Genomic DNA, 284,826 nt, shown 5'->3' with positions numbered 1-284,826 from the left:
CCCCCACTTCGGACTAAGGTACGTAAATTCAGCTACGTTAATAACGTAGCTGAATTCGAAGTACCTTAGTCCGAACTTACCGCGGGTCCAGACGCGGCAGGAAGGCTCCCCCGTCAATGCCGCGTACTCCTCTCGGCGAGCTGGAGTACCGGCGTCGACGGCGAGCACTTCCGGGATCGATCTGGGATTGATTTATCGCGTCTTAACCAGACGTGATAAATCGATCCCAGAACATCGATTGCCTGCCGCCGGACCCTCCGGTAAGTGAAGACGTACCTAAGTTTCAGTAAGGGGAGAACAGCCCCCTTACAAACAGACACAGAGCCCCTGGTCAGGGTGGGGGAAGGAGCCTTGCCAGGAGGCAGAGGTGGGTGGAGGAGCCAAGGCCCCCCAGGTGAACACTCTGGCTGCTGAGGAGCGAGAGCCCCCAGAGCTGGTGGAAGGATAACAGGAGAGGGGGAGCCATGGCCGATGCTGAGGCCATGGCAGTAGTAACAGCTGCTGCAGAAGAAGTCTTTTGGGCAGGTCTTAGACTTTTTCTTCCCCCGGCCCTTTCTGCCGACCACAGGGGCTCCGTCGGTGGTGTCAGGAGGTTTGGCAACAAGGTCCCGCTGCCACTGCCCCGGAGGGGACACTGATGGTATTGGCAGTGCTGTTGGTGGTGGTTGCCATTGGGATGGATGGGGGCGAGAATAGAGGCTGGGCAACAATGGTGGCCAGAATCCTCCTCCTTCAGTTCCCTCATAAGCAAAGCTGCTGCAGCCGAAGTCTTGTGTGTGGCCAAGTCAGGGGTCCACCATTGAGGGTAGAGGATGAGAAGAGTCACTGGACAGGTGGGGGGATAGAAATAAGAAAGGGAAGGGTTGGGGCAGGGAAAAATAGAAGTTAATCCCATCTCCCCACTAAGCTATGTGTGGGGGAGGAGAGTGCAAACCATAGCATGAGGGGAGTAATAAAATTAGGGAAGGATGCGGGGCACCAGCTCCTCCAGCTGCACTGGATGAGGGTCAGCAGTAGGTGTGAGGTGGTGCAGTAAGCAGGGGGTAAAAGAAAACGGTGAGATGGGAAAGCACAGGTATATGCCACATGTGGGGCACGGAAAAACTGCAAGGTGGCCCTGGGCAGTGTGGGGAACAGTGAAGTGAGGAGGACTGAGTGGGGCAGGAGAGGCAAGCAAACAAACAACAAGGGGTTTGATGGGTATAAGGGAGGCAGGTAACAAACACAAAGAGGGGAGGGGGCTGGGCAGGTTACAAACAGTGAAAGGGGCCTGGGCAGGACGGGTAGGACAGGCAGCAAGTAGCAAAGCATGGGACTGAGCAGGACAAGTAGCAAAGGGAACAAGCCACAAGGGGATGGGGCGACTAGTGGGAAGGCAGTGGTGGTGGCCCACTGCAAACTGAGGGGAGCAGATAAGGAAAGTCCAAGGGGGTGGGGGAACATGTGCTCTCACATGTGCTTGCAATTAGAGTCTCTGCTGCTGCTGCACTCCAAGGGTGGCTGGGTGGAGGCAAGCAAGTAGAGGCAGTCTACAGGTGGTCTTCACTGTTGGTAAGGGAGTGGATGGACCATGGAGGAGGGCTCCAGCCTCTACCTCCAGCAGCAATGGTAAGCCCCATCCATGGATAGGAAGAGAAAGGAGGGTCTTTTGACTTAGGCAGTTGAATGCTGCCTTGGAGAAAAATTCTATCGTTGCCTCTACTGCAGAGCATGCAATAAAAATCATTTAAACCAAACTCCTCACAGATGGTCAGTGTGTGTTTTTCATTTTCTGGGCACCTAACCCTGGGGTTTGATTTACAGAATTGCTGAGCTCTCATACGTGCAATTGAAGTCAAGGGGAGCTGGGATTTGCACATCTGAAGTGCTATAAAATGTTAAGTACTCTGAAAAATGAGGCCCTCCGCTGCTCAAATTGGGCACCCAAAACTGTTAGACAATTTTGGCTTTAATCTCTGTGACTCAGTTCCCTATGTTTAAGATGGGGATCATAACCCTACCTCCCCTCCCAGGGGTGTTGTGAAAATAATTTCATTAATGAATTCATTAAAGAATTATGGTACCAAAATGAGAGCACCATAGAATAGCCCATCAGGAAATTATTAATTCAATGTCCAGAGAAGGTTGGAGAATCTGCATTTAAACATAAAAACAGAAGTTCTTTTCTTAAAATAACTGCACAGGAGTGAAGAACAGCTGAATGTTTCCTCATTCTTTGCTGCAGTCCTCAAGCTCTCCATTGATCGAAAGCCAGGAAGGTGCTTTGAAAGGCACCAGCAATGCTAGACTTCCTGTAGCACTCAAAACTGATGCTGCACACTGTAATATTCTTTCAATGTAAATGTTGCCTATTTTTTTGAAAGAGAAGAAGCCAGGGTTGTTCAAAGCTGGGTAAAATGCTAAGGGTGAAATTTGGCCCTATTGAAGTCAAGTACCATTTACTGCAATAGTCAGGAATTCACCCCCAGAGCTCTAGAATTTCACCTTCTTGTCTCTTTAAATTGAGCCAAGGTCAGTACAGCTTTGGTCAGCAGGAAGTGCTTTGCTCTGGTGTTGGGGCTTTCTGTAATACTTCCATAGGGAACTGTTTCTTTGAGTTTGCAGATATTGTAACCCTTTTAGACAAACATTCTTTGTTATAAAGTTTAAATATGAATTACAGATGTGATAGTCACAGATTGTGACTGGGAAACTGAATATTTGTTGGTCTCATCAGAAAATTGCAGCACATGGGGAAACATTCTGACTTAGCTTAGTACCCAGAATGATTTTTGCTACTGTTATGTAAAGAATGGTATTTTGTTTAGCAGGGAAGTTGGGTAGCAGTGTAGAACTAAATATTAAGAAAGTGCATTGTGATCTTTGATAACAGTTATAGTCAGTGCAGCTGGCATAAATGTAATTCTAGGTAACGCTGAAGACACGTTCTTTGTGAAATATTTTTTACCTTTGTCATTTTGCCTTGTGATAATCATTTAATTTACAGTTGTAAATATGTGTCTTAATGTACAAAGAAGGGGTTTGCTGTGGGAGTTCCTATAACACTATATTGTCTATTGAGTTGCAGATGTACTGTACTAATAAAATACACCTGATTAGACAACACCTTGATGTGTGAGGGTAACGTCCCTTGCCATAATGCCAAACTGCTAAGAAGATTCCAATTAGCCCAAAATTTGGTAAGTAAATTTGATTTGAAGAAATGAGAACAGTGATAATAGTGCTTCTGTAGTAGCCAGAGCCATTCCTAAAAGCGTGCAAACTATGCAATAGTTCATGGTGCCTCCTTGCTCATGTTATCACCTCAGCAACTGAAGGTTGAGAATGAGTCTCCTAGTGAAGGGAACTCCATTCCCTGATTCTCAAATTTCCCCACAAATTTCAGTGCTGACATATAACAACTTTCACCAGAGGACTTCAAAAAGCTGTGCAACCACTAACTAATGGGGTAGGTAGGAGATTCTGTCTGTCTAAGCAATTGTACCTCATTCATCCCCAGAGCCTAGCACTTTACCAGCTAGGCAGAAGTGCATCTTTCTCTGGGGTGGAAAACAGCAGCTGTTTACCAGAGCATAGCAACACTAAACAACAGTTTAGAACAGGATGCAGAGGAATCCTGTATCCAACTGAAATTGCAGGAGGCAGAATGTCATTTCTCAAGTTTTACATAAAAACACTGTTAACAAACCTACTTTTACAAAAACTACCTTGGGATCCTTGATGACAGCAAGCAGTCAGGTCCTCTGTTTTACATCCCATCCCTATAAAAGCACAATGCCCCTTAATATCTGACTGGTGCATTAGTTCCATAACAACGTGTAGAGAAGAATGCTACTTACTAAATTATCATCACTACTTCTGGTGGCACGGAAGACTTGTCAGGACAAGGTGGTATGGCTGTAGGCATGCTAGCAACTTTACCACTGCAGTGGGTCTTGAAGTATGGAATAGTTTTCACAAACAGACAGCATATATAACCAGCACAGTGCAGGCTCTCAGCAACCAAGCTTGGTGGTAAACTTTGAGGCAGCTCCACTGACACCTATGCAACTGACAGTGAGGTGAGGTCTGTCAAGAAGCCCCATATCATGTTAGGAATAGAACTTATTCTGACATCCTGGAACATAGCATTTGGTTTTGTGCTTGGATAAAGGAAAATGTTATGCAATAGGATTTGGTAAACACTCAGCTCACTCAGAATTTGAGGGAGAGGCTCCTGTTTACTCTTTTTTTTTTTTAATGGGTGGGAGTACCCAAGATGTATAAAAAAGAATGGTCCTGGGCCAGAATACTTTGTGCTGAAAGGAAAATACTCTGAAATAAAGGAACTTTGGGAGACAGAATTTCTCATGCTACTTTTAGTATGCACTCCTTTGTCTCAGTAGCTGTAAGAAACATCTTACTTGCCTATTTTGAGAGCTTCAGTGGGACTTAAATAGTGCATAGGTACTGCACAGGAACTTTTACTCAAAAGTGATGTCAGTGGGACTATCACTGGGTGAGCAAAGACAGCCAGGTTTGGTCCATTTCCGGGATTGTAAAATGAATATATTTTGCACCAAGAAGATATGACAGATGCAGTTTAAGAATACCTGAAGGATTTGTGCATTGTTTCCATATGGTAGGGAGATAAAGGGTCATTCTAGAACTATGTTGTGCTTTTGTCTTTTCTGAGAAAATAGCAAAAATATTTATAAGTCAAAATAACCAGTTCTATAGTGTACAATGTTGAAGAACTGTAAATGTGTTTTCCTTATTTCCCTAGAGCTTCTTTCCATTTTACATTTTTAAAGGAATATGTATTTGTTACAATTCATGCATTTTGGGAAAACTGTATATATAAACATCTATGGGCTAGCATGGTTGTTAATAATATAAAAATATTATTAATAATAAGTCTGTGACCATCATTTTTCTACTATTAAAAACAAAAAGCGCTGCTTACAGATACAGAGCTATTCACCTTTAGGTTCCAATCAAAAATTGTATATATTCTGCCAACTATAAATAAAGGTCTCTCCTATTTTAGGAAAATTAGCACGTAATCTTAGTATCAGAGGGGTAGCCATGTTAGTCTGGATCTGTAAAAAGCAACAGAGAGTCCTGTGGCACCTTTAAGACTAACAGATGTATTGGAGCATAAACTTTCGTGGGTGAATGCCCACTTCGTCGGATGCATGTAATGGAAATTTCCAGGGGCAGGTATAAATATGCAGGCAAGAATCAGTCTGGAGATAATGAGGTTAGTTCAATCAGGGAGGGTGAGGTCCTCTGCTAGCAGTTGAAGTGTGAACACCAAGGGAGGAGAAACCGCTTCTGTAGTTGGCTAGCCATTCACAGTCTTTGTTTAATCCTGATCTGATGGTGTCAAATTTGCAGATGAACTGAAACTCAGCAGTTTCTCTTTGGAGTCTGGTCCTGAAGTTTTTTTTACTGTAAGATGGCTACCTTTACATCTGTTATTGTGTGGCCAGGGAGGTTGAAGTGTTCTCCTACAGGTTTCTGTATAGTGCCATTCCTGATATCTGACTTGTGTCCATTTATCCTTTTACATAGTGACTGTTCAGTTTGGCCAATGTACATAGCAGAGGGGCATTGCTGGCACATGATGGCATACATAACATTGGTGGATGTGCAGGTGAATGAACCGGTGATGTTGTCGCTGATCTGGTTAGGTCCTGTGATGGTGGTGTTGGTGTAGATATGTGGGCAGAGTTGGCATCGAGGTTTGTTGCATGGATTGGTTCCTGAGTTAGAGTTGTTATGGTGCTGTGTGTGGTTGCTGGTGAGAATATGCTTAAGGTTGGCAGGTTGTCTGTGGGCGAGGACTGGCCTGCCTCCCAAGGTCTGTGAAAGAGAGGGATCATTGTCCAGGATGGGTTGTAGATCACTGATGATGCGTTGGAGAGGTTTAAGCTGAGGACTGTAGGTGATGGCTAGTGGAGTTCTGTTGGTTTCTTTCTTGGGTTTGTCTTGTAGCAGGAGGCTTCTGGGTATACGTCTGGCTCTGTTGATTTGTTTCCTTATTTCCTTGTGCGGATATCGTTTTGAGAATGCTTGGTGAAGATCTTGTAGGTGTTGGTCTCTGTCTGAGGGGTTGGAGCAGATGCGGTTGTACCTCAGTGCTTGGCTGTAGACGATGGATTGTGTGGTGTGTCCGGGGTGGAAGCTGGAGGCATGAAGGTAGGCATAGTGGTCGGTGGATTTTCGGTATAGGGTGGTGTTAACGTTGCCATCACTTATTTGTACTGTGGTGTCTAGGAAGTGGACCTCCCATGTAGATTGGTCCAGGCTGAGGTTGATGGTGGGGTGGAAGCTGTTGAAATTGTAGTGGAATCCTTCCAGAGTCTCCTTCCCATGGGTCCAGATGATGAAGATGTCATCAATGTAGCGTAGGTAGAGGAGGGGCGTGAGTGGACGAGAGCTAAGGAAGCGTTGTTCCAGGTCAGCCATAAAAATGTTGGCATATTGTGGGGCCATGTGGGTGCCACTGGTCTGGAGGTATATATTGTCACTAAATTTGAAATAGTTGTGCGTGAGGATAAAGTCACAGAGCTCAGCAACAAGTTGTGCTGTGTCATCATCAGGGATACTGTTCCTGACAGCTTGTATTCCATCTGTGTGTGGGATGTTTGTGTAGAGAGCTCCACATCCATGGTGGCTAGGATGGTGTTTTCTGGGAGATCACCAATGCATTGTAGTTTTCCTCAGGAAATCAGTGGTGTCACGGAGATAGCTGGGAGTGCTGGTGGCATAGGGTCTACATATCCAGATAGTCCTTCAGTGAGAGTGCCAATTCCAGAGATGATGGGGCATCCAGGATTTCCAGGTTTGTGGATCTTGGGTAGTAGATAGAATAACCCCAGTCAGGGCTCCAAGAGTATGTTGATTTGTTCCTGTGTTAGTGTAGGGAGTGTCCTGAGTAGATGGTGCAGTTTCTTAGGCCTGGTCCCCACTAAGTCCCTACTTCGGACTAAGGTACGCAAATTCAGCTACGTTAATAACGTAGCTGAATTCGAAGTACCTTAGTCCGAACTTACCGCGGTCCAGACGCGGCAGGAAGGCTCCCCCGTCGATGCCGCGTACTCCTCTCGGCAAGCTGGAGTACCGGCGTCGACGGCGAGCACTTCCGGGATCGATCCGGGATCGATTTATCGCGTCTTAACCAGACGCGATAAATCGATCCCAGAACATCGATTGCGTGCCACCGGACCCTCCGGTAAGTGAAGACAAGGCCTCAGTATATTCCTCAGTGGGATCTGAGGAAAGTGGCCTGTAGAATTTGATATTGGAGAGTTGTCTGGCAGCCAGACCTGTTCATGATGTAATCATAGAATCTCAGGGTTGGAACCCCCTGCTCAAAGCAGGACCAATACCCAGACAGATTTTAGCCCCAAATCCCCTCTCAAGGATTGAACTCACAACCCTGGGGTCTAATAGGCCAATGCTTAAACCACTGAGCTATCCCTCCCTGAGCAAACATGTATCCACAGATATAATAGTGAATACATGTTTGCTTTAAGCCTCTTTTGTAGTATTAGAACCAATAAATGAACTATATTTTATTTTAAATAATGTATCAGCTAAGTCTGAACTATTTATTGAGTGGCAAATCATGGGTTTTGTATTGTTTCAGAATTTGCTTCTAAGACATGGAATCTTCTTTTCTCATAATCTAATTATATTAGATTATAGGAGCCTTTAACCAAGAATTAATATTCTCTAAAGAGGCTAAAATTAAAACCATAGAAGATTTTTGTATAGGAGATAGAGGAAACAGTGAGGGAAGGATCATTGGCAATTTTGCATAATGAAAGATTATAAGGATTGTTTGCTTTGGTGTAAAATTAATATGTTTCTTTTGGTGTAAATGCGATGAACCTGAGTGAAGGTTAAGAGAACCGGGAGATTGTGTGTTTCAAGCCAGTGTATTGGTGGAGAATGCTATCATGGTCATCTAGTAAGTACAGTTTTAGTATGAGCAGAAAAATAGAAAATTCTGAAATTTATTCATGTTGCTTTGTTTGATAGTAGTGTTGTCTGCAGATTTTAGGACATTTGTTTGATTAAATAAATATCATCTCTAAGTCCTTTTGTTTTCAGTTTAAACAGATTTTTACCAAAAAATTCCTGGGTTTTACAAAAAGTATTATTAATTTTGTCCCCTGATTTTTCACCCTACTTTTGTATCATAAAATAAGTATTTTTTAATATTTGAATTAGGAAAATACAATATATTGCATCAGATATATGTATTACAATAATACATTAGTCTGTGTGTATGTGCAAAGCAGCCTGTTGAAGTAAGGCTATGTATTTATTAGTCTAGAAGATACACACAATAAACAAACAGAGATGCATGCAAGCTCTAAAGTGCATGTGCATCTGAATGTATTGATGAATCTCACTCCCACCACATACACATTTCAAGCTATTAGCAGATTTGACACACTAAAATGGGAAGAAAATGAAAATCTGAATCAGAATACATTTCATAACACAAGGAAGTATTTGAAAGGTTTAAAAAAACAAAAACAGGAGAAAAGAATTAAGTTGAGTGTATGCGCTGCAAATGGTGTGGCCCAATTATTAAATGTAAATATTTATAGGCTAATAGTTCTAAGTCTGCTACAGTAAACTGTTTATTCAAGTGAAAAGTTTTATTTGGGGATTAGAGATCTATTGTTTTCTTAAACTCAGAGGTGACATTATGTTTTGAGTTCTGTTTTAGTTCTGCAGCAAACCACATTGATGAATGGCATTCAAAGCATTAATCTACTGAATACTTTCCACTGTCTTTCCGTCCACAAACATAAACCCCGATATTTACCCAGAAAAATTATTAATAGATTTTTGCACTGATTTTCCCCAGTTTCTGTTCTTGTGGTAACAAACACTGATAAATTCCTGGGAAAAATTAAATAAAATAAAAACAGAAAATAAAGGGCCGTAATCATATTTCATTTAGATAACTTCCTACAAAAGGATTCAGGCAATACAATGGACAGGAGCGGAAAAATATTATTAAATCTAGCCAATACATTCATTTTATTGTCACAATCTATGGGAAAAATCCATCTATCCAGAGCTTCTTTAATATTTTGCAACGGAGGGACTTGTTTCAACTGGTAGAGATTTGATCTGTATTTGGATGTCCAGGTAGTTGAAAAAATGACTAGCCCAATGAAAGAGAAGAATCTGCTAAAGCGTTTAACAGATTGAGATTCTGTTATGTGTACTCTTATAGCCATTTTTTAAAAACAGAAATCCGGAGGTCCTGGAAAGTCATGGAACTGTGACCTCTGTGACAGACTTGCAGCCATAGGGATAAGGAACCAGTTGGTTGGGGGTGGGTGGGAACACTGATATAAGAGTGAGCTGGAGTGAAGTGTGGAGACTGGGACTGGCTGGACAAAGAGTCTGGGACATGGAGATGGAGAGAGTGAGATTGACTGAGGAGCCCAAGATTCAGACTACTAATGAAAGCCTGTGGGAGGGAGTGGGAGCAGAGAGACACATCAGATGAGGAACTAAGAGGGGGGATTGGGAAATACTGGGCATAGAGACTGGGGGAAAGGAGTTGGGGGGCCAAACAGACTGGGACTGAGATGAGATGCCTCTGAGGAGTTGAGGCTGGGACTGGGTAGGCAAGGAGAATGGGACTGAGGCAAGGAGTCAGGGATAGGAAGAGATGGGACTGGAACAGGGACAGGTTGAAGGGATTAAGCTTGCGGGGAGGGGGCAGGGAGGGAAGACAGGCAGAAAAGTCTGTGCATATTGGTGCATACTCCTATCTGGAGCTGGGAATAGAACCCAAGATTTCTGAGTCTCACCATTCCCCTGCTCTCAGCAAATAGCTGTGAAACACTCGCAAACTGTGTATCTCATCCCACTTAAGTGTCGATCTACACAGAGAATGACAAGCTACTATGGCTAGCAGTTATTCTGTAGCTCAAGTGTCAGAAGTCTGTTCTGTAGCTTTAATGGCTCCAAACCTGCTGGTGAACCATGTGGGTGTCAACATCATGCCAAATGAGGAATTTCTGTTTGTTTGTGTAATTGTCTTGGTGCTTAAAAAAGCAAACAAAACACTACATGAAAAGAACATTATTGAGATGGCAAAATCAAGCATGCAAAATTTAGAAATTGCCAGAGTTAAGGTTGCCTAAATTAAGATTGCAGGAAGAGAAAGGACAGTCTCCTGGGCAGGGCCGGCTCCAGGGTTTTGGCGGCCCCAAGCAGCCAAAACAAAACAAACAAACAAACAAAAGCTGCGATCGTGATCTGCGGCGGCAATTCAGCGGGAGGTCCTTCGCTCCCAGGCGGAGTGAGGGACCGTCCGCCGAATTGCCGCCGAATATCTGGACATGCCGCCCCTCTCCGGAGCGGCCGCCCCAAGCACCTGCTTGAGAAGCTGGTGCCTGGAGCCGGCCCTGCTCCTGGGTAAGGCAGTTGAATGCTGCCCTGTAGAATTGGATTCTATCCCTGCTTCTACCAGAGTTCCTGTGTGATGCTGGGCAAGTCACTCGTCACAGGTGGTCACTAACTATTTCTCATCTTCTGGGTGCCGAACCTGAGACCCTTGGGTCTGATTTGTAGAAGTGTTGAGCACACATCACTGCGGCTGAAGTCAAGGGGAGCTCTGCTTTGAAAATATAAAGTGCCATACATGCTAAGTATTCTGAAAAATCAGATCCTAGGGGCATGGCCACACTGCCCCACAGTTTGGATTAGGGCAGGGGTCTCAAAGATGCAGCTTGCGGGCCGCATGCGGCCTGCCATAGCTCCCCTCACTCCCTCCTCCTGCCCCCTGAGCGCACGGTGTTCCCACTCCTCCGCCTATCTCCCAGTACTTCCCGCCACCAAACAGCTGTTTGGCAGCGCTTAGAACTTTCCAGGAGGGAGGGAGGAGGAGCGGGAACGCAGCGCACTCAGAGGAGGAGATGGAGAAGAGGTGGGGCTGGGGCGGGGATTTTGGAAAGGGGTTAGTATAGGGGCAGGGAGGGGGCAGAGTTGGGGAGGGGACTTTGGGGAAGGGGTTGGAATGGGGGCGGGGAAGGGGTGGGAAGAGGTGGAGTGAGGCCTCATGGAAGGGGTGGAGTGGGGGGGGCGCTTTTGTATCTTTGTATTAAAAGGTCTCAGTGATGTGGCCCTTGGGCCAATGTACTAGTCCTCATGTGGCCCTCGTGGTGATTTGAGTTTGAGATCCCTGGACTAGGGCATTGTTGACACTGCAGGCTCAAACTTAAAGGTTCCGGTTTTGCACTAACGTAGTCCTCTTCACAGCATCCACACAGGGGAGTTACAGTGCAGCACTTTAGTATGCGCTGCTATTCATACCTCCTTAGTCTGAGCTGCAGGGCAGTGTAGACAGGTCCTGTGTGTCTCAACTAGCAGCAGCTAGGAGATAAGTGGTCAATTCTTTATGGCTTTTATTAAACATAGACTTTTCAGGACAATTTCATAAAAATACTAAGGGTTTATTGGACAGCTGACACCCCATTATCTTCCTTATGGAGTCTGTAACAGCTTTCAAAAATGTCTTAATTTTTGGGCACGTCAACCATAAATATGGAGAAATCCTCTCATTTAATTATACTCTCTACAACATTTGCCATCCCTATATCATAAGTATTTATTTAATATTCAGGGGAGTTGGGAACCATTGAGTGATAAAAGAAAAATGTTAAAATGCTTTCTTTACTGAGGTATTTGGACCATTGCTCCATATGTTATCCCATTCCTCAGTTTTTGGTGTCTATGCCTATGTCAACTTTCCATCCTTTCATGAACATCATTATTTTATCTAATAACAGAGATTTTTGTATTAAATGGAAAGTGAGCCTTTGTGTTTCATTGGTGTAGTGAGTTATTTTTTAAGGTGTCAGTTTTCTACTTGCGTTTGCCTTTTTGTGAGGGTGGACTGAAAAATGTCTCAGTTGTAGATATTAAAATACAGTACTGGAATTTTGGTGTCTTTTGCAAATTGTTATATTGCATCAAGTGATTGAAGTGTCCAAATGTATTGTCTCTAAACAGTTGGCCAAATTTTGATATATCTATATATTTCCAAAAGTCAGAACTTTCTAGGCTTTTTTTATTGGGGTTAAAGTCTATATTATTTCCTTAGGAATTAGAGGTGATGAGTTTCGGCTTAGTTTTCTACATAAACTATCCCAAGTTTCTATTGTTACTTTCATAGAAGGGTGGTTATATATTGATTTTTGGCCTATAGGATTTCTTTAGCCAGGGGATCATGTGGTGTTTGATTACACCACAATGAGCTTGTTCTGTCTCTTCCCAGTGCTTATTAGGGTTGGTGTTATCTACTACATTAGGTTTCTGATCAGACTAGCTTGATAATAGTGATTAATGTTTGGTAAAGCTAATACTCCCTTTTGCCCTGGCATTTGTAAAATAGATTGCTTAATCCTGGGCTTATTTCCCCAAAAGGAATTTGTTTATCATGGATTGCCATTGATCTAAGAGACTTCCTGGGACTAACACTGGGAGGGTTTGGAACAAGAAGTTATTGAGGGCACATCTTCACTACCCGCCAGATTGGCGGGTAGCAATTGATCTATTGGGGATCGACTTATCGCGTCTAGTGAAGACGCGATAAAATCAATCCCTGATCACTCTGCCGTCGACTCCGGAAATCCACCGCGCCAAGAGGCGGCAGCGGAGTCGACGGCGGCGCGGCAGCGGTCGACTTGCCGCCGTCCTCACAGCCAGATAAGTCGATCTAAAATACGCAACTTCAGCTACACTATTCACGTAGCTGAAGTTGCGTATGTTAGGTCGACTCCCCGCTGTAGTGTAGACCTAGCCTCAGATTAGATATTTATTTTAACTGCTGCAGTTTTGCCTAACCATGACATTTCATATTTTGACCAATTTTCCAGATTAGTTTTGATTTTTCATAATCAAAGGCATATAATTAATATGATAGAAGTCTTGCCATCTTTTAGAAATGTGTATTTGCTGGTATTTTACTGAAGTAGTTACACATTTATATTTGTATTTAACTTTTATATCTTTCTGTATAGGTTTATATCAAACCTACATCCAGAAGTTCTGACTTGTCATAGTTTATTTTAAATCCTGACTCAGACAAATTGTAAGATTTACTCTTGCAGTTCTAGTAGCATTTGAACCAGATTCATAAGAAATGCCATGATAACATCTGAATATAAGGGTCATTTGTGTTTCCTGTTTCCCATTTATATTAGGATAAACTCTGATCAATTGGGCAAATGACTCCATTACCTCAGGGAAGAAAAGAGGTGATAATGGGCATCCTTGACATGTGCATGTGAAAAGGAGGAATTTTTCTAATAGATATCCATTTACTCTTATAGTAGCATATGGGTTGGAATATAAGATGGGAATCCAATTTTGAAATTTAGGGCCTAAATCAAATGTATATAGAGTATCTTTTAAGAAGTGCCAGTTTACTCTGTCAAAAGCTTTTTCTGCATCTAGTGATTAAAATAGATGGAATTCATTGGTAGAGTCTGTACAGATGATCAGATCTAAAATTCTGTGAACATTATCAGCTAGTTACCTGTTTAATACAAATCCAGTCTGGTCCCTGTTAATATATCTAGGTGGTAATTTTTCCAGACTGTTTGCTAGGTTTGAAACATAATTTTTTTTTTTGCATCTTGATTTAATAAGGCCTGATACACAACAGGATGAGTCCTTACCAGGTTTTGGGACAACTACAATTTGTGTTTCTTGCCAAGTATCTGGGATCTATTATGTTCCTGTATTTAAATAACACCCTTGCAGAGTGCTTCAGAGTAGTTAATAAATAAAGTGGCCACTCTGTTTTTCATTCTTTTATTACTTTCCTTCCTCTTCCTCAGATTCGTCTTTTTGAGATTCATAAAGAGATGCCCATCTCCTTATGAATCTTTTTCTTGACTTTACTGTTCCAGGTTTTTGGTGATCACTTTCTTCTAGGTTTGACTGATTTCCAATCTTTATTTTGGCTTGCTAGTTCAATGCCTGTATCCTCACAGGAGTGTGAACTGCCTTCTATTAGGGTTAATATTTCAAGGGACCTAATCCCGTCTCTTTTATATCTTATGTTTGTTATTTGTGGGTGAAGAGCAGCTGAAAAGGGAAAGCCATCTCTGTCTTAGGTGAGCTTCAGCTTACAATTTTTTTTTTAAATAAAGAATGATAGTACTTTATTTCCCTAGCATCACTACTGATAAGCTCTCTGGCTCTTCTTAAAGTTTGCTCTTTTTGCACAAAATAGTAAAGTCACAAAATTATGCCTCGGTCTATTGGGATTTAAGGGTTGGGGGACATACAGGATTCTGAGCTCTATCTGTCTTGATCTCTGTCTTCTCTTGGGTCTAAGACAGTACTTAGAGCCTGCTTTAGAAATTACACTAGATACCCTTTCTGTACTCCTTTCAGGGAGACCCCTAATCCTTAGATTATTTCTCCACTCACAGTTCTCCATGTCTTCCACCTTCTCTGCTTGGTTGGTCTCTTTCTTTTGTAGGATTTGAATTCTGTTCTGCAAGTGAGCCTTGGTCACCACTCTCTTCCCACAGGCCTGTTTCCACTCCCCATTTCACTGCGATCAGCCTTGATTACATCCACTTTGGTATCTATGGAGGATTTTAAGGATCCAAACTCAGAAATGAGCTCACCAAAACCTTCTTTAGTGACAGGGATTCCTCTCTCCTGCTCCCTTCCTCCTTTGTGGGATATGGGCCTGGGCCTGGGCCCAGCAATCACTATCTTTGATTTCTCCAGCTCAGCTTGCTCTGCAGTCTTGCTGCCTTGTGAGTTCCTTTTCTGGAAATAATTCTTCATAGTGATCTCTTCATATGCAACACCAACCTAAAAATTAGGGCATGTCTTCACTGGCAACGTTAAAGCGTTGCCATGGCAGTGCTTTAACGTGGCTTGTGTGGTCGCAGCATAGCGCTGGGAGAGAGCCATCTCCATGAGGGACATAGCTACCAGTGCTGGGAGCGCGACTCCTAGTGCTGGTGTGCTGTCTACACTGGCCTTTTGCAGCACTCACAGGGGTGTTTTTTCACCCCCCCGAGCGAGAAGGTTGTAGCGCTGTAACGTGGCAGTGTAGACAATCCCTTAGGTGTTTTTGTGGGAGTCGGAGGGAGCTGGGGTGCAGTGATGTCCATGGGTTTGGTTGTGCCAGCTTCAACACAGAGCTAAAAGCTCAAGCAGCTGTTCAGCGCTGTGATGTGAGTACCCACAGCGCTTCTTTTCAAATGCTCTGCGTTCTGTAAGTATGCAATTTAATCCTTACTGACTGAAAATAGGGTTGAAGTTGGGAAGATTTTAGTAAAAAGAAATCTGAACAGAGCAGCAATCTCTTGGAAACGAGGTGTTACTGAATGGAGAAAAAAAGAAACAGTTCTGACTGAGGTAGACTTTTGCCAGAGGGGACACTTCTGCGCTGTGTGCTGCCTGCCACCGAGAGAGAGAGAGGGAGGGATTTCCTAGAAGGCCCCATCTCCTGTCTGCTCTACCAGGTATCTCTGAAAATAAACCCCAATAAAGTACTATACCGATTTTATCTAACAGCAACCTAGGTTTCTTATGCACCAACATATTTTACAAATGCAGTTGGATAATGGCACAATGTTTAAAAGGAGAGACATGCTGGAAAACTATTGAGAGGAAATGACAAGTGGAAAAGAATCTGGAGACTTGAGTCTGGACTAGAGCTGTTTGTTGATTGACTTGGGACTCCTGTTTCTTTGTAGTCAGAGCCAGACTGAGTCCTTTTGGCTGGGTCTCCCAAGAATTTTGCCCAACATGTCTGACTCCTGTCCACCATGAGCCTGGAAAGTATGCACGGGGGGGGGGGGGGGGGGCGGGGCGCTAGCATCAGGATTTCTGGGGAGGCTGAGCAAGACTATTCTTTCACAGCCCCTCTCCATCCCCAAACATAACTGACTATTATACACAAACTAAGAGCAAGTGCAGCCTTTACAGCCTCATCAACCTCCTGTTAATGCTGGGGGCTGGGAATAGTTACTTTGGCAAAAGACAATTATCCAAATAAGCTCTGAGCTGGAGGGCCCCATCTGCTGAAGGGTTTTACGTTTTGGTCACTACTATGGGTTCAGTTTATGTTGGTACCAGTCATTTGTTAATTTCTATCTATGTCTAGGTGAGGGTGACTGTAAAACAAGCCCTGTTCATTCATGATGGGGAAATGAATATTTTGTTCTATACAAGTGAATTTGTGATTTAACCAAATGGTTTCACTGAAACCATCTTCAGTAGATTTTGTACCTAGTCTAGTCATTGTACTTAGATCAAACCTATTACTGGGGTATCTGAACACCTCTATAACTCTATAGATTCAATCACTGCACTTTGTCAACTCCTCCCTCCACGTTGTGAAAGCTGAGAGTCCAGGATGTGGTTTGGTATTTATTTGTGCTGAAAATGATGTGTGTTGCCATCTCTTACATTTTATTCTGAGTCTCATATTTGTTGGGATTTTTCCCCCTTAAAGCCCTGGCTCCTGCAGTTCCGTGATTCTGCAAGAATCTGTTCTCACTTCTTTTTTTCTAGTCATCCTGGTTCGGGTCAAAAGCCTGAACTCTAAAGGCTCAAAACTAACTTGAAAACAGAAGGCAAACTTTAAAGAAATCCCTAAAATTTATTATTTGGAGAAAGAAAAACCTCATGATTTTAAAGCTAATCTCTGGATTTCTTTTTTTTTTTTTTTTATTTTGGAGGGTCCTGTCTCATGAATGCCTGGAGCTGGCAAAATTGAATTAATAAGCTACCTTTGGCTGCCAGTATGTAGTATGCAGCTTTTACTCCTGAGGGCATTCTGCGCCAAAACATTAAAAATTCTGCACCAAACAATTAAAAATTCTGCACATTTTGTCAAATAAATGTGGAGGCTCCAGCATGGCATTGGGGAGCACAGGCCACTGGGCTGCACAGAGGTGAGAGATCACTGTGCAGCTCCCCCCAGGACACAGACTCAGCAGTGAGGCTGCACCGAACCCTGACAAAGCACAAGGACATGGCCTGCCCCAGAAACACCCCAGGGTGCTGGCAGGGCCGGCTTTAGGCCGACTCATCTGATTCGGCTGAATCGGGCCCCGCCGGCTCACTTCACCCTCCTCCCCTTCCCTAAATGCTCCACCCCCCTGCTCCTCCCCCTCTCCTGCTTCCTGCGAATCAGAGGTTCACTCCGGGCCAGACCCAAGCCCCGCGACCTCGGCCGGAGCGCGGCCCGATTCCTGGCGGTGGGGCTTGCTGCAAGCCCCGCCCCCAGGAATCAGGCCCCTCTCTTGCTAAAGCCGGCCCTGGGTGCTGGCCCTCCATGCCAGGTACACCAGATGTGGCCAGACAGGCTCAGAAAGGCAGGATCCAAGTGTGGAGGGGCTTAGTGTGGGGGGATCCGGGTGTGGGTTGAGAGGGTTCTGTGGGGGGCAATCTGGCTGTGGATGGCTCCGTAGGGGATCCAGCTGTGGGGGAATCTGGATGCACAGGGACTTGTTGGGGGTGGTTCTGGGTACAACGGTAATTGGATTCTGCAGGGGGTCCAGGTGAAGGTGGTTAGGGCTCAGAGGGGGAGCTGGGTGTATGGGGATAGAGCTCAGCAGGAGGTTCTGGATGTGAGGGACTCAGTGGGAGGTCCAGATGCCGGAGGAGTGGGGCTCAGTGGGGTGGGGATGCAGGTGCAGATGGCTGGAGTGGGGATCTGGGTGTCGGTGGCTCATCAGGGTGGTCCAGGTGCAGGGGGAGTGGGGCTAATGGGGGGGGGTGTTCTGAGTGAGGGGGGGTGAAGCTCAGCAGGAGGGTCTGGGTATTAAGGGTCTGGACGCACGTGGGTTGGGTGGATGGGGAAGCAGCTCCCTGTACAGGGATCCCTTTCCCTGCAGCTGAGGAGCAATGGGTGCAGGAAGCGGGGGCAGGGGGAAGAGTTTGCAGAGCGTCCTGCAGCTGGGGAAAAATCTGGGGGTGGGTCTGACCCACCCCAGATGCCGTGCAGGGAAAGAGGAAGTCCCATTCTCCCCTGCCCAGCCAGGACTAGCAGCTGAGCCTGCTGCAGTGTAGGAACCACCAGCCGGGTCTTCCTCAGTCCCACCCCCACCCCACAGTGATTTACCTCTCTGTCAGCTTCCCAGGGCACCCGAAACATACTGGGGGGAGGGTCGCATAACCGCTTCCCTTTGCTTCCCTGTTGGAAAGTCATTTTTCTGTGGGGAAGCAAAGAAATCTGCAGGGGACATAAATTCTGTACATGCACAGTGGCGCAGAATTCCCCCAGGCGTAGAATCCCATAACATTACATTAACACAGATAGGTAACAGTATTAGTTTCCCTCCTTTGTTTATGTTTCAGCGCTGTATATTTTAGGCTGGGTAAATCCGGTTAAAAAGGCAACTTAAAAAAAAAAAGACTATACATATCATTAATATCAGTTCTTTCTTTTCTTTGGTGTTTGACATGAATGCTGTGAGAAAATGAATTAGGGGTAATTTGATAGGAAGGTGAACAGATTCTTTCTAAGGCTTTGTTTAACATTTTTACTAAAAGGGCTAACACTCTAGTTTGTTTAACTCTTAAAGAGACAGAAGTTCCTGTCTGCATGGTGGTTTACTATGAAGCTTTACATTCAAACTGTTCTGCCACAGGGTTTAAGTGGCCAGTATAAACTTGCAAATACAATATTCAAAATGCAGATTGGATGCTCTTACACAAATTTATGCCAACAAAAGTCATTTGAGGTTTTTGATGTGGCAGTCAGGGGGGAGAGAGGTATTAAAATGTATAGAACACTTTTGAATAAGTCATAAGAAAGATCTCATTGTTCACAGAATATAACTTCCATGAGGCAATGAAGGGAAGAGAAATCACACTTTGGCATTTACAGTAACAAACCTGCCCCGACTGACAGCCATGTTTTTAAGCAGTGACATGAACTATAGATTCAGAACTATTCAGTTAGATAAAGGCCATTCTAAAGCATTGCACATTTGGGCTGTGAGGATGCTTTTGTTTAGCACATGTCTGTTTTCCGGACAAAGAACTCTTAAGCGATAAATGCAAATGTGTCCTTTTTCTTCATTACAGAAAGTGACCTTTATCAAAAGATAGGAAGAGAGATGCATCCCTTTCACTGATGTCATTTATTACACTAATTATTACCTATTTAGGTTCTATATTAAAACCAGAGAAACAACACACATTACTCAGATGTGCCATCCAGCAGCTGCACCCTTATCATACATACTCTCCAAAGGATGGCATTGTTGCCTAGGGGATAGAGTCCTGGATTGGAACTCGGGACACCTAGGTTCTGTTCTTGGCTCCACCACAGACCTCTTGTCTGACCTTGGGCACATCACCAAACTACATCATACTGTTAGTTGATAGAGGTCAACGTATGTTAGTGTGCAGCAAGCTCATACACTGTAGATTCACATTTTAGCTTACCATGCATTAACCTGCTGGTGGACAAGCTTGAAAATGTCATTATTCCCATTTTATAGATGGGAAAACTGAGGCACAGAAGTGCAGTGACTTGCCCATGATCAGACAGGAGATCTTGTGGCAGAGCAAAGAATAGAACCCAAGTCTCTTGATTCCCAGTCCCCTTCAGTTTGGACAAAACAATAACTACGTCTGTCCTGAGGTGCAATCTAAATTAGTAAAATTAATGAGGCCCTTTAATGCTGGAATGACAGACTTGAGAAAAGCTGGGCTGCTATGAAGCTTCCTTTAGATAATGTTGGTGTATCAGAAAACTGCAAGTGCCTGTGCTGGTAACAAATAACTGAAGTTTTAGACAATGATCTCTCCTTAGTAGAGAGATGATCTGGGCTCTCTTGAAATTCACAAGTTTGCCATAGACCTCAGTCTAAGGATACGGAAATTAGATCAACAGTAACTAGAGAGGTACAAATTACGCACTAACAAGTATGTACTGTGTCACTAGCAAAACAAACAGATGAATGTGCATATGTTTTATAGTGAGCTCCAGCGTTAAGAATTAAAAATGATGCAATGGCTTCTGACAGGGAAAAGAAGCAAACTTATGGAAGACATCTTCCAGATATTTTAAATCCTATATAATTTGTGCTGAATCATGTAGCAGTAAAATTATATTTCTATAAGGCAGGTTTGACTTTTCTAAGAACAGATCAAGATAGTTTTAAGAAGTGCTTCATGGCTAGTATTACAATAGTGATGTTTCTTACCTATGCTACAGCTGTATATGGTTTGTGGCTTCTAATATTTCCAAAATAATGCTCTCTGTAGGCATAAAAAAGAATCTTTCTCTTCATAAAATCAAATGACACCATTGCCAATTCTATGGAAATTGTAATGTTTGCTTTCTAACCCAAATTCAGAGGACTTTAAAGACAATAGAAGGGTCAGTGGTGCTTTTGTTTCCCAAAATACGTATTTCATAACGTGAAAATACTTTCATGTTACTGATAGGGAAGTGATAATCTGGAACCCTGAATAAGTTGTAACCTATAGGAGATCACATGTAAAAAATATCCTGATGAGGTAATGTCTGTCTTGTACACATTGCATTAACCTCGCTCAAGCACAAGAATACCATTAATTTGATTTATTAAAATAAAAGGTGTGAAATTAAGATGTTATATTTGATTAAAAAGGTGAAACATCTCTTACAGGTGGCTGAGCACATAAGAAAATGGCTGCGTCCCAGGAGTGAGTTGGAGTTATGGTGCACGTATGAGGGGATCAGGGGAAAGGGGCATCTTACCTCTGTCAGATATTTCTTCACAAATGAATACTGGGTTAGACTGAAATACTTGGTTTAATGAAGAGCTGAATAAATGCAACGGAGGCTTACAGGGAAAACAAATAATAAGGAGTAAAGCTGGAATTCTTTGTATCATCAGAACCCCAGGTTTAATGTGTGTTCTTTGCGTTACAGATCTAATCCAAAAGCAATTTGATTTCAATGGGTTTTGGATCAGGTCCTGTATTCTTAGCTTGTTAATTTATTAAATTTAATAGCAGAAGTTCTGAGGAAAAATCTGAAACCGCATTGGAAATCCTGAAGATATTCTTTCAACCCAAATTAAAAAAAAAAAAAAAAAGTTTAATTTTTCGTAAAGAGCAATATGGTGCTGTCTCCCTCTGCTGGGGACAGAACTTAGAACACAACTGAAGTTTTAAAAGTAATTGTGATCTACTTCAGTGTGTGGCAGGATGGATAAAAATCCTTTTAAATTAAATATCTGGTCTATTCTATTTTAAATTTATTTTTAAAATTTAATTATGAATGGTTTTCTTTTAAAATGTGTATACTATTAAATTTGAATTTATGACAACCTCTAAGACCTACACTTACTGAAATTATTTAGATATGTTGAATCAATGAGCCCTTTTCATAAATTTAAATGAGCTAAAGTTACTTTTATATACAAGGTCAAGCTTTATAAGTTGGGGTCAATACTTCATTGAGTATATCATTTTTAATGAATACTGAAACTTTATAATATAAGGAATACAGGTATTTACATTTTTCCAAATGTCAGTGCTTTTCAGTCTCTCTGTAAAGACAAGCTTTTGCTTTAATTACTTTTGGTTCAATGTAGCAGAAATACTTTTAGTTTCACTTTTGCAGTCTATTTATCAGTCATTAGCATTCTTCCGAGTGTAACTTCTAATGTAGATTTCAACCACTGGGAAGTGGAAAGAAAAATCTGGTAGTTTTATTTTATTTTTTAAAATACTGGTTGTGTGTGTATATAATGCATCTGGAAACAAATCCCAAGTAACAAGTCAATTATTATAAAAAAAATTGTTCATTTTCTAACAATGGAAAAATGTAGAAATTACATTTAGTCAAGATACTTATGTTAAGCTATAAAAATGCTTAAATAAATGTGTATAGTTAGTGCATCCTCATTATTAGAAAAATAAAAGTACCACGTTTAGTGTAAAGGCTCTATTTAGTTGTAAATAATAAAATCACTATGTTGTAAAAGTAATGCTAGCCAATGAGAATGAGTCTTTCTTTGGGAAAATAACTAAAGTACAAACAGAAAACATGATTCAAATTGGTGACTTTAAATCAAGATTTCCTGCTTGCTGACTTAAATCATGATTAAAATCAAAGTGATTTTAAATCAATCCAGCCTCTGCATGATGTTTGTAGCAATATAACAAAGACGATATTGCCAGTCTGTTTAATTCCTATCTCACTTTTAAAAGGAGTGGAGTCCCCTTGACCATTCCTGCTCCAGGAACAGCTGTGAGGCAGCTGCAATTAGACATTTCAGTTCAGATGCAGAATGTTACAGAGGGAGTCACTATGTTTTCACACGCTCTGGGAGACTTCAGATTTTGTTTTACGTTGTCTTTCCTTACTATGAAAGAGAAGTCATCTAGACTTTGGGTATAGGAAAACATAACCTTCTAGTACCACACTAATAAGAGATTATGAGATCAAGAAAAATTATTTTTAATTTTTTTAAAATATGGCTGTACTTTGCCACCCTTGCTTGGTGTTTAATCTTCATTTCCACATGGCCAGCTCCAATTTCTTGACAGCTCTGCCAAACAGCAAAATGCTCACCCCAGTGTGGTACCAGTTGGCTGGAAGAGCACACCAGGGTTCTGGTTAATCTCTGGTGTGAGCACAGCAGAGTTATGATTTTTAGCAGACACACCCAAAATATCCATTTACAAGACATCTTGAAGAGGCTGGCAGAGATGGGCATCCACTTGGTGCAGGGCAGGGAGCACATCAAGCACCTGAGGACCTTCTACCACAAAACTAAGGAAAGCAACAGCAGGACCAGAAATGCCTCCTCTACCTGTCCCTTCTTTGAGAGTTCAATCGGTGGTTGGCACCTCCTTGAGAACAGAGGCCACCATTCTCTGACATATCCCTGATGGTCTCATGTTCAGACTGAAGGAAGGAGGGATGGGGATAGCACCAGACGAGACTGTGGTGCCGCAGGGGGTGGAGTCTCAGGACCAGACCAGATAAGCGTTTGATACTGTACCCCATGAGGAATTATTGGTTAAACTGAAAAACATGGGGATCGATATGAAAATCCAGAGGTGGATAGGAAATTGGTTAATGGGGAGAATGCAGCGGGTCGTATTAAAGGGTGAACTGTCAGGTTGGAGGGAGGTTACTAGTGGAGTGCCTCAAGGTTCGGTTTTGGGACCCATTTTATTTAATCTATTTATAACTGACCTCGGAACCGATTGCAGGAGTGGGCTGATAAAGTTTGCGGATGATACGAAGGTGGGAGGCGTTGTAAATTCGGAGGAGGATAGGGATATCCTGCAGGGAGACTTGAACGAGCTTGTGAATTGGAGTATCAGGAATAGGATGAAATTTAATAGTAAAAAGTGTAAGGTGATGCATTTGGGGATAACTAATAAAAATTTTAGTTACAAGATGGGGACGCATTGGTTAGAAGTAACGGAAGAGGAGAAGGACCTAGGGGTCCTAGTAGACCGCAGGATGACTATGAGTCGACAATGCGACGTGGCGGTGAAAAAAGCCAATGCTGTCTTGGGATGCATTAGGCGAGGTATATCTAGTAGGGATAAGGAGGTCCTGCTTCCGTTGTACAAGGCGCTGGTGAGACCTCATTTGGAGTACTGTGTGCAGTTCTGGTCTCCCATGTTTAAAAAAGATGAACTCAAACTGGAACGGGTGCAGAGAAGGGCCACTAGGATGATCAGAGGAATGGAAAACCTGTCGTATGAAAAGAGACTAGAGGAGCTTGGGTTGTTTAGTCTGACAAAGCGAAGGCTGAGGGGGGATATGATTGCTATCTTTAAATATATTAGAGGGATTAATACGAGGGAGGGAGAAGAATTATTCCAGCTTAGTACTAATGTGGATACGAGAACGAATGGATATAAACTGGCCGTGGGGAGGTTCAGGCTTGAAATTAGACGAAGGTTTCTGACCGTCAGAGGGGTGAAATATTGGAACGGCCTTCCGAGGGAAACGGTGGGGGCGACGGACCTGTCTGGTTTTAAGATTAAGTTAGATAAATTTATGGAGGGAATGGTTTAATGGTAAAACATAGTAGTCAAGGAAAACCAAGAAATGGTAGGTAAATTGTATAATGGCTGACAGGGGTCAGGCTGGAGACTCTTGCCTATATGCTCGGGGTCTTACTGATCGCCATATTTGGGGTCGGGAAGGAATTTTCCTCCAGGGCAGATTGGCTGAGCCTCTGGAGGTTTTTCGCCTTCCTCCGCAGCATAGGGCAGGGATCTCTAGCAGGAGGGTTTCTGCCGATTGAAGTCACCTAAAACAGGATTGGGGACTTCAACAGCAGAGTCCAGGGAAGGGGTAGGGACGGTTTTATGGCCTGCAGCATGCAGGGGGTCAGACCAGATGATCATAATGGTCCCTTCTGACCTTAAAGTCTATGAGTCTATAAGCTAGTAGGCATCCCAGGTGAATTTTCTGAGGACCTAGGGAATAGCCTAGAGAGAGAGAGCTGTACAAAGCCAGGATCTCATCCACAGTAAGTGCCACCCACTATCTTTATTATAATTTCACCCACCGTAATATCTTAAGAGGGACGTATTTCCAAGTTATAACCAATAATAATATTGTTATGGAAGATATTCCAAGCAAAGGGATGGGCTCAGCTTTGGTGGAGGATGGAAGCCATGAAGCTTCCCTGTTCCCCTTTTCTTCTCCTCCCCCTGATCACATGATCCAAGATAGATTCCAAGAGGGCAGAGGAGGGGGAATTTAAATATTCACTTAGTGATTTTAGCTAGTTTTCAAATAGTTTTTAAAAATTATTAAAAGGTTGCATGCAGGTTTAGCAAGCATGAATGAGTATCTTTGCAAATTCTGCTGATTTGTAACCTGGTCACACTAATGTAATGATATAGATTAATACCTTGCCTAGCTCTAAAGTATTGCCCCAGAGAGCACGGATTATTAATCCCAGTGACTGTATTAAGTGGCAGAGTCCCTTTTTGGACCTCAGTGCATGGCCTTCTGGTTCTATTTACAGTAATATGACAACACACTGTCTGAGCAGGGAGGAAAGAGGGGTGGCAAATCAATACTGCTGTTAGCAAGGCTCTGCATCCTGTTAATGTTTGCCTAAATGTTCTCCCACTCCTGGCAGTGATCTTGAGCTCTTCCCGTGGAAGAGAAACTCAGGATAGTCTGCAAGAGCCCGAAGTAGGGCAAACTTCCATTGGCTGCCTCAGTAGCTGCTTACCAGCCCTCTCCATTCCTAATAGGCTGTTCAGTCACCAGGCGACGAAAAATCTCCTTTGCTCAGATAGATGGGACTCCATCAGTAACTTGAAAAATCTGATTTCTCCTCCAGTCTGTTCACATCTCTTCACATCTTCCCAAGTGTCACCAGCCTGAAATAATGTTGAAACAGACTGGTAACAGAACCCTAATTTGCTTGCCCTTTCCTTGGGACCACAATGTTTTGTTTTGTTTTGTTTTTTTAACAATTCAGTATATCTGAAATTTGTATCATGGTTTCTCCTTGGAGAAGGTGCTTCTGAATAGGGCAGTGTAGAAAGAGTGAATAAAGGCATGTCAGATTGCTAGGTTTCAAACTGCAGCTTTGGCTTGATGCAGAAAAGAAAGTAAAATGGGGGGATTCCTCCCCACCGCCCCATTCCCCAGGCTTCATAGCCCAAGTTCAGGCCTGAATGTTGACACATCTGTTGTTAGCACCACAGCGTGGATCCAGACTGTAAGAGTTGTTGCCGGGGGTTTTGAAACACAGCGAAGGCAGATCCTTTGAGGCTATAGAAGAGTAGACTATGGGCCTCAGTTCCTTCTTACCACCCATGGCCTGAGCTGGCTCTCCCCAGGCAGTTTATCTCAGGGTTGTTTTTTTTGTTTTGTTTGTACTTCACAGGGAGTCTAGCTTCTGCCTATTTTTTCAATAGTTAGCAGTTAGCACCCCGTAGTTAGGCCTTCTTTTGTTTTATTTTTTCTAGTCCAGTTGTGTTTTGTGGTTGGTTTTTGGTGCTAGCCTCTGGCGTTCTGCATGACTCCCTGGGCATTAAGAACTGCCTGTTGCATGGGGTCTCTAACCGAAGAAGTGACCCCCCCCACATGCTGCTTGTTGTGTCTCATTTTCTGCAGGGAAGCAAAGAAATCTGCGAGGGGCATAAATTCTGCGCATGTGCAGTGGCATAGAATTCCTCCAGTAATAACAGGCGAGTGGTGGACAATGAACTAGTGAATACAGAGGACAGCTGGAGAATGTGGTGTGTGGATCAACCTGAACTAAAGGATTTCTTGATTACTTTGGAGGGTAGCAACTTCTAAGACACCAAGTTGGTGAGTGACCAAGCTGGAAGACAGGAGTATCTGTCAATGGACTCTACCAAATTGGGATAAATCTTATGCTGGGTGGAGACATTATACTATCAAGCAAAGTCCAAATCCATAAAATTACCTGAGGCACCAAAGTCCTCCAGCGCTTCTAGATTAACCTCCAACATTGTGGGGTGCTGCAGCTGGAGCAGGAGTTGGAGGTGTGTTGAGTGCTGAATAGCCACTCCCAAAGTACAGGTGGAGCAAGTGGGGGAATGCTGACCCAGCCCAGGTCACCCTGTTGGGGATAAGAACTTGGTGTTTTCCATCAGGGATGGAGAGTGGGGTTTGCAGGGGAGCTTGATGAAAAGTGCCCACCTCCCTGCAGTGTAAGCATAGACCTGATGCACAGTGCTGTTTTTTTCTCTGTGTTGGAGAGGTGGGGCTGGACTTGGTCAAGCTGCATGGGATTGGGCTGTGAGGAAGGCACGGAAGTTTGGTGGGCCAGCGTCAAGAAGGATGGGCTGGGTTAGAAAGCTGACCTCTTTTTCTAGCAGCATACCATTATGTGGTTGTAAATCTTAATGCACAGTTCAGTTAGAGTGTCCAGACCAGTCCAAGGCACCATCTGTACCCGCTCACCTTTGCTTTCAGCACCTAGGCCAAGCCAAAAGTGATAGTGCTGCATAGCCTCATTCTATTCAGCATCTGCTACCAGGTGTCAAAACTGGCAGCATAATTAGCAAATGGTCAGCACCACGGCTGCAACGCCTGGAGTGCAGCCTCTACTGTACAGACACAACTCGGGTCACTGAAAATCACCATCCTGGGTTGAACAACATTCTCAAACTGACTGAAAAGAAGGCAGATCTCTGAGTGGAAAGGCCCAGGCCTCCCTGGTGAGCAGTCTGACGATAAATCCCCCTTGGGACATGTCAGTGGGGAATGACTGCAGACACAACAGAAATAGGAGCCGACACTGATTAGGAAACCCAGGGAACTTGTCTCTTCTGCCGTAGGTTTTTGGGCTACTCAGACTTTCACAGATCGGGGTGTGGGCAGTCGGACCTAATGGTCAGAGCAGTGGTGAAGGTCAGAGCTGGAGTCAAGAGCCAAGAGTCAGCGAGCAGGGCTGGAGCAGAGCAGGAACAAGATTGGTAACAAGGCAGGCACAGGCATGTTAGCAACTGTGCACCTAAGTGTTGAGCAGCCACTGGCCTAGTGCTTCTGCAGGGCTTAAGCTAATTCTAGTGATGCCTTTCTGCCAGTGGAGAGGTTCAATTGATCAGGGTGTTGAGCTGCTGGGCAGCTAGCTGGTCCCAGATTCAGCGGAGGCATTGATTCCTGAGAAGGACATTTTTGTGTACCCATGAAACTGTCCTGCAGTGACTCAAGAATGTGAGTACCAACCTCAGAGCAGACTGTTAAGAACCAGGGCACAACCCCAAATTGGCTATGAATTTTATACTTAGATTTCACAAATCAATTATCAAATGTAAACGCCTCAGGCACTATAACAGCCTAAATATGAAGATACAGACAGTTCCCTTGGGTACCCTAATATATCTTATCACTGAGGCAAGCCTACCTTTGTGAAAGATGGTTCCCTCTGCCACCAATTGCAGTAATATTCATCTTACTTCCACATCCCAAAGGACCAGTCACTTCCCCCAGGTCAGCTGCACCTTAAATCTCACACTAAAGGCTACACTATTTACAATCTTAAGTTACCTTTTGAAATTTAAGATTGTAATAGAAGCTTCTATAATAAGCAAGATCCCTTGCAAACTCAGGCTAAGCAGCTGGGGATCCCTTGCTTATGCCTAGACACTTGCCCCCAGAGTCTAAGCAGCAATGAGATACAGTTTCTCCTGGTAAGGGGTTTTTATTTCCTTCCTCCTTCTGCTTTGAACTGCAAACTCAGCTGATGAGAGGAGTTCACTTGCAAGACTCATCTTCAATGGAGGTGGAGGGAGAGTAAACAACACAGTCTTTTGTCCTCCTTAATGGTCCACTCTAATCCATCTGGTGTCAAGGGGCCTTTCTTATCGGTCAGTACATAACATCTTCCGTTGAAGACTAGCATCTCATACTAGTTAGTGTCACTCTCTTGTTTGGTGATTTACACTGTTTGAAAGGCATACAATGCAAATTCTGAAATATTACCTTACAATATGGGATACAGATGTTATCATAGAACTATAGCGTTAGAGCGGAATGCAAGAGTCATCTAGTCTAACTCCCATACATGTGGGAGATTATAAGTGAGATTAATGCATGCATCACAAACATTCAATAAAGTCTAAACTAGGGCTGTCGCGCGATTAAAAAAAATAATTGCACAATTAATTGCACTGTTAAACAATAATAGAATACCATTTTATTTAAATATTTTTGGATGTTTTCTATATTTTCAAATATATTTATTTCAATTACAACACAATAAAAGTGTACAGTGCTCACTTTATTTTTTGATTACAAATGTTTGCACTGTAAAAAACAAAAGAAATAGTATTTTTCAATTAAACTAATACAAATACTGTAGTGCAATCTCTTTATCATGAAACTTGAACTTACAAATATAGAATTATGTATAAAAAACTGCATTCAAAAATGAAACAATGTAAAATTTTAGAGTCTGCAAGTCCGCTCAGTCCTACTTCTTGTTCAGCCAATCGCTCAGACAAACAAGTTTGTTTACATTTGCAGGAGATAATGCTGCCCTCTTCTTGTTTACGATGTCACCTGAAAGCAATAACAGGCATTCTCATGGCACTGTTGTAGCCGGCGTTGCAAGATATTTAGTGCCAGATACGCTAAAGATTCATATGTCCCTTCATGCTTCAACCATCATTCTAGAGGATGTGCTTCCATGCTGATGACGGGTTCTGCTTTATAACAATCCAAAGCAGTGCGGACAGACGTATGTTCATTCTGTAGTTTACGCATCGGAGTGTTGCTCTTTTAAGATTCCTGAAACCTCCACTCCTCGTCCCTCTAAGAATTTTGGAAGGCACTTCAGATTCTTAAACCTTGGGTCAACTGCTGTAGCTATCTTTAGAAATCTCACATTGGTACCTTCTTTGTGTTTTGTCAAATCTGCAGTTAAAGTGTTCTTAAAATGAACATATGCTGGATCATCATCTAAGACTACTATAACATGAAATATATGGCAGAATGCGGGTAAAACAGAGCAGGGAACATACAGTTCTCCCCCAAGGAGTTCAGTCACAAGTTCGATTAACACATTATTTTTTTAACAAGCGTCATCAGCATGGAAGCATATCCTCTGCAGTGGTGGCCAAAGCATGAAGGGGCATATGAATATTTAGCAGATCTGGAATGTAAATATCTTCCAATGCCAGCTACAAAAGTGCCATTCAAATGCCTGTTCTCACTTTCTGGTGACATTGTAAATAAGAAGGCAACATTATCTCCTGTGAATGTAAGTAACCTTGTTTGTCTTACCGATTGGCTGAACAAGAAGTAGGACTGAGTGAACTTGTAGGCTTTGAAGTTTTACATTTTATTTTTGAATGCAGTTATGTAACAAAAAAAAATCTACATTTGTAAGTTGTACTTTCATGACAAAGATCGCATTATGGTACTTGTATGAGATGAACTGAAAAATACTATTTCTTTTGGTTATCATTTTTACAGTGCAAATAATGTATTCTGTGTTGCAATTGAAATCAAAGTGTACAATATATTTGAAAATGTAGAAAAACATCCAAAATATTTAATAAATTTCAATTGGTATTCTATTGTTTAACAGAGTGATTAAAATGGCGATTAATCACGATTAATTTTTTGTAGTTAATTGCGTGAGTTAACTGCGATTAATTGACAACCCTAGTCTAAACACATTCTTATAATTCTAATACCTGTGTTACAATACTAACACAGAGATGAGCCAGACTGATTTCAGCCATGTATTTGTCAATATTCAGTTGAGGATGAGGACCTTGACATGACCTAGCATCTGGTCTGCCAGCATCATGGTACCTACTACACCTTAAATCCTTGATTCTTTCTTGGAGTTCCCTGAGAATCTGTTTAGCTGTGATCTTGGCTAGTTGTCCTCCCATTCAAGGAAGTCATTTTTCCCCCAACCTAGTGGTGGTTAGATTTTTTTTTTAAAAGGCATTATTCACCTTCTTCTTTCTGTAAAAGACATGGTTCTTCTTTGGAACATTAATATGGCATTAGAGGGTCCTCCATCTGAGCCTTTGGAAACCTGTTATTTGCCTCACCTATTTCAAAAGACAGCCTCTCTCATCTCCATTTCACCAGCCGGAAAAGTAGTTATACTTCAGGCTCTGATAGTGGGACTGCCATATACCCAATTTTTCAAAGATTAAAACAGCCTTCAGACCACATCCTAAGTTTTAAACTGAAGTGGTTTCAGCATTTCATCCAAACCAGACTATATACTTATCTGTTTATTTCCCCAAAGCTGCACTCAAGTAGAGATAAAGAGCAGCTTCATACTTTAGGTGTAAGGTAGCACTGGCCTTCTATCTAGACAAGAGTAAGTCCTTTAGGTTATCTCCTTGGCTCTTTGTCTCTCATGCTGACAGAATGAAAGGTCATGCAGATTCATCACAAATTCCAGATGGATTATTTCCTGCATCACAATAGTGTACAGGGTAGCGAACCCCCCTCCTCCACAGAGATTGTTCAACAAGGGCTCAACCACATTGGTAGGGTTTTTGAGAGATGTTTCCATTTTGGCCGTTAGTAGGGCTGCCACCTGGTCCTCCATACATACCTTCACTCACCATTAGGCCATCACGACTGCTTCAAGATGTGATGCAAACTTTGGGAAAGCAATCCAGCAGTCTCCATTTAAATAGACTCTGACTCCCACCTCCTAATGATACTACTTGTATGTTCCACTCAAGTGACTCACATGTGAACCACTCTAAGAAAAAACAGTTACTTATCTGGTTTCACATGTGTATTCCCTGACCCAAGAGTCTTGAGTCACATTTCTGGTGTGAGAGGCGGTTAGCGCAGCGCTGCCGTTATATAGCCTCTGGAGCGTCCCTGAGGAGGCACAAGCCGCATGCCCCAGCCTGATGGATGCTGCTACAGAAAGCTCTCTGATGTGCTGGGTGCACACACATCTGAGTAGAATACATGTGTGAGCCACATCTCAAAGATCAACAGTTATAATACAGGTAAATAACCATTTTTCTCCAATACACAGCAAACCAATTACTAGAGCAGCTCCAGTTGGCAAGGCACTAATAACCCTGGGATACACCCCGAGAAGTCCTAGAGCTGGGCACGTGCAACTGTAGAGCCAGTGTGGTTATGAATACATGGGGCACGTGTGGCATGGATTCTTGGAGGCGGGTTTGGCTAATACACGTGAGTCAGGACACTGATACACACTGCAGTATAGACAGACCCTAGGGATATGAGGCAACCTGACCAGTGCTCCCCAGTATCACGCATCAGAAACATCTCTCATTCTGTAACTTTTGTGACACTGATTCTCCCACTCTCTCCTTTTTCTTTGTCATCCCCTTCTGTGTCTGGTCCAAAGTAGATTGTAAATTTCTGGTTTCAGGGATCTGTCCTCTTTCTGGTGTATAAAAGCACCATGCACACCTATGGCTCATATAAATAGTGACACATTAATAACCACACTTAGCCATCTTTTTAATTTTGCTTCCAAATTCACGTGAACAGAACGAAACAACCAACTTTGGCAAGACAAAGCTCATGACTTTAAGACCAGTCATGAGTTTTGAGGAGAAGAGGGGGTTTTCCTCGCTTTCTCTTGATGTATTTGAACTGCAAAGTTTGTCACTGCTGCAAAAATGGCAGTTAATCAACACTTTCTTCCTCTCTCCAGCCCAGCAGATTTACCTTTTGATGATACAATCAACAACTGTCATCTTTTCCTTTTGTCTTCTCTGTACTCTCCCCTCCCACTTAATTAATTTACATGCTGCAACTTTGGGGGTTAAAATGTTTAACTCTTACAAACTGAAAATAAAGATAAATTGGATCAAAGGTGGTTCTTGCACGTCTGTTGAAAAATATTCCAGTGACACTGCACTAATCCACAGTGGATCAGAACCATGGATTTGACTCAGCAAAGCAGTTAGGCACATGCTGAAGTCCACCTCTGTTCAGCACACTATCTGAACATGTGCTTAAACATGTAAATAATGAAGAGGACAGGTCACTGATTCAGAGCAATCTGGATCACTCAGTAAACTGGGTGCAAGCAAACAATCTGTGTTTAATATGGCTAAATGTATACATCAAGAAACAGAATGTAGGCCATACTTACAGGTTGGGAAATAATGACTCTGAAAAAGATTTGGGGGCCGTAGTGGATAGTCAGCTGAACATGAGCTCCTAGTGTGGTGCTGTGGCCAAAAGAGCTATTGTGATCCTGGGATGCATAAACAGGGAATCTCAAGTAAAAATAGGTTTTACCTCTGTTTTTTAACCTCTGAATTAATTGGCACTGGTGCGACTGCTGCTGGAATCCTGCATCCAGTTCCGGTGCCCATAAGTCAAGGAAGATGTTGATAAATTGGAGAGGGGTCAGAGAAGAGCCACAAGAATGATTCAAGGATTAGAAAACATGCCTTATAGCGATAGACTCAAGGAGCTCAGTCTATTTAGCTTAACAAAGAGCTGGTTAAGGGATGACTTGATTACAGTCTATAAATATCTACCTGGGGAACAAATATTTAATAACAGATTTGTCAATCTAGCAGAGAAAGGTATAACACGATATGGTGGCTGGAAGTTGAAGCCAGACAAATTCAGACCGGAAATAAGATGTAAATTGTTAACAGTGAGGGGAATTAACCATTGCAACATTTACCAAGGGTTGTGGTAGATTCTTCAGCACTGAAACTTTTAAAATCAAGACTGGATGTTTTTCGAAAAGCTCTGCTCTAGGAATTATTTTGGAGGAAGTTCTATGGCCTGTGTTGTACAGGAGGTCAGACTAAATGATAACAATGGTCCCTTCTGGCCTTCAAATCTATGAATCTACAAGTGCTTTGCTGAACTGGAGCCTGTGGGAGTAATTCACTGACAGATAGTGAATGTAATTGGATGAGATATGTATAAAAGTGACAGTTTCTGCAATAGTGGAAATTACTGTATAGTTATGGTCAATTTCCAATCGAACCTCCACCTTTTTGTGTTTCCCAGTTGCTCAGCATTTTCTTCAAATAAACGTCTCTTGGGCTGAAATTTTCCATGCTTACCCTCTGTGAATAGTCATTAGAAAGTTAAGTAAACTTAGCTCTGTCTTTGCTGATGTATGCAAGCATTAAATAACTATACTTTCCCTATTTGTTCTGATTCAAATGTTGTGCTTACCTAATTCAGAATTACTGGAGCTTGTTTTTCCCTTGCCTCACTGAGGAATTAAAATCAATCCAAGCTGAAGAACATTGTTTCAGTATGTTTAGGCCAGCATATTCATGTGTATGTATTAATAAGTTTCTGTTTAAAAACAACGTCTTCCTGGAGTTTAGAAGGGGGGCTGGGCACAGACAGCTTATGACTGTGCTCCTGCCCTCTCCCCTGCTAGATTAGAAAGCTACCTCGCTGCATGGAGCAGAGAAGACACGTGCACTGGGAGGGCTAGTCCAGATTATATGGGATTATAGTTAAGGCTGAGAGTTTGTCATGGAAGTCACAGATTCTGTGACTTCTGTAGCGACTAGTGCGGCTGGCTCCAGGGCTGCCTGAGCAGCTCTGGCAGCCCCTGGGCAAGTTGCACTGGCCACTGCTGGGGCAATCTTGGGCCACCGCCCCCCAGCCCAGCAGCAGCAGGAGGAGTTTGGATGGGGGGCTCAGGGCTGGGGTGCGGGCTCTGGGCAGTGGTTACCTTGGGGTGGGGCTCCCTGGAAGTGGCAACATGTCCCTCCCTCAGCTCCGTAGTTCCTGGCCAATAGGAGCTGCAGAGCTGGCAGCACACAGAGCTAGGAGCTTAAGGAGGGACATGTCGCTGCTTCAGAGAAGCCGGGTAGGGAGCCTGCCAGCCCCGGCAACCTCCCTCCCCCCAGCACCAGCGGGGGTCCCAGGCCACCCCTCCAGCGCACTCATGGTGCCCCCTATGCTGCTGCCCCCTAGCACCTGCGGCACTCCCCCACCCCCACAGGCTGTCCCCCCGAGTGCAGCCTCCCGACAAGCACCCACAGCTCTCCCAACATTTAGTCAGGGGTATATAGTACAAGTCATGGACAGGTCATGGGCTGTGAACTTTTGTTTACTGCCTATGACCTGTTATAGCCACTAGGAATGCAGTCTTTTGACGCAGACAAGGAAAAGAAGATGCCAAAAGCTCAAACGGAGGCCCCATCAGATCTGCTAAGACCGTATTGAGGTCCCACAAAGGAACTGGTTCTCTTGCTGGAAGGTGGAAGTGGATTCCCTTCAAGAACCTTGCTACCATGGCACTCGAAAATGCCAACATCTCCCGGATGGGTGGATGAAATGCTGAAATGAACTGAGTGCAAGACCTGAAGACTGAAGATGCAATAAGTACCCCAAGATGTCCTGAATCTCAATCAATGTTGGTTGAAGCCTGCAAGCTGATGACCACACCGAAAAATGTTTCTATTTGGCCAAATAGGCCAACCTGGTGGAGGGTTTCCTACTATTAAGTCAAACCTCTCAGTCTCTGAGCATTGTTCCTCCTCCTCATTTAATCATGCCACACATTGAGGTGTAAAGAGCTGAGTGCGGGATGTAAGATCTGACTGTGATACTGGGCTGGGATGGGATGAAGAGGAAGAGATATGGGAGGCCGAATTCATAATGCCAAAAGATTGGAGAACCATCAAGGTCTTGGCTATCCTGGAGCAATGAGGATGACCTTGGCATGGCCCAAGTTGAGTTTGAAGATTACTTGTGGGATGACTGGAATTGAAGGGAAAGCATTCAGAAGTGTTGATTCCCAACCTAAGTGAAAGATGTTGGTCAGGGACCCTGGACTGAGATGCCTGAGAGAGCAAAACAGATGGTATTTCTTGTAGCAAACAGATTGTAGGGATGTCCCACATTGCAAAGATGGACTGTGGGACCCTGGGCTTCAGAGACCAGTTGTGACTTAGAGAAATTCCTGCAGAGGTGATCCATAAATTGATTCTGGGCCGCAGGTAAGTGATTGGCCACCAGAATAATGTTCTTTCTGATGCAAAACTGCCAAAGCTTGATTACTTCCTGACAGAGCACTCTTGAGTGTGCTCCTCTTTGTCTGTTCACAGTTTATAAGAATGTGAACTCCTGATGCGATCTTGAAAGGCATGACATGCATTAGAAATGGACTGAAGCTCCGGAATGTCGATATGAAATATAGATTCCTGTTCTGACCATCGACCCTGAACTCTCAGCAACCCCATATGTGCTCCCCAGCCTCTCAAGGAGGCTGGCGACAACAGTCCTGGTCAGTGGGGGCTGAGCGAAGGGAAGGCTCTGGCATACATTGCCCTTAACTGTCACCACCGTAAGGAGTCCAGGATCAATGGAGGGAGCCAAACCAATCTGTCCAAGGGGTGAGGGGTTGGATCATAAACTATACTCCTCCACATATGGAGGACAAAAGATGCAACTGGCATATTAGAGCACCTGTGTGCATGTAGCCAGGTGACCCAACAGCCTTAGGGATACTCAAGCTGTAGATGAAGGCTAAGAGTGCAGCTCCAGGCACTGAAGACAAATTGCCTGAAAACAGTCTGTTGGCAGAAGCGCTCTCGAACGTATAGTATCTATCATGGCCCCAATGAACTCGATTCTTTGAGTGGGGACAAACAGTGACTTGTCTCTGAGAATGAGAGCTAGGTGATCAAGTAAGCATAATGTGAAGTGTATGTGAGAGAGAACTTCTTTCCTAGATTTGCCCCTCAGTAACCAATTGTCCAGGTATGGGAAGATATGAATTCCTCTCTTCCTGAGGTATACTGTCACTACACCCATACATTTGGTAAAACTAAGGGAGAAGAGGACACGCCAAAGGGGAGTATGGGATCCAGTAGTGCATTGTTAATAGGGAGGACTACCCAGTGCATATGGCTGGTGAATATTCTGAAGTGTGTGAGGATTCTCCAGCAGGAACTCTGCCTGGATGCCCAAGGACACATCTATGTACTGTGAACGGTCCTGGTAGGCCTTGAAGTCCTCAGGCACCGAAGGGGAAGAGGAGCCTGGTACCTTTTGAAATGTTGGACAGGACAACGATGTGGTCAATTGCACTACTGATGGGTCATGCCCCATAACTGTCGGACCTGGACAGGACAACTCCAGAGGTCCTGAAAAGGGAAGCTCAACTGATGCTTGAGCTTACACTGGTCAATAACCACAGCCACCGATGTGCTCTGGTGATCTTGCTCTGGAACAGGATGAGGAGTGCAACCCCCAAGACCAAGGAGGATCCCCCTGATTTCAGGAAGCCACTGGGGATACGGGTAGGGCATTAGTGGCAGTAGGCCTCTGACTACACAGAGAGTGATGTCGTCAGTACCAATGCTACTCCAAGAACGGTCCTCAGCGCTGATTGGGTGATGGAGAATGGGAATAGGACCCCGACCTGGATCCTGAGGAGCCCTACATTGCTAGGGACAGTGGGTGGAGTTAGCCCCAATGGCACAAGCAGTCAGTCTGACTCATCCGCTACACAGAAGGGAAAAGGCAATGGTACAGACTATGGAATTAGCACAGCCAGCGCTGAATACATCACAGTTGCATCTGGTGCTGAGAGCAGTGCTGGTACAGAGGTCAGCAGCTGTGCTGATGCGCCTGACGGTGCCTGCTTGGAAGGTGAGATACACTGCCAAGACGTCGGTGCTGAGGAGTGCACCAGTGCTGAGCAGGTCCTCAAGGCCAGGCCCGGCAGTGGCCTCAGTGCTGCAGTCTATGGCAGGGGAAGACAAGGCTGCGCTGCCGACGGACCCTGAGGTTCCATGACACATCCAGACAGTGCCAATGAGGTTGTGGATGCCGTAACCCCGGCAAAATCCTAGCCGAATGGGTAGTCTGGAACTGATAGGCAGAGAAGAGCTGCTGCCTGGTATGCTACCAGCATGGAGACAGTCAGTTCTGGGATTGATGTTGTTGGCACTGAACTCAGACACCCCAGGGCCAGAATTGGAGTCAATAGTATGGGCTCCCACATGTCTCAGTGCAGTACTGTGCAGCAGGTTGAAGGACCTGCTCCTTACCGTGTGCAGACAGTACCACCACGCTAGTTCATATTCTTCATAGAGTCTCTATGAGCCCTGTGTGACGTTGTGCAGTCTATATGGTTTTATAAAAACATAAGTGAATATAATGCAACTGGAATATGCTTCATGCAAAAGGTCTCTTGTCAGGTATCATTACAAAGCTTATAATCTACTGAATGTGATCATCCTATTTGTATAAATGTACCACTCTTGTATCTGAAACTAGAAATATGAAATATAACTCTGAGGGCCTATTGTAATTATGCAAAGTGTGGGCCATTAATGGTGGTTTGGAATATTGATGACTCCCATTAACCAGGACCATTGTCTGCAGATGGCTGTGTTTACCTGTGAGTCTTCCTGTATATGTGTGTGCTGGCAAGTGGGTAATGAAGTCTTGCAGTGACATGTCACCCGAACTAAAATCCATCTTTCACCTGGTGCTTTTCCAGTGAGGTGTGGTGGAAACCCAGAGGGACAAAGGGTTCCCGCCTTATGCAAAAGATATATAAAGGGGTAGAAGAGAACAGAGGGGGAGCCATCATGAAGAATCCCCAAGCTATCACCTGAGCTGGAACAAGAACTGTACCAGGGGAAAGAATTGTGCCCAGGCCTGGAAGGTGTCCAGACTGAGAAAAAACTTACTGAAGGATCTCTGAGGGTGAAATTATCTGTATTCAGTTTGGTTAGACATAGATTTGCGCATTTTATTTTGTTTGGTGACTTTCTTAGTTCTGTCTGTTACTACTTGGAACCACTTAAATCCTACTTTCTGTATTTAACAAAATCACTTTTTTCCTTATTAATTAACTCAGAGTATGTATCAATACCTGGGGGAGCAAACAACTGTGCATCTCTCTCTATCAGTATTATAGAGAGCAAACAATTTATGAGTTTACCCTGTATAAGCTTTATACAGGGTAAAACGAATTTATTTGGGTTTAGACCCCATTGGGAGTTGGGCATCTGAGTGCTAAAGACAAGCACACTTCTGTGAGCTGTTTTCAGGTAAACCTGCAGCTTTGGGGCAAGTAATTCAGACCCTGGGTCTGTGTTGGAGCAGACAGGAGTGTCTGGCTCAGCAAAACAGGGTGCTGGAGTCCTGAGCTGGCAGGAATAGAAGTAGTCTTGGTACATTAGGTGGCAGTTCCCAAGGGGGTTTCTGTGATCCAACCCGTCACACCCTGGCGTGGTCCCCATGGGTCTTATGAGACCTTCTGTTAGCACACTCAAGGAGGGTAAATGGCTTCCCCATCTTCTGGGGAAAACACCATCCCTGGAACACAGGGAAGCGTTACTCACGAAGACAGAACGTGACCACTGATCCAATGTGGGCCTTGGGGCCAAAACACGGCTCATAGGCCAGGTTGGAGCTGCTTCAGGCAAAGTTCTCTAGTCACCTGTGTCTTTAGTGAACCATTTACAAATCGAACACTGCTCCTTGGTGTGACCTTCACCCAAACATAGCAAGCATCTAGTGTGGGGATTACTGATGGGAATTGTCTCCCCCACCTCCCTGATGGACAGTGATTGAACCCTGGTGAGGGCATCTAATTATACTAACACTGAGTAGGGTACTAACTAGCTCTACAACTAGGTAACTATACACCAAGAAAACTCGCTCAAGGTAGGTCTACACTGCAATTAGACACCTGTGGCTGGTCCGTGCCAGCTGACTCCAATTCGCGGGGCTCAGGCCTAAGGGGTTGTTTAACTCCATTGTAGACGTTCAGGCTTGGGTTGGAGCCCGGGTTCTGGGACCCCAAGGGCCAGAGTCAGCTGGCATGGGCTAGCCATGCGTTTTTAATTGTAGTGTAGACATACCCTCAGTAATTGACTATACAGAGCTCTAACTCCAGCCCCGGGCAGTGAGAAGGAACTGAGGGAGGGGCTGTGGCCGCAAGCCATGAGCACCACCTCTCCCTCCCCCCTCCATAGGTACTGCTGGGCAAAATTCGCTCTTTCCAGTGTGCTAGGCATGCAGACACTTAAGGGGAATACATGGTCACATCTACCTGAAGAAGCAGCTAGGCTCCTCCAAGTGCATTGTATATTTTTCACATCCTTTCTCCCCTCACAGCTCCATTTAAAAAAAAAAATCTTACCTTTCCCCCTTTTCTTTTGTAAACAGTTTCTTATAAGCATAATGCCAAACCCAGTAGGCTCAGCTTGAATCAGACTTTCAAGCCGATGGTATTTGGGTGGATTCTCTTTAAGCATCTCTGTGGCCCTCTTCGCTAGCTCCGTTTGCCAGAAGCAGAGAATGGGCAACAGGAGGTGGATCACTTGATGACTACCTGTTCTGTTCATTCCCTCTGAAGCACCTGGCATTGGCCACTGTCGGAGGACAAGATACTGGGGCTAAACCTTTGGTGTGACTCAGTATGGTCATTCGTATGTTCTTACTGTGCTGAATGTCTACACCATTAGGCAAACTAGGAAGGGGATGGTAGATTGCTTAGTGCACCTCATTTCTGTGTTACTCTTCATCACTGTGGGAGGATTTGTATAGAGAAAGCAGCTGTGTAACTCTTCCCTTAGTGCTGGATTTGTTTTGGAGGGTTTTCTTTAGGGATGTTATCAGCCCCCTTGTGTGTATACATTAGGATAATCTTTAATTAAACCATCATATAGTATATGAGAGAGATGACTGCATAACAGATGACTAACATCTCAGTATAATAATGCAAAGTAGAACGTATAACAGTATATCTTTTAAAAAGGCAAGTTACTATGGCCTTGATGCAGCAAGTTACTTAACCAACAGCCTAATATTAGGTGTCAACCTTGACAACTGAAATTAATGGGGATTAAACTGTAAGCTCTCCAGGGCAAGGATCATCTTTGTGCTCTGTATTTGTACAGTTCAAGCACCATAGGGCCCTGATTTATGATTGGGCCCCCTAGATGATACTGCAATACTGCCATTACTGTGCTTAAAATTAAGTACATGCCTAAGTGCTTTGCTGAATCCAGGTTCTATCAATTATATATATTACACATGGTGAATATGCAGAATTTTGCAGAAATTAACAGTGTGCGTGCAGAATTTCCTCTCCACCCCACTGCAGAAATGGGCTGCAGTGCTGCTAGCTGCCACTAGGGGCTGCTGGACCCAGCAGAGCCTGATTCGCACATAGAAGACACTGCCAGGGGGAGGGAGCTAGAGGGTTCCTGGCAGCTGCAGTTCTCAGCGTGCTCTCAGGGAAGGAGAGGGCAGCCTGTAGGAAACTCTGCAAGCCTGGGACTGAGCATCAGGCTGTTTCTCCCTCTGGATCTCTGGGGGTGTTGAGCTGAGGGGGCCCCAGCTGGGGCCCCGTGGTGGAAGGAGTGCAGGTATCTGGGCTAGGGGCCCCCCGTGGCGCTGTGTGTGTGTGTGTGTGTGTGTGTGTGCGTGCACGCGCCCCACCTGGCTGGGCTCTGGGGGAGGAAGCGGGCAGAGAAACAGGAACTGGGCTGTCATAGGGGTTTCTTTAACTCTCTACCCCCGGGGGAATTTGGGTCTGTATTGTTACAGACATACTCGCTGACAGGTATTTTGAAATAAAATTACCAAAATAATTGAAACTAGCGTGATTATGGCGTGTTATTTTGACAATTAAATTTGCAGAATTTTAAAAATTTTTTATATGGAGATATACCTATCTCATAGAACTGGAAGGGACCTTGAAAGGTCATCGAGTCCAGTCCCCTGCCTTCACTAGCAGGACCAATTTTTTGCCCCAGATCCCTAAGTGGCCCCCTCAAGGATTGAACTCACAACCCTGGGTTTAGCAGGCCAATGCGCAAACCACCGAGCTATCCCTCCCCCACAAAATATTGTGCACAGAATTTTAAATTTTTTTGGTGCAGAATTCCCTCAGGAATAATATGGGAGGGAGACTTGTGTGTCATTGGGAATCCTTGCCCCGAAAGGTGCATGTGGGAGAAGGGACTCAGGTTCCCAATGAGTTTGTCAGAGCTTTGGAAGATAAAAGAGTCTTCCTTTCACAAGGATCAAAAAAGTGACCCTTCTCCACTCAGCTGGAGGAATGTTAAAATGTGCAATATCATCTATCCTTTTGTCTCTACAACCTGCAGCTGGCCATTGGATGCAATTTGCCGGGCCTCTCTTTGCAGCACATCCACTTTGGGCACCTATATTACACAGACAGGACAGAAGAGAGGACTGTAGTCAGTGAGTAGCTGGGCAGTTGCATGATTAACAAAGACCCAGGGCTGGATCAAGCCAGCGTCAGTCTGAGCGGATCGGCAGAAAACAAAAAATGGAAGATGCTGAGAGTTTCATCACTTTCCTAAGCTTGGGAGAAAATGATGGCACTTACCTGGGAGGGATAGCTCAGTGGTTTGAGCACTGGCCTGCTAGACCCAAGGTTGTGAGTTCAATCCTTGAGGGGGCCATTTAGGGAACTGGGGTAAAAATCTGTCTGGGGATTGGTCCTGCTTTGAGCAGGGGGTTGAACTAGATGACCTCCTGAGGTCCCTTCCAACCCTGAGATTCAATGATTTTATGATAAGAGTTCCACAAAGTCAATTAATTCCTAAAGGCGTAATAAAAAACAAATAAAATGAGCCAATGCAAGCCATTTGACTAGCAGGATGGAAAGAAATCCAGGGTATTTTATCCATTCATAGCAGGTTAGGAGACAATAAACCCGGAGTGTGGACAAATAAGTCAGTCTTCAAAATGTAATGAACAAAACTGTGTTATAGACACCAGCTAAATCCATGCCAAAAATCACTGAAAAGCATTTCTGATACAGTGACTGCTTACCAGAAAATTAATTCATACCAGATTAGTGGTTCTACAATGAAAAAACGGAAGTCACAAACTGGAAATGTAATTCAAAATGTTAGAGGTTATATCATTTACTTTAGGAAAGGAGAAAACTGACGAGTCAGAAACAGCACTCGTAAAAATCTTTTTTTTTTTTTTTTAAATGATTGTAGCATGCTTGGAAATGCAACTACAGTTAAGCAGGAATTAGCACTCCTATTTTAAAGTCACATTCTGCTCATCTATTCATTTTGCACTTGTTTAAAATCTCTTAAATAATTTCTCAGTCAAATTCATTTACTAATTAAATGTTGGTAAATCCATGTAAAAATGTGCTAGAGAGACAAGAAACGCTTTTAATAGATTCAGATGCCTTTTCATCTGTGCTTTCAGAAAAGCAAAGGTTACTTAGCTGTAACCAGAGTTCTTTGAGACACTGCAATTCTATATGGATCAACCATTTTGATGTCAAATCATATGTTTGGAAATGAACACTTGGTTTGCACAAAAGCAAATGTTTACGCTGCTCAGTACATACAGTAAGATCAATTACTGGCAGTTTTCACAGTCCTTTTCTCCATTCATCAGGAAAAAAAATGTAAACCCTACCATAGGAGGTAAAAAGACAACTCCTCCCACTGGAGTCAGCAACTCCCTTTCTCCCCCCCCTCAAACTTAAGTAAACTTCAGAAGAAGCCAGAATAAAGGAGGGAAAGAATAGATAAGGGAAGAATGTGAAGTACCATTACCAGAAAGTAACTGTTCCTTTTGGTACAGGCACCTGCCCACTCATCTTATGTTTGGAAAAGAGGTAAATGCTAGAGCTGAGCTGAATTTCAGATAATAAACTTGGATTAAGTTTGGCACTATTGGTTTCTAATAACCTCTTGTGACTTGGAAAACATATTTCTGTTCCTTTGGCTGTAGAACTTGCATTAATGTGGCAAATACAAACAAATTTTGGATATAATCAACATCCACACAGGTTCAGACCAGCAAATGAAAGTCAAAACAAAAAATGTAATTGAAGTTGTATAGAAATGACTTTCTGCCCCTCCCCAGTGGATACAGTACCATGTGGGCATGTACTGATGATCCATGCCTTCTTCAGATACTAGAAGAAGTGAGCAGCAGCTGCCAGCCAGGGGTCTAGATTGTGGAGCCCGCCATACACATAAGGGTTAGTCACCCTCAGACTGTGGGGATCTGTTAGAGAGGGTGGGGTCAAGGACTGGTCCGTGAGTGAGACTAGTGGGGTGCACTTTGTTCAGAATTTGTGGCAGCAGCCTAGAAGTCCTTGGGAGGGGGGGACTGCAGAAAGGAGGTTCCACCAGAGAGACTGCAGTGTGGTCATTAAAATACTAAATGCGGACTGGCGTCCTAGGGGCCTGCTGGAGTAACTGGACTCTGGATTGAACCCTCTATTCTATAGACAACCCTTCTAGGGACCTATAAAGGACTTGAATGCAGGATACTTCTTGGAAAGACCAGCTGGATGAAGTCCAGAAGCTCTGGAGAAAGAGTGAAAAGCACCACTTAGAAGTAATGGAAAAGGCCCTGAATGTTCAGTATTTAATTGAAAAGTCTGCTGAAGTAACCTCATTGAGGCAAGGACTGTTTCTTTCTGTGTAGCTGGACAGCCAGTACCTTCATCACTATAGACACTAGTCCACTTTCTAAAACTAGCACACAATTTGGCCCAACTGGCACCCTGCTCAAGAGATGGGTGTTAAAATACAGGTTAGAATTGAGGCACAATCTCAGAGCTGACTGGGGACACTTGCACACCACCTTCCCATACTAGTCGGACTCTAGCCTGTGCTGCACTTCCTTGAGCACCAAATTCACATTAAAAACCAAACACTCGTAGGAGTGACTATGTCAAGGGCATATGCAGAGGTGCTAGTGGGGACCCAGCAGGGCCTGTGATGACTGGACAGTACATTAAGAGGCTCACTGGATCACTAGGGAGCTGCTCCTCTCCTCTCTCTCTCCTCCTCCTGCTTTTAAGATTATGACTTTGTTACAAGAGTTGTCCCCATGAAGAAAATGAACAAGTTCTATCATGTACATTCTTCAGGTAAAAGGCTCATTATATTGTTATAGTTCCATGATAAATAAGGAAATTAAAACAGAAAATAAAATTAAAACAACATTAAGACTCCCAATCAAAATGGAAGAAAGAACAGTGTGAATTAGACTTGGGCTCTGGCATTATCACTCCAAGAGTATCGTTAAAGAAACACAGCATAGGCAACATCATGTGCGGAAAGCTTTGCCAATCAAAACACTGATGCCAGAACACAAAGGGTTTTTTTGTCTACAAACTCCAGAATTATTCTAACCTGCTTCTGAGTACTTTTTAATAACTGATTTGGTTGGGGGTGTTATATTATTTATGTCCACCCCCTCTTTCAATAAGCCACCATGGAGGAAGTTTCAATTTTGTACTAAACCTTAATGTTACTCCATAGAATTGCTACTAACAAATCTTCATATTTGCTCTCAGAGCACAGGTTGAGTTACCTCAGAAATTACATTCAAGTACAAAGATAAAGGCAAAAACCTTCAAGCCAGTTAGAGAAAATATGGAAAAAAGAGGCTGTAAGTCAAAGAAAAATTTGAAACTGAAGATTTTTCATTAGAGATACATATTTGAATTATACGTTTGCTTTAGTATGCACAATTCAATCTACAAGTGATCAAAAGTGCGGTCGAAACAGAGGGACAAAGGATTTACCTAGTGAGTCATCAAAGTGCTTTATTTTATAAAGCCCTGCTCATGTCTGGAGTGTAGACTTAGTTCTAGGAGATACAATGTGAATCTTCCTTACCCTGTCCAAATAAACAGTTTATCAGAAATAACGAGTGACAAAGACTGTTATAGACAAAAAGAATGCTTTGAGGTAAGCTTCTAAAAAGCATACACTAATTAGCAACAATTAAGATTTACTCAGATCACATATGTGTACCTTGTTTTTACTTCAGGGCCTCTCTGCAGTCTCATAACTTTAAGAGCCACAGTATACTTCCGAAAATGGAACATTCATGAGATGCCACAGTTAACTGGGGTCATGAAGAGGGGACAAAAAAAATCAAGCCACACTATCAATGTATTTAAATACATACAATACAGAAGTGCACACATACATTACAGTGCTGTTAACATCCCTAAGTTAAGGGTAACAAAACCATGTTAAAAAAAAAATCAGTACACAGCAATAGGGACGGTATTGCCTTTGGCTGCTGACGATTCAGTTCTGCTTTTTTAATAGGTTTCTCTGAAGTAAACACTACATACATTATGCACAGTTGCAGTCTTAACAGCACTGACATTAAGTTACTGGAGAAGGCATCCTGGCACTCCTGGGTTGTTAAGTTATAAGTTATGGTGGGAGTTTGTTTTCTAAATTGCCTATAAAAACAACTGTTTCAATGAAGAGCTTTAAAGGCACAGCTTTAGCACAGTGTATAAGTAGATAAACTTTAAGCATGTCTAATTTTGTGTCTCACTTTTTAAGCTTGGAACCTTTCAGAAAAAAATACAGGAAAGAAAGTAAATACAGTATCATTGGTTTAAAATTTTTAACAGGTTAAACATGATCAGCACAGTTTTAGGCAATGTTTTATACAACCAAATTTGGGAAATACTAAAACCAGTCATTTAAGATGATAAAGAACACCTGACAAAAACCCCTCAAAAACAACCTCTCAGTTTATTGTAAAAGAGACTATCGTGGAGGTGAATGAGACATTACTTTAGTACACTACTGCAAGTTACACCTTGAGAGATGACAAAGATTACTTCATCTGTACTGCAAAATAACTTTACATGTAAACTTCAAAATCACATACTGTACACAAACACTGAAATTCAAAAGTATCCCTGTTTTCCTAATAATGTAAACAGTAAAATTCAGGATTGATTTTTAAAGGGATAATTTATAATAAAATACCACTGTTTAAACAGTACAATATAAGCATTTAAAATTCGGATTCTCATTAGATTACAGGAGAATGGAGATTTCTATAACTTTGCTCACCTTCCTGTGCTAGAAGATGTAGCTACTATTGCCCAAAACTATGCACTTCTTCAAATAAGCTTTTTTTCCCCCTTGTAGCATTATTAGCTCATATATTGCAAGAATATAACTGTATAACAATGAAAAAAACTTCAGGTAATAAAAGTGAAATAAGCAGGTTTTTCCCCTGACATAAATTCGCGATAGCAAAAACATATATGCAGCATGAATATGGCATTAGCTCTTCGTAAAACAAGAGACATTAGCTCTTGGACTCTTGGGAGTCTGGTCTTCCTGATGCAATGTGCTAATGAGGAAAAAAAAAAAAAAAAAAAAAAAGCAACGGCGCTAACAGAAAAGCTTCCAGCGCCAAGGGTTTAATGTTGCTGCTATTTTTAAGGAGTGCCAGCGTGCAGGGTATAAGTGTAACATTCGCAGTAAAGGTTTTATTATTATTATTATTATCATCATTATTATCATCATTATCATGAATACTGTCTTGCATCCTTTCACTCAAAAAATAAACTGATCCACAGTTTACAATTTGATACCAATATTGTAGATTTAACATGCATTTACTCCTCTCCCACCCTCACACCTCTGCTCATTCATTCCATTTCAGCTAGTAGCATCTGAGTGTTGCCATTGCAATGCACTCTGAGTAAAGCTGATCTTTTCAATTAATTAATTAATTTATATATATATTTTTTGCACACACAAAAAAGTCAGAAATAGCTAGAACTATGCTGGGAATATCAGGCAGCTGTTAAAGCGAGTATTCCACCCCAAATTAGTCATCTTTACCAGCAGATGTAAACAAGGGGGTTGGCTTTCTGCAAGATGAGCACTTCTCTGAGTTCCTTTCTTTTCCCTACACTTGTAGCCACCGATGCTGTCCCCAGGTCTGGTGTTTGTCCTATGTAACATGATAGGTTACGTCAAGATATTGGCGATAAAGTCCAAGAAGCGCTTTGAATACTGTTCAGGGTTAACGGTTGAAATCTCTGCACCTGCCTATAACAGGGGAGAAGTAAAAAGGTGAGGAAAAGCAGTTTTAATTGAATATTTTTGTATGGAAACAATTACTTAAAACTCCCTTGCAATTTTCAGTCCCCGGGCCCGAACCTGCAAACAGGATAGCAAAGGTAATTACTCCCATGCAGAATCCCATGGAACTCCAAGTGGTTTTGCACTGGAGTAACTGTACTCACTGCCATAACTGCAGGAGCAGTCCCCTCCTTTTAAAAGTGTAACGTTCTCTCTACCCTAACTAACCCTCTGAAACCTTTAAGCTCCCTTGTAATTTCTAGCATTTAATTACCATGATACAGACAGAATCATCAGGTTTTCTTTGAACAGGTATCTTCAGATGGAAGATAACTCCAGAATAGGACTGACATCTAGTAATCACTGTTTGTTAATATATGGCAATCTGATAGGCTACTTTATCTTGAAAAGACAAATCAGACTATTTTTGGATTGGTTGATAACAATAACTTGTAATTTTGCACTTCCATATAAGCTTAAATTCTGACTAAATTTAAGTCAATGGCAAAACTCCCACTGATTTCAATGGGACCAGGATTTCACAGTAGTTTTCATCTCAGGTTTTCAAAGCCCTTGACATATATGGAGAAAAAACTTGAGGCAGTGAATGGAGAGAGTCCCATTGACTTCAATAAAAGTTGGATCAGCACTTGAGCAGTAAAATTGAATACACATTAAATGCTGTGCAATGAAGAAGGTAAAAAACCCTTCAAATAGAGAAAAATGCATTTCCTAATCTTTCAGTTATTGTAATCCTAGGCATTGCTTACAACAATAGTAGATAAAATATTTCAGAGAGAAGTGAGTGGGTTTTTAAAAAGATGATTCAATTTAAACTTTGTTAGTAATCATCAGCTGATGATTGTACAAGGGCTGCCTCCACTTTCAGCTGTCTTTATAGTGTATGACAGAAATGATCTTTACAAATTCATTACTGGGATTTATTGCTGAGAATTCTAAAACAACTGATACTATCAAGAACGATGTTCTCCAGTTTTTTTTTTTTTTTTTTTTAAACAAAAAGGATAGCTAAGGGCCCGATACTGCAAATACTTACTGTATGTGTGCATTTTTACTTACAAGAGCAGTCTCACTGAGTAGTCAATGTGACTGCTCAACTGAATAAAGTTACTCATGTTTACAGGATCAAGCCCTAAAATGGTGGCCCACAATGACAGAATCATAGAGATGTAGGGCTGGAAGGAGCCTTGGGAAGTCATCAAGTCCAGCTCCCTGCTCTGTTGCAGGACCAAGTAAACAAAGACCATCCTTCACAGGTGTTTGTTCAACCTGTTTTTAAAAACTTCCAGTGGTGGGGATTCCACAACCTCCCTTGAAAGCTTATTCCAGAGCTTAACTACCTTTATGGTCAAATAGTGATAGTCATATTGCCTTATCTGTATTTACAACACCACATATCCTTCAGACAAGGGATTTTAAGGTAGTAAAGCAATACATTTGACTTTTTATGCTCCCCCTCCCCTCCCAAATTGTAGTTTACTAAAAGCCTTACAAAGTAAACCATATTATACATTTTGGAGTAAACTCTCAGCAGATTGGGTCAACAAATGCACAACCTAGTCATTATGTTCTTTATCATGCAATCTAATCCATAAGTGACTTCTGTGGGGCTGCATATGAGCACAAGGGTCTGCCATACAGATCTGTTTGAAGGATCAAGGCCTAAATGAAGACTTGCGCACACAGAGTTCTCTTTATATTTAACCATTTTTAAAAAGAAATGAATGACTTCTAGGTAAAAACCACTGCTCAAATCAACAATATTAAAGGGTTAGGCTATCTTTTGGCAAAGCTGTGCTTTGCGCTATGGAGCATTTGCAATAGTAAGAGGCTATTCAGCTCCTGAGATTTGCTCTTTAACTTGGTAACAAAGTTTAATGTGTTGGCTATTTGGAAAAATAATTCAGTACACTATAAATTATGTATTTATCTGCACCTGGCATAGTATTTTTAAGATTCTTTCCTAATACAATCACAGGGTGAAAAAGAGTTTTCACTTTGTAGGACTTTGAGAGGACACTCTAGCCTACAACCAAAGCCACTGTGATAAATACTTGCCACATTCTGCAACGGATATATTCAGGTGTTTATTGCTATAAACCCAATTTAAAAAAGTCTCAATATCTAGAAATGATATAATGATGCAGCAGCTATTGTAGTGTTCACCAATAATGAACACTGCTTGTGAGGGTGGGAAGGCATTTTCACTCTTAATATTTAACTTGTAACAATCACTTTCTAGTTTTGTATCACAATTATTTAAATATTTAATTAACAAAATTAAAAAGAAAACTTGACTTATTTTGCATCCTTCCATAAATTCCCAAAACTATGCTACAGCAGGGCATTAAATAGCAAATATTCAGAAGCAGCAATGGAATTAGAGAAAACAAACAGATACTTACACCATGTTTAACAGTTTTTGCAGCATGGGCAGCTTTCTTTTTTGCATCATAATGAGTAAGAATGTCAATAATGGCCATAAAGTATACCTCCTTCCTAGGTGCATCTGCAGAATGACAAACGTATTGCAGTCAGAATGTCTTTACAAGTGTTTTAATCAAGATTCCTTCTTTTGACATGTGACTAAAATGAAGTCAATCTTCAGGAAAGGGAGAGTTTAGGCTCAGGCCCTTTTGTTTTGTTTTTTAAATAGTTTAGCTGCATTCATACATATGAAAAAAAAGATAATGCAAAGTGCAACATTAGAAGACATAAGCCAATATTCCTCGTTAAAACCAACACGCATTTTCATTTCATCCACAATTATTTCTGGGATATAAATATAGAAAAATGGCCAAATACATACAGTATATATTTTGTAGACAGTGCTTGTGTTTCAACAATTAAGATCACATTTCATTTATGAATGGTAGAAAAATGGATTTACCAATATGTTTACAAGGCAGGGCCTTGATAGAAAGCAGATACTTTGTCTGCCTTGAACAATCCATGGTAACTTTAAATAGAAAGCATTCCTGCTCAGTGGTATGGACTACCTTAAAGCTCACTTGCTTTTTATGCAAAACAGTCTTCCATATGACATTTTCTTATTAGTACTACAAAACTGGGCTCAAAGTCTACAAATATTTTTAGAAGTAAAGTCTTTGACATATAGGTCAAAGCAGTGATTTGCTTTTTTCTGAACCACTGCTAACAGTATTGGCTTATCTACCACCGTAAAAAACAGTTATGTACAGTAAATAGATTTCCACCCCACAAAGGAGCTTTTCTCCTGGATTCTAAGAATCCCTGTATCTCCACACAGGATGCAGCACTGTAAACAGCTGAGCAAGTACATTAGCTGCTTGGGCTGTACGTAAACTGTTTTACTGTGTTTCCAGACATTACAATAGCCAAGAAATAAATTATATTAAGTATCAAACCCACAATATAGATGCCTTCAACTTTCTGTTGCACCAAAAATGAACTAATTTCCTTTTCTACAGAATGGATTATATTGTGCAATATAATTTTGCCTTTATGTGGTTATAAAGGCTTTGAGTTTTTGATTCAAGAATAAAAACATCTCATACATACAAATATTCAATACTGCTTACTTTCATGGCATTTTATTCCATAAACATCAATGGCTGGATCAAATTCCCCTGGAGCCAAAGGCTGTGAGCTGTTCAGTGTATTTCCTGGACTGTCTGGAGGCGTTCCAATAGGGTGGGTCCCATCACTTTCCCCTTCATCTTCTCCATCATTTTCTTCACACTCTACCTCTTCCTGTTCAGCTCTCTCAACATCATGAATTCCAAGCAGCAAGCTGTAGTCCATGAGTTTTAACTGAGCAAGGAACTAGAAGGTGATAATAAGCAATGTCAATATCACAGTGAAGTCTTAGATCTGACTGTGAACATAGGAAAGTATGTAAAAATGAAGGTCTACAAAGAAGAGCAAATATCTCTAAGAGAGGGTGGCTGGGATGGGGGCTAAGACTGGATTTAAAATAAGGGATATCTTCAGGATTGTTATGCCAAGTACAGAGGGGACAACCTGAAGTGTGGAAAGAGGCAGTGGGAGTAGACAAAAATGTCCATTTTAAATCAGGATGGATAAAAATCAGTGATTTAAAAAAAATTGGATTTTTTTGATAAAATGCTTTTTGAGGAAAAAACTTATCTAAAGATAGTTTTAATTAAGAAACATTATAGCTCAAAGATATCTCATCATGGAATAGGGATTAAAAATTCTAATTCTATAGTATGTAACAATATATGCATGTAACATTTAAGGAAAGATTTGTAAAGGAGTTCCATTAGTTCATGGATTAGGGACCCAATCTTATAAGGTTCCAGAGACTTCTGTATAGATTTTTTAGGTTAATCTTTCTATCTACCCAATGGGACTCAGTGCTCAGTCTAGAAAACACCACCAAAGATGCTCAGTTTTGCAGTTCCCAAACTGTGGACGTCTCCCCAGAGGTAACATGCTTGTTAACAGCAAAAATGTTTTCAAATAAATAAATAATATATAGAGGTGAGAAATAGCAGACCTCAATTCTATTGTCCCTCCGCAAATGTGTGTACACAGAGTCAATCCCTTACCTCTCTCTAAATGTGCAAAGTGTCAAAAAGTTCAATGAATAGAAGATTGTTGGGGGTGGAATAGATCTGGACAAAGAGAAGAAGTCTGGAGATAAATGTGAGAAGCGAGGGACATATGCTTGTTTTGTTAAAATATTATATGTTTGATGTTGAAGAAAAATATCCAGAATACTTAATGTTGTTGTTTTAGTTAAATAAAATAATTTAAATGTCTGTCTGGTGATGTTCTCCTCCTAATACAGCATGGCAAGAAAATCCTCCAAATATTAATGATTAGCCTGTTGAATTGGAGATAGTTCATCTCCCAGTGACTTCATAAATATCTGCTTCAATTACCTTTGGTAAATGAAATAATCAAACAATCATTCATTTTCTGATATAGCTGTAAAGCTAATCTGAAAAGTTTTCAAAATAAATCACTTAAAAATGTACCTTCTAAAAATGAAACCTACATCTATATCTGAGTTGTGAAGAATGTGTGTTAACATTATAACAATCAACAAGAATGCACTTTTATGTAGAAATCCATGATTAAATCGAGTCTTCCTGACTAGTGATTTAAATGATTTAACTCATGAGTTAAATCAATTTGATTTAAATCAAATCCACCCTGTTTTAAATGTATTTTATTATTTTGCTATCTGAAACTCACTATTACACTTTATAACATCATTAGCACTGGGGGCTCAAGGGAGGTCAGGGACCCAGATGCTATAAATCAACACTAAGATGCACAAGCAGAGTTGTGCTGGGCAGCTTGCACAATGCCTGTATCATGCTTTTCTGTAGTCACTCTCATAAGCACCCACAATTCACATACATAGCCAAATATACAAATGAGGGTTAGATTTATCTTCATCCCACTGGAGCTACAATCTTTTACAAATATTTTAGATAACATTTGAGGCAAAATGTGTGTATTTATCTGGATGAAGAGGCTACTAATGTGATACTGTAATTAGTAAACATGAATGCAACAGCCCAAAGGTCAAGCATAGCCTGCTGTATCACCCTGTTCTAGTAATAAAGTCTTCAGGAAAAGGAACATCTTTTCCCTCTTGTGAATGATCAGTCTCACTGTTAGCCAGTCATTTGTCTCTGCTGTCCAGAATTCCACATAACACCATGTTATCAGCTGTACTTTTGTTTCATAAGATAGTTCATCATTAAGGCCTGACCACAACATTCCTTTCCCTTTGGACTGCAGGCTCAATTCAAGAATCACACAGAGAGAAATGTGTTAAATGCTGTGCCCACTGAAAGTGGGCAATACAGCTTTTGGACCTACAGTTTGCTAAGTTCTACATAACATAGGACTAGAACCAGGTCACATTCTCTTCATGAACACTGACCTGAGTGGCTCACAATCTAAATGAAACATTAGCATACTAGTTTTTGTATTTTTCAGTAGAGATAGAGGAGGAGAGACATATGTCACATGGAACAGGAAGTCAACAGTGGAAGGCAAGGTGGAAAAAAATGGGCTTGAGGAAAGAGTTGAAGGAGAACGAAGACACCTGCCATACAGGAAGATATGAGGGTATCTCGGTAGAGGCAGACCCACCTTACTCCAGCTCCCTCTCAACTGCCTGCAGCTTGTGACGGTGCATCACAGCATCTGTTAGCTGAGCCATGCAACTTGCTACACCTCACTTTCTTGTACCCTTTTTCTTTTAGTTCTTTCTTAGTTATTTTTTCTTTTATTCGCACGAGTTCATGCTTTGAGCAAGTTTTCTGCCCTCTTTCCTTGTCTGCCCATTTTGGACTCCTGTTTTTTTTTTTTTTTTTTCCCCTAGGCCACATTCCTGGCCTCAAGTGCAGGTTATGCCCTATATCCGGGGCTTCAATCCTTGCCAGACCTGCCACAGGTCTTTTCCCCTCAGCCACAGACATTCAAGCTGCGTCTGCGGTTTGGGAGAAAGCCATATTCCCTTTAAATGTAAAATCTGTTTAGGATTTAAAAACAGATCTGAAAAATTGAGGGAGGACAGACTTGAACTCCTACTCATGGAGCACTCTCTGAGCTCCACGGGGTCCAAGTCTCTTCCCGGTACATCGGTTCCACCGACCACCTCGGCTTCTGCAATGAGCAAAGATCCTGGAGGCTCAGGGATACTCCCCAGACCTTCCAAGAAGAAAATACCTTATTCTCCGAAACAAGAAAAGGGGAAAGACACCTCCATGATCTGGGTCTCAGGAGACCATGTCCCAATATGGAACTGAGGCTCCCATCCCTCTGGTACCACGAACACAGTACCCGACTAAGACGACCTCATCACGTACCAAGAAGCTATCCAGCATGGCACTGACATCGACACCTGACTTAGTGCCTCCAAAAGCCAGAACCCAAGGCAAAGTCCTTATTGGTACCAACTTCCATAGCCAGAAGCAAAAAACATACTGTACCTATTTAGGTGCAGTCTCCGGGACCGCCTAATATTTTACTACATCCAGGCACCTATCTCATGAGAACCTCCAAATCCTCAAAGAGCCCAAATCACCATTATGAAGAGGTAATGAGAGGTACTCCCTACCGATACTGACCCAACCTCATGAAACTTACTTATCCTCCATCCATTTCTTCAACTGTGATTCACCCTTCAGTACCGACACAGTCCCCCTGCAGACTTTTTGAGGGATCCAAGAGATACTTCCAGCTGTTACAGTAACGACTTTCTCCAGCATGGCTTCACCAGCCTCCCTTTCTAACCTCAGTACCACTCAACTGTAGGTCTCTTCCCAGGGCTAGATACTGACCTAACCACCAATATATACTCACTTCTGCCCCAACGGTATAGGGGATGACACCTCATCTGATTCAGAAGGGTCTTTACTTGGTTCCTCCACCTTCCAACCTCCCTCCTTAGAAATTCACACTGAAGAAGGAGCTTGTAGCAGGAAGTATGCCCTGATACCAATGGCAAGGACAATGTTGCACCATTCCCTTATGCTCTGCCACAATGGGCTTGCTGCAATGGTGTTCAACCAGTGGTCCCTATGTCTAAAGGGTCCACAAAAGACTGTCATTACCATAAAACAGTGGTTTTCAATCTGTGGTCCGCGGACCCCTGGAGGTCCGCAGACTATGTGTGAGATTCCAAAGGAGTTTGCACCTCCATTTGAAATTTTTTAGGGGTCCGCAAATCAAAAAAAAGTTCAAAACCACAGGCTTTACTAGAATTGCTTTCTACAGGGAGCCATCCCAAAAGAGGTCATTCACGTCAGGAACATCAACCGACACCTATAGATCTTGCCCCATGGATACATCCTCCAGAGCAGGAACTAGTGGAAGAGGAAAAAACTCCACCTTCTCACAAATCCTCCTCATCAATAGACAAGGCTGTCATCCCTCCCCTGCCATTCTATCCCAATTACTTCCAGGCTTTTCAAGAACTCATAAGAAAGGGTAACAGACACCTTACAAGTCCATTAGAGGAGATTCAGGGAACACAAAACACCTTGTTGAATGTCCTTCATTTACTTCCTCAGGGCAAGACTGCCTTGTCCATCAATGATTCTTTGCTTACGCCAACACACACAATGTGGCAGACTCCAGCCACTGTCCCACATATATGTAAACGAGTCAACAAAAAGAATTACTCCCCCCACCTCCAGAGGATCAGTATTTCTTTTCTTCCACTCTACTCCCAACTCTCTGATAGTGGAGGCTGTTATGAACAGAACAGGTAACATCAGTCCCATTCAACACTATCTGATAAGGAGCTAAAACAGTTGGACCTTCAGGGCTGTAAAATCATCTCTCCCATTTCCTGCCTTCCTGGGAGCTCACCACCTCAGACAGATGGATCCTAGAAGTAATTTCCACTGGCTATTCCATCCAGTTCAGCTCCTTACCATCTACCAGCATCCTTTCCTGCCCCTCTTCAGGGACCCCTCTCATGAGAAGAAATGACAAGATTTGTCAAGATCCTGGTTGTGAGGAGAGAAGGAAAAGGAGGAATCAAAGATAATACCGTGATTGCATGCTCGAGTGACAGGGAGGAGCATAAAGTTGTCAATGCTGATGAAGAAAGGGAGCAGGAGGAAGGATTAGGGGGAAGTTTAAGGAAGTGAGAGAACACCCATGAGGTGATGATAGCAACAGGAAGAGATGTGAGCCGGGAGAGAGGGGGAGAAGTAAGGGATGGAGAGGTAGATCTGAGTGTTAGCACAGAGGTGATGAGATTCCACAGGTGTGGATGAGGTCAGTTGCAGGAAGAGGGGACCAAGGACAACTCTTTGAGAAACCCCAACAGAGAAAGAGGATTGAGCTATTGATGGTCAGGCTGAAAGAGCAACTAGGAAGGAAACAGTAGGAAAGGACAGTTTGTAATGGACACTCTCAGAGGGTCTCAATAAGAAGTGTAAAAAGGCAGCAGAGATTGAAGAAACTCAGCATGGAGAAGAGATCCTCACACTTGTAAGGGAAGAAGAGTTCCTTAGTGTCTTTTGTGGGGACAGTTTCAGTAGAGTGAGAAGCCAGATAGGCGGGAATTTAATAGGGAGCTGGAGTAGAGGACGTCAGTACAGTGGGAACAGACAGCTAGCTCAAGGAGTTTGGAACTTAAGGGGAGGTGGGAGATAAACCCATAGTTACAGAGAAGTGGGGTCAGTACTCACTGAGAAAGGGGGAAAGCTAAACTGTACAGACTGAAGACTGTTATACTTTGTGTATTTAACTGTAAATACTGTGGAATAAAATTTTATTATATGTTATTCATTTGTTTAAAATACATTCTCAAACTTGGGAGTTTATGCATTGGGTAGAAACTGCACTCACTTTTTTGAGCAGTTAAGCAGAACTGCCTATCTAAATGAGAAAAGGATAACTGATAAAAGAAAATAAGGTTAAATTTTGTCCTCCCATTATTGGGATCAGATGTCAAGTCACTTCACCACAGTTGTCGGCATACAAATTTAATGATCCTTCTGTATGGATTTCAAAACTGTGTAAACACTATAAAAGTCACTCAGAATATGACTAAGACTGACCTTCTAAAGTCTGCCATCATATTTAAAATATAGTAAACGAAAGCTATGTAGCAGACCACACTCGATCCATATTTTGGAGATAAAACAGCTACTGTATTCATTGCATTTCTTTACATCTTGTGTGCGGCCTATTTACTGTAAAAAATTTAGTCAGCAAAAATGTTACATACTTAAAGAAAGGCTCAAGAATTTAAGTCTAAAATTTGACCTATCCTAAAGATGCTCAAAATTGGAGGACAAATACTTTGGATTAATATATTTTATATACACCTGTGAATATATGAATGTGTATGAATTATATCAAAATCTATCACCCCATTGATGAGAAATTAACCTCCAGACCATTCTGTAAATGTTACACACACAATATTCTGTGCTGCTTTGCAACAGCTTTTAACTGCTAAACACACATCCCAGAGCTATGCTAATATCAGACTATTATGTCAATGTTCAAAAAAATTTCAATATAAAAAGCGAAGGCCCTGTAAGCCTGAGTTATCAGTTCTATTCTAAAGATGGGGAAATACCTCTTAACTTTATTTACTGAATAGATCGCTATGATAAAATTATTTTACTCTGAGAGCCAAATCAGCATTTTAAGAATTAGTATTAAAAATAGCACAAACCAATATTTTTGTATTGAATGTTGACTATGTGTTCAATATAGCAGAAGCATACAGTATTAGAATAACGAGAAGAAGTGTACACAAACACCTAAGGCACTCATACTACTGTAATTAGGATGGTATAAAACTAGACGACTGACAGGTAAATTGAATAGCAGATGGAATAAGCACAGGAATGGGCGTTGGGAGACCTGCGTTCTCTGCTGCTGATTCAGTGTATGGCCTTGGGAAAGCCACAACTTCTCTGTGCCTCAAGTTTCCCCATCTGTAAAATATAACTAACAATACTTAGCTCATTCCATGTGGTATTATGCCTGTAATGCATTTTAAATCCAAGCACGTCATCAGGACATGGACAATGTATGACAACCATCTATGGTAGAAGGGATCTTTATTAAGTGATCACTCCTGAAATCGAAGATTGTGTTTCATTTAAAGTTTAATTGTCTGTGCGGACAAGTTTATTTTTACCCAATACATTTATGAACTACAAAAGTTTTTTGCACAGCTGTACATGACTTGTTGCACAGTGTGGTATAATTATATAAAAATCAAGCAGATTACATTCTTACCTCCACATCCTTTTTGAGCTTTTCAAGGAACACCTTTTTGTTGTTTTCATCAATATAAATCTTTTGGCCATCGTTAATAAAATCATTGTCTTTGAATGTTGGCAGCTCTTTGGCCTAAAACAAATGCAAAACCCAAAACCAATTAATAGGAACTAGAACACAAATATGAGTACATTGAAATTGCTTCTTCAATCTGGATCCATAGAAAAAGGTTATGCTCAGGTCACAGCAGGACTGAATATACACCGCACCCCAAATACAAGATGTCACTAATGACCAAAAGAGGGCACTAGTGAGCTATGACAATTGAAAGCACTAACACATCAAATGAAGATAGGTAAAGCTTCATTCAGTGTAATCAAATACACCTGCATCATATTCACTTGTTCACAAATTTAACAGAATTTTAATTTGCTTTCACAGTTCACCAAAGTTGTAAAAATGTCTGCTAATTACAGAACTCACTCAGTAAATTTAACTATGAAGGAACTATTATTATCCATCCAGTGGAACAGCTTCAATGGGAGAGGGACCCTCACATCAGAATTCCCATACCTAAGTGGTTAGAGCACTCTCCTGAGAGATTTGGGAGACCCTTGTTCAAAACCTCTCTCCCCCTTCAGGCAAGTGTCCCACATCCCAGGTGAGTGCACTAACAACTAGTCTAAATATCAGAAGGTGGGAAGTAGCAACAGCAGCACCACCTCCTTCTCTGGTCACATTTTGAATGGGACCCAATCTAGCAGGTACCCCCTGAGCGTGCCTAGTTGATTGGGCACCGTGGGCACTTTTCTGCTTATTTTTCTCCAGTTTGTGGTCTGCCCTGGTGCTTAGGCAGGAGGTAGCTGTTTGGACAGTAGAGTGAGGCAGCAATGCGCATGCCCAGAGGCAGAAGCTTAGACACCAAGAAAACTTTTACTGAGAAAATTTAGGCACTGAGTGACTTTAGGCATCTATAGGGTTAGGCGTCAGCCTATCATGAGTTTTGTGGATTGCACTGGTGCCTAAAACAATGACTTAGGCACCTAAGTCTGGGGTTTAGGTTCCTAAGCACCCTTGTGGATCGGAGGCTTTGTGACTAACTTCAATAGAGCCAAGATTTCACCCCCAGTCTGCAAGTCTTTCTACTGAGAGTAAATAAGGGGGGGGGGGGAACACCCCCCAATACCTAAAAAGCAAATAGAACTCCCCCCCATAGTTAACAACGGCCTACGGGAATGTTTCCTGTAGCTTCAAGAAAAACATGCCAACACATTGCTTATAAACCTTATTGAATACAGTACTTTCCAATGTACCACTTTATTTTGTTCTTCATAAATCCAAGGAGGAAAAAGTGGCCTAGAGGTTCTTTTCCTCTATTTCCCCCTCCCACCGATACACAAAAAGCAAAGGATTCAAAAAGTGACACTATCATAGCAGACAGGCCCCAAAATTTAACTCTCACAAATATTTTTATATCTCCCTCTATTATTGAAAAACTCTTGCCTCCAAACAAAAGAGGTGATGGGATGCTTTAATTCCACAATAGCAACAAACTCCTTTCCTTGGGTTTGTTCTTGTGAATTGTGTGTTATTCACCCTGGTGTGAATAACATAGCTGCCCTTGTTCAGAAAATGACTCCCCCTCTCTGCATACCAAGAGAATATTAAAAAAACAAACAAATAAAAAAAAACCCCTGAAGAGTTTTAAATAGAGATAGGCCCAAAGTGAACCCTTAGATCCCAACAACCGTGAACTTTGGGAAAGTTGAACTTGGCAGGTTTTGGATACATTACTTTCTACCTTGTTAAAATGTCCTATAACTTTGTTCTTAGAGTCCCTCCCATTTTGTTAAAAAAAAAAAAAAAAAAAAAAAAAAAGACATTTGAGAAGGAATTATAGGTTCCCATCCATCCATGCCAGATTTCAGAGAAGAAAAATTCAGTCTGAAGCACTCTGGTGTTTAACCCAAAGGCGTTAGGGTAGTATCTGGAAGGTTTCTTAGAAGCAAATAGTGGGTTGCTGTTTACTATAATGTGACAGAATACATCAATTATCTCCCTGGCCAGCTTGGATAAGTAGTTTGGGATGGAAAAGAAGAGGAAAAAGCAGATAAAATATTCAGGACTAGCAGCTGTAAAGCTTATTGCTCTCCATCTAGGAAATGATTACATAACTATGTAGGCTGACTTGGCAGATGAGGATGGAGGGACGCTGCCAAAGCCAGAAGGATCCAGTGAGTGGGATGTTTAAGACTGGAGGAAGGAGACTGATATGGAATTAGATGAAAACTTGAGACAACGCAATGAAAAAATAAAAGCAACCAAACTCCCTTTCCTTCCAGCATAGAAGTCACTATAATCCTGATTTTAGAATATTGTTGTATTTAAAAAGGCATAGCTAATTTAGAACGACACTTTTAACAAACAGGGACTATTAATACATTAAACAAATGATAGGGAAGCAGAGGAAGGATGGTCTTACGGTTAAGACACCAAGCTCAGTTCTGTGCTGCGCCACAGACTTCCTGAATGACACTGGGGGAGGCAGTTAGGCCTTGTCTTGATGGGTTAAAAAGGGCGTGTCTTTCACTCCAGTTAGCTTACCATGACAGACAAGCCCTCATAATGCTTATTAAAATACAGGCTAAAACATTTGAAGGCATATTAGCGATCCATGTAGTAGCCTAGGAATCCCTCCCCCTACTACAACACTGACAATCCAATCATGTTTAAAGACATATTGGCTAACACAAATGAAAAACATACCCTTTTAGCCTTCAGTACAAGGCCTTAGGGGGAGATTTTCAAAGGCACATCGGGAGTTGGACTCTTCCCTGTACTGAGACTTTCAGTGGGAGTTGGGTGTCTAACTTCCCTTTGTGCCTTCGAACGTCTCTTCTTAACCATTCTGTGCCTCAGTTCCCATCTTTAAACCTGGGATGATAACACTTCCCTACCTTAAAGGGTTGCTGTGAAAATCATTAATGCTTGTGAAGCACCGAGATGCTATGGTGATGAAAGCCATATAAATATCTAAATTCATAGATTGAACACTAAGTAACACTATAAATGAGGTATTTAAAAAATAAACAAAAAAAAAACAAAAAACCCCAAGCCCTAACAATGGCTTGGAAGAGGAATAGCTGAGCACAATTTATAGACATTTAAAATAAACCTGGAACAAACATATTGCATGCCAGTTGTCACACTGACCATGTATGCTGTTTCTCTTGCCTGCACACTTCATTTCCTGTTCTTGGTATTTTTAAACCATAAGCTTTTTTAGTGGGGCCATGTCTTCCTATATGTTTGTACAGAACTTGGCAAGATGGGGTACTGTTGTAATACAAAATTAGTATTAACAACCATTACCCACCATCAACAAAGTTACTGAATTAATGTCCGTGAAAGTGATGGGCATTAGAGATTTAGGAACTTAAACAAAACAGATTAATTACTGGAATGGGGTTTTAACAGTTATTTAAAAACCTATACTGTATTAAGAGATAGGCAAAGATTTGGGGATATGTATGTTCTACCAATGCACAAGGGCAATTGAAGTGGGTACCATTTAGACATGGGAAAATGCACCTCCTTTCATGTGAGCATTTAAAACTCTATTCACGTGAAAAATTGCAGAGACTTTGCTTTAGTGAAATAATTGACAATTTTTGATGAAGTCTCAAATATTTCCAGTGAAGAAAAATCCTTGGTAGAGAAAGAATCACTGATACTGTAATTCACTGTAATGAACATTTACTATAATTAAAGAACTAAATATTTGAAAAGCTGCACAGGAGACGAACACGTAACTACTCCTACTTAATTAATAATGGATTTTCACTCTGAGTCTTTGCTCTCATTTTAATCCTCTGTTTAAGAATGCAAGAAGAGCATAGTGGATTTTACAAATAAAAGTATGTGTTTCTAAAAGGCACATACTCATCCTTTCCACAATTCAAGCTGAATTTCTTAAGCCTTCATTTGATTTTCAGCAGAAACCTAAGGTTTTATTATGAGTGGGTCATTGTGGCACAGAGGTTCTCAGTGCAAAGGATAAAACACTAAAAAGCTTTTCCTGGCTAATCTTCACCTTTTCAGGTATATTAATTAAGTAGGTACATTGTTTAGAAATTAGGGCTACCAAATGATTTAAAAACATTAATCGCAATTAATCACGAGATTAAAAAAAGGTCATGATTAATCGCAGTTTTAATCACACTGCAAAACAATAATAGAATACCATTTATTTAAATATTTTGGATGTTTTCTACATTATTATATATTTTGATTTCAATTACAACAGAGTACAAAATGTACAGTGCTCACTTTATATTATTTTTTTATTACAAATATTTGCACCATAAAAAAGATAAACAAAAGAAATAGTATTTTTCAATTCACCTCATTCAAGTATTGTAGTGCAAGCCTTTTATCCTGAAAGTGCAACTTACAAATGTAGATTTTTTTTCATAACTACACTTAAACAATAAAACACTGTAAAACTTTAGAGCCTACAGGTCCACCCAGTCCTACTTCTTGTTCAGCCAATTGCTAAGTGTGACGAAGTGGGGGATTTTCTTGTTTTCGGTGGGGTTTCAATGGTTTGCATGTGGAGGGGGTGGGACTCAGTTTCCCTGGGTATTACTGGTTTAATGAGGTGAGAGGAGAGGGAATTTGTTTTGCAGAGGACTGGAGAGAGGACTTGGGGACCCAGCCGATTGCCGGGAGGATGGATACCCCAGCGATCAGTGACCTGGCAACCCGGAGGCCTAAGGAGACACAGCCGGTTCTGGCCAGTGGGCGGACAATGGGCTGCAGAGTGAGGACCCAGTGACCTAACCAGCCGGTTCCAGCCAGAGGACAGAAGCGAGGAGAGGCGGCTCCGGTTTATGACCCTGTTTACCTGGAGAGAAGACAATGGACAGAGGTGGGGCCTGGGGCCGGTGATCTCAGATGCCCAGCTGGGAAGCAGGAGGGCTCTGGGCTGGAGAGGGGGAGCAGGCGGAGCCCACCTGGATGCAGAGAGACCTAGATGTACTGCGCTGAGGGAGGCCAGGCCTGAGGCCCAGAGAGTTTCCTGTGCTGTGTTCAACTTTCAATAAATCCTCCTGTTTTATGCTGGCCGAGAGTCACTCCGGTCTAGAGAACAGGGTTGCATCAACCCCTTTGGGGGTGGAGGCCCTGGGGGTCCAGAGCAAGTGGACTCCCTGCGGGGGGCCACAGCAGAGACAGATGTTCTAAGGCTCAGAGAGGTGCGGCTCCAGGAGGTGGAGGGGCCTGACCCCGAGAGAGAGTGGACCCCCGAAAAGGGCTGTCGCACTGAAAGGGGGACCCCTCACGGACCGCACGCAGCCAAGAGTGGGCATGATCTGTGAGTCCGTGACACTAAGACACAAGTTTGTTTACATTTATGGGAGATAATGCTGCCCACTTCTTATTTATGTCACTTGAAAGTAAGAACAGGCATTTGCATGGCACTGTTATAGCCGATGTTTCAAGGTATTTACATGCCAGATATGCTAAGAACATAACATAAGAACGGCCATACTGGGTCAGAGCAAAGGTCCATCCAACCCACTATCCTGTCTACTGACAGTGGCCAATGCCAAGTGCCCCAGATGGAGTGAACCTAACAGGTAATGATCAAGTGACCTCTCTCCTGCCATCGATCTCCACCCTCTGACAAACAGAGACTAGGGACACCATTCTTTACCCATCCTGGCTAACAGCCATTAATGGACTTACTTTCCATTAATTTATCTAGTTCTCTTTTAAACCTTGTTATAGTCCTAGCCTTCACAACCTCCTCAAGCAAGGAGCTCCACAGGTTGACTGTGCACTCCGTGAAGAAGAACTTCCTTTTATTTGTTTTAAACCTGCTGCCCATTAATTTCATTTGGTGGCCCCTAGTTCTTATATTATGGGAACAAGTAAATAACTTTTCCTTATTCAAACATTAGTATGCCCCTTCATTGTTTGACTACCATTCCAGAGAACGTTTCTATGCTGATAACGAACCAAAGCAGTGAGGTCTGACATTTTCATCATCTGAGTCAGATGCCACGGACAGAAGGTTTTTCTTCTTTTTGGTGGTTCGTGTTCTGTAATTTCAGAATCGTAGTGTTGCTCTTTTAAGACTTCTGGCAGAATGTTCCACACGTCGTCCCTCTCAGATTCTGGAAGGCACTTAGAGTCTTAAACCTATTAAACCTAGAGGTGTCGTGTGTTGTAGCTATTTTTAGAAATCTCATATTGGTACCTTCTTTGCATTTTGTCAAATCTGCAGTGAAAGTGTTCTTAAATTGAACACCATGTGCTGGGTCATCATCCGAGACTACTATAACATGAAATATATGGCAGAAGGTGGATAAAACCATGGAGCAGGAGACATACAATTCTCCCCCAAGGAGTTCAGTCACAAATTTAATTAACATACACTATTATTTTACCCCAGCATTCAGTCACCCTGTGCCAATCACTCTTTCATTATTTATCCACAGCTTCAACAGGAGAGACTGAGTAAGTCCCACATCAGAACTTTCCATAGCTCAGTGCTTAGAGCATTCGCCTGAGAGGTGTGGTAGACCCCTATTCATACCCCCCCTCCCCAGGTATCCCATATTCCAGGTGAGCACTCTAACAAGTGAGATAAATGTTATAAGATAGCTGCTGTTGCCATTGCCACTGCCACCACCTCACCTCCTCAAGCGGACACATTCTGAATGGGATCCAATCCGGCAGGTGGTCTCTAGACACACCCACCAGTTCAGGCCCTGCACATGAGATAGGCATTTGTCTGCCTACATTCTCTCAGTTTGCGAATCGCCCTCAGACTTAGGCAGGAGATAGATGTCTGCACGCTTAGAGTGAGGCAGCACAACTGAGGTGCTGAGGGAACTTTTACTCCAAGAACATAGGCACCGAATGAGCTTAGGCACTTACAGAGTTCAGCAGGAATTGTATGGATCACAGGGGAGCCTAAACTCAGGATTTAGGCGCCTAAGTACCTTTGTGATTTGGGGCCACAATGCCTAATCTATAGTGTGACATTCTGAAAAATTAAAATGCATGGACAACATGTGAAATGTTAATTTATTCTGGTTTTATATTAAACATAATTAATGTTCCTGGTTCACTTCTCACTGAAAGCTCATTAAATTTGCTGAAAGTACAGAACAAAATGTAAAAAGTGGATTCTGGCCACTAACAAAACTTACCCAGATCTTTAATAAAAATCATTGTGTACTAAGTAATAAAACAACTGTACAATTATTAAAATAATGACAGGTTAATTCAATGTCACTTGTACTTTTTATGTAACATAAGTCATCTGATTTTATAATACACTTTCACAGTATCAGTTTTAAAATACATTAGGACCTTTTATAATATCCAGGTCAAGCTCAAGAGAAATGACTTAGCTGACCACATAATGTATCAGATTCCTATTAAGTATGAAACTAGCAAATATGCAGGAAGTTTAATCTATAGTACTTAAGATAATAGGTTTTAATTAAAAACTATTAATTCAGATATTAGAGGTTTTATATACCAAGACGCAAACATATTTAGGTCTTAGAGGGCTTGATCCTGCCAAGTGATGTACATCCACAATTCCAATCAAAGGAACCAGGAACTGCAGGTGCTCTGTACTTTGCAGGATAGGGCCAAAGTGCATTTCTACTGGGAAGCGTGATTATTTAAAAATGGAATTGTGGAAACAGAGCTAAGCCGAATTTTTCATTCTCTTGCATCACCACCAATGAGAGCTCTGTAGGCCAAAACTGGCCTCGAATTGCCACCCCATTTTCTTCAAATTATGGGCTCAGTGGCACAAGTCTAACATTGAAATATAGTAAGCAATTCTGCTTGTGATGAACACAAGGGAAAAGAATCCAATTCACACTCTTTTTAGTTGTGTCAACTGTAATGCTAACAGGTGGAAAAAGTACTAAAAATCTAAATTTTGTCATTAAAGTTAAAGTTGAGACTCTAAATACACAAAGGAGAAGATCTACCCAATAAGAAGGTGCCATTTTACATAATCACTTCTCAGACATGAGCAATTAAAAAAAATTAAAAGGTCAATCACTTATGTGTATAATTTTGTCCTAATAACTGCAGTATTTTTCGTATGCACATGAAACAGAATTAGATAGTCAATGTTAGAACCTGGATAACTAGTGAGTCATTTTTATTGCAATTCCTGTTTAATTTCCTAAAAAGTACATTTTCTGAGTTTAAAAAAAAAATCTGTATACTTAAGGATATAAACAATGACTTGTGCCTCTTACCAACCCCAATGATTGAGATTTAATTGTTTCTATATAGCCTTTTTGCATTTAATCAGAGAAAAATATTGCAACATTTCCATGGTATTTTCTGAATGAACAAGAGTTTGTACCTAGGTGCAACAGGCCAAAATGTACCCTCTTTATTGCTGTTAAGTGCGCTGTCTGACAATTAGTGGTTGCCTTCCACTCCAGGCTGGATTTCAATATGCTGTATGCATATAGGGCCTCATGCTGCCCACACTTAGGCATGTGAGTAATTTTACTGACTTCATGGACTATTCAAATGAGTAAAGTTACTCACATGTCTAAAAGTTTGCAGGATTGGGCCCATAGTTCGTCAACCGGTTTGGTTTCCAAGCTATTATAAAAATGCCTGTTATCAGAAGGTAGGCTCCATGCACCAGCTTAATTTGCACATAAATTTTCTTGTTCTATAAATTAATTATAAATGTTAAATAACTTCAGCCTTTTTGTTACTTTCAGCTGCTTTTCTACATTGTGTTCACAGGACAGAAGATTGTATCCTGAAAAAGAAATGCTGAGTATTAATTACAGACGCTCCCCGGGTTGTGCAAACCCGACTTACGGAAATCCGGATTTATGGAAAACGTTCTGTAAGCGCTTTTTCCCCCCGTAATTGTCAGAGATACGTTCCTGACTTACGCAAAACTTGACTTACACAAGGCGTTCCAGAACGGAATGCTTGCGTAACTCGGGGAGCTTCTGTAAATATATTTTGAATAGTTTGGAGTATCTTGGATGGGTTCTGCAGCTGGACAGGAAGGTCTGCACCAAACAATTATTATAGAGGAAAGGGGAATCATTTGGGCATTTATCTGGGGGTTTCGCAGGCTATTGGTGGTTTCCACCAGCTGTGAACATGGAAGGCTGATTTTAAGATCTTGCTGTGTGAATTGCTCTAAGGGGAGGGGTTTAGCAGCTGGGACCGGGGATTTGTAATAGGAAGTTGCAGGCGGGTTAGGAAGTTGGGAGGCAGCGATGGGCACTGCACAGATGAGTGCACTCCTTTTCAATACTCAGTGACGTAAATTCAGGATGAGTTCCAATGGTTAACATTATTTTGCTGGAAGTTGAACGTGCAGGACTGAACACAGAAGTGCCCCTGTTTTATCAATTTTTAACTGAGCTGGACACCTGGAATAAATTAAAACCCACACTTGAATCCTTCTAATTTAACTTGAGAATTATTTCTTCATTTGAGTAACTATTAATTGAAAAGCAACCATGTCATAAGAAATTTCAAAATACAGTTTACCACAAACATACACTATATCAATTATAACTGTGTGACGCATCAAAGAAATATTTTAGGGAGAGGAGGAAAAGACTATAAGCACCAATTTTAATGGAAAGTGACTGCATGGGTGGAAGAGAAAACTTACCTTACAGTAACGGGAAGTTCTTCAATATGTGTAGTCCCTATCTATATTCCACTGTGCATATGCATGTGCTCCATGCACCCAGAGTTGAAGAATTCTCACAAGCAGCGTCTGTTGGTCCTCTCATGTGCCCTTGCCCTCCTTGCGTTTCTGACTGAGGGCATAAAGGTTGGAGAGGACCAAAACCTCTCCAGTTCCTTCTCTACCACAAATCCAGTAAAGCAGAGGGGAAAGAGGGCAGGTAGTGGAATACAGCTAGGGACTGTACGTCCCAAAGAACCTCCAGTTACTACAAGGTAAGTAACTTTCTCTTCTTCCAGTGCTGATCCGTGTGTGTATTCCAATATAGGTGACTGACAAGCAGTACTCAAGAAGGAGGAGGGTGCAGGGATGCTCACAGCAGAGCCATCTGGAGGACCACTGTCCCAAAGAATGTGTCAGCAAAGGAGTTCTGCACCTGAGCACACTGTCTCCTGAACATGTGGATGGAACTCCACATAGCTGCTCTGCACATGTCAAGTACAGGCACTTTCTGAAGTGATGCCATTGAAGTTGCTTGTGCTCTTGTATACTCCTGGGGGAATTCTGCGTGACTTCACACCCACAGAACCCTCTTCCCCCGCAGAATTCCTGTGCTTCCCTGCTGAAAACGGCAGGGAAGTAAAGGGAAGCCGAGTGTGGGGGGATGAGAGGGGCGACAATGGGTGCAGTTTTCGGGGGGGACTGCCTCCTCCAAACAGAGGCAAGGCATGGGGGGCACACGGGGTTACATGCGACTACCCCCCCTTCATATCTGCAAGCGCAGAGCTGCCCAGCAGAAGGCGGCTACCTCTTAGCTCTGCTGACTATGCAGCTGAATGCCGCCTCCTAGGTTCTAGTACCAGTTGTGCTCCCCTTCTGTGTGCTGTGAGCCTTCCTGTTTTCTGTGCAATAGGGGGTAGAATAGGGCAGAGAGAGAGGGGAATGTGGGGAGGGAGATGGAGAAAGAAAAAGGGATAGGGGAATTGTGGGGGGAAGCGGAAGCCCGGCATACGGTGTCTCCTCAGCAGCAGCTGGGGTTCCCCCGTTAAGCAGGCCCATTAAACCCTCATTCTGACAAGCCCTACCCCCCCACACCTGGACCTCTCTGATGAGCCCCACACACTCAAACCCCTACTCCACTGATTCCCAACCAGCTGCACGTGGACCCCCACTGCATCAAGCCCCATTCCTCCAATACCCCAATCCCCCACTAAGTCCCCTCCCACCTCGAGCCCCAACCATCTTCACCCGGATCCCCTGCAGAGTCCCATTGCCCTTGCACCCAGAACCCCCCCAACGAGCCCCTGGGCAGTCAGATTTCCCACTGAGCTATCCACACCCAGCTTGCCCCACACAGAAACCTTTCAGCCCACACCTGGATCCCCCCACACTAAGCCCCTCCACACTTGGATCCTGCTGGACTGAGCCTGCACACCCACACCTGATGCACTTGGTGCAGAGGGGCAGGGCTCCAGGGTGTTTCTGGTGCAGGCCTGGCCCTTGCACTGTGTCAGGGTCAGATGCAGACTCATGGCCGAGTCCCTGTACCTGGAGAGGTTGGGGCTTCAGGGTGATCTCCCACCTCAATGCAGCCAATGGCCTGCACTGCCCACAGTCATGCTGGAGCCACATTTATTTATTGACAAATAAAATTTGCAGAATTTTAAAATATTGTATGCATAATTTTTATTTTTTTTGGCACAAAATTCTCTCAGGAGTATCTTGTAGAATAAGCCCTTACCCCATAAAGGAAAGAAAGATGTGACAACTGGCAAGAGAGAAGGATACAGCCTGAGCTTCATTTAGAGATAACCTGGGAGGATATAGTTTGATCTCGGACTCATTCTGCTATACTGAGAAACAGTCTATGTGATTTTCTGACTGGTATTGTCCTTTGCAGTTAGAAGGCAAGAGCACTTTGTATGTCTGGGGAATTAAGTCTCAGTTTCAGAAAAACACAGGTAAGTGGACTAATTGGTTTATGGGAAATTCTGAAATTACCTTGGGGGTGAATTTTGAATGTAGTCATGAAGAGACTGTCCTTATGGAATACAGTGTATGGCAGATCCTTCATTAGTGCTCTCAACTGACCTACCCTGCTGGCTGAGGTGATGGCCACAAGGAATTCAACTTTCATCAACAGATGAGACAGGGTGCAGCTAGTGGTCTGAAGGAACACTTAGTGAGTGCTGAAAGTACAAGGTTCAAGTCCAGCGAGGAGTAGGCTTCCTTCTTGGTGGGAAGGTTCTGATTAGGCCCTTCAAGAATCTGTTAGTCAATGGGCGAGTGAAAATTTAATAACCATCTGATGATGGATGGTACAGACTGATTGCTGCCAGGTGGACTCGTATAAAACTAAGGGAGTAACTTTGAGAGAAAGACAACAGTCCAAAATAGGAGGAATATCTGCTGACGCAGGAGATGTGCGTTTTTGCTGTACCCAAATGGAAAAACGTTTCCACTTGGCTGAATAGCATTTCCTAGTAGACTCTTTTAAAAATGCTTTGTATATCCTCAGAGCAGGAACCTTCTAGGGTTGATGTCCATCCAAAAACCAAGTCAGAAGTGTTTTGGGGCAGGGAGGCTCGATCCTGCTCTTCTCCTGGGTCAAGATAATTGGGAAAGGACTGGGTGCTGATTGGGGGACAAGATGACATTTGCGAACCAAAATTGTCAGGGCCTATTGGGGGCGATGAGGATGACTCGTGCCTTGTCATGACAACTTTTCCATAAGACCAGAGGTGGCAGCAGTAAGGGAGGAAAGGCATCGTTCAGACAGTCTGACCAGGGGAGGAGGAGAGCATTATCTTGATGTCCTAGAGCTTCTCTTGAACAGTATATGTTACACATTTCTTGTTCTTTTGGGAGGTGAACAGATCTCAGTTGGGGGTCCCACATTGAGTGAAGATGCTATTCACTACTGAATTGTGCAACTCCCATTTGTGATCGATGGTGAAATGCCTGCTAAGGGTGTCTGCCAACACATTCTGAATTCCTGGAAAGTAAGCTGCTGACAAGGTGATTAGATTCCTAATATACCAATTCCTCAGGGTGACTGCTTCTACACACAGAGGGATGGATCTCACCCCTCCTTGTTTGTTGATGTAAAAGAGAGTTTTCATATAGTCTGACATTACAGGTCATGGGGGAATCAGATAAATTGCAGAAAGGCATTGTGAGTTTCTCAGCGTGCCCAAAGTTCCAGAACACAGATGTGCATCCTGACCTCTTGGGGTGTCCAAGTACGCTGTGCTGTATGACTGTCAATGTGGGCTCCCCAGCCTAAAAGGTAGGCATCTGTAATTATCATCTTGTCCAGTGATGGACATAGGAAGGGAATGCCCACACATACCTGATGAGGATCCTTCCACCATATTAAAGATGATGTTACTCAAGAAGGAACTGTCCTTATGGTATTCATGCTTTTTTTGGTTGGTCAGTACGCTGTTTAGAGCCATGCCTGAAGGTAACAAAGGTGGCGTCTGGTGAAAGGGTAATGTAAGTGCATGAAGCCATGTGCCCCAGGAAGGAAAGACAAGTTCTGATTGGAGCTTGAGGGTTGTGCATAACTTGGTCTATCAGGTCATTTTTTGTTGTGACTGAAACCCCCATATTCACCACTGTCATAATTATGATATGTTTTGTGCAAAGCATGACTTGTGAGGTATCATTTTAAAAGTCTTGATCTGTTGAACATTAATATCCTGTTGGATTGTATAATTATACGATGAAATTATGAAGCATTGCTGTATGTGTTACTGAAATATGTTGTGAGGTTGAGGACGCCCACAGTCAACCTTTCAGTTGCAACAAAGGACCAGCCAGACATGTGCTGATGGCCCATTAAAGGGAATGCACTCTCCCAACAGCCATCCCAGAGACCTCAGAGAGAGCACATATGCAATGGAAACTGCTTTATCAATGGAGACTACCTGATCCCCACATCACATCAAAGATCTTTCCAGCAAGCTGGAAGACAATATAAAAGAGGGGAAATGACATTACTTGGCCTCTCTTCCCCCTCCCCAACTTAATATTTGGAAGAACATCTGGAGGACAAAGACTCTGAATTGGGGAAGGGTAGGGCCAGCCTATGTATTGAAGAACTGTAACCTGCTTGTACCATCTGTCAGGGTGAGACATTGTTTGATTCAATTCTTACTTAGACGACAAGTTTAGGATTTAGAATGCATGTTTACTTTTCATTTTTTTAAGTAACTATCTCTGACATTTATGCTTACCACTTATAATCACTTAAAATCTATCTTTGTGTAGCTGATAAATATGTTTTATATTTTACCTAAAACAGTGTGTTTTGGTTGAAGTGCTTAGGAAATCTCAGATCAGTTTACATAGGTTAGTGTGTGTCCACTCCACACTCGGGGAGTGGCAACCAACTTAATAAACTTGCACTGCCCAAGGGAGCCTTGAATAGTGTAGGACGGTACAGTCCTGGGGTGCAAGACTGGGGAGCTAGAGGGAATTGGCTGGCGCTTCTCTATTGTTGGTTCATAAGAGGCTGGGAGGTCATTCATGTCACTCAGTTGGGTGTGTCCCTGCCTGTGGATGTCGCTATAAGTGAAGTACCTGCCAGAGGTTTGTAGCTTGACATCAGCATCAGTATGATAGGCAACCTAGGTTGGTCGGTTTTGGAGGGCTCAGGGTCCCATTGTTCAGGTTGCACCCCGGGAACCCCATCACACTGTGTAGCACTTTAGTTTTGGAAACAGAGTGCTAAATGACCCCTGAAGTATATGTGGTGATTGGATAGAGGTGGCACCATCAATGGTTTGCACGTATCAAACTCCTATTCAAAATATCTTTTGGCCAGGGGTTGGGCTTGAGATGATGCTGCAGACATGTGAGGTGGAGAGAAATGATGCTTCTATACACATTGTCTCTTACGAGGAAGGTTGTAAGATTGTTGGTGATAAAACTGTTGAGTTGCCAGTCTAGGTTTGTAAGGCTACCTGTGATATTTCCTCTTTGGGACAGGTGTACATATTCCCAGTGAGAGGAAGATGGTCCTGGAGTCCTTGAAAGTACCTAAGGACTCATCTGTCTTCTCACTGAAAAGGTGGGTTTCACTGAAGGGCAAGTCCTCCTATTTTAGACCTCTGTGGGAAATCCCATGTAGCCATGACTCAAGGTGCATCACAATGGCCATTGCCGCTGTCTTAGATGATGTATCTGGTGCATCAATCGCTGATTGAAGTAGTTCTGGGCACCAGCTTGTCCTCTTGAATAAGAGCTTGGAAGTTAGCTATGCTGCTGTGGTATCTTTTCTACGAAGTCTGTGAATTTGAAATAGTTTAGATAGTTGTACTTAGCCAACAGCACTTGATAATTCACTATACAAAACTGAAGGCAAGTAGATGTGCAGACCTTTCTTCCTAACAAGTCTAAACATTTAGCTTCCTCGTCAGAAGTAGTGGATTTAGGAGACTGTTGTCTAGATCTCTCCATGACAGCCAGGATGACCAGAGTTCAGCACAGGGTGGGTAAAGTGAAATTCCATTCCCTTGGCTGAAATGTAGTAGCATTTATCTGCCCTCTTGGGGGCAGGTGCACATGTGGCTGGTGTATGCCAGCCCACTCTAGCAGATTCTAGACTAACTTCATTAACTGAAAGTGCTATTTGACTGGACCCAGTGGATTGCAGGAATGAGGGTCCTGGATCTCCTCTAGGGAAATCTGGAGTTCCTCTGGCACCCTGAGCAATACATCTTGAAATTGTTTATGGTTGTCAGGGTGACTGGGTCATCAGGAGATTAAGACAATCTTGTCGGTAACTGGCGAAACCAGTTTGCAGTCCTCCTCCTCCTTGAGGTCAGGAGAAAACTCTGACCGCTCTCTCAGAGGGAAATGGTGGAGTGACTCCCTGGCAAAATGCATGGGCTCTGTATATCTGGCATAGGGATACCACGTTCCCCAGTATGGTCAGTGAGCAGGGTCAGAAGTGGGCTGTGGAGGTCCGCAAAACATGCTGTACCACTGGTCCCGAGATAAATACTGAGGTGGAGGTTGGTACCAAGAGGCTCTGGATCTCCTGTGTGGACTAACATTTCTTGGAGGAGGAGATCGTGGTGGTTTGGATTCTCATAAGAAAGAGAAAAAAGGGTCCGAATCCAATGGTGGTATGATGGTTCTGATGGAGGAAAGGTACAGTGGTAGATGTAAGAGGGGCCAGGCTTCTGTCACAGGTAACATCCTGTGGGGAGGCAAAATCTCTGTAGTGAGAGAAAGTCCTGATGATTGGGGAAACTGAGGCTCAGGAAGAGGCAGGACGTCTTCCGGTGTAGCATATGTATCTGAACTCCCGTTCATGCTGAAGGAACTGGAGGAGAGATGATGTGTGGCTGGTGCATGAGACAATGACAGTACCACCAGTGGTTGAAATTCTGATTGTGCTAAAACTGACAGATTCCCAACTTTTTGATTTGGACAGTACCAGTGGAACTGGCAGATAGAGCCCTGGTTTTATAGGCTTAAGAGTCATGACCCTGGGACTTAGTATATCCTAAATCCTATGGGTTGAATGAGCGGATTTTCTTAATTAAGGCAGAGCTGTATAAGTCATCTTCAAAGCAGACTTAAAGGGAGACCTGCTTTTATGCTTGTGCAAGTGTTCTCTGCCTTCCCAACGAGACCCTGATGAGGGGGTCTGTGGGTCTGGACTCCCTTACACCAGAGTCGAACTTTATGGTGGAAGGTGCATGCTGTATCACTTCAGGCTGATGTAGTGCGGGAGGTCCCTGGGCGAGACTATGACTTCATGGCCTTCTCCATGAAGTGCTTTCTAAGCCACAGTTCCTGCACCTCATTGATTTGGGTAAGGAAAGAGTGGCAGATATTACACCTAGCTGTGACATGTACCTCCCACAAATAGTACAAGCAGTGCTGATAGGTGTCATTGACTGAGAAGGAATGGGGGCAGGACACACAATTTTTGAAACCTGGAGTTCTGGGCATAGTCCAGTACCCATAACAGGGTATGTGGGGGGATAAGGGGTGGGGGAATTCCCCAGGGCAGGGAATATAGCTAGACAAACTCTGCTAAAAAGAGAAGTTACTCCCCCTGTGCAGTAAGTGAGGTTCTCTGAGATGGAGGGGAGGTTGTTTGGGCCTTTGATCAAACCCTCAAAATTGTTGTTTGCGGAGGGTTGTTGGGACACAGACAACTGAAGTGGAGGTGGTTGATGCCTTGGAGATCTCTACCTCTGCCATTATGTATCATAATGCCTCAGTTGTTGTGTGTAGGGGGAAGATATTGTGCACTGGGAAGAATAGTATCTATCCTGTTCTTTTTTCATTGCAAGTGTATATATACCCAAAGTATGAAAGGTTGCCCAAGAATCTTTCCAGGTGTGGAGGGTCTCATCCATCTTTGGGGTGAACAGCTTTTGGCCATCAAAGGGGAGGTCCTCCCCTGTAGATTGCCCCTCCCTGGGGAAGCCAGAGAGGGGGAACTAGGACGCTCAGCGCATGACTAGAACAGTGGCGGTGGAGCAAGCTGCCATGTCTGCTACTCTAAGGATGCCTGTAAGGCTGTTAGGGTGAGATGATGACCCTCAGATATGATGGTTTTGCATTGTTCCCTTTTGTCTTCTGGGACCTAATCAATAAAGTCAATGAATTTAGAATAATCTGAGTGGTCATATTTAGCCATCAACGCAGCGTAATTGGAAATCCAGAATTGCAGAGTTGCTGATGAGTAGGCCTTGTGGTCAAAAAGATCTAGTCACTTCCATTCTTTGTCATGTGGCGTGGATCTGAAAGGATGTTGTTTACTATGCTGATTGACTGCATCAACAACTAGAAAGTTTGTTGCTGGGTGAGAAAATAAAAAGTCCATCCCCTTCGAGGGGATGCAGTATTTTTTATCCACTTTTACAGGTGGGCAGCATAGTTGCTGGGGTCTGCCGTACGTCTGACTGGTTCCATCAGCACGTCATTTATAGGAAGTGCTATTTTTGAAGCAGATGAGGTGTGTAGAATATCTAGTAGTTTATGTTGTGAATCTGGGATACCTTCTAGAGGGATCTCTAGAGAATATGATTCCCTTGAACAGCTCCTGGAAGTGTTTGAAATCATCATCAGCTCTGGGCAGTGGAGGCATTATGTTCTCGTCCGGGGAGGAAGAGGAAATGTTGGCTGGGGGCATCGTCTCCTGTTCCAAGGCTTCCTTGTTTTCCTCAGGGAGTTCTGATGGTGCCGCTACTGAGCATGGTGGGGGAGACCTGATCCTCTCCCTGTAGGAATTAAAGGGCCGAAGGTATTGTCCCCTGTATGCTGCCCAGGGGGTCCCAGTAGGGCCACGGCGTGGGAAAGGGCATAAGTGGTGGTAGACAAGGGTGAACATACCAGGAATGGGTGTCCATCCTGTGTAAAGATTTAGTCTGCACAGTGGAGCCTAATGTGTAGTAGTTTGAATGGGAAACTAGAATGGGAATGGCAAACTCCTCATTAGAAAATGGAGGAGCCAGTGGTGAAGTGGGTTGGCATGGTACCATGTGCACTGGAGAGACATCAGTGCCGAATAGTGGAGATTGCAGTGTCGAAGAGACAAGTAGATCCTTACATTGTAAGAAATGGTGTGGTGCTGCTGGTTTCAGCACTGAAGTGGTTGGTGCAATGACACTGCTGCAGGTGTGGGTGTTGGTGCTGACCTCTGAGCGCTTTGTGCTACTGAAATAGATGGTGGCGCCATTGGCTGTGGGAAGTGTCTTGGTGCTGCATCTGGCTCCATTGGTGCCATAGTGGAGGAGGAGGTTATTTGTTTGCCTCTTCACTCTGAGTCTGACTGCTTGAGGTCAGTGGTTGTCATGGACCAGAGGATCCCAGTACCTCGTATGTACTCAGTCGCAGTGTGGTTGGTACCAAGGGTAGGGAATGACCTGAAGACTATTACTTTTTTGTTGGGTCTTTCAAGGGAGAAATTGATTCCTTGGAGCCTTTTTGGAGGAATGAGCATTCTTGTGTGGAAAAGATCATTCGTCTGGAGATCTTTGTCCAGAGGGGGTCTGCTGATCAGGATCAGATGCCAGGTGCAGAGACTTTTCCATGAGAATAGGTTTGAGACACTAGTCTCTGCCCTTTCTAGCTCAAGCCTTTAGGTTGCTGTAGTGAGAGCACTTCTGAGGTATGTGTGTCTCACCTAAGCAGCAGACACACTGAGCGTGTCAGTCCAACATCAGCATCACCTCCCAGCAGGAATGGCAACACTGGAAGCCCGGTGAAGCAGGCATACTGGAACTATGGCGGTTCAGCCGTATGGATGAATGGTAACTATCCTAACAGGCAAAAACAGAGGTATGAAAATAATTTTTTTCTAACAGAAAATAACTGGGGAAAGAAAGGGTAAGTAACCGTAACTAATCTACTAAAACTATTCTAAGAAGCTATTCTAAGCACTTCGAAACCGTTTTTGCACTGCTTGGAGCTCTGTCTCAGGCCAAGGACAGTTGAAAAGGAATCGAGAGGGGTCAGGTCACATGTGCTAGACAGGCGCTGACAACAGCGCGAGACAGAGATAGTGCAGGCACGACCCAGACGAGCACTGCTGCTGAAACTCTCCGATCGAAGGTGCAGGGGCACATTCACCTGAAGTGGAGCACCTACAAAGACGCTCCTCAAAGAAGAACTATTAACTATGAAGAACTATATACAAAATTCATTAATGGCAATCTTTGAAATATTTCAGATTCAAGGAAATCAAAGGAGAGCTACAGACACTGGAGGTTCCGATCCAAGCTATGCAGCAATAAAAAGTAACTGGAAAGTTGGTGGGTTTCCTCCGCCATTTATGCCCTCGGTTGGAAACAGAAGGAGGGCAAGGACATATGCACGGACCAATGGACACTTCTTGCAAGAATGCTCTGACTATGTGCATGGAGAACATACATAACCCACAGTGGAATACAGATAAGGACTGGCACTCAAAGAATACCTGTTTCATTCCATTTTATATTAAATTTAAATTTTAAATCAATATGGACTTCAGTAATTTTACATCCCTGGGGAAAAAACAACATCAAATTGCTGGATAGGGACAATTTTTTCCTGAAAAAATGCTGCTAAAATTAATGGGAAAGATTCTTCCTCCACAGCCTGGCCCCTGGAAGCAGCTGTGGCAGCGTAAAAGGACTAGAAAATCCCTGGATCTGGTCGGGGAGAATTCCCCTGGCACAAACACTGCAAAGCAGGCTCTCACAGATGGGGCCAATGGTGGGAAAGATGGGGCTCCAAGACATAGTACTACCAAGTTTTTGGGCAGCATTTCCAGCCATATGCAGTTTACTTTGGATTACCATAATGTAGGCAAGCCCCAAGGGCTGCCTAAATTATGCTGGGGGCTACACTGGTCACCAGAAGATCCCAGAATAAGGCCACAAAAGGCATCCTAAAGTCACTTTAGTTCTGTCTTCCCCTGATCGCGCCTTCTGTGCTGTGACTCTTAGAGGTCCAGTACAAAATTACACCCTATATTAGAAAAAAAATGCTATATTCTAATTTGTGCTTTGAGTTGCAACAGTAACAAGAACTAAGGCTGTGGTCCTGTAAAGACTTATGCACTTGTTTAACTTTGCTGTGATTAGTCCCACTGAAGTTTCACAATGCATAAAGTCAAGTAGGTCCACAAGTCTTAGCTGGATCAGGCTTTAAGATTATTAATTTTTAATTCAAATAACGAGTCATTAGAACATTTTACAGGTATTAGATTTAGTAAATCATATACTACATTCTAATTACTTTAGAATTTCTGAAGCTATGAGTAACCATTTAATTACCTTGAATTTTCATCTTCACAACATTCTGGAGTTTTAAAAATAAGCACTACCTCTTCTGTTGTATGAAAATGAAGGCATAGTTTTGGAGATTCTGCATATCCAGACTTGCTTCAAATCTTTGCTCTATATATTCTCCTTTTACTATTTTTTATTTTTTTAAACAAATGACTGAATTCCAGTGGCATGGGTATGTAATTGTCATAATAGCAATTTCTAGTTTTTCTTTTCCTTTTGTAAATTTTATAAAAAAGATATAATTCAAATTTTTTTTAGTCATTTTTTTACTTAAGAAAATAAACTCTTGATATTGAACTTGATTTTTCTTGCTATTTTGTGCACAGGTACACACACACACACACACACACAAAATGAGTGCTGGGCTCCCAGCATAAGGCTTTTAAAAAAACCTGTCTAAGCAAAAAACTTTTTAAATAATTTGCTTTGTAAAGAAATTTTACAGGGTAGTGTAATCTAGTTTTTGGAGTAGGGGAATGGGAGGCTGGACTCATTTCTAATTGTAACTTTGCCACTGCTTTACTGTGACACCCTGGGCAAATTACAACCTCACCATGCCTCAATTTGGTATCCATCTATAAAATGAGTCTAAGACATACTTCAGGTATGTTGAGAGGCTTAATTAATGTCTGTAAAGCACTGAAATCCTCAGATGAAATAAGTAATATTATGGAATTATAAAGATTTTGAATTGAAATAATGAAAAAAGTAGGTCAAATTTTGGAACTTGATGAAGTCCCCTTAACTATTCATCTACTGACTGCAAAAGACAAAAATATCCTTTAATTGAAGAGTCGGAATAAGACTCTGCTGCTAAGCTATTGTGCTAAAAAGATCTGATATTACAGTCCCTCCTATCTCATTTGTAACTGTGGCCTCAGGAACCAGATAAAAGTAGTCATTAATTATAATATGTTGTAATTTAAAGGGTCCAAAAGAAATGCTGGAAAGCAGGCATGGAAGATATTTCTAGATGTAATAACTTACCATATATACTCGTTCATAAGCCGAATATCAAAGAGCGGGGGTTGGCTTATTAACGGGTCTACACCAAAATTTTATGATTTTAAACTCTATGGAATCATTGAATTGAATATCTAATACATTGTCGCTTTGTTTATCTGGAGCGTCTGCAGGCCTGGAGCCCCTCAGAACGGCGAACCGCAGCCACAGGAAGCTGAGGGGCTCCATGCCTGCAGACGCTCCAAGTAAACAAAACGTCCCTGATGGGCCGGGAGCCAAAGTTTTCCAACCCCTAAAATATAGGGTCGGCTTATGAAAGGATCATACAGTTTTTGCTATTTTTACCTATCCATTTTGGGGGGTTGGCTTATAAACAAACGGGCTAATGAATGAGTATATACGGGTAACTGTAATACCTAGACATTAATTCTCATGTAACCCTCAAATTGTAATAGGTAAAGTGTCCAACCTCAGAATTGCTTGTGCATGGGTGCCACGTACAATTCCCAAGAATCACCAAATCTTTTTTGTACTGAATTAGAACTGCCAATAGTAATAATAGCTGAGAAACATCTACAACTGCCAACAGCAACTTCCCCCCCCCCCCCAAAACCAGCATCAATGGAAAAGTTCTTAGGTTAAAGCAAACCCATAGTCATTTTAATTAGTACATTTATGCTTTCATGATCTAGTTACTGTTTTATGAGTAATAGTATATATCAGTTCAAGCAGTGATATGGTGATTTTAGAAGATTAAGCATAAAAATGCATATTAACGTCTAGTTCTAATATTGTTTGAAGGTTGTCTAGCAAGAATGGAACATAGGATGTTTAAATAATCACTGCAACCTCCTTAGGAAAAAGGACACAGTCCAGTTATGTTTTCTTTTTCTTCTCCAAATTCCCTGCTGAGCAGCTCACTTGCTGGCAGTGCGCTCAGACTGTCAGAAGTAAGAAGTACTACACTCAGCTATAATTACTAATTTAATGTCATACTGGAAGTGCAGCACAGCTGTGAAAGAGAGAGACCACCAGGGAGTTCCACATTATCCCTGTCTCACTTAGAGAGGGCAAAACTGTTCGAGGCATGAATAGGAAATGCCCTCTATTAAAAGAAAGAAAGAATTAAGGAATAAAAAAAGTAAGCAGCAGCTGTCAGAATCTGACAATTGTTGAAATGTACTGTTCTTTTAAAATTCAAGACATCTGTAAATGTATGTTATACCTGTTGCCATGAAAGTGATGGTGTTATTGTTAAAATATTTCTCCTAATATAAATCACAAAAATTGTGTGTCAAGGTGAAATCTAAGGGATATGATTGGATCACAAAATATTTAAAATAACAACATTAACACATCAGGAGATTAAACAGGTGTGACAAGTCAAATGAAAGAAAAATTGAGAATGGTGCAGAAAGCAATAAAGTTGTCAATAATTAGTCATTCCAGTTGGTCCCTCTTCCAGAAAAAAATAATTTTTGACTCATGAGGACTATTTTACAGTAGAAAATCAGAGACAGAGATTGAATATGCTTTTCTTACTGATTTATTACTTTCCTGGTGCATTAAAATTCTTGGCATAACAGATTACCTCTTACTTACAGGTATTGTAATTGCTGAAGAAAGATGTACAGAAAAAGATATTGAGCATCACCACCATTTTGGTCAACATTTTTGAGCTAGAGTGTCTAAAATTTTGACTCCCTATTAAGCACCTAGCTCTCCTGATTTTCAGAAGTGCTGAACACACCCGGTTCTGAATGATGTTGACCTAGAGTTCCTATTGAAATTGCACAAAATTATTTCAATGGGAGCTGTTAGTGCTCAGCAACTCTCAAACTCAGGCTCCTCATTTGAGTGCTTCAATGTGAATTTAGGAGCCTATCTTTAAAAATCATTTGAAAATTTTGGCTTAGGTGACTTCCTAAAGGTCACATAATAAATCTGTAGCAAGACCTGACTTCTTAGCCCTAAGTCTTCACCACAAAAGACTCTTCCCTCTCTCTAATACTTCCTTGTTGCTCAGATACAATATCTATGGATGGATTAAGAATACATTATTAATTGTGAGTCTTTCATTCTGAATGTAATTTCAGGGCTTTACTACTGCAGAAGGTGATTTTAATTAGCATCAGGATAAAACTTGGCAAATAAGTTACCACACCAGATAAGGTGTGAGATGCTTTTATTTTTTGGTTGAATCAGTTAAGCAATTTCTTTAAAGATACTTAACAGGAGAGGGAGACATTTTGGTGATGTCAGAGGCTTCCACAAGAACTAACTAAAAATGGCTCACTTTTCTTTTTAAACTATAATTTTTCAGACACTTCTACATGTTTCAAGAGTAGTTTGAGACTACTCCTACCGAAGATGCAACCTTTGAAAATGTGGATGTAAATTTAGTTTTTAAAAGGGGTCATTTTTAGTTAGCTCTCTTAAAGAAGCATCTGACATCACCAAACATTTGTTTCCTTCCCCGCTCAGCATCATTAGAAAATTTTTTCTAACATACCTTCTATTTTGTGGCAAAACAGAAAATAAGTAATGTTGTGCAATGTTTACATTTTTCACTCAAAGTAATACAGCCGTCATGAACTCATGCCAATATAATCTTTATACTACACCCAGGCTTTGACCCTGCAATAGGATCCACATAGGTCAACCTCACAATCCTTCTGGATTCCATACACACCTGGGGTTCACCCACATATAATCCAGATTCTACTACTCTACTTAAAGATAGAAAACAAATATTTTGTGTAAAACACATTCAGAGATTTAAAAGATTGCACTTTAAATAGTAACCTTTACATATGAATAAAATTACTTTGGGTTAAAACACTGCAGGACATTAATGCATGAAGCAGAAGATACTGTATCTAGATACCACAGTGATTTGGATCCTGTAAAACTCTATGGTAAAGATCGATAGAAGATTGCAGTATACTCTCCTGGCCCTTTTAAATTGACACAGCTCAGGCAGACTCCAGTGTTCATAGAAAAAAGAGTAACGTAAAACAAAATAAAAATGAAATTTTTCCATTGATCAGAACCGTTTGCAAAACAAACTTTTTTTTAAATGGATCCAAGAAATGCTGTTCTTTCTCCGAAGCTTAGATACTGCCTGAGCCCTGTCAATTATTTTTTAAAATCTACACAGAGTGCTAACCTGTCATTTTATCGGTGCATCACATTGCCTTTGAGGGTATCGTAGCTGCAGAATATTTGATCTCAGGCCCTGATGCTGCAGGATCTCTCTGCTCACAACACCCACTGAATTGGCTGCAACACTAGGCCTGCTTTGATCTAAAATCGACAAATCAGATTCCTTTTTCAAAAAATACAATTTCAGCCATTTAAATGTTAAACTGTAGGTTTTTTGGCAGCATTTTTATTTGTATTTTTCAGGTTACCATTAAAGAAGGAAAAACTATTAGAAATTAACGATGAAATCCTGGTGTTACTGAAATCAATGAGAGTTTTATGACAGACTTCCGAGGGGCCAGGATTACACCCTATGTTAAAATAAGGATTATTGGCGGGATTTTTGAAATTGCTCAGCAATGGTCTAATTCTACTTCCATTAATATCAATTACCATTGACTTCAGTGGGAGCAAAGTTAGGTCAATACTTAGTGTTTCTGAGAGTCCTAACAGATACTAACTGTATTTGTACCAACAGGATATGTTCCCCCATGTGATGTATACCAATATTCTACAGACTTTCTACAACACGAGGACACTCAAAGTTAGACTCCATTGAAATCTGAATATCCTTGATATTGTCAGATTTTATATTATTTTAACATACTGGGATGTTGTGGTTGTTTGCATTTATATTAAATTATCACAGTGCTGATAGCAGATGTCTTCACTGTGCATTAGCTGCCATTCCAAAACAGTGGAGGGTTAAATCACTAAGGTTTGAAAACACGAGTGGTTATGCTATAAAAATAAAAATAGACCAGAAAAATAAAGACAGTTCAAACTGTGGTCTTGAGGGATCTCCTGCAGAAGGGAGATAAATGCAGATATTGGCTGTCATGATGATTCCAATTCACATTTGGGAGCGGCTAGATGGATGATGCTGAAAGAAAATGCATGAGGATCTGAATTGTCCAGTCATTTCCTCTTGGAAGGGAGAGAAAAATAATACTTAGCAGAGAGTTTCTCATGGGTCTAAAACAAAAGCCTTTATTTGAGTCACAACGTGCTGTTAGTAGCTTTCACCGCTACAGCAGTTGATCACGTCTGTATCCAACTCATCAGTGCCGTCAGTGTGATTTACACAGGAGGGCTCCAAAGCCCAGAGAGGACACCGTAACTAATGCTCCATTTAAACAAAATACCAAAGTGGGTCCTGGGACAAAGCAAAACAGGGTCTTTGACCCCACGCTGCTATGTGATCCCACACAGTGATATAATTCAGGAATTCCTTACAACTGGGAGAAGGGGAAGTTCAGAGCTTACATATGAAAACAAGAAAATAAGCAGACTGCAGTCTTAATCTTTTCCAGTATTTTGAAATTCAAATAGCTAGGAATCAATTTACTAGGTCATATATAATATATAGTGGAATATTCAGTTTCCTGTATATACCTGCAACAATTGCTCCTATATCTATTATTCAATCAGGGCATTTGATTACAGATGTGAAACCATTAATAAAATGTGGATCAAAATTTTGTTTTGTAATTAAAAAAAAGATTTAAGAATTAAGTTTATTTTAAAACCAAGAAGACTGAAGTGCCCAAAAGAATTGAGAAGACATTGACAGAGAGAGAGACTACAGAGTGGAGATCTTACTTTTAGAGAAACATTTTCAGTAGCTGATTCCTAACTTGTACCCACAAAAAAGGAGTGGGAACCTGTCCTGTGGGTAACAGCCATAACTGCATATGCAAACAAGTCTGTCACAGGATTGCAGCTATCCAGCTTCCACACACACATACAGGCTTTACTTGTAATGCCGAGGTGCCCACATTTCAAAATTTGTCTCAATGTTACACTCACACTAGAAAGGATGTCATTTCTATCAAATAAAATGGATTATCCATAAGGCTACAGCATGAAAAGTGGCAAGAAAAAAAGAGGGAAGGAAGCAAGAGAAAACTTTCTGATACCACAGTCACAACAATAAGCTTTTCACATGGTAGGAACAGGAGGAGCTGGGAAGAGGAGTGGAAAAAGGGAGGATAGGTGGAGAAGAGGTGGATTAGTTCACTTACCTCTGATGTCACAATCTCACTACAGAACAGTAGATGAAGCAGAGTTGAGAAAAGAGGAGGAAAGAGCAGTAGAACAACAGAAGGTGAAAGAAAGGTTAGGTGCACAAGAGCACCAATCATACTCGTCCTAAAACGGGTTAGCAGCTAAGTAACTGGACAAGAAATGCAAATTCACCATACCTTTTCTTTGTCACTGGCTTCTCTAGCCACAGTAGAGCCCTGAAACAGAAAGACTGGATCTAAAAATGTGCACGTAACAGGAAATAAATTTAAAACTTTTAAGATAATGGACCAGAACTGGGCACAGAATGGGTTGGCAAAACTATGTCCTGAACTTGAGGACTGTTAGGCAGAGATGTGGTAAAGTGGCTATTTTGCCACACACAGCTCAGGTAGTTTGGCCTGCTGCAATACTCTGAAGAGGATAGAGGATGACACACATGAAGGGGAGGAAGTATGTTTAAATCACTGAGCGTTCTACAGCCACTCTCTTCTTCCTGTTGTGTTTTCTCTCCTCAGATCTCATCCTACTGCATCTTAGTAAGACAACATCTGGGAGGCTCATTTTCTTTGATAGATTTCTAAGTTTTGTATGCCTATATTGCTGTGTCGTTATGGGATGGAGAATACATGATAATAATGATACTATTTTATTTTAACACACTTCGCTAAGACATGCAGGATGCTTTACAAAATAAATTACTGTGTAGTATTTAAAATATTAGAAAGTACAAACAAAAGCAATGAAAGCACCCTACAGCAGTACTATGAAATATAAAATTAGAGGGGCTCTAAAGCTAAAAAGAAAAGCAAAAGAATATAGGATCAGCAGTGGTTTTATCAAGACTTTACCAGTGGGATTTAACTATGTTTGATTAAAGGGTTTTGAATGCCGTTTTAAAATTGTCTTTGCTTAAACTAGTGAGCAAACATGCTTGTGCATTCTGAATAAGCAGCAAGTGACAAAAAAGGGATGTTCCCTGGATTGTGAGCTCCTTGGATCAAGGATTGTCCTTCTGAATGTACCCCCCCACACAGTAGGCAATGCGGGAAAAAAATAATGATAAGGATAACAATAAATAATTAATGTGTTTCTACAGCATGCAGACAACAGCCCCACAAGATCTATAAAGCATTCACTGGCTATATTTTTGTTGCATTGTGGATGCAGTGTGGAGAAATGCTGAAAAGGAGGACACTATCTCTAGTGATCCTAAAAATTCATAGCCTTACATTTCTCTACACACATTTTAAATCCAAATACTTCAATGTTTTATCTGGAGAGATATCTGGGGAGCTGGATGCGTAAAACAGATGTATGGACAGTGGCCTTTAGCTATATTATATGGCAACTCAGCAGGGATTTCATTACACAACATCATAAGTTGCCAAAATAGTGAAAAAAGGCCCTTTGAATTAGTTAGTTACACATATTTTATTGTGTGTTCTGTGTCATATCACTCCCATCCATTTTCAGGGGCTACCTGTCAGAAAGAAAGGTCAGTTAAGAACCAAACAAATAAAAAATGAAAATTTGTAAAAGCTAAAGTTAGAGGGACACTTGAAATCAAACTCACTGCAACAGTATCAATTAAATGTAGTTTTAGGTACTGCCCTTGCCTCTTAATCTTGACAATTTTTGTGATTTTACAATCACACTTTCTTACTTATAAAAAAATATTTGTCTTTTCCCTCTTGCTGTGCAAAAGGCATTCACAAACAACTGGGGACACTGACTATATACAGAATGTGGTCAAATGCATGAAGTAATCAAACTGAAAAATTTTTTACACCAAATGTTTGGGGTCAGTTTTCAAAAGCACTCAGTGTTGGCCTAACTGCTCCAACAGATGTTAATGGGAGTTTTACCACTAATTTCAACAGGAACAGAGTTAGGCCAATGCTGAGTACTTTTGAAAATCCCACCCCTTGTCTCTAAGCTCTTTTAGCTATAGTAATCTTAGATGTTCCTTGTAACCCAAGGCAGAAAAACAGAAGTGTAAATTCTAAACTGGTGTGTCTTGAAAACTTTCAGCTACTACAGTGAACTCTGCTCCCATAGACTTTGCAAGCACTGTAATATTAAACAAAGTTAGAAAACAATGATTATTTTCTCTCTACTACTACTATGTCCAATGTCATTATAAATCTGTCTGGTGAAAGTTCATCCTGATGAATAAACCTAACCTCTGAAACAAGAATTTTTCCATCACCACCAAGGTACTTTTGGCCTCTCCTCCTTCAGCTGGACAAATTTATAGAAATGCGAAATGTGACTGAATTTTTCTTTGGATTTCTTTTTGTTATGTGTTTGTATATTGAATTTGTATAAAACTAGGGTGTCCACATGCTACTGCAATACAAATAAACGACACATTTATACAACAGGAGGAGGTTCCTATCGGAGCACTCTAGGTAACACTACAAACACTTAAAAATGCAATAAATCAAAGAAGAAACACCAGTCCCATAATACGTATACATAATATTAAATAACCAAGCAGCACACAAACAAGCCAAAGTCCCCATTTTTGGCACAAAACTGATTATGGCACATGTTGACTGCATGTCAACCCTAACCCTTACCCATAACTGAGAGCGTTTTGTCTAAAATTAGACAAACTTGGTGAGTCATGAGAGAGGGAGGCATTCCAACTACTGGTTTGACAAGGAAGGTGATAGTTACAGATGAGCAAACCAGCTCAAATAAAATGAGTAATGGCCTCTAACTTGAAATGCCTCTGTAGTTCCAAGTTTTAACCAAGACAAGAATATAAAATTAGGTGAGCATTTCCTTTAGTATTTCAAACATGGTCAAGTCAAGAAGTATTGGAAATCTTATAATAAAATCTATTTTGAACTGATCAAAGATCATTGGTTAAGCATCTGGACTTTTGGATGCTTATCTAAATTGAACCCTCCTCTAAATCTTTTATAAATTATTCATCTCTAATTCCACCAATAGATTACTGACTCATTCTTTAAAATATCTTTGGAGGGCTCCCAATACGTGTGTGCTTTTGGTTAAGTACAAACTCCCGTATCTTGGCTGATCAAGATATGGCATGTGTCAGTTGATTAACTTAAGATGGGCTAAAGGGCAGCATGAATGTGCATCTCCATTTGAGAGAGAGAGCGCATCCATAGCACAATTAAGAAGTATTCCCATTCTCCCCCTTGTAATCTCTTCTCATGTTTTACTCTCTCCCACAGAGGCCATAATGCTAGACACTGATGAGCCAGTTCTTGAACAACAGTTAGTCAGTTCTGAGAAATCAAGCTTGGACGAAACATCCAAGTGACATCTTTTCTAGGTAGCTATTTGTCTGCAATAGGAGGGGGTGTAAGGGACGATGCATTATGCAGTATGACACTTCTCTCAGTAATATACAGAACTAAGTAACAATCTTTGAATAAGCTTGCAGACATACTTATGTAGTCAAATGTGTTGAAAAAATAGTTACCCACCTTTTATATCTGCTGTTCTTCGAGATGTGTTGTTCATGTCCATTCCATTCTAGGTGTATGCGCACTCACGGGTGCGGTCGTTGGAGATTTTTGCCTTAGCAGCATCTGTAGGGTCAGCTATGGTGCCCCCTTGAGTGCTGTGCCCATGGGTTGGTATTTCAGGAATTGCTGGCCCTATACCCTCTCGGTTCCTTCCTGGCCTCCTTCTTCGGTACCGGCGACAAGGAATGGCACAGAATGGAACTTGGTGCCGGGCATGCACTTTGCTCCGATGCCGAAGTGCTCAGCAAATCATGCCGAGATGGCTCAGAGGCCAGGTGGAGGGCAGACTCCATCAGGAGGGCCCTAAGTCGAATGCGGGGCCAAAAGCTTTTGCAGATATGGCCCTTGTCTTTTACGTGTGCTCCCCCAAGCACTTGAGACAGCTGCCATAGGGGTCACTAATAGGGATTGGCCTGTTACAGTCTCTGCAGGGCTTGAACCCCAGAGACTGGGGCATACCCTGCCAGGGGCAAAGTCCCTGCTGGGACTCTAATTACTAACAACTAAACACCGAACAGGTACTTAACACTAACTATTGAAGAATCAACTACATACAAGGCCTTAAGGCACAAAGTCCAAAGGAGGAAAAAAACGCTGGCCCTTGCTAAGCAAGGACAGGCGCGCAGACTAACCACCACGGGCGATAAGAAGGAACTGAGAGGGCACAGGGCTGGCGGCGCCTGATATATCAGTGCGTGAGCGTGGTACTCAAGGGGGTGCCACAGCTGGCCCTATGGATTCCACCACGACAAAAATATCCGACGATTGCACACATGGGCGCGTGCACACCTAGAATGGAATCGACATAAGCAAGCACTCAAAAGAAGAATGACATTTACTATAAATAATATTTAGAAATATAAGGCGAGACTTTGGGAAGGAAATTTAAAACAAATCTCTTATGAAAAGAGATTGAAAAATACATTTGGGCAATTCATTTTAAGTATTATATATTAAATATTGGCTGAATTAGCAATAGTAGCCAAACATTTTAGAGAACAGGTGAAACATATCTGGTAGAGGTACCAGGCACCAAAAGTTTCTACCTTAATTTATTTTAAATATCAAAAGAACTATTACTGTGAAAACTATACAAGTGATAGATATTTCTATTTGAAAAATGTTTAAGTGGTGTTAGTAAATTACATCTCTTAAAATGTTACAAAAAGCCCTTTTCAAAATAAGCAGTGGCCCCCCACAAAGTTGATCAAGGGAGTATCGGAAACAGAAGGCCAACATTATTATTATTACATTTTCACAGTAGTTTTTAGTTTCAGCCATTAACAATTAGTTACATTTAGCAAACATACTCTGCTAAACCACTTCCCTTAAAGCATGCATGATACAGCTTAAATGGCGTTACTTGTATAAAAATGTTTTCCGGTTTAGCTAACCACACATTTTCTTTATTTTAGAAGTAACCAACATAACTTCTGAACAATATTCATTTAATAGATTTGATTGTGCTTTGCAACAACCAACATCTAAAACGCTCAACAGAATAGTTAATATTTACTTTAGCGATTTTAACTACTTTAACAATTATTTATATCCAAAGTTATTTCTTACCTTTAAATCATATTTTCTATAAACAGACAAACGATGGCTGAACACATTTCTTGTTACAATCATATATATCTCAACTCCATCAACGGTAAGCCGGTACATGCCAAAAAACTGGGGAAGAAGCGTAATCCCATGACACTCCACGATATACTGCAAAGGACAGAAGAAAAAAAAGAAATTAATAAAACTCTTAAAAAACTCAGATCCAGAGAGACACATACATATACAGCATGTATGTTGTGGGTGGATACACAAACCATTGAAAAACCAAGTCTCCAAACACACTGCATCCACACAAAAATCACTGTCATAGGCAAACCTTTAAAAAGGTTACTATACTTGTAGACCAGTATCAAAAACAAAATCCTTTTTATATTAAACAGCATTCCTTATAACATTCAGTTTCCTTGGCTTTTCAGAATAGGGTAGACTCTTTTTGTGTTAGTTGACAACACTGTGTTTTATTAGTCCAAAATCAGCACAAGTTGATCTCACACAAAGGAGAAATTGTCCTTTCAAACACTACCCCACTTTGTTTATTCTCTGTTGTACCGCATTTTGCCTTTAGTCTGTAGATACTTTGGTACAATATTCCCAATACTTGTTTAGCATAGTGTATTCTTACCGTGTATATAAAAAACAAATAGTATCTCTCAATTCCTTTGTGCTAGTTCCCATGTTAAGTCGGCACCTCAGGATTACACAATCCACTTCTAGCAAGCAGAAAAAAATGTCGAATACATGTGTTTTTTTATTTAGATAACATTTCATCTGCCCATGTTCCTTCACAGATGGAATATTACCCCTGAAGAGAACTTGTCACCCTACAGACACAGGGTGCTCCACCAGTTCTGATATCACCTGCCTTCCAACTAGTAATTACAAATATTGTAGAAACAGTATTCAAGGAAGCATAAAAATACAGAATTCATCGAGAAAAAAGTTATTTAAGAAGGAATGATAATTTATTGTGAAAATATATTATCAAGTATCCAAACTAGAGTAATCCAAACATAAATTCAAATACCTCCCTCCTATTGCCTAGAAAAAAGATAAGAAGAAAGTTAGGCCAGTTTGTATGAGACAAAAGAAAAGGAACTGATAGTGTTCCTCTCTATCTTATTCCCATATAAGTCTCAGAAGGGCCTAAACAAACAAAAAAATCCTTATAGATGGGGAACCAAAATGCTACCAAAAGATTCTACTAAAAGCAGAAACAGCTACAGTTGAGTAGTGTTCAGTGAAAGCTAAAGCCTCTGCTTTTCGTAACAAAATAATCATGGTTGTCAGAGCATGGTCTTTTGAAATGCAGTTGATTTTACACCACTTTTCTATGGCCATGTCTACACTATCGAGCTTACAGCTGTACCGATGCAGCTGTGCTGCTGTAAGATCGCTCATATAGCTGCTTTATGCCAACGGGAGAGAGTTCTACCGTTGACTACTTCAAAGAACGGCAGCAGCTATGTTGCTGGGAGAAGCTCTCCCACCAACATAGCGCTGTGCACACTACGCCAGTGAAACTTGTGTCGCTCAGGGGTGTGTTTTTTCACATCCCTGAGCAATATAAGTTTTGCCAACATAAGTGATAGTGTAGACATAGCCTAAAATATAGCAGTTTAAGCCATTTGAAAATTCTCAAATTCAAACTACAATTAGATTTGAAATTATGTTAGCATATTTCTAATAAGAAGCACATTTAAGTGCAGTTTTCTAGGAAAGTTCTTATCAGATTTCAAATCAACAAGGCCATACAGATTGGTGTCTCTCTAGTGGAGCTCTGCAGATTTTCCAATTCCTGAGTGCTCTGCTAAAATCTAGGGAATGTCTCTCACTCATTCTCCCTAACTTGATATTAGGTTTTGGAGACACTAAAGAAAAATTCTGTTTACATTAAAATTTTAGTTAACTTTCAAAATGATCTTGAACACAATCCTGTCCAGCAAAAACTGAAGGAAAATAGGGAAACAGCAGAGCTGGAAACTTACTATGAGCTGAACAATGACTAAGGAACTGAATCACTTTACGTGCCAAACAGTACAAGAAGACTGAAGATAAAAGCTCAAAAGTTGATTTAATCAGTGCACAGTGTCTAATATCTCAAATTCTGTATCCACTTGATCAAAGGTCCTGAGTTATAGAGGAAAAATTGTTGATTACAGGATTGTCATTAGCTGTGTATGCATGCTACACCTAATACTGGGCATATCACTCATTTTAGCCACAAATAGATCTCTGTTACACACAAACCTGGTATCTTCCAGATTTTAGCACCACAAATTAACATTAGAAATACTAAAATTGAGGTAATAGAAAACTTTAGCATATTTAAAAGTCAAGTCCCCATTATCAAGCAGCATCTTCTATTGTTGTGTTATGTTCATCATTATGTGCCCAATACATATTGTAAAGGCTAATGTCATATATCTGTGCTTTAGCAGGTTGGGAGTTGTGTTCATAAAAACATTTTCTAGATCAGGGGTCAGCAACCTTTCAGAAGTGATGTGCTGAGTCTTCATTTATTCACTCTAAATTAGGGTTTTGCGTGCCAGTAATACATTTTAACATTTTTAGAAGGTCTCTTTCTATAAGTCTATAATATATAACTAAACTGTATGTAAAGTAAATAAGGTTTTAAAAATGTTTAAGAAGCTTCATTTAAAATTAAATTAAAATGCGGAGCCCCCCATACTGGTGGCCAGGACCCCGGCAGTGTGAGTGCCCCTGAAAATCAGCTCGCATGCCGCCAAATTAATATTTAATTATTTATAGAAAGTGTAACTGCTTCAGCAGAAGAGTCTGAGAAAGACTGCCCACAAATATCCAATAGTCTGGTAGTTATGCCATTCAACTGGACTGTGGGAAATCTGGATTCAAGTCCCTGCTCCAAATCAGGTGGAGATTTGAAAACAGGTCTTCCCACCGCCCAGGTGAGTGCCATAACGCATTGGTGCAATGGGGTCTTTCTCCCATGTAGTCTGAGCTTCTGTATAACACAGGCCACTAAACTTCCCCCTAATAATTCCTATAGATAAATTTTAGAAAAACATCCAATCTTGATTTTTAAGTGCCACTGCCAGCAGTGGAGAATCCACCATGACCCTTAAATTGTTCTAATGGTTATTTCAAAGGGCTGTCGTGGATGATTTCTATAAGATACACTGTAGGAATTATTTTTGTGGAAGATCTATAGTCTGTGTTATGCAAGAGGTCAGATTAGATTATCACAATGGTCTCTTCTGGCCTTGGAATCTATCAAGGAAGGGCTGACCTGACTTAAGTACTTAAATCCAGGAAAGGGTTAACAGTTGTGAATCCCAAGTGGTGATCGATACCTTCCTCCAACCTGGAGTTAGGGGCCTAACTTCCTATGAGAGGCTGAGCCTAGACCACAGCCGTTTCCTCAGCATTTCCTACTAGCTAGTTTAGATAACTCCCCACTCAGCTTCCCAACTTCTGTGAATCCTTTTAGAAATCTAACTTTCTCCATACAATGTATGGGGAGCATAGGTGCCTAGCTCAGGGCTGTCAATTCTACTGGGAGGCAGGATACCTAGGAATCAGGTGTTGCAGCACCTAATCCCTTTGTGTATCTAGCCCTAACTGATTTGCCCAAGGTCATATAAGACATCCATGGCAGAACAGGGAATTGAACCTGGGTATCTGGAGTCCCAGGCTACTGCTCTAATCACTGGAAAATCCTTCCTCTTCTAGCTGTTAGGGCAAGGTTTGAGAGTCAAGAGACCTGTGTTCAAGCCCAGCTCTGTTACTCGCTGTGTGACCTGAACAAGTCACTTAAACTTTCTGTGCCTTAGCAACCTCATCTGTAAAATAATCTGTTAACACAGCATACATGCAAAGTATTCACGGTAGGTATAAAGCCAACTCTAGCCCACTTCCTGAAACTCATATCCCATGTAGCAGGATATAAATGAATCTTTTCTCTTATGGGATTACGTAAGAAGGGAACAGAGTGAGACTTGATTTATATCTTACTGGAATGTAAAGTTAAAGCTAGCTATTTGTTAGTACATTTCAGACTAAGTAACCAGTTTTGACTCTACCAATAGAATGCGTTATACTAGCACCTTCCCCTAGCATAGCTCAAAGGACACTAGGAGGATTAAAGAGGTTCTCAGCCATGCCACTGCAGAGTTTCAAGAGGCTTTCTTCTAAAAGCAGAACCTGCTCCATAACTTTTTATTTCCTACTTGTTGCTGACTGAGTTTGGAGACTTGTGCAACTGGCACTTGATAAAATAATACTAAATTACTCCAAACTTTCCATTATAGCATTTCTTATCTTGTTGGAGAGAGACAAAGGGAGGAATGCCACTTGCAGCCATAATCTAGGAGGTTGGTCTAGAACTTTCTACCTTTGAAACTATCAATCCCCCATTTCTGCATCACAGAGGAGGCAAAGTGAGCCGTCTGTTTGGGTGGGAGCCCAGCAGGACTTGCATTGGTGGCCATGGTTGGCAGATTTTCAATTTGTTCTTCTTGATATAAATGAAGTAACAAATTAGCCAACTCAAGTGCTTTTTAAGAAAGTTTTCCTGAAGTTTCCCACTCAGAGCTGGAATAAAAGTGAGCCTAGAAAATAAGCCAGTATATGCTTAGCAGGACTGCTTAATTTCAGTGAAACAGAAGACCTTCACTCCTTTAATGATAAAGGCTAATTCTTTTTTTTAAAGAACATTAAAAAAATTCCATCAAGTAGCCTTGCTAAAATATTTATAATACTTAGCTAATAATACAATTACAAGTCCTTAGGTGTATAAAATCCATTTTCTTACATGGATGTTGCATGAAACAACCTACTATCCATTTTTCTTATTACTTTGGATAGATGATTTTTCTCCTAGGTTTTCTTCCCAGAAGAAGGGTTGTATTACATTTAACAAAATAAAGTACCATCAACATATGGGCACATTTGGCCTGCTGTGCATCCAAATATAGTTTTAAATAAGCAATTATATGACCTTTTTCTTGAACACAAATCTTAAAGGTGAAATGAATAGCAAACGTTTGTGATCTTAAATTCTCCTTTATGTGCTATATAAACTAAGTCTCAAAGTTCTTCTCAATCCAAAATCTCTCTGCCTCTTTTTGCATTAGAAAAAAGAGATCATGGCTCTCACCCTTCTTGCAGGATGACTTTGGTGAGCTCTTAGGCGTATTGGAGTGGTGACACAGGATATATAATTGCAATGGTGACACAGGAAGAAAAAAAAAAAAAAAAAAAAAAAGTTTTTCTGCAGGACGACTTTGGCAAAACCAGCCTGATGATATGGCTGAATCCTGATCTCTCAGTGCCTGAGTGGGGAAGAGCTGTTGATTCCTCCACAGTCTAAGATTCAACATCTCCTTCTTGCTTAATTATATACTCTGCAAATGTTAATTCTGAATGTACTCTGTATTTTCTATCTCTACCTTATTATCCCTTTAAAATAATTATATTTACAAAAAGGCTGTCAGCAAAGTGGCAAAAGCTATAGTGGTCTTATATTATACATTTCTTAAATGGCAATAGTACAGATTAAAGCAGCTGCAGGAGGAGAGGGGGAGGTGTACATTGATTAGTGATATAACTTCAAATATATTTTGAAGATGTTAAAGAAGCAACAGTAGACACTGCTCCTTTGTGCTCATTCTTCGCTTTCATTTCCTGTTCCTAGACAGCAGAAAACAGCTTACTGTATTGGGGGGAAAACAGGTTAAAAAATCCTAACCTTGGAAAATTTAGATCCAAGAATTATGTTATAACAAATTACTGTCTCTAAATTAAAAAAAAGAAAAAAAGAACCTTACATAGATTTACACATTTGCTCAGGATAGAGTCGAGTGCTATTCTTTTATCAAGCCCTAGTGTGATGGAATTTATTCCACTGATGAACTATTTAACAGGAAAATTATCTGATGGGCATGTAGCTGACCCAGTGAAGGGATTCATTAGCTGAATTACAAGACAAACACAGAAAGCAATGAAAAGTTATAAATGCAAGAGATATCTGCTATTCATCATGGGTCTTGTAAAAGCTGTGAAAGACGCTTCTCACTGCTAAATCGTTTGAGATTTAAATGAAATTGCACTCATTTAGCTCAATTTTTCATGAACAGTTCTGAGGCACAAGTCCATGACTCTCAGTCCTAGAGCCTCAAGAGAACACAATATTTAGTTTTACGTATCAATTTGAAAGTCTGGCTAGAGGACCACCAACTTTTGTGTCTGTCCAGGACTCAGATCTAATAGCAGGAGCCTGCACCCTAACATAAACACTGATTTATGATAAATAAGCTGTAGGTTTAATACCTCTCGAATGCACAACATTCGGGGTAAATATTTAACAACTACAGGTGAAATCCTGGTCCTGTGGAAGTTGATGTGAGTTTAGCCATTGACTTCAATGGGCCAGGAAAGAATCCTAAATATTTAAACTAAATGAAGTAACATAATAGATGTTAACTGTTCAAATGTTCTTTAAAGCTTTTCTGTGTTGGTAATTTTTTTTCCCCTTCTCTCTCAGAAACAAGAGTTTCAGTCCAGTAGGTAGTAATTAGGCTTAGCCTTACTTTTCTAGTTCTCCTGATTTTCTGTAGCAAGGCCAAATTTTCATAACAGGAATTTTAGTGTAAGCACATAGGGCCACATTAGGTGTGGAAAACACCCTGTGCAACCTCATGATTTGCATGGAGTTCAGACAGCACAGAATTTTGCTGAAAGTCTTTTCTCCACTCCATGCAAAATCCCCTCCAATGGTCTTTCATGGAAGAAACCTATGAACCTTTTCCCCTTGCAATATTATAAACACACTAATATTTTAAAGAATTTAAGATTCTTGACTTAAATTTTGCATGTAAGTAACTCAGAGCCTTGTATTCCTCATTTTGCTATTTTGCTCCAAAAATTACCCCATCTTCTCTGCGCTTCTCCAATATGTTGGTTACTCCCTCAAGAACTACCCATCTTGGGTTTGTTGAATAGTGGGGTAATGCATTCTACGGGGAGTGACTTCTAAAGTGCACTAACATGTTGCACATTAACTGGTCAACATAGATGCTACAAGTGCATTCTGAATGTTCCCTAGTATGCTTTAATGTAGTGTTGTTTGAAACAGTACTATGTTAAGCGCACTAAGGAATTTTTAGTGCACACCAGCAGGGTCTACACTGACTAATTCATGTGCAACACACAGTGCACTTTAGAAATCACACACTGTAGTGCACATTAAATCCTCACTGCGTTGACAAGTCCTCAGGGTGATATCAGAATACCCTTTTGAGCACTTACAGTAGGACAGACAAAAATCAAGTACAATTTGACTGAAGAGTTCTTTCCCCAGCATTCTATTTTACAAGTGGCTTATCCAGATTCCTTGGCTGCTAATCATCATCCTCTGGTTGAAAATTTTTCTCCATCTCCAGTTTCCCTCATCTGTGCTAAAAAATTCCTCCTCCACCAACAATGGCTCTCAACCGTGGACTCAAATCCTCGATTCCACCTCCCACACAATGAATCCATGCTAGCTCCCGAATTCCATACAGTCTTGCACCATGCCCTCGTGTGGTTTGCCTTCTCTCACCTATTTTCTGTGCATTTTCTTTCACCTACCTTTCTATTATCTTTTTTCTTTTCTGACCTCTGTCTGACTTTGTGCATTTTTCTGCTTTTCTTTTCTTTTTTTCTAGCTGTTGCTTTTTATCTGGTTTCTTTGTTCTCCATCTCCTTCCACCCACCTCCAGTCTTCTCCATTCTTCCATACCTCTGCTGACTGGACATTCTCCCTCCCTCTCCACTGCACTGCACAGTGCTGGTTACTACAGGCTGTCTGTTGCCAAAGAGACAGCAGGCAGTGTAGCAGGTACCACTGGTATGTACAGTTACCTGGGGAAAGGGAGAAAATATGCAGTCAGTAGGGGCAGCTACTGATGATGAGGCCAGAAGGGTGGGTATACCATAAAATAATCTTGTGCCCCTTGATCCCAGAGGCTTGGAATCCTTATCCATAAGATATTTTATCTGCTTCTTGTGCTCTGAGCTGGCTTCCAAGTTTCTGTCACAGTGACTTCACTGAAGCCTCCTCCATTCTTAGCACTAGCTGTCATTAGGTCCCTTCATGGACCTCATTTTATAGAAAATCGATGTACAAGCAGTGCTAGTTCACCTGATACACTCCAGTGTCACTCCTGACCTACTTCTACAATTAAGCCATTATCCCAGTCCTTCATTCACCCTCATCGAGCCTGGGTGTTCACCATTCCTACACCACTGGCTGGTAGCAATTTAATCTTTGAAGTAATCCTAGTACATCTGGAGGAAGATGATGTCTGGGTTCAGTCAGATTTAAAAAACTGGCTCTGGTATCCACTTCTAGCAATTTATTCCACTTGACACTCTCTGTCTGCCTTTGGAAACCATGGTCATTGCTATATCACTTGATGAACCCAGCCAACTGCTCCCTCTCTCAATCTCACAGAATTTAAAATGCTGCAATCAACTCTAAGTCTCTCTTCTAGTTACTGAACCATCCCTTTTTATGTCATCACAATGCTTCCAGAAGCTTCTCAGGTGTACCTCTGGCCTTCCTTCCTATTCAAGCAATCTACAGTCACATTCCCAAGTAACATTTTTTCCTCCTTGTACTTTTTATTCCCGTGTTGACTTTTGAATGAGCCTCAGGGATCATTCTGAATCTATGTGCGGAGCTAGTTAATAACTCACACTATGCACAAGTTTAACAAAACTTAAAAAAAGAGAGATTCTATCCTATTACATTCAGTTAGAACTTGGCCATCTTTTGTTGTGTGTGCCTACAGAACCTAGCCCAATGGGATCATAGTCCATAACTAGGGCTCCTAGGTGCTACAGTAATACAAATAATAAACTATTGTTTTTCAGTACCCATGTACCAGTGTGTGACAATATAATGTGGATAAAAGGAGTGGAGAGTATGCTTACAACATATGTGGGTGACATCTGGAGCTGGGAGGGGTTGCAAGCACTTTGGAGGACAGGATTAGAATTCCGAATGACCTTGACAAATTGGCGAATTGGGCTGAATTCAACAACATTAAATTCAAACACAACAAATGCTATGTACTATCGTTAAGAATAAACAGTTACCTACCTTTCGTAACTACTGTTCTTCGAGATGTGTTGCTCATGTCCATTCCATTCAAGGTGTGTATGCACCCATGTGCACAGTTGTCGGAGATTTTTGCATTAGTGGTATCCGTAGGGTCGGCTGTAGCACCCCCTTGAGTGCTGCGCTCATGCCCAACCCTACGCCCTCTCAGCTCCTTCTTGCTGGCAACTCTGACAGTAGGAGGATGGGTAATGGAATGGACATGAGCAACACATCTCAAAGAACAAGTTACGAAAAGGTAGGTAACCTTTTTTCTTCTTCGAGTGCTTGCTCATGTCGATTCCATTCTAAGTGACTTGGAAGCAGTATCCTTAGAGATGGGCTCAGAGTGCACAGTCTAGCGGCTTGCAGTACTGCTCTACCGAAGCCAGCATCGTCCCAGGCCTGCTGGGTAAGTGCATAATAGGACATGAATGTGTGGATGGACAACCAGGTGGCCACTCTACAGATGTCCTGGATAGGCATTTGAGCTAGGAAAGCTCCCGAAGAGGCTTGTGCTCTGGTTGAGCAGGCAGTGACAATCACTGAAGATGGCACCTTTGCCTGATTGTAGCAGCAGCGAATGCAGCCAGTGATCCAAGAAGAAATTCTTTGAGCGGATAGTGGATGACCTTTCATCCTGTTGGCCACCACGACGAACAACTGGGTCGACTTGTGGAATGGCTTGGTCCTTTCAATGTAGAAGGCTAACAACCCTCCTGATGTCTAGGGAATGCAACCTATGCTCCTTCTCCTCCGACTTATGGCTTTGGAAAAAAGACAGGTAAGTAAATGTCCTGGCCCTGTATGAAACTGAGACCACCCTGGCCAGGAAAGCCAGGAGAGGCCGCAGCTGGACCTTGTCTTTGTAAAAGACTATATAGGGTAGTTTCAAGGTAAATGACCTAATCTCAGAGACCCGGAGGGCAGATGTTATTGCAACCAAGAACATGACCTTCCAGGAAAGGAGAAGGAGAGAGGAGGAAGCCAGAGTCTTGAAGGGGGGCCTCCGTGAGCCATGACAGAACAAGATTCAGGTCCCACGGAGGGACGAGGTCCCTGACGTGCAGGTAAAGGCGCTTGAGGCCCTTGAGGAACCTGGCAGTCATGTCCTGGGTGAAAACTGACCTACCCTCAAGTGGCAGATGGAAGGCTGAGATAGCGGCCAAGTGGACCTGGATAGATAAAAGGGACAGTCCTTGGAGCTTGAGATGCAGAAGGTAGTCCAGGATTAACTGCAGCAAGGCTCATTTGGGCCAAATGCCTTTATCAGAGGTCCAACAAGCAAACCGCTTCCATTTGGCCAGGTAGGTCACTCTGGTGGAGGGCTTTCTAATTTCCTCTTGGACACCGGCCTAGCACTCCTGCTCCTCTGCATTTAACCATGCAGCAGCCAACCTGTCAGGTGCAGCGCCGCCAGGTTCAGATGCAGAAGACTGCCGTGGTTTTGGGACAGCAGGTCTGGCTGGAGAGATAGCTGTAACGGAGCAGCCACCAAGAGGTCCAGAAGCATGCCGAACCAGTGCTGGCGTGGCCACGCAGGCTCTGTCTTGCTTGATCTTCATGAGGACCCTGTGAATTAACGACACTGTGGGGAAGGCGTATAACAGAGCCCCCGATCATGAGAGAAGAAGAGTGTCTGACAGGGAGCCTCTGTTGATCCTCCAAACCGAGCAGAAAATGGGGCATTTCCTGTTCTGCCTGGACACAAACAGGTCCACCTGGGGTGTCCCCCATCTCTGGAAGATGATGCTGACCACTTGCGGATGGAGGGATCAGTCACGGCAAGACAAGAAGATCCTGCTGAGACGATCTGCCAGAGTGTTCCTGGCCTCGGGGAGGTGTGCAGCTAGGAGATGGATGTCGTGTTGTATACTGAAATCCCAGAGCCTGAGGGCTTCTTGGCAAAGGGCAGACGATCTGGCTCCTCCTTGCTTGTTGATATAGAACATAGCTGCTGTATTGTCAGTCAGGACCTGGACCACACGGCTTTCTATGTGAGGGAGGAAGGCTCGGCAGGCCAAACGAACTGCTCTGAGCTCACTGACGTTGATATGTAGGGAGTGATCATGACTCTACCAACGGCCTTGCATGCTGAGATCACCCAGGTGGTCTTCCCACCCCAGGTCCGAGGCATCAGTGACCAGGGTCATTGATAGGGACAGAGCCATGAAGGGAACTCTCTCCAACACCAATACAGGATTCTGCCACCAGGTGAGTGACAACAGTATTTTGTCTGGGACCCTGACCACCCGGTCCAGGCTGTGTCTGTTGGGGACAGACCAAGGCCAGCCATGCCTGCAGGGGCCCGAGACTGAGCTGCGCATGTTGGACCACGTAAGTGCAGGCAGCCATATGGCCCAACAATCATAGGCACACGTGAATGGTGGTGAGAGGGTGGATTTGCATGCAGGAGATGAGGTCCACCATGGGTTGGAACCGAGCCTCAGGGAGGAAGGCTCGCGCCTGAGTAGAGTCGAGGACTGCTCCAATTAACACTATGCGTTGCAGTGGACTGTATAAATATTCAAACCCTTTTGCAGGGATGTAGTACTTCTCTTCCGCCCTCTTAAAAGTAGGCAGAATGGAAGTGGGGTGCTACCACAGCATTTGGCAATCTTAAGGACCTCTGGGTGGATCGGCAGCATGACCTGGGCTGGGGTGGAGGAAGATATAACATTAAAGAGGTCAGACTCCTCTGTGAACTCCTCAATTTTTAACTTCAAATTCGTAGCCACCTTTAAGGAAGGCCTGGTGCTCCTTGAAGTCGTTGGGGGGACTGCCCGTTTGGTAGGGACCTGCCACCGTTTCGACTGGAGATGACAATGATTGCACCGCCGGGGGAGGGGTGGGTTCCCCTTCCTTCTCTGGAGACTGCTCCTTAGGTGTTGGAGCCTGTTGCTCTGCCCGGCATCGGATTTGGTGTCGTGTTCCGACTCTGGTGCCAGCAGTGCCGGAGGCGGCTTGTCTGAGATGGCCAGGGAGGACTGGTGGGAATATAGGACCGGCATTATAGGCACGCCCCATGGGTTCCAGTATGGCCACTGAGTGGACCACTGTCCCTGCTGCCATGCCGCCACTGCAGATGCCACACCGGTCTTGCTGGTTGGCGGTGAATCACTCCTCCTTGGCAAGGGACTAAACTCCCGGTCCGACTCAGACCATTGCCCTTTTGGCGACCAGAGCAGGGCCGTCAAGGCCTCAGTTTGCTGACTGACCCTGGTTGGCAATTGGTGAGACAAGGGCAAGGTGCGGTGCCTGCCTGATGAGTGATATCAGGGAGGTGGAGACTGTTGCCGTGATGGGGAGCGATTCTGCCCCGGTGGGGACCGACGTCTGGGAGACCGTCTAGGGGAAGGTGACTTGCTCCACAGCGATCTTTTGTGTGAAGCTCACCAGTACCAGGGGTACAGGGACCGGTGCCTCGAATCCAGTGTCCCTTGCCTCGTAGGAGGAGAGCACAGCATCGGGGACCTGGGCCTTCTGACCAGAGACTGAGGGTGCAGTGGCAGGGTCCTAGGCTGCAGAGATGGTGATCTATGCCTGCAGTCCAGGAGCTGAGGGTGCTCCACTGCCCTATGGGGTGGACCCATGACCGGCTTGCCCTTGGGTCTTGGGGTCTTAGCTGAGTCTGGTGCCTGCCACGGTGACTGCGGTGCCAGTTGGCCTGCTTGTTCCTTAGCTGCCGGGGCCGCCTTGGGAACGAGGGCTCTAGGAGAAGCCAGGGTCCCCTGCCACTTCCAGGAGGTGGAGGCGGATCCCTGGTTGGGCTGGGGTGTCCAACCGCAGCGGTACCCCTGTGAAGCACCGTTGTGGACACATGGCCTGACATACGTCCTTTGCCTAAAGCCCCTTTCCCCTCTGGTGCTGGGGGGCTCCACTTCTTTTGACGCTTCTTAGGTACTGATGAGGGGGAAATGGTGCTGGGCAGAGCGTGGGGTCCGAGCTGGAGGGCTCCAAGGCTGGATGAAGCATAGCCTCCAAGAGGAGGACCGCTCCTTCTGGGTTCTAGGGCGAAAATTTTTGCAGTTTCTGCACTTGTCTTTTCTATGGGACTCCTCCATGCACTTCAAACAGCTGTCGTGGGGTCACTTAGGCCTGGTCTACACTACGGGTTTAGGTCGACTTTAGCAGCGTTAAATCGAATTAAGCCTGGACACGTCCATACGACGAAGCCCTTTCTTTCGACTTAAAGGGTCCTTTAAACCGGTTTCTTTACACCACCTCCGACGAGGGGATTAGCGATAAAACCGGCCTTTGCGGGTCGGAATTGGGGTAGTGTGGACAGAATTCGACGTTATTGGCCTCCGGGAGCTATCCCACAGTGCTTCATTGTGACCGCTCTGGACAGCACTCTCAACTCAGATGCACTGACCAGGTAGACAGGAAAAGACCCGCGAATGTTTGAATTTCATTTCCTGTTTGCTCAGTGTGGAGAGCACAGGTGACCACGCAGAGCTCATCAACACAGGTAACCGTGATGGAGTCCCAGGATCGCAAAAGAGCTCCAGCATGGACCGAACGGGAGGTGCGGGATCTGCTCGCCATATGGGGAGATGAATCAGTGCTAGCTGAACTCCGTTACAGTAAAAGAAATGGCAAAGTATTAGAAAAGGTCTCCAAGGCCATGAAGGACCGAGGCCATAACAGGGACACACAGCAGTGCCGCGTGAAAATTAAGGAGCTACGGCAAGCTTACCACAAAGCCAGAGAAGCAAACGGAAGGTCCGGGGCAGAGCCGCAAACTTGCCGCTTCTACGCGGAGCTGCATGCCATTCTAGGGGGTGCAGCCACCACTACCCCAACCGTGTGCTATGACTCTCTCACTGGAGAAACACACACGGAAGACGGTTCGGGGAACGAGGAAGATGAGGATGGAGGTACTGTAGGTAGCTCACAGCAGCAAGGAAGCGGAGAAACCGGTTTCCCCAACAGCCAGGATCTGTTTGTTACCCTGGACCTGGAACCAGTAACCCCCGAACTCACCCAAGACCCTCAGGGCACACAGGAGACCTCTGGTGAGTGTACCTTTGTAAATATTTGTAAACATTACACATGGTTTAAAAGTAAGCGTGTTTAATGATTAATTTGCCCTGGCAATCGCGGCCAGTACATCTACTGGAAAAGTCTGTTAACGTGTATGGGGATGGAGCGGAAATCCTCCAGGGACATCTCCAGAAAGCTCTCCTTTATGTACTCCCAAAGCCTTTGCAAAAGGTTTCTGGGGAGGGCTGCCTTATCCCGTCCGCCATGGTAGGACACTTTACCACGCCAGGCCAGTAGCACGTAGTCTGGAATCATTGCATAACAAAGCATGGCAGCGTATGGTCCCAGTGTTTGCTGGCATGCAGACAATATCCATTCCTTATCTCTCTTTCTTATCCACAGGAGAGTGTTATCATTCACGGTCACCTGGTTGAAATGGGGTGATTTTATTAAGGGGACATTCAGAGGCGCCCGTTCCTGCTCTTCTGAACAGAAATGTTCCCCGCTGTTAACCACGCGATGGAGGGGAGGGGTGAAGTGATCATCCCAGAGAATCGTGTGTGTGTGTGTGGGGGGGTGGTTTACTTCGGTTTGTGCCGCATGTTAACCGGGAAACCGCAGCCCCTCCTTTTACATTGAAAACCCATTTTAAATGGACAACCCAATTCATCCTTGATATGGGAAATGCGCTGCTGTTTGAAACCTTTCCCGCATGTTAAGAAGGTTAAAAAAGCCAAAACACTGTGGCCTACCATGGCTGCCTGCAAGCCGAAATATGCGACCTTGTAATGAAAGAGAGTACCCATTGTTCTCTAAAATGTGTCTTTTTTAACCACCTCTCCCTTCTCCTCCACCAGCTGCAAATGTTTCTCCTTCGCAGAGGCTAGTGAACATTAGAAAGAGAAAACGTAGGACGAGGGACGATATGTTCACGGAGCTGCAGATGTCCTCCCACGCTGATAGAGCACAGCAGAATGCGTGGAGGCAGTCAATGTCGGACATGAGAAAAGCACAATATGAACGAGAGGAGAGGTGGCGGGCTGAATGGCGGGATGAAAAGAGCAAGTGGCGGGCTGAAGACGATAGGTGGCGTCAGCTTGCAGACAGACGGCAAGAGTCAATGCTCCGTCTGCTGGAGCATCAAACTGATATGCTCAAGCGTATGGTTGAGCTGCAGGAAAGGCAGCAGGAGCAGAGACCGCCGCTACAGCCCCTGTTTAACCAACAGCCCTCCTCCCCAAGTTCCATAGCCTCCTCACCAAGACGCCCAAGAACACGGTGGGGGGGCCTCCGTCCACCCAGTCACTCCACCCCAGATGATCGCCCAAGCATCAGAAGGCTGGCCTTCAATAAGACTTAAAGTTTTAAAATGCAGTGTGTTCTTTTTCATCCCTCCTCCCCCACCCATCCCAGGCTACCTTGGCAATTATCCCCCTACTTCTGTGAGGAACTAATAAAGAATGCATGAATGTGAAAAAACAATGACTTTATTGTCTCTGCAAGCAGTGCTCGAATTGGGGAGGGGAGAGTGGGGTGGGGTGGTTGGTTTACAGGGAAGTAGAGTGAACCGGGTCGGGGGGGAGGTTTGGAGGGTTCATCAAGGAGAAACAAACAGAAGTTTCACACAGTAGCCTGGCCAGTCACAAAACTCGTTTTCAAAGCTTCTCTGATGCGCACCGCGCCCTGCTGTGCTCCTCTAACCGCCCTGGTGTCTGGCTGCGCGTAATCAGCGGCCAGGTGAGGTGCCTCAACCTCCCACCCCGCCATAAATGTCTCCCCCTTACTCTCACAGATATTGTGGAGCGCACAGCAAGCAGCAATAACAATGGGGATATTCTTTTCGCTGAGGTCTGAGTGAGTCAGTAAGCTGCGCCAGCGCGCTTTTAAACATCCAAATGCACATTCCACCACCATTCGGCACTTGCTCAGTCTGTAGTTGAACAGGTCCTGACTCCTGTCCAGGCTGCCTGTGTACGGCTTCATGAGCCATGGCATTAAGGGGTAGGCTGGGTCCCCAAGGATCACGATAGGCATTTCAACATCCCCAACGGTTACTTTCTGGTCCGGGAAGAAAGTCCCTTCCTCCAGCTTTCGAAACAGAGCAGAGTTCCTGAAGACGCGAGCATCATGTACCTTTCCCGGCCATCCCACGTTGATGTTGGTGAAACGTCCCTTGTGATCCACCAGGGCTTGCAGCAGCATTGAAAAGTACCCCTTGCGGTTTACGTAGTCGGTGGCTTGGTGCTCCGGTGACAAGATAGGGATATGGGTTCCATCTATGGCCCCGCCACAGTTTGGGAATCCCATTTCAGCAAAACCATCCACTATTGACTGCACGTTGCCCAGAGTCACTCCCCTTGATATCACCAGGTCTTTCATTGCCCTGGCAAATTGGATCACAGCAGCCCCCACCGTAGATTTGCCCACTCCAAATTGATTCCCGACTGACCGGTAGCTGTCTGGCGTTGCAAGCTTCCACAGGGCTATCGCCACTCGCTTCTCAACTGTGAGGGCTGCTCTCATCTTGGTATCCTGGCGTTTCAGGGCAGGGGAAAGCAAGTCACAAAGTTCCATGAAAGTGGCCTTACGCATGCGAAAGTTTCGCAGCCACTGGGAATCGTCCCATACCTGCAGCACAATGTGGTCCCACCAGTCTGTGCTTGTTTCCCGGGCCCAGAATCGGCGTTCCACGGCATGAACCTGCCCCAGTGACACCATGATTTCCACATTGCTGGGGCCTGTGCCTTGTGAGAGGTCTATGTCCATGTCAATTTCCTCATCACTCTCTTCGCCGCGCTGCAATCGCCTCCTCGGCTGGTCCGGGTTTCGCCTTGGCATGTCCTGGCTCTGCATATACTCCAGGACAATGCGCGTGGTGTTCATAGTGCTCATAATTGCCGCGGTGATCTGAGCAGGCTCCATGATCCCAGTGCTAGCTATGGCACCTGGTCAGAAAAAAGGCGCGAAACTAGTATCTGATGGACCAGGAAAAGGAGGGAGGGCGGGAGGGAGGGCCGAGTGACGACATGGCGTACAGGTACAGGGAATTAAAATCAAGAAAGGTGGCTGTGCATCAGGGAGAAACACAAACAACTGTCACACAGAATGGTCCCCCCAAAGATTAAACTGAAAACCCTGGGCTTAGCAGGCCGTTGATTTCACGGAGGAAGGGGAAGCAAATGAATACAGAACAAATCTATTTTTTAGATCTTAAGCTGGCAGCCGACGGTGCAGCATGAGTGATAGCCTCTGCAGTACGATGACGACGGTTACCAATCGTAATATACCATTGTCTACCAAAAGGCAAGGGGCTGCTGCTGTGTAGCAATGCAGCCCCATGTCTGCCAGCCCCACGTCCGCCAGCACCCAGCATCGCCCTCGGCCTCTTCTGGGTGCTTAGCAGACAATACTGGGCAATTGGCAGAAAATAGTATACTACGACTGGTAGCCATCATCATCGAAACAGTAGCATGTCTGCCCAGGTGGCCATGATTGACAGCCACTCCAGTACGACGACGATGGGTACCAGTCATAATATACCATCGCCTACCAAAGGGCAAGGGGCTGGTGCAATGCAGCCCTACGGCTGCCAGCCCCACGGCTATTACTCATGCTACACCATCTACCGCCAAAAGGCAGTTAGCAGCTGCTGTTGTGTAGCAATGCAGTCCCACGTCTGCCGGCACCCAGAGGACATATGGTGACGGTGAGCTCAGCTGAGCTGAGCGGGCTCCATGCTTGCCGTGGTATGTTGTCTGCACAGGTAACCCAGGTAAAAAGGCGCGAATCTATTGTCTGCCGTTGCTGTGACGGGGGGGGGAGGGGCCTGACGACAGGTACCCAGAACCGCCCGCGACACCGTTATGCATCATCCGGGCATTGGGATCTCAACCCAGAATTAAAAAAAAAGGCGCGAAAGTAGTATCTGACTGACTAGGGGAAGGAGGGAGGGCGGGCCGAGTGACGACATGGCGTACAGGAACAGGGAATTAAAATCAAGAACGGTGGCTGTGCATCAGGGAGAAACACAAACAACTGTCACACAGAATGGTCCCCCCAAAGATTAAACTGAAAACCCTGGGCTTAGCAGGCCGTTGATTTGACGGAGGGAGGGGGAAGCAAATGAATACAGAGCAAATCTATTTTTTACATCTTAAGACGACGGTGCAGCGTGACTGATAGCCCTCGGCATCTTTCTGGGTGCTTGGCAGCAAATACTGGGCGCTTGGCAGTTAGTGTATTACGATGGCCTTCAGGCCTATTGCACAATCTGCTGCTCAGGGAATACTCTGCTAATGTGCGATGACCCAACTTGTAATAGGACGGTTAACAGTCGTAATACACCATCTACTGCCAAAAGGCAAGGGGCTGGTGCAATGCAGCCCCACGGCTGCCAGCACCCAGATCGCCGATGAAGGCTACCAGTCTACTGCACCGTCTACCGCCAAAAGGCAGTTAGCAGCTGCTGCTGTGTAGCAATGCAGTCCCACGTCTGCCGGCACCCAGAGGACATATGGTGACGGTGAGCTGAGCGAGCTCCATGCTTGCCGTGGTATGTTGTCTGCACAGGTAACCCAGGTAAAAAGGCGCGAATCTATTTGTCTGCCGTTGCTGTGACGGGGGGGAGGGGCCTGACGACATGTACCCAGAACCTCCCGCGACACTGTTTTGCATCATCCGGGCATTGGGATCTCAACCCAGAATTCCAAGGGGCGGCGGAGACTGCGGGAACTGTGGGATAGCTGTGGGATAGCTACCCATAGTGCAATGCTCCGGAAGTCGATGTTAGCCTCGTACTGTGGACGCGGTCTGCCGACTAGAGCACTTAGAGCATTTTATGTGGGGACACACACAATCGGCTGTATACAACCGATTTCTATAAAACCAGCTTCTATAAATTCGAACTAATTTCGTAGTGTAGACATACCCTTATAGGCATTGGCCTGTTTCATGACAAGCATGGTTTGAAGCCGGGAGAGCGGGGCATGCTCTGCTCTGGGACAAAGTTCCAGATGGGACTCTAACTACCAAACTAACCTAACACTTAACTTAATGGCTAACTAAGTACCTACAAAGTATATACAAAGAAGATATACAATGGACTGTAAAGAACCGCTAACATTCTTGCAATGCTAGATGAGGTGCTCTGACAAACTGCCATGGATGGTAAGGAACTGAGAGGGCGTAGAGTCAGCAGTGCCTAATATACCAGCGCATAAGCATGGCACTCAAGGGGGCGCCACAGCTGACCCTACGGATACTGCTAAGGCAAAAATCTCTGACAACTGTACACGTGGGCACACATGCACCTAGAATGGAATTGACATTAGCAAGCACTCGAAGAAGAAAAAAAATGTCAAGTGCACAAGTACAAAATGGGGAATAACTGGCTAGATGGTAGTACTGCTGGAAAGTACTGCTGGGAATTAGTGGATCACAAATCAAATATGAGTTAACAATGTTGCAAAAAAGACTAATATCATTCTAGGGTTTATTAACAAAAGCATCATATGTAAGACACAGGAGGTAGTTGTCCCGGGTACTTGGCATGGGTGACATCTCAGCTGGAGTATTGGGTCCAGTTTTGGGCACCACACTTTAAGATGTGGACAAACTGGAGAGACTCCAGACTCCAAAGGAAAGCAACAAAAATGATACAAGGTTTAGAAAATCTGCCCTCTGAGAAAAGGTTAAAAAAGCTGGGCATGTTTGATCTTGAGAAAAGAAGACGGAGGGAAGACCTGTTAGTCTTCAAATATGTTAAGGGCTGTTATAAAGAGGACGGTCACTGATTGTCCTCCATGTCCACTGAAGGTAGGACAAGTAGTAATGGATTTAATCTGCAGCAAGAGAGACTTAGGTTAGATATCAGAGAGCCGTAAGGCAATAGCTAAAGAATCACAAGAGTTTTATAGTTGTCACTGCTGCTCAAATTCTTCACTTCTCATCAGGGTATTGTTTCCCTCTGAATCTCAGCTGGTACTTTACATTGCCCTCTCCCACTCTGAACACTTACATAGTCCAACCTCATTTTTCCACAGAATTGTTAGGTACATTTTGATTGAGGGTTTCCATTTTCCTGCAAGCTCTAAGGTCTTTTCTGTACTAGAAAAATTACACTGTTTTAATTAAAATGATTTTAAAAATGATCTAGTTAAACTGGTGCAACCCTCTAACTAGACACACAAACTAAATCAATTTAAAAATAAATATGGTTCAACTTTTCTAGAATAGACGAGGCTTGACAACTCATGGCTTCTGCAGCATCTCATGTTTTTTAAATGCTGAAGATTTTGCTGCACCATAAGTAAACATACATTTTATCTTTTCCCTATTCACTTGGTATTTTTTCACTTTTAATATTAACAGATCAAATTGCCTTTTTGTAGAATTATACCATAGTAATAAATGAGAATGTCGGAACCTACACTGCCTCTTTTGAAAATGGATGAACTGTAGCCATCACAAGACTTCAGCTTTAATGTACTTAGTCATGAAAGAATGACTTCTACTGAAAATCATCAGCTTGCTACATTTTCAACAAGTACACCTTAGTTTCTAAAAATCCTATGCCAAGGAGGTTTAAAACAGGAGACTGCATTTACACAATGCACCATATTATATTATTTCTTTTGTAGTACAATATTGCAAAAATTAGGAGGTGGATTTTTCAGAGCTTCTCAAACATTTAAAATTATGACAAGCTAGAAAATTTGACATACATGTCTTGCTAAATGTACCCTCTAAAATAGTTTATCCTCACTGAAAAATAAAAACCTTATAGTTAAAATGACTTTTTAAATTTAGGTTAAAGCCTAATGTCAATATAAACGTTTTCCTTTACATTTTTTAAAAATTCAGACTAAGGGCTTGTCTAGACAAACAATTACTGTGCAGCAAGATGGATTGTACATCTACAGAATTCCAGCATGCTGTGCACTAACTTTCCACGCAGACCTGATGCTGTGCATTAAAAGCTCCCTAGTGTATTTGCATACTGCTCTTATTCTCCATTCTCCTGATACAAGACAAAATTTTAAATGTTGGCAGTATGCACTTACTAACTGCCACTTTAGGTGGCAAAGTCCAATATTAGACCCCACTGAGAGCTTCAAAATTCCCTATTCAGCTGCCACCTAACCCTGCAGGTGCCTAAATCCTCATGGCTCCTAAATTTCTGCCAGTGGGTATATGCAAAACTGCCTAAAAGTTCTGATGCTGCCGAACTTTTTGGAGCTCTAGCATGCACCTGCGTCCTGGCAGGATTCTCAAAATTAGATGCGTTTCTACTGGATCAGGCCCTCCACAAAAGATAACACTGCTCTACAGCCAAAATGCTTCTGAAATAAATGTAGTCAAACTTTACTAATTCTGGGTCACTGAGAACGAAAATGATGCTTAAAATTGTTGATTGGCTCTAGTTTTCAAGATATGCTATTGGGTCAGTATATACGGCCCTTGACTTGGGAATGGCGGAGGATAAGTGAGTTATAAAGGGAAGGGATCTCAATTTAAACCAGAAATGACTAAAATACATCTTTGACTAGATCTATGAATAAATCTATGACTGGGTTTGGACAGTACTTGCTTTTTAGGCAAAACAATGAATGATGCAATCTGAAGCTGGTATTGCGTCATACATGATATGAATTGCATCATGTTATTCCTAGAAGTCATGGATGATGCAATCATAACGAAGCTTACATCACTCTGCTGAACAAATTGCCCTATATCAGCTCTAGAAATCATACAGTGTCGTGCTCTCTTATTTGTCAGTGTTTGATTTTGCAAAGGGACACATTTCTGTTTAGCCAAAGTGAGCAGAGATGCCTCGTACTTGTGTGAACAGTGCAGATAACTTCTGCTATGTTTGTGGTGAAGTGACTTTTGCATCACAAAAGCGCAGTATAACCACTATGGTTAAGAAAGCTTATCACCTTTATTTTGGCTGCAAAATTGGAGATCAGGACAAGAGGTGGGCCCCACACATATGCTGCAACACTTGTGCAACAAATCTTCGCCAGTGGTTGAACAGGAAAAGGAAATCTATGCCTTTTGCAGTGGCAATGATTTGGAGAGAGCCAACAGATCATACCAGCAATTGTTACTTCTGCATGGTGCCTCCAGTTGGGAAAGGTGTGTCAAAGAAGAAAAAGTGGACTGCATTATCCAAACATTCCATCAGCTATATGCCCAGTACCCCAAGGAGAAGGACTGCCGGTTCCTGATGCACCAGAATCATTCTCACTTGAGTCAGACGAGGAAGAGGAAGAGGATGAAACTTCTGGTCCTGAACCATCAATGTCACAGGACCCACATTTTCTCCCATCCTCCTCCTCTGAACCACACCTCATAACACAAGGTGAACTGAATGACCTTGTCAGGGATTTGGAACTACCCAAGAGTAAGGCAGAGCTGTTGGGCTCCAGACTACAACAGTGGAATCTCCTGGCAGGTGATATTAGGGTTTCCATGTTCCATGACAGTCAAAAGAATCTTGTCCCATTCTTCTTCTTCATGGAAGGTGATCTTGTAGCCTGCAACAACATGGATGGTGTGATGGCAGCCCTCAACATCGTTCATGATCCAGATGAGTGGAGACTGTTCATTGATTCATCGAAGACGAGTCTTAAAGCTGTTTTACTGCATAATGGCAATGTTTTGCCATCAATTCCAGTTGGTCATGCAGTCCATATGAAGAAAACCTATGACAACATGAAACCACTTTTGAGGTGCACAAACTATGACCAACATCAGTGGCAGCTTTGTGGCGATTTGAAGGTTGTCGCTCTCTTGCTTGGTCTGCAGACTGGATACACAAAGTACTGCTGTTTTCTCTGCGAATGGGATAGTCGTGCAAGAGATTCCCACTACATCAAGAAAGATTGGCCACTCCTGCAGTCATTGGAGCCTGGGAGGAAAAGTGTTCAGCATCCACCACTTGTTGAATCAAGGAAGATTTTGTTACCACCCTTACACATCAAGCTGGGTCTGATGAAGAACTTTGTCAAGGCCATTGACAAAACACAAGCAGCTTTCAAGTACCTCCGTGGAAAATTTCCAAGGTTAAGTGAAGCTAAGATAAAGGAAGGTGTCTTTGTTGGTCCTCAGATTCGTGAACTTCTTCGAGATGATGCATTTGACCATGTACTGCGTGGCAAGGAAAAGACGGCATGGAAAGCCTTCCAGTTAGTGGCAATAAATTTTCTCGGAAACAACAAGGCAGACAACTACAGGTTGTTGGTGGAAAACCTCCTCAAGGCATACAAAAGCCTTGGTTGCAACATGTCACTAAAGATACATTTTTTGCACTCTCATCTAGATTTTTTGCCACCGAACTGTGGAGCAGTGAGCAACGAGCGATTTCACCAGGACATTGCAACAATGGAGAAACGCTATCAGGCAAATGGAACCCATCAATGCTTGCAGACTATTGCTGGACAGTGACAAGAGATGCTCCATTTAATGAATACAAGAGACAAGCCAAGAAGCGCCGAGTAGACACTGAACAGGACTAAACTATGTACATAATAGTTTTTTGCCTTTTGTTTCACAATACAATATTTTATTTATATAACCCTTTTGCTGATTTTTAAAGTGTTACATAAACAGGACAGGTGAAATATTATCATGTAAAGCAACCATAAACACATGAAAAGACCTAGGTTTACAATTTATGATTAAAACTCTACTATCTACACAATATACATAGACATAAAATGTAAAAAACTTAAATATCTTAGAAACAATAGCCAATCAGTTGTTTTAATGGTCATATTTGAATTCAGCACATTTTATCTCTGAAGCAGATGACTTCTCAAAAAGTGTAGACCAGTGTAATCAGTGAGGAGCAAGCCGGGAATTTTTGAAACCAGGCTATTGGGTATTCTGGGGTGAGTCTCTCTCAGTCTCTCCTGTTGTATAAATGCTTTGGATAAACAACATTTCTTGGAGCAAGAACATAAACTAACTCTCCCATGTCAGTGCTCTCACCACTGGGCTATTGGGCTTTTTTGTTTTTAAATAGGAATGAAAGCAAAGTCCCAGGCTCATCTGACGAGTTGACTAGAGGCTTTAGTAAATCAGATTATAAAAAAAACAGAGGGGTGATGGAAGCTTTAGTGACCCTTCTGTTTTTTATAGTAATTTTTCATGTAATTCTTTCAAGACTAGTTCAATGTAACCTTTTAATTGTGGATACTTGTATATAACTAGTTTCTAATATTAGAGTAATTAAATTTGATCTTTTCATCTATTTCCTGCTACTTTATGGAAAGTATGTAAAATAGCAGTAATAAGCTTGTAAATGGGGAAAGTCTAACATGACACGTTTTGAAAAATGCTACTCATTTCTATAATATAAATACACTATCCAGGGAGACTGTGAGCCCTGGAAAATTTAAACACAAAAGGATATTAATCCTTTGTGAAAGAAAGTGAAAACCTAGTTTTACCTTCTACGTATTGGAAATATCCACCAACTTGCATTGTGTAGAAGATTGACTGGTTAGGGATTAGTGGTCATGACCCACTATATGAATATTGATTGTCCCACTGACAAATTACTAAAAAGCAGACCAAGACCAGACAGTACTTCTAACAACTTTCTGATTCTGGTTTTTCCAGTGGTAGTTTCATATAGTATATGTGCACTGATATAACAACTCCAATACAAATGCCATTGCAACAAGATTTATTTTAATTATTTGAATTTAACTTTCCTTTCAGCTTTACCATAATAACTTCGTTCTTTTAACAGCAGGTTGTCAAAAACACCTAAGGAAAAATACCACACAGTGAAACTGCTCTGTTCCTCTGGCTCTCAGTGTTTATGAAGTTTAGCTAACATTTGTTAAGTGCATTGAAATTCTCCAGTAAAAAGCATGTTAGAAGCAGAAAGTATTTTTACATCTAATTCTTAATGCTATATCCAAAGATTATGCCAGCCCCATTTTTCCAAACACCTGAATCAAGTTACTGAAGAGTCAAGAATATCAATGATATAATACATATTAATAATAACTAATTCATTGGAGCAGACTTGAACTAGCATCAACCACCTACAAGTGAGTACCTGAACAACCAGGCTACAATCATTCTCAAGTACGTATAGTACATGCTCCCCATTCTTACGATATTTGGTTCTCTTTAATTGGTATAAAGTCCACCTATGTACCCCTGGTGCAGACATCTTATTAATTACTATTACTATAGGTATTAACTTAGAGCCTGACATTTTAAAAATGCCATACAAGCATTAACTAAACACCATCAAGGATTTTTCATTCATGTTAGACACATCCTTCAGTCAAACTCTTGAAAGCAGCGATTGTTTATTCTGAAAGATAATCTGAATTTTAACTAGTTCAACCACCTCAAAATTTGTATATTAACTTCACAGATAATAAGGATTACCATTAATTGCCTGGACAAATAAACTGGGTAACACTTCCAGTTTGCTGCACTGATTTACAGATCAAATGCCTTTGAGATCAAAGCTATGATACAAAGATTGGAAGCTTTATAAACTAAAAAAAAAAATCACAAGTTACAATTAGAGAATAATTTTAACTGCTAATTTGTCAAACTCTAAGAAGCTTACACAGTATCATCTTTTACTAAAATGACAGTGTATATTTCCAGCAAAATAGGAAAACAGAGGAATAAATCTACTAGCTAAAAGCAGCAATGAAGATCTTTGAGTGGGGTTTGATGAGGGTACCCAAGTGAGCAGCACTCCCAAATGCTTGGAAATGGGGTACTTAGTACTTCTCAGAATGCTGACCTTGGAATCTGCTAAAGGATGGCCTTGGCTTACAGATGTGATAAATCTGAAGCCTCCTCTCCCACATACCAAAGGTTGGTGGGACTGAGCAAAAGCCTTGTTCTCTTTCCTCCACTTTCCCTGCCCCAGCTGTGAAGAGTGAGGGGGAGCTTCATTCTAACCTTCAGCCTCTCCTCCACACCCATCTGACTGCTGGAAGGAAGGAGCATCACTCTTTCCCTGTTTTTCTCAGAGGCTGCAAAGCAGAAACTGTTCTCTTTTCTTCCTGTTGAGAAAGGAGTTTAAGCATTCCTCTCTACCCCCATTCCTAGAAGTTGAAAGAAAAAAAAAAAGAAAGACAGCTTTGCATTCTCTTCATTTGCTCCCTCCCTGACACAAAGTTACCTGCATACCACCACAGTTGCTCACAGCTTTTATTTTGAGCTTCAGGATTAATGAGTATCAGAGGGGTAGCCATGTTAGTCTGAATCTGTAAAAAGCAACGGAGGGTCCTGTGGCACCTTTAAGACTAACAGAAGTATTGGAGCATAAGCTTTCGTGGGTGAATGCCCACTTCATCAGACACAAGACTAAGGATTAATGAGGTTATCGTAATCTCACACACCATCACTGGTATTACGTAATAAGCACCATCAATGTGCTTGGTATTAAAGAAACAGAGGAAAATGCTGCAAAAAAATGCTGTCTTTCTTGCAGCATCTATCAATATAGCAAGTGAGTTGAAATACAGGATATCAGGCCTAACATCCAGTAACTTTCGAGATCTGCATTGTGTGTCAGATCCAGCAGTGCACACACACAGTACTCTTGCATTTGTGCATACAGTTATGCACATCTATAAATGTTTGAAAAGAAGGCCCATAAACCAGTGTTTGAAGGGTCAATTGTGAAGCAACAAAAGGTTTTTGGTTTTGTAAGTGACCTATATTTGATGAATTGTCACTGATATACTTTGCAGAAGTTTTAAGGAGATTATGAAGGAAGAAAGGGAGATCACAACACCTTTATCCCGTTGCTCAGCATCATTGTTTGCCTTCTTCTGTCCGTGCCTCTGATTCTGTATCTCCTCTGCTGCCTTATCCTGCCTCTTTCTATTCCTGCTCCCTGGTCTCTTTTTCCTTTTCTATGTAATACTCTCCTCACTCTGTCCCACTTCACTGATACTATATAAGGCTCTTCTACTCCAATTTCAGGAATTTCCAATTCATAACACATGCCTATTCTCATAGTGTAACACTGACAGATCCGGGTCGTCAGGAGGCGGGATCGAACCTTGGACTTCTGAAGCTTACTGTATGAGCCTCTACTGCAAGAGCTAAAAGCCATATGGCTCTTCGCTAAGGTTGTAGCTGACTCATTAATCTCTGGTCTAGGTGCCACTAGAGGGGGACACAACACCACACCAAGTAAGCACTGGTTACATACTTCACCTAGCTGAGGAAACGTGTCCTGAGCCAGGGCTGCGCAGAGGATTCAGGGGGTCTGGGGCAAAGCAATTTTGGGGGCCCCTTCCATAAAAAAAAGTTGCAATACTATAGTAACATGTATTTGGAAATGTAAAAAATAACCAGTGAAATACATTCAAAAATTAATTTTTAATAATTTGAAAATACACAAAATACATTATTTAAAAACCCATTTAATGCTTTAATGGTATATATACATTTGCAATTACATAATGGGCTGTTGCTGGGTGATGGTTGGTGCCACTGGGCTGTCGCTGCCTGGGGGTGGTGCTACTGTTGCCCAGGGCTGGGTGGGGAGCTGGGCTCTGGGTCGGGGGGTGCCCAGCTCAGAAGGGCTGGGCTAGGAGTTGAGGGTCACGGCTCTGGGGTCGGGGGGTGCCTGGCTCAGAGGGGCTGGGCTTGGAGCTAGGGGTCAGCGCTGTGGGGGGTTGGGGTCGTGCCCGGTTCAGAGGGGCTGGGCTCGGAGCTGGGGCTCGGGGGGTGCCCGGCTCAGAGGGGCTTACCATGCCGCTTACTCCCTCTCCCAGAGCCTCAGCGAGCCACATCCAGGAGCTCCTGCCGCTCAGCCCGCCGGAGCTCGCAGCCCTGTTCCCTCACCACACGGCTCCGAGCAGGAGGACCTCAGACCCCGCCTGAGCCATGCCACTGCAGCGCTGTCCAGAGCTGCTCCTGGACGCGGGGTGCTGAGGCGCCGGGGGATGGAGGAAGGCGAAGGCGGGGAGACGCCTCCGATGTTCTCATGGGGGCGCCTGTGGGGCCCGGGGCAAATTGCCCCACTTGCCCCCCCCCCGGGCGGCCCTGTCCTGAGCTCCAGAGACTTCCCAGTTAATATCATGGACAAGCCCCCACTTGTAACACCAACAGACCCTGGTCATCAATGGTTCGGATCAAACCTGGAACCTCCAGAGTTAAATGCATGAGCCTTTACTGCATGAGCTAAAAGCCTCATAGCTCTGAGCTAAGGCTATAGCAGACTCATTAATCTCTAGATGGTCTAGGTGCCATTGGAGGGGGACAGAGTGCCACACCAGGCAGGCAGGGGTTACAAAAGCATATTTACATTTACAAGCCATTGTTTTTTGGGAGTGACAGGAGAATGAACCACATCATTGAAAGCAAAACACCACGAGCAAGAGGAAAACAGGAGATATTAAGGCTGGAGATGCCTGACCTGAGGAGGTAACATTACTCACAGGTCAAAAGTTAAAATGCTAATGCAGTCATAGGAAGAGTCCAAAAAACCACGAGAGCAATCTCCTGATGGAAGTTTGAAGCATTTGAACAGCGGTGTGAACAGAGCAAAAATGGCAGGCTCCCCATCCTTTCTTTCAGCACCCCAACCCCTGTGCTGCTTCGACAAAGCTGCTTTCCCCTGCCCTCCTCTAACTGCCTCGCAGCTGCCTAAGCAGCAACTCTGCTCATTGGGGATTTACCTTTCAAACAGAGAAATCTAAAGTAAAGTAATATAATTATTATGCAATGCCCTTTCTCTGACTCTTTTTGGATTGTCTGTAGAGCTGGACAGAGAACGGTAATTCTGTTTTGCAGAGGATTTTGATATTTTGAAATGTGGATTCGTTCTGATTCAGAACAAAAACCAAAAATTTCTGAATCCTCTGTGAAAGGGAAAGGAGCCCCAACTCTGGGACAGTCTGCCTGGCAGGCTGCCTTGTAACCATAGACCCTGGAAACCCTGGGGCAACAGGTTATCTAGGAGCTATGAGTCAGGGCTTAGGGTTAGAATTACTCATGAAGCTAGGGCTTTAAGAAAAAACACCAATATCACAAGATGCATGATAACATCACAAGAGCTGGCAACACAGCATTTAGCAAACAGGCTGAAGCCACTTAGGGTATGTCTACACTGCACAGTAAACCAAGGCTCAGACTCAAACTTAAGCCTAATCCCCCACACTGTCCACACACAAAGCCAGATCCCATCCCTACCACTCCAATCCCTTCACACCACTCCAAACCACCAAGAGTTAGTGAGGGTGAAGAAATGCTGGAAGGAAGGAGAAAGAAGATGCTTTTTAGGGAACTTTTAAAGATTTTTAAGAGGTAGTTATAATCCCCACCCCTCCCGGCCACACACACAACAAAGGCTTATGCAGTAGAGAGTTTGATTTAACAGGTGTGGGAATATGAAAAATAGTATCAATTTTCTTTAAACTCTCTGAAAGATTTGTTAAGTATTTTCCCTGCTAAGTATGTTGTATATACAGAATACATCTTGGCATGGTATAATGGTTTTTATCAGCACTCATCTGAGATGACTTATATTATTCCCTCATGGCTTTGCCACACGAGTAGCGTGGTTACCTCAAATACATACTGATAAAACCTTTTTTACCCAGCACCATGTATTCTCCATACGTACAAAACACACACAAACTTTATTTTCATTTTATATATAAATGCAACATTCATCACTTGTAATCAAGTATTGCTAAAATATATAAGCAGCATTTAGTTAATGAGACCGTGTGACGCACAAAAGGAAAATGAACTAAATGATCTGAACTGATTCTATTTTCACAATCACTTATCAAGAACTTTTGACATACCAAAGAAAATAATCTGAAATTAACAGACAATACATTAATAATGCAGCATCTCTATGGCCAAACATCACACACTTAAAACTCTTCCTTAATCACAGAGAATTTCATTTACATTTTTCCAAATTAATTTTTTTAATACTTCCCATCTCCTGATAGTAACTAAAACATTACCTGATGATATTTCTTCAGAATGTTGTGCATTTCTGCTACATCTTCACTTGTTATAGTTTTGATGATGTATCTTTTGTCATATGAGGTGTGAAAACGGGCACCACTTCGTGCTTGAGAATCATTGGCAAGTGGAGCACTTCTCGTCAAGGAATTCTGCCACATTAATTAAAAAAGGGAAAACGTCAGAAAAAAATACAGTGTAGTTGAAATGCATGCAGTACATTCAAATTTGTTTTCTATTCTCTTACAAAACATTTGCACCTTGCTCAATTCTACCAAAATGCCAATCGTCTGCTAGCTTGGCTGACTGGTCATTTACTTCACAAAATATTTTGCAAAGAGAAAAACACCAGCGTCCACCAATGTTTAAATGATATTTCTGAAGTAAATTTACATTGATTTCGTACTCTATTTTAAAAACAGTTAGTTTTTGGAAGAAAATTAAATGGGGAATAAAACAGTTGGAATATAATAGTATACCACAACTGCACATACAAAACGAATCAGTTGGAGCACTGTCATATTAATATTAATTAATGACTGAGACAGTGTAATCTAGCACACAAAGCATGAGATGAGAGTTAGAATTCCTTGGTTCTAATCCCAACTCTACCACTGATTCAACGTGCGGCCTTGGGCAAGTTACATGCGGTCTCTGTTTCCTCTTCTGTAAAATGAGGGTACCTCCCTCCCTCCTAGGGGAGTTCAGAGGATTAGTTAATTTTGTATAATGCTTTGAAGTTACAAAGTGCGACAGGATTAGCAGGTGTTATTAGACTGATACTTATGTGACCTCAAGCTACAATAGGGTAAAGAATTCTCTTGCATTTTAGGGAAAACCAATGAGCAGTCAGGTCAGCATTACTTTTACCATTAGGACTGGCAAAATGAAAATTATATAGTAAAATTCAACAAATACAGTGTACCATTGGCTGAAAATAACTTTAGATATAAATGTTTATACTGGTTGGAATATACCAGGCACAGTACCTAACAATTTTTACAAGTTACATAAATAAAAAAATAATAATAATGAAATTACAATATGTAACAAGAACATACAATACCACTTCTACACCCTATTTAAATCTCCACAAAATTAGACTTTACTCCAAAAAGACTAATCAAGTTAAGTATGAGTTCTTGGAATATATTCAGAGACTGTACCACTTCTGGGTTCATAGAACCTGCAGTCCAGTCCCCACTTTGCTTATCATTAGCTACAACTGAAAGAAATCTAACCCCTACCTCTCTGCACATAATGCCATTTTACTCAAACAAATGCTGCTACAAACAAAACAACCCCCATTCCCTTTAAACATATGATGAATTCTTACAATATATTGGTTCTCTGGAAAAAAGCTATTTGCATAGAAAATTGTATTAAAACTTTGTATACAACATACATTTATGCAACTTTCAACTGCAAATCCTTAAATGGTGATAGTCCCAGCAAATATCTTGTTGTAGTACTCTTAAAACAGGCAGAATAATTACAGTAGCAACACAGTACTTTAATCTTTCAATATAGCACATTGTTGAAAGAGTCAGAGATAGATGTAGGATCACACTGCAAGAATGAGAACATTTTTAGAAAGTTGTTATAATCACGTTCATTCCACATGAACAAGGGGCCAAAATCACAAAGGTTTATTTTAAAAGAATCATCTTCTATTTGGCATGAAGGTCCCTTTAGTGGGGCAATTATCTCTGCTTCTTTCTTCATTAAATACACAATACATTGTGTGCCAGAAAACACATATCAATGGCTCAATACAGCAAAATACAACCACTGGTAGAAATATAATGGCTGTTTATGCCAGACCTATTGTTGAGGCTGTACACAGTAATGGCAATGTAAATGAAAGATATTTCTTGTTCTAATTTACTGCAGAAACCACCAAAAAGGAACAAACTTTCCAATCTTATTGAAACACTGAGGAATATGTACTGTACATTTTAGTGAAACTGTGATTCATATATCAGTGTGTTTGGGCACTGCATGGATCCAAATCTGCTCTTAGGAGAAACACATACAAGTCCCTTGGACTTTGGAGCCATGCATATTCTGCATGACTCCAGAGGCAGTATTTGGCTCCCAAGTTAGAAGTGCTCAGTGAAGATGCCATTTGTTAGCCAGGTTATGTAACTTGTAATGAGGCATGGGAATGATGATGGTGCTGATTCAGGACAGCACCTGAGCACATACTTAACTTTAAGAAGGTGCATAAATCCCATTGACTTCAATGGGCCTTTAAACACACACTTACATTCTATCCTGAACTGAGGAGGCATTCCTGAATCAGGGTCTAAATACTAAAAAAAAAAAAAAAAAAAAAAAAAAAAAGGTTTTCCACAAGGTTTCTTTATTCGGTCCAGTAAGGACCGGCAAAAACAGGGAGATACCAAATATAAATGTAATGCTCAACTGGAATGAAAGTACTTATAACGGAGTGTGGGAGAAAAATTGAAAAACTTTGCTGGGTTCTGTGGTTTTTTTTTTTTTTTTCCCCATTTAAAATAAATAGGCAGACATGGTTAGCTGGGGTTATCCTGACAACTGTGATGAAACAACTGCATGGTGATCCCTTTCCACTGTCTTCTTCATACAGATATAGGATGTTGATGATACACTAGGGCATTGAATGTCCCTTTCCTCTCCTGTGATCCAAAAAGACCTTTGAGGCAGCCACTGATGGCCCAATTCCCTCTCTGCAGGGGGAAGGATCTCAAAGACCCACTTCCCCAAGTGGAGATTCCTCAGAACAGGCAGGATAGGCTTTGCACACCATGTTCTGAGTCATGGTTTTAAATAGAATGGAAGCCTGCAAGTTTATGTATTGCTGCGGCTCATCCATTTTCAGATGTTCCATCCTCTGCACTTCCCTCCCCGTTCCTCGCTCCACACTGGAAAGATGACCAAAGGAATGTTCTCCGTTCTGCCATTGGGGTGTTATTTTTTGTTTACAATTGTGGTCTATATTGGTGAAACCCTGGACCAACCACCTTAACGCTACATTTGATGCTGAGCATTCCATTCATTTTATAATTAAAGATTAATTTTCAACTAAGTTGATGTACTTAGAAATTCTTAATACAACTCTACTCCTCCCCCAAAATGCTGCAGTGTATCAGTTTTGTTTCCAGAGCTCTTCTGTAATGGGTTAAAATGTAGCTTTTAAAATTTTATATATTTTATATATAAAAAAATAGAAGCTCAACAGCAGTCAGCTTCATTACCACCTCCAGAAAAATGTTAGGACTTAAAAATTTCAAACAAATATTTAATATAATAAATTATTTCTTAGAAAAGTAAATTACAGGTTATTGCATGTACAGTAGTCACATGAACTCATGCTCAGTTATTAGGATATAATTCAGTTAGCAACAACAGGAGTTACTGGGCAATTAATTACAACTGTTCCCAGAAGAAAAAGGTGTCTTATTCTCTGGTAACTATACAAATAAAACTAGGTTATTTGCCAGTAACTGCAGTTCTCTGAATATATTACTCCTGAAGAACCCTAACCTTGAATTTGTGAGCCATGTGGCACAAATCTTGAAAACAATTAACTGAGGAGCAGGACATGAGTTGTTGCACATTCATATTTTTTATGAAGAACTGCAAAGAGGTATGGTCCACACCACCACTACTGAAACGGGGAAGAGGAAAGGTGGATGTGTGAAGGCAGATTCTGAAATTTTCAGTTCCTACTAAGTAATCTACAGCATCATTTTCCATCACAATCTTTGGAGATTAAGGGCCAGAGTCAGATTACTTTCCTACACTGAGGGGCACTAATAATGGACAAGGGGATCCTGACAGTAGCTGGGGTCTGGTACAGTAACTGATGAACTAACAGCTGGTAAGAGACGATCCAGAAATGAAAATAACAGTAAAATAATGTGGCATTCAATGCACAGCATATGTCACAGTGTGCGCGCAATTTTTTGGACTTTTCCTCTTTAAGGTTAGATATTAACCTCAGGAGATAAGTCTAGACTAGGATAAACATTTTTTAAAAAAAACATTAAAAATATTTTTAAAAGCACCATCTTATTTTAATGTAGATGTACCCAAAAAGTGCATAAGTTACAGTGATTAACAGGCAGACTGAAAAATACTGTCGCATTCCCTGAACTGTGTTGCTCTTTAGCAGTCAGCTTAAAAACAGACCTAATTCATAGATCTGTTTTTCTGAGATAAAATGTATCACACTGCTTTCTGTGACAGAAAGTGGTAGAACAACAGTGTTGTAGCTAGACTTTGGTGGCAACATTAAGTGAAAGTGAGCAAACAGGACAATAAGAAACTGAATATGCATCAATATACATAAAAATAACTGGATTTGACCTCCTTAAAGAAAGCAGCATAGGGCTCTTCAGCACTTCTAGAGCTAGCTGCTATCATTGCCAGAGCCTTGTACATATAGGCACTAGCCCACCCCTAATTGGCATAACTCCTCCTGTACACAGGATTTTATAAATGGATTGTCAGTCTTTTCTTATTTCCTTCCCAATCTCAAATGTAACTCAGATAAAAGGAGCTCCCAGACACAAAGTAGCTTTAACAAAAAACAAAAAACAAAAAAACAAAAAAAAAAAGAGAAAAAGAATAGTGGAGGGGAAGGAAGATAGAAAGGGATGAGCAATGGAAGTGCCAGACAGTGTGCACCCCTTCTCAGAACTGCTCAAACTAATTTTTTTTCTTGTTTAGAGAAAGAGAAGGGAAAGAAACCAAACCAGTTACTCTTTAGAAATGTATAGACTGGAAAGGGGAGGGGCGATGAAGGATTTATCCTTTACATGTATTTAAGAGTGGCCCTATAAAGCAGCTGTATTCTGCCCTTGGAAGGGGATAGATTAAATGTTTTAATAGCCCTTTCATGTCTTTCACTATGAACCAACAGCACACTCCTATTATGCAGCTACTGTACACAGTGGCATGTTTACATAACAGTGAAGCATTAGTCATACTAACCACAAACAAGTCATTTTATTAATTCTGTTGTCAGTAAGAGCAATACTGACATGTAGTCTCCAAAGAGCATTACAGAACAAGAAAAGATCACATGAGGTCACACAACCCTATCCCCTTTAGGTTTATCCCAACCTTCTCTATTTTATCACCATGTGCCTCAATCCCCTCTCTCGTGATTAAAATATCTGTCAACCTCATGTATACTATTCTACTTAATAGCTTTGCTTAGCAACTTATTCCATGTATATTATTCTGAATGAAATAGTTCTGCTTGAATTCCCTGTCCACTTTTAATTTGTGAATTTTTAAGCCTGTGCGTACTGGGTTTTGATCTCAGGAGAGTGAACAGTTTTCTACTTAGTAAATGTGAATACTTATGGAGGTCACGTTAAGAATAAGCTGAACTTCTGTACAGTAATTAAACAAATAAAGACATATTTAGTATGACAAGCTTGAAGAGGCTTCTAATAAAATCTTTTCATTTATGCACAGTCCACAGAATAGTTTCCTTGTGAGGAATCCTGGTTGAAATGTCACATTGCCTCTACACAGGTCAATAAAAAGATCACCTACATATGCACTGAGTAACAGGCAACAGATTTCATTTAAGGTCATGAAATTAATCTGACCTTCAACATCTAACGGTTACAATCACAGCCAATGTGTCTCATACCACAGAACTACTTGATAGTAAAATAAATGAGTTCATTAATTCTACAGTATTAAAAATAGCCTGCTGAAAGCCACACTGATTTTTGTTAGTAATTCATTCCCTAAAGCGTTCTTGATACAGATTAACTTTATCTGCACAACTACATTACATATATTTGTTTCACCTGCACTGCAATAGGCAGTGGAAGCGCTTTAGTAAATGAAAGGTCATTCCATTCTACTGTAGCTTAGAGTCCAGTGAAATAATTTATACTTTTTCATTTTATTTTTGGGGAATTTCTTATTTAATTTTATTAACTCTCACCATCTTGGGATGGGGGATGGGAGAAGGTGGATTGGGTTCTGCCCCAAAGGGGCAGGACGACCCACAAGGGGGGGCTGGAGATGGAACACACCCTGCACTCATCCCACAGAAGCAGCTCCCACGGCTCCTGTCCTGTGGGCCTGGGGCCAGCTCTCTGCTCCAGTTATTGCCCGGGTTTGGCCCAGACACCCTCTCCCACCACGTGCTAGGTGCTGTACAAACAAAGAACAAAAAGACAGGCCCTGCCCAAAAGCGCTTACAATCTAAGTGTAAGACAAAAGATGGCTACAGAGACAGGGGAGTACAAGGAAACAATGAGACAATATTGTCTAAATATACACATGATGGGAAAGGGGAACAGCACATAAAGGAGAGTGAACAATGTGATTGCAGCAAATGCCATGCAAGTTCCAAAATTGTGCACACCTCTTGTGTCCTAGTGCCCCCAGAGTGGGGGACCTCCCCTGCATAGTTTTAGGTCCAGAGAGGTGCACCGGGACTGAAGCCCATTTTAAACTGTTACCAACAGGTCCTGCATTTGGGGCCTGATTCAAAGTCCAGTGAAGTCCATTGGTGTCTCTCTTTGGACTTCAGTGAGTTTTTCCATAGAGTTTAAGGCCAAAAGGGACCATTATACAGCCCCACCAACAGCAATTCCGGGCCTCAGGGCAAAACAGTCAATGGGCTACCACACCCGCGTGGATGCAGTCCGCCGGACATTTGGGAGGTGTTGCGCCTGCGCTGGCTGGTGCCCAGCAAGCTGCTGGGCGCCCTCTTCCGACACGGCCAGGGTTTCTACATGCCTGCCTGGTAGGGTTGCCAACTATCTAACTGCGCAAACCCAAAGACCCTTGCCCTGCCCTGCCCTTCTCTGAGGCCCTGCCCCCTGCTTACTCCACCCTCTCTCCCTCTGTCGCTTGCTCTCCCCTACCCTCAGTTACTTTCATCAGGCTGGGGCAGGGGGTTGGGGTTCGGGAAGGGGTGTGGGCTCTGGGAGGATGTTTGGGTGCAGGAGAGGGTGCGGGCTCAGGGAGGGAGTTGGGGTGCAGGCTCTAGGCTGGGGCGCAGGAGGCGGTCAGTGCTTACCTCAGGCGTCTCCCGAAAGCGACTGGCACATCCCTCTGGCAGAGGCTCCTAGGCGGGAGGCCCAAAGGGGTCTCCGCACGCCGCTGTGCGCAGGCACCGCCCCTGCAGCTTCCATTTGATGCAGTGCACTTCCCAGCCAATAGGAGCTGCGGAATCAGCGCCCAGGGCCAGGGCAGTGTGCGGAGACCCTCTGCTCCCCCCAGAGGCCGTAGGGCCGTTCTGGCTGCGGCGTGGAGTGAGGGCAGGCAGGAAGCTTGCCTTAGCTCTGCTGCGCTGGTGGCGGCAACGGCAGCCGGGCCCTTTTAAATCGCCCGGGCCCCTGGGCAATTACCCCCTTTACCCCTCCACCGGCGGGCCTGCCATTAGATCATCTTGTCTGATCTCCTTTATATAACAGGCCATTAAAATTTCACCCAGTTACTCCTGTATGGAACCAAATAACTTGTATTTGGCTAAGGTGTAGCTTCCAGAAAGACATCCAGTCCTGATTTGATGAGATGGAAAATCCACCACTTCTCTCGGTAGTTTGTTCCAATGCTTAAATCACTCTCACTATTAAACAACTGTGCCTAATTTCTAATCTGAATTTGTCTAACTTCAGTTTCCAGCACTGGTTTTCATTAGGATTTTCTCCACTTGTTTAAGGAGCCTTTTAGTGCCAGGTATTTTCTCCCCGTGAAGGTAACTATCATTAAGTCACCTCTCAATCTTCTTTCTTAAACTAAACAGATTGAGCTCTTTAAGACTCTCAATTTAAGACATTTTCTCCAGGCTTCAAATCATTTTTCTGCATCATTTCCAGTTTTTCAACATCTTCTCTAAAATTTGGATACCAGAATTATAAGCAGTATTCCACTTTCGGTATCACCAATGCCATATATAGAGTAGAAATCACCTCCATACTATTCCCCTATTTACATATCCAAGGAATGTAATATCTCTTTTTGTCACAGCATCACACTAGCGGCTAACGTTGAGTTGTTTGTCCATTATGACACCTAAATCCTTCTCAGAGATACTGCTTTCCAGGATATCATCTCCCATTCTGTACATACGGCCTGCTTTCTTTGTTTCTAGATATGTACTTTTGCATTTGGCTGTATTAAAACACATTTTGCTTGAATGGGCCAATATTACTAAGTGATCCAAATCACTCTGTATGACAGCCTTGTCCTCAATAGTTATCATTCTGCCAATCTTTATCTTATTCACAAATTTTATCAGTAGTGATTTTATATTTTCTTCCAGATCATTAATGAAAATATTGAACAGCATCAGGCCTAATACCGATCCCTGGAGAACCTGACTACGAACACTCTCATTCAATGATGATTCCTCATTGACTAATACTTTTTGAGATTTGTCAGTTCTCAAGCCATTTAATACACTCTATTGTATAGTGCTAAATTTTTAATCAGGATGTCATGTGGTACTGTCAAATGTCTTACAAAAGTCTAAGTATATTACATCTATGGAGTTACTTTTATCAAATTTATTATCTCATCAAGAATGAAATTAGGGTTGTTTGACAAGATCAACTTTCCATCAAACCATGTTGACTGGCATTAATTATATTCTTATCCTTTAATTCTTTATCAACTGAAGCCAGTACCAACTTTTACATTATTTTGCCCAGGATGGCAACACTATTTTGGCATTATTTTGCCTTCTTAAAATGGTTTTGAATTGGGCCCTAAAAGCACAGATGCACTACAACACATAGTTCTTGAAAACCCTATTAAATATAGCAACAAGCAGGTCTCTGAAACACCCATTTTACCTTTTGCAGCTTTAATTCTCTATTCCTATATTTTACATTAGCAAGGCTTTCAAATACAGCAGGAGCCACAAGAGTTAGTCAAATAGAAGCAGCAGCTTAATTTAATCAATAAAGTTAATATACTAATGTTAATTATCCTAATTCCAGATAATAAAGAAGGAAGTAACTCTTCAACACCTCAAAAAAAAGTTTTGGTTCTGTTGCCTACACTGAACAATTTTAATGCCACATGAGTTAGATATTTCTTTGGATTCATTTGTTCAGAATAAAGCTATTCTTCTTGTGGGGAAGAAAAACTGACCCCTATTCCCTTCCCCACAAAAGGATAGGAGAGCTGAGGTTTACTCTACACTAGAAAGTTACATTTATAACTGGCAAAATGCTACCTTAAGTTTTTTTTTTAATGGAACTGCCAGTACAGCTCTTCCTTCGCTTTTCACTACCCCTAAAGTTCACAGTGAGAATGTTTAACTCCACAGTGGGAGGTCTAGGATTAGCCATAGACTCAAAAAAAGTGAGGCGATTTAAAGGTCAATTTAATTAGCTCATTCTAATCTTTAATCTTTTATACATCTCATGTAAATGTCATTGTTTAATAATTGCTACTTCTGTAATAATCTCAACACTTTAAACATTTAAGCTACATTCTGGATACAGTACAAATACTTTATTAAGTTCTTTATAAAAAAGTCAAAAATTATCACAGAAAAGCAGCTTTTTACAAAGAGAAAAGGTTGCAAAATTATAGTTTGTTGTGATGAAACAGATTTTAAAAAAAGTAAGAATCTTTCAAACAGAATTGACTGAATGGCACTGTACTCACTAGGATCTAAATCTTTCACTTTCAAGGGAATTTCACACGAGGTCTGGCTAGAAGTAAATGTACTAAGAAATGCTAGTCTATAGTTGAATCTCATTCAAGCACACACAATGCTAAAATGAATAAACAGGAGAACTAACTTTACAAGATATTCTGTGACATGCAGCTATGTATCTGAAATAAAAATCAAGGCACAAGAGTTTGTATACTGTTTTTGGAGTCCATATGGGTCAGCTTTGCTCAAGCAATATAACTGCAGCAGTATGTAGCAGGAGCAATTATCCACTGTTGTACTAAAAACATGACAACTAAAACTGAAGCTCATTGTGTCAGCCTAGTGATTTAATAGCTGTATAGTTCATGGCCATGAGAAGAATCAGGCAAGGGTTCTGAGCTCAGTCCTTTGTTCCCTATCAGATAGCACCGGGAATGATGCAGGATCAGTGTGTGCAATACTGGCCCCATTTAAGTCAATAGGAGTTTTGCCAGAATTTTACCCAATGTGTTTATCTTATAAGTAAACTTCCTATCTCTTTTGACAGATGTCTTCAACACTGATTGCCTATGAAGACGACAAAATGAAGCTCACTGTAATGGCGAGAGAAGGATGGAAATGAAGGAGGAAAATGGGAGAAAGTTCTGTGATTTAGAGGACAGCACTGACAAATTACACTATTAGCTGTATGTTAGATAATTCAGAAGTGGAATTCCTTTTCACTTCAGCGAGGCTCAGAGGGGACTGAGCTGGTGAAAGAGCAGGTCTATTATGCATGAGCTAGGAACAGTGACTAAATATTCTAATCATCTGTTGCAGCTTGTATTGGAGACTGAGCACCGAAAGCCATCATAGAGAGCTCTCTGAGCAAAGATGCAGACTGCCTGCTTGCTTGCTTCTGCTCCAGATCTTGTTTTGCTGTGAAGCCTAGACTCTGGCTTCTTACCCCAGTTCATCCCTGACTCCACTATTTGTCTCCTGTCTGCATCCTGGTACCTGACCCTGACTTCCTGATATCCTGACCTGGCTCGACCCTGATCCCACTACGCGTCTCCTGACCGCAATTTGGTAATCAAGTGATACACAAAGGCCCTGACAACTAGATTTATCAAGTGCCATCTTACTTCACTTTACGCTCTGTAGTTATTGTTCTCATCCTGGTATTAGTGAAATAAGGGCAAAGGAGAAGATGGTGACAAGCTCAACCCCTATCTTCCTCCAAAATAACACTAATATCGCTGGACTGCCAGATCCACTGATGATGTGGGGAACGCAGCACCACCACTCAGGCTTGGTCTACACTAACCCCCCAAATCGAACTAAGGTACGCAACTTCAGCTACGTGAATAACGTAGCTGAAGTTCGAAGTACCTTAGTTCGATCTTACCTCGGTCCACACGCGACAGGCAGGCTCCCCCGTCGACTCCGCGGTATTCCTCTCGTCTAGCTGGAGTACCGCAGTCGACGGCGAGCACTTCCGGGTTCGACTTATCGCGTCCAGACAAGACGCGATAAGTCGAACCCAGAAGTTCGATTGCCAGCCGCCGAACTAGCGGCTGGGTATAGACGTACCCTCAGAGATTAAACACTGTACTGAAGGGTAGAGTTGAGTACTTTCTATTCTACTGCAGGAGGCTTGTGGAGTCCAGCCGCACTGCCTCAGAGGGAACTGACGATGAGGACAGTACTTGAACTGACGGTTGCAAAGGGGACAAGAGAAGAAAAACAGGAGAATCCATTTGTGGGGCTGGTGGAGGGAAAGAAGAAGTGAAAGCCAATTATCAAGGTTCAGAGAAAGTCACATTCCTTTATTTCTCATATTTCTCCATTATCCAGAGCAGTTAGGAATAAGTACTTCAGATGCTCCCTTTCAGAGATATGGCAGCACCAGCTGAAATTAAAGCACTATTTAAGCTTCCAAATCGGGGAAAAAAATCAGCCACAGAAACGTAAATTGTAATCTGAAGTAGCAGGAGGCAGTGTTAGTCAAAAAGGGGAGGAGCAGGGCATAATTATATTTATACATTTAAAGATATGTTGAAAAATTCTAACAAAATATATCTCAATAGTTATCTTAACAACTGAGCCAAAAGGCTACACAGTAATTACATACCAACATAACATATACGCAGCACATTATCAACAGATAAAAAGATCAGAAACCTATTGATGTATTTTCTGACAAAAGATTCAAGTTTCTTATCCTAGGGTAGACGACTTCATTCATCATAAGAGCTCCACATATTCATTATGCTTTTTTTTTTTTTTTTTTGACAATTTCATTTAATATTTCATATTGTTTTTTCCCCAAAGGTTAAATAAGTATCAATCTGACAAGTTCACTCACACAGTGAGAAGGGTATCAAAACTGTGTTACCAACAATCCATGCTACAGTAACTCCTGGCTTAATGTTGTAGTTATGTTCCGGAAAAATGCTACTTTAAGCGAAACGATGTTAAGTGAATCCAATTTCCCCATAAGAATTAATGTAAATGGGGGGAGTAGGTTCCAGGGAAATTTTTTTTGCCAGACAAAAAATTATATATACACATGTATATACATACATATGCACACACGCACATATATACACACAGTATAAGTTTTAAACAAAATTTAATACTGTAAACAGCAATGATGATTGTGAAGCTTGGTTAAGGTGGTGGAGTCAGAGGGTGGGATATTTCCCAGGGAATGCCTTACTGCTAAATTATGAACCTAGCACTCAAGAGTTAGCACATTGTTGTTAATGTAGCCTCACGCTACAAGGCAGCAGGAATGTAGGGAGGGGAGACATCATGGCAGAGAGAGAAAGAGACACACACCATGTGTGTGTGAGAGAGAGACAGAGAGAGAGAGAGAGAGATGCATTGCCCCTTTAAGTACGCTGACCCCACTCTAAGTACATTGCCTTTTTAAGTAGATCTGCAAGTTGAGACAGCAGCTGCTGCCAGCAAGCTCCCTCCCTCCTGAGCCCTGTCATTTCCCCTCCTCCCGCCCGCTCTATGGAAATGGGGTAAGCGGGGGGCAGGAGCAAGGGGGAGGGGGACACCCTGACATTAGCACCCCCTCCCTCTTGCACCGCAAGCAGGAAACTCCCGGGAGCAGCTCCAAGGCAGAGGGCAGGAGGAGCACAAGGCAGTGGGGGGGAGGGACAGCTGAACTGCCAGGCAATTGATAGCCTGCTGGGCAGCTGCTGCACAGGAAACTTAAGGGAGCAGGGAGCTGATAAGGGGGCTGCCAGTCCACCCTGGTTTCAAGCCCCCACCGCTAGCTCCAACCAGCTGCTCTTTCTGCAAGCAGTGGACAAAGCAGGCAGCTGCCAAACGTTATAAGGGAGCATTGCGCAACTTTAAACGTGCATGTTCTCACTTAAAGCCGTCCCAGTTAACGTTGTTACGTTGCTAATCAATTAGAGGAGTTACTGTACAAAGTATGACTATGCAGAATGCAATTCCTAGAAACTTTCTCTGATACCTTAATTTGGATAAGTAATTCAAAAGACATATCTGAAGCAGCATTAAAGTCCTCACTTTCAGTATCTCCCCTAACTGATGTGAGAATGTGCTCCAGAACACTTGGACTTTTCTACATTCCCATAACAAATCCCAGATTCTACTTTACACTTCATATACTTAATCATCAAAACTAACATGTATTTTGGGTAGCCTTGCTGGGATGACTTAAATTGATGAGAACTAGTCTCAGTCTTGTACTGATGTATGATTTTGTTCATACAGAATTATCACTCCTGTATTGCACTGAGTACTACATTTAGGTTTTCCTCCCATTTAGTTTTAGTTCTCTCTAGGCCTTTGTTTATAATAAATTAATAACTTTTTAAAAACTAGAATCATCAGTAGCTATGGAACTATGGGTTAAAATTTTGGCTCATCAGAAAACCTGGAATTCATCTCTTCCATATTAAAATGTCTAAGTTGGAGAAGCCTGTGAAAAATATCTAGGGACATGACAGCTGGCTTTGGTTGCCTCAAGAAAAAGAGGACTGTTATATAGATCCTGAACTGTCATAATTCCAAGATCATCCCACTGCTAGAAATAACTGTCTTCAGGATTTACACACATGTGGATTATGAACCAGGATCCACAGGGGAGAGACTCCCTGAGACTTTAAGACTTTAAATTCAGATAGCCTGGGTTGTGTGAACAGCACTGTATTTTATGAGGCCTCTCTTCTTCCTTAGGGATCAGATCAAAAGATATGTCTCGGTGCCTATGGGTTAATCAGTTCACAAACTATTTTATGAAGTGGAGAATTCTTTCCTTATGAATAAATTCTATCTATCCTCTGGACAAATCATCAAGGATATCTGCAGAAGATTCTGAAAAAGATATTTGGGAAGAACATTCATTTTAATTACACTGATATGTCTGATTAATGAAAGAGGTAAGTGGGACAATTTGTCTATATTAGTCCTATCTTGCTCTGTAATGGGGATGACATTGTTCAAAGTTAATTGGGATTCCTTTCTTGTGAACCATATTCCAAGTATTTAAATTTATCTACAGTAAATTACTCATTATCTGTTCCATAATCCTTTCTCTCAATGAAAATACTAGACTTCCCCCAATTTATTCTCAGACCTGAATACAGGGCACTCATTATAAGCAACAACACTCATTGGAGCACTTTTCTGAATATGAAGCATAAAGCAGAAAATCTGCAAAAAGATATTACATCCCTTTCTTTACCAAGTTGGAATTCTCCTCTCAATGGGACATTTCACATTAAGTAAGCCCAGGAACAGAAGGGGTGAAACAGAACGACCCCGGAGTGTAGCCTTAAGAGAGAAAATGCCTCTAATACTAATGAACTAGTAGATGCTTGCTTTTGCTCCATTGTATAATTTCTTCAGCTAGTGAACAGGACCACACCAGTAAGATGAAACAGGCTTTTCAAATTTTCAGCCCTGGACAAATCCTGATAGGTCATAGTGGATTATTCCTGAAAGAAGTCTCTTAACCCACCAGGATTTTAGCTACTATTGGAAGCCATTATTTAGAAGTGAAAATGGGTGATAAAATGACAAGGTGGAGATCTCTCTTAGGTTTAAATACAAATTATATGGAACCCCTTAGGAAGTGAACCTTTCTCAAAGGCTTCACAATATGTTTCAGAAAGTGGAAGTGTCAGTTTGTGTTTTAAAAACAATTGAATCATGTCAGCTCAGGCCTGAGGCTTTTTCTCCTTCCATTGGGAATATGGTATCCCTGAACTCACTTTCTGAGGCTGGCTAATGCCTCTTATTGCCTAATTAATTAGGTGGGGACAATTTAATCAGTAAAACTATATTTGAATTCCTAGCACTGTAATTGTTCAAGCTCACAGATCACTATAATAAACAATAATATTGCATACATCTTGGCGGGATCTACGGTCAGCTTTTTAAATGTGAAGTATTAGCTTAGCTACATTATCTCTATTTATGAAACACTTTGGCCAGGACTAAACTTTATTTCTATATTCATATACCTTCTACCTCAAGATCCTTCCAAATGCTTCAGGTTAATATGAGATTTAATTCTGTCCTGGTTTTACAGAATTCTCTCATACTTGGCATTGACCCAATTTAGATTTAAAGTACAAAGCAGCTTCCACAAATATTTTTAAGTGTTGAAAACTCAATAGTGATTCTTCTACAGAAAAAACTTAAATACCTCCTAGCATATGCCCCTGGTAAAAATCTCCTAAGTAGTTTGCTTGTGTGAAGATTTCACTATGCTTCTTTACTGATGTAAGGAAATTCACCTTCTTTAAAGAAGTTGTATCCCACTTCAGAAAAGTTTGGGGAACATTTAGATTACCATCATTTATCATTTGTTTAGCACCGATTAAGTGTTCAGCTCTGGATAGTACAATAAAAACTCTGCCCTGAAAAACCTAGGATCTAAAAATCTCAATCTAAAATGATTTGAAAGAATTCTAGAGTATACTTGACAGAATATTGGAACTATTCACCCTGTACATTTCCTTTTGGATTATCTTAAGCAATTTATGTGCTGGAGAGAAAAAATAATCTATATTCTCTTATAGTGGGATTTTATATTAGGACACAACAGACGCCAGATACCCACGACAGTAAGCTCTGAGGGGCAGGTACAGTCTCTTTATCATCTGTCTGCAGAGTGAGTAGCACAATGGGTAGTCCATGACTGGTGCTCTAAGGTGCAAATAATACAAAAATAAGGATAAGTAAGTAAGCCAATCTCCTCTGCATTCAATTTGAGGGCATTACCTTTCTTTGAAGTTTTCGTTATTGTGTCTTATACAATTAAAATCTCCACTGTACAAATGATGATTCCGAAGAGTGGCTAATGTGAAAAAGATTTTCTATATAAAATCACAATTCAACACATAAATGCCAGCAAAGTCTTTTCTCAATACAAATGTCATAGGTTATAACCCTCAAACATCTACTATCAATTCTAGTTTGTTTTCACACACTGCGAGCAATACAGTAACTTCTCCCGAAGAGAGAGACATACAGGCTCCATCCAAGATTGTTTGAAGGAGGAAGTCTCATGGTCAAATAGATGCGTTTCTCAGAGGACAATAACCTTCTCTTGTTTAGTATATTTTTTTTAACTCATCAGGGTTGAAGCATTAAAATGAGCACATCCTGGTTTTACTGCGACAGGCCCAGTGTTACTTATGATGTCCTGATGTCCCGGGAACTTCCTGCAGCACACCTGAAATGTCCTGGGCGTTTATTTTATCAAAAATACTATAACTGCCAAGTGTTTGTTCAAGATGTACGGTTATATTGAGTAAGCCCTTCTCTGTGTTTACCAGGAACAAACAATCCAGTGGAATGAATGTTCAGTGTGATAAACTATGTTTGGAGCGGAGTGGAAAAAAAAAAGTTGAGTAAGTGTATATATACCATTAAAGCTCTTCTTTTGATCAAAGTGAATGTTAATGACACTTGTTCAGCATTTCACTATAAATGCATTCAGAACCCTTAGAGAGAAGTTGGGCCAACAAAAGATATTACCTCACCCACCTTGTCTCTCAAATATCCTGGGACTGACACGGCTACAACAACACTGTATACATTCAGAACACTAAGTAAAAGGAAAAAAGTCTTCCATTTCAAGTAATATGCTTGTCAGAAGGTGGCATACTGACACCAGCTACATTTTTTAAAAGCCTTTTGTACAACTATTTTGCAACTCTAAAAAATGTTCCACAAAAGCATTCTGTTTTTGTATTTTGAAAATATGGTCATATTACATCTTGTTAAATCTTTTGTTATCATTACATACATATTGCTATGATAACTTTGTCACCTTGAATATCCAGATTTTACCTTTATTTTCCAAAGCATTTCAAACATTAGCCTATGCCATTTATTAAACTGTAACAACCATCCCACCTCTCTTTTTCCCTGGAGCACCAACCTCTCTCCGTCTCTGCTGAAGAGCAAGGGGGAAAAAAAAAACCCAAATTCTCCAAAACCTTAATTAAAAGGGGTTATATCTTCCCAAATGGAACCTGCATTAAGATGTCCTCTATCTACTCTCCTGTGATAGAAATGTCACACTTAGGAGTGGAATTTGCTGTTTTGGTCTCAGAAGTTTATTAGTTAGTGACTTGGGACTTAATGATCATGATGGTCAATTTACTTCCTCTCTCATTAGTTTTCCATTAAGAATGATAGCTCATAACTCTGCATAACCATATAATAAATAATATGCAAAAAACTTACTTGTGAAGCATTTAGGGTTGCCACATACACAGTATACATGACAAAAAGCCATAAGATCAAAGAAATAAAAAATTCACACAGCTAACAGTACATACCTTCTTCTCCTCCATCCACTGGCACAAACCCTTAACAATACCACTAAACTACTGCATACCACAACCTCAGTCTGACCTCCTGCACACATGCCTTTAACAAACTATCCCTCCCAACACTATGAGTTGTGGATGTTTGGTGTAGTAGTGTGTTGTATTAGGAGGGGGTAGTTTGGTCAAGGGGGGTGATAAAAAGCTGGCATCCCAAGAGGGCAGAGTTAAGGCTGCAGTGCATAGTATATGGTGCATGAGAATTATGGTAATGTTAAGGTGTGTGAATTTTCTCAGGTGGGAGGGACAAAGGATGGTGTTTCTAAGTAATATAAAGCTTGCTTGGGATTTGTGAAAACACCTTCCCCTTCAATATCAATTGGCAAAAGCATGGCAAATATATCCTCTCTTATAATCTACTTCCACTAGGGTTTTCCAATTATTATTCTTTTAAAACTTCCACATAGAAGTCAGAGGTTATGGGGCACAGTGGAAAAGCCATGTGGGACTGATTCTGTAGTAGGAGGAACCTATTAAAACCTATTCCCAAAGCTATGAACATTTCCAGTGACTTCAATGTTGCTGCATCAGCTGCACAAACAAGTAGTAAATGAAATGAAGCTGTCTCATTTTGAGCTTCTTTGAGGATGGGGGACAGGATATCCATATTTGCAAATGAAATGTGAGAAGGGCACAATCAGCAGAGAGAACTTTCTATTTTTAAAATTCTAAGTACGCAGTTATTTGATAATTTAATACAAACAAGTAGCACTATATAAATAATTCACAGTAAATAATTTGACTCAGCCTTTCTGTTCAAGAATCCTCCAAAAGCATCTTATAATTTTATTGATTTATTAATTGTTTGAAATTATACACCAAATACTTTCTAATATTTCCTATTCTATAGATTGCTGGCAATCAGTTAATTGCATGCGTTCAATATACTTAACGCGCCACATTCTGGTTAATTTGGACCAGACCCTAGGTTACACATAGTAATGTTTCAACTGGATCATGGAACAGAGGCTGAACGTTTTGTGATGGCTGATTATCTTTAGTCATCATCAAGACAAGGTCAGCTTTGCTCCAAAACTAGACAGATGTAGACAGATCATAGAATATCACAATTGGAAGGGACCTCAAGAGGTCATCTAGTCCAACCCCCTGCTCAAAGCAGGACTAATCCAGAGACAGATTTTTACCCCATTTCCCTAAATGGCCCCCTCAAGGATTGAACTCACAACCCTGGGTTTAGCAGGCCAATGCTCAAACTAGTGAATGAGGTGACTCATTAAGTAGAATATCTCACTTCAAGCACATGATACAGGTGCTCCATGATCTACATCGACTGCCTACTGCCTTCAAGTGAGTTTAAGATGCAGCTTTTAACTTATAACGTCTTAAATGGCCTGAAACCTGCCTAATTAACAGATCACCTCTGTCCTGTAGAATGTACATAGCTGTGGTCACTGGAGGTGTATGAGCTAGATTCCTTCCAATTTAAATGTGAGAGGGTACCTGGCAGAGTGTTTTCCATGAAAGCCCCTCAGCTACAGAATCCACTTTCCTCCTGGTCAAGAGGAAGAACTTCATTAGTTTATCTTCCCTGTTGAAAGAAAAGGCCCAGGTAGGGACTATCAAATTGTGGAGGTAAATGCGTGGTTATGCAGGTAGTGTCAGAGAGAGGGCTTTGGATTCTTCGACCATGGGATGTTGTTCCAGGAAGAAGGATTCCTATGAAGAGATGGAATCCACCTAACGAAGAGAGGGAAGAGCATCTTCGCAGGGAGGCTTGCTAACCTAGTGAGGAGGGCTATAAACTAGGTTCGCCAGGGGATGGTGACCTAAGCCCAGAGGTAAATGGGGAAATGGGATATTGGGAGGAAACACAAGAAGGAGGGTGCAACAGGGGAGGCCTCCTGATTCATACTGAGAAAGCAGGGCAATCGGCTAGTTATCATAGGTGCCTGTACACGAACGCAAGAAGCCTGGGAAACAAACATAGAAATGGAAGTCCTGGCACAGTCAACTAACTATGCTGTGATTGGAATAACAGAGACTTGGTGGGGTAACTCACATGACTGGAGCACTGTCATGGATGGGTATGAACACTTCAGGAAGGACAGGTGGGAGAGAAAAGGTGGATGAGTTGCACTGTATGTAAGGGAGTAGTTATTGAGGGTTCAAGAACAAACCATCCCAATGTGCAGAAAGAATAGCAAATATGGCTGGCGACCAGCTTGGCTTAACAGAGAAATCTTTGGCGAGCTTAAACACAAAAGGAAGTTTACAAGAAGTGGAAACTTGGACAGATGACTAGGGAAGAGTATAAAAATACTGCTTGAGCATACAGAGGTGTAACAAGGAAGACCACAGCACAATTAGAGTTGCAGCCAGCAAGGGATGTGAAGGGTAACAAGAAGGGTTTCTACAGCATGTTAGCAACAAGCTGGTAGTCAGGGAAAGCGTGGGACCCTCACTGAATGGGGGAGGCAACCTAGTGACCGATGATGTGGAAAAAGCTGAAGTACTCAATGCTTTTTTTTGCCTTCGACTTCACAGACCAGGTCAGCTCTCAGACTGCTGCACTGGGCAGCACAGTATGGGGAGAAGGTGAGCAGCCCTCAGTGGTGAAAGAACAGGTTAAGGACTATTTAGAAAAGCTGGACATGCACAAATAAATGGGTCTGGATCTAATGCATCTGAGGGTGCTGAGGGAGTTGGCTGATGTGATTGCAGAGCCATTGGCCATTATATTTGAAAACTCGTGGCGATTGGGGGAGGTCCCGGACGACTGAAAAAAGGTAAATATAGCGCCCATCTTTAAAAAAGGAAAAAGGAGAATCTGGGGAACTACAGACTGGTCAGCCTCACTTCAGTCGTTGGAAAAATCATGAAGCAGGTCCTCAATGAATCCATTTTGAAGCACTTGGAGGAGAGGAAGGTTATCAGGAACAGTCAACATGGATTCACCAAGGGCAAGTCATGCCTGACCAACCTGACTGCCTTCTATGATGAGATAACTGGCTCTGTGGATATGGGGAAAGAGGTGGACGTGATATATCTTGACTTTAGCAAAGCTTTTGATATGGTCTCCCACAATATTCTTGCCAGCAAGTTAAAAAAGTATGGATTGGATGAACAGACTATAAGGTGGATAGAAAGCTGGCTAGATCATCGGGCTCAAGGGGTAGTGAACAACTGTTCAAAGTCTAGTTGGCAGCCGGTATCAAGCAGAGTGCCCCAGGGGTCTGTCCCTGGGCCGGTTTTGTTCAACATCTTCATTAATGTCCTGGATGATGGGATGGATTGCACCCTCAGCAATTTTGCGGATGGCGCTAAGCTGGGGGGAGAAGTAGATAGGCTGGAGGGTAGAGATAGGGTCCAGAGTGACCTAGACAAATTGCAGAATTGGGCCAAAAGAAATCTGATGAGGTTCAACAAGGACGAGTGTAGAGTCCTGCACTTAGGATGGAAGAATCCAATGCACTGCTATGTGCTGGGGACCAACTGGCTAAGCGGCAGTTTTGCAAAAGAAGACCTGGGGATTACAGTGGACAAAAAGCTGGATATGAGTCAGTGTGCTCTTGTTGCCAAGAAGGCTACAGCATATTGGGCTGCATTATAGGAGCATTGCCAGTAGATCAAGGGAAGTGATTATTCCCCTCTATTTGGCACTGGTGAGGCCACACCTGGAGTATTGCATCCAGTTTTGGTCCCCCCACTACAGAAAGGATGTGGACAAATTGGAGAGAGTTCAGTGGAGGTGGATGGCAACAGAAATAATTAGGGGGCTGGGGCACATGATTTATGAGGAGAGGCTGAGGGAACTGGGCTTATTTAATATGCAGAAGAGAAGAGAGAGGGGGAATTTGATAGCAGCTTTCAACTACCTGAAGGGGTATTCCAAAAAGGATGGAGCTAGGCTGTTCTCAGTGGTACCAGATGACAGAATAAGGAACAATGATCTCAAGTTGCATTGGGGGGAGTCTAGGTTGGATATTAGGAAAAACTATTTCACTAGGAGGGTGGTGAAGCACTGGAATGGGTTCCATCCTTAGAGATTTTTAAGGCCTGGCTTGACAAAGCCCCTGCTGGGATGATATAAATGGTCCTGCTTTGAGCAGGGGGTTGGACTAGATCTCCTGAGGTCTCTTCCAACCCTAATCTTCTATGATTAGTCAAATTTGAACCAGAAATCTACAGGTGGAAGAATCTGTAAAAAATTTTGAGGAAACATTCTGAATGTAAATGTTAAACTCAAATATATTATACAATATTTTCCTTCTTAGGGAGCTATTTTAAAAATGGGAAGTTAATTTTGATTCTATTAAAATCAGAATTCAGAAAAAATTGACAAGCTCTATAGCAGATTGCGAAACAGGCTGAATTTTTTGAGAAAATGCTTGCAAAAAAAGTTATCCCAATCTCCTCATTTAAATTTCAAGTTTCAATGAAAATTTTTGCTTAAAAACAAAAATTCAGAAAGTTTCAATCAGCTCTGCTTTCTTAGTTTAAAACAGCAACTCTAAGACAAGGAGCAGAAGTTTAGCAGGCTCCAAACAGACGGGAATGGCTTGTACCATCATTTCACCAGGCTAGAAATCTAAGATCCAGGTTTGGCAAGTGGAAATTCAGCAGGAGATGTCAGAGTATGTCAAGATGAGATAAAAATGCAGCTGAATGATGGTGGGGTGGTAACGGTGAAAGGGAGGAAAAAAAAGATAACTTCTATTGGAAGAGTGCATAATAAAAGGACAGCACTGGGACATTGTCAGGGAAGGGAAAAGTATTGGGTTCACAATAAGCATTGGATAGAAAAAGGACAGAACCATTTGTAGTGTCATGGCGGAAGGAGGTGGGTAGCTGTAATAGTGTGTGGAGGAAATACGGCCACAAGTGATTACGGGAATGGCAGTAGGTAAGAGTAAGGTTACGCTGGAACAGAGTGCTATTACTTTCTTTTCCTATAGTAGTGAAGTACTCTGGCCATTCCTTTTTGTGAGGACAGAAAGCCAAGCAGCCAGAGTTATCATCAGGCTGGGAGAGCTTCTTCTAACGCTGCCAGGTCCTGCAGTGTTCTGTTAGCTTGCCAAATCTGCTCTTTACTCAGAAACATATGCAGAGCATTGGAGCAATCTTCAGATCATGACAATTGGAAGACAGCAAAAGTACCACCCTGGTACTCTTTCTGGTTAGTAAAATATGGGGTGAGAAGGAAAAAGAGACAGAGGTACTAACACATGCAGTGAGACTATGTTCAAACAACACTTGTGTTACTGCTGTGCCTTGCTAAAGTTGCTCAGTGGATACAGCATCTCCCATCGGTGCTGTCCAGACATACCTCTTTCCTTTTACTGCAAGAGGCACTATACCTAGCCTCAGCAACTTCACTGTGGCAGGTATGTGCAGCAGTAGGAAACAGAATAAGTAGAAAGAGTCATGGACCGTGAAATAAGCCCTTCTCCGTGCTGCTGGGAGGACCCCAGCTGGGGGCTTCTAGCTGCGAGTCCCAGTCAGGCTGGGGAGGGAGGGGGGAAGAGACCAGACCCACCTCCGGGTACCTTTTGGGTTGGGACCCCCACAGTCACAACACTGTGAAATTTCAGATGTAAAACATCTGAAAACCTGAAATTGACCAATTTAAAAACTCTCTGGTCGTGAAATTAATCAAAATGGACCATGAATTTGATAGGGCCCTAGTGATGCAACAGGAGGAGGAGAACAGACACACAAGTATTGAGGACACAAACAAGAAAAGCTAAGGACCAAGATACTGAAAATTGCAAGAAATAAGAAAAAAAGGAAAGAGGCAGAAAACTCTCTTGCTGCCTCAACATTGTCTACATCAGATGAAGAGCCAGCAGGCATCTCCCTACTAGGGCTTCACTCCTGGATCCCTTATTAAATGCCTAAGCAGACTCCAAACCCCCTCCCCCAGTTTATAATTAAAAAACAACCCCCTTCAAAAACTAAACAAAACCCCAACCTTCATGTGGGTCTACAGCTCCTGCACAATCTCAACTACACCACTGACAATCTCAGAATTAGTATACTCCTGTCCTGTTCCTTCTTAATTATAACTAAGAAGGGTGTGAGAAGCCCATTTTCTCACTGAATGAGCAGACAGACTCTCGAAGTATAAGCCTATGATGATCTGTGGGCAGACTTCCACACAAACAGATTCTCCTGCTCATAGCCAGTGGCACTATGAATAGTTCTTCACATGTATATTGATAGTCAACCTACCTGAAAGTCCTGATCATCTATTCCAAATCTCTCTCTCAGATTGCGGAATACCATTGGACAATATTCCTTAAATTTGAAATGACTTGGCATGTTTTCTCTGAAATAGAATGCAAAACAGTGAAATTCACATGCATGTTCAAATAAATTACTCAGGACAATAACATCTTAAACTTTTGTACAAAACAGAGACAAAGCAGACTTAAGAGTCCATCTACTCCAACCTCTATCAGGTCTATTTTCTCTCTTTTATAGAAATACACATAGGGCTTGGTAATCAGCTATATAAGAACTGGATGAAGTCCATACATCTAAATTTTGACAAGTCTTCACATCTGGACTCAAAAACAGTGAAATAATTTTCTCTTTGCCCTACTAATGCTCTAAAGGAAAAACCTTAAATTGGATTATACAAGGATTCAACTATGACACCAAAAAACTCAGAGAAACATCAAAGCTTTTATAAAACATGGACTCCTTTAATGATGGATTAGTTTTAAAATCCTATAATTAACCTCACTGTTATACTCAGAAAGAGTAATTGCTACTTCTTCTCTTTGAACTTTGCCACAGATTAGAAGGTACAAAATAATGGAATCATTCCATTTTCTAGAATATTTTTAACCTTCATTTTATCTTTATAAAAGTGCACATGCTATTATTTTGTATCTGAAACACACGACTAACGTACATTGCTGAAAACAAATGCCTGAAGTCATTATTTTGCTAAATCATTCTAATAAATTTCCAACTAATTCCATAGTTTATCATATAATAGAATGGGGTAATACGGTCAACATTTTATATGATTTCATATCAGGGATTATGAAAAGGTGTACATTCCTTATTTGGCTTTGAAATACTCCCTATCCCACTGTTTATTCTGATTTATAACTTTTTGTTTCAAACATAAAAAATAACTGTACAAAAATGTATGCATTTAAAATACCTAAACAAAAATTTCCATCATAAACAGAACAATCATTTTCTAGGTACAAGATATTCATGGGTAATAATATACCATATGGCCAAAGAGTACTACCCAGTAGGCCCTGCTTTTGCTTTTTAGAATATAACAGATGGTTATGTTTATCACAGGATTAACTTAATCAGCAAAACTTTACTCCCATTCATTGAAAAATAACAGAGTTTATAGAATTTTGTAAAATATCGCTGCCAGGAGCTTTATCCCCCCCTCTACAAAGGGTTGTTACTTGCACTTACTTGTTGAAAAGGTGATTGTCCACCTTTATCTTTGAATATGCTTTGAAATCATCTGGCATCAACATAATAGGGATTTGAACATGGCTCAGTTCATTGATCTAGAGGAGAAGAAAAACAAACATTTAATAACATTTTAGCTTTGCTGTCACTTTACAAATACACTCTACACGCGACTTAAAACAAACTAAACATACCCTAAAACTTGTTAAATTTAGGAGAACAAATCCTAAAGCAATTTCAGTTTTTCTGGATGAAAAATTTAATGACATTTTAAAGTTACATGTGTCCAGTTTTAACAGTAAATGTGGCATAGTTACTTTGAATTATTGTTAGAATGACCGATGTCATCAGTTGCCTCTTCAGTAATATCTTTAAAATGTTGTTTTGGTCAGGGGATCAGCTATGATGGAGAGAGTAGGAAAAGCATTCCTGATCTGTATTGTAGTAAGTCCCAAGAACCTCCAAAGTACTCTTGGAAAGTACTTCTTCTCAGGAATGTCAATCAGGATATGAAATCAGAGTAGAAATTGTGTTTAACCATGAAAATGCTGCTCCTGTTTATTGGACAGAACTACTTTTCTACCCCAGATCATTTGTCAAAATTTTGCCACATTTCATACACTAATTACTACTTTCCCTTACAGCCTATGAACTAGTCTCTCTCCCCTCTCCTCTCAGTATGTGCTTGAGTCCTACAACAACAACTGTACTGAAAACAGATGCCTTGATTTAAACATTTCTTCTTACACATCTTCTCACACTCCACCTTTTAAACACCTCAAAGTAAATATTATTTGCGATGAATATTTTAAGGACTGTTACAGATCCGTTTGAATGGAATTTCTATTATTGTCTGATGGGTGCAGTACTATCATCACCATAGTGGATGAGGAGTTGAAAGAGCTAAGAACACAGATAATGAGGTGGCAATAATATTGATTTGAACTGAGGCCATGGCCTAGCGATAGCACAACAAGCTGCCATGGAGGTAACTTGGCCCCCTGCTTCTGGGTTAACAGAGCCTGGAAATGCCATGGAGGTAATGTGCTCAGCTATGGACCTGAAGAGAAGTAGGACAGAGAAGTGCTTTGAGTAGCTTCCTGAAGTCATCTTCAGTCATATCAGGAGTGACAGAGATTGAATAGGTACCATACTAAAAAGTGACCCCCTAAACTCTGAGGATATCCAGGGATCCAGAAAATCTTTAAAAACAAAACAAAAAAACCCACTTGTATTTAGAATTTGCTTTTGTTTCAATGGTAATGGTTCCTTATAGGGCAGCTATAAAATGTAATTGAATGAAAGCCCTTGTTACAATGAAGAATTTCATGGCAATGTATCACATTAAATCAGTGTAATATAATAATTACAATTATTAGGTCTCAGTTCAATTCCTGTACTGAATCTGCCAATGCAGATTTATTAACAATTCTACCAGATTTTATTGTCAGATCTCAGAGGAGCACCCTACTGATGATAGTAATAATAATTCCAAGTAAAAATAAAATGTGTAATATTTTTCACATAAAATCATAGTAATAACGGAACCAGACACATTACCAATGAATAATATCACTAATGATCTCATTTATGCTTCTTGCACTTTTTAACTGAGAAGACATTCTTTGGTTTTTATGTGGTAGAATCATAGAATACCAGGGTTGGAAGGGACCGCAGGAGGTCATCTGTACAACCCCCTCCTCAAAGCAGGACCAATCCCCAGACAGATTTTTGTCCCAGATCCCTAAATGGCCCCCTCAAGGATTGAGCTCACAACCCTGGGTTTGGCAGGCCAATGCTCAAGCCACTAAGCTATCCCTCCCCACTACTGAGCTATCCCTCCCCAACGTGTCTCATTGATACGTCTATTTTTGTCGAAAGTTGTGGTAGAAGGGAAAAGTGCAGAGAAACTAGGGAAAGATAAGATACTTTTCGATACTAGCCCAAACATAGATTAAAAAGAGCAACTGCTTAAAAGAACATTGTTAGGTTAAAAGTATTAGAAACAAAACAAAACACACAAAAAATTTCTTTGCACACGTTCCATTTATTATTAAAACAGAATTTTAATCTTTATATATATTTAATTTAGGCTTCAATCCTGCACAAGACATATGTAACTTATGTGATATATGTAATACACCTCTACCCCGATATAACGCGACCCGGTATAACATGAAATCGGATATAGCGCAGTAAAGCAGTACTCCAGCGGGGGCGGGGCTGCGCACTCCGGTGGATCAAAGCAAGTTCAATATAACACTGTTTCACCTATAATGCGGTAAGATTTTTTGGCTCCTGAGGACAGCGTTATATCAAGATAGAGGTGTATATGTAACTTAGGCCTTGATTAACATGAGGGCAGATACTTGAATCTGCATGGAGCCTCACTAATTTGGGATAAATTGGAGAATTAGGGCCTTACTCTTTTCACTGTCTATCTGGATAACAAAAATAAATTAGTTTCTAGTTAATTTCAAGTTCTGGTTCATGTACAATGCTGCTATGTCTGGGATGCAAACATTGAGGAAGAATGTTTGGGTTATCCTGTTTCCACCGGAATTTTATTTCTTAAATTAACAAACAGTTATTCGTCTTAATTTTGGAATACTGTAAACTTGTTTTAAGAAAGCCTAAATTCTGGGGCAAATCTGACTTGACGGTATCCCTTTAAACTAGGGAATGTTTTAGGATTATATTTAAAATTTCAAAAATGACCACTTATGTCACACCTTTAAGTTCATTACCAATATTTATGTTAAAAAATAAATGTAATTGTTTTCATACATCAAAAAGAAACTTCACAGGTACTTCACCTCTTTTGAAAACAAACATGTTTTTGTTGTTGTATTTATTAATCTCTTAAATTTTCCAGCATAGTATTTGAACCACAGCTTAACAAACACAATAATTAGCACTGGTTGCTCTCAGTGGACTACAACAAGTTTTAACTTGGTAACATAGTGGAAAAACAATTTCAATCTCTTATGACTGCCCGGCATAAACTACTACCTGAAAATGGTCTATTTTTGTTTATGAATCAAGTGCTCAATAGTCCTTTCAACCCATTACTGAAAAATCCACGAGAAAGATCACCAAATATCCAGAAAGTATTTTTAGTCATTGCTCTTGCAGGGTTCAGGATCCTGGTCCTGAAATTGAATTTGCATTGGCAGACCTTTGTGCTCATGCAGAGTCCTGTGAGGTTTTAAACATGGGAAAGCCTCCCTCTATGTGGAGCCAAATGAAGGGAGAGAGCCTTAGCTTGCCTACCAGGGAAGAGTCCTGCACTGGCAAGGATATGGGATAGAGATGACCTAATATGTAGGATTCTAATTTCCAGAAGTTTAATTGTAAAGATTACACAGACAGAGTAGTACAGGAAGGTTTCACTGAATCAGAGTAGTGGTTTGTGAGTGGTTAGAAAAATCCACTTATGAACTTTTGGAGAAACTGAGCTGTCTCGCAAAATAAAAATTAAGACTTTAGTCCTTACAAATGTGAAGTGGGTGTAAACCAATGCAGTGCTGCCTTGCTAAATCTGCAGCCAGACAGCTCCACTGCCATCTCTGCTGCTTACACCTTCCCCAGTAACAGCAGGGCTCCTTGAAGTTAATTGCAGTTACTCAGATCCTTGAGGACATCAGTGAAATTCACTGTTTTCCACAAATATTCCTTCCAGCAAGCTCTTTTGTTAGAGTATGAAGAAAAATACATCAGAAAGGAGCATTAATGCAACCTAATGGGATTTAACTTTTTGTTTGAGGAAAAAGATTGTTTTAAGGTATTCACTCAGTCTTAGAGTATGACAGTCAGTTCTCAATCTTTGTCTCTTCAAGAACAAAAAAATTTACTGCATAAAATCAAATATGACCTTTAATTGCCTCAGCTGAGGAATGACACAGCAGCAGTACAGACCTAGCAGTACAGACCATCAATTAATTTAAACCTTTCAAGCACAACATCTAATTCTTCAGACACTGCTACAAAAACCTCCTAGCTCTGGCGCATGGTGTGCATGCACACCCATGATTGGAATATATATAGGCACCGTCACTCGAAGAAGGTAGACTTCTTCATGTGCTAATATTTTCTGTAGGCTAGTTTTAATCTGACTAGTTTTGTAGCTCTATGCAACAAAGAAAGGGATACCATGTCATCAGCTCACTGTGGAAACTGTAACCATACAGATAAAGCAGCTTTCGATACAAGAGGGGAGGAGCAGGGGTCAAAGGGCCTCATTCTCCACTTCATTACCCCATTTTATGCTGATGTAACTCACTTCAGAGGCCAAAATAAAACCAGTGCAATGGAATGGAGAATTAGGCCATTTCTAAACCAGGAATGTTTTGCTGGTACGGTATACAGACATAGCTATACCAGCAAAACATTCCTAGCGTGGATGATGTTGTACAAGCAAAACTGCACTTTTACTGGTATAGCTTATTCCATCGCCACCAGCCCCCACCCTCTGAAACAAGATACACTAGCAAAAGCACAGTTTTGCTAGTATAACTGCATCTACTCTCTGGGCTTTTGCTGGCACAGCTTCAGGGATTACATCTCATCACATCCCCGACCAACGGAGCTATCCTGGCAGAAATCTGTAGTATAGGGTAGCCTCAGGCTCATATGAACACACAATCAGCATATCTCCAACAACATTAACAATGTAATTTTGTCTCAATGTCACAATGCGGGCTGCTAACTTTTTCACTTACACCAATAAGTAAATAAAACAAGTAATCATCTTTTAAAAATACCTAATAGAGCAAGCCACATATCAGATATTTTATACCTTTTAAGTGTTGTAAACCAATGACAAACCTGTGCTTTGGGATAACATTCATTCTCATGCTCCTTTTGTTTTAAGGCCGCCTCTGACACAGAATTTAAAGTAATATTTATATGAAATCTGACACACAGTATTTTGTACATCCTCCACACAGAAGTTAAGCACACATGCTTCTCAGAATAGTGCTTATACCAATGCTGCTTATTCACATGAGAGGAAAGAAAAGTTATTGATTTAAACTCCATTAGAGAAAAGGGAGGAGGGAAAACAAAACATAAAATTGTTAATAAATGAAATGTCATTTTCAAGGTTAAGAGTGTAACACCAACAGCTATAACTGAAAATTGCATTACAACAGCTATAACTCAAAAGTTTAAAAAAATAGTTGGAACTGTTCTATTGGCAAAAGTCACGAAATAAAACTGCTGAAACATTCGTTTTCTTCTTAGCTGTTTCTCTTGAGTGCAATGAAGTCACAAGTCTATAATGATTTCCCACAAAAGCTGATTAATATGCATGAATAAAGTATAGGGGCTTCATGCATGGAGAAAAATAAAGAAGAGATTCCTGTTTGCAAAGGACTCAAAACCAAGTATATTAATTTAATTTAATTTCAATTAGTCAAGAGAATCATCACTTACAGCATAAATGAAATAAAATTATACCCATTTGTAGTGAAAAGGGAAAGGTACTTCCCGTGCAATCTCTGGTACCAGCCTATCTCTCTTAAAATTAGGCATGTGTCCGGACTTTTTTCAGTCGCATAAGTGTGAATTTTTGCTGTATTTTTGTCATCTTTCAATTCATGATTTAAAACAGGACACTATCAACCTACTCAGTAACAAAGAGGTACCTTCTTTAGGGAAAATAAGCCCATATTTTTTATATGTTAGTAATAGGCTGAAAAGAAAAACTCTACAGGAATGCCCTGACCTGGAATTTGAAATGGTGAAAAAGTTTGGAAAGGGAGCTGAGGACATTTTGTGCTGCAAAGTTTGTAAACAAGAAATATAGAGAAAGACAAATCATAATGCTGAACATCTCAACAGTAAGTCTCACCTGAAATTAAAGCAAGTCAAGGAAAGGTAACACGGGCTTCGTAAAACAGCTTGGGATGAATGAAACAAAAGCAGCAGCTGTGGATTTTCTATTTACTATGCTTTGTAGAGATTCCAAATAATGTCGTCTGTGGTTCAAACTTTTTATTAGCTGTGCTTCATATGTATGCATATCAGCTGCATACTCCATATATTGCTCATCTTTTGCATGTAGCCATTGACTACGCAATCAAAACTGATGCTTTCTGTGTGGTCAACACACTTGTGCTACATTTTCCAGTAATATATAAATATGAAAACAAGTAAAGGCGAGCTTAAAAATAAATAAATAAATAAAAGTCTGTGAAGGCAACAACATGAGCCTAAGAAGTTTGCATGTGCTCCCTTGTGTTGTGCCATCATGCTGGTTTCCCTGGATCCAGGCAGCAAGATTCATTCCTGGCTATTGGGACAGCATAACAGACTCTCTCTTTAAAGAAGATGATGCAGTCACCTCAAAGACGACAATGAAACTAACATGGATCATTGAGGACAATGTAAACCAGTGAGAACTGTAACGCAAGTTATCTTTGTGTGTATTTTTTGGAAAAAATCTATGGGGTTCATTTGCAATTAGAAACCAAATGTACCTCATACATCAAAATAATATGCTGCTTTACTGTAATTTACAAGTTGCTGCTTATTTACATGGTGCCTTAAAAGAAGTAAGTGAAACCTCAAGTCAGTGGGCTCCAAAAGGCAACTCCTTTCATCTGCAATGCATGCTTTCACGTCAGAATTTCAAAGCAAACTAAAGCTAACTATACCCTGCAATATATTTGATGGACTCTATGGATCAGGATCTCTTTTTGCCAACTGTAAAGTGTTTGACCCATTTGTCAAGCTCAGATGTCATGCAATTTTAGCAACTATGAAAATATGCTGTGTATTTTCCCATGCAAGACAGAAGAGTTCAGGAACGATTTTGACTTATACATGGCATGTGAAGTGCCCTGTGATGACAGCATACTAGCACTTGAATACTGGATAAGTAAAAACAAATAAAAATAATCACTGCCTGTCACGTGCAGTGCAGAATTACGTGCATTTGGAGTATCAGTAACTTCAGAGTCTACGGAAAGATTATTCAGTCTATTCAGACAGCAAAGTGCTGCACATGCCTCTCCTAAGACCAACTTGGGCAGCTAAATGTTTTGTACTACAATAAGTACACAAGTTCAAAATTGGACAGTCCTCTCAACTTCCTGCAACTGTGAAAATTCAATAGATAAAAACAGGAAAAAATGCTTAAATCCCATAATTTCATGCAACCAAGAAAATTAAAACAGATTTTTAAATAAATGCTTAATACAAAATATGTATCTGCCAAAATGACGATTTAAAAAAAAAACAAAAAACAAAAAACCCTCATCTAATTCTGCCAAACCCAAGATAAACATATGCACTACAACCTTGACTAGGTGAACTTTAGCTATCCAGAACGTCCTAGGATTTGGAGCAGTGCTGCATCAACAGTTGTCTACTAATTACTAAGGCTATCAATTAATCACAGTTAACTAAAGCAATTAACTTAAAACAAATTAACTTGATTTAAAAAATTAATCATGCTTAATAGCAGTTTTAATTTCACTTAAACAATAGAATAGATCAGAGATTCTCAAACTTCATTGCACCGTGACCCCATTCTGACAACAAAAATTACTACATGACCCCAGGAGGGGGAATGAAGCCTGAGCCCACCCGAGCCCTGCCACCCCAGGTGGAGGTACCAAAGCCCGAGCCCCACCTCCCAGGGGCGGGCAAACTTTTTGACCTGAGGGCCACATCAGGTTTCAGAAATTGTATGGCGGGCCGGCTAGGGGAGGCTGTGCCTTCCCAAAACAGCCAGGCGTGGCCCAGCCCCACCTCATCCGACTCCCCCTGCTTCTCACCCCCTGATGGCCCCCTGGGACTCCTGCCCCATCCAACCCCCCGTTCCCTGTCCCCAACCACCCCCAACCCCCCCCCCCCCCGCCGCCCCATCCAACCCCTCCTCTCAATCCTGACTGCCCCCGGAACTCCTGTCCCTGACTACCCACCTTCGCCCCTTCCAACCCCCCCCTTCCTGACTGCCCCCCCCACAACCCCTGCCCTCATTCAACATGCCTGTTCCCCGCCCTCTGACCGCCCCCGACCACCACCCCAAACTCCCCTGCCCTCTATCCAACCCCCGCTGCTCCCTGGCCACGCTGCTTGGAGCACCAGTGGCTGGTGATGCAGCTCAGAGCACCCGGACAGGCAGTCGTGCCGCCCGGCTGGAACCAGCCACACCACCGCGCAACACACAGCACCAGGTCAGTCTGCAGCTATGCAGCTGTGCTGCCCAGCAAGACCTCGCAGCCCCGCTGACCAGACCATTGCGCCGGCAGCACAGTGAGCAGAGGCTGCGGGGAAGGGGGAACAGCAGGGGAGGGGCCAGGGCCTAGCCTCTTGGGCCAGGAGCTATGGGGCCGGGCAGGAGGGTCCTGCAGGCCATAGTTTGCCCACCTCTGCGTTAGCCCCAGCCAGGGGAGGCTTTAACCTGAGCCCTGCTGCCCAGGGCTGAAATCCAAGGGTTTTGGCTTCGGCCCCAGGCAATGGGGCCCAGGTTTTGGCTTCAGCCCTGGGCCCCAGCAAATCTAAGCCAGCCTTGGCGACCCCATTAAAACAGGGTCATGACCCACTTTGGGGTCCCGACCCACAGTTTGAGAACTCCTGGAATAGATAAACAAAATAATATTTTTCAATTCACCTCATACAAGTATTGTAGTGCATTCTCTATTGTGAAAGTGCAACTTACAAATGTAGAATTTTTTTTTAAACAGCTGCACTCAAAACCAAAACAATGTGAAAACTTTAGAGCCTACAAGTCCACACAGTCATACCTCTTGTTCAGCCAATCGCTGATACAAACAAGTTTGTTTACATTTAAGGGCGATAATGCTGCCTACTTCTTATTTACAATGTCACTTGAAAGTGAGAACAAGTGTTCGCATAGCTCTGTTGTAGCCAGCGTTGCAAGATATTTACGTGCCAGATATGCTAAACACCCGTATCCCTCTTCATGCTTCGACTTACAGATTGCACTTTTATCTTTTTTACAGAGCAAATATTTGTAATAAAAAATAATATAAAGTGAACTCTCTACACTTCGTATTCTGCGTTGTAATTGAAATCAATATATTTGAAAATGTAGAAAAACATCCCAAAATATTTATAATAAATTTAAATTGGTATTCTATTATTGTTTAACAGTACGATTAAAACTGCAATTAATTGTGATTAATTTTTTTAATCTCGCAATTAATCACAATTAATTTTTTAATTGTTTGACAGCCCTATTAATTACATTAGGTAAATAAATATCTGCACAACAGTGACAAATGGCCCAGGAAACGTTCCCTTAGTTCATCCCCCATGATATTTACCTAAGCAAGGTTGTACTGCATATACAATGTATGTAAAATGCATTCGAGCATTTATCTTTTTAAGAAAGGCAAATTTTGGCACTTCAGATTGACAGTGCCACTCTAAATAGATGGCTCAATCTGAAAAAATATCAGACTGCCAATCTCCTGAGACCTGCAGTTCAGTAGCAGGGAGAGGGGAGCTTGCAGGCAAAATTTGTGTTTGCAACTCATTTTGCTCCTCCTGCAGGTTTAGGATTGAATTCACTCTGGCAGAAAAATAGAGGTTGCAGTTAAATTGCAAATAAGGGAATAATAAAAGCCTACTGGACATTGAATAAATAGTAAGGCTCAGCTGGTAATGGTTCTGAAATTAGCGCACACAGAGGTGCTCCCAAACAGCCATCTTACACTGTGACATTTTAAAATAAGCTTAACTAATTTTATATTATTTCAAATCAAGCAATGAATATACTCAAGTTGTTAGGCATTATTAATAGCCCTTATTTAATTCAGATACATTCCCCCTAAATACTAGATTACCAGTGCAATGCCTAATTAAGCATTAGGTTTCATTCTGTCAGAATACAAGCAGCAATAAATTACTTGTATGCAAAGCAGACAGACATTTAAGCTGTGTACAATAAAAGCAGTTGACTGAAGATATTGCATATTTAGCTGGAGTGGACAGAGAACAATGATTCTGTTCTCTAATAGTCCAGTGCGTATCTTCTTTTTACATACTGCAGCTAGGAGCTTGCATAACATCTTATAGATGTTGTGGCTGGCTAGAAACTTAGAAGAGGAAAGGACCCAAGTCCACTAATGTCTGTTTCCACCCCAGTCAAATCACACAATCAAAATGGGCATGTCCAAGTGATCCCTAATAGATGCTTCTGATGCAAGTTATCTTTCCATTTAAATTCCATCCATTTTATTTTTATATGCAATACATTAAATATTGAATATCTCATCTTTGATAAGAATGTAAGTATTAACAATCACAAAACATTTCTGCCTTCCTTTCAAATGACATGTCCTTTTTCATACCAGCCTCTCAGGGCTGAAGCTAGAATGGTATTGGATGCTTTGTGCTAAACACTGCAGAAAGTCACAATTACAGCCCTTAGTGGTTTCAACAAACTAAACCTAGGTTGCTGTTCTCTTGGCAGATGCAGATGGCCACAGTTGTACAAGTTGCACCTTTTCCCCCCCAGGTCTTTGTGAATGGGTAGACATTTCTCTACCATCTGACTACCTGGGCCTGGCAGGGTACAAGTGAACTCGTTTGTTTATTGTTAGTCTGAGAGAAAGACATGTGTAGTCTTTTTGTTCTTTGTATTTTAAACCAAATTTATGTATTTAAATAGCATGACCATATTTCCCTATGCTGAATATGGGACAGCTGGTAAAATTACTCATTCAAGTGAGTTCACTGGCAACCAATCAGAACTATGCAGTACAAATGTTCAAATTAAGATCAAGTTGACTGAGCCCCCATTAAAAAGAAATACTGCGTAGTTGGATTCTTTTCATTTGCTTTCTTATCTTTAAGGCTTTAGGCTTCACACAGGGAAGGGGGGAAACAGACATCCCTACCCCTGCCCCCACACACAGAGGTGACACACACATACACACACACATTCACTCCTGTACCCCTCTCCACACAGGGGTTTGACCGACCAACTGATTCTCCCTGCCCAACACTCTATGCCCTCCATGCCTGGCTGGGCCCCTGGGACGGACCCGTCTTCCCGAGGCATCACGTGGTGGGAGGCATGCAGGGTCACATACCCTCTTCCCCTCCCGATTTCTGCCAGGATTCACACCAGAATGTGGTCAGTAGCAGCCTTTTGGCACTGTGCTAGAGAGAAGGGACAGGAGCTGCTTCCAGTTGGGGGTGTGGGGGGGGCGGGGAAGAAGGGGGATGGCCAGGGCTGGCTTTAGGCCGATTCAGCCAAATCGGCTGAATCGGGCCCCGCACCGCAGCTCTCCACCCCGCCCCCAGCTCACTTCTCCCTCCTCCCCTCTCCTGAACACTCCGCCCCCTGCTCCTCCCCCTCCCCTGCTTCCCGCGACTCAGAGATTCGTGGGAAGTTGAAAAGAAGCAGGGGCGGGCAGGCAGGCTGGCAGCACCAGGTAAGCTGGGGTGACGGGGGGCACGAGAAGGGCTCCGGGGAGGCGCGGCGCGGCCCAGTCCAGCCCCGGCCAAGCAGCTCACTCTGGCCCCGGTTCTGGGGAAGTGCGCCGGTCCGGCCCCGGCCGAGCGGCCCCAGCCTCAGTGACTCTGACCCGGCGCGGCCCCCGCGGCGCGGCCCCAGTCCCGGCCCCCGCGGCTCGTCTCAGCTCGGGCCCAGCCCCCGCGGCTCGGCTCCGGCCCCCGCAGCTCAGCTCCGGGCCGGACCCAAGCCCCGCGAGCCTGGCCAGAGCTCCGGCCGGAACGCGGCCCGATTCCTGGGAGCGGGGCTTGCGGCAAGCCCCGTCCCCAGGAATCGGGACCCGCTCTTTCTAAAGCTGGCCCGGGGGATGGCTGTCCTGGCCCATGTATTTGCAGAGCTCATCTCTTCTTCTCCCCCCTGCCCCTGGGGCTGGAAGCAGTTTGTCCCTTCCTGCTCGCATAGTGTTGAGAGGCAGCTAACACCTCTAGGCTGCTGCTGGCCACTGACATAACCTAGCTGCCTCCTGTCTCCTCCCCCACCACACCCACCCACCCCAGCTACAGTGTGGGCAGGAAGGGGTTAAAGCCCCAAGGCTGCATTGTGCACCAGGGCCCAGGGAACCTGACTGCAGGGCCTTCAGATAACTGGCCAGAGAGGTGGCTCAGTAGGGGAGGGTGCTTAGAGGATGGAGCAGCCCTACACTCCCTGGGGGTAGGACCTAGGGCAGGGAGGTGGGGGCTGCTGTGGAGCCTGCAGGTTCAGGGCATGAATAGGCTGGAAATTGCTTCCCCTCCTCTCCACTCCAGAGCTTAGCTGAGGGGTGAAGAGGCTTCCCAGTGCCAGCGCTGTGCAGGGCTTTGGCAAATACAGGTCTCAGTACCTCGGCACATACAGGTCTCTGTACCTCATGGATTTCCCGGGGCACCTGCCCAGCCAGAGGCAGGGGGGGAGGAAGGAGCCTGCCACCAGGTTGATGGTGAGTTGAGCGCTCTGACCAGGGGCTGGTTCTCCGCACAATGCTGGAAGCAGGACATGCCCCACCAGTGGGGCTATGGAGAAGCAGAGGGGATGAGGGGGGCATAGGGGCAAAGTAGGGAGAAGACAGTGAGAGGGGGAACATGTAAAGGGCTAATGGATAGACAACAAAACGTTTGTAACTGGCTGCTGCCTGGTGCCTGCCCGCACTCACCAGCCACTGCCGTGTGCAGCCAGTGCCAGCCGGAAACAGGACAGGGCCCTGCTAGCCAAGAGCCAGCACACAGCAGAGGCTGGAGCTGACGGACCAGCAGGGGGAGTGGCTGGCTCCGCGTGCTGCATCTTCGCCTCATCACCAGCTTTACACACCCATCCCCATAGTCAGCCACTGGACCCACCCCCCACACACACACCCCGCTGGTGGGAGGGCAGCTGGTGAGCAGGTATCTGGCCAGCAGCAGTACCCACCAGTACTGATGGGAGGAGGGGGGAGAGACAGAAAATATGGGACAATTTTGCCAGTTTTTAAGAAAAAGTCGGGACACCTGCAAGAGGGCTTAAATATGGGACTGTCCCTTTAGGGTGATCAAATGTCCCATTTTTATATTTAAACATTTTAAACACTGGGGCTCATTGAGTTTGGGCTAGAAGGTGGGGGGGAGACAGAAGAAATTCCAGAAAAGTAGTGTTTCCTGGTCTAAATATAGGACTGGAAACCAGGAATCCCTGAATTCTGACACAGACATTAACACCAATTCTCCCCTGTGGCTTTGTGCAAGTCATTTATGAACAGTCAGCATGGATTCACGAAGGGGAAGTCGTGCCTGACTAACCTAATTGCCTTCTATAATGAGATAACTGGCTCTGTGGATGAGGGGAAAGCAGTGGATGTGTTATTCCTCGACTTTAGCAAAGCTTTTGATACGGTCTCCCACAGTATTCTTGCCGCCAAGTTAAGGAAGTATGGGCTGGATGAATGGACTGTAAGGTGGCTAGAAAGCTGGCTAGATCGTCGGGCTCAACGGGTAGTGATCATTGGCTCCATGTCTAGTTGGCAGCCGGTTTCAAGCGGAGTGCCCCAAGGGTCGGTCCTGGGGCCGGTTTTGTTTAATATCTTTATTACTGATCTGGAGGATGGTGTGGACTGCACTCTCAGCAAGTTTGCAGATGACACTAAACTAGGAGGCGTGGTAGATACACTAGAGGGTAGGGATCAGATACAGAGGGACCTAGACAAATTAGAGGATTGGGCCGAAAAAAACCTGATGAGGTTCAACAAGGACAAGTGCAGAGTCCTGCACTTAGGACGGAAGAATCCCATGCACTGCTACAGACTAGGGACCGAATGGCTAGGTAGCAGTTCTGCAGAAAAGGACCTAGGGGTCACAGTGGACGAGAAACTGGATATGAGTCAACAGTGTGCTCTTGTTGCCAAGAAGGCGAACGGCATTTTGGGCTGTATAAGTAGGGGCATTGCCAGCAGATCGAGGAACGTGATTGTTCCCCTTTATTCGACATTGGTGAGGCCTCATCTGGAATACTGTGTCCAGTTTTGGGCCCCACACTACAAGAAGGATGTGGAAAAATTGGAAAGAGTCCAGCGGAGGGCAACAAAAATGATTAGGGGTCTGGAGCACATGACTTATGAGGAGAGGCTGAGGGAACTGGAATTGTTTAGTCTCCAGAAGAGAAGAATGAGGGGGGATTTGATAGCAGCCTTCAACTACCTGAAGGGGGGTTCCAAAGAGGATGGAGCTCGGCTGTTCTCAGTGGTGGCAGACGACAGAACAAGGAGCAATGGTCTCAAGTTGCAGTGGGGGAGGTCCAGGTTGGATATCAGGAAAAACTATTTCACTAGGAGGGTGGTGAAACACTGGAATGCGTTACCTAGGGAGGTGGTGGAGTCTCCTTCCTTGGAGGTTTTTAAGGCCCGGCTTGACAAAGCCCTGGCTGGGATGATTTAGCTGGGAATTGGTCCTGCTTTGATCAGGGGATTGGACTAGATGACCTCCTGAGGTCTCTTCCAACCCTAATATTCTATGATTCTATGATTTACTCTCTGTATCTCAGTTTTGACTTTTGAAGAATGGGGACAGAAATAGTGACTTGCCATTTGGTGTGCTATGAGGATTACTGTTTGTACAAAACTTTGAAGATGAAAAATACAGCCGTGAAGAAGAGCTCTGTGTAAGCTCTAATGCTTGTCTCTCTCACCAACGGAAATTAGTCTAATAAGACTAATTGTCCTAAACCTCACCCATCTTGTCTTTCTAAGATGAAAAATACTAAGTAGTAGCATTTTTAAGGTGGGAAAGGTGGGTCCACCAGTCTGACCTATTGTCCTTGACACATATCTCTTTGAAAGGCACAAAATGCACTGACACACAGGAAGAGACAAAACAACAGGCCTGATCTGCAACTGAGTAATCCTTATTCAAGCAGCTCATTGACTTCCATAGGGTTAAAGGACTATTACACCCAAAGAGAGAGAGTTTGTGGAAATTCTTTAGCTGAAGAGTGAAACTGAGAGGAAGTTGCATTATAAGTGGGTCTAAAAAGTCATATTTGTTCAGCTGATGTGTGTCATTCTTCCAGAGCCTTCTTGGCAAGTCTGGAAACTAGGTAGGTCTGACCAAATAGTAGTTACTTGGGTGACAACATTTTCACATGTTAATCATTGGTAATATTCTACTACTATCTTGTACAGTTAGTAAATTCTGGTCCTGGTCTGCTGTGGTTATCAGCTTGTCTTAAAACATAATAAGAACAGGAGTACTTGTGGCACTTTAGAGACTAACAAATTTATTAGAGTATAAGCTTTCGTGGACTACAGCCCACTTCTTCGGATGCATATAGAGTGGAATAAATATTGAGGAGATATATATATACACACATACAGAGAGCATGAACACCTTGTTGGGACAGGCATATAAGGCAGGCTGTTGAGTAGTCTCATTCCCAAATGTGGTACAAGCCACAGTATTGCTATTGGGATAGTGTGTGTCTCCTATTAAAATACAAAGTGAAAGTGAGGTGATTATTTTGAAATCTTTGCAGTCTCACTTCATGCGCTTGAAAAGGGTGGAAGGGGTCAGCAGATAATCAATTTTTGTGGAAAACATTTGTTTGTCACAGACCAACACAGTCATTTTGTAAATATCATTTGACAGTTTAAGATGCACTCAAAGGCATTTTTGCAAGAAAAGATACTGTTATTGAATAGGAAAACCATGAGCTACAAAAATATCAAACAAAGTGTATTATGCTGAAAGATGAGACTTTTAGAATTGCTAGGAGCCAAATATGCAGATCTTTGACAGTTCCTCTCCCCCCAGCACAAAGTAAAAATAACTATTCAGACTTTTGTCAGTAACTACAGAATATAGTAGGAGTTTAAATGCCATAGGAGACAGTTCTGCTGTATAAATAATTCCCTACGTCAGCCTCTAAATTAACACCTACTATTTGACTCTGAGGAAAATATGTATTTAATTTTAACTGATATTTTGGGATCTATTTTCACTTAAATGTATGCAGAAAAAAACCTTACCTACCTGCCAATTTAGTATGCTTTGACGTTTTACCTGTCTGCTAACGCCCACCAGTAACTATAGTGTTAGCCTTACTTTCAGGGCCTACCTGTCACTGGATTAGCTTGCTCAGCTTCGTCAAAAGCCACCAATGCTAGAAAAGTTGATCTGGTGAAGCCAAGTATTTCTGAAACTATATAACATAGAAAGGCATAAATTTCACAGAATGCTAGATCCTTAACATCTTAAACCTTGTTTTATATTGCATCAAATATTTTTACATATTTAGGTATTCCAATGGAAACATCAACTGAAGGTGACTTATTTTTGAAGGAAAAAATGTGCTACTTTTGAATTCTTGGGATCTGACCCTGAACTACTGTACAAAATAATTAATCAAATAAAACACCTAATAAAATATCTATTAATTCATGCTAAGAAACAGATGTTCTCATTAAAGAATTTTTAGCTGTCATTTTCAGCAGTATGAACATAATGAAGTATCTCAGAGGTGAGAGAAGTTCATTGTTCATGCATCCATTATGGAAAACAGGATACTGTGACATAAATGGGAGAAGGAAAGTGTTCAGAAGAGAATTAGTTGTAACAAATACTGTTTCCTTGTTGTCTTATATACATCTAACTTATCATTCACAGATCTGTCCCAATCTATTTATTAAAGAGACCGCTTTTTACACTATGTGGTCAAATGTATACATATTAAGACATGGAGCTAGAGAGACTATTTGGGTATTTACCAAAACTTGCTAATACAGCCATCTTTAAATTGAGACTATCCAGACCCCGAATCTAATTGAACATAATTTTATAATTTGGCCATCATTACTTTTCCATGTAATTTTAAGTTGACATTCTCTTTCAAGAAAGTCTATGGAGCAAACTATATCAAAACAAAGTCACACCAAATCCTAATGTTAAGAAATGAATCCAAAAAACCCTTAAGGAATCAGAACATAGGAGATTTCCATATTCTAGAAAATACAGTGCATCTGCTGTATGTAGACAAGCGTAATGCCACATTTTTGCTAATGTAGTTTTAAAAAAACCTTCTGTGCATCAGCGTACACTTGTCATTTGAGTGCAAAAATTTACACTGTGTAATTGCCAAATACTCTTAGCTTTTACACAAGTCTACCAAATAGAAACTGAGAAACCCAGATTAAATGTCACGATGCCCTGATACTCTAGAAAAGCTAGAACAGAAAAGACATGCATAAATGATACTAATGTCAATGAGGAAATCTGTTAATGAAGGTTGTATATTCAGGTTTGTGAGAAACTTGAGATGCAAAGGTGTTTATAAAAGTGCCAAGTGGCATTTGAAAGCCAAGCAATGTCATTCACAAACAATCTCAGTCTGAAAGAGAAATTGCAAATAGCCAAAACCACAATGATTTGGATGAGTGGCAATACACACAACCAACATGAGCTCATCTGCTTTTTCTAATTTAGCATTTAGAAAGAAAACAGGATGTGGAATATAGTTCAAACAACTTAGCATCATTTGCAAGTTATACACCAGTGAACACCCAACAAAATTGATAAAACAATATTTTACTTTTGGAACAGAAATAGCTGAACACACAAATTTTCCTTACTGTGGTTTGCATACTAACAAGAAGTTGCATCACTACTATATCTTTCACAGAAGCTGATATCTTCATCCTCCATTTGAAACACCTTGCATTATTATTTACACTTGTCAGAAGTGATTATTGATAGCAAATCCAACTTCATTTTTTCTAATTACTTTAAAGAAACAAACAAGTTCCTACAGGTTAAAAGGATGCACTTTAGTTTACCAGCTTTGCCTTGAAAACTTCACAAGAGAACATCTAAAAAGGAGAGGATGTAAAAGGCACCAAGATGATAATGCAAATATTCAACTTTGTATAAAGGAAAAGGCGGTTTTAAGATGTACCATATTGCACCAGGTCAGACTGCAGTGAGAACCTCTAAAAGGTCTCAGTTCTTCTCTCTCAAAATACATAGATACCTTGCTACTTTCCTAGATGTTCTACTGTAGATTCTACAAAAAAAATCAGTCCAATAGACACATGAACACAATACCAAGATACAATCACACAAAGAGCCTGTGATATGCCAACTACATTCCATAGAGCACTCAGAGGCTGCTCAAGCTTACACACTGAACCTGTTCTGAGTGCACTTCAGCCTTGATCTGTATCTTGTTAGCTCATTCTTCACTCATCCTAAGCAGACTGTCATATAGTGCTTCTCTATCTTTTTTTTTTTTTTTTAAATGGTGACAACTGCCAACTGGAAACTAAAGATTAAACAACCCATTCAGTCAAAGAATTCAAGATCTGAATTGATAATACATGAGATTCACTACACTGCCAGTTCACATCCATAAAGCTTTTTTAAAAAAAAATATTTCCCCAAAATCACTGTTATCTGGCTATTCTGATGAACAGAAATTACTATTTGTCACTAGTGCTCATCTAATAATGTTTACTGCACACAGACTTAATTGGCAGGTTTGTAACCCCAATTCTGCCATACAATGTATTTATACTATATATCCTGGGCCTCTAAATACTTGAAATGTAATGGTAAGCTCAAAGGCATGTGTAAGCATATTTAATAAAAAACAAACATTAACAAGTCAGCAAAGCAAGCTCTGCCTAGAGAACTAATAAAATAAATGTTTTGAAAACAATATTTAAAAGCTGATTTACCCTGAACAAAAGGATACTGTTTGTAGCACATTCCACTCTACATTTTTTCTTCACTTCCCATTTTTATTGAAAATGCCTCAAGGCCAGGGATCCATTAAACATACTTGTTAGAGGATTTATCTTTCAGCTCATGGGAAAAGTCAATGTATATTATAGAGTCTGATTTCCAAAACCTATGTGACCATAGCTAAGCAGGTGGCTAGCTGTGACTACTGCTTACAGCACAAAACTCATTCATTTCACTGTTACTACCTTCATCTTCACTCACCATGTGTTTGTTTTATCCACATGTTATGTCTTGTTGCAAGAGACTGTAAACTCTTTGGGGCAGCGAATGTCTGCATGTTTAACATTTTTCACAATGTGACCCTTCATTGAGGCGTCTATGTGCAAAAAACAGAAATAATAAAAAGTACTATAGGAATTATGTATGCAGTGTTGTTGTAGCTGGACTGTTCCCAGTACATTAGAGAGAAGGTGGGTGAGATACGGTAATATCTTTTATTGGACCAGCTGTAAAAGATATTACCTCACCCACCTTGTTTCAATAGGAACTATGTACAGTAAATGGCATATACTGAGTGTTCACAGTGTTACTGTGCATGCAAGTTACACTGATTATACATTTTAAAAAATAAACTAAGCAAGTATACACAGTGTAAGTCTGCTGGCAAGCAACATCTCCCTTATACAAATTTTCTATTGGTTGGGGGTAGAAGGATTTAAGTAGTGAAGGGTTCATTTTCATTAGCATGTAAAAAAGTATAAAGGGAGTTTTAAGGGACGGAGAAGGATACCGTGGCTCCCAGTGTAATAATGATAATTCTGTTGCATCAAGTACCCTCTTCTCCCTTCCAAGGTGCACTGGGCATCTGCTCACACTATGAACATATAGGAGTCATAAAACACAACATAAATCCCCACCCAAAATACCAAAAATACAATTAGATATAAAATTACAATTTAAAAATAATTTTGGGTGGGAGGTAGTTAGCAAAAGAATACCACAATCAACTGAGGACTGTTGAAGAATAGGGAGTAAAATCCTGGATACCCTGAAGGCAAAACTCCCACTGAATTTAATGAGTCCAGGATTTCACCCCTTTAAGATCTTTAAAAGACTTAGGCCACGTCTACACTACAAAATTATGTCAACCTAACATACGTCAACAAACAGCCACTACAGTTTTTAAATTGCTTGTGTGCGCACGCACACTTGGCTTCTTGTACCAGTGGTGCGCATCCTCACCAGGAGCACTTGTTTCGATTGTATTGTCAGTGTGGGGCATTGTGGGATGGCTTCTGAAAGCCAGTAACAGTTGATGCAAGCAACACAGTGTCTACACTGCGTCAACCTAATTATATCAACCATGATTCTATGCCGCTCGGGGAGGAGGTTTTACTAAATCAGCATGGAGAGGCCCTTAGGTCATCAGGAGCCAAATTTAAGCAAACACACTTCCACAGCTAGGTTAACACAAAGCAGCTTATGTTGACCCAACCATGTAGTATAGACCAAGCCAAATTGAAAAGTTGGGTGTATGGGCCTGAGGTCATGTAATAAATGAAAACACTAGCCCTTGCTTCTGAAGACTTGGATTCAGATATTAAGTCACCGACTAAAGAAGTCTGATGGTTTTATCTGTAGTGGAAATTTGTACACTAGATGTACAGCCAGTACATTGTATGGATTCAATATAACATTTCAAAGAAGCTCCTTTCAGAACAACGACTTTTTTAAGCAATCAGGGAGCAAGAACCATGAAATTTCAGCAACAGGTGTCAGAAATTTCTGCCAAACATGGTTTTATTGTTTCCTACAAATTTCAAGCTGTACCACAGGAAAACATTTGCATCAACTCAGCCATCTTGAAAAGAGATAATTAGTTAAATACAATCTGGGTTAGCTGTTGCACCCAATGGGAGCAAATAATTCAAAACTACTCTTGCTTCTGAATTAAAAGGAATCTCTAAATTTGTAGAAATTCTTATTTCTCTCTTTCTTGAGAGTATTTAGAATGCCAATTTCTAGTAATTTGAGAAAATCAGGGCAAGTACATATTCAGCACCAGTGTCATACACTAAAAACATTCATGCCTTATCATTATAAACATTTTTCAGATATTAACTATCCAGAAATAATACCCATTAAGTTCATTTTGCCATTCTGCTAGAGGTTACATATCTGATTCACTTTATGATGTTTTATAGCTCCAGCAAGTTTTCATGATCATGTGGAACAGCAGATTCTTTACAGAGTAATCATGAAGCAGTGAGATGATCTCATGTATAAAAGGGAAGAGATTAAAAAACCTAATGCTTGTAAGAAGGAATGAGTAAACCACTGATTCTAAGGCAAAGCTACATTACCACTTTTGTTGGTAAAACTTATGTCACTCAGGGGCGTGAAAAAACATGTCCCTGACCAACATAAGTTACACCAACAGAAGCGCCGGTGTGGAAAGTGCTATGTTGGCAGAAGATGCTCAAGACCCATTTCTCATGTGTCAACAGATTTCACAGATCAGACTTTAATGTCAGAGGATTCCATAACCTTTGTGTAATTATTAGGCTGACATTCCTAGCCATTTGCCTATTAAACGTACATATCATCTAACCCGGGGGGGGGGGGGGGGGGGAACTTTTGGACTGACGGCCACAAAGGGGAATAGAAATTGTATGGCAAGCCATTAATGTTCACAAAATTGGGGTTGGGGTGCGGGCTCTGATTGGGGGTGCGGGCTCTGGGGTGGGGCTGTGGATAAGGAGTTTGGGATGTAGGAGGGTGCTCTGGGCTGGGATTGAGGGGTTTGGAGAGCGGGAGAGGGATCAGGGCTCGGACAGGGGGGCTGGGGGCTGGGGAGAGGCTCATGGGTGCAGGCTCCAAGTGGCGCTTACCTCAAGCAACTCCCGGAAGCAGTGGCATATCCCTTCTTCGGCTCCTATGCGTGGAGCGGCCCCTGACCCTCAGAGTGAGGCCACATAGCTGCTTCTAGGAGCCATGTGGTGCAGCCCCCGACCTTGTGACCCAGAGTGGGGCCATGCCAAGACTTCCGGGAGCCGTGTGGTGCAGCCCTCGACCTGACTGAAGCGGGGTTGAGCCACGTAGTATGGCGCCCAATCCAATGCCTCGGCTAGAGCAAGACATGGTGCAACCCTCAAACCGGTGCCCTGGCTGGAGTGGCCCCTGACCCGGCACCCCGGCTGGAGCGTGACAAGCCCCAGACCCCGCTCCCCACGGGCCGTAATTTGCCTACCCCTGATCTAACCTCTAACCACTTGGGGTCTGAAAAACTATCAAGGTGATACTACCTATGTTTTGATAACTCTTGTATTTATTACTATACTGATAAGGTTAAATTTCCTAGTATTGATGTTTAGTGCTGATGACTACAATTCATTTAGTCCTGGTTGAAAACAAGAGGGAAATAATGAATCTACAGTAAACAATAGTAAATTCCCAGTGAGCAAAATTCTGCCGTCAGTTATGCAAATAAGTCAGAAATAACGCCACTGGTTTCAACAGTTACTCTGGATTTACAATGACATGACATAACAAAAATCTGGCCTAACCAGAGGGAGATCACTGAAGATTACCAAATATTACCAGTTACCAAGTGAAAATGCAACAACATAAAAATAATTAACAGAAGTATATCTTGTTAACAACTGTAGTTTAATTTTACTTGCAATACTTCATATTATTAAATAGTATTCTGTATTTATATATTGCCTTTCATTCAAGAGTCTCAAATCACTTTATTAAAATAAATAATAATAAGCAGTCGCCTATCTTTAGACTAGATTGTGGCTATGTGACCTGCCCCCACCAGCCCGACTGTGACTCAGGGTACATCTACGCTACAAAAATTATGTCTACCTAAGTTGAAGGTGACATACAGCCACCAGAGTAATTAAATCATTTTTGCATATCCACACTACACTCCATCAGGAGCGCGTGCACCAAATTAACTGTCAGTATGGGGAAGGGGTAGTCAATAGGCAGACCCTGGGCCAAATCCTGATTGCCAGATGCTTTTGAACGGACTACGAAATCTTTTATTTTACCTACCACAGGCGCAGACTTTCTGAGTTTCCGGGGGGTGCTCAAGCCCCGGAGCACTCACGGAGTTGGCACCTATGTCACTTACTCTTATCATTATTGTTATTACGGTGTGAAAAATGTTTCTCTAGAGTCTGGACTGTGACTATACTTTGACCAAGAAATTTGGTCCTTAACAAAAAATAACTGACTACCCCTGGTATGGGGCATTGTGGGACGGCTTCTGAAAGGCAGCAACAGTCAATGTAAGCAATGGACCTACCTACATTGAAACGGATTCTACACCTCTCATGGGGGTGGAGTTATTAAATCGGTGTAGTGGGTGCGTTACACTGGCAGGAACGACATTTTAAGTGTAGACAGTTACACAGTGAGGTTGACCTAACTCTGGAGTTGCCTCAGAGACTCATGGACTCTCTCCCAGTTTCCTGATGTTTTCGAGAGGGAGGAAATTGCACTGGGTCTATATCTGGTGCAGAGTATGCTGCCCTATGTACCAGCGCATGTCCACACTAGCCTCTTGTGTCAGCAGTCCTTACCAGGAGAGCTTCCACCAACTGAAGTGGGGCATCAACAGCTGGAGACAAAGGGCTGACAGCCCAAACTGTCAGCCTCTCATGGGGCTGACTGATGGATCCCACCCTCTCCTTGGGGCTGACAGCTCAGACCCCTGCTGCTGCCTCCCAGTGAGGAATGGGAGTAGGAGAAGGAAAGCCCATGCCTCCCAATCCGTCACTTGGAGGGAACAGTGGGGCACAGGGCTGATAGCCAACAGGACATGTAACATTGCATCGCCCTAACTACAATGACCTAAGCGCTGCGCCTCTCATGGAGTTGGAGTTATTAGGTTGAGGTAGTGGTCGACTTACATCGGCGGGAGCACCATTGTAGTGTAGACACCTACAGAGTTAGATTGAAGTAAGCTGCCTTATGTCGATCTAACTAGTGTAGACCAGGCCTTAGTAATTTGCTTACAGTCACAAGTCAGTGACAGAACTGAAAATAGAACCTTGATTCCTAGAGCTCTGTTATAACCACTGTAGCATACAGAAGGTATGTTGCATTAATCTACTGTAACATATTTTGTAAAAGTAATGGTGCATTATGAACATGTCCTTGTAAATACATGGGGTACAGCCACTGTAGTTTGAGAAGAATTATTGGATTTATAGATAAGGAATTCTGAATTAGCAAGGTTCTACTGTTGTTACAAGCTTACTATCTGCCACAGTACTTCCCACTATGCTAGCAACTGCAGCTTTCAATTACTTCAAACTCAGGCAAAAATCATGTTCCTTATGAATACGCTTTGATGTCTTTGTATTTGGACAGATGCCTCTTTTTATTTAGTTGCCTCATTTCTGCTCTTCAACTGACAAATCACATTATCCTGAACAGCAGAATTAGTCTCTGCAACAACTAACCATCCTTCATTTTTCTTCCATCAGGTAGTAGTATTTACAAAAATGGTCCAAGAATGCAGTTTACCCAGTTCTCTCAATTAATTAGTCATCCTTAATTCTACCCTGAAGTGATGAGATGCAAGTGTATTTCCATAGATTATCATAACCGGATATATACTTTTTTTTTTTAAAGGGATAATTACAATCTTCTTTTTTTAAACCCTAACTCGCTGCTACATACTTTCAGCCTTAATGTCATCTTTACAGTTTGGGTCTTGGAAATTCCTAAATTTTCAATATTTTTTTTTTAAATCATACATTAACTCTAGACAAGAACCCCAAATTGAAGGCTACCATGTTTTAAATGATTTGAAGGTAGGTAGTATGAACCTGAATTGCATATTTTTTTTTTTTTAATTTTAACTTTTAGGGACAGATTCACCAGTTCACTGATTGCTTGTTGCACGGGCTAGTTCAGACAGATTGGGCTTTAGCGTTGGTTTGGATAACCATAGCCGCAGAAAGCAGCCAGAACATGTACTCTCCCATGCCATCCACATTCCCCTTCTCACACACTACATTTTCCCACTGCTGCACTCTCTGACATTTGGTGCAACAAGTAATTTTTGGAAAACAATGTTTGAATTCATAATATTTTTTTATTATTTTTCATAACTAAGTTTATCCTTCAGCAAAACTAGAACGTAAAACTCCCTTTCAGAGAAACTCATGAAAAAAAAATGGCCTCACCACACATTTCTCAATGGGATTGAGGCCACAGGCAGCCCTTAGTAAAGATAGCTATTGTCTTCTATAGCTACCAACGGCAACGAAATCAAGCTGCTCTCAAGTAAAGTATTACCCCCCTATGCTATTAGGCGGCAGAGAAGAGCACTGTTAGGCAGGTGAAGAGACGTGATGGCCATCTTTACCTCAATAAGGGTAGGTCTACACTTACCTCCAGGTCCGGCGGTAAGCAATCGATCTTCTGGGATCGATCCCGGAAGTGCTCGCCGTCGACGCCGGTACTCCAGCTCAGCGAGAGGAGTACGCGGCATCAACGGGGGAGCCTGTCTGCCGCGTCTGGACCCGCGGTAAGTTCGAACTAAGGTACTTCGAATTCAGCTACGTTATTAATGTAGCTGAATTTGCGTACCGTAGTTCGAAGTGGGGGGTTAGTGTGGACCAGGCCTAATTAGGGTGGGTGGGCGGCCTTATCTCTTGCATCTTCTTAAGGCCAGTAAACTTCATCCACTGTTTAGTAGATTTCTGGTAAAATTTTCAAGTCTTACATATGATTTTTTGCAACTTTTGACTGAATTTTCAGTTAGCTCCAGAACTATTATACATTTATTTAAAACTGGATCTGTTTTAGGAAATTTAATGGGGTCTGTATCAGCTGTAGATAGTCCTGAGGAAGGACTCTAGAGTAATTCAAATTCAATGATACAGAATATTCTTAGAAAGGAAGTGGAATATAAAAGCTCCACAGCCTAGAGAAACAGGAGTCTCTGGACTTAAGATTTGATTGGAATGAAATAGATTCATTCTCTAAGTCAACAACTTTCTCAGTCTTTTTGAGTCACAGAATTTATGGAAACCATTCATGTTATCCAAAGGATTACATATTCAAATCTATATTGAGTCTATGAAAAAAGTTGAGTGTATGATTAATTTTTTTTAATGTCCCAACATAAGTCATTTTTGGTTCAGGGTAAAGAAACTGTCTCAAATCTTTTGAATTTAATGTCTGCATTACTCCTTTTGTTGTTATAGTAGGTTGCAAATCTGTATCTGCACAGCCAAACTGGTTGATACTTGGATTGCCTTTCCTTACAAGTTTATTCCATATAACGTGAAAGATACAGATATACATACAAATAAAGTGAACAAGTGAAAACATTTCTCAACTAAATCCTCTGATATGATATTGCTCACAGATCTCGTGCTCTTCTGAACACTCATGTATGATTGGACATTAACATAATGCCCCTCCTACTTCTAGAAAACAAACTAAAAAACCTTCATACATACCACAGTTGAGGTCCGCAAGAGCAGAAAGACCTCCATCAGCCAATGGGGCAGATAAAGTTCATTTAGCCAAAATGATCATGCTCCCTAGTTTTCTCTATTTAGCTACTACGAACGTAATTTATTTTCTCCAAGGAACTTAAGAATTTGTTTTCATTTCTATGGGTAAGCATTCCCCAAATGACACCAAAAACACTGTGCAGTCTTAAGAGCAAAAGGAGGGCTTTTGCTAGCCATGTCAACTTCAGGATTTATTACTGGGCTTTTATAATTGGCTTCTAATCTAATAATTCCAGTATATTTGTATTCCTCATCTCCTCAGAATCACTGAATCAGCACAGTTGGTCATGTTTTTGGCATATTCAACTTTAATAACCCTGTGACGCAAGAATCTCTTCATGCCAATTAGCAAGGAAGTGCCCAGGGGTTACAGGAATCTCCTGAGTCTGGTATGTACATTCTAGTTAGCTAGAAAATGTCATGTGAAATCTCAAATAAAAGCGATCCTTGTGAAATATGTGCAGTCTGTTTAGGCACTGGTTACCAGCTAAGGTGAAAAACAGGTTCTGTCAGACAAGAAATATTCATCTAGCTGGCTGTTTACATGTAAATTAATTATTATATAGTGGACAATGGGTCTCCTCTCATCAGTCTGAACTGAACGCTAATGAAGGATTGTGAAAACTTCAAAGAGAGAAAAGTCACGGGAAGAAGCAGCAGGGGTCTCAACCAGGCTTGGTTAAAAAAAATCAGAGAGAACTTCAGGTGAGATAAGCTTCTTCAGACAGGAAGATAACTTGTTAGTTAAGTTTAGTTTATAGAAAGCATTCTATGATTTTGTTTTATATGAAACCATTTGTTTCCAATATTCTTACTCACTATCACTTGAATCGCTGTTCTTAGATATATTTATAATGAAAACAAGAATGTTTATTATCAAAGTACTGGTGTTACGAAAAGTGGTGGTCCTGAGCTGAGTCTTACAAGCTGGTGTGCATTGTTCCTTTGGGAACAGCAGACCTGAAAATTCTGAGTGTTCAGTGGATATGGGGCAGGATACTACAGGGAACCTTCTGAGGACTCAGGGTTGGTGTGCGCCTTTCGCTAACCTGTACAGAGAGAGCAAGGCCTGCAGAAGCCTGGGAGGCAGAGTTTGTATTGCCAGAGGCTGATGATCTGGCATGTGTCTCAGATAAATTTACCCGTTAGAGCCATAACACCTACTGAGCTTCATATACGTGATCAAGCAAAAAACAAAGGGTTTATATCTAAAACAGACACTTGCACATAAAGATACATTTCACACTGAACAAGTCCTTCTTTAAAATGACAACCAGAACTGAATATTAAGATTTTCAGAACCTTAAATGTTGAAATCATAAAAATGTTTTAAAACCTTTTCTTTAACTCAGTGTGGAAAAAACTCAAGTTAACATCTTTTAATGCACCCATGGGCTGCACGTGACTCCTCCAGCCCGTAGCCCCACCGCCAGGTCTGCCCCCACTCAGCTTCCTCCCCCTGAAGCCCTGCCCATGCTCCACCCCAGCCCCACTCAGTCCCCTCCCCATCGCGTGCGCCTCTGTGGCCCCCTCTTTCGCTCCCCCCGGCGCCTCTTCACCCTCCTCCTCCTCCAGCCACCCCAACCCGGCACTCATGCCTCTTCACCCCCTCCCCGCACCATTTCACCCCCTCCCCCACCTCCCCACCCACCCGCCAGCTGCTCACCACACACGCACACCTCTTCACCCCCATACCGGCGGAGTGGGGACGGGAAGAAGTTGTGCCTCGGGGGAACAGGATGAGCAGGAGTGGGGCCTCAGGGCGGAGCGTGGGTGGAACCTCAGTTGGGGCGCCCACTCTTTTGGTGGCAGCATGCTCCAAAGGCGGTGGACCAGCTGTTTGGGGGGGCTTAGCTTCCCCAGGCCTCTTCTACCCGCTGCCTATGAATGCATCTACTAAATTACATGCCATCAACCTGCCACTAATGAAAACAATGCTGGAAGAGGGGTATGCTGACACATCTTTACTGATATTGACAAATAGTTTAACAATTTCCAGGGATAGACAAAGATGAGCTCATTGGTATCACCCTTCTGTTAAATCCGGTTTGTTTTTGTTTAGCATTTTCGCACATATGCTCCATCTCATAATAGCAACCAAAATTATATTGGCTAGAAAATTAAAAGTCACAACCCTTCCAATTATGCAATAATGGCCTAACAGCAAGGTTTAGCCTTGTGGGGGGAAATATACAGATGCTGTCAAGGCTGCTTCCCCACTGGCACTTTGAGTGCAGAAGATGGGGTCCCACAAGGATTCTAAAAATTAATACTGGCCACTCCAGGCTTGTATTAAATTCCCAAGGGTACAGCTTTTCTCGGACTTTGGATGGGTAGATGCTGCCACCACCCAGCTGCAAAAACACCTTTGAGAACCCAGGAAGGCGCACTTGGGAATTTCCTTCCTGTGGGGTACCCTCAAGCCCTCTCTCTCTCTCTCACACACACACACACACACACACACACCGGGGAAGAGCTGAGAAAGAAAACAAAGGAAATCCGCTGTTGCCATCAGCTAATTAAACAACATATGCACAAACCTCTTAGGACACAAAAATCCAATCCTGTTCTTAAAAAAGGAAAATTTTATTAAAAACAAAAAGAAAGAAAATACATTCGGAACTTAGGCTTTTTGCTAGATTTAAAAAAAAACAATTATAAGGTTTAAGCATCAAGATAGCTCTCTTGAGGTCCAGCTTAAAGGTTACAAGCAAAACAAAAGCACCTGGGGTTAGCAAAGAGGAGTGCACAAGCCATAAAGAAATAAAAGAGAAATCTAATCACGTCTTCCTAGACATTTCCTGATCTACTTACATATCTGGGGTTTCAAATGAGTAGTTTCTAGGTATGATCTGATGATTTTTCATACCTGGTCCAAAGCTTTTTACGCATAGTTCCAGTCCTCTCTCTGCTCTCTGGGAAAATAACAGACAAAGGGGAAGTTTTTTCCCCAATTTTAAAAGATTCTAGCTTTCTCATGGGCTCTTTTGGTCAGGTGCCCACTCCCTTTCTTTTACCTAAGGACTTCTTAACCCTTTACAGGTAAAGCAAGTAGAGAACAGCTACTAGCAGGGATTTTATAGCTAACTGGCTGGCTGTCCATAAAAGGGAGCTACCTTTGCCCCCTTCATTTATCACAGATGCAGAGACAACAACAATCTTCATTATATCACAGGATGGATTGCATTTTGAGAGTATGTGAAGAAGACAAAAAGTAATTTCTCAACAATGTTTCTTTTATATTTAGCTGACTGTCCATATTTTGAACCATGTCACCCTTGTTTGCATGACGATCTCCACTCAGATGAATCCAAAATACTAACATCCTGGAATAGAACTTGTAATAGTTGTTTATAACCGGTTTGTTTTCTTGATGTTATTTTATGAATCTCATCAATACTACTGATATTTGAATTTGCATTTTATGAATAGAAGTTGTTCATCTCGTTCAATTTTGGACTTGATTATGAAACAACCTATATTGCAGGGGAAATTCAGTTCAGATTTTCTTTTTTTCTCCCTTTCAAAATTACAGAGCAATCTGTATATCGTGTGTCCCTAGTATAATTATGGACTGCAACTTAACAGTTCAACTAATGAAATAAACCAATAAAAATGCTTGATATTATCTTCCTTTACCTCAACTCTCTGCTGTGGAGACAGACAAAAGTGCAATCATAATTACATACATTATCAAAGAATCACATAGCCTTCACGATGTGTACATAATTATTACACTTTTTTTTATTATTTTATCCTTACTTTTCCTAACTCCCCCACATTTTGTCAATTATTGTTTTTCATGCTCTGTCTAAACTTAGACTATAAGGTTTTCAAAGCAAGGGTTGAATCCTTTTGTTCTGTAAAGTGCTACCTACCTTTATAGCGCTATATAAATGAACAACATTTTGGGTTTGGAGTGGGAGAAAGTTAAAGAGAAAGTGAAGATTATTCTTTTCTTTGCAAGTAATTATTTTACATGTATTCATTTTCATTTCTTTCCCCATTGTAGAGAAGGTAGACTGAACAGGGAAATATGGGAATTAGCCTGCTCCATCCCCCACTTAAGTTTCCCATTCACTTCAATGGGCAATTAACCAAGTCCATCAAGACCATGTTTTTGTTTTTACTCCGTAGTATGGTGTAATTTTTATTATTTATCTTTTGTACTACAATAGCACCTACAGGCCCCAGACAGATAGGAGTTCCCACTCTGACAGGCACTGTACAGACAAGAGTAAGAGCATCTCTGCTGCAAGAAGCTTATAATTCACACCCATGACTCCCCCCAAACCATTTCTATACAGCCTCATACTGAGGACTATTCTACATCAGTCACTTGAGACCTGATCCTGTGAGATGCTAACCTCCTCCTCCTCCAAGATGCTGAGCATCCTCAACTCCCCCTGATATCAATGCGAGTTGAAGGCACTCAGTACTTTGCAAGATTAGGTACTTGAAGAGAATTCTCTTGTGCTATGTTTAGCACATGTGAAAACAAACCATAGTATTCAGTTATTAAATACTGCTTTGTCTAGTTTCGCAATGTGGAAATTAAATTTTATTGCAAGTCATACTGATGTGACTATTTTACTTTTATCTAGATATTAAGGCCAGTTCTGCATTTGGAAGGCTTTGCCGGTAGAGCTATACTGGTATACCACATGAGCAAAGCACTCCCAGTGGGGCCACTGTTATGATGGCAAAACTACGCTTTAACTGGCATAGCTTATTCCAGCCCCCAACCCCTTATTCCAGAACAAGCTATTCTGGCAAAAACCATTTTTGCTCATATAACTAACTGTGTCTACACTAGTGGCTTTTGCTGGTATAATTATGTCAGTCAGGGATCACAGCTCATCACATTTCTGACTAACATAACTATGGCAGCAAAAATTTGTAGTGTAGAACTGTCTGAACCCAATGTTTCAGTAGTTGCCAGTGATTTTGGGTACCCAACTGATGACACACTGGACCTGATTTTCAGAGTTACTGAATCTGCAGCTTCCACTAGCTCAGCTCATCTGAGAACTAGGCCCAAGGTTTCTCAGATTCGGCACCTAAATATGGAGGTACCCAAAATCATTGGCCATTTTTTGAAAATGTTGATAAAATAAGTCTCCTGTTAAAAAAGTATTAACTGCTGTTAAGATTATTTTCTAAGTAAACTGTCAATTGCAGTCAGGATAGAAATCCATAGCAGCTTTATAAGGCAAAGACTTCTGTAAATAAGTCAACATTAAATGATGAATTTATAGTTGACTAGTTTTACCATGTAAGCCCATAATCTTGTTTTCCCATAAAGATATGGGTCACAGGACTGACAGCCTGAAAAAAAACCTATTAATGCTGGAGACAGAAAACAGGATGAACTTAACATTAAAGTATGAATTTTGTTATATTAAGACAAACTACTACTTTGGAAGAGAACTCTCACTAAAAGAAGACCCTGACAATTGTGTTTGTTAAAATAAAAATACTGCTGCTCAGTTTCTTTTTCTTTCATATCCCGTAGTTTGAAAATTGCACTCAACTCTATAAATTAAGTTTGTGAGACTGCCAAAAAAAAAAAGGGGAAAAAAGAACACACTGTTAAAACTAACACCATCACAATAATCCCTGTCTTCCATTCATGAGACTTTATTTCAGCAAGTTTAAGACTTTGAACTCTGATCTAACCAGTGCCCTGGAAGAAATGAAAAGTCCGAACTCAGCAGGCTTTAAAAAAAATTACAAATTGATGTTTTAACTGAAAGATATCAAAATTCTCCTCATATCCTGGTTACCTGAGAGCTTGCAGCACAGATTTCTAAAATTGCTGGTATTAAATTTTCTTCTCAGGTCACCTTCAAAAGGGGAATATTTTAAAAGGAATATTTTAAACACATGAATTACTATCTGAATACAATAATTCCATAAAACTAGAGACTTAGAAACACAAATCCAATTTACCTTTAAAAGATTAGTTTTATGTTAACATTTTAAAAGTATACTGCAGATTTGGTGCAATGACAAGAGTAGTAATAATATCCAGAACATACTAAATTCATTGCTTCAATGGTGTAGATTTATTTTTACATGCCTTGAATTCATCTGAGGGAACAGATCTCTCCTGCATAAAAAACAGTTCCTCACCTTCTTTAACTGTTGTTCTTCGAGATGTGTTGCTCATATCGATTCAAATTAGCTGTGCGCGTGCCATGTGCCCAGTCAGAAAGTTTCCCCTTAGCAGCTCCTGTTGGGTTGGCTGTGGAGTCCCTGGAGTGGCGCCTTCATGAATATAGGACCCTGTCGACCCCAGTTCCTTCTTGCCAGCTACTCCGACAGAGGAGTATTACTGGAATAGATATAAGCAACATATCTCGAAGAACAGTTACAAGGTGGTGAGTAACCTTTTTGTCTTCGAGTGATTGCTCAGATCGATCGATTCCAATTAGGTGACTCCCAAGCCCTATCTAGGCGGTGGGGTCGGAGTTATGGAATCGTTGATAGGAGCACAGCTCTGCCGAATGCTGCATCATCTCTGGTGTGTTCGATGATGGCATAATGAGAAGTGAACATGTGTATCGAGGACCATATTGCCGCCCTGCAGATCTCTTGTATTGGAACCCTTGTCAGGAACACCACCAAAGAAGCCTGCGCCCTTGTGGAGTGTGCTGTGAGGGCTGGGGCTGGAATGTTGGCCAGCTTGTAGCATGTCCGGATACAGAACGTGATCCACGATAAGATCCTCTGAGACGAGACTGGTAGGCCTTTTAGCCGGTCTACAACCGCCATGAACCACTAGTTCGACTTCCGGAACGGCTTTGTGCATTCAATGTAAAAAGCTAGCACCCACCCAACATCCAGCGAGTGGAGCCTCTGTTCTCGGACATTAGCGTGAGGCTTAGGGAAGAAGTCATTCAAGAAACAAGGGGAAAGATCTGGGGACGTGGCTGGTGTGCTGTCCTCAGGTGCCCCTTTAAAAGACCTGTTTTGAGCCGGACGATAGCTTAGTCAGGCCCTGGCTCTGCCCGGGGGAGAGGGGGCAGATGGGAAGACTTTTGCCTGCCATTTTTACCCCTCCGTCTATAGAAGTCCTGCCTCGGCCAACGAGGAGAGGAGCGTTGTTGTTGTGGCTTAAAATGTCTGCGTTGGGTTGCCAGGGTGTGCATGCCCAACTATCTAATGGTCGCCTGGTAGGCTTTTAAGCTGTGCAGGCTGGAGTCCGTCTGCTCCGAGAATAGGACTGCCCTGTCAAAGGGCAGGTCTTGTAAGGTCTGCTGCAAACTCAGCTCTGGAGTCCGTTGGCACCAGCTCCTTAAACTTCAACATAGAAGCCCAAGAGTTGAAGAGTTGCTGGTTAGCTATACTCCGCTGCAGGCCCCCAATTGAGTATACCTTTTCTTCCAAAAAGATCGATCCTTTTTGACTCCTTAGATTTAGGAGTCGGACACCACCAAGAGCAGGGCTGCAAGTGTGAGAAGAGGTACTCATACCCTTTAGAAGGTACAAAGTATTTCCATTCCACACCTTTTGCAGTAGGCAGAATGGATGCTGGGGTCTGCCACAGAGTCTTGATATTGCTCTGGATAGTTTTTATCACTAGCAGAGCAACTCTAGTTGGCCCCTCTGGTGCCAAAATGTCCAGCATGGGGTCCTCAGGTTTGACCACCTCCTCCAACCCCATATTGCAGGCAATCCTGCACAGCAGGTCTTGGTGGGCTCTGTGGTCAATCAGGGGCGATCCTGAGGCCGAAGTCCCTGCCACTGCCTCATCCGGGGATGAGGACGATGAGGCCAGAGGCGGTGCAGGGTCTTCCTGACCCTCCAGCTCTCTTGCATCCTCCTGACCACTACCAGGGACATCGGCATCAGCCAATGTCACGGTAGCGGTGGCCTGGGTGGGAGGCGGTCCTTCTACTGGCGTCATCTCAGAGCCCTGAGGCGTAGGTCAGTCTGTGGGCGGTGGCAGAGCTTGATTTTGAGGCCACCAACCAGGATCCTCTGGAAGGGGCACCCTGAGCCTGGTGATAAGCCCAGAGGGTCCAAAAGGGCCACTGTGCAGACGGCTGCCACTAGAGGTGCCAGGGGATCACTGGTGCATCACATAGGTGCCTACCCGACCTATGACAGCAGCTTCTGGAGTAGAAGGAGTCCGTGTCCGATGAGGCCGATCTTGACCGTGAGGACCACGGTGGCGCCAACGGGTATTGCAGGGAACCAGTGGCGGGGAGCCGGTGTGGGGGACTGGTGCCACTGGTGCTTCTTATATACGTCACCTGAAAGTCAGAACAGGCGTTCGCATGGCACTTTTGTAGCCGGCGTTGCAAAGTATCTATGTGCCAGATATGCTAAACATTCGTATGTCCCTTCATGCTTCAGTCACCATTCTAGAGGACATGCTTCCATGCTGATGATGCTCGATAAAAAATAATGTGTTAATTACATTTGTGACTGAACTCCTTGGGGGAGAACTGTAGGTCTCGTGTTCTGTTTTACCCTCATTCTGCCATATATTTCATGTTATAGCAGTCTCGGATGATGACCCAGAACATGTTCATTTTAAGAACACTTTCACAGCAGATTTGACAAAACGCAAAGAATGTGAATCTGAAATGCCTTCCAAAATCTGAGAGGGACGAGGTATGGAGAATGCTTTCAGTTATCTGAAAAGAGCAACACTCTGATGCGGAAACTACAGAACCCGAACCACCAAAAAAGAAAATCAACCTTCTGCTGATGGCATCTGACTCAGATGATGAAAATGAACATGCGTCGGTCCGCTCTGCTTTGGATTGTTATCAAGCAGAACCTGTCACTAGCATGGATGCATGTCTTCTGGAACAGTGGTTGAAGCATGGAGGAACACATGAATCTTTAGCGAATCTGGCACGTAAATACCTTGCAATGACGGCTACAAAAGTGTCTTGCGAACGCCTGTTCTGACTTTCAGGTGACATTGTATATAAGAAGCAGTCAGCAGTATTTCCCGTAAAGGTAAACAAACTTGTTTGTCTTAGCAACTGGCCGAACAAGAAGTAGGATTGAGTGGACTTATAGGCAGTAAAGTTTTACATTGATTTGTTTTTGAGTGCAGAAAATGGTATAACAAAAACTAATACCTGGAAGCTGAAAGTAGACAAAGTCAGACTAAAAGTAGGTACCTTTTTAACCATGAGGCTAATCAATCATTGGAACAATTTACCAAGGTTGTGATGGATTTTCCATCACTGACAATTTTTAAAACAAGTTTGGTTTTTTGTTTTTGTTTTGTTTTTAAAGGTATATGCTCTAGTTCAAGCATAGAAATTGCACTTCAAGCAGTAATTAATTCAGGGAAGTCTTATCACCAGAGTTGTGCAGGAGATGAGACTAGACGATCAAACTATTCCCTTTTGGCCTTAAACAATTATGAATCTATGAATGCTTAAGGGGGAATTTTTTTAATTCATATGCTAACAAACTTGTTTTTCCCCTCTCATAGGTTTCTCTGGGTATTTTGAGTATAAGCAGCCTTAGGAGTGCAGTTAATCCCAGAACCTAGTCAACACCTGGATTAACACAAGTGAGAGCTGATGCAAGAATTTACTAGAGAAGAAAGCTGAGCTACTGAAAAATAAAGAATGATGCCATTTTATAAGGAGCCAAACTTTGTTTATTTCTACCACTGTGTGTCTAGATGAAAACAAGTTTACTTGCAATGAGAAAGTAGCGGTGTGACGAGACTACTACTTTGAACCGAGGGTACATTCAGCACCTCCTCATCAGAGAAACTTGATGTGCCTCATATCAACTCCTATGCAAGAAAGCGAAGCTCACTAGGCTAACAGCATATAGTTTGCTGCTACATATGCGAGAAAACACCGAAAAGAGACTGAGGTGGGGAAGCACTGGCAGGAAGAGAAAGTTGTTGAAAAAAATAACTAGCATTCCGCTACACCAAAAAAAACACACACAAACACTCTAGAAGAAAACCTTTGTGGAAACCAGTTTCTTAGCTAATATATATTTGTGAGTGAGTGTTGGTGAGGGGAATCCAAAGAATATTTATAGAGTAACATGAACAAGTAAGTCTGATTCTGAATTGAATTTACTCTTGGGAAAGAGAAGAGCGGCCCTAAGAGAGAGAATAAGACGTCATTCATAAGTTGTGAATGAAACTTAGTTTCCACTTTGGGCCCCACAGGTGTCAACTTTAGCAAAGAGCACCAACTGAAGTAAATATTACATGCTGAGAAACCACTCCAAAATTTACCACTGCCCCAAGCTTTGGACGTAGCTGTGTTGCAAAAATTGTCTTGGATATTGAGCAAATAAGCAGGATCACAGTCTGAATAGTATGAGGAAAAATGTGAGGAAATCTGTAGTCAGAGGAAAAATTCTTAAATTCCACAATGATACCTGAGAAATCAGGAAACCAGCCCTTACAGTGCATCTTTTAAGGTATGTCAGGGTTTCCTTCTCAGATATTTTTTGATGTTCTAATAAAACACCACATGCCATGTCTAATCAAGACAGAGAGAAAAAGAGAAGCAAATTAAACAAAATATCAGAACAATTTTTGTGGGAAATCTTTCCTCCACACAGACTCCAACAAATATTCTGATGAAGACAAAGCAAGTTAGAATTGTTTTATATATAGTATAGTAGAAAAATAAAATAAAGTAAATACCTTTGTCTGTAGGAACTGACTTTTCTCTTTGTGATGTATGGAATAAAAGTTGATTTCTATGTTGAATTTTAAGAAAAACTTTCAGTAGCACGTAAGAGGTATAAAAAGAACATATCTATCTGAAACTCTAAAGTCAGGAATTCCCAGCAAAGGACAGAAGTTACAAGCTCAAGCATGTGATTTCATTAGGACTTTTATCAAAAAATAAACAATCCTTTATATGATTTTCTTTAAAGTTTTTTTTTATTGGCTCGAGGACACTATAAGAAAATGTTTAATTTAAAGTAATTAAGGCTCATGGGTACCAGAACCAAAATAGATAGGCATCCACCTTGGAGAGATGATGGAGGAAAGCGTTTTAAATATCAGCTATACAATAGCGCAATCTTTGTAACAATATATCTAAATAAGCAATGGACAGAAATAAATTTTCTATAAATAGAGTATGTCTTTTGTTTAGCATTTCACCATGGAAATATGAAAAATAAGATTAGCTCAGAAGAGGTTTTTAAAGCTCTTTAAAAATAGGAATTCTTTCAATATAGGTGGAATGTAGCATCATATTATGAAAGGAATTACAGAATATTGGAGTGGACCAGAAGAACAGAGGCTGTATAACAATGCTAACATGCCGTACCTGGTTGTTCTCCCACTTATGATGTTGAGAATCATGAATAACTGCACTGATGTCTGTGGCGCTGCATCAGTGTAAAATCAGCATAACTGAGAGGAGAATCAGTTTATCTTCCCTTCATCCAAGAGAATGAGGCCCAGGCTGAGTTATGGTATCATCTCTCTAACTGGTAATTCCAACTGAGATAGGCAACAGAAAAGGAAGCCAAGTATCACAAAGATAAAGATGAAAGGAGAGTGAGAGAACTACTCTAATATTCCAAGGTAAGAGGGACGGTAGCCAGGTGAAATCTAGAAAAACAAGCAGTCAGAGGGATACTAACAACTTGAAATATCAATTGTAGAAGAGAATTAAAAAGCTATTTTGGATATTATGCCTGCCCAAGTACCTGCACCAATCTTTGTGGCTGCACACATTTTCCTAATTTTTAAAATGGTTTCTCTTCTGTGTTGCTGTAAGAAAGATCCACACTTGCAAAAGGGAAACTGACTGACTAAACAGGTAAAACAGTGAACCTAATAATACATCAAGAACTGTCAAATTAAACTGAAAGAAACATTATTTTCCCTTCCCTCTTTTTATAGTTGTTATAATCTTAGGTGTTCCTTGCAAGAGCAGTAGATAAAAAAAAGTTCAGAAAGAAGCATTATTCAAATGGATGGTGTTCCTATAAGTTGAACAAGCAAATTCTGGAAGCTTAAGTGGGAGGAAAAGACAGAGGGCATTCACAGTAGCTTACTTCTAATATTCAAACAAGCAATCAGTCCACACCATAGCTACATAAGCTGCCAAGCCTAAAACTTGATCCAAGCTACCTAAGGCCCTGAGTCTGCAACTGGATCCAGGTAGACAGCATCTTAACTTGAAGTCAGTGGGGCTCCCCCAAAGGTGCAAGGGGCTGCAAGTGCAGACACTATTCTAATATAAGGCCCCAAATGCACAAGTGGTATTTCATGCACTTACCGTGAACTCCATTCCTCTTACAAGACCTGACAATTTTATATGAAAACTGAACACGATCAGTAGCAGATACTTTTGACTTAATGAAATTACATTTTTGGATGCTTTCTGTGAACCAGGAAGTACCAAGAGGATTTTCCCTTAACAAATAAATAAAAACAATAGTTAATGAATTTTTGCGTGAAATGCCTCCCCACAAACCTGCTCAGCAGGGGCATTCAATACTTATACCTAGACTTTACTCAATTTTTGATTTTTGCTTTGCCTCTCACCATGAAGGTAATATATTTTGTTATTTTCCCCAAATTCATTTTGAAATTAAACGAAAAAAAAATTCTTCAAAAGGCATCACATATTCCCTGTGTGCAGTCTGAAATATAACTGTGAAGCACTCATAGTATTAGGTGGAAATTATAATGTTAATATACAAACAGTTTATTGTGTTAAAGTGCATCATAAGAAGTTATATATTTTAAGACAATATATATCTGAGCACTATATGAATTGCAAATTCTCTTATCTATCCACCACTTTCCTGGAAAATTCTTGAAAAACCACCCAGTGTTAGTTGGAAACCTAGTAATTTAATTATAACATTAAGCCTTCCTGAAAACTTTATAAATTAGGAAAAACTAAAAAGCTGCTGTACAAGGATATTTTTAGACTGGAAAATGTCCCAGCAGGCTCTGAGATATTATGTACATCAATACAAAGCAAATAGGCTAGTTCCGATAGAGTCCTGAGACAGCGATATAAAACAAGAAACTTCACATTGTAACGTTCCCCTCTGGTGTTATCTGGACCAGTGATCTGCTAGATCACGCCAATCCTTGACTCTGGGAGCCAATCTTACCCTGCTCTGCTGTGAGAACCCCAACTCCTGGGCTGTTCACGCACAGCCTGTGGCATGTAAGCTGCTCCCAGGTACTTGCAAACAAATGACACTAGCCAATATCTCCAGTCCCAGACACAACCCTAGGAACCTCCATCTTGCAATGTCCAGTTATGCCTGCTGGACGCTGCAAACTTATATGACTGTCAATTTAACAAAGAAATTGATATGTACCAGGCTTGTTATTCCAAGGGGAGTCTCTGACACAGTTCAAACCAAAACACACTGCTTCCGGTAGAACAAACAAACAGATTTATTAACTACAAAGATAAATTTTAAGTGATTATAAGTCAAAGCATAACAAGTCAGATTTGGTCAAATGAAATTAAAGCAAAATGCAATCTAAGCTGATTTTAACACTTTCAATACCCTTACAAACTCAGATGCTTCTCACCACAGGCTGGCTGATTGCTCTTCAGCCAGACTCTCCCCTTTGATCAGCGCTTCAGTTGCTTGGTGTGGTGTCAGTAGATGTAGGTGGGAGAGAGAGAGAGAGCGCACGCGCGCACATGGCAAATGCCTCTCCCTTTTATCATGTTCTTTCTTCCCTCTTGGCTTCTCCCCCCCCCCCCCTTCAGAGTCAGGTGAGCATTACCTCATCGCAGTCCCTTACTGACCAAAGGAAGGGGGGTGACTCACTCGAACAGATTGTTTTGTTGCTGCCTAGGCCAGTGTCCTTTGTTCCTGTAAGGCTAGGTTAAGGTTTGTCCCATACCTGCCCTGATGAGGTGTGAACTGCCTCTCTACTCTTGGAGAGTTTTTGCCTGGGCTTATTTTAAGCCACGAGGATACATTTTCAGCCTCATAACTACATATAGTAATATTATAGGTTATAATTTCATGTAACATTACTGTAACAACAATGCTCAGTGCAACATTGTGCAACTCTGTTGTGAGCAAGACACGAGAAGTCATTCTTCCGCTCTACTCTGCTCTGGTTAGGCCTCAGCTGGAGTATTGTGTCCAGTTCTGGGCGCCGCATTTTAAAAAAGATGTGGAGAAATTGGAAAGGGTCCAAAGAAGAGCAACAAGAATGATTAAAGGTCTTGAGAACATGACCTATGAAGGAAGGCTGAAAGAATTGGGTTTGTTTAGTTTGGAAAAGAGAAGACTGAGAGGGGACATGATAGCAGTTTTCAGGTATCTAAAAGGGTGTCATAAGGAGGAGGGAGAGAACTTGTTCACCTTAGCCTCTAAGGATAGAACCAGAAACAATGGGTTTAAACTGCAGCAAGGGAGGTCTAGGTTGGACATTAGGAAAAAGTTCCTAACTGTCAGGGTGGTTAAACACTGGAACAAATTGCCTAGGGAGGTTGTGGAATCTCCGTCTCTGGAGATATTTAAGAGTAGGTTAGATAAATGTCTATTAGGGATGGTCTAGGCAGTATTTGGTCCTGCCATGCAGGCAGGGGACTGGACTCGATGACCTCTCGAGGTCCCTTCCAGTCCTATAATCTATGAATCTATGAATAAACATGAGCCTTCCGAAGACACCCAACATGACAAACTTTGCACTGAATACCACACAATCATTTTACAAGGATGAACATGGGGAAAACACCCAGCACGTCACACTGAATACTGAGAATACTGAATTCTCAAACAGGCTTCAGTGTCTGGGAACCAGCTCAGTGTGGGCAGAACATACTTGGAGATGACCTTATTCTTTACCAGCATAGGTGATCAAGTCTCATCACACCCCATGCTCATACCAAGGCATCCTTAAACTCTGACCTAAAGATTACACATTTCTACTCCTGATGCAGTCAATGGAAGGTAAAACCAGAATAAACTGAGGGGACAGGAGATATCATTTCACTAGTGATGTTTATATGCTTTTAGCAAAACAAAATCCCAAAACAGATGTCCTTTTAAATACAGCATCTGTTCCCATATCAGCATACAAGACCTTATAATGACCCTAACAAGCTCATTTTAAATTTCACTTAATATTCTTGTATTCATCCAATAAGCTTTTGTTTTCATAGTAACATGGATTTGTTACAAATACCACTGAACTGTTTGGAGGCCAGCAAAGGTTTAGCTTGAATTGCAAGAATTCAAGACCACTCTTACTTCCTGCTCAGAATTACTGGAGAAGATACCAATCCTCATTTGCCATTCTAAAGGACTGTGGGAGAGTACACAACTTTTAAAGGCAACAATCCTCCCTGTCCCTAACTTTCACAGAGCCTCTATAGGGATTTAGAGAACTACAGAGTACTACCACTACATATTCACAATTGAAAATTTTAAAAACATGCTAGGACAAATACCAAGTTTTATCATTTGTTTTCACAATGGTTTCAAATTTAACTTTACAAAAGATAATGCATCTACCAAAATAAACAAAGATGCATCATACCAAAAACACATTGTCTTGTGTCCATGTCCACCAACTAGAAAAAAAAACTTGAAACACTACTGGGAGAAGCAATGGAAAAAAATAAGAGTTCCGTATGTCATTTGACCCTATTTCACCCAATAAATTCGGATAAGCTAAATTCCAATAAAAATAAGAAATGATAACTCCGAAGAGCCTATTTCACATTGTAACAGAGTGGCTCACCCTTTAATGGCTGGGGCTAGCAGCCCTGATTACAGAATAAGGCACACATAAGGGAAGATCAGGAAATTCCCTATAAAGAACAGCAGGCGGCTGCAGTGAAGGGGGAAGCTGTGGAAGTACAGCAGAGTCAATAGAGGGTGAAGAAAGGCTCCTGCAGGGAATGACCCTGAGCTCAGGCAGAGAGGCCTGGGAGAGACTGCAAATCTCCCTGGGCAGGAAGGTCTGGAAGGAAGAAGAGACATCTTTGTTTTGGACAAATTTGTGAATGGACTTTGTTTGGGATTCTGTGTTTTATTTGAAGTTTATTTTATATTAATAAACCCAGCCCTTAAGGAAAGGAATTTTTCACTAAGAAAAACCTGACGAAGTTTTATTTCAATACTACAAGAGTGAAAACTGAGTCAGGCTGCCTGTAGCATGACCCTAGGCCACAAGGGAGTCAGCCAGCCATACAGAAGGTGGCTGGCCTGTTTAAACAGACTTTTTAAAAACACTTGTAGGAATTAATTACCCCTATTCCACGAACTGTAACAAATATAGTAAATCTTCAGGTTTATTTTCCCTGCTTTGTCTTTCTATTACCGACTGTTTAATGAAACTCAACCCTTAGTGCTATAACTAAGCAATGAACCTCATTACAGGAAGGAAATTTCCCTCTGAGACTTTGAGTTGTCCTTCCTCCCAAAAAACACAGGAATAGTACAGTTGATGCAATGCAACTTGATGGGCTGGTGGAGCTGTTGAAATAACACTCAACTAACGTTTCATAGATTCCAAGGCCAGAAGGGACCATTGTGATCATCTAGTCTGAGCTCCTACATACACAGGCCATCAGCCCATAAAACTTCCCCAAAAACTATTTTTCAGAATATCATCCAATCCAGATTTTAAAATGGTCAGTAATGGAGAATCTACCATGACCATTGATAAATTATTCCAATAGTTAATTACTCTCAATGTTAAAAATTTACACCTTTTTATTCTGAATTTGCCTAGCTTCAACTTTCAGCCATTGGACTTTGTTATACCTTTTTCTGCTGGAGTGATGAGTCTATTATTAAATATTTGTTTCCCATGTAGATACTTATAGACTGTAATCAAGTCATCCCTTCTCTTTGTTAAATTAAACAGGCTGAGCTCCTTGAATCTATCACTATCAGGCATGTTTTCTAACCCTTTAATCATTCTCGTGGCTTTTCTCTGAACCCCCTCCAATTTGTTAATATCCTTCTTGAACTGTGAACACCAGAACCGGACATAGGATCCCAGCAATGGTCACACCAGTACCAAATATAGAGGTAAAATAACCTCTCTGATCCTACTTGGTATGCATAAGCAGGGGAATCTAAGGAGTGCATCAGCCCTTTTGGCCATAGCGTCACACTGGGAGCTAATGTTCAGCTGATTATCCACCATGACCCCTAGATCTTTTTCAGAGTCACTGCTTTCTAGAGTAGAGTACCCCAGCCTGTAAGTATGGCCTACATTCTTTGTTCCTAGATGTAAGACTTTGCTTTTAACCATATTAAAAACACACACTGTCTGCTTGAGCCCAGCTTACCAAGCGATCCAGATTGCTCGGTATCAGAGACCCTTCCTCTCTTCATTATTAACCCCTCTTCCAATCTTTGGGTTATCTGAAAACTCCATCAGTGATGATTTTATGTTTTTTTCCAGGCCATTAATAAAAAATGTTAAATAGCATAAGCCCAAGATAGAATTGCAGTAGGACCCCCCACACACACACTAGAAACACACCCATTCAATTATGAGTCCCCATTTATGATTACATTTTGAAACCTTAGTCAGCTTTTAAGCCATTTAATGTGTGCCATATTAATCTTATATCTTTATAATCAAAATACCATTCAGTACCAAGTCAAATACCTTAGAGAAGTCTATTACATCAACACTAATACCTTTTATCAACCAAACTTGTAATCTCAAAAAAAATCAAGTTAATTTGACAGGTTCTATTTTCCGTAAACCCATGTTTATTTTCATTAATTATATTACTCTCCTTTCATTTTTTATTAAACGAGTCCCGTATCAGCTGTGCCATTATCTTGCCCGGGATCAATGTCAGACTGATAGACCTATAATTACACAGTCATCTCATTTATCCTTTTAAAATATTGGAACATTAGCTTTCTTGCAGTCTTCTGGAACTTCCCCGGTGTTCCAAGTCTTATAGAAATGTACAGTCTACATAGTATAAACCACTGCTTGGGGAAAGGGACATCTTTAAGTAATGAACAGACTGTCAGGGAGGTGAGGGAGTCTAAAAATCTCTATTAGATTAGAACTGCATAGATTGATTTTTGCCTTTTCTACAGTTTCCAAACATGAAGCAACTAAATGTGAAAATACTGTTGGCCATTTTTGTTTTTTGATAAGAAAATGCTCAGACTGTTTCACCTTCCATAGAGAAGAACATGTTCTAAGCCTTATTCTTGTCTGAATATTGCTGTAGGAAGACCAGCCCATCTCAACTGTTTTTCTTTTGCTTTGGAATGTTTAACCAGGCAAGGTGGGAAGGAGTGGGGAAGATTTTCCCCTCAGTTCTGTTGACCCCCATGCCACCTCCAGCCATGCCAGCATGTTTTTTAACAAAGTTTGTGAGAGAGAATAACCAAATATTATGGATCTCTGATTCATTTGGGTGGAAGAACGGTAATTCAAAACCACTTATTTCTGTAGCTGTTTCAGACCATTAAAATAATGTGGATCAAATACTGGATACTTAAAAAAACACCTTTTTTTAATTTAACAAAATTGCAGTACAGAAGGGAACCAAGTAAATAAATGAAGAGCATTGTGTGTGACAGAAATGAAAGGGGGATTGTGCCAATGAATAATACATGATAAATTGGGGGGGGGGAGCGCGAGGGAGAAGAGGTGGAGGGTACAATTAGCTGATTAACCTTTAATCTCAGGCCCAGCACCCAATATTGACTCTTTATAGACCACCAGCAGAGGGATGGCAGAGGAGAAGGGAATGCAGAGGAGAGGATGGTGCAGAAACAGTCAAGCAGCACTGATCTTGCCCTTTCCAGTACAAGCTATTAAATAAATTAGTACGCAAATGAACTTAGGACAACTGTGGAAGACCATGGGCTGAATTATGTCTGACATTACAAGTGCAGAAATAATCAAACTCTTCTTGGATCAACAGCAGAGGGTTGGAATCAGGAGAGAAGAGAACGAAGCTGTACAGGTCATGCCACTCTTGGGATATATTACCGCTTAGCGGAAATAGCCAGTACAATTAATTAATCTTTAAAGCAATACAGTACAAATGGGAATTAGATATTTTAAATGAGAAACAAAAACTATGCAGTTAGAACTTTTTTCCAACTGTTCTAAAGGCTCTTAGCTCACAGTGTCTTAATCAAAGTCTGACTTTAGAACCCTTTGTGAAAAACCCACGTACACCTCTACCCCGATATAACGTGACCCGATATAACACGAATTCAGATACAACGCGGTAAAGCAATGCTCCAGGGGGGCAGGGCTGCGCACTCCGGTGGATTAAAGCAAGTTCGATATAACATGGTTTCACCTATAATGCGGTAAGATTTTTTGGCTCCTGAGGACAGCGTTATATCAAGGTAGAGGTGTATTAATGATTCATAAATGAAAAAATAAGTTTTACTTTGAAAAGTTACCATCACTTAACCAGGGATAGCAACAACACAGCCATCACTTTTTACTTGCAATGCACATTTAGGGTTCAATTGCGCAAACCTTGACTCTAGGGAGGAGTCCTTTCTCACACAAGTAGTTCCACTAACTTTAAATAGGACTCATGTGAGTAAAGACAACTCTTCTCATGAAACAGTTTGCAAAGTCAGGCCCTTAATTGGCAACAGCTTGTTCTTTTTACTTGGGAAGATCACTAACAGCTGTAGTTTTCAGAGTCTGCTTCCCCACAGTCATCATTATCCAGTACCTATTGTACAAGTCAGAAACCTTATAGTCTTCCCACATGTGCTTGTCACAGCAATTTCATTTTCTGCTGTGAGATTCCACACTTTTGCACTAGAAAAACTGGATCTTATTTACCATTCAATTCTAGTGGGGATGAAATCCATTCTTCAAAACAATCAATATGAAATGCTCCATTCCGGTCCTTTTAGCAGACCACAAATCCCTGTTGTCTATTACTTTAAGGGATTATCCATAGATGGTTTTAGCCCTAGATCAGGGGTAGGCAACCTATGGCACGCGTGCCGAAGGCGGCACACAAGCTGATTTTCAGTGGCACTCACACTGCCCGGGTCCTGGCCACTAGTCCAGGGGGGTTCTACATTTTAATTTAATTTTAAATGAAGCTTCTTAAACATTTTTAAAATCTTATTTACTTTACATACAACAATAATTTAGTTATATATTATAGACTTATAGAAAGAGACCTTCTAAAAACATTAAAATGTATTACTGGCACGCGAAACCTTAAATCAGAGTGAATAAATGAGACACGGCACACCACTTCTGAAAGGTTGCAGACCCCTGCCCTAGATCTAAGAATTTTATGATCTCTTATTTGTTTTTAATCAGCTTCCATGAAACTTATGAAGAATGGAATATATTCCAATCTGTGATAACTAAATTATCCACTAAAGATTCTACTGTAGCTACTTCTCTATTATTTATTCTCTGGCCCTGATTTGACCATTTTAAATCAAATTTCAGTCAAGACTATTGGCTGTTTGACTTCCCATACAAACAGCTTTAATACCTCCCTCCACAAGGAGGTTTTATCATTATAACCGGATCTGCGCCAGTTATTCCTGGTTCTGGAAGAACATGGTATTAGTAATTATCTCACACAGCACTTGAAGGCTTAAACACACACGCTTGTCCAGTTCCTGCTCCCCCTCTACCCCATTTGAGTCTCTGAAGAAGAAATCTCTCAAAATAGTTTTCTTCAAATCAAATCCCTTAAAGCAAAAGTCATCTGATTACCCCACCAAAAGAAGATACTACTCAAAATACTCATTGGTTTCACAAAAGCACTAGACCTGAACACTGACTGGCCTAGAGCTATTAATTTTTTTTCCTTTTTCAACAGGTGAATTCCTTCCTTCTGCTCAGTATTTTGGGGTTTATAACAATCTGGACCATGATGTTATTTTAATCCAATTTGTCTATAGAAAATATGCCTAGATCAACATTTTATTTGGCTCATAAAATGTACTTTAAACAATTCAGAGGAATCACTAACAAATACAAGAATGTTAAAATGCTTTAAGAGCAAATATAAAGCACCCACATTCATCAGTTTAGAAGGGTAAATTCTCAGTATAAAGTAGCTATAATTTGCCATAGAATAGGTACATTCTGACCTTTTATCGCCTAAGAAAACAAGCAACACAGAGTCACATGCCGTCAGAAAAACTCTCATATAGACACAAACTTTCTTGAAAGACCAGCTCAGAGAACAAAACAGATTATGATGCTGGCATTACAGTAAAACCCTGTTCAGGATCATCTGACTATTGAGGACTATCAGTCAAAATGTGAATGAAATCTTCTGTTTCTTAGGCTATTAGACTCCTAAATAGTAATTTTCATTTTTCATAATTATTTTACCATTTTAGGCCCTGGTTTTAAACTGGCTCTAGAAGAGAAGACTCTGTAGGGCATGTGGGCCATCCAACTAAAGCCAGTTGCAGGATCAGGGCTTATATGTTCCTTTTGTAGCAATCACAATGAATCCATTCTGTTAGTTGATGAATTTATGTTTACGATTAACAAGATGGAAAGGACAAGCTACACCAAGGAAATTTTTTGTACAAGTTTCATTTTATAGAGCACAAACCATTCTTAAGAATTACTAGAATTTCTCCTCCTAGAAATCTTTGTTGAAGTGGCACACTGTGTGGGATTACTGCATCCTCAACTAAGCCACATAGGCTTTCCTCTTTTGGAAGTGTGTAAGGCAGTCATCTGGCCCACTACAGCAGAAGAACAATCTTTTTAACTGATCTACTTCTGAAGTCACAGCTTGTGATTCACATGGGCTGTTAGCAGATAATTTTGTGGTTTTCTTGCAATACATTGTTGATATAGTAACAGTCTTGTGAATCAACATTTTGTATAGCTTTTAAGATCTCAACTATCCTCATATTTTTAAGAAAAAATCAGGTAAAGTTTTATTAACTGTAATGACCATCTTCTAGGATAACAGGATGGAGAAATAGTTTTTAAATGTCAAGTAATCAATTCAGATAGAAATAAAATGAATACACATTTTAATTCACTGTATGCTGATTTTTTCTTCAATCACAATTGTCATCAGGTCTTGAAAGCCTCTTTGATGGACTAGCATCTATGATTCAAAAGGTAACATGCACCACAATATTTATTTAAGCGAACTCAATATTAGGTAGAGAAGAGATTATATGCACTCTCTTCTATGTTAAATATATTTGTTAATATATTTTTCTTTTCAAATTTCACCCTATCTCCCAGAAACTTGACTTTAATTGGGAGTGTCACAGTAGTATAGCATACCAGTAATATTTCCCTCTGACATAGTGTTCTCCAGATTCTCAGATTTCATTTTTTAAAAAGTGCTATTCTTTAGCTGTTACAGTTGCAAGCACCACCTTTAAAAAGTGACCTGAGTGTAACCAATACAGTTACACCCACCTGAGGCTAAACAGAGTCTTAAACAAGAGTTGTAAATATGAATTGCCCCATTCTTCTTAAGGGGATGTTAATTCAGATGCCCAATGATAAAAATTGTTAACTATTTCACCACTGATCAAAACATGTAAAAAGACAACGGACCACCATAATATAATATGAAGATCTGCCAATCTGCTGTGAATGATGGCTCATTTTGGTGCCATGAGAGAAAAGTGTACAAGAGATACCACCACTACTTATTACTTCCAGCCAAGAAGGAGCAAAACTGAACATGCTTCATCATATTTGAACATCTACACAGTCTCCTCTGGATGGTGATTCATTTTGGCAACCCAGGTGGATAGGAAATGTTTTGTGGATGGAGACAGAGTACTACTGCTTTTTTTTTTTTTTTTTTTTGCCCTCCCCATTTGACCTGATTGGAAACCCAGCTACACCTTCAGCAGCAGTTTGGCGCCAACAGCCACTCTGAACTCATTTTCTTTTCTTTACCTTTTTAAGAAAGGAATATCAAATAGTTCCTAGTTAGGTTTTACCCCAAAAATTAGTTGAAAGTGGCTCGAAGGGCCACAAACTTTCTGAAATGGCAGCCTGGTACTTTGGAGGAGACCAGGCAGTTTAATATTCAGCACTTTTCCTCCTTCAACTCACTCACCCCTTTCCACCTTCCCCAACTGCCTCTTTTCATCCCTCTCATCCTCAAATTGCCTTACTTTCCTGCTTTAACAATTCCCACACCTAGTTAAACAGACATTGGGATTGTGTGTGCACATTTTTAAATTTGAACAAGAAATCCCAGTCATGCACAACTGCATTATGACACTGCTAAAAAGGCCCAACTGGCCAATCAGAATGTGGCTTTGGACAATCAGCATCCCCAGCCATATTCTATTTATCCCCAGACTAGATACTTTGATCTGGAGAAGCTACACACAAGTGCCTGTTCATTCTGCGGCTTCTTTGCTGAGATTGCTAGTAAAGTGTTTTCAGTAGGCTGAGAGCATTCGTCTGATGCAAACATGCATTGATTCTCATGGAAAAGAGTTAAGTGAATTCTGATGACGCACTAAGGGCTGGTCTACACTGAAAAGTTAGGACAACTCAGCTACGTCACTCAGGGGTGTGGAAAAAAAACACACCCTGAACGACGTAATTAAGTCATCCTAACCTCTGGTGTAGACAGCACTAAGTTGAAAGAAGAATTCTTCCGCCTACCTAGCTACCACCTCTCAGGGAAATGGATTAACTATAGCAACAGGAGAACCCCTCCCATTGCTGAAGTGTTTACACTGAAGCGCTACAGTGGGATTTTAAGTGTAGACATAGTCTTAGGCAGGTCTACTGTTACCACCACCAGCCCCACCCCCCGCTCCCATAATGGAGGTGGAACTGCCTCGTTAGAGAAAATCCTACATGAGAATTGAGCAGTCCTAAAGTAGGAAAATCTAGTAACAGTTACCTACCCTATTAAAAGTTTGAGCTGAATTTTTTTTTATTATGTTAGTAATTTCTTTGTTAATAACCCATACCCGAAGAAATAATTAATTTTTTAACTCTTCGTTGGAGGTGGAATATGTAATTAGCATCAACTCTGAAGCTATTTATTATGATCACTTCTGTTTAGTAGGAATAGAACTGTTCAACTCATTTCACATATGCCATATATGTGCCATATCTCTGAGTCTGGCCTGGTTTTGAAGTAGGACATAAAAGTTTCCATATGCCATTATTAGCCACTAGCATGACCCAGGCTCAATAAAATAATTTAGAAATGAACCAAGTGCAGCTTTAAGTGAAAATGTTCAATGAACCACATGTGGCTATTTTTAAATGCAGTTTCTGTTTTATGGGTGATCGTGTAAACAAAAGTAAAGCTATTCCGATTGCAAACAGCAGTCAACTGTTTATACCCATTTATCTGAACACTGGCAAACATCCACATCGTACTTCACTAGTTCCCCCACACACAGCCCCCCAGTAATTATTCTCAATTTTTTTGTTAAAATATGACTGCTATTAAATGAGTCTTCTATTTGAAGAAAGAATAGTGATTCAAGATGCTGATTTGCTGTTATTCAAATTACCTTATCAATTATGTGAATTTTTTTGTAGCACTATAATAACTGTTAATAATACAGTTAAATATTGCATTCAGAATAGTTGCTGGCGCAAGAGGTGATGTCACAGTTAATTTTAAACTGCCTAATAATGGAGTCATTGCACTGTTCTGGTGATAAATGCATAATTGACACCACCTACACTAACTACCATATAAGTTGGTCAGTACTAAAGTCTAGTTGCTGCTTTGGAAGTTTAAAGAAAAGTTGAAGAAAACAGATTTGTTCCCCTGGTTAATTCAGCTTTTGCATCTAACCCCTGGAATAATTGCCTTTAAATATATTGCATGTGATGATGGTGGAGGAACCTAGGTACAAAATTCTGTCAGCAGCTCACTAGCTGTGTGGCAGGTGGTTCCTCTATCACACTAAAATCCTAATGACACCATGTTTGCTCTTCGGCTTTAACTTAAACTTTAGGTTTATTAAAGAAAATAAATAAGAAGGTAGTACAATCCAAATGTTTAAATTTATGTTCTAATATTCTTTATGGGTTTCTTTTGTTTGCTTTAATTAAGTATTTTACAGTTAAAGTTGGCAGTTTCACACACTGCAGTACATCTGGCATCTCTTTATTATGCCTTTTGATGTTTAACTTTGCTTTTAGCAGGCTTGAGTAATGTTACAACCACAAAGCCAGAAACACTCCACTTAAGGAAGATGCAAGGAGCCCTCAAATGTTTTACTGCAAAATTACTCCCTGGTGGTCTTTGAGATCTAACAATCAGCCAATAATTCAGCTGCTTTTAACCTAAACCCTGCCCTTAACTGGTCATTTTGAGTGCTGCTCAGTCACAATTTTGAAAGTTCAGCAAGATAGCTTCACTAGAAACACTGGAGCAGCCTGTCTCTACACTAGAAAGGACAGGAAAATGCAATGTGAAGGATGAGGGTTCTGAATTATTAAAACTCTGATAGCAATATAAAGTATCACAAGAAATTCTAGGGAATCTCAGCCTGGTCCACAGGATATGTACTTCTCTCTCATACATTACTCTATATCTATTGCAGAGTATACCAAACATGAAGCACTTTTAAACCCTTTGTTATGTGTGGTTTGCTGGAGTTGCAGACATTCTTCTGGTTACGAATAACTTTGCTTCTAGAGAATGGTCTTCTCTTCTAAATATTAAAATGGCTATATCTGCATAAAGGAAATTACATTCCCTTTGCAGACCTGGAGCTACTCTGAGTCTGAGAAATTTTTCTTGGCAAATGAAGTTTCACTTTGAACTTAATCTGCCAATTAATGTTAGTAAATGTACAAGGCATGCATACAAACTTCCTAGTGGAAGAAGACACTTCCACTGCTATTGCTAGTAGGTTTGACAGTCAAGCCTAAAGTAAGTGAATTGCCTACAGAGGTTGGATTGCTGAGTCCCACATAAGAGCATAAGAACGGACATACTGGGTGAGGCCAAAGGTCCATCTAGCCCAGTATCCTGTCTTCCGACAGGGGCCAATGCCAGGTGCCCCAGAGGGAATGACCAGAATATGTAATCATCAAGTGATCCACCCCGTCACCCATTCCCAACTTCATAAACATACCAAGGAAGGGTGCCAGACAGGAGGTCTGCACCCAGGGATATGCTTTCGAGGCTCAGAGCTAGAAAGAGTGACTGGATGCCAACTCCAGCTGGCTTGGAAGCATATACAGTGTTGCCAACTTTTTTTTTTTGTTAGTGACCGGATTTTAGCTGGGACTGGAGCCAATCTGGTGAGGACATGAAAAACTTCAGCCCTCTTGCAAATTTGAGCCTTCTGACTGGCTGCTTGCTGAACCTGCACTGTATCTTTAGCTTCACTGTTACAACTAAGGCCTGGCCTACATAAAATATTAAGTCGACCCAGCTATGTCAGTTGGGGGTGTGAAAAATCTACACCCCTGGGCAACATACTTTAGCCATCCTAAACCCTTGATGTAAACAGAACTAGTTCAACAAAAGAATTCTTCCGTCAACCTAGCTACTGCTTCTTGAGAAGGTGGATTACTTATGCTGATGGGAGAACCCCTTCCATCGGCATAGGTGTGTCTACACCATTGGTATTCAAACAGCTGACTGGGAGCTGCCAGAGGTAAGTCCGTGCACCAACCCCACGCACCAGTCCCCTGCCCCAGTCCTGAGCCCACCCAAGCCCAGAGCCCCTTCATGCACTCCAAACCCCTCATCTCCGGCCCCATCCCAGAGCCTGTCTGCACCCCCACCCCAGAGCACTAACCTCCTCCCACACCCCAACCCATCTGCCCCAGCCGAGAAACCGTTCCCACACCCCAAACCCCTCATCCCCAGCTCCGTTGGGTTGAGGGCATCAACAATTTTTTTCAACTGGGTCGCCCGAAAAGAAGTTTCAAAACCACTGGTCTACACTGAAGTACTACAGCAGCGCAGCTGTAGAGCTACACCTGTGCCGCTGTAGCATTTCAAGTGTAGAAAAGCCCTAGGTATTGCATTTAGTGCATATTACAGCACTTAAAAGACATGTTCTCTCTTTAAATTCCTGCAGTACTGGAAAAGAATTTCCTTGCTTTTTTGTCTGAAGAGAAAAGCAGTTGCTTTGTTTTTAAGTGTTACAGATTTGGAAAGTACATGACAGGAAAATAGTTTAATTTTTTTTTTTTTTTTTTTTTTTTTTTTTTTGCAACTATGACTGTAGGTGTTCATTTATCAAGAAAGGGTGCAAAAAATGGAAACCGTGATGGTGGAAGTGGTCACAGCAAAATAAGATGCCAGGAAACTGAAATGCAGCAAGTGACTTAAAGAAACCACAATTTTCAGTTTGTTTCTGCAGTGCTGAATAGTGTGTTCTTTTGACTTTCATTTAGCTAAAAAATTTTGGCAGAATGAGCACAGCTTTGTGCATATAGTTGCCTGTATATTTTCTGAGATTCTTATGTGAATGTTTTACTACAACTTATCTAATATTCTTCTCATCTAATATTAAAGTACAGTATCTCGACTGTTGTATTCCAGAACAGTTTCTGTATGTCTATCTTAAAAATGAATCTATTCTAGGACATTCACTGCCTAATTACAGGAAAATGAAGCAGGGTTTTCTTGTGTGTGCATGTAAAGTTACAATTTCAGTGTAATGTAGTAGTTCACATGCAAATACAAAGTTACATGCAACATTTACATCAGTGCAGACTATTAGCACTTTGCTTTTTTTCCCTCTGAGAAGAAGGGTGTGGGGGAGAAAGCAGAGATAGTCTTACTTCCTCTATTGCATTTATACTTTTCTTCCTACCTCTTATGTTAAATTAATACAGCCAATAATGCAAACAACAACATGTAAGGAGTAGATGTACTGCTGCTTTTATTTAAAATTATGCTTAAAGCGAAATTTAGCACCGCTTGGGACATCAGTGGTAGAATGCAGGGGCTGACAAAAAGCATTTAAAGGGGCTGATCCAACTCCCATTAAAATCAACAAGATACATTAAGGACCTATCCAAATTCCATTAAAATCAATCACACTTGTAGAGGAGTGTAGGTATTCAGCAATCTGATTCTCCTCCTACTTCAGTGTAAATCTGGAGTTAACTCCTCTTTTATACTGCAGACCTTGGCTGAGACCCCCTTGCCAACGGTCACTAGTCTGTAACTGTATCCAAAGTTAGGGTCCTACATACAGTATTGCCAACCTCAAGAGATCAAAAATCATGAATCAGACCACCCAAAAGACAAGATTTTTTTAAAAGTTATACAGTGTTTTTGATCTCTTGATTTAGCTCCCCCAATCATTGCCAACTCTCCCAAATGTATTGGATAGGGTAATTTTTGGCCTCTGTTGCAGGTGTTCTCACACCTGCCCCCACATCTCTTCAGCAGTCCTATCCCTCCAGTTGCTGCCATTAGTTCAGGCTCCAGCCTCATCTGTGCTCCTCCTGCAGTTCTTCACTCCCTTCCCCCAGGCTGGGAGGGGGAGTGGGGCCCTGCAGTGGTGTCCCCTTCTCTTCCCCTTTTGCTCCTTCCCAGGCTTGGTATTGCAGGAAGGGAGGTGGGAGGAGCAGAGGAGCCCCCAGTTGCTCAACAGGAGGAGGAAAGTGTGGAGCGGCCAATCAACCTCTGCTCCATCCATCCCCTCCTGTGAAAGTGTTCCATTTGTTTTCACTGTATCTTTAACTTGTCAGGTTACAAGAGAACCCAAATTTTTAAGTTTTTTAAAAGTTTCATGATTTTGGGGGCATCTGATTTTTTGAACATGTGGGATTGGCATTAATTTATACTGTTTACTTTCTGCAGTCTTCTGATAGTACATTTAGATCATGCTACTCAATTATATCTTAAGTGAATGCAAGAGAATCTGAAAGTGAACCTAACAGGGCACTGGAATGGTTAGCTTGCAGATACCGCATATACTGCATTTGTTTAAAGCACCTGTTCCATTTTGTTTTTTATTGTTGTTTAAAAAACAATACTGAATGCTTAAGGAGTCATGGGAAAGGCTGCGAGTTTGACATGGAAGTCATGGATTTCATGACTTGCCAGGACTCTGACTTCTGCAGCAGTCGGTGTGGGTGGCCCGGGGGCTGCTTGAGCAGCTGGGGCAGCACCTGGTCCAGCCACATCGGCCGCTATTGGGGCAGACTCAGGCCACCATCCCCCCACCCCCGCTTCCCCCCAGGAGCAGCAGGAGTTTGGGTGTGGGAGGGGGCTCAGGGTTGGGGCATGGGAGGGGGTGAGGGCTCTGGGTGGTGCTAACCTTGGGGGGCTCCCCGGAAACGGCAACATGTCCCTCCCTCAGCTCCTAGCTCCACACGCTGCCTCCGCCCACAGGTACTGCCCCACAGCTCCCATTGGCCGTGGTTCTAAGCCAATGGGAGCTGCGGACCCAGTGCTTGGGGCAGGGGCAGCGCACAGAGCTAGGAGTTGAGGGAGGGGCATATTGTCGCTTTCAGAGAGCCGCAAGGAGCCATGTAGGAAGTCTGCCAGCCCTGCCAACCACCCCCCTCAGCACCAGAGGGGGTCCTGGGCTGCTCTCCCAGAGCACCTGTGGCACACCCTGGACCCCTCCCCGCACCTGAGCGCCCGCAGCGCCCCCCCTGGATACCCCCACCCCAAGATTTAGTCAGGGTTATATAGTACAAGTCATGGACAGGTCACGGGCCGTGAATTTTTGGTTACTGCCCGTGACCTGTACATGACTTTTAGTAAAAATATCCGTAACTAAAACGTCGCCTTAGTCATGGGATATGAGGGAAGATTCTCTCATGGATCAGTAACTGGTTAAAATAGAAAATAAAGGGTAGGAATAAACAGTCAGCTTTAACGATGAAGAGAGTTAAATAGCGGGGTCCCCCATGGATCTGTACTGAGACCAGTGTTGTTCAACATATTTTCATAAATGATCTAGAAAAAGGTGTAAAGAGTGAGGAGCCAAATATTGCAGACAAGATTAAATTACTCAGGATAGTTAAGTCCAAAGAAGACTGTGAAGAGTTACAAAGGGATCTCACAAACCTGAGTGACTGAGCAACAAAATAGCAGATGAAATTCAATGTTAATAAATGCAAAGTAATGTACTGGAAAACATAATCCCAGCTATACATACAAAATGACGGGGTCTAAGTTAGCTATTACCATTCAAGAAAGATCTTGGAGTCACTCTGGATAGTTCTCTGAAAACATTTCCTCAAGGTGCAGTGGCCGTCAAAAAAGCTAACAATGTTATGAACCATTTGGAAAGGGATAGGTAAGACAGAAAATAACGATGTTACTATATAAAGCAATGGTACACCAATACCTTGAATACTGCATGCAATTGTGGTTACCTCATCTCAAAAAAAGATATTAAAATAGGAAAAAAGTTCAGAGAAGGACAACAAAAGTGATTATGGGGGATGAACAGTTTCCATATCAGGCTAAATTAAAAAGACTGGGACTGTTCAGCTTGGACAAGAGACTACTGAGGAGAGAGATGACAGAGGTCTATACAATCTTGACTGGTGTGGAGAAAGTGAATAAGAAAAAGTGTTATAATAAGAATGTGTCTTCACATAACACACAAACCAGGGGTTACCCATGAAATTAACAGGCAGCAAACTTCAAACTAACATAAGGAAGTACCTGTTCACACGACGCACAATCAACTTGTGGAACTTGTTGCCAGGGGATGCTGTGAAGGCCAAAAGGATAACTGAGTTCAAAAAAGAATTAGTTAAGTTCATGGAGGATAGGTCTATGGCTATTAGTCCCTGGCTATTAGCCACGCTGGTCAGGGATACAACCCCATGCTCTGGGTGTCCCTAAACCTCTGACTGCTAGGAGCTAGGACTAGATGACAGGGCACAGATCACTCAATAAATTGCCGTGTTCTGTTGCCTCTGAAGCACCTGGCACCAGTCACTATTGGAAGACAGGATACTGGGCTAGATGGACCATTGGTGTGACCCAGTATGGCCATTCTTATGTTCTTAAATAATTAACAAATCAGTAGGGCTGAAAATCAACACTGAGAAAACCAAAACCCTGATAATCAACACACAATAAGAAACACCAAAAACCACTTTCTGTGGCTGACATGGAAGAGGTCCGATACTTCACATATCTTGGCAGCACAGTAAATTACAATACACGTAACAGAAAAAGACATTAAAGCCATAATAACGGAAGTCAGACATGCCTTTGTAAATTCTAAAGCTTATCTGGAGAAACAGAAATCTTGCCTTCCAAACTAAACTTTGAGTGTTTAATACCACTATAAAGTCAGTCTTAGCACATGGTTCTGAAACTTGGGAGACTTAAGACCTTACTATCTGAACTTCAAGATTTCATGAATAGTGGCCTTAGACAAAGTGCCATAACAGGTGGATTTAGTAGCACTAGTATGTCCACCATAAATGATCATTAAGTTTTCATTCGGTTAGTATCCTCTGCCACACCCACCATAGACAAAACAAATACAACTGATGAGCATCTGGGTCCTTTCACCTTGACATTTCAGTGCACTATAAAGGTAAGTCATCTCAGGACCCATATGTAAATATGTGGTAGAGCTCATCCTCGAATCAAGGGATCGCCGATGATGAAAGGTAAAGCAATATCTAAGTAACAGGCATGGTAGAAGAATAAAATGGGGATTAATTACTCTTTGTTGGTAGTGTTTTAAATATTTCACTTTTTAAAATGTTCTCTTTACACTGACAGCATAATTGTACTTATGTATGTGAAGAACAGGCACTGTAATTGATTCAGAGTACTGATTAGAGAAGTCTTATTGAGCAACATGGCTGGAAGGGTTGTTTATATCTTTGCACTCTTCTGTTTACTTGCTATCTTATATTTCTAACAAATATTTACTTCCCAAAAATAAAGGTAAGTTTTCACTGGAATACGTAGTAATTACATTGGTTTTGGTTCCAACCAGGTCAGTGAACTAGTTAGCTTTAAATACTGAGAATAATGGCACAGAACTAAATATAGATGTCAAAGTTTATCTATGCTGGGAGTGACCTTGTTAACAGAGTAGGATCATGTATAAAAAAGTTAGTCCTGGATATGCTAGTCTACATAATTGTGCGGAAATAACAGCAATCACCACTGTACAGCAATCAAACTGAATAAGTACAGTAGTGCATTCTACCTTATGACATAGTGCCAAGACATGGACTTGTAATCAAAATCATATGAAAGGGCTTGTAAACTTCCGTTTCAGGCACCATAGCACACCTAACAAGGATGCTGTTCTAGTCTTTGCTCAAGCTTGGAAAAGTGTGTTTTAAAGAGACACGGTAAATGCTTCTATAAAATTTCCTTACTACTATTACAAAACTAGAAATGATTGTAAAAAATAAAGCCTTAAGAAATTTGAATGCACTTTTCTCTGTTTTTTAAAATTCACACTTTTGCTTTTCACTAGTGTGTATAAGCTACTCATTTCTTAACTAGTTTCCAGTCAGTTTCATTTTCAGGTGCATGCACTACTCAGTACTGCAGTGTTTGGACTGCAAATGCTGCTGGGAAAATGTTTAAATTGACAACAAAACTGCTTTCATATTCAATTTCTTGAAAATATTACCATTAGTACTGCAATGGGTTTTGTAAAATATTGTTATACTTTTTTGGAACTAAGGTACCTGACAGTGTCCCTCACTTGTTTCCTCTCAGATACTTCCATCATTATTTGGTTGGTTCCCTTTCCAGGTGTGCAATGAGATCCTTTCTTTCTTGTCCCATTTAATCATGCTGCATGATAGCACAAAGATTCTGGTCTCTCCAGAGATTCACTGGTTGCAGGTCTTCCTTGGCTTTATTTGTATTTCCTGATGCACTACACAGTGAGCAATAAAACATGTCAGAGCTCTCATTTTCCAAGTCTCTAGATTCCCTTGACAATAGGAAAATCCTAGTTTGACTACAGTTTCATTAACTTATTTAATGTGCTGAGGACATATTGAGAAAAAAAGCTTAGCACCATTTCTAAGACTTACATGGGAGTTGAGGGCATTCAGCACCACACAGGGCTGGATCATTAGTTTTGGGTATCATATTTACAAAGAGAACACTTCCCCTCAGCCCCCAGCATTCTTTACCCATCACTCAAACCCAAAACATATCTTACTTTAAAAGAAACACTGAAGCACTTAATACCAACTTGGTTTGAAATTGATGCTATACAATCAGTACATTATGCTTAAGGCTACGATTTTGTCATTGTGGTCGAAGTAGTCACGGAATCCGTGACTTCCAAAGACCTTCGTGACTTCAGCACCAGTGGCTGGGAGCTGCAGGGTCCCACCACCTCCTGCAGTGGCAGGGAGCTGTGAGGTACCCCAGCTGCCTGAGGCAGCTGGCCCCCAAGCTCCCAGCTGCCATGGGCAGTGGGGTACCCTGCAGCTCCCCGCCAGCCACCGCGGTGGGGCAGGAGACCCCCCGCAGCTCCCCGCCAGCCGCCACAGGGGTTGGGAGACAGAGGGACCCCAGCAGCTCCCCAGCCACCACTGCAGGAGATGAGGGGGCAGGGGACCCCAGCAGCTCCCCGGCCACTGCTGAGGTAGCGCAGGGGGACCCTGGTAGCTCCCCAGGCACCACCGCGGGGGTTGGGAGTGCAGGGGGACCCCAGCAGCTTCCCAGTGCTGGGGAGGGGGCCGGGGGATCCTACAGCTCCCCTCCGCCGTGGGAGACCACAGGGGGACCCTGGAGTTCTGAGCCCACATGGGTGGTGGGGAACCCCAGAGCTCCCAGCCACCCTGCAGCTGACCAGTCCCTTCCCATTTTATCATGGATTTTTTTTTAGTAAATGTCAGGGACAGGTCACAAGTTTCCGCGAATTTTTCTTTATTGCCCATGACTTGTCTGTGACTTTTACTAAAAATAACCATGACAAAATAGCCTTAATTATGATTTACTGTTTAGCTGCCAAAACTTTTCTTCATCTTTAATTTCTTGAAAATCAAGTGCAAATTTAATCTTTATATTAATAAAGGCTGTTTCACACTTCTTAGGAGCTATCAAACTAATGTAATGCTAAACTGAGTGTTTAGTCCATTATTTCCTTTAATAAAATATGTATAATATGAAAAAAAAAATCACATCCTCACTTTAACTTTAGCATAATCAAACAGAAGCAGTAAAGATGAAAAATTTCTCAACAATTATTAGGCTTCAGAGAAGGACAGGAGAAGAAGCCCAACCAACCAAACTGTAAACTGTAAATGCTGCTAAGGCACATTTTCACATCTTCTCCGGCACAGGGTACAAAATAACCCCACTAATATTGAAGTTGGATAACAAGTCATTTCATACGGTGGTGTTCTAATACTGTGGTCTGCAAAGAACCAATATAAATAAAATAAACTGAGCTGCTGCTAAAGTAAGCTCAGATTTGTCTAATTGAGGCAATAATGCCACTTTAAATTATATACACTCCTGTTTCTTTCTCACAAGTGTTTTTATATGCTCAGAAAAATAGGAGTTTACTTTTTATTATTTTTTTTTATTTTTGTTGTTTTTGAGTTGTTCTCACTGGTGATCAGCAGTTGGTAAGACTGCCAATGACTTCAATGGGCTTTGGCTCAGACCCATTATGCAATGTTAACAATATTGAACTGACAGGACACAAACATTTGGTTCAGCTAAAAATTGATTTGCTGGGGTAGGGTGTTAAGTCTAGGAGCCTGTAAGTGGTTTGGTGCTGCAGACCAGTCAGATCTCCAGCCTGGAGACAGTGATTTAGGACAACAGTGGCCAGAGAGTTAAGTATAAAATGTTATACTGACTTGTAGTCTTATCCAGGAAAATGGAGATATGCAGCACAACAAAGACAAAGGAATTTCACAGCACACTTTCCTAGCTTCCCATGGAATTTTGGAGGCTCTAAAACAAGATGTACAATAGAGCGGAGGGAAATGAGGTTCAGTAAGAAGAGGGTTGCTTTGCTGTAGGCTTGTGAGGATTATCAGGCTACCTGCAGTTTCTCAGCTGGGCAGAGGTAGGGTTTATTTTTCTTAAATTAATGAGTCTCCTTTTTATTTTCACAAAGCATTCAAAGCAAAACTGGATAATTTGATTTTTTGCTCATTTGACAAGCTGTTCGATTTTGCTTTGCTAGCACAGCCAGAAATTTTAACTGTTATTGCTTACTTAAAAAAAAAAAAAAAAAATCTTTTTTCCCCCCAGGAAAGAACAAAATAAAAGGGGAGGAGGGAGATATGGTCTGAAATGCAGTTCCCCCTTCTTAATTCTGTAAGATTGGAGAAATAGGGCATCTTATTTTTATATTATTCTTAAGAGCAGTGTAACTAATTAGCAATGTTTAATATCATGTAAATACTATACACTTACTCTATGGATTACAGATATACTGGCCGAGAAACAGCAGTAGATTATCCTCTAAGCAAAACATCTCTAGGGTCAGAGTTCTTTACATTGGCTGAACTGGCTGAGTTCATCTCTACTAAGTCCAAATGAAATAAATACGGCAAGTAGTAGAGACTGATTATTTAATTACTAATATGAATTATTCTTGAGGCTATTCTCCAACACAGAATCATAGAATCTCAGGGTTGGAAGGGACCTCAGAAGGTCATCTAGTCCAACCCCCTGCTCAAAGCAGAACCAATCCCCAACTAAAACATCCCAGCCAGGGCTTTGTCAAGCCTGACCTTAAAAACCTCTAAGGAAGAAGATTCCACCACCTCCCTAGGTAACCCATTCCAGTGCTTCACCACCCTCCTAGTGAAAAAAGATTTTCCTAATATCCATCTAAACCTCCCCCACTGCAACTTGAGACCATTACTCCTTGTTCTGTCATCTGCTACACTGAGAACAGTCTAGATCCATCCTCTTTGGAACCCCCTTTCAGGTAGTTGAAAGCTGCTATCAAATCCCCCCTCATTCCTCTCTTCTGCAGACTAAATAATCCCAGGTCCCTCAGCTTCTCCCATAAGGGGGATGGGTAGCTCAGTGGTTTGAGCATTGGCCTGCTAAACCCAGGGTTGTGAGTTCAATCCTTGAGGGGGCCACTTAGGGATCGGGGGCAAAATCAGTACTTGGGCCTGCTAGTGAAGGCAGGGGGCTGGACTTGATGACCTTTCGGGGTCCCTTCCAGTTCTATGAGATAGGTATATCTCCATATATTATAAGTCATGTGCTCCAACCCCCTAATCATTTTTGTTGCCCTCTCCTGGACTCTTTCCAATTTTTCCACATCCTTCTTGTAATGTGAGGCCCAAAACTGGACACAGTACTCCAGATGAGGCCTCACCAATGCCGAATAGATGGGAATGATCACGTCCCTTGATCTGCTGGCAATGCTCCTACTTATACAGCCCAAAATGCTTTTAGCCTTCTTGGCAACAAGGGTACACTGTTGACTCTCATCCAGCTTCTCGTCCACTATAACCCCAGGTCCTTTTCTGGCTAGGCAGCAGTTCTGCACTTGGTCCCTAGTCTGTAGCAGTGCATGGGATTCTTCCATCCTAAGTGCAGGACTCTGCACTTGTCCTTGTTGAACCTCATCAGATTTCTTTTGGCCCAATCCTCTGATTTGTCTAGGTCCCTCTGTATCCTATCTCTACCCTCCAGCGAATCTACCACTCCTCCCAGTTTAGTGTGATCTGCAAACTTGCTGAGGGTGCAGTCCACGCCATCCTCCAGATCATTAATGAAGATATTGAACAAAACCAGCCCCAGGACCGGGGCACTCCGCTTGATACCGGCTGCCAACTAGACATGGAGCCATTGATCACTACCTGCTGAGCCCGATGATCTAGCCAGCTTTCTATCCACCTTGTAGTCCATTCATCCAGCCCATACTTCAACTTGCCAGCAAGAATACTGTGGGAGACCATATCAAAAGCTTTGCTAAAGTCAAGGAATAACACATCCACTGCTTTCCCCTCATCCACAGAGCCAGTTATCTTGTCATAGAAGGCAGTTAAGTTAGTCAGGCATAACTTGCCCTTGGTGAATCTATGCTGATCACTTTCCGCTCCTCAAAGTGCTTCAAAATGGATTCCTTGAGGACCTGGCTCCATGATTTTTCCAGGGACTGAGGTGAGGCTGACTGGCCTGTAGTTCCCCAGATACTCCTCCTTCCCTTTTTTAAAGATGAGCACTAAATTAGCCTTTTTCCAGTCATCTGGGACCTCCCCAAATCGCCATGAGTTTTCAAAGATAATGGTCAACGGCTCTGCAATCACATCCGCCAACTCCTTTAGCACCCTCGGATACAGTGCATCCAGCCCCATGGACTTGTGCTCGTCCAGCTTTTTTAAATAGTCCTGAACCACTTCTTTCTCCACAGAGGGTTGGTCACCTCCTCCCCCATATTGTGCTGCCCAATGCAATAGTCTGGGAGCTGACCTTGTTCGTGAAGACAGAGGCAAAAAAAGCACTGAGTACATTAGCTTTTTCCACATCCTCTGTCACTAGGTTGCCTCCCCCATTCAGTAAGGGGCCCATACTTTCCTTGACCTTCTTCTTGTTGCTAACATACCCGAAGAAACCCTTCTTGTTACTCTTAACATCCCTTGCTAGCTGCAACTCCAAGTGTGATTTGGCCTTCCTGATTTCACTCCTGCATGCTTGAGCAATATTTTTATACTACATACACATCTACCCCGATATAATGCTGTCCTCGGGAGCCAAAAAAATCTTACCGTGTTACAGGTGAAACCGCGTTATATCAAACTTGCTTTGATCCGCCGGAGTGCGCAGCCCTGCCCCCCCGGAGCACTGCTTTACCGCGTTATATCCGAATTCGTGTTATATCGGGTCACGTTATATCAGGATAGAGGTGTAATTTAGTCCATGAGTCTTCCTGGCTTCCCTATTACAGAATATAGTATTACCCAGAAGTTGTTGCATGTGTAGTCAGCTAGCTTTCAGCAGAGCTGAATGAAGTTCTCAATTTGATGAATTTTCACAGGTTTCCACTTTTTTAGGTTCTGAGCTAAGGCCCAGCTTTTGCTGGCTCAGGTAACATTCCATGATGTAGGTTCCCATTGTCTCTTAATTTCTTGGACAAATTTTACTTCAAGTTTTAAAAGTGATTTTTTTCCTTAAGACTGGAGGAAAGAAATTTAACAGAGTTTGGCTGAAGTCAGACTGCAAGTGCTCAGCACCTTTGAAAAATATCAAGCCAACAGCTCAATATATTAGGGGTTTATTTTCCCCACTATATGAAACTTTGCTAAACAGTGCAGCAGTACTTACCCAGGCCTAAAGTAAGAACTACAAGAAAAACAGTTGTAAGATTTAAAATGATTTGGGCTTAATCTCTTAGAATTAAATAACTATTTAGCTTAATCTTTTATTTCTAAGGTAAACAATTTGAAGAACATCAAGTATCCCCCACCTCTTTTTGGATTTGTAAATCAACATCAGAAAGGGACCATTATAATCTAGTCTAGCTTCTTACATAAGAAGGTTATAGAATTTCACCCAGTAATTCCTACATCAACCCCATAACTTCTGATTTGAAAAATTAATTGGTATTTATATAGCATGTACCAAGATAGTATCTAAAGGTTAGTTGTTACAAATGTAAGTTCACAGTTTCAAACACAAAAAGCTGGTGATGACCTCAAATTTACTCCATCCCCTTAAAAAAAAAAAAAAACTAAAGAACTACTCTTCTTGCTGTAACACTAGTTTCTCAGGGCCAATAATGGCAATGACTCTTACCTGTTTCATGGGCTAACGTCAGTCTCTTAATAGCTATGCAGTACACAAAAATAAGTCACTTTACACATTAACGAATTCAGCACTATTTATGATTAACACAAGTAACTAATGCCTTTTTCTAAAGTTGAGAAGTACCACGTATGGTACCAGCCACAGCTGTTGCTAGTCCGAGCTTGTGCTAACCAACCCTTAATTTTCTATCATTTGTTAATGACATGGCCTGGTACACTGGGGTAAAAAGAAAAACAAGGTTACCGATGGCCTAGGAAGTAAAAGAAACTAGTCTCTCTCTCTCTCTCTGCTAGCAATAGAGGATTATTTATTTGCAGTGCAGTGCTTTACAAACATGAAGCAAGATACAGTTCCCTCCTCAGAAGAGTTTACACTCCAAGGTGGTCTTTCACTGCATTTTGTTTGAACACTAGACCAGGAAAGGGAGAAGGGAGAGATTATTGAGTGAGCAGGAGAAGGGAGAGATTATTGAGTGACTTAGACATATTTCAAACATAAGGGTAGCATGACAGACAGATGATGAGCACATTCACCATGGCCTTACATCTTGCACAAAGTGGTAGTAAAGCCCTGCTATAATTTGGTAGCGTTCTATACCCACTTCCCACTAGTGGGAGAGAATATGGCCTTGTCTAAACACAAAGTTACACCACTGAAATCAAGTTGTGTTTTTAAACATAGATTTAAACTGCCATAAATTCATGTGGACACACTTAAATCACTTTAAATCCATATGATATTGATGTAGCTTACCTTTCTTCCTAAACAAATCTAGTTAAAGCAGTACAACATTGTGAGCAGACAAAATCTACACAAGATCCACATACGGTTGCCAGGCATCTGGTTTCCGACTGGAACGCCCGGTCGAAAAGGGACCCTTACGGCTCCAGTCAGCACAGCTGACCGGGCCGCTAAAAGTCTGGTTGGCTGCAGTGGCTGGCTCCATGCAGCTCCTGGAAGCGGCCGGCATGACCCTCCAGCTCCTAGGTGCAAGTGCAGCCAGGGGGGCTCCACGCGCTGCCACTGCCGCGGCACAGGCGCTGCCCCAAGCGCCACCTCCGCAGCTCCCAATGGGGCCAATGGGAGCTGCGGGGGCAGCGCCTGTGGATGGGGGCAGCGCGCAGAGCCCCCTTGCCAGACTTGCACCTCAGAGGAGGGCAGGGGCAAGGCCTGGGGGGGAGGAGGGAAGGGGCACAGGGAGGTTTAGTTTTCTGCAATCGGAAAGTTGGCAACCCTAGATCCATATCAATGGTGAATTGCTCCAAAGGGAAAGACCATAAAATAAAGGAGTGTAGGTAACATATGGGTGAGATCAGATGTAGCCTGGGATGATACTACTGGGCCTTGAAGTGGAGACAGTATGCTTAAATTTGAAATAAAAGACAGGATGGCAATTGAGTACACTTGCCCCGCACTGGACAGGAAGGGGTTTACCCCACATTTTGAGCTGAGGAAGCCACACCCCCTCATCTCTACTCGCTATGCTCCATGTGCTGCAGTAGTATAAAATGGAGTGTCTAAAGTTCAGACTGGGCTGACCCTCGAAGAGGAAGGATGCATGCTGCAGGCTCCAGCCAGGCAACAGCGGAAGCCCCAGACCATGGAAGCCAGAGGTGCCGAGACTCAGACAGATGCCCAGATACCTGCAGACACACCAGGGAGGGTGGAGCCTCTGGGAGCAGCATCTGCCGAGGGACCCGGAGACTCTGAAGATGCTCAGACAGCGGCCACGGAAGTCATGGTAGGACATAGCCCAGGGGAGGGGCTAGCCATTGTCCCGACCGTAATAAGCGTGTTTCAGACGGATCCCCAATGACTCAGTGGCAAACACACTCACACTGCTGATAGGACCCCAGGCTGGGACCTGGTGGAGCATGAAGGGCCCAGGTCCCCCTACCCCAGGCACTATCCACTCCCCCAATCGGCCACGAGGCCTTACTGCCCTTTGGATCAGGGCAACCCTATTGCCATTAGGCCCTACCATCTCTGGAGCGAGGGCAATTCGATTGACTATCCATTAGACCTCACTACCTTGAGACAGAGGACAGCTCAAAGGACTGGGTGCACTTGCCCTGCACTGGACAGGATTCCCCCGCCCCATCACAATGAAATGGACAGCCCTCATTTGTTGAAGTGCTGCAAAGCCTCAGGGTCATGTTTGACTCCTCCCTTTGCTTGGATGACCAGTTATCATTGACTAACACCACCTTTTCACCTCCAGCTTGCTAGGAAACTTTACCCCTTCCTCTTGGATGAGGACTTGATTGCAATGATCCATGAATTTGTCATCTCTACAGTGTAGGCTGCTTTGAACACGTCAGGCCTGTGCTCAAGTACCTCCACTGCCATCCCCCCACCCCTCAATCTGTTTCAGATCCCAGTTTAAGGACTTGGTTCTAATCTTAAAAGCAAAATCAATCAATATCGGATTTCTGCTCCATTAAAAGACTAAATTTCAATCTACGAACCCCTGAAACAATCCCCATTCTCTGGGACAATTCAGATCACAAAGTCCAGGACGAAGGGCACAAGAGCTGGGGACAAAGCATTCTCTGTGAAGGGAATGAGCTTCCAGAAGAAATTAATCAAGATTACAGTCTTCAGGAAACACTGCCAAATCTTCCTCTTCAAAAAAGCCTTTGCACAATAGCAAGTGTCTCTGATACTGACAGAACCCCTTCACCTCCCCAACCAAAGAAATAAAATTGCTAGAGATTCCATGAAGTCCACTTGCTCCCACTGGCCGCAGTTCACCATTCCAGGCTAATGGGGGCTGCGGGAAGCAGCGCGGGCCGAGGGATATGCTGGCCGCCACTTCCCGCAGCCCCCACTGGCCTGGAACGGCGAACCCGGCCAGTGGGAGCTGCGATCGGCCGAACCTGTGGAAGTTGCAGGTAAACAAACTGTCTTGGCCCACCAGCAGCTTTCCCTGATGGTCCACATGCCAAAGGTTGCCAATCCCTGCCTTACACCTTAGTAACTGTGCTTCCAAATGATTCCTCATCTAGTGTCCGGTGTCTCTTGGGGTTCTGTTCTTAGTTTTCCGGTCTTCCCCATTCTCCCAGGCAAATCATCTGCTCCCATGGTTCTACTAACATCTTTATGCAACCAATTCCCAAATTGACCTGTCTGCTTCCTTCTGTCCTGGATCCATCTCCAAATGGATCTTAGATGTTCCCTCACCATCTCAAACTCAAATCTTTCCAAAAGTAAACATTTCTCTGACTGAAGTCAGGTTTTTGTGGACAGCCTCTTCTTGTTCCTCCATCTCTTGCCAAATCTTATATCTGTCTTAAGGTTTTCCCCAGAGAGAATTGATTTTTTTTTTAATCAAAGCAATTTAAATAAGGTTTTAATTATTTAAATCATGCGGGAAACCTTTATCTAAACCATTGATTTTTAACTTGTTTTACATTTGCACTATAATTATTTTCTTAGAGGTTGATTCTCATTGGTTAGTAATCATTAAAACATGCTGATTTGCAATCAAATTTAGCTTTACACTAAATTAGGTACTCTGATAAATAGGATACACTGTATTTATATACATTTATTTAAGCGATTACACAGATTAACACACATTCAGATTCTTAATTTCTACACGTGTTTATTATGTTAGAAAATGGTGAAAGGCCCACTTTTTATTTACTAGATGAATTTTTTGCTTGTGATTTGTGCCGAACTGCATTTAGATGTAAATTAGAATTCAATTAAAAACGCACCTTTTCAACAAAAGGTGAAGACAATCTCTCAAGTAGTTCTTCAGAGCATTTCCTCTTCCAACCAGCATTACTTCAATCTTGTTTGGGTTCATCTGGGGCCAGATGCTCTTCATCCAAGAGCTAATCTTAGTAGAGCTGGTGGTTGCAGTGAGGTGAGTGTTATATAATTGAGTGTTGTCTGCATACTGTTGGCAGCTGAGCCTGATACATCTCATTCTTTCCCCCAGTGGTCTTGTAGATATTAAATGGAGGAGGACTGTGTGGATCCCTGTGGGACTGCATAGGAGAGGGCCTGGGGAGAGGACAAGTTTCTCCTCACCACTCTGAAGACTGGAGCCATTGTACTGCCATCTACACCTTTGATGTAGTTCATGACAAGCCAGATTAATGTAAATAGTCAAGCATATATTGGTGAAAAACACAACCTGAGTTGCACTTCAACAGTTCTCAATCCACAAGTGGTGGAAACTTTGGGGCTATGCAAATATACAAATGCACATACCACAGAACTAGGAAACTTGTATAAAACACAAGTTATAGTTTGGTAGTAATACACAAGATCACATGCAAAAGTTTCACTAACCATACTGACCATATACTTGTTTCTAGGTCAGCTGCCCTGCAAGAAACCAAATAAGTATTCAAGGAAGAAATCTTATTTTTTTTATTGCAAATCCTTCAGTCCATGGAATATAAATTAAAGCAGATTTTACAGGAAAATCTGAACTGGAAAAAAAAAAAATCAGAAAAAATGTAGGTTTATATTGATGTCCTCCTACTCAGAAGTTTTAAGTCCACCAGAAGAATTTTAGGATTGCAGTGTGAATAAGAGTTATTCTGTTTGCAGTGTGAAGTTCAATGCAGCTTTGTTTCATGTATTAATATATTATCTAAATCCAGGAAATTGAATAAGACTTCAGTGTAAACAAAAAAATGAGTACATTAACCATGAAGCCTTAACATGTTATACTTTGTGCAGTCATAAAGGAACATCTTAGTAAACATTAGTTATTTTCCATTTTCTAATGCTTGGATGTCCTATGCCCCAGAGATTAGATTAGTAGCTCCACTGAGGCTGTCACAGCACACAAAAGTAAAAACATCAAAAGCAGTTTAAGTGTTTTTTAGATACCATAGATTACATGGTGCCCATCTCTGACCACACATAGTAATACCCTTATTTCACTTAAGCCTCACATTCTTTCCCTTAAGCCTCAAATGGAATAAGTGGCAGCTTTGAACTCATTACTATATTAAAGAGCACACTACTCTGACCAAAAGGTCACCTTTCATAACTTTGCAATTTATCCGCTTCAGCTAAAAGCTTTGGAGCAGAAAATTAAAATTATAATCCATTCTTCTACATATCTTTACAAGGTACAGTAACTCCTCGTCCCAGTTAACGTTGTTACGTTGCTGATCAATTAGAGAACATGCTCATTTAAAGTTGCGCAATGCTCCCTTATAACATTGTTTGGCAGCTGCCTGCTTTGTCCACTGCTTGCAGGAAGAGCAGCCTGTTGGAGCTAGCTGGTGGGGGCTTGGAACCAGGGTGAACTGGCAGCCCCCTCCCATCAGCTCCCCATTCCCCTAAATTCCCTGAGTGGCAGCCACCCAACAGGCTACCAATTGTCAGCAGTTCAGCTATCCCTCCCTCCACTGCCCCTGCCCTCTGCCTTGGAGGTGCTCTCCAGAGCCTCCTGCTTGTTGTGCAAGGGGGAGGGGGAAGAGGGGGACTAATGTCAGGGTGTCCCCCTCCCCCCTGCTCCTGCACCCCTCTTACCCCACTTCCAAAGAGCGGGGGGGACACACGAGAGGGCTCAGGACAGAGGGAGCTTGCTGGCAGGAGCTACTATCTCAACTTGCTGATCTATTTAAAAACACGGTGTACTTAGAGTGGGACCAGCGAACTTACAGGGGCAATGCGCATCTCTCTCTCTCAAACACACACACACACACACACACACACACACACACACAGTGTCTCTCTCTGTCTGCCATGCTGTCTCCCCTCCCTCCATTCGTGCTGCCTTGTAGAGTGTGAGGCTACATTAAGAACAGTGTGTTAACCCTTGAGGGCTCAGCCAATTGCTAGTTCATCATTTAGCAGTAAGGCATTCCCTGGGACATATCCCACCTTCAGACTTCCCCACCTCAACCAAGCTTCACAGTCATCATCACTGTGTACCAGTATTAAATTGTTTGTTTAAAACATATAGTGTGTCTATATATATATAAAAAATAAAATATAGTCTCGTCTGGTGAAAAAAAATTCCCTAGAACCTAACCCCCCTATTTACATTAATTCTTATGGGAAACTGGATTTGCTTAAAGTCGCATTTTTCAGTAACATAACTACAACGTTAAGCGAGGAGTTATTGTATGTAGCAAATTGAAGTGGTAATATCACTCCGAGAGAGAATGGATTTTAGTATCCACATAGAAATGGAAAGGGAGATGGAGCTAACAGTGCAGCAGGAACATAAGCACATAAATACCAAAACATACCAATAGTCCATTAAACCAGGTATCCAGTCATCATTAGATACAGTACTTTAGACAAAAGGTGTGACGCTCCCATAGTGCCCCTAACTGCAGAGTTCTACATCAAAGGTAAGTTTGTCAACACAGCTGATCACATTCCCTGAAGCACAAGAACTAATAACCTTTAATTTTATCCTAGATTCTCAGTCCTGCCTTGGTCCAATCTTTGAGAGTCTTGCTAGTCTATATGCTTCCATTTCCTGAAGCTGGTGGAAAACAGCATTCTAATCTTCGTTTCATCACCATATACAGTATCACTCTTCTGCTGTACTTGTTCAAGAAACATCCAAAACAAGGACATGTCTATTGATGAGCAATACAATGGAAACGACGATCAAGTCTAGAAATTGCACGTACATGGGGGTTTCTCATTTCACTTTGAAGATGGAGTACATGTGCAAATGTAGAAGCAAAACAAGAACTTAGTGCCCTGAAGTTTACACAGATTAAGCTCATCTTAAATAAATGTTTTAAACTATACTTTTGGCATAATTTACAAGAATAGGGTAAGCTTTGATCTTCCAGTATTTAAAATAATTACCGATAATTTGCTTTTAATTACTATTTCTCAATCCTCCACACTGTATAAAAGAACTACTTTTCTGTTGTCCACATATAGATGGGTGATTGTTCTGAATCCCAAATAGTTCAGAGCCTTCCCAGTCTATCTATAACTCAGGTAAAGTGAATGAATTTAATATTAGTCAGGTCATAAACATACACAAGTAGCTTTCATTCCAGTTATATAAATTACTAGTCTACCCTGTGTATTATTCCTTAAAGTCCAAATTGCAATGGCCTTTCTAAAGCACAGTGGACACCCATTTGAATTAACAATGGTTCTTATGAACAGTGCTCTTGGTGAATACCAGATGAAGTGTAGCACCATGTAGGTTTTTACCATACTTTCTTGGTTTTTGTTGTAAACATTTCCCTAAAACTTTTTAGTGAAAACTTAAGTCTGAGCCATTCTTGGCACTTAATTGTGTTGTTTTTCATGGCATTCAAACATCTTAATAGATGGCTTCATTTTGCATTCATTAGTAAACTACTTTAAAAAACACCACAAAGAAGAGATTTGTTTCATATCTTTCTCTGACCCCACACATGGACAAGAGACTATACACAAAGTATAGTCAGAGATACAAAATGCATTTAATCTATTAAAATCAATTTAAAAAGTTGATCAGTACATGCTGCCAAAGTTCTAAAGAAAGTCAAAACACTCAACTGGTGAAGTCACTGACTAAGCACCTTGAACCAGCAGAGATAGTATTTTGTTCATTTCAGTATATGAACTGAATTAGTTGAAATGACTAATTTCATTTAGTTGAAATGACAGTCATGTCATTTTGAATGAACTAAATTTAATTCAAAGTTAAGAAACCGCCTGGGAGTTGAAAAAGCTGGAAAGCTTGTTTTACTCTTCCAATCGATGAATAAATATACACAAGGAAGCGACTACTTGTTCAAAAACCTTGAAGGACACAGCTGAGACAGGTTGGACTCCCCTGTGCGGGATGCAACATGATGTACTGGGGTTTCACTGACCCTGCCTGCTCCACTAGCCTGTGCTCCTTCTCCCTGTTTTGCTGAATCAGGCTCTCCAGCCTCTGGCAGCACACATGCAGGTAGGGACGCACCAGCTGTAGAATCACAGAGTTTGCCAACAGCTCTCTATGGGAAGACTCAGCTAGAAAATTGTCAAGCGTGCACCTCCCCTCTGGGAGGTACACCCAAAATAATATTGTCTTGCGCCGTAGAGAAATCTATACAACGTAACATCATGAATTCGTCCCCTCCAGCAATGTGGAGGAAGATATGCACAACTTCCCCCCCCCCCCCATTATAAATTGCACAAACTGGGTTTTATAACAAACAAAAACAAGTTTCTAAACTAGAAAGGCAGAATTTAAGTGATTATAAGGGATAGCAAACAAAACAATGCAGATTACTAAGCAAATAAAACAAAACACGTATTCTAAGCTTAAGATCTTAAAGAGACTGATTTCAAGTAATTTCTCACCCTAAATCAGGGGTAGGCAATCTATAGCACGTGCGCCAAAGGCGGCACGCGAGCTGATTTTCAGTGGCACTCACACTGGTCTGGGGGGCTCTGCATTTTAATTTAATTTTAAATGAAGCTTCTTAAACATTTAAAAAACCTTATTTACTTTACATACAATAATAGTTTAGTTTTATATTACAGACTCATAGAAAGAGACCTAAAAACGTTAAAATGTATTACTGGCACGCAAAACCTTAAATTAGAGTGAATAATTGAAGACTCGGCACACCACTTCTGAAAGGTTGCCGACCCCTGCCCTAAATGTTGCTTTTGGGCTGGTTGCAGAAATTCTTGAAGATTAGCTCCCCTGCTTGCAGCTTAAAACTTCACACACCATATTCACAGGCCAGATCCCTTTTCCAGCCTGGGCTCAACTCTTCCCCCTTTACCTTTGTCCTTGTTCCTCAGGTGTTTCCAGCAATTCTCCTGAGTGGGGATTCAGTGAAGAGTGAACCCAGATCAACTTACTCCCCAGCCCTAAATAAGACTTTCATAAGGTGGGAATCTTTTGTTACCCAGTCTTGACCTCCCCCTTCTTTTAGTGGAAAATTACTAGAAGTCCAAGATGGTGTTTAGTACCATGGGACATAACCACCTGACCTAGTAGTGCAACAGCAACGTCCCAGGATGCCTCTCAGGAAGGAGAGAGATTAGTATCTTCAAAGTCTTATTGTTTCTTCCTAATGGCACATCAAGGCTGATGGCCTGTTGTCTGGTGGGTGTTTCCCCAAATACACACCCAGTTGTAATTGTTACATATTCAATATTCCTAACTTTAGATACAGAAAGGATACATGCATACGAATTGGATAACCGCATTCATTAAATTATAACCTTTTCAATGATACCTTACAAGACCCATCTTGCATCACATATATCTGTTACACCATAACCATATCATAAGCATATTTCCATAAAGAATATGGGATGTAATGTCACAACAGAGACCAGAAAAGAGAGGTTACTTGCCTGTACACTAACTGATTGTATATGGACAATATCTCGAAAAACAGTTATTGTAGAGGTAAGCACCCTCTTTGTTCAAATGCTAGTCTGTATAAATATTCCACAGTTGGTGGCTCTCAAGCATTAGCCCTCATTGGGAAAGGTACAAAGAGTCTGAGTATGGACTGTAACAAGGATCTTCCAAATCTTGCATCGTCACTGGTTGCATAGTGCTTTGTGAATGTGTGTACAGACAACCACGTTGCTGCTTTGCAAATATCCTAAACTGGCAGTTCCACTAGGGAGGCCATGGAGTACGCTTGTACTCTGCAAGGTGAATGCCTGCCCATTAGCCAGTAAAAGTGTCCTGATGCACTGGGCAATCTAGTTTGATGTCTTCTAGGTAGACACAGGCCTCTGCCTTTATTCACTCAATTTAAGACAGAAATAGCATGGGAGACTTCTGGAAGTATTTTGTTCTGTCCAAGTAGAACAAATATGGCTCTGCGCACATTTAGTGCGTGCAGCCTCTGTTCCACTCTTCTTGCATGAGGCCTGGGGAACAATACAGTTAAGTGGATGATATTGTTGTAGATTTATGACACCACCTTAGGGAAAAAAAACTGGGATGCAGTCTTATGGATACTTCGTCCCTATGGACAATCATATCAGGTGGCTCTGCCATCAGCGCCTCCAGCTCCCAAACTCTTCTGGTAGACATGAATGCCAAGAGAAAGGACTCTTTCATGGAGAGGGAGAGGTATGGGAACATGAATGCTTCCTTGGAACCAACGGTTATCAGTTTTGAGAGGACCAAGTTAAGGTGTCACACTGAAGCTGGATCCCTGATTGGCAGGTACTTCTTCCTTTTAGAGAGTAGGTGAACCTAGTGGAGCCTTTCCTCCTCCTAACAAAAACCTGCTGGACGTCTCACAAACAGACCCTCTCCACAGATGTCAAGCAGTGAGCATCCATGCTCGCAAGTAGAGGGAGCTCAGGCTTGGATGCAAGAACAAAGCCCCCGTTCTGAACTAAAAGGTCATGAATCTAAAGCAGAGTGATTAGCAGTGCTATAAAGAACAGTGGAGATCACTGAACCACATTTGTCTCAGCCAGACTAAGGCTCTGAGGATTTCTCTGGCTTTCTCCCATCTGATCTTCTGGAGCACCCTGAGAAGCAGGGAAACAGGAGGAATGCACATCTGGCCACAAAAGGAGAAATGTGTCAGAAAGCCCGAACCATGGCTCACTCCTCCCATTCCCTACCCCCGAACATAAGGCGTAATACTTGCTGTTCTCTACTGTCACGAAAAGGTCCATGTGTGGGACCTTCCCCCACCCCTCACCCCCATAATTGCACGTCCTGAATGACCTGCTGGTGCACAGACCACTTATGCTTGTCAGAGACGCTCCAGCTCAGGAAGACTGTCTTAGCGTTACCCTCTCGTGGGGAGGGGGCAACATGGTGTCCTATGGCAAAGTGCCAAAGCCAGACTGCCTCCTGGCACAAGGCTTGCAACCTGCAACCAGCTTGTTTAGGTAGAAAATTGCTGCCGTATTGTCCAACATTACCAGGACGGTCCAGCTACAAATGACCAAGAGAAAGGACACACATGCCCTGCATATGGGCCTGAATTCTAGAACACTGATATCTAAGGTTTTGTTATGGACAACAAGCCCTGCACCACAAGATCACCCATGTAAACCCCCATCTGAACACTGAGGTGTCTGGGATTGGGGTTCTTGAGGGAAAACTGAGGAGGTACGGGAGCTCCTTGCAAATGTTGCAACTGAAGGAGTGCCAGAGGGGGCCACACCACTTTATTTAGATGGTATATTGAAAATAATCATGCCTGAAGTAGATGGAAGCAGGGCCTCACACGCAGGATAACAAATATACATTCTACCATAAGACCCAACAGCCTGAAATAGAATCTTACTCATGTCAGGGGATGGAACTAAATGGCTGTCAACCCTCCAGGATGGTTTGGAGTCTCCAACAATTGAAGATTAATCTTTAATTAAACTGCCATCTAATTAAACCTCCAGGAATATGTCCAACCAGAGTTGGCAACCCTAGACTGCAGGCAGGAGCATAAACTGCAGAGTCTGAAACCTCTTAGTAGGCAGGCAGTAACCATTTCTGCACTGAGTAAGAACTCTGGTGTTAATGTGCATTTCTTCTTCACCAGCAGGCCCACACGAATGAACAGCTGGATAATGACATGATGCTAGTCCCAGACCTGAGATCCTGTGGTCCCTAGCCAGCCAGTAATCCAAGAACTGGATGACTATCTGAACCAAGCAGCCATCACAGCAAGGTAGTTTCATAAATATATGGGGCACTGTGGAGACCCCAAAGGGAAAAACCTGATATTGGTAGTGACTGTTGTCTAAAACAAACCTCAAGAAGCACTTGTGTGCCAGGTGTACTACAATGTGGAAAATATGCATCCTTGAGGATAAGGGCAGAAATCTGTCTTTTTAACCAGGAAGGAGAAGAGAGAAGGATGATAATGGACAAGAGAACATCATGAGCCTGAGATTCTTGACATAGGTTTTCAGACCTCTGAGGTTTAGTATTGGCCAAAGGCACTGTCTTCTTGGGAGTGAGGAACTACTTTGACTAGAACCCCCTTTCCCTCTACTGACAGGGAACCTCTTCTACAGCATCCAAAGCAAAGAAGTACTATATTTCTTGTTTATTCAGAGACCACTACCATGAGAGCTTGAGTCAAGACTGGGAAGGCAGGGGGTGGGAAGGAGAGAAACCAAATAACATACATAACCTCTCTGGCCCACCTCCAATACTCAGTGGTCTGAGGAAATGCTGGACCAGGCTTGCTGGAACTGAGCAAGGTGATTGTGGAATTAATGGTATGCTCTCCAGGGGCACTGAATCAAGCCTGCTGCCTGGCTGGCACCAAAGCAGGGTGGTATGACAGAGATAGGTCCTTAAGAAAGTCCACCGGGAGCCTCTGCCTACAGCAGGGGCTCATGCAGCTTGTGTTGGAAGAACAGAACAGCAGCTGTTGCTGGAAAGGCTGGTGTTTGAAGTGCTATAAGCAACTGAAAACAGGATCTTGTAGAGAAAAGCATTAAACAGCCTTAATTCAAGCAACATTATCAGTTTCACTTACAGTAAACTTAAGGTTATGACATGTTCATTTAAGGAAATGGAGTTTCAACCTCAATTTTTAATCTTGTAATGGAGAAAAAAAAATATCAGATAGATTTTTAGTTATTAATTTTAGCAGATTACTGTGGTTTGTCCAGAAAGGCTTTAGAAGTCAGTCTGCATTTCCAGTTTTGTTAGTTTCAACAAAATTTTACTCCTGGGGGCATTTTGCACCAAAAAATTTAAAATTCTGCAAAATTCTGCATATTTTATTTGTAAAAATAACACTATATAATCACGCCAGCTTCAATTATTTTGGTAATTTATTTCAAAATACTTGTCAGCAATGACGTCTGTAACAATACAAACAACAAAAATTCCCTTTACGAGCAGAGAATTAAATAAACCCCTATGACAATGCAGTTCCTGTTTCTCTGCCCCCTCCCCTCCAGAGCCCTGCCAGGGGGACAGACACTTGCAGCCCCTACCCCCTCAGAGCCCAGCTGCCGGGCACACCCCAAGCCCCCCAGAGCTCAGCTGCGCCCCCCAGCCCAGACACTCACACCCACTCTCCGCCAGAGCCCAGCTGCAGTGCCCCCCAGCCCAGACACTCGCACCCCCTACCCCAAAGCCCAGCTGTGAGCATCCCCCAGCCCAGACACCCACACCCCCTACCCTCCCAGGGATCCAGAGGGAGAAACAGCCTGATGCTGGGTCCCAGGCTTGTACAGAGTTTCCTGCATGCCACCTCCTTCCTTCAGGGCATGCTGGGAACCCTTCAGCTCCCTCCCCCTTTCCCCAACAGTGTCTTCTATTTGCGAGCTGGGCTCTGGCGGGTCCAGTGGTCCCTAATAGTGGCCAGCAGCTCTGCAACCCAATTCTGGAGGGGGAAAAGGAAATTCTGCACAGAACATTAATTCGGCACAAATTCTGCATTATGCATTGGCACAGAATTCCGCAGGAGTAAGTCAAAACCCTATATTAGTATTTTTTATTGTTTGTGTTTTAAGTACACACAATACAAACAACTTATGGCAGAATCTTAGTCGACAGAGACAAGCCCCTAATCATACAGAGAGACTGCATGAAATATAAATGGACACCACACAGAGTTCAGGCAACATTTGATCCTCCTGCAAAAAAGTTCGATTTTTGAAAAAAAGCTGTTCTGTTTATCACAAGTGTTAGCCTACTACAGATGCGTCAACAGCTTCAAAGGCATAGTGCGTAAGTATTATCACTGCCACATCCCAAATAAAACTATAAAGATCCTGTCAGGTTTCTGTTTGAACGTTCAAAAAGAGGGAATTTCAACACTGCAATGAATTTTCCTTAATGAGGAGTCAGTCCATCTTACTTAGGCACATGAACATATTTAGTGATGTCAAAACCAGTCATAAAAATAAGACTGAAGAGGTTAACGCAATAATGAATCACAACCAGAGAAGAGAATTTCTTCATGAACAGAATACAATAATCAATGTAATACTGAGGCTTATATAACAAAATGACAGCATCAATACACATCCTTTCAGCGACAGTGCACTGAAAGTGATGTGACTTATTAGGGAATTTAATGCAACGTTGAAGCAATGACAAGACCAGGTCACTGAAAACTAAACCCTATCTCAAGCCTTAATATAATACAGTACACAACTAATCGATGCCATTGTTGCCAACATAATAGCTATATATAGTTAGCACATGAAACATTCTGTTTGATTTACGGAGACTTTTAAATAAAGATTTTTCAAATTATTTTCATGTAGGACACAAAATCCAAGTTCTACATCCTTACCTGAAAGTGTCTTGCTTGTTACTAGTTGTGATATTTATTTTAACAGATGTTTACAATAAATATTCCTTCACTTTTTCTAATTTGTTGCAATCATGTTGCTACATTAGTCACCAACTTTTATTTTTAAACATGGAAAGACTTCAAAAGGCAATGTTACCTCACTTCTTAGATTACTCCTGAAGTCCATTCAGTTGTCAGCAGATTTTAAATGTCATAGTATGATTTGATTGTAATTTCACTGACTTATTTCTGAGAAATAAGGTCTCTAGTAGAAAATAGCAATATATACTGTTTATGATACATAGTGCAAAATGCTCACATCAAAAATATCTAATGTTGAGATAAATTAACTGGTTATGAATACAAGTGATACAAAAACAAAAATGTCCATGTTTCTACCTAGAAAGTTGATGTAATCCATTATATGTACATCTCACCCAATCAGCATGACTCTGGCTCATCTTCTTGAGAACCTTTAACAGCAACAATGTTGGTGAGATACACAGAGAAGTCTTTTCATCCAGGAGACAAGAAACGCATCTCCTATGAATTAGGGATCGAAACCTCCCTCTGTAGCAATACCCGATGCATTACAGTTGATATAATACTTGCATGCCACATAGTAAATATAGTGACAGAGTCTTCTATTCGATTAGCAGTAGAAAGTGTAGATAAGGATTTTTGACAGTTCTCAATTTCAAAGGATTGATGTGGAGAAGCTGCTCTTATAGTGAGTATTTTCCCTGTATCTTGGGAGGTCCCAGATGTAAAAGTGGAACATCTGATGTTATCACTACAGTATGGGGAAACTGCAAAAAATGGAACACTTGTGAAAGTTTGGTCATGTAAACTAGCATGCTGCACTACAAAGATGCAAGCTGATGTGTCCTAGCAGTTGAAGACAATATCTTACTGTTACTTGAGGACTGCCCTGAATCTCTGAGATGAGATTCTCTGGTGAGAAAAATCTGCTGGATGGTACGCTTTGCCTGTTACGGCATCCAGGGATGATCCTATGACATCTAGATGCTGTACTAGAGTCAAAACCGACTTTGAGGTTGATTTGAAGTCCCAGGCTGTGAAACAAAGAACACATGATCTTTACTGACATTAACACTTCCTGATACAATCTGTCCCTGAGCAACCAATCATCTATGAATGGAAAAACAATTATACCCAATGTGTGAGAGTGACAAGTACTGCCAGAATCTTTGAAAATACCCTCAGTGCTGAAGACCGGCTGAAAGGGAGCACACCGTATTGGGAGTGCTTGTTTATTAGAAAACGAAGAAAGCTTTTATGTGAAGGGTGACTAGTGACATGAAAGTGTGCCTTGTAGGTCAAGAGTTGCGAACCAACTTCTAATGAAGGAATTATTGCTGCAAGGTTTACCATTCTAAATTTCTGTTGCTTTACATATTTGTTTAGAGCGCTGAGGTCTAAAATTGGCCTTTTGGGGAATCAGTAAATACTCTCCTTCCCATGCTGCACAGGAAATGGTTCTATTGCTCCTAAATTTGGAAGAGAGGTCACCTCATGCTCTAGCTATCGATTGTCAGAGGGTCCTGAAGAGGGACAAGGAGAGGGAACGTATAGGAGGAATAGATTTGAAATGGATAGCGTTACCAGATGTTATGGCTTCCAAAACTCATTTGTCTGATGTTATATGCTCCCATGCATCCTGAAAATGGGAGAGGTGGCATCCAAAAGGAGGGAGAAGGGCAAGATGTTGCACCTGTAAGACTTTGTTGGTTGGATAGTTGAGACTCTCAACCAGGGGTTTCCAAACTGTGGTATGCATACCCTTGAGGTACACAAGACATCTCTGGGGGGATGAGGAAGAAATTGTGTAATGGTGGATTTTATTTATTATATTTTCATAATACGCTACTCAGATGAAGGTTTAAAACTAGGTGGAAATTTGTTATATAAAATACAGTACTTAATTTGCAATGAACACGGATATACAGAGACACGGATGTACAGAGCCCTCACCTCCAATCACTGTACAGCATGGGTTCAGTTGCTTAGGAAATGTCCAGTCTAACTGAGCTCAGAACTTGGGGGGAGGAGGGGGCGGTTTGGTTGTATACGTCCTACTATAACTATATCTGTACATAACAGTGAAATATGGACTGATGGCTAAAGACCGATAGCGTTAAGAAGAAAACACAAAGTATCAGTGATGAGAAGGGTAGGGGTATATGGGAAGCTGGTAGATCTAGAAGAGGGTATGCAATAAGAAAAGTTTGGGAACCTCTGCTCTAGACCAAGCCATCAAAACTAGAATAGGTAGGGGAACCCCACACTGAAATTTGAGAGTCTAATGAGTTCTCGTCCACATTCTCTAAGGGGGGAGACAGCTGTTCGGCTTACAGATTAGATGAGGGCAAGTGTGGTGCTCTATGTGACAGAGGGATCAGTGTCCGAGAGAGTCTGGACACTGAAAAACCCTCAGCCCTAGTTAACAGATGATACCCTAAGGATCTGATAATATCTTCCGAGCTGAAGTATCTAAACTCTTGAAGTACCGATAGTATCAAAGATTGGACTGAGTGGGAACGTGTGGAGGATAGCTTCGGTATCGATGCAGCTGGTACCGAGCACTTGATATGGGATTCCCTCAATACTGTAGGTAGGTGAGCAGTCTTTGGTACCATTGACTTTCTTGTTATCAGTACAGAGCGTTATTCAGTGATGGGCTTGGTCTGTTCAACCCGGTCTCTGCCACTCTGCATACAGGTATCCACACTCAGTACCGAATGTGTCTTAGATAACTGACTCCTCTTCACCTCTGTGGTACCGGCCTCACTCAGAGCCTTGGGACCAGAGGTTCCATAGCCTTCTTGTGAAACTGTGACCGAGAGCTTCTTGGAGATTTACTCCTTACCTCCTTCTGCTTAGAGTAGGGTGACCAGACAGCAAATGTGAAAAATCGGGACAAGGGGTGGGGGTAATATGAGCCTATATAAGAAAAAGACCCAAAAATCGGGACTGTCCCTATAAAATCGGGACATCTGGTCACCCTAGCTTACAGGCAGATATAGATGAGGACTTTGGTTCCGTAGATCAGTTGCTCTCAACTTTTCCAGATTACCTTACCCTTTTCAGGAGTCTGATTTCACCTCACTTAAAAACTACTTGCTTACAGAATTAGACATAAAAATACAGAAGCGTCACAGCACACTATTACTGAAAAATTGCTTATGGTCTCATTTTTACCATATAATTATAAAATACATCAATTGGAATATAAATATTGTACTTACATTTAGTGTATAGTATATACAGCAATATAAACAGGTCACTGTCTATATAAAATTTTAATTTGTACTGACGTTACTAGTGTTTTTTATGTAGCCTGCTGTAAAAGTAGGCAAATATCTCGACGAGTTGATGTACCCCCAGGAAGACGTATGCATACCCCTGATTGAGAACCACCTCTGTAGATGTACTTACTGCTGTAGTACTGCCTACCTCTCTACTAGTCTGCGGTGACCGATGTCGATGTAGACAGGGCACTAGCTATACCAGGAAGTCTATGTGGAGGGGATACAAAGATGGACATAAATCTTGCTCCATCATTAGGAGATTAAACTTAATTTCTCTATTTGGGGAATGGGGGGAGATCTACCCTTGAAGAAAGTGCAGATCTTGCATTTACAGGGCATATGCATATCACCGAGACAGCAGAGGTGCTAGGAGTGTCCATCACTTATCGGAATAGTCTCCTGACAGAGAGGCACCTCTTGAATCCTGAGAACCCTGGCATTCCCAAACAAATAAAAATGTAAGCCTAGAAGGGGAAATCTCTTAACTACATAAATAGCTCTATGAACAAAAAGGTGTTTTTTAAGAAAAGGAAAAACAAAAGGAAAATTGTTCCAACAATTATAATACTGTAAGGTAGAAAAAAAGCTAAATATTAGAGAACAGACACACAGCAGACTATCTTGGGCCAAAGGCAGCTGAGAAGAAACTGAGGATGGTTTGCCTGTGCAGCCCCATATATCCTAGGAAAGGGACACAAAAGTGTGGGCTGCATGCATGGGCTGAATGAGCACAGCTACAAAAAATCTCCAAAGACACAGGGCGCATGCGCACCTGAAGTGGAACACCCACCGGGCGCTACTTGAAGAAGACTTTGCTCCCAAGTATAATGCTCAGTGAATGCAGCAAGCCATGTGGTACCTTTTAGGATTTCACAGATCAAGACACTTCAAAAACATACCCTGAAAGCCCTCCATAAAGCTGGTATAGTATGTCAGCATGTCATCTAGTACTGAGACATTCCCACAAGAATACAAAGTCTAATTCATTTAAAACAATATCTGAACAGAGATTACTCCCTCATTGAACCTGTCACTAGATACCTTAAATAACCTTGGAAACTTGCAGACAGATGAACTCCTTGCTCCCTCACCTTAGGTGTGCTGCCCCAATGGAGCTGTAGAAAAAACAGAAATAGAGCACCTCGTATTGTGATTGTTGCCCATAAGAAGTGCACTACTCCCCATATGTAGCCATGTTCTAGATTTAAAAACATACATTTCAACATGAGCCCCTATACCAGAAACTCAGAATTAGATATTATCTTTCTTCAGTCTTATGGTCAACATGGTGGTGCATAAGTAGACACATATCCAAGGTATAAAAATTGTTGGTAACAACATCTGTAGTTAATATTGCCCAACAATTTCTACAGTAAGCAATTTTTCTAAGTTTTATAAAACTTTGCCAAATTTTAACAATTTGTACTGAAGTTTTCCCATGCTTGTTTTCTAAAAGAAAAAAAATAAATTCAGCTGAAGGTAGGAAGTGTCTGCAGAAAAAACAATTCAGAAGGTTCTTCTGACAAAGAGATGTAGTTGGGTGTTCTGTCTAAACCTTATCGCATTCTCATCCAGAGGAATAGATAGAAACTAATTACCAACTCCTAACATTCCTCTGCTATCTAGTAAGTAGTTTCGAAAGCCACTTGCAAAACATTGCACTCCCCTCTACTGGTTGGTCCATGTAGAGGATAACAGCCTACTACTGTGGCCATTTACTCCATTCAAGAAGTAGAGGTCTGTGATATAGGTCTAGAAGTTCTGGTTTATAATCTTATTGATGACCCATGCAATGGATCAATATTGTTTCACATGATGTCATTTGTTTTCTCAGGGCTGGCCCACACTAAGCCCCCAGTTCGAACTAAGATATGCAACTTCAGCTACGTGAATAGCTGAAGTCGAAATATCTTAGTTCAAACTTAAAGGTACTTACTGCGGGTACACACACAGCAGGCAGGCTCCCCCATCGACTCCGCCTACTCCTCTTGCAGAGCAGGATTACCGGTGTCGACGGCGAGCACTTCCGGAATCGATTTATCGTGTCTAGACAAGACGCGATAAATCGATCCCAGATCGATTGCTTGCTGCCACACCAGCGGGTAAGTATAGACGCACCCTCAGTTTGCCTTTTTAAAGGGGAACTAGGAAATAACTTTCTTCTGTATTGTTTGTATGTAAAGGTTGAAAAACAAGTACTCAAAAGTTTGGAAATGCCAGAATGAATGTCGCTTGTGCACTATTAATTCAGCCCCCTTATGCAAGTGACTTGTGATGCAGTCTTTAATTACATGACCACACACAATTTGTTCTACAGGATCCCAACTTCACTCGGTGCATCTGGACAGTGAATGAGGCAGAGAGTAACAAGAACAGAAAGGACATTACAGTGTCAGAAGTAGAGCCCCGCGCGGATACAAAATTTGTATCCGCATCCAATCCGTGAGCAGCAAACATGGCCTGCAGGTATAAAGCAGATATCCGCAGATTTGCAGGGCTCTAGTCACAAGAGACTAGGACCCAAGGGAGCTGTGTTCTATTCCTGGCTCTACCACAGACTTTTTAGGTGACTAAGACTGCCAATGCATTTGCAAAAAGGGGGACAAGTTAAGGTTTCATGGACAATGTTGCTTCTGGCATTTCTTAACTTTTGAATACTAGACTTTACAGTCTTATCATTCAAGGTATTATATACAAAAGCTATCTAGACTCAATAAGAGACATCTCCATGGTATCATATATAGAGATCTTTGTTGATATTTTTGTGGGATGCTAGGTCAAAGAAATGGGTTTTGTATTTTAGCCCTTCCTCATAAAAGCAGTAATTTGAATATTATGCCTTAGTAGAAATGCTACCTCTATAGTCTTACTAGCCTCAACTGAACTTTCATCCCAGAGTCCACCTATCATAAGTGAAGAAGGATGTTTTGTGCAATATACTTGCCTGTATAGAGGCTCTAGGCACGTGCATAAACATTAAATACCTGTTAATACCCAAGTGTTGTAAAGCAATTAGGGTTGCTACACAACACACCTGACAAACCCACAGAAGTAAGGAAGTGAAAAGTTAAGGTGCCAAGGAGTACTTGCCGTTTACTCCTCCAACCACAAGCACAAACCTTACCACTATCACAGCTACTGTACACCAGACTAAGCACAACAAGTTTAAATCTGTTCCTCTTTTCCACACACCACTTTATCAAATTATTCACTCCTCACTCTCACGCCATTAGTAGTTGTAGATGTTTGATGTAGTATTTGGCTGTGTTGGGAGAGGGTAGTTTGGTAAAGGCTTGTTTGCAAAAAGTCGGTCATGGAGAGTAATGCAAGGCTGGTATCCCTAGGAGGCAGAGTAATACGTCATTCAGAGTCCTTTACTGTTATAATTCAAGGCATATCTTACTGAAAAAAGTTTACACATTTCAGACTCAGAATAGAAATATTGTCCAACAGCTAATAATTATTCTGGCCTGTAGTATAAATATCCATTACACAACTACTGTATTAAGTGAATTATATACCAACGATGCACTATACATAAACAGTTACACTGTGGCTGTACTGCAACATTCAATGCAATATGGCAACATTGTTTCTGAAAAAGTGAATTAAGTCCATATGCTAAGCTTCACGTGTACTTTCAAACAGAAGCCATCTGCATTGTGAGCACAACTAAAGTGAACAGTAATCAAAACACACTAAACATAGAGGATCCCAACACAAGACAAAGAGGCTTTGTCTATCATCTTTCAAACTCTGCTTCGTTAGAGATATGCAGACGAAAATTTTAGCTTCTAATACTGAAATAAGCTTCCTGCAAAAGGATTTTTGTTTTGTTTTATTTTTTGTCATCATACACACACAGAAGCATTGTGGATGCAATTTTACCCTATAACTATGGAATAGTGAAATTTAGTTATACATTAGAGCCATTTCACAGCGACTTAGAATCAGTTTTGAATGCCTTTGAAATTTAAATATTTTGTATCAGTATTGAATATCTACCAACTGCAGACATATACCTAATTTTTAACATACTAAGTAGACACCAGGAACAAAATTTCAGAGACCACACTTAATACTAACACTTCTTGCAATTCACCTGTGAAAGATTCAGTGGCTGTCTATGAAGCATAACAAAGAGACAGAGTGTGCATTTTTTAAATATAAAGATTCTGCCCTATGATTTGTGTATCTGCATCCTATTAAGATTTAGCTTGATCCAGCCAAAAAGCCAATGTGTTATATGCCTTGCTTGTCATTAAGATGCTGTAAACTCATTGGTAGGGCCCCACCAAATTCAGAGTCCATTTTGGTCAATTTCATGGTCATAGGATTTTAAAAATCATGAATTTCATGATTTCAGCTATTTAAATGTGAAAATTTCACAGTGTTTTAATTGTAGGTGTCCTGACCCAAAAAGCAGTTGGGGGCTGGGGGTCACAAGATTATTGTAGGGGGCTTGCAGTACTGCTACCCTTACTTCTGCGCTGCTGCTGGCAGTGGCGCTGCCTTCAGAGCTGGGCCGCTGGAATGCGGTGTCTGCTGGCTGAGAGCCCATCTCCGAAGGCAGAGCCACCACCAGCAGCAGCGCAGAAGTAAGGATGGCACGGTATGGTATTGCCACCTTTACTTTTGTGCTGCTGCTGGTGGGGTGCTGCCTTCAGAGCTGGGCGCCTGGCCAACAGCCGCTGCTCTCTGGTCACCCAGCTCTGAAGGCGGCACAGAAGTAAGGGTGGCAATCCTGTGACCCCACTAAAATAACCTGCAAATACCCCCACTCCCGCAACTCCCTTTTGAGTAAGGACTTCCAACTTAAGAAACATTGGTCTCCCCCGTGAAATCTGTATAGTATAGGGTAAAAGCACACAAGAGACCAGATTTCACAGGGGGAGACCAGATAGGCTGCAATGTGTTTTTCCTGGCCGTGAATTTGGTAGGGCCCTACTCATTGGGCAGTTTCTAGTCACAATAATCTGAAGCAAATCAGTAAAATAAATAGCTCTGCCATGTGTGCCAGTATGATGGTCATCAAAGTTTCTGGACCTCAAGTTTTCCAGGATATCTCATAAGGATTTGTGATATTTCTCCATGCAAGAGACCTAGGGTTTGCTCATTTATATCTTTGATTTAGTTGACATGTATGCAAAGCCTCCCAGTAACCATGCCCCTTGTTGTCTATGTGTCAAGTGACTCAAAAGTATAAATTAAGATTTCTGTAAGAAGTGCACCCCCAAGAGGTGCACAAAATTTCAAGGCAATCTGAGTAACTTGTGTTTTTTTAGAGCACTTAGAAAAGCCAAGCTTTACGCAGAAACCTGAACATTAACTATAACAGAACTGGCATTCTGCTATAATTATTGTTATATAAGAGATGTAGATTTTAACATCCTCTCCAAGATTAAAGAAGAGCTAAATATCTTTAGATTTTGTGTCAAACAGATGTTTTATGTGGTATGCAGAAAGCATAAGATACTTAATGAAAAGGGAAGTCCTCTTGTAAACGGGTATAAGATTTAGAATAGATTCCTTATACATACATGACCACTCTCTGCTTCTAGGCACCTCACATGCACAAGAAAACACGTTCCATTGTCCACAAGCAGCTCTTATCACTACAAAAGGTGACATGAGGCAGTCCAAAGCTTTACAATCTTAATTAGCACTGTTCACCATAATGGTGAAGCAGGATTCCATTTTAGAGATTGACATATTTTGCAACTTGCAAGCCAGGAATGGCCTTGCCTATAGCTTGATCTAAAATTAATTGTGAAGTTTGAGGGAAGCCTCTGAAATGCCTACAGAAAGTTAGGCTTTGTTTTTGTTGTGATTGCTGCATCCACTAACAGCTCTGTAGTCAGCAAGAATAGGAAACATAGGGGGTGAAGAGACTGGATGAGGAGCCAGGAAAGTGGGAACTGGAACTGGCTGGGCAAAGAGAACGGGACTAGGTCTAGGGGAAGGGACAAGGCAGATGAGGGGCAAGCTTGGGAAGAGTGGGCAGAAGAGTCTGTGTGCTCAATAGAGCACACTCCCCTCCAGAGCCTTAAATGGAACTCAAGAATCCCAAGTCTTTCAGCAAGTATCACTGAGACCCCCAGCAAAGTGTATCTCATCTTCCTCTAGCGCTGGTCCACAGAGCGAGGAAACTATTGCATTCAGTTACTCTGTTAGATCAAGTGGCTGAGGTCCGTTTGGTGAATCTAAAGACCAACCCTGCTGAAGACTCATGCAAGTGCTAATATGATGTCACCTAGATAGAATTTCTGCTTTTGCAGTTTGCTTTTTTAAAAGTCTAGCAAATTACCCAGAAAAAAACTGAACATTAATTTTTAAAATTCAAGAACTGAAAAGTTAAGAAATGCCAGAATGAAGGTGCCTGTGCAACCTTAATTTGTCCCCCTAGTGCATAAGAATTATGATATAGTCCAGTTTTTCTACAGGACCTCTCCCAATTCAGTGAACAGGATGGATCTACTTTGAGATGCCGAGCACCCACCCCTGCAACTTAAGTCACTGGGAGCTGTGCTTTGAAACTTATATACTCGATCATAAGCTGGTTCGTTTATAAGCCGACCCCCCCCCCCAAGATAGATAAGTAAAAATGGAAAATTTTTATGACCCGTTTATAAGCCGACCCCATAATTCAGGGGTCAGCAAACTTTGGCTCCCAGGCCAACAGGATAAGCCACTGGCGGGCCAAAATGGTTTGTTTAATCTCGAGCGTCTGCAGGCACGGAGGTAAACCTAAGTAAACAAAGTGTCCCTGCGCGCCAGCTGCTTACCCTGACAGGCAGGAACAGCAACTGGTAGGGAAATTTTTTGGGGGGGGGATAAGCTGGGGGTCAGGGGAGTAGCCCATGTGACCACTCCCCACATGACCCCATCCCTAGCCCAGGACCCCCACACTCTCCCCATCCCATCCCTTCCCACCCTATCTGGGGAGGGCCAGGGGAGAATGTCTCTGGCATGGCCGCAGCCTGCTCGGGAGGAGGGGGGGGGGCCGAGCGGCACGGCTGCAGCCTGCCAGCCCCGGAGCTGCAGCTGCTTCAGAGGCTGGGGGGAGAGCAGCATGGCCAGAAGTGGAGAGACTCTGGCCCCGCCTCTTCCCTTCTGGCTCTGCTGCCTCTCCTTGCTCCCTCTGTTGGGGGGAGGGGCTGTGTCCCACCTCTCCCTCTATACCCGTTCATAAACCGACCCCCTTCTCTGGTGCTTCCCTTTTTACTAAAAAATTCGGCTTATGAATGAGCATATACAGTACTCTGAAAAAAATCAGATCCTAGGCATCTGAATGGGGCACACAGAATTAGTGGATTCTTTTGACCATAATCTCAGTGCCTCTGCTTCCCATCTGTAAAATGAGAATACTACCACCCCTTCACTCCACATGGACTCAGGTGCTATTGTAATGAGCACCACAGAAAAGCCAATGCAGAAATTAATAATTCCATCTTCAGAGCACAGTTTGAATAGGGTTCAATAAATAAGGCCTAGGGCCACACATTGAACAATGAGAAGACAAATATTGAATGACCCTTCCATCATCCTGTAGTGGGCACAAAAGGTGTTACACAGAGGTCATTAGGTCAGGAATATGAACAAAGCAGCTAGGAAGGGCACAAGAGAGAAATCAGAGCCCTTTCTCCCTCTCAGATAGGCAACAGGAAGCAGAAGCTCCCAGGCTCAGACAATAAGCAAAACCCGGACCTGTGCATAAGCAAGTAAAGTTAATCCTTTGTAAGCATGCCTACACTGCTTACAAGTCTTTGTAACTTAACTACCTCAGCTGAAACAAGCCATTTAGCATTTTTGAACCAAACTAAAGAAAGTCCAATTCTTATTTCCAGTATGTTGGGGCCATGCCAGAGAAGTGTTCCAGACAGAGGTACTTGGGTCTTAAAGTAGCATGCCATGTTTTATTTTTGTCTTGTTCCCACTCCATTTTTCATGTGGCTATAGGCCAAGTCACACTTGCGCATGCAGCTCTGTTATATACAACAGAAGTTTACAAACAACCATTTTAAAATATAAACCAATCTGCAGCTGATTCCAGGCTGGGCTACTGCTGGACTGAACAAGACATGGATGATACTGGGGAAGAAATGCAAGACATAAGTCAGGAAGGAGTCATGACACTGGGGCAGGGACCAGCAAGAGATGGAGGGGCACATGGGAGTATTATCCAAAATTAATAAGCCCATAAGAGAGGGCTGGAATGAGAGAGTTATACCTGGGTTGGACATGGGCTAGTACAGGAAACTTAGTCATGAAGACTAACTAATGTCTGCAATGGGGAGCCCCGCTTTGGCAGACTTCGTAAGGAGAGTTAGAGCAAGTCTCACCTCCTGCAGCACTTTGATAAACTGATTTTTTTAAAGGGGGTGGGGGGGGAAAGAGAGGGAAATATTCTCAGACTGTTAAAGAGAATTAAAGTTGAAAAAAATGTTTCAAGAGACTCCAGCTAAAACTCTAGAGGTATTCTTTACAAGAATTCTATACTTTTAAGAACCAATGTTGAAGATCCATAAGGGACAAATAAGGGATTTGTTCAGCTCCCCTCTGCCATATAACCCTTCATCCATTACTACTCTATGAAACACACACAGCCCACACAACTATCCAACCCTAACTTTGCCCCTTGAAGTCTGGTATCAAGTATAGTATGGAGAGAAACATCTCTCAAGTTTGAATCAGCTCTCAGATTATTTTCTGAGTCACAGACTGCATGGCATACATTTAAACTATAAAGCCCATGCAAAGTTCTAGGTACCAAATCAATTAAATTTACAATAAGTTACATGGCAACTTCTGCTGGAATACAGTGAAGTGGGGGAGGAGAAAATCTAATGGTTGCTTTGTTAGAGGGGGGGCATCTAAAAGTACATGATTGGTTTAGAAAGAAGCCAGAGTACAAAGCAAAACCAGGTGGGGATAAGAATTAAAAAATTAATATAAGGCACTAAATTCACTCACATTAGTTTTTCCCCTTAGAAACCGTAGGCAACCCTTAAAAGCCAGGAGAAAACCATACAATTATAGAAATTTCGACTAAATCTTTCAGGACCAAAAATGTATATAGCTTATAGCTTTATTTATAACAATCTTTCCACAACTTCCCCATAAGCCACTCTGGAAACATCTCTATTGACAATTTTACCCCTAGCCTGCAAGTAACTCTTGCTGGTAAACAAAATATAGATTCATCTAACATTAAAACAGCAAGCATACAGTAACTCTATGCATCAGTAGCCTGTGGGACTCAGTCCCACAAGATATTAGAGGCCAAAAGGATAACAGGATTAGACACTTATATGGGCAGTGAGAAAAGCCAGTTACATTATATAGGATTTAAAGAGCCACCCAAATGAATAGGAGGGATATAAACCCTTCTGCCTCAGAGTATAAGACAGCCTCTTACTGATGGACCTTAAGAAGTTTCTTCCTCTGGACTGTTAATTCTGTACCATGCCATTTTGGGTCTTCTACCTTCTCTACAGCATCTGGTATTGCCCTCTATCAGAGAGAGAGAATTACAAAACTAGATGAACCACTAGCATGAACCTGTAAGACAATTCCTATGTTCCTTATTAACTTGTTTGCTCTGCTAAATCCTGCCTCTCCCTGTAAAGGTTAATAAGTCTGTTAAATTTAGAAAATTGTTCTCTATTTCCTATGTCAAGTGGAAAAAGATCAGCCCTTGCAACATTCTAGTTCATAAACACAAATTACTAGAGACTGAAACAGCTTTCCCACTGATCTACTTTAAGACCGATTTTGCTAGCTCTTCCTGTTTCACACTTACTGTGCATCTTAATCTTTGTGTGTTATCACAGATGCATTTGGATTTTAGAGGAGATTATTAACTGCACAACATTTCTGCAGCAAGCAAATCATGTATGCATGGTCCCCCTTTCATTAACTTATGTTGGGTATCCTTTACTGAATTATCAGTCCCATCCCTATTCCTTCAGGAGTTTCCAATACCTTTCACGCAGCAGAAGTCAAGTTTCAGGTCTGTATTTTCCTGGTTTCCCCCAGGACGTAAGAGCCGAACACTCTCCAAGTCTCTTGTGGTGCCTAGAGCATAAATGAACTAGGTTTCCAGTAAAGGCTTTCCTGTTTCCTTTGCTATTTTCTTCAGTATTCTAGGATTTAGTGTATCTGGGCATGATGCCCAGTTGACTTTTTTTTATAGTTCTAATTGCTTTATTAGCTGCTTTATTACCTACACCCGCTGGTGTAATCAACCACATTTTATTTCCTCCTGTCTCCCCTTGGAAATTCTTCGCCTAGTGTCTTCTAATGTCTGCTTCTTTCAAAAATACTACAGACTTTATTCAAGTCGATCATTAATATATTTTGAATTCGCATCCAGTTCTTCAGCTTCTAGTCTTGCCATTTCCTTCTCTTGAGAAAGCTACTATTTTGACAACTACAACAACAGCATTCATTGCTGCTATGAATAATAGCTACACAGTTGCTACTACAGTTGGTATGCCTGGCCCTTCCCTCCTCTGAACAGATATTTCTTGAGTAATCTGTGGTGCAGACAGCTGATGCCAAAAGACAAAATGCTGCAGATTTAAATCATCAGGTGTTATACTTTTTAAAGTAACGATGAAGACTGTTTAAGGAAAGGGGAAGAGGGATCTCTCTACTCAAAACTGGATACAAAAAAAAAAAAAAATCAGCTCAAGAAGTGAAGGGATCAGAAGCATAGTGAACCATGATAGCAGCCGTACTGCTCATCTCACATCCGCTCCTATAGCCTGTTTGGATTTGAGGGGCAAGTGCTGCTACTATGTGTAAATGAGTACTTTAAAACCCCATCTAACAAAGTCTTTATTCAAAGACTACAATTGAGTTTTAGCATTTTCTCAATCTTCCCATCATCCTTCCCGATATTGTAGATATCTAATAATCTCGTTTCTATGTTGTTTTCCTAGTGCCTAGGGGTAGGGGGGAAAGATTTTATGAAACAAACTGCAATTCACCTTATAAGCCTATTTGCTCAAAATAAGGTATACATTAAACCAAAACAAGGAGCTTACAATTAAGTAACACCGCCACTGCACATTGCCTATATACCAAGTGGTGCAAAGGAGTTAGAATGCAGCTAGGATTTTCTGTCTGAAAAGAAAACTGCAGATTGCTCCATCCAAATTCTTAAACACTGCAATCAAGACAGGAGACAAAAGTAGGGCAGCGAGCTGAAAAGTACCTGGGAGTGCTATCGGGCGTCACCAAATCCCAGCTGGCAAAAACAACCACTTAGTACAACGGTTCTCAAACTGTGGGTCAGGACCCCAAAGTGGGTCACAACTATTTTAATGGGTCGACACGGCTGGCTTAGACTTGCTGGGGCTTGGGTTACAGCCCCTGGCTTGGGGCTGTAGCCCTTAAGCCTCGGCTTTGTTCCCCCCCTCGCCCGGACTGGGCTCGGGTTTTGGTTCCCCCCACCTGGAGCAGGCTCAGGCTTCAGTCCCCCCTCCACCTGAGGTCATGTAATAAATTTTTGTTGTCAGAAGGGGGTCACGGTGCAATGAAGTTTGAGAACCCCTGTCCTAGAAGCTACCAGCCACCAGCATAAATTATAGTAGACAGAGGGTCATTCTAACTTCATCCTGGCACCAAACCAACCCCCAGCAGCTCTGGGAGAAGATACAAAGGTGGCATACAATCACCTTGGCCCTCCACCCTTCTCTCCCATGCCAGGATAGAGGCTTATTTGTTTTAATAGCATAACCAAAGTCATCTTTGCCATTTTCAAGTGTCCAACTCCAACAGATAAGGTTACTCCTAAATTATGCACATGGGGATACATGAAACATGGGACTTAAGTTATCATTGAGGCTACCATGATTGGGACATCAAAAAAATCTCTCACCTGGAGTATCAAACTCCATGTTTTACTCTTCTACTCCAATAGGCCAAGTTTCATTCAATAGCATATTTAATCTGCAATACTCCAAATAAATCAGTTTTTAGCATTTTGAAATGAGCACAAGTGCTCTCTCTTTCTTGCTACTTGAATATTCTGGACAATGTTTACATTAACTTTAGAAAAACTGTTTACATTACTTCAATATATTCAACTGCTAGTTTCCCATCACATCTCTCAAGTACAGGCATGTTGAGTCAAATTCAGTCTAGTCACGCATTTGCACTATTGAGTAGCAACTTTCATATTTACTGTGATTAGAATGGAAGAACCACCTACTGAATTCACCTGTAAAGAACAAAACAGATTTTTCAGCCAGCTTTAAAAAAAAAAAAAATGCCTACCTTCCAGAAGCTCCCCCCCCCTTAAAAATTCATATCTACATCAAGTAGCCCTGCTTCTCTCTCCAGTCACCAACTACCTATTCTTTCCATCTAGGCTTCTAGACAGTCTAGAACTCTGTTTTCTAATAGGCACCAGAACCTGAGTACTCTCATAATTTCCCTTTTTACTTTAGATCAATTTTCATTTACAGATTCAGATTAAACCTTGATGTTTCTAGCATCAGGAGATTTTCAGAACATATTGTGGTTTTACCAGTTCAAAATGACAGAAGACCAAAAAAAAGCAAGCACAGATCCAGGGGAAAAAAATCCTGCTTAATTTCAACCCCCCTCCCCCCCCCCCCCCCTCCCCACCCCCAAGGGAATGGAAATTCACAACTATACCTTAGTAAGGCACTTTGAACCTTATTAATAATTAAAACTCATCACTATGCATAAGTAGTATTTCAGAGCATTTCTTATAACACCCCCCACCCAGTTCACACTACCCTCATTGACTCTGATTTCATTAAATATACTCCACATTGTCAACTTCCTTCCCCTTTCAGTTTTTTCTTGTCTCATTTATATTTCAAATACAGAATACGGTGACTGCTTCACATATTCTCTCCTTTCTTTTTGTCTTCTATTATACTTTCTGTATTGCAGAATCTCAAAATCTGGCATTATTCCTTTCCTTGTTGGTTGATGTACATATTTAGTATAGAAAGCAGATCGAAAACAGACTGCCAACACTTACTGTCAGTCTTATTTCCTCTAATTAATGTAATCTATTCTGTGTCTGGTTAATTAGTCTCATTACTATCACTATGGACTTCACATTCTTTTAAATATTTTTATATCAGCACTCATTTAATATAGTCCAAGTCTTTCGTGGTTTCCAGTTTATTCTGTTATTAACTGACTCTAAAGTATCTCCAACCTCTGTCCTTGATGAATCCAGATATTCCCCCAGTTTCTTTCAGATCTCTTATGAGCTGCCAAATTGTCATAATCTTGGCACTGTAGTACAATTGCTGAAAGCTACCTTTGTTACTTTTCTGTGCAGGATAAACCTCAAAGTTCCCCTCATCAAATGTCCTTTTGCTTCAATATTGTCCAAGATGAGAAGTCATTTAAAAATTCTTCCTCCTCTATTTACATAAAATGCAACAGGCTAGTGTGGATATAAATTCATTTTATTCACTCTAATCTTTATGAGTTTATCCTTCTGTGACCAGATAATGGGAAAATTTGTATATCATGCATTCATGCTCAGAACCACTTCCTGCCAACAAAGAATCATACACTTGTCACATAAAACTCACTGATTATTTTAAGTAAGTTTACTGCTAAAACACTGATATTTCACTTGAGCCCTAGTCAAGTTTTTAGTTTGTTATTTTCATCTCAAAGTAGAGAACAATATGTTACACTGTATCCTCTTGTCCAGAATGCCTCATACACAGAAAAATAGTTTTCACAATGGAAGGAAGTTTCTCATCTTTTCTGCATTTCATACAATAGTTCCATATTATGCTCTAAAGTCTTGCATCATACATACCAGATTTGTCTTACATGTTCTATAACTTCACAGAAATTTGCTTCTCATCACTAGAGGCACAGTTCCCTACATGCCACCTCACTCTTGTATCTAGCCAACTGACAGCACCTCTGCTCTCTGGTCTCTTCAGAGCACATGAAACAAAGGACACTGCTAGGAAGTGAACTGTTCATGTCCACAGTCACAGAATTCACACGTTCAAGTTATTTGGAGGTGGGGAGCAGTAGCGAAGAGACATAGAATGTGAAGAACCTGACAGGACTGCAGCAGTGGAGAAAGGATTCAACCTTATTTCCCCATTGTTGCACCTTAGGAAGAAAAACAACACAGGTGGTGAATGAGAAACCGCAAGAAGGAGAGGCGTTTTTCCCCCCCCCCAGAAGGAAAAGAGGGCAATGAACAGAATGAGAAAGATATGTGGGACAGAATTAATTTTAGAGCTATGAAAGAAATGAAGAAAGAGGGAGAAAGGAAATGAGCAAGATTTACTAACCCATAAGTTATTTGCACTTAGATTTTACTATATTTCCCTAACAGATAGACAAAAGCTTTAAGCTTGAAGGAAACATAATTCAAACTGCTCTATAACAGCATTTGATGTGTCATACGTGAAGTTGTCTTGTTTGCTACTTACTTTACTATTAGAGTGGGGGTGGGAGACACATTTTGGTCTTTTCTGCTAGGACTAGTAATAGTGACAAAAGGTAACAGATACTTGCTCCTCCCTTACCTGTCCAATATACAGGATGCCACCAAATACAATTGTCCCTCAGGAAATCTGCAATCTATTTTCTGATCTGCCACCAATTTCTTCTATCTTAAGCATGTCACATAGTCTCTGTGAGTTAGTTACTTTAACTGTCTCCATGGAGATAATGAAGCTTACCCACCATTGTAAAGAAATCTGAACCTACAGATTTTCTTTAAAAAAAATTCATCAGGTTTGTCAAGTCTGTTAAATGGTGTATGATCCAATGATCAGATTGTTGACTGAGGACTATAGTTTGGGATGAGGCTATTGACCTTTTCATAATTTTCTTTAAAAATCCTTTTGTTTAACTTTACAAAAAAAGCAGGACCGGAGGGGTTGGGTGTCATGGCAAGGAGAGTCTGTTTTTTGGTACAGTAGTAAGACTGCCTTTATTGTTGTATGGAAACATCTGCTTTTATCCAGTGATCTCAAGCTATATCTCCTATTAATTAGTTGCAAGAATACCAAAGCATCAATTGTGTGACACTCCATTAATAGAGAATATCATGTTTGACAGTACAGAGCTAACATAACCAATAAAAAACTAATATAGAAGACCAAAAAGCTTTTGACTTTACTCCCCAATGTCTGGATTTAGGTGATCTTTAGACTCTACATCATTAGCCTTCTGCATTAGCTATTTAAAGATGCAAAGCTGTGTCCTGAGTCACATAATGCCCCATGCATGTGACACCTTCATTATTAGGCTCCCAATTTTAAACACTCACAAGCCACAGTAAGTTTTTATGTATCTGGCTACATTAAATTCCTTGACAGCATGTAGTTATAACAGCATATCACCTGCAGAGTATGACACTTGGCAAATGTTGCCATTTGGCAGTTTTACCATCTCAAGAGCACACAAAAAACCTTTTCAACCTCAACAAAAAACAAACATTTGCTTAAACTGTTTTTGAGGTACCAGAACTCAAGATGTTAAAAGCATATAATTGCTTTTATTACCATAGTACATCCAATATGCACGCTTCTTAAGAACAGATCTTGTTGGGAAGGTACAACAGCCCAAATCATAATGAGAAATATTGGGACTTAATGGACACCTCTACTGCTTAATACATTGCATCACTGATCAATGGGACACAGACTACCTCAGGCACTCATGATCAGCTATGCAGTCACCTTTCCTTATCTGGAGAAAGGTTTAATGCAGACATTAGACCCCAGTAGTCTCACGTTTTAAACAATCGTCACAGTTACACAATGGGGGAGGGATGGGAAGGTGAGACGTGTACATAACACACACAGCCCCTGAAGACCTCAAAGCCATGAGAAGCGAAATAGTTTTCGCCCACCCGGCTGCTGCAGCAGCAGGACAGATCAGGGACGATATGCATGCAGACATGCAAACTTTTATGGCTCTGCCCAGCCCCAGTGATCATGTCTCAGCTTTCCTCCTCCTCCTCCGTATAATCAGATTAATACCGCACGGGTTCCGCTCCACAAGCCGCTATCACGGATTCAGACACAGGGCACTGCAGCACTGCAAGCCGGCGGCGCTTCCCCAACTTCCCCAGCTCGCTCTCTGGCTCAGACACTAACACCCGTGCTTTCGAGGCGGGGGAGGGAGGCTGCACTGGCTGCGGCTAGCGAGCCTCCTTCACCCCCTCCCCTTTCCAGCAGCCGCTTCTCTGCTGCTGCCTGACACTCACCGCGGCTCCGCGAACCGCATCCGTCCCCAGCAACGGCGGCGAAGCCAGCGGACTGGCAGAAGAGCCCGAGCCGATCCCGCCACCGCGCTGCCCTGCGCCACGGCCGGTCACGGTAACTGCTGCGAGCCAGCAGCCCCACGGCGAGCGGCGCAGCCCGGCCACGAGAACGGCCCCGGCAGCTCCATGACGCCCGGAGCTCCCCGCCAGCCCGGCACGGGGCGCCGCACACCCGCTGTCACCCGCGGCGTCGCGTCCCGCGGGGACCCCCGAGAGGCGCCCCCCACGCAGGAGGGGGATGGATGCCCCGGTCCCCGGCTGCCTGGGCGGGCAGGGGGCTGCGGAGGGGGCGAGCGCTGGGGGAGCCCGGCGCAGGGAGGGAGGCCGGGGAGCCCCGCACTTACCGAGTGGTTGACCCCCCACATGAGGACGCTGAGCAGCGGGTCGCTGGCCCGGAACAGCTTCACTTTTTGCGCCACGAAGTGCTTCTTCTTGGTCTTGGTCTTACTCGCCATAACGGACACGATGTTGCCGGGGGCCGCCATGGCGCAGCCGAGGGGAGGGGGCGGCTCAGCGCCCCGGGCCCGAGCGGAGGAGAGGCGGCTGGCGCTGCACGGGGGTGGCGGGCTGCCTGCCGCGGGATGCCAGGCGCATCCTGGCCTGGCCGCCTGCGCCGCTCGCTGAAAGGGCCCCGCCTCCTCCCCGGGGCTTCCTCCGCCTGCCGCGCTCTGCGTCAGGCCGCCCCGCCCCTGGGCGGGAAGGGCTCAGGGGGCAGCGTGAGATTCGGCTCCCTCGTTACCAGACCGCGTGCGCGGAGACAGCCGGGCATGCGCACTGGCAGCAACGAAGCCTCTCTGCCTTCACTGTGCTCTCAGGGTCCGCTCCCCGAGCAGAGCGGGGCGGGGGCGGTAACATCGAGCTAAGTGGGCGGTGGAGGGAAAACCCCGTTTAATAAAAGGGGGAAGGGAAAGGCTGGGGAACGGCAGCTGCCTTCCCTGGGCGGAGCGGGGCCCGCTGTCTCCATGTCACGGGGGGCGTGTGTGGAGCCAGCCCGGCACCCAGCCTGGTGAAAACTTGCCCCGCCACCTGCCTGAGCTCGGCGAGCCCGCGGAGCGCGAGCTGTCACCGCACCGCGCTCCCCAGCGCCTCCACCCGCCTGGTGGCCTCTAGAGCGGGCATCGAACCGGGCGAGCGGTACAGCGGCCACCCGCTGCCCTGAGACACGTGGGCGTGACACACACGGGCTGCTCGCACCCAGCCCCGCCAGCCCCAGGCTTTCGGGCACGGTGCGCTGCCCTTACTGGCAGTCAGCCCCATGGGGCTTCTTTACCCTGAAGATCCATCAGCTCTCTGGTGCCGAGTCTAAAGATCCTTCCTGTGGAAATGTCAGTTTGCCTCGGCCGTGTTAAAAAATAGTATTTCCCTGTAATATATATTCTATATTGCTGATGGATGATCATTGCCTCAATACTGGTGGTCTGTGTCTCTTCCAGGAAACTAATATTGGTGCACCTGTCTTCCCATTTGATCCTCAGAATCTTACAAAGGCAGCATTGATGGTGCCTCTCAAGGACGTTCAAGTGGTGTCTATAGGTTGTCCGTCAGCAATTCCACTGGACTGGTCACGTTGTCCAAATGCCAGACCATCGCCTCCCACAACAGATCCTTTTCTCTCAGCTGAAAGAAGGGTACCATAACGTGGGTGGACAACAGAAGCGTTCTAAGGACTTACTGAAGGACAACCTAAAAAAGTAATATTGACATTGATACTTGGGAGACACTTGTCCAGGATCGCTTAAAATAGAGTGAAGTCCTTCGTGATGGTCCCCTGCATTTTGAACTTGCTCGCTGACAAGCTGAAGAGGACAAGAGGCGGAGAAGGAAGGAGAGACTGGCTTCCAGTCATGGTCAACAATCTCCTGCTGAGCCTGAAAACATCTGCCCTCATTGCAATAGAACTTGTGGTTCAAGGATTGGCCTTATTAGCCACCTGAGGATGCATAACTCCTCTGGAAGATGATCATACTCAGTAATGAGTGATCGCCCATCATCATTCTATAATATTCCATTTTGAAATATTTTGAAATATTCCATTTTATAATATTTCCATTTGGAAATCACCCATGGCCTAAGCAGCAAGAAAATACCAGGTTACAAAATACTTCATAACCATGCCCACACATACACACTGCCATTGACAAACTGGCATCTTCACAAGGCACTTCCTTCTGTCTCAGACTGTGACTGCTAAGGAAACACTATCTACATCCCACACATCTCCCTCACTAATTATAACTTTAGCAAGTGTTCACGTTCCACATACTTGTACAGGTTAAGCATGCACTGTTAATGTATTTATGGTGGAGGTATCCACCACCTTCTGAACTACACATATTGATCTGGAATGTTGCAGATCTCGCTTTGTTCATGGGCTGATCACTGAGCAAAAAGACCAGATTTACATGGAAGCTCAAATCTAGAGGAATTTGCATACACAACCACCAATTGTTGAGACTCTCACCCTCTCCAATTCCCTTTAACTTTCATCTTTTATATGAAAGTTTAACCAAGATGAAAGCCAGATGACTCAGTGGTGCTTATTCTCCATCCCACTTGCATCCAAACAGGTGTTAGACTTTATTCTGTGTTCTAATCTTTGCAGTTTCTGGTAGAAGAGAGGGTGGGATGGAAGGAGGAAGAGCAAGGGCTTCACAGCTCATTCTCCACAGTTCTTTCTTAAATTATAAAGTTATGTAGGAGCATGTGGAGAGGTGTTTTAACTATTTCCTTTTTGTTCCTAAAACAAGAGTCACCAAAAAACGCACCAAAAAACAGGTGCCTGAAGTTGCTATTGCAGACACGGAAGCTGCTGTGTGTTCAGCACTTTTGGGAAAAAAAGCAGATCACTTACTTAGGTGCCTAAAAATAAAGTTAGAGCCAGTTTTTAAAAGAGCTCAGCACACAGCGGCTATTCTGTACTCTGTAGGTTCTGATACTACACTCATCACCATAGTATATGAGACATGGTCTACACTACGAAGTTTGGTCAGTGTAAGTCATCTCATGTCAAACCTATTTGTCCATGAGTCTATGCTCATATTTATCTCTGGCCAACAGAAGCACCCAGTTTACGCAACCTAACTGCCTCCCTGAACAGCAATCAGGCATGGTTGAGTGATAGAGGTTGACACAGTGCAAGTGTAGACACTGTGTGACCTATATCAACCCTTATGAAGAGCTCTGTGTGGCTCGAAAGCTTGTCTCTCTCACCAACAGAAGTTGGTCCAATAAAATATATTGTGCCACTCAAATTATCTCTCTCTGTCACCCTAACACACCTCCCACAATGCCTGACATTGACTGTTCTGATCACAATTGTGAACTCCACTGCCTAAGGGTCAGGGAGACTGGAAGCCCCCACCCTTAAAACACCCCACAAGCTCACCTAGCAACTCTCTCTTCTTATGCACAGCTGCCCAGCTGACCATGCTGGCTCCATGTACTAGATGCACTCCTGCCTGGAGTAGACAAGAGATACTGGATCTCCTGGACCTACAGAGGGAAGAGGCTGTCCAGCTATGGACCAGTTGTAGAAATGTGGACATCAACGAAAAAGATTCCACAGGGGATGCAGGCAAAGGGGTATGACAGGGATCAGCAGTAGTACTGCATGAAAGCAAAGGGACTGCAGCAGGCATATCACAAGGCCAGGGAGGACAACTCTCACTCTGGTGCTGAGCCATAGACCTGCCACTTTTACAACAAGCTGTGTGCCATACTTGGTTGAGACCCCACCAGCACCCCACAGATCACCATGCATACCTTAGAGGAGCCCGAGACAGAGAGGCATGCCGTGAACAACAAGAAGGAGGAGAGATGTGGCATGGAGGAACCAATTGAGACTGCACTGCAGTCTAGCCTGTCCTTCCTGCCAAACCCAATGAAGGGTAACCTCGGATAAACCTGTGCATGCATTTTCCTTTACAATGTTTACATGTGAAGATGGCACCTGGCCTATCCCCAAGTTAACAAGACTCAGGTATCAACTTTTAATTGTTTTACTTGTATGAAAAGAGGTAGTGGTACCATAAACAGAAGTAGAGTTGTTATCTGCTTTTCATTTCCCTATAGGGTTAGGCAGGGGGTAGAGAGAAAGCAGAGTAGTCTGTTTATCGTATCCAGGGATGTCCCTTGTATCCTACTGAGAGATTTTGATGAAATTTTCCTGGAGATACTCTGTAGTCTTCTCCCAAAGGTTCCTAAGGTTGGATGCCTTATTTCTTCCTCTGTGATAGGACACTTCCCAACAACAGTCCACAATGAGGTTGGCCAACTTGGCTGGCACCATTGCATGAAACAGGTTAGCAGCATACGAGCCCAGGCATCTTGGGGACACCAGCAGCAGCTGTGGTCTCTGTACCTTTGTTATCCTCAGGAGTGAGTTATCGGCTAAAATCACCATTGCCTGTGGAAAACAGTGCCAGTATTCATACCTTATACTCATACCCATGGAAATAGGGACGAAATTTTATTGTTTTATGCAACTGAAAATCTAATGCCCTCTTCTTCTCCTACCCCCGCTGCCTCTTGCAGGCCTTACTCACTATATCTGTGCCTGGAAAGCTGTGCAGATTCACTCCAAAGCTGAAGCATCAATAAACATGTCTTACATTTTTTTATTAGGAATAAAGGAAGGCCATTTTTAAACTCATCTTTCACTTTCCATTGTGGCTGTAAATCCAATCATACATCTGTCTGTTTTATCTGTAGCAACTGCCCCTTCACACCCACAGAATCCCTGATCCTGAGGAGGAGGAGAAAGAAGCCCACTAGGGAGGATATGTTCAGCGAGATCCTGCAGGCAGTGTTGCATCAAATTGCATACAAAGATCCTGGTGGTCCAACATGGCAGATGGCATGAAGCGGGACAGAAGAAAATGGAGAAAGACCCAGGACTCCCACCATGAGAGGAAGATGCATCAGGACATAATGGGACTTGTCAGGCAGCAAACACAGATGCTGCAGACTCTAGTTGACCTGCAGATCTAGCAATCATGGTCTTACCACCTTTGCGGTCCCTGGAGAACTCCATGGTGGCAGCTCCCTACATCCCCCAACATTCTACATGGACTCCTGGGCATCCTTACCTCTACCACACCAAGCTGAAGTGCACGTGTAGCAAAAATGGACCACATTCATTGAAATGGACAGAAATATTTGCTGCCTTTCTAATTTTAAAGTTCCATTGCATTAATTTATGTTCAAAGTTTATATTGTACTTTTTCATTTGCACATTTTTTTTGGTTTTGTTTAGCTTTGTTTTTTTTTNTATTATTTAGCCATGTCACCAGACTGTAGGCGCTGACTCTGTGGGTGCTCTGGGGCTGGAGTACCCACAGGGGGGGGAAAAAATGGTGGTGCTGAGCACCCACCAATCAGCTCCTCCCCCTCTCCCTAGCACTTCCTGCTCACTGGTGGCCCCACTGATCAGCTTCTCCCCCTCCCTCCAAGTGCATCCCGCCCACCATCAGCTGTTCCACAATGTGCAGGAGTACTGGGGGGAGAAGGAGGAGCAAGGGTGGGGTGTGCTTAGGGGAGGGGGCAGAACAGACTAGAAAAGGTGGGACAGGGATGGAATGGGGGCAGGAAGAGGCGGGGCCTGGGGCAGAGCCGGGGGTTGAGAATCCACCAGCACATTAGAAACTCGGTGTCTCTGCATCAGGCTACATCATGGCAGAAACACAAGGTATGTAAGCAGGGTCTGAATGAGCTCTCCCCTGCCATTAAGTGATTGAACTAGGGGAAAAGAGCTGAGGAGCAGACCATATTTCCTACTCTGCCTAGGTAATCAGCAGGCAGATGTGCTTGCCAACATGATCAATTATGCCTCTTTTGGGTAGAGATCCACTTTAATATTGAATGCCAGGATAATTAAATATTGTTATCCTTATTGAGTAAAGGGCAGCAGAAATGTACTTAGCATGCCCTGATTGAGCCACCCTAAACTGACCCTCACTCCCTAAGCAGGGCGTAGTGATGCCAAGTCCAAGTGAAAGTCAGAGGGGGTCAGAACAGGTGTTTTTTACCTAGTGGTTTGGGCCTGTTTAAAGAGTTCCAGAAGCCATTGACTCTTCCCCTTCCAGTGTTTAAGGTCAGAAATGCCTAGACTCAATTGAGAGTCCTGGCTGTTCCTCAGGGAACATTAGAGCTGAACTCACTAATAAGCTGTGGGGGATTATCACTGTGGGGGCTGAATTTAGACCTGGTATGGTGATAGTGTTGCAGGGAAAAGACAACGCAGAAGCAGCAGCAGTGAGGTTCCCCACTACCCAGTGAAATCACTAAAGAGACAACAAATGAGTGGGGTGCAGTAGAGAGAAATTCATCCATTGGATTTTCACACCTCAAGGTGTGAAAATCCAAAGGCAAAGGATACTGCCAAGATACTGTGGGACAAGTGTTTTACTTATTGGTTGCATATTTTCATGTCATTGTTCCCAAATTAATGCTGTTTTTTCTTTAATTAAAAGAAAATTTTTAGGTACCCAGATTTAGTGCTTGCAAGTGGGGGAAATACCCTAAGAGGCAGTATGTCCACACTTCAATTAAACACATGTACCTGGCATGTGTCAGCTCACTCAGGCTCACAGGGCTGTGGGGCTGTAAAATTGCAGTGTAGATGCTCGGGCTGGAGCCCAGGCTCTGGGACCTTCCCCCCTCATGGGGTTCCAGAACTCAAGCTCCAGCCCAAGCCAAACATCTCGACTGCAATTTTACAGCTCCAGAACCCAAGCCCCACAAGTCCATGTCAGCTGAACTGGGCCAGCCATGCCAGTGATGGTGTTTAGTTTTCCCAGATTATTGGGTGGAGGCTCAAGCTGGTTCTGTGTTGTATTTTTAAGAGGAACCCCGGGATATTGAACCCAGCCCTTGTTGCTGCCCACTCCACCTGGCAGAAGGATTACAGGTACACTTTAGATTAGATTTCACTTGGAGGAAAGAGAAGGTTGGAGAACAAGGAATGACCTATCACAGGATGATTAAAAAGGATGGTGCCATCATGGCAACAACTTAGGATGAAGTCAAACATCTGTCTCTAGATAGACATTTTCCAATGCCAATTGGAAAAATGGGTTGCCTTGTGCCACTAGGCACAAGAGATTCTAAATATCCCCTTTTAACCTCTCTCACCACTCTCTGCTACATCAATTTTTATTTAACATGATATTCCTGCTCCTTTTCAGATTCCCTGATATGGGAATTGGCACTTTTAAAAATGACACATGTGCTGCTCCCACATGAATTAGCTTACACTCAGGGGACTTTTCTACATCCACCTCTGGCTGCTGAAGGGTTCCATTAAAGCAGAATAAGGCCTGATTCATTGCTGTGTTGCACCAGCATAACTCCATTGAAATCTGGAATAATGCAAAAGTGAATCTGTCACACAGTGCTTGGTGGACATTGGCTTTGTCTTCACTGGAGATTTAAAAAAAAACAAAACTTGTGAATCACAACAGGTTAATCATGTTCCATGTTCAGACACCAACATTCTTACTCATGCACCCTTGCTCTGAGGCACAGGGCAAACCACAAGTTAGCTTGTCTTGTGTTTTGCTAAGTCAAGATGCCTGCAGTGAGAACACATGGCCATAGCCAGTCACTATTAATAGAGGGTGGTTCACCAATCCCTTCTCACAATCCTCCAGGGCACCTATTCCTGTGTCCTATCTTACCCATGATCTGTCCCTCCTGGAAGTTGCCAACTTTCTTATGGTTCTGCTCAGTATTCTCAGATCCATGTTGCATGCAATACTCAGACATAAAATGTAAAAACTTAACATTTTATGTCTATGTATATTGTGTAGATAGTAGAGTTTTAATCATAAATTGTAAACCTAGGTCTTTTCATGTGTTTATGGTTGCTTTACATGATAATATTTCACCTGTCCTGTTTATGTAAAACTTTAAAAATCAGCAAAAGGGTTATATAAATAAAATGTATTATGAAACAAAAGGCAAAAAACTATTATGTACATAGTTTAGTCCTGTTCAGTGTCTACTCAGCACTTCTTGGCTTGTCTCTTGTATTCATTAAATGGAGCATCTCTTGTCACTGTCCAGCAATAGTCTGCAAGCATTGATGGGCTCCATTTGCCCTGAGAGCGTTTCTCCATTGTTGCAATGTCCTGGTGAAATCGCTCGCCGTGCTCATCGCTCACTGCTCCGCAGTTCAGTGGAAAAAAATCTAGATGAGAGTGCAAAAAATGTATCTTTAGTGACATGTTGCAACCAAGGCTTTTGTATGCCTTGAGGAGGTTTTCCACCAACAACCTGTAGTTGTCTGCCTTGTTATTTCTGAGAAAATTTATTGCCACTAACTGGAAGGCTTTCCATGCCGTCTTTTCCTTGCCACACAGTGCATGGTCAAATGCATCATCTCGAAGTTCACGAATCTGAGGACCAACAAAGACACCTTCCTTTATCTTAGCTTCACTTAACCTTGGAAATTTTCCACAGAGGTACTTGAAAGCTGCTTGTGTTTTGTCAATGGCCTTGACAAAGTTCTTCATCAGACCCAGCTTGATGTGTAAGGGTGGTAACAAAATCTTCCTTGATTCAACAAGTGGTGGATGCTGAATACTTTTCCTCCCAGGCTCCAATGACTGTCGGAGTGGCCAATCTTTCTTGATGTAGTGGGAATCTCTTGCACGACTATCCCATTCGCAGAGAAAACAGCAGTACTTTGTGTATCCAGTCTGCAGATCAAGCAAGAGAGCAACAACCTTCAAATTGCCACAAAGCTGCCACTGTTGTTGGTCATAGTTTATGCACCTCCAAAAGTTGTTTCATGTTGTCATAAGTTTCCTTCATATGGACTGCATGACCAACTGGAATTGATGGCAAAACATTGCCATTATGCAGTAAAACAGCTTTAAGACTCGTCTTCGATGAATCAATGAACAGTCTCCATTCATCTGGATCATGAACGATGTTGAGGGCTGCCATCACACCTTCGATGTTGTTGCAGGCTACAAGATCACCTTCCATGAAGAATGGGACAAGATTCTTTTGACTGTCACGGAACATGGAAACCCTAACATCACCTGCCAGGAGATTCCACTGCTGTAGTCTGGAGCCCAACAGCTCTGCCTTACTCTTGGGTAGTTCCAAATCCCTGACAAGGTCATTCAGTTCACCTTGTGTTATGAGGTGTGGTTCGGAGAAGGAGGATGGGAGAAAATGTGGGTCCTGTGACATTGATGGTTCAGGACCAGAAGTTTCATCCTCTTCCTCGTCTGACTCAAGTGAGAATGATTCTGGTGCATCTGGAACCGGCAGCCCTTCTCTGTGGGGTACTGGGTGTATAGTTGATGGAATGGTTGGATAATGCACAGTCCACTTTTTCTTCTTTGACACACCTTTCCCAACTGGAGGCACCATGCAGAAGTAACAATTGCTGGTATGATCTGTTGGCTCTCTCCAAATCATTGGCACTGCAAAAGGCATAGATTTCCTTTTCCTGTTCAACCACTGGCAAAGATTTGTTGCACAAGTGTTGCAGCATATGTGTGGGGCCCACCTCTTGTCCTGATCTCCAATTTTGCAGCCAAAATAAAGGTGATAGGCTTTCTTAACCATAGTGGTTATACTGCACTTTTGTGATGCAAAAGTCACTTCACCACAAACATAGCAGAAGTTATCTGCACTGCTCACACAAGTACGAGGCATCTCTGCTCACTTTGGCTAAACAGAAATGTGTCCCTTTGCAAAACTAAACACTGACAAATAAGAGCACGGCACTGTATGATTTCTAGAGCTGATATAGGGCAATTTGTTCAGCAGAGTGATGTAAGCTTCATTATGATTGCATCATTCATGACTTCTAGGAATAACATGATGCAATTCATATCATGTATGACGCACCACCAGCTTCAGATTGCATCATTCATTTTTTGCCTAAAAAGCAAGTACTGTCAAAACCCAGTCATAGATTTATTCATAGATCCAGTCAACGATGTATTTTAGTCATTTCTGGTTTAAATGGAGATCCCTTCCCTTTATAACTCACTTATCCTCCGCCATTCCCAAGTCAAGGGTCGTATATACTGACCCAATAGCATATCTTGAAAACTAGAGCCAATCAACAATTTTAAGCATCATTTTCGTTCTCAGTGACCCAGAATTAGTAAAGTTTGACTACATTTATTTCAGAAGCATTTTGGCTGTAGAGCAGTGATAATTCTTCTATAAGACAACCTTAGGTGCTGCTCATATACAACTGTTTTAAGACTATGATTTAACTTAGAACAATAACAATGATCTAGTTCTGTGGGAACATATAATGTTATAGAATGTGGATGAAATTAATTATTGGAATATGCAGCTTGATTCCTACCCCTTAGGTGTCTTACCCAACTAACTGAAAAATATTTGAGATGTTTATCACAGTCCTAATGCCAACAACAGATGGTGCTGAAATATTCTTCTCCAGCCTGTCAATTTGTTATTCAGTCAAATCTCGGAGAAAGCTCTTCTGTGCAGTAAAAGCAAATGGTCAAGAAGTGATAGACATACATATCTTATCCCCTCATATAATGCAATGTTACAAACTATTTGAAAAGTACTATGTAGGTATCATGATAGGGGGAAGTTGTGGCTGTTTTCTAACATCTGCTTCCTCCCACAATGGACTTTTCACATTGAGGGCTTTGCTCCTGGGCTGATGCAAGTCCTGTGCTTTAGCCTTGTTAGATGCTAAGCTCTGGTTGGCAGGACTTATTACTTATCTGGCACAACTTTCTATTTTACAGCACCATATACATTAATGATACTGTACAGATCAGTGGCTCTCAACCATTCCGGACTACTGTACCCCTTTCAGGAGTCTGATTTGTCTTGCATACCACAAGTTTCACCTCACTTAAAAACTACTTGCTTACAAAATCAGACATAAAAATAGAAAAGTGACACAGCCACACTATTACTGGAAAAATTGCTTACTTTCTCATTCTTACTATATAATTATAAAATAAATCAATTGGAATATAAATATTGTACTTCCATTTCAGTGTATAGTATATAGAGCATAGCATATCACCAGCCAACATATAATTTCCCTGAAATATTACAAAAAAGAAGCAATAATTACTTAGCATTTATATAGCATGTTATATTTTCAATGCACTGTACAAATAGTAACAGATTGTTAATTAATTGATTTTCAATGGGTGGAAAAAACTGAGACACGGAAAGGTTTGAATAACTTAGATAAGGCCACATGTGTCATTGGGAGTCAGGAATATTGCTCAGGAACTTCTGACTCTTATTCTTCTAGTCCTCATTGCCTTTTAGCAGTTACAGAGACTTGAATAAGATGAGTCCCAAGTCACATAGGGCCAGATTCTAACACCCTTACCTTGAGTAGAATCTTACTCGTCAAACATTGCTATTGAAATCAAAGGGATTATTTGTTGAACAAAGCGCTACACAACATGAGCAAAGAGATTAGAGGCTAGACCCAACCTTTTTCAGCGTAGGATCCTACAACCAATTTAGGCTGCAAAGTAGTAAATTATATTTATATATATATAATCTCAGTCCCATATAGTCGCATCAAAACAAAATCAGGTCTTTTCAAGTCTTCCTGTAAAAAAGATTCTAAAAGAAATGCTAGACAGGACCATGGAAAATGAAAACACTGTGTTGTATGTTGCAGCCTCTTCCCCCTATAGCTTTTGCAAAGAGATCAAAAGATCATGTAGTAACTGCTGTGCTGGCACATATTGTTGTTTATAGTGTCAACTTAAACTACAGATGTTTAGACAAGTAGATAGTGACAGCATTGCAGCTGAGGACTGACATCAAGGATATGCATATACTATCAGTATTTTACAGTGCTCATTAACTTGTATGCCAGTATTTAGCACACTCACTTCAGGACTATATATCTCACCAAACATTTGGCTCTTCTTCAGTTCTGACCCTATTTTTAAAGTGGTAAAATATATTAAGGGATTCTTAGTCATAATATTCCCTCTGCTTTAATCAGCATTGCAGAAGATCTGTGTCTCATACAATATACCCAACTGAATTAAGAGGCTAAATTGTTGTGTGCAATTCCTGGATTTCATTATAATCTAATTCAACACACTGGAACAAATGCCTACAAATGTGCCAGCAAAGTAAAAATATCACCACCCCCACAGACAAATGCAATACAGTTTTATGCCAACTGACTCTGCTTGACTTGTATCAGCATGGGCATAGACAACTGGGGTCTTTAGGAATTGCATTAATAAATAAAGGAAACACTGAATTTGGAACAGGAGGCGTTGTTACAAGTGGACAAATTTAGTCATGGTACAAAACTACTCAAAGCATTACTAGAGTAAAAAGAATGATTTACAAATGTGCAAAAAGTTCCAAACAATCATTTTCATGCTGGGTTTCTTGAAATGAATTCCACAACATCTGAAAACTGTAAGTCATCAGTTTTATTCATGTGCACATGTAAAATGCTACACTGTTGAGCTGTGATTGTGGATTGAAGCCATGTTTCAGTACAACATAGAGCACTCAAAACGTCCTTCACTTACAGCATTGGTTACTGATACCACCAAAATAACTTCACCAGTTCAGAAAAAGATGAAGTTCAGTTTGACAGGGCAAGCTAAGATATTTCTGAACTGACTTCAACAATCTTTTTGTATGCTGACAGCTGGTTTGCAGCAGAAGCTGAGTAGTCAGTCAATCATGGTTGAAATTGGAACTGTACAACTCAGGTCTTGAACTTGTATTTCTGTTACATTTAGAGTTGTTATGAATATTCATAATTTTTTTTAAATTTTGTAGACCTTTGTGTTCATATCTTGATCGAATACTGGACACTGTAAAATCAATTACTTCAAAGCAGATGCATTTATAAAATTCCTTTGCTCAATTTGGGTAGCTGAGTTCACCTCTCCTAGCTGTATTTTCTTGGAAACTTCTCTTCCTTGGAAGCTCAAACATTCTGACTCTCTCCAACTTTAAACTCTTCTGGTGGATTTGCTCTCAGAATAAGTAGTAGCTTTCATCTGATCTGATGGTCTGCTGTGAATTAAATGCCATTTTCATAAGAGACTGGCCTTCTGTTACTGAACAGTCCATCTCTTGCAGAGTTTTAGTAAGATTCTCTCCTATGTTTAGGACTTTTAGACCTAGTTCAATACCAAAGTGTAAGTTAAACTTCTCCATTTGAGTAGCTGTGCCACCAGTTCAAGCTCTAATTTCAGCATCTTTGACTGCATCCTGCACAACTTCCCAAACTGCACACAGTGCAAGGTAGGTCTCAGAAACTGAAGCTAATGCTTCTTCATAGAGTCCATTTTGTTTGATAGAGGACACAGATGCCTGGGTGATGTACTTAAAACTACACATTTAATGTCCTGAAATGTAGCAACTCATTTGGGTAATTTTTAAATTAATTTTGTGATTTGGTAAACAGTTTCAAAAGTATCTCTTAGAGTATTATTTTGAATAGCATCCTGGCATGTCAAATTCAAAGCATGACCATAACGACTATATGTAGGTCATGATTATTCCTGTTGCAATCTGGCTGCTACACCTGATATTCAAACTTCCATATTAGTGGCACCATCATAACATTGTCCATGGCTTTCATTGATATTTCCTGACAGCAGAGGAATCAGGAGACTGAGGAATCTTTGGTTCCATTCCAGACTCTGAAAGGGAGTGTGCTCTACTAGACACACTTTTCCATCTGTTTCCCCAAAGTGTGGCCCCTTCTATCCTGTCTCCTGTCCCTGTGACAATCCTGTCTCTTCTGCACCCTGGCTCCTTGCCTATCCAGTCCCAGACTCCACTCCTCAGGCTTCTTGTCCCAGTCCCAATCTCCTTGCCTAGATAGTCCCGGTTCCCCACTGACAACTTCTCATCTGATCGGTCTCTTCTCTCTTCCTGCTGGTTCTTAATCCAGTCTCCCTCCCCAGGCTCCTCATCCAATCTTAGTTACTCCCCCAACCCCTCCCTGGCTTCTTGTCTCAGTCTCTTTGCCCACCCAGTCCCAGTTTGCCCTCACATATCTGCTCCTTGTCAGATCTGTCTCCCTTCTCCCAACATCCATTCTCCTGATATTTGGTTGCTAATGCAAGTCCACTCATCCAGCCAGTCAAGACTATCCCAGTCTCCTCACTTCCTACTCAAATCTCTATGTCCTCTCCCAAACCAACTGGCTCCCAGACCTCCTGTTTTCCTCACTGACTTGCAGTCCAGACTCCCCACAGCTCCCAGTCTCCTTGCCCAACCAATTCCAGTCTTCCCTTCCCCACCCTGACTCCCATTCCCAGTCTCCCCCAGTTCCAGTCCCCTTCTCCTTGTCCAATCAATACCAGCCTCCCCAGCTCCCAGTCCTAGTCTCATTGCCCCACCAAGGCCAGTCCCATCTATAATTCTTATCCCATATTCTGTAGACACTTGTAGCACAGTGACTGACTAACACAAACTTCCATGTTCCCTGTGAACTAGAATCTTGAGATCTGATAGACTCATTCACTGAGGCAACAATAACAGATCATTGTATACTGTTAACAAGTTTATCATACCCTCCCCTTTTTGATTTTTGTCAATTCTGGATGCACATACTGGCTAGCTTCTTTTCTGTGATCCAGGCTCTTTCTGCTGTTCCACTGATGCAGAGGGGTTGGAATACCAGTGAATCTCTCCAGTTGGAGAGTGCTGGCTCTTATGCCAGCCCCCACTGTGCATTCCCTGATGTAGGAGGAGCATGTTGGGGGTCATAAAGGATAGGACAGCATGTGACCAGAGCACTACCATGCTCTGCTATTCTGGGCTGAGTATGGAGGCCTTGGAGGCCAGAGCTAGGCACGTACTCCTGTAAATCATGGAATGCTAAATTTAATATGGAAACAACCCCAGGATCAGGGAGCTGCAGCCAAATCCTTTATGGTCACTCTCCTTCCATGTCCACAGGCAGATTAGGGGTTTGTAGGGCCCTGGGCCAGTGCAAGTTGGTGCCCTTCCCCACCCCTCCTGCCTGCAGTCTCCCCCGCCCTCCCCAGCGCTCCTGGAAATGGGTTGCCACTATTTATTGTAATATATAAGTTGAAAACATACAGCTCGTACTTGCTGTTACCCCTCCTCCCACACACTCATGATTGTATCGCCTGTGGAGAAGCAATAACTTAGAGACACAATGGATTTTTGTCCACTTTCACAGCAATATTGACAGCTAGCTAATCAACTAAAAGCTTTAATCTATGTGTCTGATTTGTTTACATGCATCATTCATTCTGCCAATCTTTTGAGTGTACATGTATCTTAAAGTAAAATCAAAATAAATGAAGTGGAATTGCTAACAGTAGGAAACCCTGTTTGTATTCTGCATACTGCAAATATTTTGTTTAGTTGGAAAGAAAAATCTCCAAAAGACTGGACAAAATTCATTCAATATCTCATTTGGTCCCGGATTCAAACCATACAATCAATGGAGTTACACCAGTGAGGAATTTGGCCTATTGCTCTAATTTCAATTGATGCCAGCATTTAGCCAGAATAGCAATCTATATATGAGTACATTGTTTACACACACACAAGAGAAAGAGAGAATGATGTGCTGAAGTACAGTAGCTCAGCCTGAGATTGTCAGAGATGAGCAATCTTCCTGAGAGGGAGAGATTAGGAAAAATAAGAACCAGAATATGTGGGCTTTGAGAGAGATCCTGTGATGAGTGACCAAGTTGATGACTAATGCCTTACACTTCTATATCACCTTCCATCCCAAAAGCTCCAATTTAGTTTTAAAAATATTAATTTATTCAGCCCCAGTACACCCCTAAATGGTAGAGAAGCATTATTAACTCCATTTTACAGATAGGAAATCTGAGTCAGGAGAGTTGTAGTGATTAGCCCCAGTCCCAGCATTAAAATCTAGGAACAGAGCCTACAGCTCTCAACCGATGCCTTAACCATAAAATAATTTTTCATTCACATAATGGCCCATCAGAAACAAGACATTTTAAAACAAGACAAAATGAAATTTACATAGGACAAGAACCTCTGAAATTCATCCTGTACTGGTCACCCAAACCATAGTTCTCTTTTGTCCCCAGAACATTGGGTGCTATATACTGTTTTGTATGTGCTGAAACTCCTGTTCTCACTTCAATAAATCTAAAACCTGACTATTCTATAGCACTTGTACATGAGGAAAAGACTGTTCATATTGAAGAGTCAGTCTTTACATTACACAGCTGCACAATGGATTCTTATTTTATTTTGAGTAATCATTGGGAAAACGTACATGAATAAGGTGAATGGGATTTGGCCCTTTGAGCCCACATGACAGATTTACAATAAAACAAACACCTTCTTGTTTCTATATGAATTTATGGTTGTTGCCTGATAAAGCCTTTTGGCCTGCATTACTTACAGCAGAACCTCAGAGTTCTGAACACCTCAGGAATGGAGGTTGTTTGTAATTCTGAAATGTTTGTAACTATAAACAAAATGTTATGGTTGTTCTTTCAAAAGTTTCAAACTGAACATTGACTTACTACAGCTTTGAAACTTTACTATGTAGAAGAAAAATGCTGCTTTTAACCATCTTAATTTTAAATGCTACCAGCACAGAAAGTTTCCTTACCTTGTCAAATCTATTTTTAAACTTTCTCTTTATTTTTTTTAGTAGTTTACATTTAACACAATACCATACTGTATTTGTTTGTTTTGGGGTTTTTTGGTCTCTGCTGCTGCCTGATTGCATACTGCTGGTTCCAAATGAGGTGTGTGGTTGACCGGTCAATTCGTAACTCTGGCGTTCGTAACTCTGAGGTGCTACTGTATTTTCAATTATACTTCAAAATAATCTATATTTACCTTCTTGCTGTTTAGACATATATTTAGAAAAAAGCTCTCGTCTAATACCCCACAAGAGTAAGTTAACAATTTCAGCCATCACAGCTCTGCATAATGTGTTTGGCTAAACTAATCAAAGTATTTTGTTAGCTATCTGCTATAAAAGTGTGAGATGGTTAAACAGATAATGACCATAGTAAATTATCCAAAATATGTCGAATTTTCTTTCCATAGCTTCCAAGTAGTCTCCTCTTGTCTATAATTATCTCGTGCTTGAGTCTGGTCTTACTCCTACTGAGGTAAGGGGAAGTTTTGCTGTTGAGATCAGCAGGAGAAGAGTCAGGTTCTTTATGAAAAATGTTGTGTAAGCACTATACAGTAACAAGCACAGTTACCTATATCTGATTTTAAACAACTTCAGTTCTTGGCTTCAGTATTTTTGCACCTATCTCTGGTGCCACTGGGGTAATTTGCCCCATTTCTAATAGAGTAATCAAGGACCCTAAAACTTTTCAGTCTGTGGGACAGGTCTATGTGACTCCAAAAGAAAATAGCACACAGCAAGCATTGTGGCAAATGTGCAGATTCATCCAAAAACAAAACATTTGGAAGAGGCAGCACAATCTCTGCAAAAAATCTTCCTATAAACTGCAAATATTTGTGTCATTAGAAACCATTGATTTTACCAACCTATTCAAGAGGCTTTTAGACAGGTGGTATTGTCTGGCAGGATGGCTCAAAACATCAGTTTTGTTTTAAAATATGCTTTTACAGAATATTAATTAATTCAATATCAATAGAATAGTTTTAAAATACAGTTTTTATGATGTTTGGATTAGTCCCATTAACGTTAATGGAGAATTGTCTGAGTAACAATTGCATAAAAGATGAGTAAAGTCTTCAGTTTGGGTTGGGCACAAAGTTCGAAAAAAAAATTGAAATTGACAACCAGACCCTGGAGCTTGGGAAACTTGAAATGCAGTGGAATGCAATGAAAATTGAAACACACACTGTAATCATTATTTACTGTCATTGCCGGCCCATTTTAATAACTTTAACTTTACTCCTGCTCTGACTGACTTCTTCTACACAATTCATAACATTGATGTCCTATAATTTGCACCTGGCTCCCCATGACTAAAACCCATATCAAACCTAACCATTTGAATACAAAATTACTGTATTGTATTTGGTTTACGTAAGAGACAAATCATTCTGCTTGTTCATGGATGCTGCTCTTGTTTGGTTGGTTTTTATGGCTACTGTATTTTTATTGAAACAAAAATTTAACCTGTGACAAATTATAACTCAGATGGATATCTGAAAAATGGCCAGATTATTCCCAAACACTTTGCCATTCAAAACCAAAACAAAATGAGTAAAGCCACATTTGAGCTAAAAATTTTCATTTAAACCACAATTTTTTCATAAGTGTCTGAAAAATAGAGGTTCATGATGGAAGCATTCTACTTTCTCAATGATAGTATGGTTTCTTTTCTGAGACCCGGGGCTGCATTCATACTGAAGCAGTATCATTATTGCGGCATCTGTGGCTTGATCCTATGAGTTGCTGAAAACTTCCCAAAGGTGTTATCGGTCCTCAACTCCTGCGGAAGGGTGTTCATCTCTTAGGGCTGCTTTAATTTACACTCAGCTTCCTGTGGCTCCCAGAGTCATTGTGGCAGTCAAAAATAACTGGAGCTCAGCAGTGCTCTGGCTGTGGCCACTCCCCCGGTCACTTCCCTTATACTACTCCCCAACCTGGGGCTTAAGGAGGAGTTGTGGCTCCATGCCACCCAGGAAAGCTGTAATGGAAGGGGTATTATCAGTGGCCAGTTTTGCTGAGTTTATGACTAGGGCCCTACCAAATTTATGGTCCATTTTGGTCACTTTCACAGTCATAGGATTTTAATATAAAACTACTCAAGATAGTTAAGTCCCAGGCAGACTGCGAAGAGCTACAAAAGGATCTCTCAAAACTGGATGACTGGGCAACAAAATGGCAGATAAAATTCAATGTTGATAAATGCAAAGTAATGCACATTGGAAAATATAATCCCAACTTTCAGAGTAGCAGCCGTGTTAGTCTGTATCCGCAAAAGGAACAGGAGTACTTGTGGCACCTTACAGACTAACAAATTTATTAGAGCATAAGCTTTCATGGACTACAGCCCACTTCTTCGGATGCAACTATACATATAAAATGATTGGGTCTAAATGTAGCTGTTACCACTCAAGAAAGAGATCTTGGAGTCATTGTGGATAGTTCTCTGAAAACATCCACTCAATGTGCCGTGGCACTCAAAAAAGCAAACAGAATGTTGGGCATCATTAAGAAAGGGATAGATAATAAGACAGAAAATATCATATTGCCTCTATATAAATCTATGATATGCCCACACCTTGAATACTGCGTGCAGATGTGGTTGCCCCCTCTCAAAAAAGATATATTGGAATTGGAAAAGGTTCAGAAAAGGGCAAAAAAAAATGATTAGGAGTATGGAATGGCTGCCATATGAGGAGAGATTAATACGCCTGGGATTTTTCAGCTTGGAAAAAACACGACTAAGGGGGGATATGATAGAGGTCTATAAAACCGTGACTGGTGTGGAGAAAGTAAATAAGGAAGTGTTATTTACTCCTTCTTATAACACAAGAACTAGGGGTCACCAAATGAAATTAATAGACAGCAGGTTTAAAACAAACAAAAGGAAGTATTTTTTTTTTTCACACAATGCACAGTCAACCTGTTGAACTCCTTGCCCGAGGATGTCGTGAAGGCCAAGACTCTAACAGGGTTCCAAAAAGAACTAGATAAATTCATGGAGGATGGGTCCATCAATGGCTATTATCCATGATGGGCAGGGATGGTGTCCCTAGCCTCTGTTAGCCAGAAGCTGGGAATGGGCGACAGGGGACGGATCACTTGATGATTACCTGTTCAGTTCATTCCCTCTCAGACACCTGGCATTGGCCACTGTCGGAAGACAGGATGCTGGGACCTTTGGTCTGACCCAGTATGTTCTTATGTTCTTAAAAATAATAAATTTCATGATTTCAGATATTTAGATCTGAAATTTCACTGTGTTGTAACTGTAGGGGTTCTGACCCAAAAGAGGGCAGTGGGGGCATTGCAAGGCTATTGTAGGGGGGTCATGGTATTGCCACCTTTACTCCTGCATTGCTGCTGCTGCTGGCAGCGGCACTGCCTTCAGAGCTGGGCAGCGAAGAGCAGCAGCTGCTGACCAGGAGCCTAGCTTTGAAGGCAGCATCACCACCAGCAGCAGCACAGAAGTAAGGATGGCATGGTATGGTATTGCCACCCTTACTTTTGTGCTGCTGCCTTCAGAGCTGGGCCCTCGGCCAGAAGCTGCCACTTTCTGGCCGCCCTTTGCCACCCTTACTTCTGTATTGCTGCTGGCGGTGCTGCCTTCAGAGCTGGGCGCTTGGCCAGCAGCCGCCGCTTTCTTGCCACCCAGCTCTGAAGTCAGCACAGATGTAAGCAATACCACGACCCCCTTACAATAACCTGTCAACCCCCTGTGACCACCTTTTAGGTTGGGACCTGCAGTTGGAAAAACGCTGGTCTCCCCTGTGAAATCTGTATAGTACAGGCAGGGGTGAAAGTGACTTAAAGGACTTACCGGTACACTGGAGTCCTGAGTGGGGGTGTGGCCTCAACCGGAAGAGGCGTGGCTTCAAGCGGAAGAGGCTGGGCCTTTCAAGATTTAAAGGCCCTGGGGCTCTGGCTGTGGCTGGGAGCCCCAGGGCCTTTAAATCGCCCTGGAGTTACCAGCTGCAGAGGCGGCTGGGAGCCCCAGGGCTCAGGGGCGAATTAAAGGGCCTGGGGCTCCCTGCAGTGGCAGGAGCCCCGGGCCCTTTAAATCACTGCTGCGGAAGCCGGTCCAGTCCGGCACAGCATACTGGCTCTTGCTGGTATGTCGTTCCAGACCGGACCGGCTTACTTTCACTTCTGACTACAGGGTAAAAGTACACAAGACCAGATTTCACGGTGGACACCAGATTTCACAGTCAATGATGCGTTTTTCGTGGTTGTGAATTTGGTAGGGCCCTATTTATGACCCCTTTATGCATCTTGAGTAAGGTAAAGGGGCTGAACTGTGTCAGACATTCAAGGCCGCAGGTTTGCACATGGCCTAATTTACAATGCCACCACTGATCAGTTATTCTCATAAGCTACCCCCTTTCTGAAATCTAGTTTTGACACAGTGGTGATTTTGAGTCACATTTGAGCGGCTAAGAAGAACAAGAAACTAACTCATTTCGCCATTATATAATATAGACTGATAGGGTGATTAGGCATGGTTGGGTAAGATGACAAAAATAATTATAGCTCTTTTACAAAAAGTTTTATCAAATGTCTTGACAAGCCAACACTTAAGTGCATTACCCATCTTTTAAAGTTACTGTGACTCTGCACAATACTGATGGTGAGATTGCAAAGTCTCTGGACCACATTCTTTTCTCAGTTGCACTGGTTTGGAAAGGACACCTGGAATTTGCTTCCCGCCTCAGTTTGCCAAAGCCTGTAGTTGGTGACTTTCAAAACCCACCCCTAGACTCCCCTGTTCTCCCAAGCTTTCCTGAAGAGGGAAGGAGAGGTGGGAGGTTGTAATAGATGCCAGGTTGGATACCTTAAAGGTGGTTGAGAAGAGCTGTTGTTTTTTAGGAGCTCTGCTTAAGATTTATAGATTGTTTATTTCAGTTCTGTTGATGCAGTTTTATTAATGCATTTTGTATTTGATTGAGGTTTGTGTTTTTTGATCTAGGTATTGCACCTAGCTTTACAATAGATGCACTTGAAATATAAGTAAACAAATAAAAATCCAGAATAACTTCAGTGGGCCTGATTCTGCTCTCACGGTGGTGTTAATCAGAAATAACTATTGAAGTCAGTGGAATTAAACTTGTGTAACGCTATTGTAAATGAGGATGGAATTAGCCCCATTTATTTCAATTGCTTTATATCAGGGCAATTCAGATCAGAGATCAGGACTGCATCCCAATTCCCAAACACCATTCTGCAGCTTTTGCTGCCTAAAGACCACTTCAACAAAAAAAATGAGATAACAGATTGCAAAATTAATCTGACACTGAGCCAGTCATATATCCTACATGGTCCTTGTCAAAAGGCAACACAAAGATTAGTCTAAATGTTACTGGTCATAAGGAGACTGGAAACACAGTGGAAATGTAGGTTCTCATATAACTCTAAGGTCTGCCTCATGATTTTAGCCTGTAATGGAATTAAACTACAAAAGAAAGTAAATTGTGCCTGGACTACAGATATGGATCAAGGCGGTTTTAGATTAAGTTCTCTGTATACATTATGATTACTGTGCCATCTGTTTTGTGTTGAAGGGAAATAATATTTTAATGCATGTGTTTATTATAATACATTAAGAATCTTTTTTTAAAAAGAGCTCAAACAGGCTTTTCAAAAACATATTGAAAGGGGGAGGCTAAAGACACAGTCTTACAGTGGGAATTGACACTCAGCAACTTGCATGATTGAGCCTTAAAAGAACCCAGTGTTCCTAATATACAGAATCCCACCTGCATCCTGTAAAAAGATACATATCACCATGAGTTTTACAACACCATTATTTACACTGAATCATTAACATTTCTTTTTAAAAATACATGTATGATAAATTATATGGAATAGGGTGTTACCGGAATATACAGTGAAATATTTCCCAGGTAAAAATGTGCCCATAGGTGGATTTTGTAACCAGAATTTGGATATCAGTATCTGTCCTAAATAGACAGCACTGTATTGATTTTTTTACATATCATAGTTCAGTTAGACTGGACTTAACACAGATAAATATAGCTTTTTGTTTTAATGATGCACTTCAACTACTTGAGTGCTGCCTAAAGTCTTCAGCAAATAGATATATTTTTATTCATTTTAATCTATGGACTTATTCGTGTGCTTTGGGTGCCTTTAGGGTTCGAGCAATGTGGTTCTCATTTTGTCTCTTATCTTTTTGTCAGTTTCCTGATGAAAGGGATCTTACCACTGCATAGCTCAGTGATTTAAATCAATGGGAGTTAGGTGCCTGTCCGGCTTAGGCACTTTTGAAAATCCCACTGGGCAACTCTTGGCATCTTTAGGTGCCTAAAAACCTTTGGAAATCTGTCCCTTAGCAACTTAATGGGAATAACAGTAGTAATAGTTATAATACACACGGCCCTATTTAGTCTTCAAATAGTGATGCATCCCACTAGTTGTATCCCAATCTAGGATTCTGTAGGGTTTCTACATGCTTTCTGGGTCCATTTATTGGACATATGAAAAATAAGTCTCTCTGCACCGTACATGGCCTCTGTGTGTCTTTCTTTGCTGATTGCTTCTCTGATGTAAGTTCAGCTGTGATGAAATTTGCATATAACACCAAAACCAGAGAGATAGCAAACTCAATACAGGAAGAGAGAACCGAACTGAAAAGTGACCAAGAGACATAAGAGCAGTAGGAGTTGTGGGCAATAGGGGTAAATTCACTACTAATAAATGTGAAGTCCTACACCCAGAGAAAACAAGTAAACAGCACAGGTACAGAGCAGACAGATGTAACCAAGATGGTGTACCCATAACCTGGGCTTATTTTTCTTGAGGTAACTACAGTGACTACATTGGAATTACCTGTATACAATGGAGGAATGTGAGCCAGTTTAGTCCCTGGCATCACCCATTGACTTCAGGGGAGTTACAGAAGGATGAATGTGGCCCACTAAGATAAAGTATGCCTTCAGCTGAGGGACTGCATATCACTGTGAGTAGCTGCATTTTAGTGTTTACTTTGTACATAACCCGCAGATCAATATAACAACAACAGTAAAGAAATTAGCCCAATACAATTTATATTATAACAAAGAAAATATAGTTATCACAAACCCTCAGAACAAGACATTTACCGTTAAGGATTAAACTTTAACTGTTGAGTCAAATCAGTTCTCCATTGTGCTTAGCTATTGGGAGTATAATCTGCAAAGGAACGTCCTCAATTTTGGTGATTTGTCATAACAGTAACATTTTCTTAGAACTTGTCTAAACTACTCTTTTAAGATGTTATGTTAATGAACACGTGTTAATGAACATGTTTTAAATATTTAATCTAGCCAAGGCAGCGGACCATATGTTAAGTGGCTTGAAGTAAAGATGAGGGGAGCTTAGGCTTTAACTCAGCCAATTTAACATTTAGTCTAGTCAAGTCTTTAATATATTCTTTGAGTTTTGTGTCTAGTAACTAGCAGTTCATCCTCCATTACTGGTGCCCAGTTGTAGCTGTGTTCTTCCTGGTCAAGTTGCAAATTACAGGATATCAGTCATAGCAGTAGATCTTTTAAGACACTAAACAGAAGCACTTAATAGACAATTACTTTCTGTGGACTACATTTGTAGACTATTAGGAACAAGCCTTGTAGATAGGACATCACATTTTGCAGCTGCCTGTGTAAATTTTGTTGTAATGGTTGGTGCTTGATGGAGGTGGTGCCTAGTGGTTAGAGGATGGTAGGGGAATCCACTCCACTGGGCTCTGGGTCAGGGCCCTGTGAGGGTAGCCAATGTCAGGCACCCAGGAGCACTTTAAGAGAGTCCTCCCTGGGCCACTTCCTACCCCTCCACTCTAGAGTTCAAGCTTTTCCCATCTGCAGTCAAGGTAATGCAGAACAAAAACATGGTGCCTTTTGTCTGTCTGGGTTGTAGTGGGTCACTTCCACTCGTCTCAAAGGAGAAGATTCCATGTCCCTCCTCAGGAGCTCCTGAAGCCAGGTCCATCTCCCTGCCTGGTCAACCCCCTTCTGAGCTGTCTGGGTGCCTCTTAAGCCCCACCGCCACCTGGAGCATGCCTAGAGTTGTGCCTTAACCTTTTCACTACCAGTGAGGTGTTTATACACTCTGTCACCTGAAAGACTACAGTTATGTACCACTGTGATGGGGTATACAAACCCCACACTGGCCAACAAAGGGTTGGCTCAGTCAGCTCTGTCCTGCTACACCTGCACTAGGTATCTGGCTTGCAGTGAGGAGCCCAATTCAGTTTGGTGCTGATTGGAAAGGAGAAGCCTGGCTGGGGCCAGGGACTGCTTGAGAGACTGCTGCCTGTGGCTGGGAAAGACTGCTGCAGGTGGTGCCCAACCTGAAGAGAGCAGCCGCTGAATAAAAAACTTTGTCTTGTTCACCCAATCAGGGACCTACCAGTGGTTGGCTGAGAGCCCAGCAGTGTCTGTGTCACAACCACCTAATGCCAAATAAACAGTGTTGAAACAAAATTCAGGATCCATAGAACAATACTGTGATGAAATGAACCTACCGTTGAAGTGCCCTGACAATCTCTACCAGAGGGAAATTTTAAGCTCTGTGTCCAAAAACACTAGCTCTGGATTTGATTGTCTGCATGACTGGATGTGAAAGAAACATGGTACTGCTCTCTGTCTGGACCTTAAACTGTACAGTGCGGTAGAGCTCACCACACTGCTATATAGTATAGAGTCATGGATTTGGTTCTAACAGCCAATGAAAATGACAGAAAAAGTCCATATCTTTGGTCACTCCTGGGTGGTAGCTCATCTCTGTGGATATTCAAAGAAAGATAGCACAAACGGAATATGAATACAGTCTGAAGTGAATTTATTTAAAATTTCAGTGGAATATTTATGGGAAAATGAATGTATTATGCCCCATATTTAAAAGACAAACCAAAAACTTATCCTACCAGTTAACTTAAGAGATGCTGAATGATAAATGATTGAGTGAACCTGTTTGAAAATAGCCACTGCTGTCTGTCAGTCAAAACATACAAGATACCAACCTCATCAGGAGTAGCAACACATCTGTGTAACCTGTGGCACAACATAATCACCAATTGAAGATGTCAGCTATGACCATTCTCATAAAAGCACGCAAGTGCAGAATTTAACCCTTAATCAAAATCAAGCTTATCATTTTCTTCCCTCTTCAAGCCACATATTGTCACGGCATCCCTCTTTTTGGAACCCAACATTTGTACCCTCTCCCTTATTAGTAAAGCCTTTAAGAAAATGCTCCTTGCCTGGTCATTACAAAGTGGGTGTAAAACTCTACCCTTCTCACTTGAAAGGTGTAAATGACTGCACAAGATGCAAGGCAGTGGAGAATCAGATCGTCTGAGTCCCTGATTCATATTGGTAAGAGCCCCTACAGTGCACAGAATTTGCAATTTATAATAAAGTAGATAATACAAGAATTTTATCTTTATATTACATTTAATAATAGTATCATTTGTGTGTTTCAGAAAAGAGAGTTGATATAGTTGTAAAACCTCATGGCTTTGAATAAATTTCTCCCATAGAGAAGTACTGGATAGATGATTCACTAACTATCCTAGAGTTAGAAAATAATTCAGAATGTGAAGACAACAGGTTTAGAGCATGAGAAACAATTAATCATAGAGAAACCAGAAAGAACAGCATGTACCAGAAACCAAAGGACAATTGTCACTATCCCCGGGTATTGACAATAACAACAGGTGCTAAAACATACAATACCACTATAGTACTATCCAATTTCTTAAACTGGCAAAAAGCTCAGTCAAGTCAAATACTCGATAAGCAGAAGAGTCTCACTAACAGAAGCACATGAGTTATATTAAAAAAAAAAAAAAAAAAAAAGGTAGAATGTGTGGCTTGCAATGCCCCATTATGGCCTACCACTGAAGAACTGCAGGTCTTTAGTTTTTGTGAAAGTTTCTTGTTCTGGATCCTACATCCATCTGATCCTTTTATACACCAACTTATACAATGGTTCTGATATGGAAAAACAAACAGTCCTTAATTATAGTGGTCTAAGGATCTCTAGTCTTTTTAATTGGTTCCTTAACTTTCTTGTCAATGGTATGAATTCCTGTGTCACCTAGCACAGTGCCCAATTAGTCTACCTTTTTCTTGTGAAAGAGACATTTATCCTTTCTTATCTGGACCCCTGTCACAGCTTGTTATCACTTCTTGTAGCAATCTGAGATGCTTTTGTTCTGTTTAATCTGTCACAATAATAATGTCAATATACAGAGCCAATTAACCAAACACTGTCAGATGGTTTCCACAATGTGCTGAGAATGACAGAAGTGAGTAACACTCTAAATGGTAACTTATATCAAGAAATAAACCCTTACTGGTGTTTATGGTTACTAACGATCCTGAAACCTCATCAAGGACTAATTGTTGGTATATATGACTCAGGCCATGTCTACACTACAAACTTTGACTGATAGAAGTTACATCAGCAGGAAGCTGCCATACTCAGTATATTATTTGTGCATGTACATGCTTGGCTTCTTACGTCGGTGCTGTGCATACTCACCAGGAACGCCTGTGTCGGTGCACAGTGTGGTGCACTATGGTAGGCATCCCATTGTGCAACCCACCACCTTCCAGCACACTGTGCTTGGGGAGAAGGATAGCTCAGTGGTTTGAACATTGGCCTCCTAAACTCAGGATTGTGAGTTCAATCCTTGCAGGGGCCACTTAGGGATCTGGGGCAAAATCAGTACTTGGTCCTGCTAGTGAAGGCAGGGGCTGGACTCAATGACCTCTCAGGTTCCCTTCCAGTTCTATGAGATAGGTATATCTCCATATATTAAGCTTTTGGCAATGCATGGTTGGGTAGAAACAAGTCACAAAGGGCTGACTGGGAGCAAAAGGTCAATTTTCCAGTATGCAACTGTCCACATCCAATAACGTCACTTGTATCCCATAATTTTTGCACTATTTAAAAAAAAAAAAACCATGAACCATGCAGCGTTCTTGCTGTCCACCATCTCTGACAGAAGCATGGAGCTTGCATAGCTTTGCACTATTGTCATAACCATTGCAAGAACCTCCAGCATTTGCAGAGCTGTAAGGAGAACCAAATCAGGGTGAAATATAACGATTTCTTGGAGGAGAGATTGTTGTGGGACATAGCGAGAACCAATTCAAGGTTGTTGGTGACGTTCACAGAGCAGTTGCAGATGGTGGAGCACCACTTCTGGGCTCAAGAAACGAGCATTGACTGGTGGATTGCATCAGAATACTGTTTTGGGATGACAATCAGTGGCTGCAGAGCATCCAGATGCAAAAGGCCACATTCCTGGATCTGTATGCAAGCTCACCCCAGCCCTCCAGCACAGAGGCACCACTATGAGAACTGCACTGATATTAGAGAAAAGAGTAGTGACCGCACTGTGGAAACTTGCAGCACCGGAATGCTACCAGTCAGTGGACAATCATTTTAGAGTTGGAAAATCCATTGTGGGGGCGGTTGTCGTGTAAGTGTGCAGGGCTATTAACTGTATCCTGCTACGCAGGACAGTAACTCTCAATAATGTGCTGGATATAGTGGATGCATTGGCAGTAATGGGGTTCCTGAACAGTGGTGGAGCAGTAGACGGTGTCATATCCCTATTATGGCATTAGCCCACCTTGCAATAGAGTGCCTGAATTGAAAGGGCTACTTTTCCGTGGTTATGCAAGCGTTGGAGGATTACCAAGATTCTTCACCAGCATGAATGTTGGCTGGTCAAGGAAAATGTATAACTCTCGCATCTTTAAGAACACAGGACTGTTCAGAAAGCTGTAAGTAGGGACTTCCTTTCCCAATTGGCAGATTACCATTGGCGATGTTGAAATGCCAATAGTGATCTTGGGTACTAAGCCCACCTCTTGCTCCCCTGGCTCATGAAGCTGTACACCGGCCACTTCTACAGCACCAAGGAAAGTTTCAGCTACAAGCTCAGCAGGTGCAGAATGACATTGAATGCACTTTTGGTAGATTGACGAGACACTGGCATTGTTTACTCACAAGACTGGATCTCAGTCAAAAAAACATCCCAATGGTTATAGCTGCCTGCTCTGTCCTGCATAATATCTCGGAAGCAAAGGGGAACAGTTGCTGCCAGGACGGAAGGTGGCTGTATGAACAGCCGGACATGAGGGCTATTAGAAGAGTTCAGTGCAGAGCTATATGGCTCAGGAAGGCTTTGAAAGAGCATTTTAACAGTGAGCCACAGTAATGCAATGTGGTGGACTGTGCTCTTTCTGGGTTTGGGGCCTGTTAGGAATTCTGTGGCACTCGGTGTACATGTATGAATATCACACTGTCAATGCACCTATTAATTTTGCTGTGCTTGTTGTACTTTTATGATTATTACATTGTCTTTGTCACTGAGCCTATGAACTGTATCACATTGTACATTAACGTAAGCGGGTGCTTTCAGAACTGCTGTGTACTCTGCAGCATATGTTGGGAACTAAGAACGATGAATTATTTTCCAAATAATAGAATTCTGTTCGGTAACAAAACCAGTGCAAAGAAAAATCTGTGCAATTTCAAAGCAACTACATAAAAACTTAATAAATTAATGGAACAGAACTTAACAAGGGAAAGGAACATTCACGTCTATTTTACCTACACATACAGCAACTGCGGCTTTCACAGGTCAGTGTATGTGGAGCTATAGTTGTCCCTAATGTTCCCCGAGGTAGAGTGGTAGGGGTAGCAATATGGCCCCGATACCATGTGGAATGTTGAGGGGGGGCGTAGGGAGGTGCTGTCATGGAGTTCTCCATGGACTGCAAAGGAAGAGGAGACTCTGATTGTTGAACCTGAAGGTACACAAGAGTCTGCAGCATCTGTGTTTGCTGCTGACGAAGCCTCATTATGTGCTGGTGCATCTCCCTTTCCTTTTCCTGCTGGGACTCCAGGGGCTCTCTTGTCTGCTCCATTCTTCTCCAGGCTATCTGCAATACTCATCCTCCAGGTCCTTTGCTCATGGTCTGATGCAGCACTGGCTTGCAGGATCTCATTGAACATTCTCTTCCTTATCTGGCCCAGGTGTTCCACGGGTGTGGAGGGGAGACCCCTAAAGGCTGCAACAGCAGCAGGTGCAGATGAAACACAGAGGTGCCATTCAGCCATTGTCAATGTAGTCACAAGGGAAAGGGAAAGTTAAGATTCAGAACTCCCTTCCCTTGCTCCCCATAAGTTTTAAACATGACATGCTTATTGACACTTCTGCTTTGGAGCATGGCACCACTCACAGCACCAGTCATGGTGAGTATGGCCCACCAGGATGAGGGAAATTAGGAGGGAATTGCTCAGTTGCATGAAACTGAATATAGGGCAATGGCACTGTATATGGCACTGCTATTGTCACCATTTTCCCCAGGCAATGGTGATTTTAGCTGATATCTCACTCCTGAGGGTAACAAAGGCACAGAAAGCACAGCTCCTGCTGGTATCCCGAATCCGCCCATATGTGGCTAGCCTGTGTACTGCAATGGAGCCTGCTGAAGTTATCACTGACCGGCATGGGAAACTGTCCTACCGTGGAGGAAGAAATAATGCTACCATCCCTAGAAACCTTTGGAAGAGGACTGCAGAGTACCTCCATGAGTGTTTCATAGAGATCTCTCAGAAGGATTCAAGGAACATCGTTGTGTACATAAACTGCTCCATATGCCCCCCTGGCCTAACTCTACAGGGCAATGAAAAGCAGATAACAATGCTACCTCTTTTTGTTGTACTGCTATCTCTTCTGGTATGAGTAAATAAGGAAAAGCTGATAGCTGTGTCCTGTTAAGTTGGGGGCACCATCAGTACATCATTTTAATGGGAAATACAATTACATGCTTACCAGAGATTCCTTCCTCAGGTAAGTGCATTGGGGCTTGCCTGTGCTTGACACCTGGGACTGATTGGACTGTGATGGAGTCTCAAATAGGTCTGTGCTTGTGGCGTGGCTGGACCCTTCCTCGCCCCGTTTGCATGTCCTCCATCCTCCTTCTCTTCGTCCTCCACCTCTACTCATTCTCATGGTTCACACCAGGGGCCCGTGACTTGGGCTTCTTGGAGGTATCCGTAGTAGTTGTGGGGTGGTGGTAGTGGGGTCTCTGCTAAATATGGCATGCAGCAATTTGTAAAAGTGGCAGGTCTATGGCTCAGCACCAGATCAATTGTTGGCCTCCCTGGCCTTCTGATATGCTTGACACAGTTCCTTTCCTTTCACACAACACTGCTGCTGGTCCATATTATACCCCTCCTCCCACATCCCCCAGGCAATCTGCTCGTAGACGTCTGCATTTCTGTGGCTGCTCTGTAGATGTGCTTACACAGCCTCTTCTCCCTAGAGGCACAGGAGATCCACTATCTCCTGTCTACTTCAAGCCAGAGCATGGCTGGAGCATGTAGGCAGCATAGCTACCTGGGCAGTTGCACACAACAGTGGAGAACTGCTAGGTGTGCTTGCCAAGCCGGACAATCTGGAAAAGGTATATCAAAAAATTGGGGGGGTTAAATGGGAGGGGGGCTTTTGGCAATGGAGTTCACACTTGTGAGCAGAGTGGTCAGTGTCGGGCATTGTGGATCAGCTGCTGGAGGACTGTTAGAATTGACATAAGTAACACAGCGTTTACACTTGCACTGCGTCAATCTCCGTAAATCTACCAGGCTCAACACTGCTCAGGCATGTGGTGTTACTATGTCAGGGCAATGGGGGATTTGCTTCAGCGGGAGACAAATTTAAGTGTAGACAAATCATAATTAGGTCAATGCAAGGTGGCTTACGTTGACCTAACTTTGTAGTTTAGACCATGCCTGAATCAAAGCCCTGGTCTATACCTGAACATTAGATTGACCTAGCTACATCGCTCAGGGCTGTGAAAAATTCTGTGCCCTGTGCAACATAGTTAGGTTGACCTAACCCTCAGTGTAGACACAGATAGTCAACAGAGGAATTCTGTAGCATTGTAGTTAGTCTCTTCCTATAGAGATGGAAAGAGTTTTTCCATTACTGTAATAAATCCACAGCGTAGCTATGTTGACAGAAGAACCTAGAAGTGTTTACATCAGGGTTTAGGTCAGCTTAACTGCATCTCTCAGGGATGTACATTTTTTACCCCCTTTGTGTTAGGGAGATCTAAATTGTAGGTGTAGATCAGGCCTAAATTACAATAGTGAAAGTTACTCCTGACAATGGAGTAACCAAGTTCTCAATTCTGGGAATTTGGTAGTGGTGTAAAAGGCCAATGATTTAAATTATAAACCCTGCAAATATGAATAATATTAACTGGCTTAAAAAAGGTACAAATGGGACAGGCCATTCTGGAGCAAGAATGCCACTGACTCAACTTTTTGTCTTGGCTCTCATGGCATGTGGCACCAATTCAGATTTGTAAAAGATAACCTCTGTTTTTGTTTTTTATTTTTTCTGGATCCCTTTTAGCAACGCCCAGTCCTCTTTGAAAACATGCTGTTTTCCTCCCGGATTTTTGAGTCCCTTTCCAGTGTCTCAGCCATTTCATGATAGTGTAACAATTGTTCAAGATTCTTTGGAATGTATGCCACTGTCTACTACAAAAAAAAAAAAAAAAAAAAACACAGGGGGGGGGGGGGGGAAATAAATTTGTCACTCTTCCTCAGCCAAGAGGATTCCATCTCTGTACTGATCTTAGCCTGTATTCAATACAACCTTTGGGCCTTTCACCAGTGGGGCACACTTATAACGGATGGTTTCCTTCTTACTTGATAGGCACATTTTCTTAAGATGTTCCTTTCCCCTGCAACAATGGCAGATTGCTGTCTTGAGCATTCTGAAATCTTGTCTACACTGGGTCTTTTTTGGCACTGATATAACTATACGAATGTAGCAGCACCAGTGCAGCCCTCTAGCACAGATGCACGGCACACATGCAAAAAGTGACTTACACCTGTACTGTGTAAGACACTCTTTATGCCACTGCAGTGTGTCTGCACTAAGGCTACGTCTGCACTGCACACCTCTTTCAGTGGCGTATAAGGTATGTGTATTTACACGCTGCAATGAAGAGTAGGCTGAGTTCATGCTCCAGTGTGCAGCTACCCGTGACAGTGAAAGGCTCTGGCAGTGGGGAGCTGATAGAGCTTGTCACTGCTGCCTCCCCCTGCCAGAGCCTTTCCCTGCTGCCAGAGTCTTTCACTGTGGTGGGGAAAGGCTCCAGCAGCTTTCAGAGTCTTTCTCTGCCAGAGGGAGCTGCTGGAGCCTTTCCCTGCCAAGGGAAAGTCTCCTTCAGCAATGAGCTGCCACCAGCAACCGGGAGTTGCCAGACAGAGCCTTTCCCCGCTCCAGGGAAATGCTCCAGTAGCTCTCCATTGTAGGCGCCTTTACCTGTGGCTGGGAAAGGCTCCAGCAGCAGAGAGATGCTGGAGACTTTCTCCACTGCCAGAGTCTTACCCTGCTGCCAGAGTTTTTCCTGTGTCCGAGAAAGACTCCAGCAATAGGGAGACAGAGGGACACTATACTGCTATTTTTAGCAGTGTAGACCGGGGATGCACTGCTTGGATGAGTTCATACTCATACAGTTCAGGAGTATCTTTACTCACCTAACCAGTGCCTCACCATCTACTTGCTAATTATACCCATGCTAGGGGGGCATATAGTGTATGTACACTACACACTGCTGGCCAGTGGGAGCTGCGGGGGCGGGGGCACCCAGAGTGTGGGGGGGCCTCAGGGCAGAAGTGATGGATTCGTCTCTTACGGGACTGACCGCATCGGCCAATCGCAGTGGCCTGTCGCCCCGATTCGCCCTATCCAAGGGACAGCTCTGGTTATGCTAACAGAAGCACTTTTCTGACAGTAGAGCTACGTCTAAACTGGGGGGTTTTCACACTCCTGACTGACATAACTATGCTGGTAAAAGTTGTAAGTGTAGACCAAACCTAAGAGTTTACAACGGTGCAGCTGTAAAACCCCCACAACATTTAAGGAGTTTCTATGGCTTCCACCATATCTACCATTATCCTGGTCCACTTTTTTGTTGTTGCTACTCATGGGATTAGCTCACTACCTAAATGAGCCAGTCTTCTCTTACAGACTATGTTCTTGTGGATGACAGAGATACCTTTGCAGTGACCAGGAATTGATGCCGTTTTTGTTAACTACCTTTGTGGCCGCACAATATGAAGACAGATTTCTAAGTTAAGTCTTTTTCTAACTCTTTGTATTTGATCCTGGAGTGCTTATCTCCACACCACTGTATCTCTCACCATTTTAGGCAAGTTATTTCCAAAGCCACAGTGCCTGGACAACATATGAAGAACTGTAATCACTGATTCCCTATCTGTTGGTTATAGGAGGTAAATCTGAAGCATTCTATGCTTTCATTTACATGGGGGTGAAATGTTTCTTCAAGATTGCAACCAGTTCAGCAAACACTGTTGCCCCTCATAAGCATAGGTATCACACATCTCTCACTATATTGTAAACGTAGGCAGGGGACAGGATTTTTAGTGGTTTCAAAGAAATATCAGGTTTGTCATAGGCCAGGGAAGGAATTTCATAAAATCATTGGTTTGAGAGCATTTGTTTAAATACATTTATAATGTATTTACTTCTATTAAGGGGATCAAGGATTGCTCTTTTAGTATTAGACAGCAGAAGCAGAGTGGATACCAAAGTGAAGTGGTGTAAATTTGCCATTTGGGGATATTGCATCCCCAGTTTAGGGCACAGCCAGAGATAGACCCAACAGGAGAATCTTGCATGATGACACTTGCCTGCTGGCTAATGGTCATATTGTAAATCCAAGAGTTCAGAAGAAAAATCAAAATAAGTCCATGAGACTGATTTCTAACTTGAGATGCACATAAATTCTATTCCCAATGTATATGTCCCTGCCCCCTTAATGTGTACTAATTCATAGCTTCAGGAAAATACAACGGGACAATCAGGGTTCTCTTTTTCTTTTTTCTTTTTGTTATTGTCATTTCCGTGGCTGCTACTACTACCACCGAATTGGCCATTGCTCAGCAGACAGCTGTAGCAGTGCACATCCAATAACAGAGGCCTTAAGAGTGTAGATCAATTTTTCAGAATGGTTCATTTTTAGATGGTAACATGCAGTACCAAACCACATGGTACTTCAGAGATTCAGTGGAACAAGATCAAAGTGAGAAATAGAATTCTTTATTATGCTTTCACAATCAAAAGCATTGTGTGAAGTTATGCTACTAACTGAATAAGTTTATTTAATATCAGCACAACTCAAGGGATCATATCATTAGCTGGTGTCAATGGAAGTAGCTCCATTGAAGTCAGCGAGGCCAATTCACAACAGCTGAATATCTGGCCTAAGCACAGTGGGTTTCATGAACAGCTTTTCATGATTGGAAGTTTGAATTCTAAACTTGGACTGGTCAGTCATGAGAGAACTGAATGCAGTAGTCTGTTTAGTCCTCTCTGAAAGACTATCACAAAAATATCCATTTTGGTATCAATGGCAGTTGCTGGCTGAGATCCAATAGGGCTTGATGCAGGTCAGGAGTAAGGTGCATTGGAAGAACTGCAAGAGAAAACTAGTCATGACTATCCAGCTGCCTTTCAACAGTTTTTCTTTCTCTTCCTCCCAAGAAAGAGACTATTTCTTTATCCCAGGTTTCATAACTGGTTAGATCTATCGGTAAACAAAAGAAATCCCAGATTTCTAACCAGTAGGTTAAAATATTTAGGAATAAAACAACCCCAAACCCAACTCTTGTTCAAATCAGGCTTTTATAAAAGAAAAAGGGGTCAGAATAAAGTATGTGTCTACCTGCCTCTTTTTAAATTCTGGCACAGTGGATGGAAAAAACCCAAGCAATCAACTCAACTGGCTTCCAATAATAGCAAATTATATACAGCTTTAAGCCAAGGTTCTGTTAAACACATCACATCAACTTGATTATCAACAGTAAAATTACATGTAAGTAAAGCTTTCTGAGCTAAGAGTGCACATTAAAAAATGAACAATGTAATTTAGAGAGAGATTAAAGAATAACTGCAAATGTAAATACAAAAATTCTGTTTACTTCAGCAGCATGTGCTGATTGTCTCCACAAGCTCCACTAGCCAGGCTAAGAGAAACACTCTCCTATATAAACAACTCCAGCAAAAACTCACTTTTTTCTACCACATTTGTGGGTCATGGGTGTCTGGGACACCTCAGGGGCACCCCAGGTTCAATGGAATATTAGTGATATATGGAGCTGTCAGGCAGAGGGTTTATTAAGTAAGGCCCAGTTTTTTAGATATACTATATTCTTTGTAAAATATCTTTTTATTATTATTTACCATTTGGGGTTATTTTATATCCTTTTGCTTGAATTACTGTAACTCTTCTGATCAACACCTCTATCCCTTACCTCTACCTCTTCTTTATACACCCTTGGGATATAAAATAGACACAGAACACTGAAAAAAAACTATACTGTTATGATGGAGGTTGGGTGAAAGCCAGGTGGGTGCAATTCATGCCCTTCACTCAGGATACTGTAAGAAGCAGTTAAACTCCTTTTTGGAGTCAGAGAGCTGAAACAGTAAGGAACACCCCAAAACACAGGCCATAGACAGGGCTGATCAAAAGCCAAGCTGTGTGGGTGGAGGGGTTTTACTAGGACCTGAATGAAAATGCAGGGTGCTGGGTATTGTTTAGTGGAGGTGTGTGTGTGTCTGTGAGCAGAAGCTGACAGAGAAGGCAGCAGGAAACCCAATAGGAGAACAAGAAGCACTGGTAATGTGGCCCTGAGAGAGAGCCCCCAAGACAGAGAGAGAGAGTGCTGTTGGAAAGAGACTTGGAACTGTCAGCAAAGAAAATGCCTCCTGTTGGAGTCCTACTGTGTTCAGGGAAACAGGACTTTGTTTATATTCTTTGTAAATAAACAGAATTGCACCAGAGAAATACCTGACTCATCCTCAATTTCTCTACTTAACAGATACACTCCTAAGACCCCAAATATTGGCTAATTGCTCTGGTCAAAAGGAGCAACAATACAATATTCTAAACAACTGGACTTACTTACAGACAGGGTAGAAGCTCCAATGGAGTTCTATAGTGGCTGTGACATCACAACAGGATGCATGTAGGGTTATCACAATAGAATAGGAACCAGCAATCCTTGACCTAAAGGAAAGTGGAAAAAAAGAAGGATTTTTAGTTCATTTGCTAAAAGCTTCTCTTAGCTTGGTTAGTGGGGACATTCAGTGCACGTTATTGAAATGCTAAGGATTTTTGCATTTACATTTCCACTTCACCTTTAACAACTAAGAAAAGTTCAGAAGATGGTGCCTCACTGATAATGTGGTCTTAAAAGAAATAATTTATTAGATTAGCGAATAGATGTAATGTAAAGGTAAACTAGAAACTGAGGACCATATTTCCCATTTAATGGAAAAAGAGGCAGAAGGAGCAGACATATTCAAAATTAAGCACAAAATATAGACATAGTATGTAGCTATGTAGCATGTCATGGAATCTGTGGGCAATTAAACAAATCACAGGCTGTATAACTACAAAACAACATTGTACAGAGCCAAACCCCATGGATAGCAGCTTCAGGAGGCTGGACAGCACTGAGCTTCTACATGTTTGTCTACCTGCAGATAAAAAGGGGAACAGGACATAATTATATACATCACAAGATTTGCCAAAACCCTTGTACTCTGCAATGAAAGCCAGACACCATGCCTCGGCCCGCGCCGCTTCCCACAGCCTGGCGCGGCGAACAGTGGCCCGTGGGAGCTGCGATCGGCTGAACATGCGGATGCAGCAGGTAAACAAACCGGCCCGGCCCGCCAGGGTGCTTACCCTGGCGAGCTGCGTGCCAAAGGTTGCCGACCCCTGCACCATGCTGTTGTCCAGAGGCCTGTGTGTGTTTGGAATGCCACTAGCATGTTTATATTATACCCCAACTAAGCACATACAGCAGCTGAATGCAAATTACTGCTGTTTTGGGCAACACAAATTTTTTTAAAACTATGTAGTATTTAGCACTGTTCTGATTCCACTGTGACCAAGGCCATAGTATCCACTACCTAGTACTAAGAAAATAAGATAGGGAAAGCACAAAAAGTAGATATTTACTGTAGATTGACTGATTGCAGGACCAACAGTCTCAAGAAGAGAAAAAAGAAGTGGCAGGTTCTAGAAAATCCTGTATGCAGAACTATGCACTAACAAGCCGTCTGTAGAGAGCAGTAATGCAAGTGAATCCATTGACCATGGAAAAGAGAGAGAGAAGAAAAGGCAGCCCACAGCAACATAATCCACTGGGAGGAAAAAACTATCCTGGTTCAACAATTACACAAACTCAATCAGTAACAGGAGAAACAGCCTTAAAATATCTCAGCAGGCCAACTGAGTGGAAAGAAGATAAAATAGCAGAAGAAAAGAGAACATCTAATTCAGCAGAACAAATAGAGCTCCAAATCAATTCAGAACAGCTGCACGACAGAACATTCCTGACTGCACTCTGGCAAGACACCTAAAACTACTATCTCCAATTTCTTCATAGCCAGTGAACAGGTAACATTTCAAGAGACTGAAAACATACTCAACTAATATTCAACAATAAGAAATGAACAAACAAGCTGGAAAAAAATAGCTAAAATCAAGAGCTATGAAAAGTTAAAACATAGATTAGCCAATTCTGATACAATTTCAGGGTCACCACACTAAAACAAACTCCATCTGCTTTGTGCGCTCATCTTCCTCTTTGTCTAGCTTTTCTAGGAGTACAGATGTGAGGTGTGATTGGTTGATAGCTCAGGGACTATATTCAAGTTGTGAAAGATAGTTTTCCAACCGCAGGATTTTGCACCATAACACACTTCAGAGATAGCAATGCCATCATCTCTGGATTTATTAAGTGGTTGGCAAGCCTTCTCATACTTCTGAATCTGAATCATGTGATGTTCCAAAACAAGTGTGTCCTTAAGAGTCATTAGGATCCAAGTGGAAAATAGGTGCAGTATATTGGTTTGTGCTTTAATTTTGAAAATGCCTGTAGAAAGGTCATAAAGACTAAGGGTGGGGAAAGTGTTACATAAGGTGCTTCTGTAGCACAACACAACACAACATGTCTACTGGATGTAGAAACTTTTCAGTTATACAGGATCATTGCATGAGCTTACTACTTAAACAATAGACACTATAGCAGACAATTGAATAATACATTGTATCAGAATAAGAAAATATTTTGGCAAAAAAATCAAACAATTCTATTTAAGAAATACTTAGATTAATAACTTTTAAATACTGCCTTTCCTGCTGAAGAATCTCAAAGTGCTTTATGGGAGCTGGTCAAAAATTTTCAATCAAAAAATTTCCCAACAAAAAATGGGGTTTCATCTTAACCAAATTTATTTGTACTGAAAATATCGTTTTTATGACCTTTTAGATGGAAAATTTCAAACTGAAATTTAATAATTTTTCCTTTCATTTCATTTCAAATTTAATTATTTTTGTTTCAATTTTCAAAAACCAAAACAATTCCAAAATCTTGGATTTTTGTTTTTTCTACCTTTTATCTTTTTTGCCACTCAATATAATAGAATGGCTGATTCTGAGGCGTTTTCCACTTTTTTCTTTTTCTTCTCCATAACTTTTCAAAATTTTTGTAACTTTGGAAAAGCTACAGAGTAGCAAAAGAAAAAATGACACTCTAACTTTTCCAAATCAGAGGACGTTTTGAAAAGTTATAGAGCAGGAAAAGGAAAAAGAAAGAAAAAGAAAAAACCTGATGATTGATCATTTTATTGTTCTCAGTGTCAAAAAGGAATACATGTGGGAAAAACAATATTTACTTTTCAAAAAAATATTTTAAATGAATTTTTTCAAAATATAATGTTATGAAAAATTTCCAACAAAAAATTAAGCATTGTTTCATTCTGAACCCTGCAAATGGGAAACAACTTCAGAATATTTAACATGTTTTTTTCTGTTTTTCAGCCAGCTCTACTCTTTACAGATGGTATAGGGTAAAGGTCACCCAGGCATCACTAAAACACAGCCCCCATCTGGGTTGGAATGTATGTGGCAGCCCTCTGCACCCTCAGCAACAGGTTATAGGAAGCGATGTACAGAATAACTTTTCCAGCTGAAACTACAGGGGAAATTTTAATTATGCAGAATACAACTACTAGAGTTGAAATCTGGGCAGCAGGGCTGTCCTTAGGGGGTACGGGGCCCAGGGCGGAAGTGACGGATTCGTCTCTTCTGGGACTGACCGTGCCGGCCAATCACACCAGCCCGCGGGGCCCCCTAAAGCATGGGGCCTGGAGCAGTCATCCCAATTCACCCTACCCAAGGGACAGCTCTGCTGGGCAGGATACATCTGCTCTTGGGAAAAAATGCTATGGGATCTTTAAAAGCAGGAGAGGTCAGAGCTTCTGGGTACATCTCATTTTATAGACCACATGCCCAAAGTGCAACATAACAGTAAATTGAAGACTTCATTCAGGACATATCATTTGGATAATTAGTGACACTGCAGGAATTACTGGGTGACATTCTCAGGCCTGAGTAATGCAAGACACCAGACTAGATGATAATAAATTCATAGATTCCAGTGCCAGAGGGGTCCATTGAGATCATCTGCTCCAGGGATGGGCAAACTTTTTGGCCCGAGGGCCACATCTGGGTATGGAAATTGTATAGTGGGCCATAAATGCTCACAAAATTGGGGGTTGGGGTGGGGACTCTGGCTGGGGGTACAGGAGGGTGGGACCAAGGGGTTCGGAGGGGAGGAGGGGGATCAGGGCTGGGGCAGGGTGTTGGGGCATGGGAGGGAATCAGGGGTGCAGGCTCTGGGCGGTGCTTACCTCAAGCAGCTCCCAGAAGCAGCAGCATGTCCCCGACTCTGGCTCCTACACGGATGTGCGGCCAGGCGGCTCTGCATGCTGCCCCGTCCGCAGGCCCTGCCCCTGCAGCTCCCATTGGCCCTGTTTGCTGGCCAGTGGGAGCTGCGGGGGCGGGGGCACCGTGCGGAGGTCCCTGGCTGCCCCTATGCATAAGAGCTGGAGGTGGAACATGCCACTGCTTCCAGGAGCCATGCGGAGCAAGCCCCCAATCCACTCCCCAGCAGGAGCTTGAAAGCCAGATTAAAACCTCTGAAGGGTCGGATGCAGCCCCCAGGCCATAGTTTGCCCACCCTGATCTAGTCTGAGCTCTTGTATAACACAGACCATAGAACTTCCCCAAAATAATCCCTAGCCATTGGATCGTGTTATATCTTTCTCTGCTAAATAGAATAGCCCCATTATTAAATATTTGTTCCCCACATAGTTACTTACAGACTTCTTGAGTCAGTCACTATAAGGCATGTTTTCTCATCCTTTAGTCATTCTTGTGGCTCATCTCTGAATTTATAAACATCCTGGAATTGTGGGCACCAAAACTGTATTCCAGCAGCAGTTGTACCAGTGCCAAAAGAGACGTAAAATAACCTCTCTACTTCTGCTCAAGATTCCCCTATTTATGCATCCCAGGGTCGCATCAGCTCTTTTGGCATCAGCATCACACTGGGAGCTCATGTTCAGCTGATTATCTACCACGACCCCCAAATCTTTTTTGGAGTCCCTG

At 42.1% G+C, this 284,826-nt stretch overlaps 1 protein-coding gene across 2 annotated transcripts; it reads right to left on the bottom strand.

Annotated features, from left to right (window-relative positions):
• Positions 1-45,033: 45,033 nt before the first annotated feature.
• On the bottom strand, positions 45,034-244,236 carry PIP4K2A (phosphatidylinositol-5-phosphate 4-kinase type 2 alpha). Of its 2 annotated transcripts, XM_034760283.1 has the most exons (11): positions 243,936-244,055; positions 228,327-228,400; positions 144,913-145,010; positions 143,692-143,788; positions 119,991-120,143; positions 89,898-90,044; positions 84,999-85,037; positions 58,123-58,236; positions 50,940-51,183; positions 49,785-49,888; positions 45,034-47,325 (listed from the first exon to the last, which is right to left on the bottom strand). In XM_034760283.1, the coding sequence occupies exons 3-11, from the start codon at positions 144,975-144,977 to the stop codon at positions 47,245-47,247; spliced, it is 1,044 nt and encodes a 347-aa protein (XP_034616174.1). In that variant the 5' UTR covers positions 144,978-145,010; positions 228,327-228,400; positions 243,936-244,055; the 3' UTR covers positions 45,034-47,244. The 2 variants fall into 2 exon arrangements, with proteins under 2 accessions (XP_034616174.1, XP_034616173.1); XM_034760282.1 differs by lacking the exon at positions 228,327-228,400 and having other exon boundaries at positions 243,936-244,236.
• Positions 244,237-284,826: the final 40,590 nt, after the last annotated feature.

Source organism: Trachemys scripta, chromosome 2 (assembly GCF_013100865.1).
Source record: "Trachemys scripta elegans isolate TJP31775 chromosome 2, CAS_Tse_1.0, whole genome shotgun sequence".
Lineage (NCBI taxonomy): Eukaryota > Metazoa > Chordata > Testudines > Emydidae > Trachemys > Trachemys scripta.
This window is presented reverse-complemented; position numbering and strand designations above follow the sequence as displayed.

Bases quoted from the DNA above. Each gene is read 5' to 3' on its own strand.
- PIP4K2A (XM_034760282.1), bottom strand. From the start codon at position 244,076: ATGGCGGCCCCCGGCAACATCGTGTCCGTTATGGCGAGTAAGACCAAG. The intron at 51,184-58,122 runs GTAAGAATGTAA...ATCACCTTCTAG, and splicing joins AGCTCAAAAAGGATGTGGAG to TTCCTTGCTCAGTTAAAACT. The intron at 49,889-50,939 runs GTAAGCAGTATT...GTCATTCTGCAG, and splicing joins TGGAATAAAATGCCATGAAA to ATGCACCTAGGAAGGAGGTA.